Here is a 288,358-nt window from a genome sequence, read left to right on the forward strand (position 1 = left end):
ATTAACTGTAACTTTTTTAAATTGCCTTTACTCAAGCTTATATAGATGGAATTGCAAAATCCAGCTGTACCAGAATTATGGCTTGTACCAATACAGCAAAATGTTGTTGATGAAACAAAATCACAAACTTTCCTTAACATACGAAGGCCAAAGAAACTTTTTTTTGAAAGATGGTTAACCTGACTTTGAAATGAAAGTGAAGTATCCAATAGAAAGCCCAGTACCCTAGAAGAAAATTAAATATTCAGAGATCTCCAGACTTCAGGGTTACAGAAGAGGGTAGAAGTTCTAATTTTGGACTGAACCATAGTAGTTTTGTCTTTGTTGTACTGAGCTTCATCTGAATGGATGTATCCCAAGTTTGCAATCTAAAGTTGCATGAATTTATATTTAATGCAAGGCTATTCGGCTTTTGATCTACTTCTAACAAAATAAAGATATCATCTGTATATGCAAAAATTGTTTTAGAAGTGGTTAACTTAAATTTCCTTAAGGTGATCATATAGATGTTAAAAAGAAAAGAGGACTCTCCCCTCAAGCAGCCAGGCTACCTCCGAATCCGGCGCAGGACTGCGAGGAACGCGAGATTGCTGAGAACCTGAGCAGTTCGATGCTGTCCTGCGGTGGGGGTGACCACGCAGCCCAAAACGCCGAGTCAACATCGATTTTAGGAGCGGAGGGAACCGACTCCTCAGAAGTAACGCTGAACAATATTTGGAAAGTGCTTCAGAGGCTCGAAGCTGCAGCTACTAAATCAGCAGATGATACTTCCAAAGTTGTGAGTAAACTTGATGACTTGTCTAAATTAGTCCAAAATAACCAATTAGAAACAACGAGGAAATTTGATCAAGTGAATAAAGAAATATCCTCATTACAAGCTATCTCAGCTAATATGATTAAGGACAGAACTGTTATTCAGAATAAAATAGAGCAACTGGAAAACTTCAATAGAAGATTGAATTTAAGGGTATTAAATTTTCCTAAACTTTCTATTTCATCACCAATTGAAGTTTTCAAAAAATATCTTATGGAAAATCTTAAAATTCCTCAAGAACTGATTCCACCTATAAATAAGATATATTATCTTCCTAGAAGACCAGAAAACAATACTGACAAACAGTTGGATAAACCACAGGAATTGGACTTAAAAGATATTACTGGGATATTAGAAAACTCACAGGAAGAGATTCAGTACCGTGGTACTCTTTTAGTTTCACTGGTCTTTGAACAAGATTTAAACATGATTATGAAAACTTTTTTTCGTTTTTCCCAGAATTTATTTTTGGGAGAAAAAATATGGATTTTTCCTGATGTTACAAAATCTACTCAGGAACGTAGGAAATTATTTTTAAACATGAGAGAAGAAACATTAAAATTAGGAGCTACTTTCTTGTTAAGTTATCCTTGTAAGTGTTTGATTCGATATGCTGGTACTAAATATGTATATTTTATCCCGGAGCAGCTTCGTACCTTTCTGGATACAAAAAAGTTTACATAAGTGTGATGGCTGTAATTTTATTTTTTGACTGGTTTTGAATCATGTTAAGCCTTTTTCCTTTTAATTAATTACATTGGTTGAGAACTCCCTTTCTCTGTATATTACATCTTGTCCTGTTAGGAGGTTATTGTGGTCTAAGAAAGGATAAATTTATTCATAACATTGAAATTATTGTTTTATTTTTTGTTATCTTATTAAGAATTACTGGATTATGTTGTGTAACAATGGATAATTTTCTTGTATGTATTTTCTCTGATTTGCTGTAACAAGAGGATTCTTGTGTAAAATTTTGAAATTTATAAATAAATAATTAAAAAAAAAAAAGAAAAGAGGACAAGGGGGAGCCCTGTGGAACTCCACAAAGCAATTTCCATATTGCAGATGATTTACCCCCAACATTTACCTGATAGGAGCACAGTTATAAACCCTACAAACCAATCTAATACTTTATGGTTTATACCTATATCTGAGAGACATCATATTAAAGTGTCATGATGAACTATATCAAAAGCCATTGAAATATCAAATTGTAACAAAATTGCATAGTGATTTTGGGACAACAGACTTTGAATTGGATCAAAAGCTGTGTTAAAATGGGAGGAGAATGGAAAATTAAACCAAATAATTGTAAAGTTGTTTAGAAATGATAGATTCTTGGTTAATAAAGGAATATTCTGGTTAATAAAGGAATATTAGTTATTGGGCGATAATGGGATGGAACCATTGGATCTAAATCCGTACACTTCAGCAAAGGAGTTAGGACAATATGACCCATATTACTTGAGAAATTACCATTTTCAAGGAGACCGTTTATCAATAATGTTAACCCCAAAACAGCTTGGGAAGAAATATTACAAAAGATATAAGAAAGAAAAGGATCTAAGACACAACTATTTTGTCCATGTCTATTACATTTCTTAAGCTGATTATCATTTATATTATAGGTTAAAAAGTACACCAAGTTCTATCTACTGGTAAATCCTCTGGACTTTCTTCTCTATAGATCGAATCATCATGATTCACATTGGCAAAAGAGGACCTTATAATCCTGATTTTGTCATTAAAGAGCTTAGCCAGATCATCAACTGTTGATCTATGAATCTCATGTGTCAAATTGCTCATACCGGTAAGAAATTTCCATAATCTAAATAGTCTTATTCTGATATTTAGCTCTTCCTGTTTTGATTCCATAATAATTTATTTGAGTTTTGTTAAATTCCTGATTATATTCTTTAATTTTCTTCTCCAAATTTGTTTATCAGCCTCTAAGCTACTTTTTCTTCATTTACGTTCTAACTTTCTGCAGTCCCATTTAAGATCTCAATAATATAAAGAATACCAAGGGGCCTTGTGTGTGTAAGAGACTATTTTAGATGTAAGAGGTGCTAGGGACTTAAAATTTTTCCTGATTAGTCCCCCAATATATCTTCAATTTTACAATTTTAAAGAGAGTTGGGTAAGGTTGCCAATAGTTGTGACCTAAATACTTCTGTGTTAATCTATTTCCTTACAGATATTGTTTTCCTTTGTGTGATTTCCTGAATTTTTGACATGAAGATAGGTAGGGTAAAGCTGCCTAGAAAATGATCTGACCGAGGTAGTCTTTGCCAAACTATGCTAGAAATTGAATAACTTTGGTGATTTAAATCAGTATAACTGATGAGATCTAATACATGTCCATTTTCATGAGTAATTTCAGTAAAATTAAGAGTCAGACCTAATGAACTTATAAATGATTTAAAACTAACCACATCAGAATTGCTGTCCTACTCTAAATGCCAATTAATGTCTCCTATTATCAGCAATCTTGGATATTTAAGTGAGGCTTTTACTATAGTATCTGTAATCAGTTCAACTGATTTATGCCAAGGAACTAGAGGATAATAAAACAGTAAAATTCCCAAGGGACGGTGAACTAGTTTGTCATTTACTGTAATGATCAAATATTCAAAATGAGGATCATTAGCTTTCTCACATAATTGTACATCAAAGAATGATCTATAGATTTTAGCTAGACCTCCTCCCCTCCTTCCAACTCTGGATGAAAAATGACCATTGAAATACGGTGGACATAATTCCTTTTGGATGATTAAATCTTCCTGAGATAGCCAAGTTTCAGTAATAAAATCAAAATCTGGATCATTGGCTAAAAGATCTTAACTAGTCCGTTGCTTATTACAAACTGATCGAGTGTTACAATAAAATGAAGGTACAGGAGTGAGAGAATCAATAAAAGAGTCAAAAGCCTTATTATCAGGCGGAATTGATTTTAAAACATTCAAATAACAAACAATAATATCAAAGCATATAATATATGAGGGATCGCTGTCAAGTTCTCAGTCCAAACCAACAAAGTTGGGGCAGTCTCCATCGAGGACTATACACCTACGGGTCTTTTTACTAAGGTGTGGTAGCCAATTTAGCGCGGGCTAACTGATTTAGCGTGCACTAATCGATTTAGCATGTGCTAAACGCTAATGCGTCCATTATATCCTATGGACGCATTAGCATTTAAGAACATAAGCAATGCCTCCACTGGGTCAGACCTGAGGTCCATTGTGCCCAGCAGTCCTCTCACGCGGCAGCCCAACAGGTCCAGGACCTGTGCAGTAATCCTCTATCTATACCCCTCTATCCCTTTTTCCAGCAGGAAATTGTCCTATCCTTTCTTGAACCCCAGTACCGTAATCTGCCCTAATACGCCCTCTGGAAGCGCATTCCAGGTGTCCACCACACGTTGGGTAAAGAAAAACTTCCTAGCATTCGTTTTGAATCTGTCCCCTTTCAACTTTTCCGAATGCCCTCTTGTTCTCTTATTTTTCAAAAGATTGAAGAATCTGTCCCTCTCTACTCTCTCTATGCCCTTAATGATCTTGTAAGTCTCTATTATATCCCCTCTAAGTCTCCTCTTCTCCAGAGAAAAGAGTCCCAGTTTCTTCAATCTCTCAGCATATGAAAGGTTTTCCATACCTTTTATCAGATGTGTTGCTCTCCTCTGAACCCTCTTGAGTAATGCCATATCTTTCTTAAGGTACGGCGACCAATATTGGATGCAGTACTCCAGATGCGGACGCACCATCGCCCGATACAATGGCAGGATAACTTCTTTCGTTCTTGTAGTAATACCCTTCTTGATTATACCTAGCATTCTATTCGCTCTCTTAGCGACCGCTGCGCACTGTGCCGTCGGCTTCATTGTCATGTCCACCATTCCCCCAAGTCCCTTTCTTGGGTACTCAATTAGTGTGCACTAAATCAGTTAGCATGCACTAAAACGCTTAGCGTGCCTTTGTAAAAGAGGGGGTAAGTCCAGCAATTTTGGACTAATGTTGTTGGTTGGGCTGAGAACTTTTCAGTGGCCCCTCATAAAATTATTCATCATGCATCTGCTACTTCCTAATAACCAGTGTTCCTCATCTACTCATGCATAGCAGAAGAGCAGTCTAGTGGTTGGTGCGCTGAACTCTAATCCAAGAGAGTCAGATTCAAATCCCAATTTAACTCTTTTATTTTGAAATTGTGAGCCCTACAGGAACAGTGACATACTTAATCTACCTGAATGTGTACCACTTCTATTGCCTTTAGACTTGCAGGTGGCTTATATATTTGGGTATGATAGATACTTTTTTGTTTCTTGAGGGCTCACAATTACAATATATATGGTTCATAGTGCCGACAATCCAACGCTGACAATTTGGCGCAAGAAAGAAGCGCGCCATGGAAAAACTTAATTTTAAAGAGCTCCGAAGCAGGGTGTGAGTGGGGACCCCCACATACACTTTACTGCATAGTGTTCATGCTGCTGTTCGGGGGGGTTGGGGGGTTGGAACCCTGCATTATAGAGAAAATAGAACTTTTTCAAATTTTTTTGGGAAAAGTTCCATTTTCTCTATAATAATAATAATTTTTTTAAATAATTTATTTCTTATATACCGCCAAAGCCATAGCAGTTCGAGGCGGTTTACAATGAAGAAGGACTGGACAATCAGCGAAATGTTACATTGGTACAATCAGAGAAACTAGGTATCAGAGAAAATGGTACAATCAGAGAAAATTGGAGCAATCAGGGAAAATGGTACAATCAGCAAAAATGGTACAATCGGTGAAAGATGGAACAATCAGGGAAAATGGTACAATCAGCGAAAATGGTACAATCAGCGAAAGATGGAGCAATCAGAGAAAGGTACAATCAGAGTAAAAAAGTACAGTAAAGAAGGTCAAGACAATCTGCATAAGGTTAAATCTAAGAATGTAGGAATAACAAAGGGGTACAGACAGTGGATATTGGCATTTAGGTAAAAACAGAAAGGGTGCTATTTGGACATACTAGTATTGAACATCGCTTTTCTGCCTTTACAAAATTGGTACTTGGGCAATTTGGCCCAAATTCTATAAATGGTGCCTAAAAATTAGGCACCAAGCAATGCAGCACATAGTGGCTGTCAATCTTGAGTTAGGCGCCGTTTATACAACCACACCTTGCAGTGCCTAAATTGGACTTAGGCACTAGTAAGAGTCAAAACATTAGGCAACCCCTATTTATGCCAGAAAATCAGCGGATGTAGATGCAGTTTAATGGGGTGCAGGACATGGTGAGATAAAAGGGGCCATGGGTAGGGCATAGAGGTATTAGATTGTAAATCTGCACCCCCCCCCCCCCCCCACAATGGCAGCGGGAACACAGTGCAGTACACCCCACATCGGAGCTCTTTAAAACAAAGTTTTCCCGCAGCGAGCTTCTTTCTTGCACTGAATTGTCAGCGCTGGCTTATCGGCACGCTGGTGCCTGGCGCATGATTATCCCATCACCTATATATATATATAAAGAGCTGCAGTATGATTTGAATCTGGGTTCTTTGGTTTTCAGTCCACTGCACAAAGCTCTAGACTAATCCTCAGACTTACTTGTTGCTTTATTAAGAATGCCCATAATACCTGAAGTTGGTATAAATCCTGGCATCCCCTTTCAATTCCAATATCAGGGGAGAGCAGCCAGTGGAGGATTAAGGAGTTGTCATGCCTTAGGTCTTCTGGTGAACATCTACTCAATCAGTGCACCTTTTGTACCCTGGACATGTCTGAAACAGGTCTAAATAAGGATGTTCCTTTTTTTAGACATGGATATTTCTTCTCATTCAGTAATTGTTCTTGGACATCCAGATTTCAGGCCCTCCCTAATTCTGCCCAAAATACACCCACAAAATTCCCCTTTGCTATTTGGACATACTAGTATTGAACATCGCTTTTCTGCCTTTACAAAATTGGTACTTGGCCAATTTGGCCCAAATTCTATAAATGGTGCCTAAAAATTAGGCACCAAGCAATGCAGCACATAGTGGCTGTCAATCTTGAGTTAGGCGCCGTTTATACAACCACACCTTGCAGTGCCTAAATTGGACTTAGGCACTAGTAAGAGTCAAAACATTAGGCAACCCCTATTTATGCCAGAGTTTTCTTGCCCTAAATACCCGGGTCTAAGTCCACTTTTGGCTCCTTGATGCAAAACACACCCAAGATCTGCCCATGATCCTCCCCGAACCATGCCCATTTTCTGGTAGGTGTCTCAATCTAGACAACTACCTGGAAGGTGTAGGCACTTACCAAATTAGGCAACTACAGTCTAATTTAATTGATTTTTAAATTACTATTTAATAACAATTTTCAATTAATGGCACCAATTAAGCCTAATTGAAAAATTAAGTTAGGCACCCAGATAGGCTATGCACACTGATCTAGCCACCTAACCTTAGGCATCTTTTATAGATTCAGGGCCTTCAAGCAAATGGACATCCATTTCAGCATATCAAGACATCCATATGCTTGAAAATAAGTGTCACAGGAACTTATGTGTCTTTTAAAATAGGACTGAAGTAGACACTTCTATGACCTTCAGATAAGCGACCTGTTTTAATATTACCCCTGGAGTGTAATGTCAATTTAGTAAGCAATCTTCTGAACCAAACATAGAAATTAAATACTTATCCCTTTCTCAGGAATAATTTCAGTTATGAAACATTAAGAAAATTCTATTTTGATAATGTAATTATTTGTTTCCCTCTGTTATTTATTATTGAGTTAAAAATGAGCAATCAGAAAAACAATAAACTTCAACAAAATATAAAGGAAGAATAAAATGATATTTGAGAAAACATATCATTTTTTTCACAAAAATAATGAGTTGAATGAACAGTAATGCCATGCCTCCATGTCAATAATTCATCAAAAGATGCCAGCATTGGCATACTACATTTACTGTATAGTATACATATTCACTTATTTTTTTGATAACTCTTCCTTTACCTCAGTTGGCAAGGAGTTCTGTGTAAAGAGGCTCTTTTGCTATTGCTTGTGATTTGGAAGCATCCAGTGACCACTCAGTAAGATGTAAGCAACTTGGTGACAGCCTGAGTAAGGAGCTAGTTGAGTAGAAGGCGATACAGGGAACATAAGAATTGCTGCTGCTGGGTCAGACCAGTGGTCCATCGTGCCCAGCAATCCGCTCATGAGGCAGCCTTTAGGTCAAAGACCAGTGCCATGAGTTTAGCCTTACCTGTGTACGTTCTGGTTGAGTAGGAACTTGTCTAACTTTGTCTTGAATCCCTGGAGGGTGTTTTCCCCTATAACATCCTCTGGAAGAGCGTTCCAGTTTTCTACCACTCTCTGGGTAAAGAAGAACTTCCTTACGTTTGTACGGAATCTATCCCCTTTTAACTTTATAAAGTGCCCTCTCGTTCTCTCTACCTTGGATAGGGTGAACAACCTGTTTTTATCTACTAAGTCTATTCCCTTCATTATCTTGAATGTTTCGATCATGTCCCCTCTCAGTCTCCTCTTTTCAAGGGAGAAAAGGCCCAGTTTCTCCAATCTCTCACTGTATGGCAACTCCTCCAGTCCCTTAACCATTTTAATCGCTCTTCTCTGGACCCTCTCGAGTAGTTCTGTGTCCTTCTTCATGTACGGCAACCAGTGCTGGACGCAGTATTCCAGTTGGGGGAGTACTTCTAGCATTCTTTTCACCCTTTTCACTGCCACTGCACATTGCATAGACGGCTTCATTGACTTGTCGACCAGTACTCCCAAGTCTCTTTCCCAAGTGCTGCACCGGACATCCTGTATTCATGTATAAGATTTTTCTTACTGACATGTATAACCTTACACTTATCCACGTTAAACCTCATTTGCCATGTTGCGGCGTATTTCTCGAGCATGTTTATGTCATATTGCAGGTCTTCACAATGGAGACAGACTTAAAGTTCTCAATATGTATATTTTGGTGGAAATACAGGAGAGGAAATATATGATAGAGAAAATTAAATATCTATGTGGCATAAATAGGCATGATATCCATTCTCTTTCATTTGAAAGGAAACTCCAGAGTGAGAGGGCATAAGGTGAAGTTAAGAGGTACTAGGCTCAGGAGTAATCTAAGGAAATACTTTTTTACAGAAAGGATGGTAGATATGTGGAATAGCCTCCTGGTAGAGGTGGTGGAGACAAGGACTGTGTCTAAATTCAAGAAAGTATGGGACAGGCCTGTGAGATCTCTTAGGAAAAAGAGGAGATAGTGGATGTTTATAGGACCAGGAAGGGCTGATTTGTGTCATCGTAAATGAATGGCCCTTGACAGCTATAGATGAGTCTTACACAAGAAATGTTGATGAAATTGTTAAGAACAATCAGAGGATTACCCAAAGAGATTGAAAAGAGTTCAGAAGATCCAGAAGGAAATTTTTCAGCAACATGACAATGCAAAGCCTCACACAGTCTTTGCAAAGATATTTCTTACAGTCTTGCCCCATCCACTATAAAGCCCAGACTTAGCACTATGCAATTTCTACCTTTTACCATAATGGAAGGAATACCTTTGAGTGCATCCGTTCAACTCGATTGAAGAGGTAGAAGGTCTGTGAGCAAATGTTGAAGAAATAAGATGTGCATTTCTTTTGTGATGGCTTTCAAAAACATGACCATTATTGGCAGAAATGTGTGGTGAATGGTGGTGACTGTTGAAAAGTAAATACATGTAATAAAAAAGCAATGTTCAGGCATTATTTTTGTTTTCTTTATTTATTACAATATCTTAATTACAAAAAAAAAAAGTTATAGAGCTAGAGGCATTACTTTTCATTCAACCCTTGTACTTATCAAGAGAACCAAAGTAAGAGTAATAATGTTTGAAAATATATAGGAAAAAAGGCATAAAACTATATATCCATATCTATCAATCTATCTAAAACACAAAATCATGAGCTCTTCACTTTTTAATTGCAGGTTTTCCCACTGTCTCATTCCATGTTTATTTTATTAATTTCTTCCTGCAATCCATGCTCATGCATCCTCGTATTGTCCCTCAAGCTTTACCTGACAAGGTGATTTCAAATTCTTATTCCAACTACTACTAAACAGAAAAATGGAGTTTGCAGCCAATAAAACAGTAGGAGCTAATAAGCACAGCTTTCATGAAAGAGGAGCTATATCTCAAAGCACAAGTGTTTCATATATGAAGAAACCCCCAGCTGAATGGATTTAATAATGCTGGGATTTCCACACACATTCTGTGACTTTGATTATTCACCAAGCCTGCACATACCACTGCACAAATGAACATCTCAGTCTGGTGGTATTAACATTGCCATTTTCAATCAGATTCCCAGGCCATCTGCTAGATGCTGATCACTCACTGCTTTAACATTTAACAGTTATCCAACTGCAACTTAGCAGATTTGTGTACTTTTGGAAACAGCTGGTATAGCTACTTCAGAGCTTATGGATAAAGAAATCATTTTCTAATGCTTTATCACAGTCTATTATTTTAAATCAATGCATCTAAGCGAACATTATAGTCTTTCATCAGTTCAAATGTTTCCTATTATCTTTTGCCACATCCTGAAAACTGCTTGTTTTTCTTACTTCTCCTTTTGGGTTTCCAGCTCAATAGAAGTGGCTTATATTAAGCTATTGCAGTGGGAGCATTTGTTGACAACTACCCAGGGGCCTATTTTGCTCCATTTTTATATCTCCCCTTTTTAATCCAGCTATTGGAGTCAGGTGCCAGAGACTCTTCTCACTTCCTCTTACACGGTAGACTGACAGTAACATGCTGGACAATTGCGCCCGACAATTCTGCTCCATCAAATGCGTGCATGGACACGTGTGTGCATAAAGACAGCGGAATTGTCAGGGTGCAATTGTAAATGTATTGGGGGAGTTGCGGCAATCTTCTAATGAGTGTCGGCAAAGAATTACATACCTTCTGAATGAGAGTGTAGTGGGGGGGGTCTCCCCCACACCCTCAGATTGCAAATGGGAAAGTATAGGGCGGCAGAGAGAGTTGTAAGTGGGAGATGTAAGTGTAGTGGAGGGGTTCCCTCCCACACACACACACCCTGAACGAGAGCACACACCCTCAGACCGGAAACGGGAAGTAAAAGGGTGGTGCACACATGTCGGGGCAGATTGTTGGTCCTGCGTGCATTTGATGGGTCACCCTCAAACACATACACACACATGATTCTATGGAAACTGCCATTGCAATATGTCATGACAAATATAATATGAAAAAAAGAAGGGGTTCAAGTGCTCATAATTAATAAGAGGAAAAGCAGAACCAGCAGTGTCAAAAAAAACCAAATCTTCTCCTATTAAGCTGTGTTAGGGTTTTTATCATGGATCTCTGCGGTAAAAACTCTGGTGCTCAAAGGAATTCTATGAGTGTCAGAACATTTACTTCAGCGACCCGCAATAAAAAAAAAAAACCCAAAACTCTAATGCAGATTGATAAAGGGGGCCTAAATCATTACACTGAACCATTTCAAAACAATTTTTTTACATTAGTTTTTCAATTGCAAAACAACAAAAAAAAAAGAAAAAGGAAAAAAGCAGTTACGGTAAAGGCATCCAAAGTGTACTAAATTTTCGATGAAACCATTTCAAATAAAGATGTTTAATTGGACACCACTTGTCTGGACTGATGGTCTGAATGTAAAATCTTAAATATTCAAAACTAGAAGTGGCAGGGTTGCATTGTTAAGCATCCTCTCAATTTGAAATGGTTTCAAGGAAAATCTAGTGCACGTTGAATGACTTCACTCTTAGCTCTGAGGAGCATTCTCAGAAAACATCAGTCAGAATTGGCACATTTAGGGTAGAATTCTTGGAAGGGTGTTAAGCAGCTTAGCACACCCTAACCGTTAAAGAAGCCCATTATATTTTTATGGGCATCTTTAGTGGTTAGAATAAACTAACATTTTAGTGCACACTAACATGCTTAACACCCTTTCATGAATTCCCCCCTAAACTTATTATGTCAGAAAAAAATGTCCATCTTAAGAGTCATTTTTGAGTAGGAAAAACATCTGGATTTCCCTTTCAAAAATGGCTCTAAAATGGATGTATTTGCACAGATGTCTACAAAGAACTATTTTCCAAAGAGACAAATCCAAATTATAAACAACAAAAAATAAGCACTGGTGTCTGTCTGGAATAATTTTGAAAGAAATGGTCGCATAGACATACCTGCAGATCAGAGGGATGGGCTCTGATGGGAGCTTTGTTGGGAACTTTTTTTGTGATCTCCTTTGCCCCTAACACAGTCTTGCATTTGGGTGAAACAAGGTCCATGTTGGGCTTTGTTTTATGAGATCTTCATTGTTGAACAAAATCCTTTAATCGCCATTCTAAAGTGAGATTTGCTCATTTGGAGTGCTTGTGTGCTCATAGATATTTAGGAAAAACACCGAAGTAGTAAATTGAGATCCAGGGATACCAGGTTCATTAAAAATAATCAGTACAAGACGCTTGGAGATCTTTTCTTTCACAACTCTTCAGCTGTGGAATGCTCTTCCTACAGAGCTAAGAGAAGAAACTCGACCGTTTTAAAGGGAAACTGAAAAGTCACCTATTCAAAGATGCCTTCTCGATATAACCTCAAAGCTACTTACTGTTGTTATTCAAAAAGAAAGAACCTATCCTCTTTTTAATAACCCTCCCTAATTGTTCAATCCTTGAATGTTTTTCTTTTCCTCAATGATTGTAGTTCCTCCCCACCTACTCTTCATGTTCCGGTATGTCTGGTGAGTTTGAAATTATGTCTATGTATTTTTTAGCCTTGTACAATTTTATTTTTGTATTTCACCTAGAAATCATTGAATAGGCGATTATATCAAACTTTAATAAAACTTGAAATCCCACTTCAGCTTTTTGTATGTGAGGATTGTTTTTTATTTTCTTTTTTAATTGGGAGCCTTCCAGGGAGAGAAAAATAATTATTATACCTGAATGTACAGCACTTCAATAAGCCTTCAGGTTTCACATAACACGGTAAAGTTTGCAAGATCCAGCAAGTGATAGCAAAGATAGATCAAACTATGTTCAAATGCAGACTTTATAACCTTCTTAAGCTCTTGGGTCCTTATATACACATGCCTAACATGATGTGGTAACACTGCTTGGAATCACAGATCAAAGGTACTGTTTTTTTACCAGTTTGGCAAAGTTTAAAGATTTACCCCACTGGTAATTTACTACCCTGAAACAGCTCTTTTGGGCAAAACATGTCCATGTTGGGCATGTGTATTTAAGGACCCGAGAGCTTGAGTAGTAAATAAAGTCTGCCATTCTACATGATCTACTCTTTCTTTGCAAGTTTCATATACATTCACATACAGTAGGTATAGTATAGTACCTGGAGGACTCACAATTAAAAAAAAATCTTAAAAAGCTGGACTGGGATTTGAACGTAGGTCCATTGCCTCTCACCCTGATGTACTAACCATTATTTTATTTTCCATGAAATTTTATTGAGTTTTCAGAAAAATACAAGACAACAAAAAACTGTAACATAATATTAATGAGATTCACAGTACATCAGTACAGAAGTCAGTATAGAGCATCAAATTACAATATCTGTTTACATGCTTACATGCAAGGCAAAAGGAACAGAGAAAATTAATATAGCTTGAGACATCATCATTAAACAATACTGGGAAGTGATTGCAAATATGTCTGCAAAGGAGACCAATGTTTATTGAAAGAGATTGTCTTTCCAAATTTTTGGGCAAGGACCAACTCATATTTATAGTACTGTAAGACTGATTGCCACCAGTGATGTGAGGAAAGAGAGCTAGCTTCTAATTATAAAGAATGATCTTAAGTTCTATGGAGAGAAGAACATCAAGGAGTTTAGTATGATGTTCACTTAGGACTACTCCTGGAGCGTGAGATTTAAATATTATTATGGAGACAGAAATGATGGCTTGAATACCAAAATTTTTAATATAATCTCCCAAACTTCTTTCCAACATTGTAATACATATGTACAATCATATATCATATGAAGTAGTGAGCCACCAGCTTGTCCATATTTCCAACAATTGTTAGTAGAAAGGAGGCCTGTCAATGAGAGTTTTTTTTTTTTTGGGGGGGGGGGTCCACAGTGCTTTGTGGTAGAGGAAAAATATGGATTTGGACATGTTGGCTTGAGCTAATGGCCTCGCTGTTTTTTCCAGAATTGAGACCAATCTTGTGCCCTAAGGAAGAATCACAATTTTTTCCCCAATTATGTTGCAGGCTATAAATTTGAGGCCCTATGACCATTTTGAAGTAAGATCGTGCTTGATTTGAAATAGAAGGAAAATGAATGTGGAAAATTTGTAAAAGATTGTTATGGTTGAGACAGTGATGAAGTTACAACCATTTGTAATAGTCTTTAACATCTATTGAAATGTTTTCTTGTAATTTGGAGAAGGGGATCAAAGTTTTCTCAGGGGTTAAGACATTTTTTAAGCCTAAGAATGCCTTTGTCAATCCATTCCTTCCAAAGGAATGGGGTTCTATTATGTGGGAGTTGAAACAAAGGTAGGCATATATTGACGAATGAAAAGGAAAATCAAGAAGCTTGTCGAATTCTCCTAAGCATTGATAGATAGAGAGCAAGATTTTTAACATAAGAACTTGGTACTGATAGAAGCATGTTTAAGGGAATAGGTTGGGATAGTTTTTCCTCAAGCGAGTACCAAGAAGGAGTGTAATGAGAGTGGGCAAAGAACCAATGAAGTCCCTGTTGCGTAATGAAAGTTTTATGATAGATAATAAAGTCTGGAAAGACACCTCTCCTTGTTCTCTCTTTAGTCTTTAAATTTGTGAGGATCTGGAGATGTTATAGCCTGATAGCAGCAGTTGGTTGTGCCAAAATTGCCCCTGAGGAAGGTTACAAAACGGGGTACTCTGTAGGACAATCAGCTAAGTCATCCCTTTACTGAACTATGGATAGCTGCAACAATCTCTGAGATAAGTTTATTAATTTTCTCTGCACTTTTGTATTTTGCCATTATGGATGACTTTAACGTGGAATAAGTGATAGTGTATTTTCTCTGTATAAATACCTCTGCAATATATGTACAATCTTTTGCATTGTAAATCTGCATTGTTCTTTGCTGTATAAACACTTGTACTGAATATGTACAGTCCCCTGCTTTGTAAACTGCTCCCAACTGCATAGTACATTCCCTTGCATTGTATCTTCTCTATGTTTGTACAGTCTCTTACATTGTAAAACGCTCTGAACTGTTTGTGGTATTGCGGTATACAAAAATAAAGTTATTATTATTATTATTATTATTAATAAAATGTTTCAAAAGTTTCTTATTACACACAGCACCTTTAGAAATTTTATATAAAATTTTGGGTGAACATAGATGATGTTTCTGGGTAATACCCACAATGCACTCTAGGGTGCATGTTCTTTGTGGGATATACCCTGGTGTAAACCTAATATTTTTTTGTAAAATGTTTTTTTCCCCCCAGAGACTGATAATTCACCCTTAATCAACTTAATAATAGGAAGTAATTGAAATCCTCAGGGTTCTGTGTATAATTTTTGAAAACTAGGAGCAGGTCTATTTGCTAGTGTACTGTGCATATGTGCCTTCCTTTCCCCTTCCACAATCCTTCCTATGTCATCTCATTGTCGGAAGTCCCGGGAATAGCAGTTGCAGAGAAGAGATATGAACATCACACCTAGGACATCAGGGAAGACCTGGCCATTTGTAGAATTACTGCAGTGTGTGTGTGGGGGTGAGGGAGGACTTACGTTGATATCTAAGGCGCTGTCTTGGGTGCTGGATGAGGGTCGGATTGTCTGGGTTAACATTCCTGTACTTCCGCCTGAGTGATTCAAAGTCCCTGAAGACGTCAAAGTACCTGCAGGAAAAATGTTGTGGAGAATGGGATCAGGTGAAAGGCCTTTGATTCCACCAATCAAATGCATGCAGGGTTATGAGGGCACTGAGAACATTATACTATATTTCTCATGACTATTTTTATGAAGTAGGTACATAACAATATATTGGCAAGCAAATATTATATATAGGCAGACAATAGCAAGAGGCTGCTTACAAGTAGTGTTGGGGGATAGTTGGGGGAGTCCTTCATATTAAGAGGCCATTGGTGGTATACAGTCCTCTGACAGCTCTTGAGCATTAAGGAGCACAGGCTACCTGTGTGGGCTTACATAGTGATGGTTAGGCTGATGCTCACCTATGGAGAGTGTCACAGATATGGGTCTATACCCTCATGGTGACATTATGGGGTGGCCTGTAGTCATTGTGTCCAAACACATGACTCTCATGGTGCAAGCACAGCTCCACTAGAGCCTGTGTCTCCCCTAGGGAATAATTAGGCTCACGTCTTTCCACCATACGCCTACTTTCACTCCAACACTCTCTCACTGACTCTCACACACTCACTCTGGTGGTCACATACTCTCCCTATCATACCTTCTCTCACTGCACCTCTCTCACTCTCTCAATCTCTCAGTCTCTCCTGTCTGTCACCCTCACAGTCTCTCTCACTTTCTCTCACACTGGCACTCTCTGACTCTTTCTCCTGTCACACAATCTCAATTAGAACTCAATTTTTTTTATATATCCACGATCAACCACCTCCACCACAACTCCAAACTCTACTCCACTACCCCCACAAAGAAACATCATTCCACTTGCAGGGCTATATATGGAGATACGCTGAGAGATTGGAGAAACTGGGTCTCTTTTCCCTGGAGAAGAGGAGACTGAGAGGGGATATGATAGAGACTTATAAGATCATGAAGGGCATAGAGAGAGAGTAGAGAGGGACAGATTCTTCAAACTTTCGAATAATAAAAGAACAAGAGGGCATTCAGAAAAGTTGAAAGGGGACAGATTCAAAATGAATGCTAGGAAGTTCTTCTTTACCCAACGTGTGGTGGACACCTGGAATACGCTTCCAGAGAGCATAATAAGGCAGAGTACGGTACTGGGGTTCAAGAAAGAATTGGACAATTTCTTGCTGGAAAAGGGGTTAGAGGGGTATAGATAGAGGATTACTGCACAGGTTCTGGACCTGTTGGGCCGCCGTGTGAGCAGACTGCTGGGCATGATGGACCTCAGGTCTGACCCAGCAGAGGCATTGCTTATGTTCTTATGGGACTTTTGCTAGGACAGCCAAGTGTGTACATTTAGTGTGGCATATAATCGGCGGAACTTGGATGACTTTGCACGTCCTGAGAGGTCTTCTCTGGACGCTTCCATGTTGGATGTCCAGTACTCATATAATCAAACCACTTTAGAAATGCTTCCATTATCGGCTGCTTCTGGGGGATGTCCAGCTTTGCTGACGCACTTGTGCATATGGACTTTCTATCGATTATGTCCCTTGCACGTATATAATGAATTAGAACGTACTACAAATGACTCTAGAATTCCATCATAATTGTATCTGCTCCAACCTCCCAGCTCCTCTACCTGAGTAATAACCACACCCTACCAATTTTTATGGACCACTATTGCTATTAACGCCCTTACTTATTACCCTGAACAGGGCACCGTTACCTAGTACACTGCAAATTCTTTTCTAATTTACCAATTTAGAGACTCTTTTATTCTGCTAGCTTATGTGTCAGCTTTGTGTACTCAGCTGTAACCTGCTGTCTTATGCTGATCCCTAAGTTTCTTAATCTGTTAGGGATGTGCATTCATTTGAAAATGAAAGATAAAATGTGATGAATGATGTTTTAGTCTCCTATAAATGAACGGAATGGGCACAGGTCCTGAATAACCCAGAATCATTTGTTTCCATTGTTTTCAAATAATGCAATTTCAAAGACAAGAAAAAAAAGGACCCAAACAAATAGAAAGAACAATAAATAAACAATTTCCACAAAAAAATGAATAATTCCTAAATCAATTTGGAGGGGGGGGGGGTGGGGAAGATCCATACTCAAAAGCAATTGTACAATATGAATGTTCCAATTAAACAAGCTGAATAATATTTACAATACCCCCCCCCCCCACACACACACACACACAAAATTAAATAGGCTTTATTATTATTTATAAGGAAACAATCATAGGAAATTACTTACCTGGAAGAAACTAATCTAACTGGAATAGTTCTATAGACATATAGCTATGCACCCCAACACAGATTAAGGTTACTTCCACTGTGTAGCCTTAATAACAAGGAAAATAAGCTCCTCCTGCACACAAAAACCCAACTTCCTTAAATCTGAAATTATTTTTAACAAGAAAAATTTTATCAGACTCTGAGTAAAAAGACCATGATGAGGTTTACACTAGTAAATATCTGATCCTGTGAAAACTCTAAAAATACACAGAGATTTAGAGACTATCTTCAGAAGCAATATATCACACCCTCTTCTTCATTGTGGTATAGACCCAATAAAGGTTCTTCATCTGTGCTTCATCTTTGTCATTAGACATTCTTTGACACTGGTTTACCAACTACTCTGCTGAGAAAGTGTGTCAATTAATATATCTATTGTCAGCCCTTGATGTGAAATTAACAAATTGGACTTAGACATATGTTTTGAAAATGCCCCTCCACATGTGTAAATTGCTATTTATCTAAAAAATGACCTTGATAATAGTACTATAACATATAAGATGTTTGCTAGGTCAATTCAACAAGAAGAAATGATTGGAAATAGCATTAATAGTCCTTGCATGCCTGAAAAAAGTCAATTAAGTGTAGAGCAGAAGGGGTGATGTCATCTATATATTAGATATTAATAAGCTTTCCTTTTGAAGATGGAGTATTTTGCCAGCTCTGTACCAGAAGGTTATAAATGAAATTAATTTAGTTTAAAGAAATGTAATGGAACTCATGATTAGAAGTGTTTTTGGCAGCAAAGGAGTGGAACTGTAGATGTTCATGGTGAACCAAAGGACAGCTACATATGAACCTTGCCAGAATTCACTAGAATACTGACAATATCTATTGATGTTTTGTTTGGAATAAAGCTTTCTTTGTCCTCTTATTTCTAGGCCCTTTTTCCTTTTGCTTTAGAGGTGTAGTCCTCATACTTTTATATATTGTGTCATAAATACAGGTACACAGTATTTTATTGTTTAGCTATGTTTTTTAAAAATGTTCCTCTTTACTTCTATACTCCTGTTGTTTGCATTGCATCTATTCCTTACAACCCTTTGTGTGAGGTGTATTTTAAGATTATTACTCCTATTTAATTCAAAATATCATTTTTTCAGTATGTCCTGCAAGAACTGATGGCAGCCATTCAGGAAGCGGTGTGGACCCAGGCAGGAGAATGAAAAGCTCGCTCCTGTCCATGCAGATACATGCTAGACCACCAGGCTATAAGGGGAATTAAAAAATGTATGACGTGGGGTGTTTTTAAAAGATACGACGGGGGGGTGTTTTAAAAGGTATGACAGGGCGGGGGGTATTTTAAAAAGGTATGGGGGGTGTCAAAATTTGTACCTTCACTGCATAAGACGCACCAACATTTCCACCCACTTTTGGGTGGAAAAAAGTGTGTCATATGGAGCAAAAAATACGGTATGTTAAATAGTGCAGGAGATAACGGTGAGCCTTGTAGGGCTCAACAGTCGGCCTTCCATCTTTTGGATCTCTTGTCATCTTTCCAGACATTGTAAGTTCTGTTTTTCAGGAATTGTGTGAACCATTGGAGTACTGTACCCTGTACTCCAAGTTCATTTAATTTGAGTAGGAGACAATGATCTACTGCATCAAACACTGCAGAGATGCCAAACTATAGTAGTATGGATTTTTTACCTTTGCTGAGTTGATATCTTACCTTAGATGTTAGTTCTAGTAACAGGGATTCTGTGCTGTGACTGGGTCTGAAGCCATGTTGTGATCTGTGGAAATCATCTGTTTAGTCAATGAATTTTGCCAGTTGTGTGCTTACACAGAATTCGAGCAGTTTAGCAGGCTATGGAATCCCTACTACTGGCCTGAAGTTCTCTACTTTGTTCAGGTCTAGGTTTGCAGCTTTGGGTATTGGTGTCAATGTTATAGCTGCTATAGCTTGGGGGTAAAGTCCATTTTCTAAGCATCTGTTTACTAGATTTGTCAGCCAGTGCAGAAAGTTGGTAGGGACATGCACTAGCAGGCTAGCTAGACATATATCTAAATAATAGTGTTTTTTTGGATATTTTCTTCAGCCAAGTTAGGATCTCCTGAGGTGTGATTAGGTTGAATTCTGACTAATATCCCTTATTTCTCATTTTGTTCGGTTGGGTGTGGGTCTATGATATCTTCTAGGTTGTTTGTGAATGATGTTCTCATGTTCTGATTTTATCTTGAAGGTAGCATGCTAGGTTGTCCGCATCTAGTTGTTGTGATGATCTGTTTATTCTTTTGTGGAGATCAGTATGTTGTAGATTTTGAAGAGGCATTTGGAGGAATTTTTGGATTGGGTAATTAGGTTGTCTAAGTATGACTTTTTTTGCTTCCATTACTTCTAATTTGTATTGTTTTATTTTTTTCTTCCAGTCAATGTAGGGTTCTAGACTTTGTTCTTTTTTCCAAGTTCTTTCTGCTCTTCTTACCTTGTGGCTTTTAACTGTTCTATAAACCATGGATTGCTTTGTCGCTTTAGTTTTTTTTTTTAATTATTTCACTGGTGCAATTTTATCAAGAATGATATTTGCTAAATTATGTCAGTCTGTAATGTCACTGTCTATGCTTCCACTCGGCTCTAGTTTTTCATTTATTTCCTTCCAGGATTCTTCTATGGGTATTTTATCACATTTGTAATGTGTCCCATATCTTTTGTTGTTTTGGGTATATTAAGAAAGAAGGTTAAGAGTTGGTGATCTGACCATATAACCAACTCCCACATTATTTATTTATTTATATTCCGCATATCCTACAATTCTATGCAGATTACAAATTATTCAGGTACTCAAGCATTTTTCCCTATCTGTCCCGGTGGGCTCACACTCTATCTAATGTACCTGGGGCACTGGGGGATTTAGTGACTTGCCCAGGGTCACAAGAAGCAGTGTGGGATTTGAACCCACAACCCCAGGGTGCTGGGGCTGTAGCTCTAGCTACTGCACCACACACTCCCCACTCCCCATTATGTGGTCTATCAGCTTGTGGTCTGGTCTATTTCCCAAGTATGAGATGAAATCAAGACTGTGGCCACCTTTGTGTGTATGAGATGAAATCATGATTGTGGCCACCTTTGTATGTAGGGACTTGTGTGTATGGGTGGGTGGGGGTGGGTGGGAGTTCTAATTGTTCTATTAAGAACTGGAAGTTTTGAACTTTTGGATCATGCATTTCAAGATGTAGATTAAGGTCCCCTATGACTACCAGATTAGGGTAGTTAGTGGCACAGTGTGAGATCAGGTTGGCAACTTTATCTTCCACCGCATTCTTGCTACCTGGTGGTCTATAAATTAACCTTCCTGCTTTTTGGGTTACAGGCCATGTAATCCAGTCTTTGGAAGCTATCTTGTTTTTGTAGAGTGAAGAATGATTTGTATATAATGAGACCTCCGCCTCTTCTGTGAATGGATTATTTTGTATTCAGGTGGGCAAAGATCAGTTAGCACCAGGGAGCCATCGTCATGTATCTGCGTTTCTACTATACATATTATTCCTGCTTGGGTGTTTGTTAGGTTATTTTAATGTCTTGTTGCGTACTGAGCATGCATTTATATACATAAACTCTACCGGCAAATAGTCATCTCTAGGTATTGTGTCTGAAGTGTATGTTATTTGTTTTAGATTTCCATAATTTCTGGTTTTGTAGTAGAAGTATCTTATGGGGGTTTGTCTTCCTGTTTCTTACAATTATATTTGGAATCAATTGTTCGTAGTTGGTCTAATTTTGTCTCTTGGGTCAAATGGGGGCTACATGTGACTTTCTGTCTGTGTGCATTATTGATCAGTTAGTGATCTGCTATCTGCCTGAGTAGCATATGACATGGAGGGGCATAATCTAAAGGGACATCTTAAGTCCGTTTACGTCCATCTCGCAAGTTGTCCAAAGTAAAAAACAGCTTAAGACACATTTTTGAAAAATACGTCCAACTTTTTTTTCGTTTCGAAAATCGTCTAATTATACGTCCTGCTGATCTGATCATCCAAGCCGCTAAATCGTCCTTCTTTATACCACATTTTTGTCCAATTGGACTTGGGGTCTGCAAAGTGATGGACTGCAGTGCACACCCAGACATGGCACCTAAATAGTGGGGTACCTTACAGGGCTCTGCTGTGAACTTCACAAAAAGAGTGCCATGTCTTCTCCTCCCTACAGCTCCCTTATAGGTTATGGTGAGCCCCCAAACCACCTCCAGAATCCCCTAGACCCATTTATCTATCACCCCAATTGCCCTTTTGGCTGCAGGAGCCACTTATATGCCAGTAAAAAAGGATTTTGGGGGTGTATAGAGGAGTGCACATGTTTAAGTATCAATGTAGTGATTACAGGGGCTTATGGGCATGGGTCCTCTTCTCTATGGGTCCCTAACTCACCCCCAAGATGACTTAAGATGCCTCCATAGGCTTTCCTATGCCAGGCGGTCAGGTGATGATGGTCTGGAGGTGGAATTTTAAAGATGTGATCACTGGGGTAGTGTGTGGGGGGTCTGTTTTATGAGTTTGAAGTGCTTATCTAGTGAGTTTAAGTGGGGTTTTGTGATTTAGACTATGTTTTACATGGTCTAAGTCACAACGTCCAAGTTCCGTCGATCATGGGCTGTATAACTTTCGGTTTTACATGCTGTATGACTAATCTATGCCAGCCCACGTCCCACATAACTCCCGCCCTTGACACTCCTCCTGAAACGCCTCATTTAGCTTTGATTGTTCAGTGGCACTATGAAGGCCTAGGTCGTTTAGAAATATGTCCAAAACCCATTTTATAGTATCGGGACTTGGACATTTTTGAGAAATGTTCGTCCAAGTGCCGACTTAGGCCGGTTTTTGGACATATTTCTCTTTCGATTATGAGCCCCATAGAGTATTGGGATGTTCCTTGCATTAGTCCTGCATTAATCAAGAATACGCTTATCAGTGTCAGATTTGCTATCAATATCCAGTTCAACTTGGTACTTTACCATGGATTGTAGTTGTCTGATAATAATTACAGTATGTTATCAAAGGACCCTTTGGCGGGGCCCACTGGTGGTGCAGGCCTACCTGCTATCCAGCACTTTAAAGGGCCATGAGGGAAGGTCCAATTTTGAGGTGGGAGGGGCCTCAACAGCCGTCTGGTCAGCTGCAGCTCCAGTGGGGAGAGGAGGGATATAGAACTGGCTCCTTCCTCCTCTCCCTGCTGAGGCTTGAGATTGTTCAATGTCCTTGTAGTTTGTGTTATGTGGGCCAGACTGCTCAACCACTGAAGACTTGATTGATTGAAATCACCATTGCATTAGACAGGGTAAAATATTTGAACAATTGGTGTCTCACTGTGCAGACCAGCATCATACATTTGAATCTTTGTCTTGTTTAGTACTTGCTCAAGTCCAGCAGTCTCAGTGCCAGGATGATATCTATCAGTGTTTATGTCAGATTGAACAACAATGGATTTTTGCTTTAAAGTCTATCATTTCTAGATGGCCTTAATGTTGCCATTGAGTGGAAGGCTTATTTGTAACTTGTGAGTTTTTTTTAATGACTATGTTGTTTGTTTGGGGTTTTTGCTCATTCAGTTTTGGTGTTTTGTAATGATGTTATTGTTAAGCGCTGTTTTCTTTTAATTATGGCATGGTATTTGTAAGTTTAAATGTTATTTCTGATTACACTTGTTGTAAGTTGTAAAACTGAATAAAGAATTTATAATAATAATAATTATGGCGTGGTTTTGTTTCCCACAGCCATTGATGGAAGCCGTGTGCCCGTGAATTCGATCTCTGTCTCCCTTGAAAAAAGCTCTGTGAATTTTAATAGTGCCTTTTGCATGAACTGATGGAAATTTAATTATTGTACTTCTATTTTTGTCTCTTCACGGACTCAAGCAGCATGTTTTAAGATAAGTGATCTGCTAAATCTTTTTATTGCACTTTAATCGCACATTATTTGACACAGAGCATTTTTTTAATTTTTGTATGGGATTATACAGTTCAGGAGGGTTTTGAACTCAACATGATTTTGAACATTTTGTGGTGTGTGAATTTTTTTCTTGACCTATGATAGAAAGTGGGTCTGCAATATTAAGCAATCATCTAGTTGCAATACTAAGCAATATTAAGCAATCTATCATAGTTGCAGTACTTTGATTTTACTGTTGTGCTTTTCTTCACAAATTTATTGACTACGTTGTCATCCCTCCTTCGACAATTTCAGTAGGATTCCCTATATTTGGATTTTCAGTAATTTTAATTATCCATTATTATTGTAGTATTCAGTTTGATAGTCTCCCTAATTTCTGATAAAATTTCAGCTTACATATGTTAATCATGGCCAGGCAGATGTTAGTGCACTCCTATCACTATCCTTTTCCCTTTTACACACATAATTTTTCTTCATAGGGACTCCAAGGTGTGTTTTGGGTCCTATAGACTTTTTAGTCTATAGAAGAACACCAGATTCATCTGGTGTGATATAACATTAGCTGAGCTGATGTCACCGGCTGGTAATATTTATTGAATGATGGTGTGTGTAAAATGGTAGGGGGGATAGAGGGTGAGGGGAATATATGAGATGTTATCAAGGGTCTGTAGAATAAGGATTGACAATTTTATAAGAGGAGGTAAGAAAGGGTTAATAGACAGAACTTGTAAGAAAGAAAATGATTAGGGAGGTTTCTAAGGTGATGGGGTGGAGCAGTCACGTGATTGGTTGGATGTTGTGGCAGGCTGGAGTGAACTCTGTGTGGAAAGGGGAACAGTAGAGTAGTCTCTTCAGGAAAAGATTATCCCTACCTCCTTCCCATTTGTGCTGGTGTTATGTGTCAGTGTTGTGGGGTGGGGTGGGGTGGGGGTGTACATGTTATATGTCGACTTGGGTGGGTTTAGTGGAGCTTATGGGGTTGGGGGGAGGTGGTCACAGCTTTGGATGGGGCGGAAAATGGGGTTTGGCCCAGTTAGATCTGGGAGATGAGCAGTTAATAAATAAATAAATGTAACATTTGTATGCGAGGGGAAGCATGGCCTTGCGTCACCGTGGATTATGTTTGGAGGGAGGGGAGGGGAAGCATGGCCTTACGTAACTGTGGGCCATGTTTGGGAGAATGTTATAAATTTAAAGACTTAACGGGAGCTAGTTTCGACACCGGATAGCTCCCTGGGGGTGTGTGAAATATGCATTGGGGGTTTGTTGGTTTTTGGACACAGATTGTATTGTAAGTGAAGATAATATTCAGATAGATAATAAAGCTGCGGCCAAATATTTATTCCAATAAAACTGAGTTGTGTGAATATTGATTGATGGTGATTAGCTTTTAGTTGCAGGTGACGGGAATGCAAATGCTAATGTTATAGATTTAAGGCCTTCCTTCATGTGTAATACTATGGGCTCCTTTTACTAAGGTGTGCTAGTGGTTATCACACACGCTACACGCTAACACCTCCATAGAGCTTGTGTTAATATTTTTCGTGTAGCATGGGGTTAGCGCATGCTAATCTTTAGCACACACTAAAAACGCTAGCGCACCTTAGTAAAAGAAGTCCTATGCCTCCACCAACTTGATTCACCCTATCGCTATAATATAATTTGTACCTTAGTATTACTGTATCCCATTGGTTATCTTCCTTCCACCATTGTGTAATATTGTCTATGACATCACCTGTAAAATAGATTTTCTTTGTAGTAGCACCATCCTTATGGAATGCCCTTCCTATTCAACTCGGACAGCAGGATTCCTTATTTAAATTCAAATTGGAACTTAAAACTTTTTTATTCAAAGATGTTTATGATCATTAAGATTCTGAAGAACTATGATATGTGACACATTTTATTTTCCCCTCCTATTGTGTCTTCCCCTTCCCCTTTTCTTTTCTTTTTTTTAAATTATTTATTTATATAGTTTTATATTTTCATCAAGCATAACAATCTTGACAAAGGATCAGAATATGCACAAATAGGAAATAAATTTAATATATGCATACGCATAAATGTATAAGAAATATAAACAACTATTTAGTCCACAAATAATGGATTCAAGACATGGAAATAAAAATAATAATACATTCCACTGTAATAAGAAAAGAAAATTATCCTAAATAGAGTAACAGCACTGGTTATCCATGCTACAGCCGATGGTCAGGTCATAAATCAATGGACTAAACCGACCCTTCCTTTGGTCCTAAAAAATCTATTAATTGTTTAGGCTAAAAAAAAAAAAGAAAATTTTTATTTTGATAGGAAATAAAACATTTCGCTGGAAACTTTAACAAAAAAGTAGCTCCGAGAGCTAGGATTCTGGGCCGCAAGGCCAAGAATTCCTTCCTACGCCTCTGAGTGTTTTTGTGATAAATCTGGGAAAATCCTAACATTTGAGTCCAAAAATTTATAATTTAAATGGCGGAAATATAAACGTAAAACATATTCCCTATCACTTTCCAGAGCTAGAGTCAGCAAAAGAGTAGTTCTATCTGTAACCACCTCAAGAGAACTCTCCAAAAATAAAGACAAATCTACATTGTCCTTAGATGTTTCCTTAGGGGTCGACTCCCCTTGAGGTCTCTTTATATCCAGGTAATAAGCCTTAACAATTGGAGGTAAATTTTCCACAGGAATGGCTAGGACTTCACGAAAATATTTTCTCGCCATCTCCACTGGGGATATGACTGGACATTTGGGAAAATTCAAGAGTCTCAGATTATTTTTTCTAAGTGAATTTTCAAAATTCTCCAATTTGCATGAAATAAATGATTTTTCCTTTACAAATTCCAACTGGACAGTCTTTACTTCATCCAAATTTTCTTCCTGTTTCTCCAATTTTTCAGTTAATTTAGATAGGTGTAGACCTTGCTGTTCCACTTTGGAATAGATAGTTCCATAGTCATTTTTAATTGTTGAAAGACTCAGTTTTAGGTTGGCGTCCATTATAGATATGGCCTGCCACAGCGCCTCCATATCAATCTTTGCAGGTCTTTTCAATTCCCCAAAACCAATGTTGTTCCCACTAGAAGTTCCTCTCACCTCTACTTCACTGGTGGGGGTTAATTGAACTTCCAAGCCAGCACCTTCCTCCTGAGTTTCCAGTGTTGGCATCCCTCTTCTGTTGGAATCCAGACTCCTCTCACCGGGCTGCTGGGCTCATGCAGCTCCCTGCACCACCAAACTTCCGGGCTGGGGAGGAATTGACCTTTGCTCCGGACTCAGAATCGTCCGGAGTACTCCAGCGCCGAGGTCTCCCGACCGCTCAGGGCTCGCCTCCGAAGTAGCGTGTGTCTCCACACCTGAGTGGGCAAAGGCAGCCAAAATCATCTGCTGACTTATCATCTGCGGGGCTACAGATGCCGGAGGGTTAGGGCAAACTGTCCCCTTCCTTTTCCCCATTGCGGGTCAGTCTTTACTGTGGTAAGTAAGCAAAAAAAGTCAGCGACTCTCTGCCTCCCGATCAAGCGTCCGTCCTCGACGCCATCTTGAATCCCTTTCTTTACTATACATACATTGTATTTCCTCCCCTTCTTCCCATTTGTTTCATGTGCAGTGTTATATTTCTTATGTAATTATGTTTTGGATTGCCTATCATTCTAGGGTGCTGGTTACAGAATTTGGCTTTAGGGAGTCCCTGCTGCTCAGCTGATGGGAGAGGGGAAATTCCACTGCCGCTATCGGATGAGCAGCTGCAGTAAGGAACCCCTGAACCCCACTACAAGTCGGCTGGCAGGAGGGATGCGAATACCCTCTTATCAACACTCCCCCCACCCAGCATCCTCAGCAGGAGGGATGCCTACTCCCTCCTGCCTGCACTCCCCTGAAACCCACTCAGACCTCTCCCGAACCTTTTTCTGGAAGGCCAGCCAAAGGGATGGCAACCTCTTATTATCATTTCCTCTGTGTATCATGTCTTCTGTTGTGCCTTAGGTCTATGGTCAGGAGGACAATTTTTTTTTTAATTAATCTCTTTATTGAGCAAAAAGTGAATATCATATAAAAGAGCACTCATGAACAAGCAAAAAAGGCAAAAAAAGGGCAAACAACAGAGCCTCAGAAAAACAAACACAACAGACAAGAACGAGTGCAACACAATAAACCTAGTGCAATATACCAATTGCCCAACAGTATAGTTTTCAAGTTTTATACCCACCCCCTGACCCCAACCATCCTTCCCAACCCCCTCTCCCTCGAGTGGAAAGCATGCCAGAAAGAAACAGAGAGCCCCAGGAAAATGTAGAAAAAGAAGAAGAGGCAGAAGAAGAGATGAGGTGAGTGTGTAGATTATTCCGAAAAACAAAGGTAGTAGAAGAGAAAGAAAAGGGAAAAGAAAAGAGAAGGAAAAAGAGGGAAAAATAAAAGAAACAAAAAGGACTGAAGAAAACAGAAAGGAGAGAGAAGAAGTAAGATCCTACCGGGGGATCCAGGCCCAAGCTACGAGTTAAGAAGCAGACTCCTCGACCTGTAGGGCAAGGAGGTCCAATACACCTCCCAAATATCATGGAACCTATCCTAACCATGCCGTACTCTACCCAACACAGCTCTGCGCTCCAATAAAGCCAATTCAAAAAGAAACCACTTCCATTAACCCACAGATGGAGAGGCAGACAGCCGCCAGTACACCAAAATCACCCACTTAGCCAGTAATAAAGCTTTAAACACAAAAAGGCGATGGCCCCCGGAGAGACTCCCCAATTCAGTAGCAACAGAAAAAAGGACGAGCTGCGGGGAGCAAGCAGGTAAAGCAGACACAAGGGTACTGAGATATTTCCACACCTTAGTCCAAAAAAGTTGTATGGCAGAGCATGCCCAAAACATATGCCCCAACATAACGCCTGCATGGCCACACTTAGGGCAAGCATCCCATTCAGCAAAACCCGCCCGAAATGCCCGCAACGGAAAAATAAAGGCTCTGTGTAAGAACTTATATTCCTGTTCCCGGTGAACCATACTCCAAGACACCGATAGTAGGTGTACAAACCCATCAGAAATAACAACAGGCTCAAGATTTACCTGTAGATCCGCACTCTATGCCCATGCCAGGCAGTAGGACAGATTGTCCGGGCTGAGGTTCAAAAGAGTAGAGGTATAATACCCCAACCGAGGAGCCACAGGTTCCCACAGAGCCAAACACAAACCGAACCGCTCGGAAATATCGACCGTCAAGGTCACCGCATCCAACCCAGATACATAATGTTGTACCTGCTTGTACCCAAACATATCTACCAAGTCTAGATCATACAAAGCCATATGTTCCAATGGAGTAAGAAGACGGCCATGTTCATGTAAAATATCTCCCATTCGTCGGATACCCCACGCATACTAGGCCTGAAAAGGACACGTCTCGCTCCCCGGGGAGAAATCCCGGGTCCCCACAAGGGGCAGGAAAGGGGTTACATTAAAATTCACAGAGAGCTTCTTGCACAGTAGTTTCCAGCCCCACCGCATGTAAGCCCAGACCACATGATCTCTCAAACTAGCAGGTACACAAGCGGAAGGGGCATGAAGGACATACAACCCCATCAGCGGCGCTAAAAAATCCCGTTCAAGCGTGTAAGATAGTGCTACAGATGATTCAAGACACCAGTCGCGTAACACCCGCATCCCACAAGCTAGATTATAGATCCGAAGGTCCATCAAGCCAAACCCCGCTTTAGACACACCTGCAAGGACAAGCGAGGATGCTTATCCCCCACAAAAACACATGAAGTTTTTGTGGGGGATAAGCCAGATGGGCAAAGTCTGCATAAGGTGTAACCATCAGGGAACCAGCATCATATTATAGAGAAAAATATGTCCCACCAATGAAATGGGGAGGGCACCCCAGAGCCTCAACAGCTCCACAGATTTCTTAAATAGGGTCCCCACATTGGTCTCGTACAACTTACATAAGGTTGAAGGAACATAAACCCCTAAGTATTTAACTTGAACAGGAGCCTCTTTCAAAGGAAAAGTAGGCCAAACAGAAGAGACAGTGAGATATAGGGCCAAAGCCTCCGATTTGGAAACATTAAGCTTCAAGCCAGAGAGCGCTCCAAACTTAGAAAACTGATCCAATAAAGGTGACAGGGTGCTCGCTGGCCAAGTAAGCAGCATCATGATATCATCCGCAAAAGCCAAGCAACGGAGCGACGAACCCCGACATCTACCTCCGACAGGTCCGGATGTTGTCTAAGCTGAATCAATAAGGGTTCTAAAACAGAATATACAGGAGCGGCAATAAAGGGCAATCCTGTCTCGTCCCCTTCCCCAAAGGAAACACCGAAGAAGCATGCCCATTGACCAGGACCGCCACTGCAGGATTATGATACAACAACTGGACTGCTCGGAGAAAAAACCCCCGACATCCCAAACCGTTCCAAAAAAGGAAAGAGGAAAGCCCACTCAACCTGATCAAAAGCCTTCTCTGAATCAAAGCTAATGACCAGAGAAGGGATACGATGAGACTCACAATGTGCCATGGCCAATAACAACTTACGCACATTGTGACCGGCCTGCCGACCCTGTACAAAACCAACTTGATCCTCTTTCACCAGGGCAGGGATGAGGGGGGGGGCCAAGCGATCGGCCAGTAATTTAGCAAGAATTTTCAAATCAATATTAATTAAGGAAATAGGTCGATACGATTCTACCAGACCGGGATCTTTGCCTGGCTTGGGCAAAACAGTAATTAAGGCTTGATTAGCCACTGCCGGAAATTGGCCCCTCTCTATGGCCTGGTGAAAATAATGACACAGAGGGTCAGTAACATAGCCACAGAGTAACCGATAGAATTCACCACTGAACCCATCAGGGCCTGGCGATTTGCCAAGAGGGAGCCATTGAATTACCCTTTGAACCTCATCTCGAGTGATAGGAAGACTCAAAGAGGCAACATCATCAGTAGCCAAATGAGGTAACTCTAAAGAGGCCAGGAAACCTTCAATAAGACTTTTCCGATGTACCACTTCAGCTGTGTATAGGCGCTGATAATATTGCACAAAAAAAGTTTCCAAGTGCGCCTGTTGGGTAAATATCTTGCCCTCGGAAGTGCGCAGAGAAGAAATAGAAGAGGGACCCCTCCAGGATTTAGTTAAGCTCGCCAACAATCTACCAGGTCTATTACCGTACCGGTGAAATTTATATTTAGAATAAAAAAGAGAACAATGCGCTCGTTCATGCAAGAGGGTATTATAAGCTGTCTGGATGATATAGAAATCATGTTTATGCTGCAGGGTAGGAGAGCGAAGAAATAACCCATGACACAGTTTCACCTTCTTCTCCAGCTCCAAGACCTTGCGGGCTAAAATCTTGCGTTTCTGGGAGCTATATGCAATAATAGCACCCCTCAACATAGCCTTAGCCATGCTCCAAAAAAGCTCACCCTCCCCCACATGACCCTGGTTAAAAGAAACAAAATCCTGCCATTGCTGCACCAAAAATGGTGCAAATTCAGGATCATGATAAAGTTCCACAGAAAACCTCCAGCACCCTCCACCCCCCATATGCCCCACCCCCACAGTCAAATCTAACCAGATGGGCGCATGGTCAGAAATAGCCAAAGTACCAATGGTCGCCCCAGTAACATGCTGGAAAGAGGAGCTAGAGAGAAAAATATAGTCAATCCTCGAGGAAGTAAGGTGTACCCATGAAGTATGTGTATAGTCCCGGTCTTCGGGGTGCAAGGTACGCCATATGTCCACCAGGTCAAGGGCCTGCAAAAAAGCAGGTAAGCCATTGTCAAACCTAGGGGAGATGTGCGAGGACCCCTCAGTGCAGTCCATACCCGGAACCATAACAGAATTAAAATCCCCCATAAGAATCATATGATCCAAAGAGACAGCCTGTAATGGAAGTAGAATGCCCAAGAGCTTCTGCAAATAAGAACGCTGAGCCGAATTAGGGGCATATATAGAGACTAGAAGTACCCGCTTCTGGTATAACGTGCCCTGGACCACCACATATCTCCCTTCAGGGTCCGAAATAACATGGGTCATATGAAATGGGATAGACTTATGAATAAGTAGCGCCACCCCAGCCTTTGGTCTGGGAGAGGAGGCATGATAACATTGCCCAACCCAAGAACGCTTTAACTTGGCATGTTCAAGTGCAGAAAGTTTAGTCTCCTGCAAGCCCACAATGTCTGCCCTATGACGTGCCAAACATTAAAGGATTTTAGTTCGTTTAATCGGGGAGTATATCCCAGAGACATTCTAGGATACGCAATGTAGGCCTCTCTTAGGGACCAGGGATCCAGCAGAAAAAGATCACATACAGAGCGATCAAAAGCCTCTTCCAGGGCACCCAGCCCTCATCCTGACAGACACGCAACCCACACACACTCACACAAAAGACTAGCTTATCCATTCACAGCCACATAAGCCCCCCCAACCTCTCCAAACCCAGTTAGAGAATCTTCCATGGAGCTCATCCGATGTTCCACCTCAGCCACCCTAGAAGCGAACTCAGTGACTGAGTTAGATAAAGTGGTTAGCGACTCAGTCACTTCATTCAGCCTCGAGCCAAGTGCCAACACCACCGCCTCGGTAATCTTCACTACCAGCATGTCACTAACTGTATCTGGTTCCTCGGTCGGGCCTGCCATTTTCCCCTCAGCAGATGCCTGGGCCTTACCGCGGGACCCATCCCTTTTTCCCCCCTTCGTGGCCATATCCACTCCGTTCTTGTGGATAAACTTGTCCATACGAGGAGGCAACACCAGAAAATCCAGAAATGGGTCGAAAATTGTTTGCAGAATATAGCTCAAAAGGGTCAATTAGGAGGGAGAGTTACGGAGCTCGGGAAAAACACAGCCTCCCTGCTCACAGCATGGCCATGCCCCAGGACAATTTTAAAATATATGCATTAACAGTTATGCACTGATTACATTTATTTATTTCAAACTTACTGGGAGTGGCTAAAGACTCCGAATGGCCAGATCCCTGAGGCCTCTCCTATGGGATTATTTCCGGGGGTGGAGGGGTGGGAGGGTGGCAGGTATGCATAGGCATGGGCAGAATCTAGATGCAGAAAGGTAGGACTCAAATGTACTTAACTTATAAATGTGTGTTATGTGAAACTTAGGTGCACACACTTAAACTTGCACTTTTTCTGATATGCCAGCATTCTTCAAAGTAAAGTAGGCACTTGCATTCCTTAAGACCCCTCTCTGGTGCTCTCTAGGTACCTATTTAATAGGTGCCTAGTTATAGAAATGTCCATCCCCCCCATGTATCTATACCCTTTATCATCTGTTTACTCTTTAACTTTTTATTGATTTTTTTATGCAAGTGCTTTGATTTGGGATGCAATGGCGATATCCTGCACTATCTGAGGGGAAAGGGAAAGAGCATGGGATTTTGATATACTGCCTTTCTGTAATTATAATCAAAGAAGTTTATACAGTATGTTATATGTAGGTACTTATTTTGTACCTGGGACAATGGAGGATTATGTGATTTGGCCAGAGTCAGAAGGAGCTGCAGCAGGAATGAAATTCGGTTCCTCAAGTTATCAGGTTACTCCTTTATTGCTTGTAACATAATGCATCTGCTATACCCTTCTGTCCTGTGCAGTAAATGCAGGGCAGATGGTGGCCACAGCCTCTGTATTCACCACACTGCTCTTTCATTTACCATATGGTAATTTTGTCGTAACCATGTGCTAAGGGCAAAAATGAAATTCACTTTAATAAAAGATCCCCTAAGAGTTACTAAATATCCTCAGTTTTTGCGGACCGTCCCCGATTCTTCCTTGTTTAGCAATCATCTGTCCCTAATTTTAGTAATGGGGACAGAGATGACATAGTGTAACTTTATATTGCCCAGCCTGCCTCCTCTCATGTGATCCATCTCTCCCCCTCTTGCCACACCTACTGCTAGTGTCAGCCTCTCTCTTCAAGTCTCCCTTTGCACTCCTGGCTCCTTCTTTCTGGTATCAACTTTAGGAAGTGCAGTGTTGTGATACAGGAGCTCTCCTCAACTACATTGTGCATTTTTGCTAGGTCCCACCCCTATGACAACAGGGGGAAGAACCTGGCAGAAATGCACAGCATGGTTGAAGAAGGCCTCCATATCACAGCACTTCCCCTCCTAATGCTGACACCAGAGGAAAGAAACTGCAAACCACAAAGGGATATTTTGAGGGCCTAGCCGAGAGATTAAAGGAATGGAAGAAAATTATATGCATCTCTCTCCTCTTCCGGTCCTGCAAGTGCTGTAGTGGGGGTGGACCGTGGAGGTGGTTTATGGATAGGGGAAGGGGAAATGTGGAGATAGGGTAGAAGAGAGAGAGAGATGGATGTAGCTAGATTAGAAAGGGGGTAGAGATGGAGAGAATGTAAGAGGGAGAGAAAGAGGTAGAGACAGTTTACTGGAAAGACAGAGGAGAGAGGGGTAGATAACTAGAGTGGAAGAGAGGAGAGAGAGGTAGAAATGGCTGAACTGAAAGGGCAAAAGAGAGAGAGAGAGGTATTCCATGGTTTGTTTTGTTTTATTGGTTTTAATGATACCTGTCATGACAGCAACTTGCATATCATAGGCAATTTTATATTCTGGTGTATACCTATGTTTGCTATTGAAGCAATTTGTATGTTACTTGTATTTTTATATTTTGTATGTATGGGTGTATTTTGGTTAGAGTGATGGTTGTGTTGATGTGATCTGTATGTTAAATGTAATGTATTATTTTGTATGTAAAAATGTTACTCGCCCTGGATAAGGGCGGGAGATAAATAAACAAACATAAATACTTACAGAGAGGAGCTGCTCTATCCACTTAGCCTGCCCAAGTCTGGCTGCTTATTATGCTTAGGTAATGAAATGGTTAAGGTACAATAAAAAAGAAGAAAAAAAAGAAAACATGCTTCTAAGTACTACAATCATCAGTCAAAATGACAACATTCTTTAGTCTGTTTGTATTCCCTGGTATAGATCAATTAATCCATCCACTTCTTCCTATCTCACTATTTCAATCAACCAACAAATGAAGCAAATCAGGATTTCAATCCTTTGCTGATTAGCCAATTAACTTGACAATTAATTTATACCAGTACTTTGGAATATGACAGAGAAATACATCAGTAACTATGGAGTAAGAATCATGAAAGCTATGAGAAATTTCAGGATAGTAATTATTTCCTTGTTGCTTAGAATTTTTTTATTCTCCTCACACAAGATTCCAAAGTTAATATATTTGGCTGAGTTCTGTTGCAATCTATATTTAGAATTTCAAATTTTAGATATTAGGCAATTGATACTGTTTATTGGTTAAAACCAGAAACAACACTATAGTCTCTCAATTCATCCCCTATGTCAGGGGTGCCCACACTTTTTTAGCTTGCGAGCTATTTTTAAAATGACCAAGTCAAAATGATCTACCAACAATAACATTTTTAAAAAACACAAAGCGCACTGTACGCAGAGAAAATGTTAATTATCATTTATATTCGGGTTTCTTTTCAAAGAGGTCAAGGCAGATGACTTTAAAATATGCAATAACAACTATACAAAAATAGACAAATATACCCCTTCCCTTTTTACTAAACAGCGATAGCGGTTTTTAGCACAGGGAGCTGCGCTGAATGCCCCACGCTGCTCTCGATGCTCATAGGCTCCCTGCGCTAAAATCCACTATTGCATTTTAGTATAAGGGGGCCATAGTGCAAAATATAGACAGCAGATATAAATTCTCAAAACAGACACATTTTGATCACTAAATTGAAAATAAAATCATTTTTCCTACCTTTGTTGTCTGGTGATTTCATGAGTCTCTAGTTGCACTTTCTTCTTCTGACTGTGCATCCAATATTTCTTCCCTTCTTTCTGCCTTCTGCATGCTTCATCTCGTCCAGACCTCATTTCATTCCCCAACCAACATCTCTGTCCTTCCATGAGTCCAACTTTTTCTTCTTCTCTCCCTGCCTGCCCCTGCCACCTGACACACTCCATTCCCTCTCCCAACTTTTTCTTCCTCTAACCCTGCCCCCTCCCCTTTCTGTCTCCTTATTCTACCTCCTTGTCTTTCTGTCTCCCCTTTCTTTCTCCCCAAGCCACCGCCAGGGCTGTCGTCTGGAAATAGGCCCCCAAGCCACCGCCGACATCTCAGAACAGGCCCCCAAGCCACCTCCAACATTTCAGAATAGGTACCCAAGCCACCGCAGATGCCGCTGTTGCCGCCGAGTTCTTCCTGTTTCCCAATGCCACAACAGGCCAGCAGCCGTATCCCCCGACGTCAATTCTGATGTCAGAGAGGAAGTTCTGGGCCAGCCAAAAAGCGATTGGCTGGTCCAGAACTTCCTCTCCGATGTCAGAATTGATGTCGGGGGGGGGGGGAAGGGGGGAGAAGGCTGGTTAAGGTACAATAAAAAAGAAGAAAAAAAAGAAAGCATGCCCAGTCCTGTCCAAGCTACACTTCCCACACCCCTTTTTATGATTTATATGCACCACCGATGAATAGCATAGAAATCTGCCTAAAAAATGGGTTTTGAAAATAGTGAATTGGATGGGTTTGGACAGAAAATGCCCATTTGACCCTTTATGCCACATTTTGAATGTTTTTCTTTTTTGAAAATGAACCCCATAGTATATCTAGATTTCCAGAAATCTTTTGACAAAATTCCTCATGAGCAACTCTTGAGAAAATTAAAAAAAAACATGGGATAGGAGGCAATGTTCTGTTGTGGATGAGGAACTGGTTAATGTAGAAAAAAAACAGAAGGTAGCATCTCAGTGGAGGAAGGTGAGTAGTGGCATGCTGCGTGGACTGGTGCTTTTTAACATAGAAATATAAATAACTGATCTGGAAATCGGAACAAGTGAGGTGATTAACTTTGTAATTGACACAAAGCTATCTGAAGCTGTTAAAACCAATGCAGAGTGTAAAAAAATTGCAGGAAGACCTTAGGAAATTAGAAGCCTGGGCATCCAAATGGCAGATGAAATTTAATGTAGACAAATACAAAGTGATTTACCTTGGGAAGAATAATCTAAATCACATTTACTTAATGCTAGGATCCACCTTAGGAGTTGGGACTCAAGAAAAAGATCTAAATCTCATCCTAGATAATAAGAACATAGGAACATAGCCCAGTATCCCGTCTTCACGGAGGCCAATCCAAGTCACAAATACCTGGCAAAAACCTAAATAGAAGCAGCATTTCATGTTACCAATCCAGGGCAAGCAGTATACTGAAATCTTTTGCTCAGTGTGTAGTGGCATACAGGGTGCTAAGAATTAAGAAGAATATAATAAAGCTTATGTATCGCTCCATGGTGCAACCTTACCTTGCTTATTGCTTGCAGTTCTGCAGCCTTAACTCAAAAAAGGCATGGAGAAGTATTTTCGATATGAGGTCTAAATCCAAGTTTAGACATTTTGTTCAAAACATTCAAAAATCCAGAAAGAAAAATGACCATATTCAAACAGGAGACCATTTATCTTTACATTTCAAAAATGCCTATTTCCTAGATGCATTTGTCCTCAATGCATCTCTTTTTGAGCCATTTTTAAAATCATGATGTCTAAATAAAAAAAAACCACAAAAAAACAGCCATTGGGATGTAGAAGGGGCCAACATTCTTAGTAGACTGGCCACACAGACATTCCAGCAAAGCAATGGGGCACCCTAAAGGCCAATGCAGTGAATTTCACATACATGGTACACATCTTACCATAACCCCATTACATTGTATATGGAGCAGGGGGACATGCCTTCATGCCTCCAGTCATCATTCTTTTTGACATATATTCATTATTGAAACAGGTTTAGCCTCAAACATCCAAATTGTGTCCTGGACATTTTCTATAATGTTCCATTATTGCAGAAAAATCATCAAATCATAGAACTGCCCTAATCTCACCTAAAACATGCCCTCTTTAAATTTAGATACACTGGAGATAAATAGCATAGAAAACTGTCTAAAAATGTGCTTCAGAAATGGCAACATGAACGCTGTAGCAAAAAGAACATCCAAAGTAAATCTTTGGTGGCCAAAATGAATAAACTTTTAAATCATTGGCCAAATTTTTCCACTTCTGTAATTCTAATCAGACACCCTGTATGGCTGAGAACACCTGTCTTGCATAGGTTTCTTCACTCTAAGTTCCTTTGCACTTAACACTAACGATTCTTTTAAGAGAGAGAGAGGTCAGTCACCCCAGAGGAATATGAAGATGGATAACATTAATTTATCTGGTAAGCATTGGAAGTTAGCAGTAGTGGAGGCCTGAATGGATTGAGTGGATCTGATGCACACTTCCTCATGCCACAGAATGCTCTCCTGAACCTCCACCCCCCACTCCTCAAACCTTTGGTAGATGTTGGGAGCTGGAGGGAAGCAATGTCTTTCCAGTTCTGAGTCCCAGCACTTAGAAAATGACAGGCCTTTCCCTCCCTAGTGCACCATGTGATGCATGGGGAGGAGCCTAAGGCCCTGATTGGCTCATATGCCTATACCCTTCCCAAGGGGCACAACTGTGCCATTAAAAAAAAAGAAGTCCAAACAGCAGTGACAAGAGGCTGTTTCTCCTGTCACTGCTGTAAGGGCTCTACGCATATGTCAATGGCTCACTGAGCGAATGATCTGTCGGATTTGCATGCAAATGATTAGCTCCTCTGTGGAAATCATTTGATTGCAAACTTGGTAGTGCATCGATCACTCAGCCAGATATGGTCAGAGAATTGGCCAACAGCGATCCATTTGGTATTACTGACTGACTTTAATGCAGGGGTGCCCACACTTTTTGGGCTTGCGAGCTACTTTTTAAATGACCAAGTCAAAATGATCTACCAACAATAAAATAAAAAAAAAAACACAAAGCACACTGTATGCATAGAAAATGTTAATCATCATTCCTATTCCAGGGTTTTTCAAAGAGGTCAAAGCAGATGACTCTAAGCACTATCACCTCAGTAACAACCATACAAAAATACACAAATATACCCCTTCCCTTTTTACTAAACCATGATAGCAGTTTTTAGCGCAGGGAGCTGCGCTGAATGCCCAGGGCTGCTCTCGACACTCATAGGCTCCCTGCGCTAAAAACCTCTATTGCGGTTTAGTAAAAGGGGACCTTAGTGTAAAATATAGACAGCAGATATAAATTCAGACACATTTTGATCACTAAATTTAAAATAAAATCATTTTCCCTACCTTGTCTGGTGATTTCATGAGTCTCTGGTTGCACTTTCTTCTTCTGACTGTGCATACAATCTTTCTTCCCTTCTTTTAGCCTGTATGCTTCTTCTCCTCCAGACCTCATTCCTTCCCCCCAACTTTTCCTTCCTCTTCCCTGCCCTTCCCTTCCCTGCCCTGCTAAACTCAAATTCCCGATTACTATCAAAGATCATCCACTACAAGAGGTAATTAATATTAAAATATTAGGAGTTATCTTTGACCATAAACTTTCCTTTCATAACCATATCAGCTATGTTATAACATCATCTTTTTTTAGGCTTCGCCAAATTCGATCTGTTGCACAGTTCCTCAATAATAATTCCCTTAACATTCTCATCCACTCACTCATTATCTCAAAGATAGATTACTGTAACGCTTTGTTCAAAGGCATAGCCCAAAAGGAAATTAAACGCTTACAGATTATACAAAACACTGCCGTTAAGCTTATTTTCAAAGCAAAAAAATTTGATCACGTAACTCCACTTCTTAAGGAAGCTCATTGGCTTCCTGTTGCTCATAGAATCATCTATAAACTTAGCCTACTTACTTTCAAATCTTTATCTTTTAAAACTCCGGCCTTTATATATAATCTTCTAATCCCTTACATAACGAATAGGACTCTCAGATCAACTGATCAACATCTGTTAACAGTTCCATCTCTTAAAATTATAAATACACGACGTCAATACATTTTCTCTGTTACCGCACCACAAACCTGGAATTCATTACCTTACTATTTAAGACAAGAATCTAACCTAGAAAAATTTAAAAGTAATCTGAAATCTTTTTTATTTATTGATGCCTTTATAAGTCAACAATAATTTCACTATAAAATAACTTCAAGATTATGTTCTCCTCCCAGCCTTATGTACTTTCCCTAAATGTTTTACCCATCTTTTTATGAAAATGTAACCTCATTCCCTCCCTTACCATAACTGTTTCTAGTATTGTTAAATAAGTTTTGTCTGTTTTGTCCACATTCTTAATCTGTATTATTTTAATTTGTAATTTTACTTTGTACATCGCTTTGAATTAAGATAAAGCGATTAATCAAATCCAAATAAACTTGAAACTTGAACTTGAAACTTTCTTTCTCTCTGCCTCCCTTTCATTTTTTTCTGTTTCTCTTCTTTCCTTCTGTCTCCCTGCCTGCCCTTTTTCTTTCTTTCTCCCTGCCCTCCCCCAAGCCACTGCCACTGCCATTACCATCGGGGACCAGGACCCAAACGCCACCAATAACAGGCCCCAAGCTCTCCCTGCTTCGGCCAACCAGCATTCCTCTCCCCGACGTCAATTCTGCCGTCGGGAAGAGGAAGGCTGATCAGCCCAAGATCGTGATCAACCTATTGGGGGAAATGCTGCCGGGTCCTGCCTTCGCGGAAACAGAAAGTAGGCAGAACCCGGCAGGAACAAGAACAAATGCTTCACTAACCTGTCTCCCGCATTAGCCCGTAGCGAACGCTTGCTTCAGGGCTCTCAACATGTGCGTGCAGGCTTCCCTTCTGCCCCCCCCCCTCCCCGGACATAACTTCCGGTTTCGAAGAGAAGAGAAGCCTGCACGCACACGTTAGAGCCCGGAGCATAAGTTCGCTAGGGGCTGAAATTTCCAAGCCGGTTTTTTTTTTTGGGGGGGTTAATGTTCAGCAGCGGCAGATGACAGCTGGGCGGACCGCCCAGCTAAAAGGCCCTAGGGAGAACACTGGAGAGGAAGGCTGATCGGCCCGTAGATCAGGACGGCAACACGAGTGCGATCGACTCGAGTTGCCTTCCTGAGCTACTGGTCGATCGCGATCGACGCGTTGGGCACCCCTGCTTTAATGCATCTAGCCCATAGTGACTATTAATCGTGAGCTAGGTGCTGTTTATAGAATTGCACTTGACAAGTGCCTAAATTGGACTTAGGCACCCTCTATTTATGCTATAGTTTTCTTGACTTAAATACAGGTGCCTAAAATCAATTTAGACGCTTAGATGCAAAATAAGTCCAAGATCCTTCCCTAATTACACCTACTTTCTGGTAGGTACCTTGGACTAGGCATCTACCTGAAAGTCTTAGGTGTCTACCAAATTAGGCTACAATCTATTTGTTTTTAGATCACTATTTAATAGCAATTTTCAATTAAGGGCACCAATTAAGCCTAATTGAATAACTAAATTAGGCACCTAGATCAGCTATGGACACTGATCTAGGTGCCTAACATTAGGTATTTTTGTAGAATCACAGCATAAATGCTATGGCAACCTAACAAACCTAAAAAATAAAAATAAAAAACACCACATATCCCTAATAATCACAAGGCAGCACAATTAGCTTTCTCTGTTTACAACTTGGTTCATCAAATATGTTTAATTGAGCCATAATAAATTAATATGTGTATTCCACATGAAATCACATATGTATAAATATATATTTTATGATTTCTTTTGGGGTAGGTGGGAAAAGTTTGAGCTCCAATGAACTGCTTAAATTAGTTTAAGGAAGTAAGAACTATCATCTCAAGCAATTCAAGCTTATCTGAATTTGCCCCTGAATTTCATTTCTAGTAGTTGTTTGCAAAATATATGCCTCAGTAAACAGATCTTTTTTGTTAACAGTACAGATATTGTTTGTTTCAGAAATATGAAAATATTATAAAAATGTTGAAGAGCCTTGAAGGCCAAAGACTACATAAACAAAAAATAGATACCTACTTTTTGATGTGTTGAAGAAATAACATCACAATATCAGGTTAATATTATCACAACCTTAAATGCTTAAATAAAAATGCCAATTAAATTTCACACTCATATGTCTTGGAAGCAACAAATAAAATCATTGGATGTAATTCTGTTTTTTGATGTACAGTTCTATAGATAAAATTTAAGCTTTATTTAAATATCTTTAATTATCATGCCTTTCAAAACTTAGGGCCTCTACTATTAAACTGCGCTAGCAGTTTTCAAGTGCAGGGAGCCACTCTGAATGGCCTGTGCTGCTCCCGACGCTCATAGAGTTCTTATGAGCATCATGAGCAACGCGGGCCATTCAGCGCGGCCCTCTGCGCTAAAAACTGCTAGCGCAGTTTACTAGAAGAGGGGGCTAATGCAACATAATGCTTAAGGAATTTTGGTGCATTAAAATTTTACCCCTCCTTTTACAAAACCGTAGTGTGGTTTTTAGTACCAGCTGAGGCAGTAACAGATCCAACACTCATAGAATTCCTATGAGCGTCAGACCTGTTACCACCATGGCCTGTGCTAAAAACTGTGCTGTGATTTTATAAAAGGGGGGGGGGGTTAATCAAGAATATCACATTAGTTACACCCTCTTTTATCAAGCTAACTTTAATGGAGAAGCCATTTCAAATAATTAAAAAATAGTTTAAAATCAAATGTAGAGATGCCTACAAAGCCAGCGCCTAGATCGCCTTTATAGAGGCGCCTTAGAATGGCAAACATACAGTAGACGTTGGGCATATATGGCCTATTTTACAAAGCTGCACTAGCGGCTGCTGCGCGGCAATAGCTCCGAAGCCCTTTAAATCTCTATGGGCTTTGGGGCCATTAGTGCAGTGCAACCACTAGCGCGGCTTTGTAAAAGAGGCCGATAGTCCTTGAATACCTTGACCTACATGTCTGGTACCTGTGTTTGAGGTAGATGCGATTCTACAAATGGCATCACTGTGTGATTGACTCATGATCGGTGGCCATTTTTAGGCGGCCACAGATATTGGAACCGTTTATAGAATCCAGTCAAAAGTGCCATTTTGCTTGATTTTATATTTTTATGTCTCAGTCTTTTATATGGTGTTTTATATACAAAAACATTTCTTTAAGCTTTCTGTCAGGGAAGCAAAGAGATTAAAAGGAAACACTGAAAAGTTTAATAAAGAATTAAAACTTATGGCAAGAATGTCTAGTAGTTTTTGTAGATTGGCTCACAGTGATAACCCAAATTTATAAATCTCAGTTTATATTCAAGTCAACCTTCCCCCCCCTATTTTTTTTTTTGGGGGGGAGAAGGTTACCTTGATTTATATTTGAACCAGTTTATATCCTATATAATAAAACCCTAGAGCGTGCATGCGCTTTTGGAACTTCGTGATCCCTGCCGCTGTGATTTCTGATCCATGGCCGTGTTCCATTTTAGAACGCAGCGGCAGGAATCACTCTAGCCACTCCCCTCCTCCCTCCCTCACTCACCAACCGCTGGAGGAAGCGCAGGCAAGCTCTCTCCCTGCCCGCATCCTCGCCACCCCGATTGGTGCTGGTGGCAGCTGCCGGGAGGAGGGCTTCGTGGAGCACCACCACACGCCAACACCTTCACAGTCTCCTGAGCCGCGTCCTCGCCACCCCGATTGCTAGCGCTCAGTCTTCATGCTTTCGCGACGCAGGCGGGGATCGGAAAGGGTAAATAGGGAGCCGAGTCAGCGAGGGTTGGGCTGAGAGGGGAGAGAAGCAGTCTGCTTCGGGTTTTTCAAGGCCTGGCTTCTTCGGGTAGCAGCAGCGTTTACAATTCGTTGCTGTTGCCGGGTTCAGGCCTTCCTCTCTGGCGGGTCCTGCCTACTTTCTGTTTTCAGGAAGACGACCCGACAGAGAGGAAGACCTGAAGCCAGCAACAGCAATGAATTGTGAATGCTGCTGCTGCCCGATGAAGTTCAAGGAGGAAAGGGAGCAGAGAGTGAGAGAATGGCTTGGAGGGAAGAAGAGATGGCAGGGCATGGAGGGAAGGAGGAATGTATGCTAGACCAAGGGAAAAGGAAGGGGGAAAGGAAGGAGGAGATGTCATATGGAACAGAGAGAGAAAGGGCGGACACTGGATGGAAAGAGAAGAGAGGGCAGTGAATGGAAGGGGCAAGACAGAGGGTGAACAGTAGATAGAAGGGGTAGAGAGAGGGAGACAGACACTGAATGGAAGTGTGGGGGAGAGGAGGGACAGACGCTGAATGGAAGTCTGAGGGACAGGGGGAGCAGACGTTGGAAGGAAGTGGGGAGGAGAAAGAAAAAAGGGCACATGCAGGATTGAGGGAAGAGGATAGAGTTAGAAATAAAGATAGACAGAGAGGGGGCCAGGGAGAGCCAAACAGACAGAAAGAATGACAGACAGACAGCATCCAAGGAGAGAGAGACAAAAAAAAAACAAAAAACAGACAGATATGTACTCTAGCACTCGTTAATATAACGGGCTTAAACACTAGTTCAAATATATAAAGTAAGTGCCAAAAAAGTACTTAAACTGACCAGATAACCACTGGAGAGATGAAGACATGACCCCCCACACTCCCATCAGTGCTCACTGACTTCCTCGCACCCCCGCAAGATGTGAATGAAACAGTACATACCTGCCTGTATGCTAGCTTCACATGTTATGGCCAGTCCTAGAGCAGCAAGCAGGTTCCTAGAGGAGCCTAGTAGATGGTGAAGTAGACTATACCCAAGTCCAAATCCTACTTTAGTTATTACATTAATGGTGGATTATGTGAGACATCTAAAACCTACCAAATCTCACTGAATCTACATATGTATGACATCTGCAGGCATAATTGCTATTGGTGTAGTGTACAGTTGGGGCCAGTAGGTTTTGGAGGGCTCACCATATACTATAAGGGGCTATGGTGAGATGGGTATCTGGGCTTTTTTATATGAAGGTCACTGCAGTGCCCCCTAGGATGCCCACTCTTATACTGGGATATCTATATGGCTAATTTACTAATCCCCTCCCCCCTTTTACAAAACCTCAATAGCGGTTTTTAGCGCACACTGAATGTTTTGCGCTGCTCCGTACGCTCATAGAAACTCTATGAGTGTTGGGAGCAGTGCAGAGCATTCACCGGCCTGTGCTAAAAACTGCTTTTGTGGTTTTGTAAAAAAAAAAAAAAAAAAGGGGGGGGGGTAAAATAGCTGGCACCTCCTACTTCCCAATGGCTTGTTTTGTGCAGTTTTTCAGATGTGTGTTTTTATTAATGGTTCAAAAAGATAAAAGGACTGAGGACAAGCACATCTAAGAAATGGCCATTTTCAAAATAAAATGATAGACTTTTTCTGTGTCGAAGACAATCATGTTCGCTGCTGGATTTTTATATATATGTTTCGCAAAACTCAGATTTGGATGTCATATCAAAAATGCCCCTCCATGCCTCTTAGACAAATAATTGAGATTGCAGATCTGATCTTAATTGTTACTGCTGAAAATCTTAGTTCTCCAAACATACATTAATTCATTCTACCACACCAATCTTGCAAACACAATGCTATCAACACTTCCATTCTCTTTTATACTCATTAATTATTTTCTTTATTAGTTCCTGAGTACAAAATTGTAAAGATTTTTTTTTCAGTTGCAGCTTAATTAATATAATTGCTATGCCTTTTCTGTGGTATTTCAAGATTTTTTTTTGTTTATTACAATACATGCTAATGGAGCAGGGGTGTCCAACCTGCGGCCCCGTGAACTATTTTGTGCGGCCCCGGTCGAGGGCGATGCAGTGTTTTCCTTTGCTGCCCCCACGTGTTTACCGTCTTGCCGGCTCCCTTCTCTGTTTTGCTGCAGTGTTTGCGCATTTGTGCGGCCCAGGGAAGCCATAAGGTTAGACACCCCTGATCTGGAGAATGGTTATTCATCCAAACCATACATTTACTAGGTGGTGCTATTGTTCCTTGTGTCTTCAGTTTTTCCAGAGCAGGTCTAGTGAATTGCATGGGGAACCTCCGTTGTCTACAAATGTGTTGAGGCACTATTTACTATTAGGGTTCAAATAAAAACTTTTTAAAAAGTTTATTTAGGGCTCCTTTTACTAAGCTGCAGTAGCGTTTTTAGCGCGCACTGCAGATTAGTGTGCGCTAACCCCCACACTATGCGGAAAAACTAACTCCAGCTCAACGGAGGCGTTAGCGTCTAGCGCGCGGTGCATTGTAGCGTGTGCTAAGCGCGTACTAAAACCGCTAGCACAGCTTAGTAAAAAGAGCCCTAAGGAATGCTTCTACTGTTAACATTTTTCTATTGCTGTTCATTCTTCCTTCTTCTATGCAGGGATTTACATTTTCTGCCTGTGCGAGGCTGAGATGATTATTTTTATGGCACTGATGGCGACGATTCCTTTGGGAAGAAAATACTTAATGGAAAGTTACCTGCTGCCACACTGCTAGTTTTAATATGCTCAGACAGACTCACAGAATGGTCCTTTTTATTTTAATTTAGCTCAGTTGAGTCCTTAGTGTTTCTTTAATCCTGGTGCAGCTGCTACCACCACAGCTATTGCTCTTTTGTTCTTCTTTGTCACTGCTTAACTGCTATGTTTCTCCTCTTTTCTGTTGATTCACCCCTAAGGACAAAAGTAAAAGCAAAGAAAACAAAATTAAGTTTCTATATACAAGGATGACCTGGCACAAGCATTGGGCATACTGGCTTGAACTCCCTCACTGAAATGTTTTTATGCACTGGATGATGGCATATTCTACAGCTGAATGATTAGCTACTGAAAAACTTCCATTTTTCCCTGCTGTCATCAATCTAATGCCAAGAATCCACATCCCACTAGAATTTAAAGAGAGCACAATTTCCCTCTCAATTGAAATATAATATTGTGTTACTTAAGAGGACAGTGTAGTTGGCATACAGGTCAATTTTCTTTGGGTTTACAAACCTAACTTTGGGAGTTAGGAGTCTAATTGGTTCTTTCAAAAAATTACTAGGTTTGAATGCTTAAAATTTAAATATCTAGTTCCAGCTACATGTAGATTTATGATGAGCACTGTTTTTAAACCTTCTTCTAGGCACTCTCCCCTGCCCCACTTTTGCAAAGCTACGCTAGCCACTGCCCCAAAGTCCATAGAGATTTAAAGGGCTTTGGGGCTTTTGCCACGTGGCTTTGTAAAATGGGGGGTATTTAATTAATCCTTGTACGGGTAATCTTACAATACATGTTTTCATGTGTAAAGTGAATCTTCATAGTGGAAAACAGTTAGTATAAAATTGCTAGGATGTATGCAGATATACATGCTTTATTTTGGTTTTATTATTTTTAAAAATATATATCCCCTCTTCTACAAAACCACGCTAGCAATTTTTAGTGCAGGGAGCTGCGCTGAATGGCCCGTGCTGCTCCCGACGCTCTTAGAAACTCAATAAGCGTCGGGAGCAGAGTGCGCCATTCAGCGCGGCTCTCTGTGCTAAAAAACGCTAGTTCGGTTTCATAGAAGAGGGAGATAATTTATTGATTTCTTAATACATTACAATATCAGAAACAGGTAATTAGCATAAAAGAAAATATACAAACGAAAAATATCACTTTTCAATTCCAAACTAGCCCGCATTGTGGAGAGATGAGAAACAGAAAACAATATAGGAAAAAGCAATAAGGTACTAGGCCAGAAATTTCTATTAATCTCATTTTACCTAAGGAGTGATATGAACTGATTTTTTTCTCAGGATTATTTAGAAGAAACAATTCAAGCTGACTTGGCTCAAAAAAACATAAGAATTATTTTCCCATCTAATCAGGCATTTTGAAGGAAACTTTAAGAAAAAAGTTCCCCCCATTGCTAAGACTTTAGGTCTCTGCAATAGGATGGCTTTACAACACTGCTGTGTCTGCCTAGATACATCCAGGAAAATGGACATAGTTTTACCATAAAATAGTACTGATTTTTGAGGAAAGTACTGTATGCTTTCATAATACTTCCCTTTTTCTCCAAAGAGGATAATGTAACTAACAAAGTTGATATTTTGGATATAAGTTCTTGGGTATTTTCGTCAGATCTAAACTATCTGGAGAGGCAACAACATCAATATCTCCTTCAGATTTTAATTCTCTAATACCAACTGGAACATAGTAAACATTAGTAATACCCCTGTCTTCTATAGCAATCTGTAAAATGTATTTAAGGTAAATTTTAAAGAATTCTCTAGGTGACAGAAAATGTGTTATTGGAAAATTCAATAACCTCAAGTTAAGCGCTCTCACTGAATTTTCTAAAGCTTCAAGTTTAGAATGAATTAGTAACCTATCCTTAATTGCTGAAGTTTGTGCAGCCTGAGAGAGCTTTACCTGAGCATCGATTTTCTCGATTTGTTTCCCCACTAATTTTAATTTTAACTTATTTTCTTGCTCATTAATCTTTACTGATACAGTTTCAGAAAATTTAGCAAAATTCTGCATGCATTCTGCGTTGCAAATTAATATCCATCCTAACAACACCATGCATAATATCTTTCAATGTTACATCACTTCCCTCTAGTATTGAACTATCTATAGATTGATATTTAAGAGAAACGGGTTTTAATACAATACTCCCCCATGAATTTGTGGTTCAGCATTCGCGGTCTCAGTCATTCGCAGGGGGTTTTCTTCTTCCTCCTGCTGCTTTCGAGAAGGGCCAGGTCAGGTGAAGGACCCATGAGGAGAAGCAGCTTGTGTCCGTGTGGGAGGCAACTCGGAGGACACGGTTCCCAGCGTCTGGTGCTGGTGCTCATCTGCCCCCCCTCCCACATCACCCCTCGTGCCGTGGAATCTGGCCCACCTACTGCTGCAGTGGCACCTACTACTTCCAGCACGGCCACTGTGAGGGAGATTGGGGAGGGGAGAGAGAGAGAGGAGATCGGTGGCAGTTGCAGCAGTAGAGCGCGCATGCATAATGGAGTCTTCCAGCTGATGGTGACCAATGGCAGCAGCCAAAAACAGAGCGGGGAGGGCATTTTTGTACCACATCCATTTTTCATGGTTTTTCACTTTTCGTGGTCACTCTGAGAACCTAACCCCCATGAATTTCGGGGGAGTACTATACTTCAAATCCAGTAATATCTGAGTCCTGAGATATATCAGTTACATCTAGATCTTCCTGTGACTCAGGCCCTCTTCTATCAAACTGTGATAGCTGTTTTAGTGTGGGGAGCCATGCTGAATGGCCCGTGCTGCTCCTGATGCTCATTGAGTTCCTATGAGCATCGGGAGCAGCGTGGGCCATTCAGCGCGGCTCCCCACACTAAAAACTGCTATCGCAGTTTGATAGAAGAGGGCCTCAGACTCTACCACCAACCTGGAATGACCCATGTCAGTTAGTCCAAGTCTACCTCCTCTCGGTTGAGGGGTAGGGGTAGGAACCCCTATTGACCGGCTACAGATGACAATACTGGAATTAAATGTTTGTCAATTGAGAAGATAAAAACTGCTTCTTTTTTTTTTTACTCTTTTTTAATTTTTTCATTCAAAAACAATGCATTAAAATATACATTTACAAATAATTAATTTCAAAATTGCATTTACATCAGTCATAGAAATACTTCAAGAACTTTTTCCCCTCCCTCCCACCCCAATACAAGGACAAAAACCAAATGCATTATTTTAGCATTGAGCTGGCGTCATTTTTTCCACATAGCGCAGGGGTTAGCGCGCGCTAATCTGCAGCGTGCGCTAAAAATGAGCCCTATTTACATGGCTATCCCAGTCATGATGGAAAATAATCTACTTTTATACTTGTCTAAAGGAGGTTTAGGTGACAAAAATGTACCACAAATTACCACCTCATACGATGGTGATGGCTTCATTTCCCCACCTTACCTCCTGGTGCTGTAGTTTAATATTTTCTTTAAATCTTCCTCCCTCCCTCCCTCCCCCAGCAGGACCCTGCGGCACTACCTCTTCAGCTCTGGTCTCCCCCACACCTGCCTCCCCACTCCTGGGTTGCTGTTATTTTAAATGTTCCAGCAGCCTCAGTGCATTGTCCATGAGATGAGCCTTCTGACATCTGTCTTAATTCAGCAGCCGCCCACTGAGGCGGGGAATGATCAGAAAGTCTTCCGGCAGGAGGGATTGGGCATCCCTCCTGCTGGAGATATTGGTGGGGGGGGAGGTGTGTGGAGGCACTGGAAGGAGGGAATGGGCATCTTTCCTGCTGGCTGATTTGAGGTCAGGTATGGGGGTTCCTTGCTGCGACTGCTCTCAGCCGATGGCGGTGGGGGAATTTCCCCTTCCAAAATCAGCTGAGCAGCAGGGACTCCCTAAAGCCACAATTCTGTTAGTGGTACCCAAGAATCACGGTTTTGTGGAATCTCTGCCGCTCAGATGATGGGGAAGGGGGGAATTCTCCTGCTACGATCAGCTGCTGCGGTCTAGGCAAAGATAGGTGGCTAAAATGTAGGCCTTTGTTACCCGGGTCTACATTTCAGCCACCTATCTTAGTATGATTCATGGCTGGGTAGCTGCTTCAAATCGCTTAATGCCACTTCGGGCATTGGCCAAGCCTACTTTGGTATTAAGCAATCTAAAGCGGCTACCTAGCTGTGATTCCAGCAGCCATTTTAGCCCCCTTTTATTTAGGAGTCGGTAGGCGCTTCAACCATGCTGTTTCTACCATTGACAGGGCACCTACCGTCGCCTAGATTTAGGTGCTGGTTATAGAATCAGGGCCTTAGTGCTCTGGGCGTTGGTAAAAACCTCTATCACGGCTTAGTAAAAAGTGTGGCGGGGGAGGTTAATTGCTTGCACTAACAATATTTTCATGCAAATATGTATGAATCAATTTAACACTATCAACACCATTAATCATAAGTATATAATACGTACAAGGATGTATCTCAGTAATCCATGTAAACAGTACTCATCAGATTGTAGAAAAAAGAATAGAGCAAAAGACTGTAGTATACATTTTCTTAGTTTTCATATGCTGAGGCTTGTGAGCACAAAATAGAATTTATTTTCAAACAGTATAATAAACCTCAAACCAACTGTATTTTACACATTGCAATTTTTACCTGCTAGCTCTGGAACAAGTGCCTTATACTTCCCTGTTTTCGTGCATTAATTAGCTGACTGATGGAGTGGCTTCAGCTCTACAGCTCACTGAGCAGCCTAATATTAATATCTTGCAGCTTTGTCACTATGCAAATGCCACATACTGTATCTTCTCAGTATATTGGCAAACAGCATCTCAGTAATGAGAAATAGGACCACAGATTTGTATTTTAGCTAAGGAGAAGAGAAAAACAAAGACATTTGTTTTCAAATGTATTCGGCAAAGACTCACATATATAGAAACAACTCCCATTCTGGTAAATCATATTATCCTACATGAACAAGTTAAAAAAAAAAGAAGAAAAAACAATTCTAGCTCATTAGCTAGTTAGTAATATTATTAGATAAGACATTGTTTTCTGTAGTTGCTCAATCATAATGCTTATACACGTAGTTTTATGGAACCAGAGAAATAAGCATAATATGGAATGACTTTCTCAATATTCAGTACCAATGCACTGATGAATTCTGACGCTCAATTCTGCCAATTCAAGTGAAGGAAGTGCACCATAAAAAATAGAAGTCATGCAATATAGATGCATTATGCATGCGGGAAAATCAATATGGATGTAGAAATGGACCATAATTGTAGAAAATCAGACCTGCCAATGTAAAAAATTGACAATTCTATTCCACCAGGGCTACACAACACAAACATACACAAACTCAACTTCTGCAGCAGATATATGTGGAAGCTTCCCAAAAGAGGAAGGCTTCCACTTGTAAAAAGGCTTTGCATAATACAGGGGGGAAAATATGCAGGTGGTAGGAAAATGGATTTGCATGTATATCTGCATGTGTAAAGTCTACATTCAATAGCTGGTAATTTGCACATGAATGTCTCACCAGCTTGTGTACATGTGTAGAATGATTACAGCAGACTCTCAGTTAACCGGTACCCAAGGGGATTGATAGATGCCGGATAAATGTAGTTTCTGGTTGCTAGAGAGTTACTATTAAAAATAGGCCTAATACTATACCCCATACTATGCCATAGCATAAACTGTTCCAGACAAACTACTAGACATGTGGTAGGCAAAGTGTGGGCATACTCAGGTGTGGGGTGCCAAGTTTACACTTAAATTTCCACCACAAATTGATTTTATTTTAATTTCTATTTAAAGTATTACAGTATGTTTTAGATTTTTTTTCTGGTTGCTTGAGAATTCTAGTTAACAGAGAGTCTATTGTATATAAGTGGGATGATGGCTACCACTTACATGCAACTTCCTATACTGCCACCTGGAGGACCCAATCTGACCTGCTATAATGCATCTGGTAATGGCTAGAAGCTAGACAAGATATGTAGCAGGTATAGCTGCAATATTATAACCATGTGGCTGTCTCTCTGGGCTCCTTTTACTAAGCTGTGCTAACGGTTTTAGCGCGCACTTAGCATGCTAGACGTTGTGTGGGGTTAGCGCGCGCGGCAATGTAAAAGGAGCCCTATGTCGTACAGAAATTACAAAGGAAAGTATACGCCAACCTATTTATGGAAGTATGACCTCAGAAGGAGTAGAGTGTTTTTACTCACCAGCCCGTAATATGACACCTTTCTGTGGATTTTTTGTATTGTATTGACTCTATATAGCCCTATGGTAGCCATATTGCCTGTACAAAACTTAGATTGTGAGCACACTAGGGACAAAGTCCTGAATGTCACATGTAAACCACTTTGGCTGTACCACAGAAAGGCTGTATATCAACATTCTAATAATCATAAATATAAACATACAAGTACCATACAGCAAATAGTAAACAGCTTGGTTAAGATGCAATATATTTTCTTACAAAGAAATTGTATATGTATACAGTTACAGAGAGCAGACAAACACAGATTGTTATTAACCCTTAAGTTTATGCTTATTAAAACATGATATACTTCTTGATTTTGATAGAACAAAGCAGTTTACATTAAAAACTATATAATATTTCTAAAAAAAAAAAGAACTCCATAAGTTTGTGACAGAATCCAATAATCATTCATACCAAAGTAATTATAGATTGTAATCAGCAGTTCTGCTCGTGTATCTTTCCCTCACTATATAGTTCAATATCAAAAGCATATTTAATAAAGAAAATCTTGAACTTTTTGAGATTTGCTTCAGTATGAATGTTCCACAGGGACGGTGATAACTAAAAGAAAATTGTTCCACAGGGACAGTGATAACTAAAAGAAAGCCTTAGGGCTTCATTTGCAGAGCTGCAGGAGAGATTCCCGCCACAGCAAATGCGACAAAGCCTTTAGGAATTGAATGGGCTTTGTTGCATTTGCCTTGCAGGAATCACTACCGTGGCTTTATAAATGCAGCCCTTGGTCTGAGTCGATTTCTGATTGGCTCTTGTTTAATGAGGTATGACCATTCTATGATCCTGTAAGGATCTTATGACCTTTGAACCAATAGGAAGAAATATGTTTTCACTCAGAGAACAGTTACGCTCTGAAATGCGTTGCCAGAGGATGTGGTAAGATCGGTTAATGTAACTGGTTTTAAAAAAGGGTTGGACATGTTCCTGGAGTAAAAAGTCCTTAAACTGCTGTTGAGACAGACATGGGGGAAGCCCATTCATATGACTTCAAAGCTCATCATCAGCAGTTGTCATATAATATTGGTGGAAGGAAAGTCAAATCCGTTGATATCTAGAGACCTGAGCAGTGCGTTATGCAATGTGATATTCATAAGTACTGATCAAACTGACATAATTCTACCATTGAGAAACTGTAGCTTTGAAAATGGATTTCCAATGTAACAGGAAAATCTTGATGGCACTCGCCAAAAAGATGTCCAGTAAATGTAAATCATCTGAGTAGAGCTCATGAAAGAAATTCAGAGATCTGAACAGCACATGAACCTAAGTAATAGGTAAAGAAATATGTAACATATCCGAAATAACACACCAAACGCTTGACCAAAATGGCTGCACAGTTGCACAGTCAAACAGCAAATGCTGAAATGTGCCAATATGACTGCGGCAGCTCCAACATTTATCTGAAGTGGAATTATTCATTTTACAACTCTTGAGTGGAGTCCAAATCACTTTATGCACCAGAAAATAAAATGACTGTAAAACGGAGACTGACCCCAAACGTCTCGAAATCTGGCACCAAAATGTGCTCCTTTGAGAGTCCAAAAAGTTAAGGAAGAGTTCTGATTCCCAACTAACTTTCATAGACTGAGATGTATGAGACAGACGTGATTCTATATAGGACGCCCGTGTGCGATTTTCAAAAGCCACTTAGATGGCTGCCGAGTTCAGGCATCCTATACAGAATCATGCCCTTTGTGCTTGTTGTCTGGTTGTTGTTTTTCTGTGCTTAGAAATACAACCTGTTTGAACCCCCAGGAAACTATTAAGTTAGATATCTGCATTTGGAACCTGTTTAAAATAGTGTTTTCTTGTCAGCAGATAAAAATACCCTTATCAAAATAAAATTAACTTAACTATTGTAAAATGGTACCCATACTACTTGTGACAGATGCATTGTTATTAAGTGAAAAACAAATATTCTGTGTCATAAATTCATGGTTACTTTTAACGTGATTGTCATAAGAAATAGAATGTACAATGGCAAACTAAAAAACTGTATTTACAAACTTCTAAAGTGAAATAGTTCTTTAAAAAAAACTTAATACACAAAAACAAGATTAGTTCAGAATTCCCTGAGAATACTATTTGTATTCCATTCTGTACTTCCACTTCATTTTGGGATTTAGTATAGTATTTGCATTGATTTGTCCAAATGCTAAACCTTTTGGCACTGTTTATAATAGTCAATTTTAAATTCAACTTTACTTCTTCAGTGAAATAGATTACATTTTCTGTGAATGGTTTTCTGACATGTCTGTAATGATTAGGCTATCCTGAGTTTGCTTACTCATTTTGCTCTTCAGAGGTTCTGCCATTCCATGCAAAAGAGAATAGTAAAGAAAGCTGGAGAGTGTATGTTATATTAAACAAGAAGCAATAAGGAAGGCAGATTGTAGACAGAATATAGAAACTGGAATTGAGATTTCCAGGTCTGGATATTTCAAATTCCAATAGTGTTTTAAAAAAGGGTCTGCCATCATAGAGCATTTTCTAAAATACTGTTCCCATCGGAATGAGTGTGTGTGTGTATCAGATATATGCAGTGGGAGTAGCTATGTTGGCTTCTAAAATATCAATGGAAGCAATGTGGCAACATACACATCTAAGTTTTGGCACTTAAAGATAACTGTTATTTCAGAACATACATTTGTAAGTGAAAATAAATGAGTATGTCTGCAATTTTAGAAACTTTTAAACATCTAAGTGCCACCAATTAAATATGGGTCCTGCAAATACGCAGCACAAATGATTATTTAGTGGGAGGGGGAAGAAGAAAATAAAATGCTGGGGGATGAATAGGTAACCATGCCTAATCCCACCAGTAGAGCACTGCCCAAAATGGGCACCTTTACAAAATCTATATATCCCTGGGAAAAAGTGTAAATCTTGATGTTGATCTTGGAAAGCATAGAGGTGCACTCCTCTTCTGAAATGGGGCACACACATCTATTTCTTGTCCCACTGAACAACGCAACATTTAGGCCCTCTTTCACTAATAGCTAATTTTAAACCGTGTTTAGAAATTACAAGATTTAAAATTAGCTTTTATTACCTTTACTAGTTCTCAGAGAGTGATTTTTTGAATCAATTATGCAATGACTGGACGGTAAACTCTTACCCCAAGAGAGGGTTGTCACTCTCTCTTCAGAGTTTCACTTTTCTGAGCATATTCTTTATAAATCCTTTCCACTCTCTGTGCACTAGTTTTCAGTACAGTCAGTTCTTATTTTGGATATAATCTTAGATTATAAGCATAGAGACCAATGACAACATAAGAGTCAGACCACAGGCTGTCGTTTGCAATTGCATATCCCATACTGTCGCATGCCATTAACAAATTAAAATGAGCATAAAATATATAACAATTTGGTTTTCTGTTTGCTGATAAAAAATGCACGTTATTTTCAAAGAGAACACACTGTTTCCCGATTCACACATGCACAAATTAGTCACTGGGGTTCTCTGTTTTTTTTGTTATTACCTTATACTCTCTGAGCTCTCCTTTAACCCCATTGTCCTCTAGCAGTATAACTGACTCTTTAAAAGGTTTTTAATTTCATATACAGTATACTTTAAACATTTTTTATATTAGTACAGTACATGCCTTTACAGTAAGCTTTTTTTCCCAAAATCTTTCCTTTAAACTAGAATAATTGGGTCTGGGTGATCAAAGCCCCAAGGTAAGTATAAACCCTCAGGTAAGTGAATCATGAAATAGCTCTATACACTTGGGGAAAGGGGGCAATGTCTGGAAAGCAGTATATGCTAATGCTCAAAGTATGGGAAACAAGGTTCTGGATTGTTTTGTTTGTACCTCTGAGTGTTTCTTGCACTGAAATTTGCACAGAATAGTGGTGCTCACAAATTTTGCTCTTCACTGTAGAGGCTGTGATGGAAGAGGTTGATTTGGATTTAGTGACGATCATGGAGATGTGGTTCACCACATGACTAGGATATAGTTATACAGGGTTATAATTTGTTCTGGAAAGATATGATAGGAAGAAAAGGAGGGGGGCCTGGTATTATATGTTATAAATCATATTAAAACCACACAATTGCAGATCTACAGGGTAATGAAGATGCACTGTAGGTCAATATGGAGAGATGGGATGGAAAATATATTTACCTTAATATGATATACAGGTCTCCTTCACAGACAGAAGAAATGGAAGAGATTTAATAAAATACATTCAAAATATAGTTGTAAAAGGGAAAGTACTTCTAATAGGTGATTTTACTATGCCATAAATTATTTAGGATATTCCTATTACAGAGAGATCCCTGGGTTTTCTACAAGAAAGTAGGGAGTAGGGAAGTAGGGAGTAGGGAGTGGGGAAGTACAAGAAGAACTGTTCTAGCAGCTAGTAATGGAACCTACATAGGATGAGGCTATACTGGACTTAGTGCTTGCAAATGTGGAATGTTTTTCTGATGCTATAGTGGGTGATCATCTGGCATCCAGTGAGCACTGAATGATGTGGTTTAATATTAAGATAGGTGTCAAGAGGACTTAGTCAAAAGCAAAGGTTCTAGACTAAAAAAAACCCTAAATTTGTTCAGATGGAGGATTATATCAAAGCGTTATCTGGATGGAAACATCTGGAAAAAATAGGAAAGCAGTGGGCAAAACTGAAAGGGGCTATTTTAAGGGCAACAAGCCATTTTGTAAGGAAAATAAGTAAAAGTAAGAAGAAAAGAAGGATGATTTGGTTCTCAAAAGTAGTAGCTGAGAAGGTAAGGAAAAATAGGTTAGCTTTCATAAACTACTAAAGATTGTAAAAGAGGAAGACAAACCAAAATATCAGGAAAAGTTAAGAGAGGCTGGTCAAGTTGTCAGGAAAGCAAAGATGCAAATGGAAGAAAAAATAGCTGGCACAGTAAAATGGGGGGAATAAGACATTTTTTAGATATGTTAGTGATAGGAGGACAACAGGATAGAAAACAAATTAAATAAATAAATAAGTGCAAAAGTGTCATTGTGAGAGTCAAAGGTGGAGATGAGGAATATGTAGAAGCTAATAAAGATAAGGCTGAATTTCTGTTCAGTATTCACAGCTGAAGCACTGGGAGCAGACCACAGAAGACAAATGCAAATAGGGAAGGAGGTGTGGTAGAGCTTGAATGATTTTTAGAAGAAAGTGTTCATGAGGAGCTAGCTAAATTAAAGGTGGACAAAACAATAGTGCAAGATAGCATACATTAGAGGGTATTGAAGGAACTTAGGGAACTTCTGGTGTTTCCACCAGCTGAACTTTTAATGCTTCTCTAGAGTTAGGAGTGGTACTGGAGGACTGGAGAAGGATGGATATAGTCTTGCTTCACAAAAGTAGAAGGAAGAGGCAGTAAGTCTGACTTTTGTGGTAAGTAATTTAATGGAAACTGCAAATGGGGCCTAAGATTCCAGTTGGCCCAGGTGCCTAAGATCCCTCCTATGGGAGGGGCCTAAATTTCCTGGGTCAATAAGGGCTTAAGATCCCTCCATGGTGCATCCCACAATACACCGGGAAGGGTCAGGCCCACAATTCATGAGAAGGTGGGCCAGCCGACTGGAGGCAGGAAGGATATCTCTGGCCAGCCAATGATTTAAGGTAGGGGGTTCCGGGGGGCTGAGGGGTCAGGGGGTGGGGGGCTACCCATGGTGTTCAGGGGTGGGGGTTCCAGCAGGAGGAACTAGGCATCCCTCCTGCTGATAATGTAAGGGGGATAGGGGGTTCCGGCAGGAGAGACTGGCCATCTCTCCTGCCAATGATATTTAGTGGGAATAGGCAGATGCAGCCACATCTGCTTACAATGCTTACAATGCATTTTGCTGGCCTACATTGTATGCATCTACCGTGGGCCTAGGGAGGTGCATAGGGCCACCTAGGCCCTTCTAAGGCTACTTCTGGGCCAAGGCACATCCATGCCTAGCCTTAGACGAGCTTAGGCGGGCCTACGCGTCTCCCTAGGTTCCTGGAGGCACCTACAATGTAGGCAGCCTGCTTCAGGATGGTTGTTTTTTTTTTTTTAAATGTGCATCCTGATTGATTGGTTAGGCATCAGTTGGCCGCCTATAATCGGGACACCGTTTATTGTGATATGCAAGGTATGCCTGCTAGGGCTGTTCCTAATAGAAATCCCACTGTTAGAGCAGATGGTGCTCAAGCTGCTCTATGTAATCCACAAGATATCCTTTTGCCTACTATTACTCCTGTGTCCAGCAGAGGGAGTGCAAGTGCCAGAAGGCAGATTTCCCTTCCCCCAACTAGGAAGGGAAAGGGAGCCAGGATATCCGGCACACCTGAGCGTTTGGGGCGTGGTCCACAACTCCTAAACCGCAGGTCTGCCTGGCTGGATGGGGAGAGGCAAGCAGGCAGTGAAAGCAAGCAGTCGCAAAGCTCAGGGCTGAGAGCTCTGCAAAACTATGCTGTTCCTGAGCAGATGGAACTGGTAGAGGCTAGGGCAGAGGCACCTGAAAATCCTTGCGAAGAGTGCCAAGATATGGAACTGGATTTTGAACCGGAGTCTTTCACTGAGGTACCTGCCAGTACACAGCCCATGGAAGTCTGCTAGCCAAAGGCAAGTGACTAATACTTTAACTATGGATTACAAATGTACAAGTTTTTGTTTTAAAGCCTATTTTTGAGCAAGTCTGCCTGTGTTTGTTTGAAGGTGGTGGGGGGTTTGCTCACGTTAAATGTGGAGGGATAGAGGGCCATAGTTTGGCAATATTCCAGCATGTGGAGCACACCACCTTCCCCAGCACTACTGCGGCTGGAAGAATCAGTGCTGTTGCACTGGTTGAAACAGAAGTCTTTTTGGGTAAAGACTATGGACTTAGGCTGAGACTATATTTTGAATGTACAGAGAACCTTTCTTGTTTGGAAGTCGTGCTACAAAGAAAAAGAATCCTTTTTGCTGAGATTTAAGGTTTCTAGTTTTGGAGTTTTGAAACCTCTTTTCTTTTTGAGGAATATTACACTGCACTAGAACTGTTAAGTTTACTTAAACCTGATATTCAAGGACTTACCTATTGGTGGCTATTACCTGACAAAGTTTAGTTTCCTTGATTACTTTATGTTGAAGACTGGTGGCAAGTTGATATGTAAAGCAACCATTTTTGTTTTGGAAATTGCACAATTAAATCCAGCCCAGTTTTTTTGGTTTTCTTATTTACCGACTTTGCAGTGTGGTTTTTTTCTTTCTGTTTGGCGAATCCCTGACTTATTTAGCCCTGTGTTGCTAGCCGCAGCTCACAGGAGCCAAAACTTCTGTGTCCCAGCAGCTCGGGACCCATTGCCCTACCCCGCTGGTGACATTATAGAATTTTAGTTTTCCATCCTGTTGGTCTCAGTTCCTCTTTTCTGCTTTCCTGTCTTCTGCTAATTTTGTTTCCAGCAACAGCTGTCCATTTATTTCTCCTCTGTCCTGTCTTATTCCATTCCGCCACTGCATCTGTCTCTGGCAAATCAATCTTTCTCTTAACATTCTCTCCTCCATTTATTTCTTTTCTGCCGTACTTGCTTTTCAACTTTTATCTGCTCCTACCTCTCATTTTCCCATCTCACTTAATCCCCAACCTCCTATTCCCTTTTTATTTCAACTGCTCCCCATTACCGCATATCTACTCTCTACTCACTATCTTCCTCACTCTTCTCCTTGAGAACCCTTCCATATAGATACACCATTCCTAGCATCTTCTCTCCTTATCCCTCACTCCATCCTTGTAGCCAAGCATCTACCCCTTCTACCCCCTCCCCCAAGTCTGATATCTCTCCATCCCCCCTTCTGCACCGTCCATCTTTCCCTTCCTCCTTAAGTCCCCTCTTCGCTCCCCCAGTCCATCTTTCTCTCCTCCTTCTGCTCCTACCCTCCTGAGTCTACCTCTCCTCCTTCCTCTGCCCTCCCCCATTTCTCCCTGTCCTCCTTCCACATCCTATGCCCTTCTCTGAGTCCATTTCTCCCTGTCCACCTTTATCTCCCTCCACCCTCCATCTTTTTTTTCTTCTTGCTTCTACCCTCTTTCCTCCTGTGAGTTCATCTCTCACTTATTCACCCCCTTCCCCTCCTCCATATTCATATTTCCCTCATCTACTCTCCTCTGCATTCAACTTTTCCTCATCCACCCTCCACCCTCCTTTGAGCTCACCTCTCCATCTCCCTGCCATTTCTACCACCCTCTCCTTTCCTTCTATTACCTCATCCTGAAGTCTACATCTCTACCTCCCTTCTGCTACCCCTTTCCCTGAGTTCAACATCTCACCCTTCTGTCTCCTGTTGTCCAGCATCGTTCACTCACACTTTCACTCCCTACCTGACTTGACCTGACCACACAATGATCTGGCATAACCCCTTTCTTCCTCAGACTCCTTCAGCTTCAGATTTCCAAGTTTCTCTATCCCTTTTGCAGAACTTCAGCTGTCGCATTATTCCCTGGACATCTCCCATTCCCTCCTGGACCGTCCTTGGCCCTTCCTCTCCCCTCCCATCTACCCTAATTCACCTTGCAAAAATGGCAAATAATATAGACTGACCTGTCTCTAATGCTATCTTCTCTATGCTACTGTGGCCCGCCCTCTCTGATGTAACTTCCTATTTCCTCATGTCCAAAACTGGACACAGACCCCGGTGCCAAATTCTATTCTATAAATAGCTCACAACTCTGAGTGCCATTTATAGAGTAGTACGTAGTGCTAATTTTTTTGGCACACAAAGTTGAGTGCCATTTATAAAATGGAGTCCTAAGCGATTAGCATGAGGAAAGTGGCTAGCATAAAATCATTGTAACGTGTTTCATGATAATTTTGATCTTTCTGCCTGCTAACTGAGGTGTCAAAGGTATAAGGTGCAAAGAGGCAGGCATGATGGAAAAGGGTATATCCATGATTTGGTATTTGCATGCAAGAAATACCACACGCTAACTGCTGAATTTGTTGTTAAAGCAGAAGCATTTTAGGAAGCATTCTTTTACCAGTGCCTTCAACAGCCAGCACCTCTGGAAAGTATGCCAATCGTGTCAATCACATAATGGCGCCATTAAAAGAATTGCAGCAAATGTCAAAAATAAGCGCCGGAAATGTAGGCCAGGGTTTTATTGGCCTGCATTTCTGGCACCTACCTGTCCTGTGAATCGTAGCTACAGAGATGTGTTCTGATGCCTAAGGTCACTTCCAGCATTGGCCATGCTTATCACAGTCTTAGGCACCTCTGTAGGTGTGATTCCAATGCCGCCACATTTCCTCTTGTTCTTTCCTTTTAAGTAGGCTTTTAGGAGCACGGGGCTCTTAAATTAGGTGGCACCTAATTTTGGACATCCCGTCGAGAATCCAGCCCTCTCTGCCTCCTAAATAGGCATTAAGCACCTCCGAGCTAACTGGGCACTAATGGCCACCCATTAATTGCAATGCTAGCATGTGACTAAATAGCCAACATGCTGGGAATTCCACAATATACCAGTGTGCTAGTTTTACTGTTAGTACATGCTACTTTGGAGTCACGTTAACAGCAAATTTTAATGCAATTTAGTAAGTAGGTTCCTTAGGGGGCGCTGTTCCCTCTAACTGAGTGGGAATTCTCCAACTGCATTGCTGCCAGTGGGTGATGGAGCTTCAATATTATGTTTTCAGTTGCTAGGAATTGGCAGGTTCTCTGGAGTCCTCCAGAGTCTGCCTGCCTTCACTATTGAAAATGTGGTAGTGAAACAGCATCCCCCACTAGCAGGACTGTATGTGAAGAACTCCTGCTCAGCTTAGAGGGAACAGTGTAGGAAATTCATCAAGGTTTGATGAATCCTGTGCCAGGAAAATATCACTGATTGCCAACCACCTGATGCTCCTGGCCTACACTACTATTACTACTACTATTAATTATTTATATAGCGCTACCAGATGTACGCAGCGCTGTTCAGAGTTACAAAGACAGTTCCTGCTCGAAAGAGCTTACAATCTAAACAGACAAGACAGACAAACAGGCCTCGCCCCCCCTCCCCTAGTGGTTTCTTAACTGGTTATTGGAGGTCCAATGATGCCCATTGCACCAGATCCCAAGACCACCCATCAAATGATTCCTTTGGACAAGGTAGCCACTATGGAGGAGGGGAGACTTGGGGGGGACTTTACATTGGGGGTTAAGTCAGTGGGCTCCAGATTAGAGAATGAGGAATGAGGAAAAAATTTGTCCCCGTCACCGCCCCATTTCCGCGACCACCATCCCTGTCACTGCCCCATCCCTGCGACCACTGTCCCCGCCCTGTCCCTGCGACCACTGTTCCCGCCCAGTCCCCACGACTACTATCCCCGCAGCATTCATACAAGCCTCAGTACTGCAATTTTTAGCTTATTTCTTCCTTATAAATCAAAATTCTGGCTGCTGAACTAGAGAAACAGATGTTCAGTTGGCAGGGCTTTTTTTTTATACATTTTTACCAACACAACTAATATAATACTTTATCCTAAAGCAAAAAAAATAAATATAAATTTTTTTTCTTCCTTTGTTGTCTGGTTTCTGTTTTCCTCATCTTCTCATTCAGTTCCTTCCATCCACTGTCTGTCTTCTCTCTGCATCTTCTATTTGCTCTGTTACTGTACCTTACCCCCCCCCCCCCTTGGTCTGGCACCCATCTTCTTCCCTCCACTCCCCCCATAGTCAGGCATCTCTGTCTTCTTCCCTTCCAGCATCTTCTCCCTACTCTGTCGTCCTCATTTCCCTTCAGCGTCTTCTCCCCACTCTGTCTTCCCCATTTCCCTTCAGCGTATTCTCCCCACTCTCTCTTCCCCATTTCCCTTCAGCGTCTTCTCCCCACTCTGTCTTCCCCATTTCCCTTCAGCATCTTCTCTCCACTCTCTGTTCCCCATTTCCTTTCAGTGTCTGTTCCTTTCTACCACCACCACCCTTCCCTCTCACCAGCTCACCGCCCTTCAGCACCTCTCGTGCGGTCCGAGCATCTCCCTCCCTCCCCCTTACCTTCGTGGTGCGTTTTGTTTAGAGAGCAACTTGCTCAAGCCGCCGGAGTCTGCCTGCAGTTGCATGTGTTTGTGGGTGGAAGCTTCTCTTCTGACACAACTTCTGGTTGCGTCAGAGGAGAAGCTTTTGCCCACAGATGCGGGTATCTGGAATGGGCAGACTTGATGGGCTATAGCCCTTTTCTGGCATCATTTTCTATGTTTCTATGTTTCTATCGCGAACCTAAAATTCCTCATGCACAGCTTAATTAATTTCAATTAGCTCCAATAATTGCTTGTTAAGATCCTAATTTTTGGTACTTATTGGCTCATTATCCAATTAAATTGTGTGGGCAAATTAGGAGTGCATTCAAATTTGTACACACAATTTTAGCACTTTTTACAGAATTAGGCTCTATATGCACATTCGGTAACACTCAATATTTATTTATTTATTTAATTTGTTTTCTATTCCTTTTTCCCTAAAGAGCTCAGAACGGGTTACAGGTTAAATATACATAATATACAGTTAATAGGTTAAAATTTGCACTGGATTTATCCTAATTTGACACATACTAGAAATCTAATACCAATATACATAGTTTACAGGTTACAATTTGCCATATTTCTGGTGCAAGGTTCTTCAATTCAAGTTTTATCCTACTTGACACATACTAATGCAATTAGCACCTCCATTGAAAATTGATCTCAGTGTTTCCTGGCTCCTCCTTTTATGTATGTGTATGCTGTGGCAATTTTGTAAGTGACTAGTCAAGTCTATAAAATTATATTCTACTGTTGTACATACTCGGTCATATTTGTCAGACTGTGAGTGTAAGCAAGTTCCATTGTTTAAACCAGGGGTCTCAAAGTCCCTCCTTGAGGGCCGCAATCCAGTCGGGTTTTCAGGATTTCCCCAATGAATATGCATGAGATCTCTGTGCATGCACTGCTTTCAATGCATATTCATTGGGGAAATCCTGAAAACCCGACTGGATTGCGGCCCTCAAGGAGGGACTTTGAGATCACTGCATAGCTAGATAGCTTTTAAAAACTGCCCTTTAGATCATTTATCTAGGCTTATAAACAACCTAACGGACTTCAGTGGTATATAGTGATTGTTTCTTGTCATTTTAACTACTAGTATCCTACAGAATTGTTGAAGGTGATTTGAGATGTGATTTATGATGTACTGGCAGCTTAGAATAGTGAGATATGGATGTCAAAGGGGGTCCATAATTTTTCCTCACTTTTCTACATTTACCTGAGACCCCCATGACATTCCAATAACAATGAAATTTTTAGTGAATTATTAACTACTTTATGACCATAAAGCTATACACTAGTATTTATTACTTCTTATGGAAATAAAACACCCTTCCCGTTAAACACACTTTTGACAAATACTAATGAGTAAGTCATATATTACTTTAGAACTTCATGAAAATATATTAAGGATTATAAAGAGGTTAAAATGTCATGCTTCTTTTTCACAAAGAAATGTAGTTATTTTACACAAAGGATATAAAAATACTCACCATCATAAAATTATCTAGTAATCTACTTTTAAAAAAATATATATATAAGCAAATCCAGGCTAAGGCCCTGATTCTCTAAAGTGCATCCCGATTTTAGGCGTCCTACAGCTGTCTAATCAGCCAATTGGGATGCACGTTTTTTTTAAAAAAATGCTCCCCAGGCAAGCCTGAAGGCACCTCCGGGAGCCTAGGGAGACCCGCAAGATGCCTAAGCTCGTCTAAGGGCCTTAGGCGGGCCTTAGGCTGAACCTAGGCGGCCCTACGCGTCTCCCTAGTAGAGGAGAAGCTTAAAATGTAGGCCAGCAAAATGCGTCTACGGGCAGGAGGGATTGGGCACTCTCCTGCCAACTATCGATATTGTTGGGGGGGGGGATCGGTAGTGTCGGGGGGGCGGTCGGTAGTGTCGGGGGGGGGTGTCTTCGGGCAGAGGGTTTGGGCACCCTCCTGGTCAGGGGGCCGCGGCCCGCTATACTTATAGCGGCAGAGAGATCCCTTGCCGCGATAAGTGTAGCGGGCCGTTTCTAATCTAACCCGTTTCTCTAACCCGCGTCTGTAACATGGACGCCGATTACAGAATCGGGGTTTAGTTTAGGCCGATTCTGAATAGGACGCCTCTCCCGGGCGTCCTATTCAGAATCAGGGCCTAGGTGTCTTGCGGGCCTCGCCTTCAATATAGGCGGCCTGCCTGGGGAGCATTTTTTTTAAAAAACGTGCATCCCGATTGGCTGATTAGACAGCTGTAGGACGCCTACAGCTGCCTAAAATCGGGACGCACTTTTAGAGAATCAGGCCCTAAGTGCCTAAATCAAAACGTGATAACTTTAATCAATGTGCTAATGTTGTTAATGGAAAGTTAAATTAGCAATAACTTATTTGCAAGACAAGACATTAAAGAGAAATGACTTAGACAAGAATACCGATGTGAAATGAATCCATGCAATAGAAGATGTGGTAACCAAAGTGGGTGATGCTAAGGCAATGGTTTGTGCTACATTTCAGTGACACACAGAGCATCCCAAGTGAAAGTGTTTCTCTCGTAAACCCTCTGAAATATTCATAGATTCCTACACTAGAATAAATTTATTGTCTGTTGTAAGAGATATAAGAGGTTGAAAAACTGCCATTCTGACCTTGAAGAACTTTGTTGCCATATTAAGGGACGTTGATACATAGCAGAGCAGAGACAACCTCTGTGATTTGTTGGTTGCATTCTGCTAGGTAATGCATTGTCATGTGCATTGAAACTGAAAGACCTTGTCCCAAAAGAAATGTGCCAAAACCTCTCTTCCCATATTATGTCTATATTTTACCTCTGGTTAGAAAAACATAATTAAGGGGGAACAAAATATTACAACTATTTTATTTCTCATATAAAAAAAAATAAATGCTTAATTAAAACAAAATAAGTTCTGCTTTGCACACATCATTGATTTTCATCATTGTCTGTTTTTCTCGCTGGTGACATGACATCTAACCCAGAACAATTTGTAAACCACAGACTCTGACTTTAATGAATGACAGCGATGACTCTAGAATGACATGCCTGCAAAAATAAAGGACAAAAACTGAGATTTAATAAGAATGTGAAGCAACACTTTTGTCCCTTATCTCTATTAAAAAAAACCAAAACACCCTTCTATATATTCTATAATAAATATTAAAATGCTATTAAAATGTATCTAGACTACACAGAGCAGAATCATTATATGGCACTATAGAACAGCATTTTAGAAAGGACACATAGGCCTGATGAGAGGCCTCCCCCTTCCCCCACACCCACCTGCTGGTAGCTCCTGCCTTGTGTTATAATGGCCACCAAAATGTGTAGTAGTAATACTGTGATATTACTACTAGTAATCAGACTTCTATATATCCAGGAAAAGGAAGTTGCCGAAAAGGTTGGACCTTTTTTTCTCTCTCCTTGTTTCCAGTCCCTGCAATTTTACCTAAATTCCAGGATCTATGGGGAAAAAAAAGTTGTCCTTGGAGGATATTTGGGATTATTTGAGAGGAATTCAGGTGTTTCCTCAATTTTATATTTCTCCAGTGTTCAATATTTCATAATAATTCCCCCCCCTTTTTTTTTTTTTTACAAAACCATAGCACAGTTTTTTGTGCCAGTAACAACTCCAACGCTCATAGAATTCGTTATGAGCATCAGAGCTGTTACTGCTATAGCTGGCGCTAAAAACCATGCTACAATTTTGTAAAAAAAAAGGGGGGGATAAATTGTGCAGAAGTTGTCAGATCAGTATAAGTGAAAGAAAATAGTAGAGCAGCATTTGAATACTTTGGAGATGTAGAAAACTTTTGCACAGAAATCTGGAGTGGCTTTTCTAAAGGATTGCCTTTTCAGATAAAAATGTTAGATTAACTTTCCTAAGACCAGAATTTTGTCCCCTAAAATATTGTGGATGGTTTCCTCCCCCCCCCCCCCCCCAATTCTTTATTCGTTTTAAAAGCCAACACAAAGTGCAACAGATTAACCAACAATTGGTACAAAAAAACAGCACTCATTACAATCAAATAATAAGATAAGTACCCATCCCACCCACCCTTCCTGGATGTGCATAACACTCATTCGGAAATCAAAGGGTAATATTGATGATCAATTTGTACAAAATTTTGTTAATGGATCCCAAACTTCTTTGAATTTTTATTATAGTGTCCCAATTGTAACAAGTTCATACGTTCAAACTTATGAACTTGGCATAAGGTTTCCCATCAAAAATTATATTGTGGATGTTTTGACTAATGATATCATTTGAAACTGAAAGAAGACAAATAGTATAAGAAGGAGAAGTTAACTCTATAATTTCAGCTGATAGTCCAGACTTAATAGACATTTTAAAGTCATCCCGTGATAATATATCCAGTAGATTTCTTCTAGTAACTGTTTTGAAATCAGAGTATAAGGGTCCTATTATTAAGCTGTGTTAAGTGCTAATTTGTGTGCTTTATACAGAAAAAAAAATCACCTAATGCAGGAAGCGCTAAAGTGTTCTGTTAGTTTTGCTATTTGTGAATGCTAACCCCCAAATTCTATATATGGCACCTTATGCTGTGTGTGCAAATCAAGGCACGCAGCCAATTTGAAGGCACAGCATTTACAAGTAATTTACATTACGCTCCCCTTCAAAAATTATGATCTGTGGGACATTGTGATTTATATATACCAACAAGGAAGGAAATAAGATTACAAACAACTAGAGCGAGTGTTTTCTCATCTGTAGGCCCTGTAGAATGAAACAAGCTCCTGATTTATATAAGGCAGCGAGGAGATGTGAAGACTTTTAAAAGATTATTAAAATGGTATTTATTTTGCAAAATGAAGTACGGGTGTTGAAAAATCATTTTATGCTATAGTAGAATAATGGACATTGTGGTAGAAAGAAAATGTATGCCCAGAGGATACCATGCAAGAAGATTACAGGGAAGACTCACTGGATCATATGCAAGATAGAAATCCCAATGGATCAAAAGGAACGAAAGTGAGGGAGACAGAAGGAGGACGGAAATGCAAAACAGCAACAGGCCACAAACTTAAGTGTACGTATACAAACGCAAGGAGCCTAAGGAATAAAATGGGGTAATTGGAAGCTATAGTACAAAAGATAACCTAGACATCATCAACATCACAGAAACATAGTAGAGCGAGAACAACGTCTAGGACACTGTGCTACCGGGATACAAGCTATACTGCAGGGGCAGAGTAGGACAAAAATGTGGGGGTATTGCCCTATACATAAAAGAGGGAATTGAATCTACCAGAGAGAACACGCTGGAAATGAATAATAAGGTAGAGTCTACGGATCAAAATACAGGAAACAAATAGAACGGATACGAAGATTGGCAGCTACTACCGACCTCCAGGACAGTCTGAAGAGACTGATGGAGAAATGGCAGATGAGATTAAACACAAATGCAAGGGATGCAACGGAGTTATCATGGGCGACTTCAATTATTTGTGGATAGATTGGAACCTAGGCAACTCCAGCTGCAGTAGGGAGACCAAGTTCCTGGATGCTATAGGCCACTGTTCTTCAACCGCCGGTCCGCAGAAAATTTCTGCCGGTCCGCGCAATGCCGGCGAGATCAAGTCAGCAGTTAAATTTCCTGCCGACTGCGGTTCCTCCTGACTGCGGGTCCTGCTGACTGCTTTTCCTCCCAGCCTCAGGCAATCAAGACAGGCTGCCGACGTCGGGGCCTTCCCTCTCTGAGTCTCGCCTGTTAGGAAACAGGAAGTTGAAACAAAATAGGCGTGACTCAGAGAGTGAAGGTCCCGACATTGGCAGCCTGTCTTGATCACTGCCCCTGCCGAGTTGTTGAAGAGGACCGCGGAGAAGTTGTAAGTAGAATGGAGAGAACTGCAGATACAGATGCAGGTGGAGGGAGATGGTCAGCGTGTGCGAGCAAGGTCCTGGGGAGCCTTCACAGTGGCTATCTCCCTTGCCACCAGCTCTCCTACTTGCCAGGGCAGTGAATTACCGGCAACTTCCTGCAGGCAAGTACTGAGAGCTGCTGGAAGGGGAGGAAGCTACTGTAGGAGGCTGGGAAGCTGCTGGATAAAGGGAGAGCTGTTACTGGACTTGGAGGGAGTTAGAAGGAGAGATGCTGCTGGGAGGGGAGGAGGGAAAGGGATGGGAAGAGAGTTAATGTTGGATAGAGGGAGGAGGGAAGGGAGAAGGAAAAAAGGAAGGAGGGAAGGGAGAAAGAAAAAAGAAAGGAAACAGCTGGCAGGGAGATTACAGGAGGGGAAGGGAGTCAGGGTGGAATGGAGAGATCAGATGAGGGAAAGGGGAGAGAGAGGAATGAGAAAGTAGAGAGACATTGATGCTGGAAAGGGGGTCAGCAGAGAAATGAGAGAGGGATAAAGATGCTAGATCTGGTGTAGGAGAGATAAAAATGAAGAAGGCAGTGAAGCTGGAAAGAATGATGTAAAAAGGAGAGAGGAGGCACGGGCTGGATGGACAGGGGAGAGGGGCATAGAAAGAAGTCAGATACATATGGAAGGGGGAGAGGTCAGACAATGGATGGAACGCGCAGATGCTGGATTGAAGAGACAGGGCAGACACTGGAAGGAAAAGAGTGAAAAGAAGATGAAAGCAGAAAACAGAGACAACAAAAGGTAGAAAAAAATAATTTTATTTCTATTTTGTCATTAGAATATATCAGATTTTTGAAATATATATCCTGCTAGAGACATAACTGGGGACTGCAATATTCTGTTAACATAATATTTCTATGTAGCATTCTATAATAACTTGGCTTGTTCAGTTTTCTTGATAGTAGAGGGGATATATGTGAAGGGGAGGGGAGTCAGGGGTTTTGTTGGTCCGTGCTCTGTATATTTGTATTTATAAAATCACAATTGTTCAAAATATTTTCTTTTTATACTTTAATGAAATACGTTCAGTATAAAATCATAACTGCGGTTTGTGCAGATGGGATCAGATGGTTTGCGGGGACCGAGCTCGCGGAGATGGGGCGTAAATGGGGTTTTTAAAATGCAATTCTGAACTTAATTCTAAATGGACTACAAGGACTGGTACAAGGTAAAGAAGTAGAAGGGACGCTAGGAAACAGCGATCACAACATGATCCACTTCAACCTAGACACAGGAACAAAAAATCAATCCAGAATAAGTACCACGGCACTGAACTTCCAAAAAGGGAACTACGAAGGGATGAAAGTCATGGTGAGGAAGAAGATTAGGAAGAGGATAAGCAGTGTAAATATGCTAGAGCAACCATGGTCCCTTTTCAAGGACACAGTCACCGAGGCATAAAATCTATATATACCGCGTATCAACAAGGGTTCCAAGGGGAAGAAGAACAAGGAACCAGTGTGGCTCACTGTAGCAGGGAAGGAAGCGATCAGAGACAAGAAGACTTTGTTTAAGGAATAGAAAAGGACAAAAACGGACGAAAACTGGAAAAAGCACAAACAACATCAAAGCAAGTGCCATAAGGCTTTAAGAGGGGCCAAAATAGACTATGAGGAAAAAATAGCCAAGGAGGCAAAAAAATTTTAAGCCGTTCTTTCAATATATTAAGGGGAAACGACCCGTGAAGGAAGCAGTGGGGCTGTTAGATGACCATGGAATAAAGTGAGTACTAAAGGAGGACAAAGCCATCACTGACAAACTGAACACATTTTTTGCGTCTATATTTACCGAAGAGGATTTATCCAATATACCAGAAGTCTATACACTGGAAATGAAGAAGGGAAACTCACAGATGGCATCCACCTGAGGGTAATCAAGGAACTGAAAGTGGTTATAGCTGAACTGCTTCAAATAATAGGCAATTTGTTGATCAAATTGGGAAAGATTCCGGAAGACTGGAAAGTGGCGAATGTTACGCCGATCTTCAAGAAAGGTTTGAGGGGAGACCCTCTTTGAAGCCCTGTAGCGTGCTCCTGCTTATCACATCCTCCGGTAGCGCGTTCCATGTATCCACCACCCTCTGAGTGAAAAAAACTTCCTGGCGTTTGTTCTAAACCTTTCCCCTTTCAATTTCTCTGAGTGCCCCCTTGTACTTCCCCGTAATTTGAAAAATCTGTCCCTGTCTACCCTTTCTATGCCCTTCATGATCTTGAAGGTTTCTATCATGTCTTCTCTAAGTCTCCGCTTTTCCAGGGAGAAAAGCCCCAGCTTCTTCAGTCTGTCAGTATATGAGAGTTCTTCCATACCTTTTATTAGCTTAGTTGCTCTTCTCTGGACTCTCTCAATACTGCCATGTCCTTCTTGAGGTACGGCGACCAGTACTGGACACAGTACTCCAGGTGCGGGCGCACCATTGCACGATACAGTGGCAGGATGACTTCCTTCGTCCTGGTCGTGATACCCTTCTTAATGATGCCCAACATTCTGTTTGCCTTCCTTGAGGCTGTGGCGCACTGCAATGTTAATCATTGTTACCAAATCCTCTGACAATGCGTTACAGAACTTAACTATTCTCTGAAAGAAAAAATATTTTCTCCTATTGATTTTAAAGGTATTTCCCTTTAACTTCATCAAGTGTCTACCAGTCTTTGTAATTTTTAATGGAATAAAAAATTGATCCATTTGTACCCGTTAAATCAAATCTCCCTTCAGCCATCTCTTTTCCAAGTTGAAGAGCTCTAACCTCTTTAGTCTTTCCTCATATGAAAGAATTTCTATCTCCTGACGTTGGCCCCGATGTCTTCCCTCCACTGCGGTCCACCCTAGCGGAAACAGGAAGTTGTCAGAGAGGGCGGGCAGCAGAGGAGGGAAGACACCGGGCCAACGTCAGGATGGCACTGCATTGTTACGAGAAATTAAATTTATATGCGTGGTGGGGAGGATTAGATGTTAGAGAGGGGCCGCAGCCGAGAGTGCCGACCAGCGGGCAAGCTGGCCGGTATCAAAATGCTGCTTCTTTCCCTGCAGGATCACTGTTGGGCCCAGTTATATTACTGGTAATTTTGGGGGAGGCCATGGTCCCCTGTGGCCCCCCTGTTCCGACACTTATGTGTATGACTTTGTGTTTTTGCAGAATATCTGCATTGTTTCTAGATGTAGCATCTACTACTGTTGCCATGCACAAATTCTCTCTAAGTTTCAGATGGTAATTGAAATTGTTTCAGCAAGCTTTTGCCAAGGAGCTGCACTTCATCAAGGTAGGCTTTTACAGTGTTTTCTAAGTGACATCTTTTTTTTCAGCAGTGTATTTGCTAGAAGGATGGGCTATGGAAATGTGAATTTGAAAATTTTATAAAGCTGCAGATAAACCAGCCCTGCAGTTGGATTTTCACAAATGAGCAGAATAATCTTTTCTAATGGGCAGTTAGGCTCCAACCCTCCAGCTGTTTGGTATCCATGGCAACCTATTCATTTAGACAAGCTGAGGTATATGAGCATTTCAGCTGTCAGTATTGCATTAATTAGCATTTCTTTTCGTTGAGGCTATTCACGATCCTTCAATACATACACACCTCAAACAAAGTTAATATGGTGCGCTTTACTTCAATTTTTCAGTTACTTTATGCTTTACTTCAAAGCATGTACCTGTTCTCTTTCAGCTGCCTTCCGTTCATACTCAGCATGCCCTCAACTGTATGGGGATTACACAGGTCATACTTAACAATGGTTTCTCACCTGACTGTGAAAAGTGACCTTGAAAAGCACAAGTCTATAACCTAGGCACCCACATTTGCATGAACATTGTATGAATAAATGTTTAGAATAGAAATATTTAAGCCTGTAAATGTGGACATACTTGTGCAAGTGCTAGTAGGGCAGCACTGTTATGCAAATACCCACATAATTTACATGGACCATATTTGCAAGGGGACATAGGCAGGGGAGAATCATGGGGGGACTTGCTGTGCCAACAGGGGTAGGGGGAGGAGAACGGGGTAGGGAGGCAGGCTCAAAGGGAGGAGCCGAGGGGTAGGCCAATGGGGCTTGGGGGGAGGCAGGCTTGGGGGAAGCATGCTGGGTAGGCGATCTCCGGCTCAAGCCCCTTTCCGGCTAAGCATTGAGCGCAGGTGGCAGCATTCCAGCATTTCTCCTATCTAATAGCGGTAAAGAGCATACTTCACCTCTCAGGCAGGCCTTCAGTACTCCGGGCGGTCAGCGGAGCTCAGAGAGGCATGTGACAAGCTTCCAGTTCCGGCTCTCATTGGTGGTGTGGCAGCGTGCGGTCAGCGGAAAGCTTCGTGTGGGGTGGGCATGAGCTTTGTGTAACGCTATGCAGTATGCAGCCTGGGTATGGTATCAGCGTGCATCCGATATTTTCATCATACCCCGGTATGACCAAACGTGTTTTCTTTTGGCTACCTTCTATTACAAGTGGGTAAGGAAGAAAAATTACCGTTAAGAGGGGGGGGTGAAGGGAGAATTGGCTCCACGAGAAATGGGCCATGTGGCGGCTGGGCTCCATATTATGATCCGGGTTTACACAGGCAGGAACAGTTTTCTTCAGTCACAGGGTGGTGGTTTAAAAAGAAATAAAACAAAATAGAATGATGAAAGGGAAAATTAATGAAGCATGAATCTCTTGAAAGCAGTTGATAGAGTACAGATCGTAGGCCAGGGGTGTAGGCCTTTTTTGTCAGCACTCTGTTATGTGGCTGTGCATCATTTTCTCTACTTCCTCAATCCTATATATCATTCCCTATTAAATTAGGTTATGTTCAACATGCTAGGAGATTTTTTTTATGCCATATATTCTAGGGGTGCATAGTGAGAATTACAGAGTTAGTTGGGGTGGGGGGGGGATACTGGCTTGGCCCTGGAGGAAAGGTCCCTGGTTCCTGGTGGGGGTTTTGTGTCATGGTATTAACAGATTGTGTGTTTTGATTTTGTATTAGAAAATATACCTCCAAAGCGTAAGAAGATGTCCAGATAGGCCGCGGGCAGGCAAGCAGCAGGAGTCAGCCCAGCGACTACACAAGGTGTGGGTACTCAGAAGAGACCTTTGAAGACCAGGAAGGCACCCACTTTTGGGGGTGCTTCGGCGCAGCAGGCGAATACGGAGATGGATGAGCTGTTGGCAGTCCTAAGGAGGCAGCTAGAGCAGCACGGCGCGCAAGCAGTTTGACAGAGGCTGCTGGATGCGCAGGAAGGGAGAGGATCAGCCTCCAGCATGTCTGGAGGTGGTCCCGCAGGAGCTGGAGTTGGTGCAACAGGAGCGCCACCGGAGGAGAGAAGCAGTCTTGTTCCCTCAAATGAATATACAGCATCTACTGCCAGCCCCGTTTCTTCAAGAGACAGTATAGCAACCACTTTGGCTGATGTAATGGCATGTCAACCCCTTGCATGGGGGACTAACACACAGGCAGCAGGGCTACCCCAGTACATACAGACAGTGGGCTCCTTTGAGAGGAGTAGGCAAGGGACAACCACTATTAGGGCTGCAGAAGGGAATGAGCTTGTCCCCACTCCAAGAATAGGGATAAATAGGGAGGATATAACTTGTGGGGTACCCACATTAGCTGGGAATGTTCCTAGATATGGAAAAGAGAAAATATGGAAAAAAGATTATATTAATGTATTTTCCTTGCTGCAAAGGGAGCCCGATGAGGAGCAGTGTATTGAGAACGACAGAATTTTCTTTTTTTTTAAATTCTTTATTCAATTTTTAAACTACAGAAGTGCACAATAATTAATACATTTACATATAATATTAAAATTAAAGCACGTTAAACTTACAAAAATTTATAAAAAAGAAAATTACTTCCCCCCACCCTTCCACCTATTAATCAATAAATAAATACCTTCAATAACAATCAATACATACCCCCTAAACCAATTTCAAAATGTAGCCCCCTCCCCCTCCCTCCTACCCTGGATGTGTATGTTTAAAGAGACGTCTAAAGAGATCAATCCTTACAGTATTTAGTTAACGGTTCCCAATCATCCATGAATTTCTTGTAATTTCCCTACTGAATGGCCATAACCTGCTCCATTTTAAAAATATAACAAAGGGATTCCCACCAGAATGTGTAATTTAGTCTATCCCAATTTTTCCAATTCTTTAAAATAAGCTGCATGGCAACCCCTGTCATAAAGAGTTTGTTACTTCTCACAGATAGTTGACTCTTCGCTCTCATAAATGTTCCAAATAAAATGGTATCATATGATAGTGTCACTGGATTCTCCAATAAATTATTACTTGATCCCAAATAGGCAGAATTTTCATCCAGCTAGACAGGGCGCGAAGGCCAAAGATCTACAAAGTCTATCAATAACTGGATCTCGGCTTTCCATATATTCATGAGCGTAGTGGTGGAAAGAGAACCTGACATGAGCCCTTACTTGATCAGGTATTCAGATACCATAATCAGGGCACACAAGTGCTATGGCGGGTGGGACTGGTTAAACTACGACCTTAAATTTAGGAAAAGCATGGCGGAGAATAGGTAAATCACTTGGAAACACAGGGTGGTTGACCTATAGCTTGACAAGATGTTGGCGCACAGGCCTTTTAAACCAGATCAGTTTCAATCTCAGTTTCAGTGGCAGGGAGAAAGACAGGGGCCTTTGTTCACTCTGCAAGGGGGCTATCCATACAGTTATGGGTTTAGTGGCAGGCAGGCATGGTATTCAAGCATTAAAAAGACCTGTAGGCAGTTTAATAATGGCTTATGCACATGCAACAACTGCTGATTCCGGCATGCATGTAACCCCAGGGGGGGGGGGGGGGGCTCACGCAGCGTCCCAGTGCTGGGCAGGCAGAAATAGAAGGCCACAGCTACTGCAAATAGCCCGCCCCAATGAGGGAACTAGTTTCAACCCCAATCAAACTTGAAGCCTTGTGGTATTGGTTGTGGCTGTATCCCAGGAGGGACGATGCCATAGGGATTCAATGAGGATTTGGGGAAGGGTATAGGATTCCATACATGGGCTTATTAGAAGGGGAGTCAGATACTCAAGGAATTTGTTGTTCAGCCATCAACATGGGGCAGTGGTGAAGGAGAAGTTGCAGAAGGAAGAAGACAAGGGTAGGATCACTGGTCCCTTTGACCTTTTGCTAACTTGATCATTTATCCAATAGGGGTTGTCCCAAAGAAGGAACTGGGCAAGTTCAAGTTAATACATAATTTATCATACCCAGTAAGGGGGGGGGGGGCACTGAATGATTTCATCGACCCCCACTTATGTTCTGTACAGTACACCTCTAATGACCAGGCTTTATTTTTATTTTTCCTCTAACTCTACTTTTCACTTCTCTATTACCCTCCAGGTACTTTAGTTAGATTGTGAGCCTTCGGGACAGTAAGGGAATTTTTCAAGTACCTTTCTTATTTCTAATCTTAATGTATATTTTCTGTAAACCGCTTAGAACCTAACGGATGTAGCGGTATATAAGAAATAAATTACATTACATTACATTACATATACAAATCATTTATCAATTTGTTAGGCAGGCATGTTTGGCAAAGGCTGTTTTCAAATCAGCATTTCGACTTTTGCCAGTAAACCCTGATTCCTTTCTGCTCTTGGGTTTTAGTTAGGAGGTCCGCTTCTATTTTGATAAGTGTATCCACATGGGTTGCTCTATTTCATGCGCCTACTTCAAGCAGTTCAGTACATTCATTAACTGGGTGGTTAACCGGGTCAGCACTTCGGGTGAAGGATTGCATTATTTGGACAATTTTCTGTTCATCAGGAGGGATCACCATTCATTAAGTTTATGAGGGTGGCCGAGCAGTTTGGGATTCCCCTCGCCCATGACAAAGCAGTCGGACCTACAAAGTTGATTACATTTTTAGGCATAGAGATTTAATGTGGACTGACAGATGTCTAGGCTCCCCTGGGAAAAGGTTGACAAGCTTAAGGGGACAGTAAGAGAGATTTGCACCAAGAAAAAAACAACGCTGAAGCATTTCTAAGAGCTGACAAGGTTGCTGGCTTTTGCCTCCAGGGTTATCCCTATGGGTAGAGTATTCTTCCGCAGGATGGCAAGGGCTACAACGGGAGTGTTGACGCAGCATTATCACATTAGGGTGACCAAGGTGATTTGGGTGGACTTGCGGGTTTGGGCGTCCTTCCTGCAATCCTTTAATGGATTGGTGTTCTGGCAGGGTCCCTTGGAGTTGGCTGAAATTCTACAACTCTGCACAGATGCTGCGGCAAGTGAAGGCATGGGGATATATTTCCAGGGGGCATGGTGTGCGGTGCAATGACCCAGCATGTGAGGACAGGAAGGGGTGTTGAGAGACATTACATCCTGGAGTTGTTCCCCATCATGGTGGCCCTACATATTTATTTTGAGGGGGTGAAGTTGGTGAACAAATCCATCTTATTTAGGTCAGATAATGTGCCAGTTGTAGCAGCAATAAACAGAATGTTGGCCAATTCTCTCCCTACTATCAACCTCATTAGGGAGATTGTATTGCGTTGTCTGTTGTATAACATTATTGTTAGAGCAAAATATATCCCTGGGGCCCTGAACAACATCGCTGATTCCCTCTCTCATTTTAAGATGTCCATGTTTCGAGCACTCGTACCAGAGGTGGATCCAGAGCTCACGCCTATCCCAGAAGCAGTATAGCGACTTGGCCCATCGAGGTTTGGGACCTGATGCTGCGGTCATTGTCAGAGGCAACCAGAAAGAAGTACCTGCAGATGTTTAGGGACTTCGAAAGGATAGCGAGTCAATGGGGCCCTCAAGCTATCTTCCAGATATCACCCATGGTCCGCATCATAACGGACTGAAGATGGAATGGCATGAAGAGGAGCTGGGTGGTGATCACCCCATTTAACATCAGTTTCTTTGCTGAGGCGATGGCTGTGCCAAATCCAACCAGGGTATTTGTGAGGGGGTGGGAGTGATTACAGGGTTCACAGCCCGACAGCAGACTTCCTATCACAGGAGACCACGTGTCAAGATTTCTGGGTGTTTTGCATAACATTTGCCATGAAGTCCTGCTATTCAATGTGCCTTTGCATTGGCCTTCCATAGTGCCTTCAGGTAGAGGAGATAGTACCAAATTCTAAGGCCCCAGGCACAAAGGGAGACCCAGCCAGGTGTACACCTGGCGTAATTTTAGTCACCCATATCCCTCTATGACTCTCGTAAGGAGATGTGCATCTAGTTTGCTTTTAAATCCTAGAACGGTGGATTCCGCAATAACCTCCTCTGGGAGAGCATTCCAGGTATCCACCACTCGTTGCGTGAAGCAGAACTTCCTGATATTTGTCCTGGACTTGTCCCCCCTTAGCTTCAGTCCATGTCCTCTTGTCCGTGTCACATTGGACATTGTAAATAATTTTTTTTTCCTGCTCTATTTTGTTGATTCCTTTCAGTATTTTGAAAGTCTCGATCATATCCCCTCACAGTCTCCTTTTCTCAAGGGAGAACAATTCCAGTCTCTTAAGTCATTCCTCGTATTCCAAGTTCTCCATACCTTTTATTAGCTTCATTGCTCGTCTCTGCACCCTCTCCAGCAGTTTTATATCATTCTTTAGGTTGGGAGACCAATGTTGGACACAGTATTCCAAGTGTGGTCTGACCATTGCCCTATAAAGCGGCATTACAACTTTCTCCGATCTACTCGTGATTCCTTTCTTTATCATGCATAACATTCTATTTGCTTTCTTTGCCGCTGCCGCGCATTGTGCCTACAGTTTCAGGGTCCTATCTATCAGTACACCCAGGTCCTTTTCTTGTTTGCTCTTACCCAGAGTTGAACCCAACATTCTATACTCATGTTCCTTGTTCTTTCTGCCTAAATGCATTACTTTGCATTTTTCCACATTAAAATTAATTTGCCATTTCTCCGCCCATTTCTCTAACTGACACAAGTCACTCTGGAGTTCCTCGCTATCCTTCTGCGATCTGATTGCCCGGCATAGCTTTGTGTCGTTTGCAAACTTGATGATCTCACTGGATGTTCCTTCTTCTAGGTCATTGATGAAAATATTAAATAAGATGGGCCCAAGTACCAAGCCCTGGGGCATACCGCTAGTTACTTTCTCCCAGTCTGAGAACTTCCCATTTATGCTCACTCTCTGCTTTCTGTTCTCCAGCCATTTGCCCATTCCTCTTAGTATATCTCCCTCTATTCCATGGCTTTGTAGTTTCCTGAGAAGTCTTTCATGTGGAACCTTGTTGAACGCTTTCTGGAAGTCCAAGTATATTATGTCCACTGGTTCTCCACTATCAATTTGTTCACGGTCTCAAAAAATTGAAGTAAATTCGTCAAACATGATTTCCCTTTCCTGAAGCCATGTTGACTGGCTCTCATCAGGTCATGTGTATCCAAGTGCTGGACTATGCTATCTTTAATCAGTGCTTCAACCATCTTTCCAGGGACAGACGTAAGACTCACAGGTCTGTAGTTGCCCGGTTCTCCTCTTGATCCTTTTTTGAAAATTGGCGTGATGGTTGACAGTTTGGCAAGTTTTTGCAAAAGCTCTCCGATTTCAACCTTCAGTTCTTATAAGACTATCAGGTGAATTCCATCAGGTCCAGGGGATTTGTCGCTTTTAAGATTGTTGATCTGGTAGTATATCTGGTCCAAGTCCACTTCTACTGTGGTGAGGCTATCCTCTATTACTCCTTTGAACACTTTCACTGCTTCTGGTATTGTTGCGGTATCCTCCTTCGTAAAGACAGACGCAAAGAAGGAATTTAGTTTGTCTGCAATTTGTTTGTCTTCCTTGATGTACCCTTTTCTTCCCTGGGTGAGAACTTTAGTGTGCTCTCCGTTATGCTCAATGGATAAACGAGTGTCCACAAATCCAGATTTGTCTTTGATCTTCCGCCACACCTGCAAGGGGAAGACATCACATTACACGGGGGAGCTGGGGGCTACTAGAGGAGACAGTGATGGAACTAAAAGAACTCCTCACCTTTGAAAATAGAATCCGCGAACAGGAAAAGTTTCTAGTAGAGTTCAGTGCAAACGAAGAGGTCAAGGAGCTAGAAAGATTCATCGAGGAAGCTCACCAGCAACATGTGGAGATCCCAGGGCTGGATAACTGTACCTGAGCAACTCAGGAAGATGGCCTGGACGAGAAGAGAGAAGAAACCCGTACAAATTCAGAAGAGATTGAAGTTGAGAAAGGGGATGACCGCACACCAGGAGAAAGAAAGAGAAGACGTCCCCCCACAAAAGAGCCGAAAACAACTTCAAGCATATCGCAGGAGGAAGAAGATTGGCCCTACACCATGGATGTGGATTTACGACCCCCAAGGAACCTCCGAATAAAGAAGATGGGGATCATCGTAGGAGACTCCATTATACATCATGTGGACAGCCACATCGCAGGAGGGAGAGAGGATAGAATCGTCACCTGCCTGCCTGGAGCAAGAGTGAAGGATGTGGCCAACAGGATCTCCAGGATCATAGACAGCGCAAGGGGAGAGGACACTGCTGTGCTTATCCACGTGGGAACCAATGATGTGAGTGGACGGAAGTATAACATGGAAGAGATGAAGGGCCAGCTCCGCTCACTTGGAAGAAAACTGAAGATCAAGGAGGTGAAGGTGGTTTTCTCTGATACCCTCCCGGTACCAAGAGCGGACGGAAAGAGACAAGGTGAATTGCAAGCGATCAACGCCTGGATGAGATGATAGTGCAAAGAGGAAGGCTTTGACTTTGTGCGCAACTGGACGGCGTTCTGGGGAAAAAGCAAGTACTACAGAAAGGACGGACTACAGCTCAACAAGGAAGGAGCAAGAGTATTGGCAGGCAACATGAAGAGGGCCATCGAGAAGGCTTTAAACTAAAGGACAGGGGAAAGCCAACAGTCGATGGCCCGGGCGACAGGATGCTCCGAAGAAGGAGCTATGGACAACTACTCAGACACGGGAGGGGACGACCACAAAGCAAATAAGAGAGACAATGCAGGAGCAGAAAAGGATACCGTGAAAGAAACAGTAGAGACTGCTAAGCTTAGAAAGTCCAAGAAGGTAACACAAAGGGAACTCAAATGTATGTATATGAATGCTAGAAGTCTAATTTAAAAAGCATAAAGACATTTTCAATAGACAGGCTATCTGATGTGTGATTAGATGGGCCATTTAGCCTTCATCTGCCATCATGTCTCTATGTTTCATGTTTATGTGAAGTTTCTACGATAGTTTGTCATAATGAGTGATTTCTGTTCTCTTATGTAATGTATGTGTTGCATCTTGAAAGCCTCTTAGAGCCTGATTATATAAATTGCACCTAAATATGTGGCACCTAGCTGATGTTGGCACAGAACTTAATTTTTTTAAAAAATTTCCTATTCTGAGTGATAATCAAAAATGCCTTTAAAAGGCAATTAAAAGCAATTTAAAAATGATTAAATTTGCTGACATCGGCAAGATACCTACACTAAAAAACAAAAAAGCTAGATATGGGAGAGTCCCTGGATGTCGTGTATTTGGACTTCAGTAAGGCTTTTGATAGTGTCCCACATCGTAGGTTATTGAACAAGATGAGTTTGTTGGGACTAGGAAAAACAAGTAGCCCTACTTCTAAAACTTCAGACTGCAAAGAGCTCAATTTAAGGACAAAACTCTCCCCTCTCTTATGACAAGACCTTCATCAAAGAATTTATTAATGCCCATTAAAACCTCTCTTACATTAATCCTTTTCAGATTGCAGCCACATTAATAGTTTAAAAAAAAACTGCCTCTTACTAATTTTAGTCAGTTGCCAGTTGGGTTTAAATTCATTTGAAATTGTTTGTATTGCTTTTCTGGGAGATTTTGGCTAAAATGGCTGAGGTTTGTTGTTGACAGCGTTTGGTCTTTTTGGCTAAAGGAACTCAGAAGCTGTGCTGAGGGAACTGATTTAAATTAATTAATTTTAAAAGTCTGGCTATTGTGAATTTCTTTAGTGAAAATAGGTTTGGTAAAGGGCTTTAATCTCCTGTGAAAAAAATTACATAGTAACATAGTAAATTATGGTGGAAGGAGTGTTCAGGTCTTTATCTGCCATCATTTACTATGTTACTATGTAATTTTCTTCACAGGAGATTAAAGCACTTTAACAAACTCTTTTCACTACAGAAATTCACAATAGTGAAAAGTTGTAGCTCATTGTGCCATGTGTGCAGTGTGGTCTGTGCAATATCAGGCTTTTCTGCCTATGATGAATTTGCCCTGTTTACATGTTATGCAGAATAAAATAACTGAAATGGTACCTATGTTGTATGATGAAAAGATTGTTACATAAGAACATAAGAATTGCCATACTGGGACAAAACAAAGGTCCATTATGCCCAATATCTTATTTCCAACAGTGGCCAACCCAGGTCCCAAGTACCTAGCTAGATTCCAAGTAGTACAACATATTTTATGCTGCTTATCTTATGAACAAGCAGTGGATTTCCCCAAGCCATCTCAACAATGGTCTATGGACTTCTCTTTTAGAAAATTATCCAAATCTTTTTTAAACCCCGCTAAGCTAACTGATTTCACCACATTCTCCAGCAACAGATTTCAGAGTTTAATTACACATTGTGTGAATAAATATTCTCCAGTTTGTTTTAAATCTATTGCTTAGTAGCTTCATCACATGTCCCCTAACCTAGTATTTTTGGAAAGAGTGAACATCGATTCATATCTACCCTTTCCACTCCACTCATTATTTTATAGACCTCTATCATATCACCCTTAAACCGACTCATCTCCAAGCTGAAGAGCCCTAGCCGCTTTAGCCTTTCCTCATAAGGAAGTCATCCCATCCCTTTTATCATTTTTGTCACTCTTCTTTGTAACTTTTCTAATTCAACTATATCTTTTTGGAGATACGTTGACCAGAACTGCACACAGCATTCGAGGTGCAGATGTACCAAAGAGCGATACAAGGGCAGGATAGAAAACTATGCTCCTGTAATGGAAAGCTGGAAAGTAGGGCCCCATAAAAAGTAGCCTTAACTATGCCCAGTTGTTTACCTGGGTACCGCCAATGACCCAGATATTCAGTGATGTCTGTTAGGGCAGAAGTAATGCTGATCCACTACTGCCAATGAGTGCAGTTGTACTCAGTCTTGTGGCTGAAACCTTTCTCTGTGGTCTTTGATATTAATGGGCATGGAATAGGATGCTGAAGGAGAAACAAATAGGAGGAGGGGAGGGAGTAGAATAGCCATAAATAAAAAGCATAGGAAATTGGCCATTTTGCCACTGTGATAAAAATGGCTTTAGTGTGCAAGAAAAATCTACTCAAAGGGGTGCTGAAGCCACTTTTCCCACAGCTTAATAAAAAGACCCCTTAATTAATTATGTGTTCTAAAAGTTGTTTTAACAAAAAAATCCAATAACATACTAGATCGCAATGATGCTTCTTGGTTGTTTCCGTATGAAACAAAATTGCTCAATATAGACAGCAGCAGAGAACATATATAATCAAAGTATAACAGTTAAAATGAAAACACTGATTGATTTTTTTTTCCCTTCAACAGCAGCATAATCAAGTAGCAATTTGGACCTTAATTTATTTTGACAAACATATTTACAACACCCATTTTACTTTATTATTTTTCAAAATGAATTTCACTCAGAACGAAGTGTTGATGTGACAGTATGCTAAAATCCATCAGAGTACGAACACCACAACGTTTCTGATCCTTAACGCTGAACTAGGGTTTAAGAACTTGCCATACTGGTGGTCTGTTAGAAAGGAGAATAGTCAGTATGAATATGAAATCCATATGCTCTATCTTGTAATACTCATGCTTCTCTGATGGGATAGATGAAAATTCTGATGTATGGACGCCGGCTATAATAAACTTATTTCGGTTCTAACAACTATCACATTCATAGCCTCACTCTGTTGGCTCCTGGAAAGGATTTCTGAAATTAGGAGAGCAATATTCGGAACCACTTACTCAGGTAACATACTTTAGCTATGTTAATCATATGCCATACTTTTGCTAAATGCTTCCTCATCATCCCGTAAAGCATATACTGTTTGTTTATCTACACTGGGAAGAATTGTTCTAAAGGTGTGCTTAGGTAAAAGGACAAATGTGCTCATAGTTTGCATTTTTCTACTCGACATGCATACATTTCCAGCAAGATTTATCTAAAAAGAGAAGCATGTACAATTGAATGTGCATGCTTTGTACTCATGTGCATACTTTGTACTGTTGAAGTGAATGTACTGTATAAATTTGTCTATAAGTTGAGAAATTGGAGCAAAAAAGTACATGAAAAAAGTGGAGGTAATCTTATGTACAGATAACACCCACAGTGCTATTAAAAAAACCCAAAACAAACAAACCTGGAAATCCTTCCCCTCACCAGTGACATAAGAATTAGAGAATGACACGGTGACAAAATTCATCACCGTTCCCGTCCCCGCAGATAACCGCGGGAAATAATCCCATGCCATTTTCTAGTGTCTATTTCAACCTCGGTCCTTCTACACCAGCATTCTTCAAAGCAAAGCTTGCGGGTCAGTGGTTGTGCCCAATTATACTCTGATTCTTTTCTCTCTCCTTAAAGAATGACATGAAGATGGTCTCAGTGCCTCCACACTGCCCCCCCCCCCCACACACATTCCTTCAAAACTGTGTTCTACAAAGCACTAACACTACAGCAGTATACCTGAGTGAGCTCTGCTCCAGAGCACACTATCTGACCTATTCCACCCTTACAAAAGTTAAGTCAGAGAGGGGCGGGACGAGGACAAGGGTGAGGGCATGCTCAGAAGCAGAGCTCAGGTTGGTGCTTTGTGGAAGATAGTTTTGAATGTACACAGTGAAGAGGTGTGTGTGTGGGGAGGGGGGGGAGGGAGATGGAATGCCAGAGAGATTATTTTGTGTGTGTGTGTACTGAGATTGACTTATAGTCAAATAATAAAAGGCTAAGCGCGCATGCGCTTTTCAAAAATCGTGATTCCTGGTGGCGTGAGGTGTGCTTCTGTGCCAGTCCTCATGGCGCCTGCATGTGACTGTGCAGAAGACACCAACGACTCCTCCCTCCCGGTCCTCTTCAAAACGGCCTGCTGAGGTTCGCCAGCCGCTGTAGCAAACCTCGCAAGCTGCTCTCCACCTCCGTGCAGAAGAAGGAGTCGGGGTTGCCGCTGCCGCCACATTCACACTTCTTCCTGCAGCCCCGCCCACCGCCATGAAGCAGGAGAACCTGTCCTCGGCGCGTCACCGTCCGCCCTCACTCACCGCTGCCTCTCACTCTCTCTCTATGCCTGTGTCCTCGCGTGTCGCCTCCCGCCCTCACTTGCTGCTGCCGCTGCCGCCACCGCCGCCGCTGATCCTCTTCTTTAGAGCAGCCTGTGATCGGGACCGGCTTTAAAGAACCTCGCAGGCCGCTCTCCAACCTCAGTAGCACGCTCTGAGGCATGGGATCGCGTCAGAGGGAACATGCTACCGAGTTGGAGAGCGGCCTGCTAGGTTCGCTAAAGCTGTCCACCATGATCGCAGGCTGCTTTGAAGAGGAGCAGGCCAGAAGATGCCGGGATGGAGGGAGGGTAAGAATGGGGCCAATACAGGGGGGGGCAGGGGGAAAGGGAAAGGGGGCTGCTTTGGGGGGAGGGGTGTGCTTGGGACAGACAAGTGTGCTCGGAGGGGGGGAGGGTGAAGACAGAAGGGGCCATGGAGAGACAGGAAGAGGGAAAGGGGGATGCTTTGGGGGGAGGGGTGTGCTTGGGACATACAGCTGTGTTCGGGGGGCAGGGGGAAGACAGAAGGGGCCATGGAGAGACAGGGAGAGGGAAAGGGGGCTGCTTTGTGGGGGAGGTGTGCTGGGGACAGACAGCTTTGCTCTGGGGGGAAGACAGAAGGGGCCATGGAGAGACAGGGAGAGGGAAAGGGGGCTGCTTTGGGGGGAGGTGTGCTGGGGACAGACAGCTTTGCTCTGGGGGGGAAGACAGAAGGGGCCATGGAGAGACAGGAAGAGGGAAAGGGGGCTGCTTTGGGGGGAGGGGTGTGCTTCTGACATACAGCTGTGCTCGGGGAGGGCAGGGGGAAGACAGAAGGGGCCATGGAGAGACAGGGAGAGGGAAAGGGGGCTGCTTTGGGGGGGAGGGGTGTGCTGGGGGAGACAGAAGGGGCCATGGAGAGATAGGAAGAGGAAAAGGGGGCTGCTTTGGGGGGAGGTGTGCTGGGGACAGACAGCTTTGCTCTGGGGGGAAGACAGAAGGGGCCATGGAGAGACAGGGAGAGGGAAAGGGGGCTGCTTTGGGGGGAGGGGTGTGCTGGGGGAGACAGAAGGGGCCATGGAGAGATAGGGAGAGGGAAAGGGGGCTGCTTTGGGGGAAGGTGTGCTGGGGACAGACAGCTTTGCTCTGGGGGGGACGACAGAAGAGGACCATGGAGAGACAGTTAGGGAAAGTGAAAGGGGGCTGCTTTGGGGGGAGGTGTGTCCTGGGGGCAGACAGCTTTGCTCGGGGGTGGGGGGGCAGACAGAAGGATACAGACAAGGAGAGAGAGATAAAGAAACACAGACAGACAGACAGATCTATTCTAGCACCTGTTAATGTAACGGGCTTAAAGACTAGTAGTCAAATATTTACTATGAGTATTTACTATGAGTACTGTGCAAGTCCATGGGTAAAAAGCATATAAGCCCTTTTCCAAAGAGAAGAGTTTCAAAAATTGTTTGTTTGTTTGTTTTAAATGGCCATTTTAAAAGGAAGCATACAGATCTGATATTCTGATGGTAAATAAGAAGATGGATACGTGGTCAGGTTTAAAAACTGTGGCGCATGATTCTAAGATTACAGTAAAACCAGTAAAAAAAAAAGTGGATGTTTTGAGAAATACTTTTCTGTACCTATATATACATATTGCAGCTTACGATTAGCGCTGGTTTGTGCTCTGAGTTTGTCATGATTTGACTAGTTGTATTGTGTTTAGTATATTGTAATCTACCTGTGTTTTACTACTGATTTTACAACTTGTCTTTATCATGTCTGGTTACCATTTATGTACTTTTCTGATTTTTGTCTTGTTCTTTTTGATTAAAACCAATAAAATGTTTGAACTAAAAAAAAAAAAAGAAAAGAAATAGTTTTCCTTTCAAATTCAAGTGTGAAAAATGGTGCAGTGAAGCTTTTATTAGGTTAGTTGTGAAATTGAAACCTATATTGAAAAACCTTGTGATTTTAAGATGGTAGTACAGTGTCTCATGATGACAAGACTAAAGTATTGTAACACTTTTTATTTAGGAATATCTCCAGCCAAACTGAATGCATGGCAAGTTATTCAAAATGCAGCAGCATGTATGATTTGTGTAACTGGAAAATTTGCACGTTTCACCAGTAGAATAGGTTACCGGTAGAATATTAAATTCAATATGTAATGGTTTTGATGTTTCAAAGTTTATTTTGTAATACACTGAAGTACTTGAGAGCTGTGATGCAGCCTTATACCTCTAAGATATTGTTAAGGATAAAAGGAAGGTAATGATCCTAGATTTGAGGCAAAATATGTTTCTTTGTGATAGGTAATAGTGCATTTTCTGTTACAGGGCCCCAATCGAAGGCTCTCCCAGGACCGTTGCAGTTTTGAACCTTTCCCAATTTAAAATTATATTAACAACTCATATCTTTGTGCAGGCTTATGTGACTGACTAATTTAAAAAGCATAAAGACATTTTCAATAGACAGACTATCTGATGTGTGATTAGATGGGCCATTTAGCCTTCATCTGCCATCATGTCTCTATGTTTCATGTTTATGTGAAGTTTCTACGATAGTTTGTCATAATGAGTGATTTCTGTTCTCTTATGTAATGTATGTGTTGCATCTTGAAAGCCTCTTAGAGCCTGATTATATAAATTGCACCTAAATATGTGGCACCTAGCTGATGTTGGCACAGAACTTAATTTTTAAAAAAATTTTCCTATTCTGAGTGATAATCAAAAATGCCTTTAAAAGGCAATTAAAAGCAATTTAAAAATGATTAAATTTGCTGACATCGGCAAGATACCTACACTAAAAAACAAAAAAGCTAGATATGGGAGAGTCCCTGGATGTCGTGTATTTGGACTTCAGTAAGGCTTTTGATAGTGTCCCACATCGTAGGTTATTGAACAAGATGAGTTTGTTGGGACTAGGAAAAACATTGACTGCATGGGCACTGGCTCAGTGGCAGACTCCAGAGGGTGGTGGTAAATGGTACTCCCTCTGAAACAACAGAAGTGAACAGTGGAATGCCGCAGGGTCTTGGGTCCAATCCTATTTAATATCTTTGTACGGGACCTGCCTCAGGGACTTAGAGGTAAAATTGCATTATTTGCCAATGATGCTAATCTGTGCAACATAGTGGGCAAAAGCACCGTGCCCGACACTATGACGTAGGACCTACTCGTACTAGAACACTGGTCCACAACTTGACAACTGAGTTTTAATGCCAAAAAGTGTAAGGTTATGCACTGTGGCAGTGGAAACCCACGCAGAAATTACACCCTGAATGATGAGACCTTAACAAGAACTATTGCAGAATGGGACCTGGGAGTAATCATTAGTGAGGATATGAAGACTGCCAATCAAGTGGAGAAAGCATCATCCAAGGCTAGACAAGTTCTGGGTTGCATCCATAGAAGTTTTGTCAGCCAAAAGCCTGAAGTTGTAATGCCGTTGTATAGGTCCATGGTGAGACCTCATCTGGAATATTGTGTTCAATTTTGGAGGCCACATTATCAAAAGGATGTATTGAGAATGGAGTCGGTTCAGCGATGGTCTCAGGACTCAAGGATCTCCCATATGAAGAATGTCTAAGTAAGTTGCAGCTAAACTCTCTCGAGGAACGCAGAGAGAGGGGAGACATGATAGAGATGTTCAAATATGTTACTGGCCGTATTGAGGTAGAAGAAGACATCTTTTTTCCTCACAGGACCTATTGCAACAAGAGGGCATTCATTAAAAATCAAGGGTGGGAGATTTCATGTTGACACTAGGAAGTATTTCTTCACTGAAAGGGTGGTTGATCGTTGGAATGATCTTCCACTTCAGGTAATTGAGGCCAGCAATGTGCTCGATTTTAAGAAAAAATGGGATAAGCATGTGGGTTCACTTCGAGGAAGTGCTTAGGGGGGAGGATTCTTAGTGTGGGCAGACTTGTTGGGCCAATGGCCCTTTTCTGCCGTCATATTCTATGTTTCTATGTTAATAGTAGTTGGGGTTAGGGGTAGAGTTTGGCCATGAAAAGTGTTAGGTATTGGTAAATTAGGTCAAGAAAATCCTGGCCTAATATACCAGCACCTAACATTATAACACCTACCACTATCTAAATCGAGTTAGGTGCTGCTAGGCATGATTCTATAATAAATAAATTGAGTGGCTTTTGCCACGTTAACAATACTCTTATATACTGTATATATATATATATATATATATATATATATATATATATATATATATATATATATATATATATATATATATAGAACATAAGAACTACCATCTCCAGATCAGACCTTCGGTCCATCAAGTCCAGCGATCTGCACACGCGGAGGCTCAGCCAGGTATACACCTGGCATAATTTTAGTCACCCATATCCCTCTATGCCTCTCGTAAGGAGATGTGCATCTAGTTTGCTTTAAAATCCTAGAACGGTGGATTCCACAATAACCTCATCTGGGAGAGCATTCCAGGTGTCCACCACTTGTTGCGTGAAGCAGAACTTCCTGATATTTGTCCTGGACTTGTCCCCCCTTACATGACAACCAATGTGGGACCATTTAGATATATCAGCTGGAGATAATTCATTGTGATGTCATAAGAACTGGTGAAGGAAACTAACATTATAGACGTCATTTAAGCCATTACGTCTCTTTGTGTGAGGATTACTGCCAATTACTTTTGATAGTAACAAGGAGCTTGGGTTTTCATCTCCAACCCGGTAAAGAAGCCAAAAATTTTTCTTAAAAAGATTATTATTTCATTTATTTATTTTTTTGTATGAAATATTTAATATTACTCGTTTTATTCTGACAAAGCCAGCGTGAAACACGATTGGTGTTGAGGAAGAGATTTGGCTTGTTTCTGATAAGGGATTTTTAGAAACTTTTTTTGTTGGAGATGGGGAACATTTTGCACTGGATTATATTTCTGCCCTGGTTTGTGTACTGCCCCCTTGTTAAGTAAGTTAAGCAGGTATTTGCAGAATAATGTTTATGCTACAGGGTACATGTGCCTGCTTTTATGCCGGTCTAGCTTAACCTGTGGACTAGATGAGGCACTGACTTAACAGGGTGCCAGCAATAAAAGGCACCAAGCTGCTGAGCCCTATAGGTTAAGCTGGCCCAAGGCCTACCTGGTGTGTGGAACATGAACACATAGAAGTGTTGGCTTTGCTCTTTCCCTGCCTCAATCAGCTGTCAGCATGTTCCAGCAACATCATATTTGTAGTTTAATCACCAGAAGGTGTCTCCTCTCCCATGGTAAACTCTGCCTCACAGATTCAGAAGTTATTTTAGATCTTTCTGGAATACTGCATCTCTGGCAAATGCAGAAGCTATTTTGGAATTGCCCCCTCTTGGAAGATACACTGCATCTAATCTCAGCATGCCAATGTGCCACTGTGTTTTTTTTTTTGGCTGGCTGCTACATGATGTGACTTTACAAAATTAGTTGTTTTGAAGTCTAAAGCTTTCAATTTTGAATAAACCCTCTCCATAACGTCTTAATTTTAAACCATACCAAACAATGATCACTAGATACCAGCTGATCAGCCACAACAGTTGCATGCAGTCAGGATCTTCAACAGATCCAGTAAATTCCCAGTCCTGCCGCTGACTGTAAATTTACAGTATTTTCCTCTCTTGTCTCCTGTCCTGCAACATTTTTCTTTCTTCTTTCTGCAGCCCCTCCTTGCCTGTCCAGTGCTTCTCCTTTCTGACCCTACCCTTCCCATACACACACACACACACGCAAATGCAGCAACTCTTCATCATCCTCCTACAGCACCATCTATAAGTCCAGTCACTTCTTCAGCTCTCCCCACCATTCCTTTGAACTTTTCTCCTTTGTAGTTATGACGGCAGTGCTTTCAGGAAGTCAGGGCTGACACCAGATTATTCCATCCGCCACATTCTGCCCACATGTAAACAGAAAGTTGCAGCAGAAGGGCTGGATGTGACAGAAGGAAGGATCTCTAGCTGCCTGTAAAGAAGAAAAGTTTGAAGGACTGGTATAGGAAGCTGAGGAAAGAAGTAGGAGAGGGACTGGATGTGGAGACTACTGCAGAAGGAAGAGGGAGAGGATCCACATCCTAGGAGCTAGAAAAGGAGAGAAGCACCTGTATGACAGCCTTTCTGGATGTCCCACTGCAAGAGCGGAAGTGGGACTCAAATCCTGGGTGCCTCTGTTCAACATTTAAACTAGTGGCTTAATCACAAGGCAATTTTTGGGTGGGCCAATAGGTGGAAATTGTGGGCACAATGGCAGCAATCCCAGCTGTTGATGTCAGCATCCTGCACATATTCAGTTATCATGCATGACCTAAACATGTATAGAGTGCTGGTATCGACTGCTGGGAGAACTGCCACTGACTGCTGTGGTTTACTGACAGCCTGGGTGTTGGGTGGGCTGAGCATATATTCAGCTGAAGGGGCTTGGGAATAACTGCTGCTGTGTTGGCCTGTGCCAAAAAGTGAACAGGCCCAAGCCCTTCGAGGCCAACCTGGCTATGCCCCTGCATAAGCTAGAAGGGCTCTAAGTAATGGGACTGGGAAGTAATGGGACTGCCCTTCACAGTCCAGGAGTAAAGTCCCTAAACAGGAGAAGGGATTTGTCTGTTACATGGAATAACTACACAGAGGAAAGAGAAGGGGAAAGGGAGACGGAGAAGGAATGGAGACTGGGGTCACAGAAGACTCATTGAGTTAAAAGCATTTGAGAGGAGCAAAGAGACTGAGGAGGATGAAGAAACTGTTCCAGTGAGGAGAAACCCAGAGCAGAGATGCAAGAGAAGCCTGAGTGATAACCCACAACTAAGGAGAAAAAGAGGGACATTATCTGTCTGGAAGAATTTGTACAAAAGTGGCCAAACAGAAGTCTCTACAGAGCAGAGGGACAATCTAGTGGTTAGTGGACTGGATTTTAATCCATGTACCCAAATTCATATTCTACTCTAATTCTGTTGTTTTAAATGGTGAGTCCTCCAGAGACAGGGAAATACCTATTATACCTGAATGTGCAGCACTTCAACAACCCTCGGGGGGCAGAGGTAAGACCACGCTGGGCACTGTATTGGTGGGGGCACTAGCATCGCTACCCCCTCCCATACCATGCTCCCCCCTCCCTTCCCAGCCCCCGTACCACTTGAAATTTTTATCAGTGCAAACAGCTACTCTGGCCTGCTGCTGGTGCCAGCCTGGCTCCCTCTGAAATCACTTACAGGTCACGGGGCCAGGAAATGACATCAGAGGGAAAGCCAATGCCAGTGCGAGCAACAGACTGGAGAAGCTGCTCATGCTGGTAATGATTTAAAGAGGTACGGGGGTGGAAAGGGACGGCGTGAGTGTGGGGTGGGGTGCGCGGAAGGAGCAGGAGCTGGTATGGAGGGATTGGGGAGCAGAGAGGAGGGTGCAAGGTGTGGTGAGGAGGGGTTGGGGTGCAAAGGAGGGTGCAGGGAGAACCTGGAGTACTGTGTCCAGTACTGGTCGCCGTACCTCAAGAAAGACATGGCGGTACTTGAGAGAGTCCAGAGAAGAGCAACTAAGCTAATAAAAGGTATGGGGGACCTCTCATATACTGACAGACTGAAAAAGCTGGGGCTTTTCTCCCTGGAAAAGCGACGACTCAGGGGAGACATGATAGAAACCTTCAAGATCATGAAGGGCATAGAAAAAGTGGATAGGGACAGATTTTTCAAACTAAGGGGAACCACAGGTACAAGGGGGCACTCGGAGAAATTGAAAGGGGAAAGGTTTAGAATAAACGCCAGGAAGTTCTTTTTCACTCAGAGGGTGGTGGATACATGGAACGTGCTGCCGGAGGATGTGATAGGCAGAAGTACGCTACAGGGCTTCAAAGAAGGTCTGGACAGGTACCTGGAGGACAAAGGGATTGAGGGGTACAGATAGGAATAGAGGTAAGGTTATAGGGACAGGATTAGTGGTAAATTACAAATTAGTCTGAGACCACTGTTCAGGCAGTGGGCCTGATGGGCCGCCGCGGGAGCGGACCGCTGGGCAGGATGGACCTCTGGTCTGCCCCAGCGGAGGCAACTTCTTATGTTCTTAACCCCCACCCTGGGCGCCTCCTACCCTTGGCTTGCCACTACCTGCTGGTATCTTTAATATCTGGGTACAGGTATATCTCTGTTTCTGGAAGACTCTCAATTTACAGGTAATTAAAAAAAAAAAAAAGAGTTGAGATGAGATTTGAACCTGGATCCCCTATTTTACAATCCACTGTACTGAGCACTAGGCTACTCTTCAGACCTCTTGCTGCTGTATTCTAAATGCCCATAATACCTGGTGTTGTTAGGGAGCCTAATATCTCTTTCTGGTATCATTTTCAGGGATGAGGAAGGGAGGGAGAAGCTACTGGGAGACGAAGGAGAGGGCATGTCTTAATCCCTCCAGTGGTCAGCTACTCAATTAGGGTACCCTTTTTATACCCTGGACTTGAATGAAACAGGTCTAACTTAGGATGCCTTTGTTTTTTTTTTTTAACTTGGATGTTTCTTTCCATTCGATTATTGCTGTTGGATGTCCTAAATTTCTGCCCTTCCTAATCCCACCCTAAACATGCCCAGAACACCCCACCCCCTTGCTAGTTGGACAAAATGCAGTATAAGACGTCCAAATTTTGCCTTTTGAAAACCGTGACTTGAACAATGTTGGCATTTTGAGATGTCCATCTACATTGAAAATGAGTGCCAAAGTAGAATCAGAGCTTTGAGCAAGTTTGAAGCCTTTTGTTATCATTTAACTCATTGATTGTGAAATATAATGGCAATGCTATAACTGGGTAACTGCATTTACACACCCCTTATGTGGATGAGTGTACAAAATGCCAGCAGTTATACGCGTGAATGTACACATACCAAATGACACATGAGGGAGAGATGTAAACAACCAGGAAGTAGTCAACACAATGGCTCTTTATTAGGTCAGATAATCTGAATTCTGGATTCGATACGGGTAGTGTTTCGGTAACATGTGCCTTTCTCAAGAATCTATAACTATCAATGTAAATAAAACATTAATTTTTGTTTGATTTCCTTACACATCCAAGGTGGGAATGCACTACTATTTTAATTAAAACTAGGTTATTGGAAGATTATATGCATTTGTATTTTTTATTAATTAAGGGGGTAGGGAATGATTGCTTTTGAATATTTGTAAGTTCAAAGTGCTTTTTTTGATTTGTTATATGTTCAGTTACATGTGTATTTCACTGTCAATATTTGAAAATTAATAAAGATTTATAAAAAAAAAAAATAAATAAAATGTAAATAAAATCCAGTAGGGTAAAAACAAGGCATACAGACACACATTACTTTGTTGGATTTAAACACATTCTGAAATATAACACTTACATGTGTATCCTATATAATAAAACTCTAAGCGCCGCATACGCACTTAGAGTTTCGTGTTCCCTGCCGCTGTGGTGTGTGATCCGTGGCTGGATTCTATTTTAGAACGCAGCGGCAGGGAACACTCTGGAGCTTCCCCCCCCCCCCTCACTCACTGTGAAAGAAACAGCTGTCGCCACCGCCATTCCTTCTGCTCCCCTCTTTGGAGTGTCCAGTGCAGGCCAACGGGGTTCCTGGGCAGCTGAACGCAGTCTCCAAGCAGCCGCAGCCTCAGCAAACGCCGGTCTTCCTCACAGCTCGGGTCTAGAGCCTTTTCAGTGTCGTCGTCTTCGCCCCCTCTACCCCCCTCCCCGGCGCATCCGATCCCCTGTTGAGCCTCCCATCTGACCCTCCAACCGCTGTCTGGCCGCCCCCTTCCCTTCCCTTCTCAAGGTCCCGACAAACCTCTTGACTAGCAGCGGTCTCAGCACTCTAAACAGGCTGCTTCGGGGCCTTCTACTGCCCTGATTTGCTCTGCCGGTGACGCGGCAGAGGGAATCGCGGGCAGTAGAAGGCCGCGAAGCAGCCTGTTTAGAGTGCTGCGACCGCTGCTCGAGCCGGGAGGTTTCTGTTCACCTCGCGGTGGGAGAGTCGGATGGGAGAGTAAGTGAGGTCAGCTGCACTTCGGCGGTAGTGGCGGGGGGGGGGGAGATGGAAACATGATGCTTTCAAGGGTTCTACTGCACAGGGGAATGGGAGGGAGGGTTAGAAAAATGATAGGTTCTACTGTACAGGGGGGTTGGGAGGGAGGCAGGCAGGCTGGCTGGCTTTGGTGGTGGGGGTGCACTGAGAGCACTAAAGACATAGGAGGCACTAAGGACATAGGAAGGTGGCACTGGGGGCACTAAGGGTATAGGAAGGAGGCACTGAGGGCACTAAGGACATAGGAGGCACTGAGAGCACTAAGGACATAGGAAGGGGCACTAAGGACATAGGAAGGAGGCACTGAAGGCACTAAGGACATAGGTTGGGACACTAAGGACATAGGAAGGTGGCACTGGGGGCACTAAGGACATAGGAAGGGGCACTAAGGACATAGGAAAGAGGCACTGAGGACATAGGATGGGACACTATTTGCCGATGACGCCAAACTATGTAATATAGTAAGTGAATGCAGTTTACAGAATTATATGGCGCAGGACCTGCTTACATTGGAAAGTTGGTCCTCAACCTGGCAGCTAGGCTTCAATGCTAAGAAATGTAAAGTCATGCACCTCAGAAGCGGAAATCCATGCAGGACGTACTTCTTGAACGGAGAAACTTTAACTAGGACTTCAGCAGAACGAGATTTAGGAGTAATCATCAGTGCAAACATGAAAACTGCCAATCAAGTGGAGAAGGCTTCATCTAAGGCAAGGCAGATATTGGGTTGTATCAATAGAAGTTTCGTCAGCCGAAAGCCTGAAGTCATAATGTCGTTGTACAGGGCCATGGTGAGACCTCATTTGGAATACTGTGTGCAATTCTGGAGGCCACATTACAGTAAAGATGTGCGCAGAATTGAATCGGTTCAGCGGATGGCCACCAGGATGATCTCGGGGCTCAAGGGTCTCTCATACGAAGAGAGACTGAACAAATTGCAGCTCTACACTCTCGAGGAACGTAGGGAGAGGGGAGACACGATCGAAACATTTAAGTACCTCACGGGACGTGTCGAAGTGGAAGATGATATTTTCTTTCTCAAGGGATCCTCGCCCACAAGAGGGCACCCGCTCAAACTCAGGGGCGGAAAATTTCATGGCGACACCAGAAAGTATTTCTTCACAGAGAGAGTGGTTGATCATTGGAACAAGCTTCCAGTGCAGGTGATCGAGGCAGACAGCGTGCCAGACTTTAAGAATAAATGGGATACCCATGTGGGATCCCTATGAGGGTCAAGATAAGGAAATTGGGTCATTAGGGCATAGACAGGGGGTGGGTAAGCAGAGTGGGCAGACTTGATGGGCTGTAGCCCCTTTCTGCCGTCATCTTCTATGTTTCTATGTTTCTATGAAGGAGGCACTGGGGGCACTAAGGACATAGGAGGTGGCACTGGGGGCACTAAGGACATAGGAAGGAGGCACTGAGGTCACTAAGGACATAGGATGGGACACTAAGGACATAGGAAGGAGGCACTGAGAGCACTAAAGACAAGATGGGACACTAAGGACATAGGAAAGGGGTCACAGAGAATCAGGCAGGCATGGCACAACAGAGAAATACAGGCAGACAGGGGGCCAGGGAGACAGAGACAGAAAGAAAGACAGACAGGGGGCCGGGGAGAGACACAGACAGAAAGAATGACAGACAGCGTACACGGAAAAGAGAGAGAAAAAGAAAAAAAAAAGATAGACAGATATCTACTCTAGCACCCGTTAATGTAACGGGCTTAAACACTAGTCTTATATAATTCTGTGAGTTATGTGTATCCTTGCTGCATTTATGCAGTTATAGCAGGTTTATGGTTTGTGTATCTACATGTTTCTACAGTAGATACACCAATACTGAGTCATGGCAGTATTGTATCAAGGGATCTGGGCATATTGTGTGGTCTTTGTCAAAAGATGTATGAGGACAGACTTAAAGATCTCAATATGTATACTTTAGAGGAAAAGTAGGAGAGGGGAGATATGATTGAGATGTTTAAATACCTACATGGCAAAAATGCATATGAGTTGAGTCTCTTTCATTTGAAAGGAAGCTCCAGAAAGAGAGGACACAGGATGAAGTTAAGAGGTGATAGGCTCAGGAGTAATCTAAGGAAATACCTTTTTACAGAAAGGGTAGTAGATGTGTGGAACAGTCTCCCAGTGGAAGTGGTGGAGACAGAGACTGTCTGAATTGAAGAAGGCATGGGATAGGCACGTGAGATCTCTTAGAGAGAGGAGGTGATAATGGGTACTGCGGATGGGCAGACTAGATGGGCCTTTATCTGTCATCATGTTTCTATGGTACCTAAATAGAGGCATTGGATCCACAGGAAATATCAGTCTGTTATCAATGCCTCCAGCTGTGTGGTCAAGGCTCCTGAAGAAGGTATAGTCCGCTATACAGAAACGCTTGCAGCGTAAAATTGTTCTCTGCGGAATTGTACCTCTTTTTTCCATCAATAAAGATTTAATTTGGAAACATCCCGATTGACCCACTTGTTTCTGCTTTGATCTACTTCATTTGTGGGACTACTGTGTTGCTTTATATCCCTACTACCTAAAGAGAGTCACCCACTTATACAATTGCCTCCTATATGACTAATTTAATATCTACCTTTTGTATATTATCACTTGACTTGGGAGTGCAAATCAAACTGTTTGTTGTTGTTTTTTTTAATATAAACTATCAAAAGCCCCTTTAAAGTTTGGGTAGCTTTGGGAGAGCATTTGAGAGAATCCTGAATTACTCACCAGGGATCCTTTATCTATGGTCTGTGTGTATGGGAACAAGAGTGGTAGAACAGGTAGTGATTTTAACCACAGATACAAAATGACTGTTTTGTACCCACCTCAGGGGTCACCCTCAGCTCCACTTATTGTTGCTGTTGCACATGCTGCATATGTCTAATATTTATTCCATATAATAAAAAACACAGTGTGCCTAATGCAACTGTAGTAAAATATTTATTAAACCAATTAAAACTGCAAATAACACAACCCTGCATGGCCATGTAAGGTTGTATTATTTGCAATTTTAATTGGTTTAATAAATATTTTACATTTACATTAGGTACACTGTGTTTTTGGATTTTTTTCTTTTTTTGTCTGGTGCTATTTCTATACTGCTTGGCCTCTTTTTCTTTATTATAATACTTCTTTCATTGCTCTTTCACTGACTCTTCTTAATACTTGTAATATCTTTGTGATCGAGACAAACTAGGCAATAACAGGGAGATTTACTTTGTCCAGATGTAGCTAGGTCATTAGGCAGAGAGAAGCAGCCTCCTCAGGTAAGATATTTTTTGAGGAGTCAGTAGCAAGTGCCACAAATTTCTGCTGCGGCAGCTGTCTTCCAAGCAAGAAGCATGATGGCACTGCTACTTGTTCATCATAATTATTCTAAAGTTTGGGTAGGGATTTTTGAAAAAGATCCGTTGTTTTGTTTTTTGACTGCTAGGGGGTGCTGCAGGATTTACTGGATATATTTAGGATGATGGAGGATTTAATTTGCAGATAAAAAAGGAAGTAGAACTGTGGAGATGGGAGAGGTTGTAGGGCAGGAGCAACAGGAAAAGAGGGGCTTAATTAGTGTGTGGGGGGGGCCTGTTCTCTGCTGATCCAGGCTCACTCTATCCTTTCCTGCTCCCTGTAGGCTTTTTGAAAGGGAAGCAGTGGAGCAGAACATCCCTGATACTCTGTAGTCTGAAAAGAAGTGGTAGAACTATGTTCCAGGCCATTCTTCCAGAAATTAAGCCTTGGGATGGGTCTTTGAGCCCTACCTGGCCAAAGCCTGCCATGTTCTATCTTCTCTGAAACAGGATATAATAGGCTTTGAGAGTGCATATGAGCTCATACGCTCATTCTGACTTTATCTTTTAATAGTGCTGCAGGCACAGGGACATGTGGCAAGCTGATTGGAGGAGATGAAGGAGGGGTAGAGAGTGGAAGATGCAGAGCCATGAATGAGTGGGGTTAGGAAGATATGGGAGATGCAAGACAAGAGGTGGAAGGGGGAATGTTGGCTGTATTACAGTAAGGAAGAAAGAAGAGGGTGGAAAAGGCAAGTGAGTATTAGATGCTGTAGATAAGGACATGTTAGACATTAGATGGTGTTAAGATAAGATAATGGGAGAAGCTGGAAATAAGATGGAGGAAGGAAAGAGAAAGGGAAATACTGGACCAAAGGGGATGTAAAGTAAGAGAGAGAGATGCTGCACATGGTGGGAGTGAATAATGGAAGAGAGAGATCTTAGACACAGAGGGATGCTAACACAGGATTATAAAGGGCAGGCAAGGCAGGTACCAAATAGGAAGTGGAAGAAAAGAAAGACCATAGAGATGCTGGACATGGGGTGAAAGGAAACATAGAAACATAGAATATGACGGTAGAAAAAGGGCCTTCGGCCCAACAAGTCTGCCCACTCAATGAACCCTCCACCCTAGGTTCTTCTTTGAAATGAACCCACATGTTGATTCCATTTGTTCTTAAAGTCAGTCACGTTATTGGCCTCAACTACCTGAAGTGGAAGATCATTCCAACGGTCAACCACCCTTTAGGTGAAGAAGTACTTCCTAGTGTCACCATGAAATCTCCCTCCCCCCTGATTTTTAGCGGATGCCCTCTTGTCGCCATAGGTCCTATAAGGAAAAAAATATCTTCTTCTACCTCAATACGGCCAGTAACATATTTGAACATCTCTATTATGTCACCCCTCTCTCTGCGTTCCTCGAGAGAGTATAGCTACAACTTACCTAGACATTCTTCATATGGGATATTCTTGAGCCTGAGACCATCCTGGTGGCCAACCATTGAACCGATTCTATTCTCATCACATCCTTCTGATAATGTGGCCTCCAAAATTGTACACAGTATTCCACATATGGTCTCACCATGGACCTGTATAGCGGCATTACCACTTCAGGCTTTCGGCTGGACACCGGTGAATGAAAGGAAAACTGGATAAGATGCTAAGTCATGGGGTAGGAAGTTTTAGGGATCTATAGCATAGTTTATTTGTATTGAAATATACATTATCTGAACTAAAGAAATGGAGTTGGAAAATGAGGATTCTGAGACACAACAGCAAAAACTAACTGCAGTGGACAGAGATGAACACTGCTTCTTTGTTTGAGCTTTGACATTGAAGAGATGCAGACCTCCTGAGGTCCTGAGTTCAGTGATATAGGAGATAGGCACATAGCAAAGGAGAATGTGGTGCAGTGGCTAGAGCTACAGCCTCAGCACCCCAAGATTGTGGGTTCAAACTCCATACTGCTCCCTGTGACACTGGGCAAGTCACTTAATCTTCCACTGCCCCAGGTACATTAGATAGATTGTGAGCCCACCAGGACAGATAGGGAAAATGTTTGAAGTACCTGTATGTAAACTGCTTTGAGTGTGGTTGTATAACTACAAAATGGCAGTATAAGCATACAGTATAAGTCCCAATCCTTCTCCCTTGTACCAAGGGAGGGGCCAAATTTAGTTAAACAAAGCTGATGCCTGTCTGCTGGGTACAATCATGAAAATGATTGTCCACAAAAGAAAAATTCTGATTCAGTAAGTCATCACTTACAGTCAACATGGCTTTGTGAAAACCTGAGAGTCTAATCATATTCATGGTCGGTACTTCCAGGTACTTCTTATCTATAGACAAGATATCTATAGACCGTAAAATCTGTGTTGGTTGATAGGAATGCAACAATGAACTCTGCACCATTGGATACTTATCTGCTATCTCCAACTTAGTTGTTCTCTTTGCTTGCAACTGTCAGGAAATGTTCTCTTTCTCTCTTCTAATTATGAACATTTTCTCTGCTTTTGGCAGGTTGGAGCAGCTTCATAAACTGTTCCTTGTATTCCTTGCATGAATTCCTAAAGACTGGCATCCATTAGAAAGGAGGGTATGCTGTAAATGTGTCTTGAGTAATCTGCTAGAAATACTGACATCCTCCAGAGATGCTAACAACAATGGCTGAGCCAATGCTTATTTCACTTTAAGGGGAAGTGTTTAGCTAGAATTAATCTTTGCTAGTATTCAGTGAGAGGAGATCAAAGAAAAAAATAAAGATCTTTACTGTTTATACAGAAAAAAAAAAAATCTTATAATCAATTTAAAGGTTTGCTTGGAATTAAAATTTGTTTCATTTATTGCATATGCCAATGTTATAGGTTATATAATCCCAGAACAAAACTTACATAAAAATGATGAGATATCCTAAACTGTTTTGACTAGATATAAATTTTGGTGCTTTGATTAGTAATTAGGAGGAGGTTGAGCTAGTTCTTATGATACCCTCATACTGCTTACAGGAGGAAGGAAAAGAGGAGGAGATGCTAAACATGGGGTAGAAAGATGGAGAAGGGAAATTCTGGACACACAGACAGGAGGAGACAAAAAATAGAGATGCTAGACAAGGGGGCATAGACTACTCCTATACTGATCATTTCTATAACACTACTAAATGTAACCAGTGCTGTACACAAATACATAAGAGATAGTCCCTACTTGATGTAGCTTGCAATTTATTCAAGAAAGAAAAACAGGACAAATAAGGGTTTAGGTAGTAGTATTTATTATGGGTATGATTAAAACAACATGAGTACTGAAAAAGGTGAATAGAGAGTTAAAAGTTAAAAGCAACACAGATATGGGGGACACTGATGGGAATGAGGATGGAGATAGAAATAAAGGGGAGATGCTGGATATGGGAGGAAATGTTGAGTATGTGGTGGGGTGTGAACAATTAGGGTGTGGAAAATGGAAGAGAGGAGAACATATTGAATATAAGGGATGGAGAAGGGAAAAGGGAGAAGCTAGACATGAGACAAAGAGAAAGGAGTAAAGATTATGGACCATGTTGTTTGGGGAATGGAGAAAAAGGTGAGAAGCTGGACACTGGATGAGGAGACATAGGATGATGGGAGATGTTGATATGCCAGATAAAAAAGTGAAATATTGAAAGAGGGAGATAAAAAAAGGAGATTCTGGACCATGGGAAGGTGGGTGGAGAAGAGGGGATAGATGTTGGGTATAACGACAAAGAAAGGAAGAGAAGGGGAGATTTAAGTATGGAGGCGTGAAGAGAAGATAAAGGTAGATGTTGAAATTGAAAGGGATATGATGGACATGGAGTGGGAAGAAATGAGATGTTGGGCATAGAGAAAAGGGTGAAGCAAGGCAGAGCTGGACCATGGGGATTAAAGAAAGGAAAAAAGGAAAAGATGCTAAACTTAGAGGAAGTTGAAATGGGGAGATAGTGTGAGAGGCTGGGCAGGGGAAGTGGGAAGTGATAAGAAAGAGAGATGCTGGACACGGGTACAGAAGGAGATAAAGTTAAGATTTTATTTTATTATTTATTTTATTTATTTAGATTTTTATCCCGTTCTCCCAGTAGCTTAGAACGGTCTACAGATAAACATACACAATGGAGAGTAATTAGACAAATAAGATTTTCTATAGGTTAAATGTTTGTACATACAGGACTGCGAAGTAGTTAAATACAGGGAGTATTCAGTAAATTAAGAGTAGAGTTTAAGTATATGTAGTTTAGTTTAGTATCAGTCGTTTAGTTTGGTATGAGTAGTTTAGTTTAGTACAAGTTATTTGAGTTTCGGTATAATTTATCAGAGTACAGACTAAGAGAGGACTGTACTGAAATTTAGGGAGAAGTTGGACAGGGGAGGGAAGAGAGAGGGGGGTTTAAGGGGGGTGTGGACTGAGGGTGACTTTTAGTTGAAGAGGAGGGTCTTTACCATTTTACGGAATGTCAATAATGAGTTCTGTTGTCTGAGTTGAGGGGGAAGTTGGTTCCAGAGATGTGGAATGAAGTGGCTGTAGGATCGTTTGCGGGCAGTTTCTGAGAGGAGGGACCTTCCAGGGGGAATGCGTAGGCGTATTTCCGATTTTGAGCGGAGGGTGCGGGTGGGTGTGTAGATGGGAAGCTTGGATTGTATGTAGGAGGGGGTGGTGGTATAAATTCTTTTGTGGGCTATTGTTAGGGCCTTGAAAGCACAGCGCTGGCTAATTGGGAGCCAGTGTTCAGCGCGGAGTGCTGGGGAGACAGGATCATGGTAGTTGAGGTTGTGTAGGAGGCGGATAGCTGTATTTTGGACCCTTTGTAGGCGTTTGAGATTATTTTTGGTTAGGCCATTAAATAGGGAGTTACAGTAATCCATTCTGGAGAGGACATATGCGTAAAGGAGTTGGGCGAGGTCAGGTGTGGAGATGTAGGGTTTGATCCTTTTCAGTTGGCGGAGGTAATAGAAGGAGGTGGAGATTACTTGGGATATGTGGGCAGATAGGGATAGGTGTCCGTCTAAGGTTACTCCTAGGCTGCGCACCTGATCTGTTGCCGTTAGTAGAGTGGAGTCCCATGCTAGTGTGGGACGTGTGTATTTGGTGCTTTTTTTCCTGATCCATAAGAGTTCGGTTTTAGAGGCGTTAAGTTGAAGTTTGTTGTTTGACATCCAAGCTTTCATGTCAGATAGGCATTGTTGTAGGTTAGCAATTTGGGACGATCGGTTCACGCCTAGTGGGAGGAGCAGCTGGATGTCATCTGCATAAGAGTGGATTTTAATGCTATATTTCTGTGCTATATCAATGACAGGCCTGATGTAGAGGTTGAATAGGAGGGGGGATAGAAGGGCGCCTTGAGGAACACCATATTTGATAGGCTTGGGGTGAGATTTATGTGTCCCTAGTAGGACAGTTTGGGTCCTTTGATGGAGGAAGGAGGTGATCCATTGGAGGGCTGTGTCCTTGATTCCGAGGTCATAGAGTCTGGATGTGAGGAGGTGGTGGTCGACTGTGTCAAAGGCAGCGCTGAGGTCAAGTAGGACTAGTAGGGCATCACTGCCTTTGTCGAGTATTGCCCAGCTGTCATCAAAGATATCAAGGAGTACTGACTCTGTGCTGTGGCCTTTTCGGAAGCCGGACTGGGCAGGGGATAGAGCAGCTTGTTCTTCAATGAAAGGGTGTAGTTGGTGGAGCACAATTCATTCAAGGAGTTTGGAGACAAATGGGAGGTTGGAGACTGGGCGATAGTTGCCGGGTTCATTAGGATCAAGGGTGGGTTTTTTGAGAGTGGGCTTGATAATAGCTGACTTCCAGCTGAGGGGCACAGTCCCAGTGGTTAGAGATGTGTTAATGATGGGGAGGATGGATTCTGCCATGGCGTCTTCTGTGGACAGCAGGAGGCTGGATGGGCAGGGATCGAGGATGGTGTTGGAGGGTTTGAGTTCTCTCAGGGTTTCGAGGACCTCGGTATGAGTGGCCATGTGAAATTGGGAGAGAGCGACGGAGGATGGGGTATTTGGGATCGGTTGGGGCTGAATAGAAGTGGTTTTGGTGTTGGTGTCAAGATTATCTCGGATGGTTTGTACTTTGGACTGGAAGAAGTCCGAGAGAGTCTCACTATCAAGTTCTGTTTGGTTGTTGTGACTTTTTCTTTGGGCGCTGGTGAAGAGTTGGTTTGTGAGGGTGAACAGTTGTTTGGATCTAGAAGGGGCTAGTTGTAGGAGGCGAGAGTAGTAGGTCTTTTTCGCTTCTAGGATGGCCGCTTTGTAGGTGATGGATAAGTTATTCCAATGGGCTTTGGTTTCTGAGCTCGGGTGTTTGATCCAGATCCTTTCTGCTTTCCTCAGTGATCGTTTTATGGATCGGAGGTCACTGGTGTACCAGGGAGCAAGTGCTGGACAAGTCAAGGAAGAAGAGAAGGTAAAAGGAAAAGTCTATAGTCTATTATTGAGAAATGCATGGGGGAAGCCACTGCTTGCCCTGGATCGGTAGTATGGAATATTGCTACTCCTTGGGTTTTGGCCAGGAACTAGTGACCGGGATTGGCCACCATGAGAACGGACTACTAGCCTATTCTTACGTTCTTATGAGATGCATACATAGACATAGGGATGGGAATAGGGAGAAGTAGATGGAGATTGTGATCATGATGAAGAGGAAAATATGCCCTTGCCCCAGGAGTAGAGGGGTAGCCTAATGGTTAGTGTAGTGAGCTGAGATCTTGAGGAACTGAGTTCCATTTTCACTGCAGCTCCTTGTGACCTTGGCTGTCACTTAACCCTCCATTGCCACAGATACAAAATACATCTTAGATTGTGAGCCCATTAGGGACACATAAATAACCTTCATATAACATGTATAGTACTGCAGGTAAGGGTACTGCAGCCTCCTTTCACCTCCATATAGTCATGGTAGCCAAGTGACCTCATGCTGGGTACTCATATCCACTGATTAATATATCTAGAAATGGTTGTTTGCAAAAAAATTTTTAGATGTTTTGCAGTTTCAAAAATTGCCATTTTATTTCCTTATCTGATTCTTGGACGCCCTTCTGAAAATATCTAAACTTGGATTTAGATATCATAGAAAATAACCCTCCACATCTACTAAATTGCAGTAGACTAAATGCAAGAGGATATCTGGTTATATAATACATCCATGGAGTATTTTAGACAGAAAATATCTAGATAGTTATCTGGAGGCAATGCTGAATATCACTTGTCTCTAGATAAATCCCAGTTCTGCCTGCACTCCAACCAAAGACCATCCAGGACTATCTGGATAGCACTGGGGCAGTCTGTTGTAATTTTCAGTGGATAATGCCATTGAAAATTACCGACTAGCACTATTTATCTAGATAGCTATAACTCTGACCTGCTCCACAGATAAGTACCCCTCTACTCCTGGGGCAAGGGCATATTTTCTTCTTCACCATGATCAAAATCTCCCTCTACTTCTCCCTATTCCCATCCCCATGTCTATGTGTAGCATCTCATAAGAACTTAAGAATAGTCCAGTAGCCCATTCTCATGGTAATTTTGAATGGCATTATCCACTAAAAATTACAACAGACTGCTCCAGTGCTATCCAGATAGTCCTGGATGGTCTGTGGTTGGAATGCAGGCAGAACTGGGATTTATCTAGAGACAAGTGATATTCAGCATTGCTTCCGGATAACTATAACCAGATATCAGGCCCCAAATTTTTCTCAAATTGAATACATAATTATTATTTATTTTGCTGATTTTCAAACAACTGAAAATAATTTTAGAAAGTGAATATAGCAAGTAAAAAAGTTTGAACTCCATTCCAGTTGATTCATTACTGCTTATTTCTTATAAAGTTGTTAAGTAAAACTCGCTATGTTTAGTGGCTCATTAAACCTTCAGTCAGCCAAGTGAAGGCAAATTGAACAAATATTTTGACCCTTCTAACCTCTCAGCTAGTAGCTATATTATTCATGTATTTATTTATCACAATTTTTGACAGTCAGTCAAATTAAGCTCTGAGTGGTTTCCAAAACAAGCAGCATAACATAGGCACTCGCACCAAATACCTTATACACTCATACAGCCCAATAATCTAGACAAGCAACAATTGACAACTGGCTGGAGCTCTATTTAATCACCATCATGTCTTACAATTTAGTTAACCTCAAGCCGTATGCATATATAAATATCAAAATTCACACAATGCAACCACTTAAACAAATTAAGATATTCACACCAAGCACTTACCAAAGACAAAAGAAAAAGCCTCAGGTTCCAGCGAGCATACACTTTAAGCTCTACTGACCAATGCATCATCGGCATAAAAAACTTTTGTCTTAGTAGCAAGCATAGGGCAAGGGCAAAAGTTGAAAAAAAAACACATGAAACTTTTAAAACATAGCACTGGTCCATTTGGTTACAGCCAACGTTCTGTGGTAAATGCCCACTTCTTCAGGGCCACTGGACCTCCATGATTACTGGACAGATTGTTCTGTGGTTCAGCCATCTCTCATTGCTCTCCTATGCTGATGATGTAGTAGTCAGTAGATCTTAGTGTATGCTCACCTGGAACCTTAGAGGGGCATAATAAAAAAAACAACTAAGTCCCCTTTTGGCCTAAGGCACTAAATGCTGAAAGTAGCAGCAGGTAAAATCAAGTCAAGTTTCAAGTTTATTGTATATTTGATTAATTGCTTACTCAAATTTCTAAGCAATGAACATATCATTAAAATTACATACAATTAAGGGGCAGCAAAACAAGCAGAAACTAAACAAACGTAACATGTTAAAAACTTACAGTACAAACATGTAAAAACGAGAGGAAAGGATGGGTAGAGAAATACAAATTGCTGATAGAAAAGAAGACAATTATGGTAAAAAAAACAATAGCAGGGGGAATAAACAATGAACCTTAAAGAGGTTATGGAAATGAAAGGAAACTCCTAGTCAAGTTTTTTAAGTATCAAAAGCATCTTTAAAAAGAAAGCATTTCAGTTTGCTCTTAAATTTATCTAAATTGTTTTCTTCTCTTAAGTAAATGGGGAGGGAGTTCCATGTTTGAGGAGCTGTAACAGAAAAAATAAAATGCTGCCACATATTAATAATTTTAAATAAATGTTGATCAATATACCTCAGTAATCTGGTTGGGGTATAGGGAATCAATGATTTGTAAATGAAAGCCGGAGTTTTATAAAACAGAAACTTGGAACCTGGAACACACTCTCAGCGACAACTTGTGGTAGCAGGAGGATTTTGACATCCATGATGGGAGTACAGCTCAAACAAATGGTACTAGAGCCCACTAGGGCCGAGGCCATCCTAGACCTCGTACTTACAAATGGCGAGAGTGTCTCGGAGGTCTCAGTGGGAGAAACGCTAGCTACCAGTGACCATAACATGGTATGGTTCAACCTCAGGAAAGGTTTCTCTAAATCACAAACTAAAACGAGGGTACTCAATTTCCGGGGCACTGATTTCGCACGTATGGGAGATTTTGTCCAGCTGACGCTGCAGGATCAAGAAGCAACTGATAATGTGGAAGCCATGTGTTCAAACCTGAAATTGACCCTACACGAGGCAACTATCCGCTACATAAAATTGGTACATAAACAACAAAGAAACAAAAAACCCCAATGGTTCACTGAAGAGGTCTCGTACCTCGTCAAGGAGAAAAAAAGAGCATTTCTTTCATACAAACGGACGGGAACAGGTGAAGCTAACATTGAATATAGGGCCAGGTCTGCAGCATCAAAACAACAGTCAGGGAGGCCAAGCTTGCAGTGGAAGAAACTCTAGCAAAGAACATTAAGAAAGGGGACAAATCCTTCTTCAGGTACATTAGCGACAGGAAAAAAAACACAAACGGGATAATACGCATCAGAACACCGGACGGGAATTATGCGGAAACAGATTCCGATAAAGCCAAACTACTGAACGAATACTTCTGCTCGGTTTTTACCTGCGAGGCACCAGGGAAAGGGCCACATCTGGAAGCAATGTCAAGCACGGAAGACCCATTTCAGAATTTTGAGTTCACACCAGCTGATGTCTACAGCGAATTGTCAAGACTCCAGGTGAGCAAAGCCATGGGTCCAGACGAATTGCACCCAAGAGTGCTCAGAGAGCTGTGCGAGGTCCTGGCGGAACCATTAACCATGCTCTTCAATCTCTCCCTAAAGAAGGGGAGAGTCCCCCTGGATTGGAAAACAGCGAATGTTGTTCCTCTGCATAAAAAGGGTTGCAGGGCAGAGGCTGCGAATTACCGACCAGTGAGTCTCACATCGATAGTATGTAAAATCATGGAAACACTAATTAAACGTAAGTTGGACACGATCTTGGATGAGGGGAATCTTAGGGATCCTAGTCAACATGGATTCACTAAGGGTAGATCGTGTCAATCCAACCTCATCAGCTTCTTTGATTGGGTAACAGGAAAGTTGGACTCAGGAGAGTCTCTGGACATAGTATACTTGGATTTCAGCAAAGCTTTTGACAGCGTCCCACACCGCAGGCTACTACATAAGATGAAATCAATGGGGTTGGGTGAGACGATAACTACATGGGTCAATGATTGGCTGAGTGGTAGACTTCAGAGGGTGATGGTCAATGGTACCCTTTCTGAAACATCAGAAGTGACCAGTGGAGTGCCGCAGGGCTCGGTCCTGGGTCCTCTCCTTTTTAACATATTCATAAGGGACTTGACACGAGGGCTACAGGGTAAAGTAACGTTATTCGCCGACGATGCAAAACTGTGCAACATAGTAAGTGAAAGCTTTTTACAGGATAGTATGACACAGGACCTTCGTACGCTGGAAAACTGGTCCTCGACATGGCAGCTAGGCTTCAATGCTATGAAATGTAAGGTCATGCACCTCGGTAGCAGAAATCCGTACAGAACTTACACCCTAAATGGAGAAACATTAGCCACGACCTCAGCAGAACGAGATTTGGGAGTAATCATTAGTGCAGACATGAAGGCTGCCAAGCAGGTAGAGAAGGCCACATCCAAGGCAAGGCAAATGATGGGATGTATCAATAGAAGTTTCGTCAGTCGGAAACCAGAAGTCATAATGCCGCTGTACAGAACCATGGTGAGACCTCATCTGGAATACTGTGTGCAGTTCTGGAGGCCACATTACCGTAAAGATGTGATTAGAATCGAGTCGGTTCAGCGGATGGCCACTAGGATGATCTTGGGGTTCAAGGGTCTCTCATACGAAGAGAGACTGAGCAGACTGCGGCTCTACACTCTAGAGGAACGCAGGGAGAGAGGGGACATGATTGAGACATTTAAATACATCACAGGACGTGTCGAGGTGGAAGATGACATCCTCTTCCCCAAAGGACCCTCGACCACAAGAGGGCATCCGCTTAAGCTCAGAGGAGGGAAATTTAGTAGTGACACCAGGAAGTATTTTTTCACGGAAAGGGTGGTAGATCACTGGAATAAGCTTCCGGTGCAGGTGGTCGAGGCCACCGGCGTGCTTGACTTTAAAAGTAAATGGGACATGTACGTGGGATACCTACTTAGGACGAATCACTAGCATCTAGACTTATCGGGTGGGTCAGTAGAGTGGGCAGACTTGATGGGCTATAGCCCTTTTCTGCCGTCATCTTTCTATGTTTCTATGTTTCTAAACTTGAAGGTAAGCAGACTTAATTTATACTGTATACGATGCGCGACTGGGAGCCAGTGCGCTTTCTTAAGAAGGGGAGTGACGTGATCAAATTTCTTAGCTTTCATTATAAGTTTAATTGAGGCATTTTGAATGATCTGTAAACGTCTAATTTCATTTTGAGCTATTCCCTTGAGTAGGGCATTGTAATAATCGATTTTTGAAATAACCAAGGAGTGAATTAGAATGTTAAGAGATTTTAGACATAGAAATTTAGATACTGAATGGATTTGACGAAGTTTGTAAAAGGTGGATTTGACAATATTACTAATGTGATTATGATAGGTTAGTTTATCATCAAAGATAACCCCTAAAATCTTGATGTTACTTATCAACTGCAAAGTGGTACCTTTAAAAGAGATTGGAAAAATAAGTTTAGAACTGTCTTTCCATTCTTAATAAAAACATCCAAAATGAGGGTTTTTTTTTTAAAAATGGCCTACCTCTACGTTCAGCAGTTTAATCGCCCAGACCACCATTACGTCTAAACTTTGAACACATTATCAACCAAAAAATTGCCCAAGTCCCAAATGCCCAAAACAAAACCTTTTAGGTGAAGGAGGGGCCAGTCCGTCGCCTAAAAGCTGGATTCTGTAACCGGTGTCTGTCAAAACAACACCGGTTACAGAATCCCCTCCCCGCAACAATTCCCTGCCGTGATCGCGATCCCATCCCCTCACACCCCCCGAACTTCCGCGACTCATGGCAGGAGAGATGCCCAATCTCTCTTGCCATGATCGCGATCAACCCCCGAACCCCCAAAACAATACCTGCAGGAGGGAACCCAACCCCTCCTTCTGAGGCGCGAACCCCGTGACCTCCCCCACCTGACACAATATGGGCAGGAGGTGTCCCAGGCTTTCCTGCCCGCAGCGACCCCCCCACCCCTCCTGCCGATGATACACCCCCCATGACTGCCCCCAAACCCACGATTGCCCCCAAAACCCAGCAACACCCCGACACCCCCCTTACCCCCTCACCTCCCTTTCACTTACATTACATTGGACAGACAGACGGGTCCCAAGCCCGTCCACCCTGCATGCCTGCTATCCTCCGAATGGCGGTCTTTAGGGCCTGATTGGGCCAGGCGCCTAAGGTCCCACCCACAGGAGGGGCCTTAGGCACCTGAGCCAACCAGAATTGGCCCAGTTGTCTTAGGCCCATCCTGTGGGTGGGGCCTTAGGCACATGGGCCAATCAGGCCCTAAGGCCCACTATTTGGAGGATGGCAGGCTTGTTGGGTGGATGGGCTTGGGATCCATCCAGCCGGCCAACTTAATGTAAGTGCAGGGGAATAAGGGGGTGAGGGAGGTGTCAGGGGGTCGTGGGGTTCGGAGGTCAATCGGGGGTTCAGAGGGGGTGGTCGTGGGGGGTGCATCATGAGCAGGAGGGCCTGGGATCCCTCCTGCCCATATTTTAGGGGAGGTGGGGGGTTGCCATGGGCAGGAGGGCCTAGGATCCCTCATGCCCATGCCCCATGCCCCATGCCTCCTACGGGGCTTGCACCTCGACAGGAGGGGTTGGGCTCAGTATTGTGTCAGGTGGGAGGGGTTATGGGGCTCACGCCTTGGCAGGAGGGGTTGGGCTCCCTCATGCCAGTATTGTGTCGAGTGGGGGGGTCACGGGACTTGTGCCTCGGCACGAGGCGTTGAGCTCCCTCCTGCCGGTATTGTTTCACAGGTAGGGGATTGGGCATTTCTCCTGCCATGATCACGATCCCCCCCCGAACTGCTGCAAATCGTGGCAGGAGAGATTAGGCATCTCTCCTGCCATGATCACAATCCCTCCCGAACTGCTGCGAATCGCGGCAGGAGAAATTTGGCATCTCTCCTGCCATGATTGTAATCCCCCCGAACTGCCGCAAACTGCGGCAGGAGAGATTGGGCATCTCTCCTGCCGCGGGTCGCGGCAGTTCAGGGGGGATCGCAATTGTGGCAGGGGAGATGAGCCATCTCTCCTGCCATGATCTGTTGTGGTGGGGGGTGGGCAGGTTGCTGGGGCTGCTGAGCTGACGGCGATCACCTCAGCAGCCCCTTTTCAGAACTTATACCTGTTTTGATTTGGTCTAAGTCAAAACGTGTAAGTTCCGACTGGGCAACCGGTTAAACTTTTTGGTTATACTTGTTGTACGAATAAGTCTAGGTCAGCCCACCTCCCACCCACTTCCTGCCCTTTCCCTTCCTCTAAAAATGCCTCTTTTCACTCTAGGCGTTTAGAGGCAGGGGAAAGACCTAAGCTGGTTTTAGATACGTCTAAAACCAGCTTTAATTATCGGTACTTGGATGATCAGGCTTTTTGATCATTCAAGTACTGATTTAGGCCACTTTTCGGACAAGCTTTTTTTTGTGGTGAGTGGAGAATGGTTGCATTGTGTGAATTTATGTTTCTTCCTTCACATCTCGCTTTTGGAAATTTTGTTGTATGTATATATAAATATCAAAAACTCAAACTGAGAGGAATTCAGGTAGGATTACAAAATTGCAAAACACATCAACAACCCATTTAATGAGGTATTTATGTGTTTTGTAATTATATAAATATCAACTCATAACACCATGATGATGCCGCATATGAACCATCCATTAAGCCCATTTCAAGGCCCACCTCCTCCCCATTTACCCTCACTACTGCCATTATCATTCTACATTGACCCAACAACATAGCAGTGACAGCTTTGCTTGTCACTGCCCCCCCCAACACACCCACACACACCCACACACACACATACTAAAGCTGCAGGTGGGCAGGGTAAACACATGCTTCTTTTTTAATATCTTTATTAATTTTGAAGCCATAAATAAGTGCAACCTATTATACAATCCTATTACACTATACAAGCACTTAAATTCAATCAAAATTGTAATCTGTAACAAATAGATATATCACCCCCCATACTCATATTCAAAAATTGCACTCATATTAAAGAATTAAAAATATTTCCCAAACCCCCCTCCCACCCACCCACCCACCATGGACGTACATGATCAAAGGGCAAAATCAACAATCATTCTTTGCAAAATTTTGTCAATGGCTCCCAAATCTTCAGAAACTTCTTATAATGTCCCTGTTGTATATCTATAATACTTTCCATTTTAAAGACGTGACAGAGAGACTCTCGCCAAAAAGTATAGTTCAATCGATCCCAGTTTTTCAAATTTCTTAAAATAATCTTTATGGCAACCCCTGTCATAATAAAGAGAAGTTTGTTATTGTGAGATGATATTTGGCTTTTAGCTCTCATCAAAGTGCCAAATAGCACAGTGTCATATGTTTGTGACCCTGGATTTTCCATTACTTTGTTCACCTGATCCCAAATGGATCTCCAAAATTGAAGTATCAAGGGACAATAAAATAATAAATGATCTAATGTCCCAGGTTCAAAATGACAGCTATCTAATTTCTGTAATCTAACCGGAGTCCAAAATGCTCTATGTAACAAAATAACATACACATGCTTCTAATAAATCCTGAATCCTGCATGAAAATATGTCGAAACCAATGTCGTACAAATGTACCCTATCTGTTCTGTATAAGCCTGGACAATTCACAGTAATCACAGCAATCTGTCGATCAAATCAGAAAGGATTCTAGAAGACTGGAACTTCAAAAATGTTACACTGATCTTCAAGAAAGGTTCAAGGGGGGATCCGGGAAACTACAGACTAGTGAGTCTGACCTCGGTACCGGGAAAGATGGTAGAGGCACTGATAAAGGACCGCTTCATTGATCACCTTGACGGACACAATCTGATGAGGACCAGCCAGGAAGGCTTCAGCAAAGGAAGACCTTGCTTGACGAACTTACTGCACTTCTTCGAGGGAGTAAACAGGCAGATAGACAAGGGTGACCTGGTCGACATTGTATATCTGGATTTTCAGAAGGTGTTTGACAAGGTTCCACATGAATGACTACTTCAAAAAATTGCGTGGATTAAAAACTGGCTGGCAGATAGAAAACAGAGTGGGGTAAATGTACAATACTTGGACTGGAAAAGCATCATGAGTGGAGTGCTGCAGGGTTCGGTGCTTGGAGCTGTGCTCTTCAACATATTTATAAAAGACCTGGAAATTGGTACGACGAGTGAGGTGATTAAATTTGCAGACAATACAAGTTATTCAGAGTAGTGAAGATGCAGGAGCATTGCGAAGACCTGCAACGTGACATAAACACGCTCGAGAAATGGGCCGCGACATGGCAAATGAGTTTTAACGTGGATAAGTGTAAGGTGATGCATGTCGGTAACAAAAATTCTATACACGAATACAGGATGTCCAGTGCAGTACTTGTGAGACCCCCCCCAGGAAAGAGACTTGGGAGTACTGATTGAGAAGTCAATGAAGCCATCCGCGCAATGCGCAGTGGCGGCGAAAAAGGCGAACAGAATGCTAGGAATGATTAAGAAGGGGATCACAAACAGATCAGAGAAGGTTATCATGCCGCTATACCGGGCCATGGTACGCCCTCACCTTGAATACTGCGTCCAACACTGGTTGCTGTACATGAAGAAGGACACAGTACTACTCGAAAGGGTCCAGAGAAGAACAACTAAAATGGTTAAGGGGCTGGAGGAGTTGCCGTACAGTGAGAGATTAGAGAAACTGGGCCTCTTATCCCTTGAAAGGAGGAGACTGAGAGGGGACATGATCAAAACATTCAAGATAATGAAGGGAATAGACTTAGTAGATAAAGATAGGCTGTTCACCCTCTCCAAGGTAGAAAGAACGAGAGGGCACTCTCTAAAGTTAAAAGGGGATAGATTCCATACAAACATAAGGAAGTTCTTCTTCACCAAGAGAGTGGTAGAAAACTGAAACGCTCTTCCGGAGGCTGTTATAAGGGAAAAGACCCTCCAGGGATTCAAGACAAAGTTAGACAAGTTCCTGCTGAACCAGAATGTAAGCAGGTAAGGCTAGCCTCAGTTAAGGCACTGGTCTTTGACCTAAGGGCTGCCGCATGAGCAGACTGCTGGGCATGATGGACCACTGGTCTGACCTAGCAGCAGCAATTCTTATGTTCTTATGTTCTTAACCCCTTCCCCATGTACTTACAAACTGAAAAATAGTGAGTAGGACCCAGGCCCATAAGCCACTCTAACCACTATATTAACATTGAGTCTCTGTAGAGCAGTGGGGCACCTTAGGGGGCAATGCAATGAACTTCACATAAAAGGTCCCAGGTATGCTAGCCCAGCAGGTATGACGCATACCTGCTGGAACCTACTGGATCCAACTGTACACCACCCCAATGGCTCTTATGCCTGCAGGTGTCATCTATATGTGTGTACAGTAGGTTTTGGGTGGGTTTATGAAGGCTCACACTTTTCACCACAAATGTACTAGTTAGAGTGGGATATGAGCTTGGGTCCCCTTCTCTGCAGGCCACTGCACTGACTACCAGGCTACTCCAGGGATCTGTTTGCTGCTGTACCAGGACTAGCCGTAACATCTGAAGCTATCATATAGGTATGTACTGTTTCATTCACATCTTTGGGGGTGGGGGGTGGAAGGAGGTGAGTGACCACTAGGGGAGTGTGTGGAGATCATGTTTATGTCCTTCCAGTGGTCATCTGGTCAGTTTGGGCACCTTTTGGGTAATTTTCTGTTATTAAAACAGGTCTTGCCCCCAAGTGTCCAAATTGTGCCTTGGATGTATTCTTAAATGTTTGATTATGGTAGAAAAACATCTACGTCCGACCTCACCACATCTCTAGCAAAATTGGAAGAGTTTGACATTTTATTATTCTATAAAAATAAATAGCAAAATTGGAAGTTTGACAAAAGAAATGTGTATATTTTCCTTTATGCCACTTTTCATATGTTTTTCTCTTTTGAAAATGAGCCCCATAGAACATAAGCATCTGCTTTCCTTTATAGAATGCTAATGTAGCAGCAAAAATACTTGCCTATAATTTAGGCACAAGCACTTATACCAGACACAGATTTGCATTATATGCACTTAAGTGCAGGTGATAGGTGTATTATTTAGAGTATTCTAAAATTAAACTCTAGAAGTTGTTGTCACAGAATGTGGCATAGTGGATAGTGTCCTAAAAGAAAAGGCCATAAACCATTATTAAAATGGCTTGAGTAAATCATTGCTTATTTATAGGATAAGCACCTTAAAATCTGTTTTACTATTTTGGAATCTTGCCAGGTACTTGTGATCTGCATTGGTCACTGTTAGAAACAGGATACTGGGCTTGATGGGCCTTTGGTCTATCCCAGTATAGAAATTCTTATGCTCTTAGTTCTATTGTTTAGAAGTTATGGGCTGGATTCTGCAACCTTCCAAAACCTTCGTTGGTTTGGCTGACCAAAGACAATCTAGGCTGTCTCTTCCTAACCGAAACATGGCTCACCTCTGAGTCAGATCCAAGCATCACAGAATTCTGCCCCAAAGGATATAAACTTGAATTAGTATGTCGAGAAAACAGAAGAGGAGGAGGTCTAGCAATCATAACAAAAAACAATCTCAACATCGACGTACTAACCAAGCACTCCACCCCTTATCTAGATCTGCTAGCCTGCCAAATATCTGACAAATCACTCAATGGAAACCTGAACTGTCTTATTTGCTACATTACACCAGGTAAATGGAACACCTCAAAACAAGAACTTGAAGAATTCATCTTCCAGAACTCACTCTCCTCCACACATAACTTGATCCTCGGAGACTTAAATCTCCACTTAGAAGATCAATCATCCAAACAAACAACAGATATACTCTCATACCTCAACACTTTATCCTATCAAATTCTCAACCCAGAACCCACACACGAAAAAGGTCATCAACTCGATATAGCAGCTTATTCATCTCCAAATCAAAACGAACAAAACATCTACATCTCAAACGGGTCCTGGCACCCAACTCTATGGTCAGATCACTACAAATATTCATTCACCATCAATTGGGCTCAAAATAACAACAAGCCCATCCCAAAGAAATCACTCATCAAGATCAGACCGAAAATCGAACCTCACACATTCTGGAACACAGTCGACCCCGAAATCAACCCCAATAACCCCAAAGAATTCATAAACAGTTGGCGGACCCTCAGTGAATCTACACTAAATGAACTAGCTCCAATAAAAAACAAAAACAAAATAGACAGACCATCTAATAAATGGTTCGACGACGAACTTCTACAACTAAAAAGAAAATGCAGACAATTAGAAAGGACATGGAAAAAACAAAAACACAATCACATCAAAGATGAATGGAAAATCCTAATCAAACAATACAATACCAAACTGAAGGAAAAACGAAAAAACTACTACTCCAAACTCATCAGCACCGAAAAACCAGACACAAGACTACTTTTTAACATCGTAAGAAATCTCACTGATACCAAACCATTTCTCGCCACCCAAGGAAACCAAACTCCCACAGCCACCCAATTAGCAGATCATTTCAAACACAAAATCATCACAACCAGATCCACATTCAACAACTCAAGAACCAACATAGAAGAAATACGAATCAATCCCAAAACAGATGAAGCAATCCCAGCAGACAGGATATGGACAAACTTCCCAAAGATACAATGGTCAGACTTGGACAGGCTTTACAAAAAATACAGCAAATCCTCATGTGACTTAAACAACTGTCCCTCATACTTACTAGCAACAGCTTCCACCAAATTTAAAGCTAGCCTCACACTATGGCTTCAAACAACATTAAGTGAAGGTCATTTCCCACCGGAATTAGGAGAAATCATAATTACACCTATCCTAAAAGATCCCAAAGGTCCTATAGATAATCCTGCAAACTATAGACCAATCACTTCAATCCCACTATACATTAAAATAACAGAAGGCCTTGTCGCACAACACCTCTCCAACTACCTTGAAGACCATCACATACTACACCCATCACAATCCGGATTCAGATCCAACCATAGCACAGAAACTCTACTGGTATCACTATTAGACATTGTCCGACAACACCTCAGCAAAGGAAACAAGCTGCTTCTCATTCAACTCGATCTTTCTGCGGCATTCGACCTAGTTGACCATCACACGCTACTCCAGACATTAAACGCAATAGGAATCTCAGGTAATGTTTACAAATGGTTCCGAAGCTTCCTCAAAACACGAACATACAAAGTCAAATCAAAAGAGCACATATCCAACCCATGGTCAAACCCATGTGGAGTACCACAAGGATCACCATTATCACCCATATTATTTAACCTCTTCATAGCATCCCTAGGCATAACCCTAGACGCCCTAAACACAGTATCATTCAGCTACGCGGATGACATAACTATCCTCCTCCCCTTTAACATTCAAGACCCATTATCCACAAACCACCTGAAAATAATAATGGAAACGGTAGAAAAATGGATGTCAAGTCATAAACTAAAACTGAACTCGGAAAAAACTGAATTCCTACTACTAGAGAAGGAAAAAAAACCATCTCTCACAGAACTAGTACTAAATACAACCAAGTACCCAATGCAAAGTACACTCAAGATCCTGGGAATACAACTAGACAGAAACTGCACAATGCAGTCTCAAATCCACAAAATCATCCAAAGAGCTTTCTTCACAATACGTAACCTAAGAAAAATAAGAAAATTCTTCAACAAAGATCAATATAAGATAGTAGTACAATCCCTAGTACTAAGTATTGTAGATTACTGTAACAGCCTATACCTATCATGCCCAAACTACATGATAAAACAATTACAAACAGTTCAGAACACAGCCCTCAGAATCATCTACTCACTCGGCAAATATGACCACATCACCAAAGCATACCTAGACTCACACTGGCTACCAATAAAAGCAAGATCCCAGTTCAAATTCTATTGTCTACTATACAAAGTAATACATGGAACAGCCCCCAGCTACCTAAATAACAGACTACACCGTAACCTCTCACACAGACTAAGGAGAACTCAGAGCCTATTCACTCACCCCCCTCTCAAAGGAACACGACGAAAGAAACTATACGACAGCCTTTTAGCGACACAGGCAGCAAAGATCGATACTACCATCACCAATCTACTGACCAAATCTACAGACATTAAAGTATTCCGAAAAGAAATCAAAACTCATCTCTTCAAAAAACACTTCCCATCATCATAACCTCACAAAAGTATTAGAAAATGTTCTCACGACCACCTCCATCACCACCACCAGCAACACCCTGAATCCGAACAGTATTATCTCTATTCGTCTAAACAACCTATCACTATCTACTACCTGCTATCAATTTCTCCTGGAAAAGTCCAGACTAATAATTGTAACTGGACACTCTCTTGATTACATGTACTGCAATGCTACTGGAAATGTCCAGTCCTCTAACTTGTAATCCGCTTAGAACCGCAAGGCACAAGCGGAATAGAAATCACTAATGTAATGTAATGTAATGTAATGTAATGTAATGTTAATCATGTACCACCACCAGTTGCAGAATTGTGGCCATATGTAAAGCAGATGCTGGAAATGAAGGACAGGGCTTTACTGGCCTACATTTCTGGCTCCTACTTTACATGAGAATCACATCCAGAGTGGCTCCTACCAGCGCCTATAGTCATTCTTGTGCAAGCCACATCCACTTTGACCATAGGCGCTGGTAGGCACCTCTGTGGATTAGACATTGGCAGCCTGTTCTGTAAGCACCTATAGTGCCTATATTTTTTTTAAATTAGTTTTCAACTAGTTTTAAATGTTGCAGTAAATTTCTATGTTGTTTATTACTCATTAAACCAATTAAGTTAGGCAGTGGTAGGACACCTACCACTGCCAAAATTTTTGAGTTAGATATTTTAGATCAGTGCTTCTCAACTCAGTCCTGGAGTACCCCCATGCCAGTCAGATTTTCAGGGTATCTATAATGAATATGCATAAACTTGATTTGCATATACTGTCTCCATTATATGCAAATTATTTCATGCATATTCATTGTGGATATCCTGAAAACCTGACTGGCAATGGGGTACTCCAGGACCAAGCTGAGAAACACTGTTTTAGATGATACGTATAAAGACTGCATTTCAGAGAAAGTTCACCTGTTCGTCATCACTAATACCCAAATGTTACAATCTTGCCATATTGACCAAGAAATTATTTTCTTATCCATTAAAAATAGTGGATTATTCCATTTATGTGAAAACAAATTAGATATTAGGATTTTTAATGAAGAATCTAAATATTTAAGCATATCATGAGAGGTTTTAATAATAGGGTTGCTATGCCCTATTTTATGCAGAACCATTCCTATTAACTTAGATAAAGGAATTGATTGGATGTAGGTACTTTCTAAGTGAAGCCATCTTGAGAGAGAAAAAGGGTCTAATGAAGAAATCTATTCCATACTTTGTCTTAATATAAAAAGATTTATGATAGATTAGCAAATCAGAGAACTTGACACCTCCCTATGTTTTAGGAGCTTCCAGCTTAGCTAATGAAATTGTAGACATTTTATTATTCTATAAAAAGTTAGTAAGTAATCTCTCTACTAATTTGTAAAAATAAAGAGGCAATACAAGGGGGTGATGAAAAGTTCTCAGCCCAACCAACCAACTTCCTCAATTCTGAGCATTATTTTGCCACTGTAGCAGAAAAGAGTGTTATTTTACTTTGTTAAGTGCCAATTTGCAGAAATTAAATTCTATATTTTGACATTGTTTCAGATCATTGATTGAACCATATCCATGTCATTCTCTTCTTGGTTTGGCTGAGAATATTTTAAGCACCCCTCATCTTATAGGTAACATCCTCAATATACATGTAATAATCTTCATTGTTAAAGAATCTAATCTTTCCCACCAGGATAAATGGAGAGGTGACTAAATAAAGATTATTTTATTTTAGATATGATTTCATCCAAACATATCTTTATAGATGCTGATATGTCTCTAAAAAAAAAATTAAATTCCTAGATATTTAATTGAAACTGATATCCATTTCAATGTAAGATCAGGTATATAAAAATGTTTGCAATGATTCTTTAAAAAAATTAATTCTGTCTTATCCCAATTTATTTTATAACCAGAAAAGAGAGAGAATGCTGTGATTAGTTTTATAGTTCCTTCAGTGAAGAATGGGGGTCAGTTAAGTATAAAAGTACATTGTCAGCATAAGCTGATAATTTATATTCAATATTGCTTTTTGTAATACCATATACTGTATATCAGGGCTTTGCCTAATTGCAGCCAAAAGAGGCCCCAGAGCCAGATTAAATAATGGTGAATTGAGCATCCTTGACGGGTATCACAGTTTAGTATAAAGTGATTTGAAAGGTCTCCATTGGCTGCAATTCTAGCAGATGGTGAGGTGTATAGTACAGGTACACCACTAATTTTTCAGCACCCCTCTAGTTCCAGACCCTTGTAGGATTAACCATTTTGCCGAACCAACAGTGGCCACCTTTAGAACAAGTTCTAAACCAGGCACCTCTCCTTCCTCCACCTCCTCCCTCCCCATATCCTTTTAAATCTTCGCTGGTGGCAAGCAGCATCTGCAAACGGCTGCTCTTGCTGTCCTCAGCTGTCCCTCTAATGTCACTTTGTTCACGGCTCATGCAGATGAGGGCAGAACTTGCAGGGATGGGGCAGAACTGATTTTGCGGGTGCTGAAAAGTTCTCAGCCCAACCAACCAACTTCCTAAATTCTTAGTGTTATTTTGCCACTGTAGCTGAAAAGAGTGTTAGCTTATTCCATTAAATGCCAATTTGCAGAAACAAAATTCTATGCTTTGACAGTTTCAGATCATTGATTGAACCATATCCACGCCATTCTCTTCTTGGTTGGGCTGAGAACTTTTTAGCACCCCCTTGTAAGTATAAAATAGGCTTCTTAGCATTTAGCATGTGCTAATAATTATTGCACCTTAGTAAAAGTACTCCTAAGATTTTAAGCCGCCCAGTGACACCTTGAATTACAACTGAAAAAAAAAGTCATGAGCCAAATCCAAATAAATAAAGACAAAATTCCATATTCTAATCTAGTGGCACACATTTCTAGCCCTCAAAGGTCAGAAATGGATTGGGTTTTCAGGCTATCCCTAATGATAACACATCCGATATATGTGCATCCATGCCAAGGAATCTCCTTCATAGGTATCCTGAAAATCTGAGGAGTTTGTGGCCTCTGAGAACCATCAATAATCACTGCTCTAATTAGATCAATTAATAATGAGAACTTCATAGTTGCCCAGCAAGTAACATATGCTTTAAGCTCTTGTCAATTACCACAATATTCTTCTGAAGAAGTTAGGACATCCTGTTGTTCTACCCACTGCATTCTAGTTCTCAGATCATTTTTATACGAGTTCTTGTATACATCTAGTTCTCGTATATTTTTTTCTGCTTCTGGTTTTATAGCATTATTCACCTTCAGTCAATGGCTGATATAAAACTCACAGTGAAGACATATGTTTCATTGTTTGGCATGTTCCCACTGGGAATCTTAAAGATCCATCTCTAATTACTATTTCAATTAACTTAATTTGCAATAACCTGGATTAGTATGGTCAGTTAAAAAGCTCAAATTATCATTAGCATGAATGACTGATTTGCATTTTAATAGTCAGGGTTTTTTTTTCTTTTCAAAATCTTTCCATAGGATTTTCTTATAAACACATTTGTGTCAATATTGAAACCCCTTGGCCAGAGGGGTTTTTTTCAACACCAATAGCAGCATTTAAATACAGTACATTTATCCAGCATGCTGCCCATATAACAAAAAACACTATGTATATTTAGATAACAGTGATATTCAACCTTTATTCATCTACTGTGTGCAGTTAAATATTGCCAACTATCTTTAGAGTTAGATGAAATGATCATGCCCCATCTTGGCATCATACAGATAGTTCTGGAATGGTCCATAAGAATTTTCATGGCTGCTATATTTCTAGTGACATTGATTCCTATAAGACTGTGAAGGTCTGGCCACTTCTCACTCTGGTCACTCAAACTCCTCACTTCCTACCCAAAGGTATATGCTGAGCTCTTGTAATTGTTCCAGTCTGTCTGGCTACACTGGTCACCTCTTAGATCAATCTAGTCATTCCTGACTCTTTAGTTGCTCCAGCTGTACCAGTCACTCTAGCCTTTACCAGTAAGTACTAATCACTCTGAGTTCACTGGTTATTCCTGACTCTCTGGTCACTCAGATGAGGATACGGTTTACTAAGGTTAAGCCAAAACCAGTATTCCTTCCCTCAAAGGTCACCTTGGGAGTCCTTGTCTCCAAGAACTCCAAACTATGTTTTCTGGTTCTGGGAGCCCATTAACTCCCCCCCCCCCCGCCTCCACACATATATACAGTTTGTGCTTGGGGTGAGGTCCCATTTGACCCCTCAAACTTTCCCCTTATTGGCAAAATGGGTCCAATATGAACCACTGACTGTTCAGTCCTCTTTATTGTAAACCACCTAGAACTTTGTGGTACGGCGATATTTAAGAATAAAGTTTATTATTATTATTATTTATTACTCCTCTCCCTATCAGGAGTCCAGTTCAAGTCTTTACGAGTCTTTTCTCCATTAAAATATACCCTTTTCTCTGTAGTTCAACTGTTTAAATTAGAATGCAAATCAGTTCATCAAATCCAATTTAGATAAAAATAAAAAATAACATAACAATATGCTTGTATACGGCAGCTATCTTTCAGTTCTGTGCGGTTTACAGAATAAAGATACTGGACATTCACAGAAGAGAATGACACGGGGAAAAAAATCTGTCCCCGTCACTGCACCGTCCCTGGCCCACCATCCTCTGCACCGCCCCGTCACCGCCGTTCCCTTCACCGCCCCGTCACCGTCACCGCCATCCCTTTCACCGCCCCATCACCGCCACTGCCATCCCATTCACCGCCCCGTCACCGTCCCCGCAGCATCCATATAAGCCTCAGTACCGCGAAACACCATGAAGACAGAAGAGAGTTCTGCCACTACTACTACTGCACTGAGAATCTGTTTCAGTGCCTCTGCCCTGTAGTAAAAACCGAACATAAAATAAATCAATTAACTTGTCCTCCCTTTCAATGACGTGTCCTCCATGTTCACCTATAGCTCAAATCAGGTCAATTGTGCACACTTTGTGTGTTGGAACTTAATATAAAATTACCAAGATTATCTCATATACCAACCTGATAAGATAGAATTCTGCTAAAGAATTGTTTACACATCCCTTAATAGATGGGAAGTCAAATATCTGTGAATCCCGTGTATGGCATTTCCTATTAACAAATTCAAAGCAGTCAAGAAAATAACTAGGTAAAACACCAAGGGGCTCATAATCGAAAGAGAAAAACGTCCAAAAACCGGCCTAAGTCGGCACTTGGATGATCATAAATGCAAGACATCCAAGTGTCTATAATCAAACTGGGTTTTGGACATATTTCTAAATGACCTAGGCCTTCATAGTGCCACTGAATGACCATAGCTAAATGGGGTGTTTAAGGAGGAGTGTCGAGGGCGGGATTTGGGCAGGCTTAGACTTAGTTGTACAGCATGTATAACCGAAAGTTTTACAACTGAGCCTAGACGGAACTTGGACGTTGTGACTTAGACCATTTAAAACATGGTCTAAGTCATAAAAACCCACCTAAACTCACTAGATAAGCACTGATAACACATAATACAGACCCTCACACACTACCCCAGTGATCACCGACCCCCCCCCAACCCCATAAAAATCATAATCACACCTGTAAAATTCAGCCTCCAGAACATCATCACTTGGCAACCTGGCATAGGAAAGCCTAGTCGTCCTGCACAGAGGCAGCTTAAGTCGTCTTGGGGGTGGGTTAAAGACCCATAGAGAGGAAGCCCCATGCCCATAAGCCCCTGTAATCACTGCATTGATATGTGCACTCCCCTATACACCCCCTAAACCCTTTTGTACTGGCATATAAGTAGCTCCTGCAGCCATAAGGGCTATTAGGGTGGTAGATAAGTGGGTCTAGGAGATTCTGGAGGTGGTTTGTGGGGCTCACCGTGACCTATAAGGGAGCTGTAGTAAGATGATGACATGGCACCCTTTTTGTGAAGTTCACAGCAGTGCCCTGTAAGGTACCCCACTATTTAGGTGCCATGTCTAGGTGTTCAGTCCATCACTTTGCAGACCCCTCCCATGTCCAGGGGGGTGGCGGCAAGAGGATTTGTGTACTCCTCCTGCAGCAGACATTCAGGGATGGGGATGGCTTCAGTAATTCCAGCAGGAGAGACTGGGCATCCCTCCTGCTTGCCGTCTTCGCGGGGGCAAGGGGGGGTGTCCCTGCAGTGGCCATTAAACTGAACACAGCATGGAAATTCCCTTGCCACGATCAGTTCAGCTTTTGAGTCTATTTGAAATGTAGGCCAGAATATTGCTGGCCTACATTTCAGGTACCTATTGCAGCCCTAGGGAGACACCTAGGGCTGCCTAAGCTCACCTAAGGCCACTTTCAGACGAAACCACACCGACGTCTAGTATTGGACGAGTTTAAGCTTGCAAGAATGCCTCGGATTTTTTTTTTTTTTTTACATGCATCCCGATTGGATGCCTACCGCTGCCTACAATTGGGACACCATTTATAGAATTTGCCCGAGTGTTCATTTTGAAACACTGTCAGACTCGTCATAGTGAGTTAGAAATAAGAACAAAAAAACATAAGAATTGCCATACTGGAACATACCGAAGGTCCATCAAGCCCAATATCCTGTTTCCAACAGTGGCCAACCGAGGTTCCAAGTACCTAGCTAGATCCTAGGTAGAAAGAAAGATTTTATGCTGCTTATCTTAGGAACAAACAGTGGATTTCCCCAAACAATCTTAATAATGGCCTATGGACTTCTCTTTTAGGAAATTATCCAAACCTTTTCTAAACTCTACTAAACTAACTGATTTGACCACATTCTCCAGTAACAAATTCCAGAGTTTATTTATACATTGTATGAAGAAATATTTTCTCCGGTCTGTTTTAAATCTTCTATTTAGTAGCTTCATCGCATGCCCCCTAGTCCCAGTATTTTTGGACAGAGTAAACAAACAATTCACATCTACCCTTTTTACTCCACTCAATATTTTATAGACCTCTATCATATCAGTAGAAAATTAACAAGACTATTATTATCACGACCTAAGAGATGACAACATAATTTATGCATTCTTCCTAAACAAAATGTAAACATTCATGTCTCTCTGGGCAAGAAAAAAAGTTATATTAACTAGATCACAGTGCAGCAATTCTCAAAAAAAGAATAAAATCAATTGCAATCTTGGATTTAATCCACCACATTTATTATCAGTTTTGTGCTGTTGTTGTTTTTAAAGAAATGAACAACAATTAATTGTCATAATTAACACAATGGATACTTGTGTGTTGACATCAGTTAAATATAAACTGAACCTTACTTCCATAACTGAAGAAAATGAAACAAAGAAAAAAAAAAAAGTGCCACTGGCTTGTTCTTAAAAGTGACTATGCCTCAGGTTCTTTGCCACAAGATTTTCTATTTCTATTTCCAGTTAAAAATAATTGTACTGAAGCTAGCCAGTCTACATTTGTGAACATTCAATCATGTCGTGTTGAGCAGAGAAGTCTAAAGATGACTTGTGTTGATTAGTTATAAATTGGTTTGCAGGAATATGTGCTTATCAACCTATATCTTTACCAATGGTTCTCTACCCAGTCTTCAGGTCAAAACCTAGCCAGTCACAATTTCTGGATGCCCACAATGAATATGCATGAGAGATATTTGTATACAATGGAAATAATGCATGCAAATTTATCTTATGCATATTGACTGTAGGTATCCAGAAAATGTGATTGGCTAGGTGTGACCCGAAGACTGGGTAGAGAACATCTGATCTATAGTATGTACTATATATGTAGTTTTTCAATATTTCAGGGGCCATTTTGAAAATCTCCATATTGGAACAAAAACCACATATGACTTAGCCATGGGCTTTGCATGAATTTTTAAAGCAAAAATAAGCATGTATTTTCACTTTGAAACTTGCATGATACAAAGTGCTCATTTTTAATTACACATAGGTTTTTTTTTTTGTACAAATATTTTTTGTACCACCCTGTGTGACTAATCTGTATGCAAGTGTATTCAAAGATCAACAACTGTATAAACATATTGATGCAAATGCATTCTTATGTGGTACCAATTTTTAATGTTATTTTTTTTTTCATCTGGACTGTGATGGTTGTTGATCTGTTGTAATAGTTTATTGTTTAGTTTAATTATTTGGATTTGCACTTGAGGTTTACTATGAATTGGAGTTGTTTTTTTTGTTCAAACATTCTTTATTGAATTTTTAATATGAAACAGTATTATGTTAAACAGCACAACAGGGGAAACATAACTGCAATATCCAGAGATATAATAATAATACATAATAAATAAAATTAAACATCTCTACAATTTAAATAACATTTGAAAGCAGCCAAGTGTCTTGAATAGAAGTGAAGTGCAAGGTGGAATGCGCATTTTCCACTTCAAATTTATGAATTAAACAAACAAGATTCCAAGTAGACATATGAAGCTCATGATGTATTTTCCAATTTCTAAGGATCACTTTTAACACAAGTGCCATTAAAAAAAGATAAAATAAGTGAACTTAACCCTTAATAAGGGGAGTTACAAGTACTATGGGGGTAATAATTTAAAAAAAAAAAAAAAAAAAACACATCTAAAAAGTGTCCTAAATGGCTACTTGGACGATCAAAAAGCCTGATCGTCCAAGTACCCATAACCAAAGCTGGTTTTTAGACGTATATAAAACCAACTTAGCCCTTTCCCCTGCCTCTAAATGCACAGAGAGAAAAGAGGTGTGTTTAGAGGAGGGGAAAGGGTGGGCAGTGGACGGGAGGTGGGCCGACCTACACCTAGGCGTACAACAGGTATAACCAATACAGTTTAGTCGGCACTTAGACCTTTTTCAGTTAGACGAAATAAAACCAGGTCTAAGTGCCAAAAAATGGGCCGCTGAGTTGATGGCCGTTGCCGCCATCAGTTCAGCGGCCCAGCAACCTAACCATCGCGGCAGGAGAGATACCTCAACTCCCCTACCGCGATGCCATCACTCCTCCCTCTTGCCCCGATATGTCGGGGGTGCCGCGGTTGGCTGGGGTAAGAGGGCTTGCCCCGATGTTGTCAGGAGGGGGGGATCGCGGTTTAACATGGCAGGAGGGCTTGGGGACCCTCCTGCCTGGATCGTTGTGGGGGGGGGATTCTGTAACCGGTGTTGTTTTTGACAGACACCGGTTACAGAATGCAGCTTTTAGGGGAAGGACTGGCTCCTCCTTCGCCTAAAAGCCCTTCTGTTGGACGTTTGTGGCCTAGGCGTGTTTTTGTTTCATTATGGCTAAAAAGTGTAGACGTGCTGTGGGGGCACTTTTAGACGTAGTGGAGATTGGGCGTTTAGGCAGAGGAAGGCCATAATCAAAACATGGACGTTTGTTTTGGTTATGGACACTTTCCCTGCTTCTGGGTTGAACGTTTAGGGACTTAGGCCAAAAGGGGACTTAGACGCTTTTTTTGATTTTGCCCCTCCACGCTTCTCCAAATAACAACACCCATAACATTTTTGAGGTCTACCCGCACTGATTACATTTTGGTCTTAAGTTCATGCAGCAAGGCAAACAGGTCTCCCTGTAGGCTAGCCATATGCTCTGCTCCCAGCTCAGGGCTGGCCATCTCTGTCACTGGGCTCACTGCCATCTTGTCTCCTGCTCCTGTGTTATTTATTCATTTGCATGTGCTACCTTCACTAAATAATTTTTTTGCACATTTCTATTTTTTTATTTTATAAATCTTTGTTGATTTTCTAAGCAGATAAAAACAGTATACATTCACAAACAGTATACATTCACAGAATTCAAAAGAAAACAACACTTACATACTTGCAAATTACTAAAACAAATTACCCATCTCTCCCTCCCTGGATGTGTGTGCAAAGAAAACTTAATCTAATGAATTACTAATCATTAATTTGTTTAACAAAAGACATATCTTAATGGGACATATTAGGGGCAGAGCATAAGCATTCCTGCATAAACCAGTTAGCACATACAGTATATATTACCATACACTAATGCTGGATTTTACTAAATAGTGATAAAGGTTTCTACCACAGGGCAGTGAGGTAAAAGCTCCAATGCTCATAGAATTCCTATGAGCATTGGAGCATTTACCTCGCCGGCCTGCAGTAGAATCTTTCTACCGCCATTTAGTAAAAGGAGCTATAACTGATTAGTACATGGATATCATGGGAGTCCTTACTGCCTACAAAATAGGTTGCAGCAAGTGCTCCTGCAGTAATTTTTTTAAAAATGGCCCTGTACTATTAGCAACATTAGTGCATCATCATTAAAGAAATAAATACCAAATTGGGATTTTTACAGTTGCAATAAAAATGGCCATAGCACACAAGAAAAACCTGTGAAAGTGCACTCTAACGCCAAATTTTTACCATAGCTTAGTAACACGACCCTGAACTTAGAATCCTAAACATTTTGAATATTGGCATCATAGACTTTTTTGTCACAATGAAAAAGAGCAATTTTCTAATTGTCAATTGAAAAGTGTCCTCCTGAAAATTGTTTTGTTAGACAATAATCTCAGATTGCTAAGCTCCACATATATTTAGGATACCTTATAGTTAATGTTTGTGTTTGTATCTTAAGAATTAAAAAGAGGAGTACAGTCTTCTTATAATATGTACAAGAGAGACCTGGAAGGATGCTGTGGTGTGCAAGGACTGCATTTGTAACAGAACACCAAAAACTAATTCAGAATGAATTATTTTATCTTTTTATGTAAAATAGGTATTGCAGAGCATTCAGCACATTGGCCTGCGCTAAAAATTGCTATCACAGTTTTGTAAACAGGGGAGGGGGTTGATGACTCCCCCCCCCCCATTTTAACAAATTCGCGCTAGCAGTTGCCATGTGGCAATGACCCTGAAGCCCTTTAAATCCCTATCGGCTTTGGGGCAGTTATTGAAGCGGTCTGCGTTAAAAGAGTCCCATTGTATTCTAATTTTCCAATATTTGCTCAAAGCAGGAAATATGTAAACAATCTCCTTCATGGAAAGTTTCAATTTCTATATTGTAAATTTTTTAACTGTGTAAACCCTTAAGAGATTTTATGAATAAATGGTACATAAGATGAAGAAATAAATAAATAGATCACCTGAGGGAGAGCTACCTGATTTCTTTGAACAGAGCTGTTCTATTGTTTCCAGAAGAATTACATGCTATCAAACAATTAGTTTAAAAATTAGACAGTGATGACAGAATACTTCAACAGAATTTAATGGTGTCTTATGTAAACCCAGCAGCTAAAAAAAACTATTTTTCTGTTACATCAGTCAGAAATATATGCATTTTTCAGGTAAGATTGTCCATTTCCGCAATGAGTCAGATAATAATGCAGAAATTCAATTTGAACTGTGTGTGTGTGTGAGTCTTCTGTCCTATTAAATTCTTTTCAGCAGGTTGATTGCACTGAAATTGTTGAGTTACTCAAAGAGGTGAGACCTACCACTTGCCCTTTAGATCCATGTCCATCCTGGTTAATAACATCTTACAGGGAGGTTTATTAGAACAAATCTGGCAGTTCATTAATTTATCACTTACTGAAGGCAATATGCCTGGTCTATTAAAGAAAGTTATGGCTCGCTCTCTGCTTTAGAAAGCCACATTTAAGCCAAATAACCTGGACAGTTGAAGACTAGCATTCCTTTTATAGGAAATTCAATGGAATGTGCAGAAGTCATGCAATTCCACAAACCTTTTGTATACCAATTATTTAGACCTTCTACAATATGGTTTTAGGCCTGGATTTCGTACCAAAACAGCATTAGTTGCACTATTGAACACTTTGGGCCAGATGATGTAAGTGGCGCCTAAAAAAGATAGCTGACTAACTTTAGACGTCATTAATAGAATCAGAGCCTAAGCATCCCTGCTAATTGCAAACAGCGCTAATGCACAATAATGAATATTTTAGCATAGCAATTACAGAGGACAGGCTGGACAGATTCACAATTAGTGCTCTTATAAATACAGCCAGAGGGATGAAAGCAAAACACAAATACAATGTTGTATTTCCTCATATACAAGCCTGTTTAGCTCACATACAGGATAAAATAATGTCTCTTTACGTTACTGCAGACTAGAGATTTGCGTGGGGACAGAAATCCCGCCCTTCCCCATCCATCCCCACCAGTATCCCTGTGGCAATTGTTGAGGCTGGTGAAGTTGTGCTGCCATTTGAGTTGTAGTATTAATTGTTGAGGCTGCGGCATTTTGGATCCTCTCAATTTGTACATCAGCTGAGTAAAGTTCTTAGAGGTCTGGTAGCCTCAGGAGTGAGATGATTTGAGTGCAGATTCTTATATTTTGCAATAGCGTTGCTGTCCTTCAGGTTGGGTGTCTAGAAATAGGTGCTAACCAACTCCCCTGGATCCTCCAGATCTTGTGCGTTATGGTTTATTAAGAATTTACCTCCTCCCTTTTACAAAACTGCACAAGAGGTATTTAGCACTGGCCAAAAACCAAAAGGAATTGACCCCAAAATATCCACAAAGAAGAAAATCCAGAGAAAACCAAAAAAAAACCTCTGTGGAGTGATGATGTTTTTGTCGAAACGCGGACTGTGTTGGGTCCTGTATCCCTAGCAGACTGGGTCCTTTAAGGCTCTTATGTGGATGATTTATTTTTATGTGGATGGAATTATTTTATGTGGATGATTTCAGTGTACCTTTGGAACTTTGACACTTTCAAATAAAGTCCGTTTAGGAACATCGTCACTCCACAGAGTTTTTTTGGGTTTTAGCACTGGCCAGCATGCTGAATGTTCTGCGGTGCTCCAATGCTCATAGGAACTCTGTCAGAGTAGCGCAGAACATTCAGCGTGCCGGACGGTGCTAAAAACCTCTTATGTGTGTGTGTGTGTGGGGGGGGGGGGGTTAAAATATTGCCTTTCTTTGGGTAAAAACCATAGGGACTGCAATCACTGGAGTTACAACTTGGAGGATCCAGAGGATTTGACTTTTACCAGCCAGACTCACCTGGAAAGGCAGCCACACTCACACCGAGGGACTATGAGACCAGGCACCCAACGTGACATTTACTACTGCTGCTTCATCTTCTTTCTTATGCTTATATCAAGAAAACTCCAGTTCAATATAAATCTTCAAACCTTCATAAGGCAATACTTTGATACTCGATCCTCAGAGGGTTAATCTCCCGTTGGTTCCAGTGGACAGAGCCCACCGAACCCGATCTTCATAGGATCTCATTGGATCAAACTATAACTTTTTTTTCTTTTTCTTTTTTCTTTTTCTTTTATATCAATTATTTCAATTATAAATAGTGAATGCAAAATTTTTACTTAGCTTTTATAGTTTGTTTTAAAGGGGGAGCGCCTCCACCAACATGTCCATGTTTCACACGCTTTCCTCAGGGTCGAGGCTCCCTTATTATATTATTTTGTTCTGCAAGAATCGCTCCGTTCGATATGGTGTCATTCTAGTTTCAATGAGATCCTATGAAGATCGGGTTCGGTGGGCTCTGTCCACTGGAACCAACGGGAGATTAACCCTCTGAGGATCGAGTATCAAAGTATTGCCTTATGAAGGTTTGAAGATTTATATTGAACTGGAGTTTTCTTGATATAAGCATATGTACTGATTCCAGTTACAAGTATAGCCACCAGAGGATTCTTCATCTTCTTTCTTAACATTAGTCTTAGGAATAAACAGACCAGACATTCTTTATTACGCACTCTTTGTAGAATGCGATACCTTTCCTAAAAATGAACCCCCTTGGTTACAAAGCCGCGCTAGCGTGTTTAGTGCTGGCTGCCGCAGTAACAGCTCCAACACTCATAGACTTCCTATGAGCGTCCGAGCTGCTACCGCCGCAGCTGTCACTAAAAATGCTAGTGCGGCTTTGTAAAGGATGGTGGTAAATCAATGCAAAATAATCAAAACCCTACTCAGATCATTTGCTGTTTGTTATTTTCCTTCCTTATTCCTTGAAAGATGCCTCTGGGCTCATATTTTTTATGTTTTCTTGACCCCAGTTAACATGTATCTCCTGATTGCTGTCATCAAGTCGCATATTATAAATATTAATGTTTAGAATAAAAATGTGCTTCTTCGCATATAAACTGACTTCATCCCTCTCTCCTGCAGCAGAGAAATTTGAAGAGTGAAACTATGTCATGTAAAATGAAAATGCATTAAACTTTACTTGTTCTTCTTGAGGATTTATATAAAAAAATAATATCAAGTTTAGAATACTGCACACTGTTTTTGCTCACAAAGCACAATATAATTACTGCTTTTGAATGATAAAGTTATCATGCAATATGCAAAATTATTATTAGTCAAACCTGTAGAATCTTGAAATAAGGCCTCCAGGAATGCTATATACATGGGATAAGGGGTCAGTAATCCACTTCAAATGTGCGTGTCTGGCCTACAAGATCCTACATGGCATCCTTCCTACTGTTATCCCTCTATCCTGGAACTCCCCAACCCCTACTTCCTCAAGATCCTCCCAAATTTTTAAACTATCCTTCCCTTCCATAAAAGGTATTTCCCATGTAGGCAAACTTGGGTCATCCCTCCCCTTTAGAATCACTGAGATCTGGAATAACCTCCCCTCCCCTCTCCGAACCTCAAGCTCCCTCCAACTCTTCCGCAAACACCTAAAAACCTGGCTATTCTCAAAACTGTAACACTTCCCCCCTCTTAGGCCTCTCACCTCCCCCCTTTACACCTAACTCTTTAATCTCTCCACTGTAGTTCCTCTCTCATCTTTCTTCCTGTAAACCGTGCCGAGCTCCGCATTCGTGGAGATGGTGTGGTATATAAACCCAAGGTTTAGTTTAGTTTAGTCAGTGAAAAGTTCCCAGCCTAACCAAAAAGTTGGGACAGTCTCCACTGAGGACTATATACTTATTAGTCCAGTGATTTTCCACTTTTTTTCATTCCTTCAGAAAAATACAGAACAAAAAAAAAGTGGAAAATCGCTGGACTAATTGTATAGTCCTCAATGGAGACTACCCTAATGTTTTGGTTGGGCTGGGAACTTTTCAGTGGTCCCTTGTACACACGTAACATTCTCTGCCTAGTACTACAATCTCTGACAAAGTAAGATTCCATTCCCCCTATATTTAGACTGGTAGAGATCACTGGCAATCACTGGCTATTTCCCCGCAACCAGCATTAAATTTCTCCTCTATTTTTTGGCTGGCTGAGGCAGCTAGTTATACCAATATTCAGTAGCTAGCTAACTAAGGGCTCCTTTTACGAAGGCACGTTAGAGCCTTAATGCGCAGAAAAGCGCGCGCTAAAATGTCACGTGCGCTAGCTGCTACCACCTCCTCATGAGCAGGCAGTAGTTTTCCGGCTAGCGTGCGCTAATCCGGTACGTGCGCTAAAATCGCTCGCGCACCTTTGTAAAAGGAACCCTAAGTCTTAGCGACCAAAGATAGACAACCCTTTTGGGTGGTTTTATTTGGTCTCCAGATAGCTGCTAAATATTTCTTGGCCGGATATTGCTGGATAACTGGTTATATGTTATGTGTTATGTGGCTGTTCCCAGACAGCTAAAAAAAAGTGCTGAATATTTCCTGCTTTTGATTCCTCTTTCCTAAGCACCTGTCTCCCCCTCCCAACATGTAATTTTCCCTTTCTCTAGCATGTTTCCTTCTATGTTTATTTATTCATTCAGTTTTCTATACTGTTCTCCCAGGGGAGCTCAGTATGGTTTACATGAATTTATTTAGGTACTGAAGTATTTTTCCCTGTCTGACCTGGTGGTCTTACAATCTAATGTACCTGGGGCAATGGGTGAATTAAGTGACTTGCCCAGGGTCACAAGGAGCCATTTGGGTGCTGAGACTATTAATGCAGACTGCATTTAAATCAAAGTCTCCAGGCTGCTGTAGCATCAGCTGGAAAATCCTCTGGACCTTCTTGCTCTATGGTGCTTCCACAGTGTAAGTATATTCCTCACCTCAGTCTTAGGATGGTGCTGGGACCAGTAACCATATGAATGGGTCCCTGGGTTTCACCCAGCTGGAAACGGCTTATTTGTTCTTGCTCCTTCAGCCTCTCAGAGGCGCATTGGAGCTTCTAATTCCTTAAACAGCCAGGGTAGGGCAGAGGTCTCTGTGTCTTCTTGCTTCTGCCTGGCTTTTGAAAATGCCTGTAGCTTCTGTTATGCAAGCTGGCCTAGCACGGCACAGAAATTCAATGTTGGGCCATGTCCAGCTAATGCATAGCTGGGACGGGCTGGCTAGTACATAGCCAGTTAAGTGCAGTTTTCAGCACTTAACCTGCTTTGGGTTACCGCATAAATATAGGACTGTATAAAAGTCAGTCCTATTTATATAGCTAATCTGACTGATTAAGTGCTGATTATCGGCACTTAACTGGCCAAGTGCCAACTCCGCCCCTGGAACGTCCCCCAAATAGTCAGTTTGCCACTGTCCGGTTAAGTGCCACTGAAAATTAGTGGTTAGCCTTGAACAGGAAATTAGTGGTTAGCCTTGGCCAGGAACCATTTCCAGCTGGTTAAGTTACTTTGATATTCAACTCCATTGAGTCTAGCTGGCCAGCGCAGAAGGCATGAGAGCCCTCCTTCACACACAGGTCCAGGCCAGGAAGCTGAACCAAGGACCAGAATTTAAATCCTGTTTCGGGGTTTATAGCTTTGAAAAGTTTCCTCTAGTATTAGTTCCTCCTGTAGTCTGAATATATTGGTCATTACAAACATTTCTACTTCATATAGATGGAATGGGAATTGAAAGATGAGCAAAAACAGTTCACAGACATTTTGAAAAAAAAAAAAAACAAACTGGTGCCCCCATTTATGTGCACCAATGAGCACTAATTCTATACCAGCATTTATGCACCAAAATGAATTTTATAAAATACTACAAGAGGCCGCTGAAAGATTCTCAGCCCAACCAAAAAGAGAATGTTGTGGAGCCATGAAACTTACACGTTAGTCCACACTTTTCTTGACACTTTTCATTTCAATGATGCAAAATGAAACAAAAAGTGTCAAGGAAAGAGAGAAATAACTCCACATACTGTAATTCTTTTTGGTTGGGCTGAGAACTTTCCAGCAGCCCCTCATAGCTTAAGTTAGCATTGGTGCACCTAAATTTTGGCACAGCAATTTGTGCCATTTATGCCTCTCATGTCCACCTAAATTGTTCTGCGGCTAACTTTTAGCAGCTTTATAGAATTGCCCCCTTACTGTCCCAGGTTTCGGACTAAGAGGAGTGGAATATGACAACCAAGTGCTGCATGCTTGAAGAAAACCATTTATTGAGCAGTGGTTTCAAACCTGGGGTCGGTGACAACATCACAGGACATTGGCAGAAAGGGAGGCAATCAAAATACAACTGCCAAGAATAAGTTGATATTTCCTTGCTTCCCCGCCAAGGTGAGGGGGGGGGGGGGAGCATACCGGGTCCAGAACCTCCTGCCCTACTCTGCCGCTTTCCTGAACCAGCAGTGGTGGCAGTAAACTTTGAATTCAGTCATCGTGAGACCTTCCTGCACCACCCTGCAGCTGCCAGTCCCCCCCCTCCCCCCCCCAACATCACTTCCTTGTTCCGGAACAGAGCCAGCAGCCGCAGGGAGATGCAAGTCTGTAAGTTTACAGCTGCTGCTGCTGCTGGTTTGGAAAGCATACAGCAGTGATGGAGAGGTGAGAGGCCAAGATACTGAATGGCATTGGGGTGGAGGGAGAGAGAAGGGAGCAAGATACTAGTATGCAAGGGTGGTGGAAGGAGAGAAAGGAGGCAGATGCTGATGGGAGAAAGGGAGAGAGACAGAAGGGTGAAAGATTCTGGATGGAATTGGATTGGAGGGAGAGAAGGGGCAGATGCTGATGGAAGAGGGGTAGATGGAGAGAGAGAGAGAGAAGGGGCAGACATTGGATGTTAGTGGGGAGGGGAGAGGGAGAGCCTATGCTGAATGGAAGTGGGGATGGGAGAGAGAAAGAGGGAAGAAGATGCAGGATGGAAGTGGGGAGGATAGAAAGAGGGGAGCAGACAATGAATGGAGAGAAGGGAAAGACACTGGATGGAAGTGGTCAGAGAGAGAAGATGCTAGATAGAAGGGGTAGAGAAAGAGGGCACATGATGGAAGGAGGAGATAAATAAAAAGGGCACATGCTGGATGAAGGAAGAGGATAGAGTTATTGAAATAGTGGAGGGAAGGAGTGAAAGAGGTGTCAAGCTGTAGGTAGACACAGTGAAAAGAGAAATTAAGGACTAGATAGTAAGAATTTAATCTAGACAGATGCAGACAATAAATTGAGAAGGAAGACGAGAGAAGAATAGGGAAGGGAAGGGGGAGGAGAACAGAGAGTGAAATGCCAGATGATAGGGGTAGCTTATGGAAAGGGAAGAGAAGGAAAGGAGAAAGTGTAATGCCAGACCATGGGGGTATGGGAGAGGGAAGGAAAGGAGAGGAGAGAGATGCCAGACTATTGGGGAAGTGGAGGGGAGGGAAGGAAAAAATATGGATGCCAGACTAATGGGTGTGGAAGGAGAGATGGAAGGGGCATAGAAGGAGAGAAGATGCCAGACAGTGAATAGAAGGAAGACAGTGATGAGAAGGAAGACAGTGATGAGAAAATGAGGAAAAAAGAAACAAGAGAATACAAAGGTAGAAAAAATTTCTATTAATTTTTGTTTTGCTTTAGGATAAAGTGTTATTGTAGCTGTGTTGATAAATATTTATAAATAGAAAATGGAAATAAGATGATCCTTATATTGGACTAATTGTAATTCATTTTTGACTAATTCAGTGGCCAAATTCCCCTTCCTCAGCTCAAGACAGGATACCGTAACAGCACTATGCTTTACGGAATCTGAGAAAAGAGATTTTGGCCTCTGAAAGCTAATAGAAAAATAAAATGGTATTATCATATTTTTCATTTTTGCTTTATTTGCTCCCCCCTTTCTGGCACCCTTAGGCACCATTAGGCTTTTTTAAAAATTTCCATTTGCAGTGATATTAGCTCCAACACTCATAGGAATTCTATGAGCACCCGAGCTTTTACTGCCACGGCTGACAATAAAAAAGTTTAATGCTGCTTCATAAAAGGGTGCAAATGATGGGTGTGGCTCTACAAATGATAACTAGAAACTGGAAGCAATGTGATAGGTTAAATTTGCCATTTTGATGGGAAACGCTATGGGGGTAATAATAATAATAATAATAATAATAATAAAAACGTCTAAAAAGTGTCCTAAATGGCTACTTGGATGATCAAAAAGCCTGATCATCCAAGTACCCATAACCAAAGCTGGTTTTTAGATGTATCTAAAAACAGCTTAGGCCTTTCCCCTGCCTCTAGATGCACAGAAAGAAAAAAGGTATGTTTAGAAGAGGGGAAAGGGCGGGCAGTGGGCGGGAGGTGGGCCGACCTACACCTAGGCGTACAACAAGTATAACCAAAACATTTACAGGTTGCCTAGTCAGCACTTAGACCTTTTTGACTTAGACGTAGTCAAACCAGGTCTAAGTGCTGAAAAAGGGGCCGCTGAGCTGATGGCCGCTGGCGCCATCAGTTCAGCAGCCTGGCAACCTACCCACCGCAACCATCACGGCAGGAGAGATGCCTCATCTCCCCTACCGCGATGCCATCACTCCTCTACCCGAACTGCCCTCTCCTGCTGCGGGTCACGGCAGTTCCGGTAGAGGAGTGATGGCATCGCGGTAGGGGAGATGAGACATCTCTCCTGCCGCGATCCATCACCCCCCCTCGCAATTAATATTGGGCCAGGAGAGAGCCCAAGCTCTCCTGGCTCGCGGAGACCCCCGACTCGAGTGGGCCAGGAGAGAGCCCAGGCTCTCCTGGCCTGCGGTGACCCCCCCCCCCCTGAGTACGATCGGGCCAGGAGGAAGCCCAAACCCTCCTGGCCCCGGCGACAATGGATGTATTGATGTTCTACTGCTCACTGCAGTATGTAAGATGCTGCCTTTTCCTAGGTATACTCTTGTTGTGCAATATGTAGATTGTTACTAAAAATCACGTTTTTCATATAGATGAGGGGAGTGTCAAAAAAAATGATGGGCCCTGAGTGTCACATATGCTAGTTATGCTACGACCTATACCACAGGAAAAAAAAATCCCACCTGAATGGCTGAATATGTCATTACATCTGAGTTATCTCTAATACATTTTTGCAGACTGTACCTTTATGTACTTTTATAAAGATAGTAAACATATGGAGAAGGTGCACAAAATACCATGTTCAACAATTTGAAGAATGCAAGTGCTTATACTGTAGTTAAGAATACACAGAAAGATCAAATATTTTATTTTGTATTATCACGCATATAGTTTAAGGGTTAACCTGAATCTAAGACTTATGTGGGTATGACTTTTAGTCATCTGAAAGACAGAATCTCTGAACGTAAAATTGCAAGCAGAGCTTGAAACCATAAATATGCCACTGCCAAGCATATGTTAAAAGCTAAGCCTGGCATGCCACAGATTTACTGACTTGGAACATGTACTGAAAACAAAAGGAGAAGGTAATAAAAATCAAGATGTTAAGACAGAGTAATGTGTTCGGATTAATGAATTAGACACAGTAAGCCTGTTGATAACTCATGAGTGGTTAGAACATTGAAAAGTTATTTATTTATATTTTATAACAGGGGTGTTCACACTTTCTTGGCTTGCGAGCTACTTTTAAAATGACCAAGTCAATATAATCTACCAACAATAAAATTAAAAAAAAAAACACACAGCACACTGTACGCAGAGAAAATGTTAATTATCAAAGAGGTCAAAGCAGATGACTTTATTATTATTTTTTTTAAATTCTTTATTGATTTTCCAAACTTCAATAGTGCAATACACAAAAATCTATATATATAAAATCGGAGGTATGTATGTGTGTATGTGTGTGTGTATGTGTGTATGTGCCGCGATCACGCAAAAACGGCTTGACCGATTTGAACGAAATTTGGTATGCAGATCCCTCACTACCTGGGATGATATGTTCTGGGGGTCTCGCGGCCCACCTGCACATGTGGGCGGAGCTACAAACAGAAAATCAGATTTCACCCATTCATGTCAATGGAAAAAATGTAAAAAGCTGCCAACGCAAAAACGGCTTGCCCGATTTGAATGAAACTTGCTATGCTGATCCCTCACTACCTGGGGTGATATGTTCTGTGGGTCTCGCAGCCCACCTGCACACGTGGGCGGAGCTACAAAGAGAAAATCATATTTCACCCATTCAAGTCAATGGAAAAAATGTAAAAAGCTGTGGGACCGATTTGAACGCAAATTGGTATGCAGATCCCTCACTACCTGGGGTGATATGTTCTGGGGGTCTCACGGCCCACCTACACACATGGGCGGAGCTACAAACAGAAAATCAGATTTCACCCATTCAAGTCAATGGAAAAAATGTAAAAAGCTGTGGGACCGATTTGAACGAAACTTGGTATGCAGATCCCTCACTACCTGGGGTGATATGTTCTGGGGGTCTCGCGGCCCACCTGCACACTTGGGCGGAGCTACAAACAGAAAATCAGATTTCACCCATTCAAGTCAATGGAAAAAATGTAAAAAGCTGTGGGACCGATTTGAACGAAACTTGATATGTAGATCCCTCACTACCAGGGGTGATATGTTCTGGGGGTCTCGCGGCCCACCTGCACACGTGGGCGGAGCTACAAACAGAAAATCAGATTTCACCCATTCATGTCAATGAAAAAAATGTAAAGAGCTGCCATTCTCACAGTAATTCAAAAACTGCTTGACCGATTTGACCGAAACTTGGTATGCAGATCCCTCACTACCTGGGGTGATATGTTCTGGGGGTCTCGCGGCCCACCTGCACACGTGGGCGGAGCTACAAACAGAAAATCAGATTTCACCCATTCATGTCAATGGAAAAAATGTAAAAAGCTGCCATTCTCACAGTAATTCCAACTACCTGGGGTGATATGTCCTGGGGAACTCGCGGCCCACCTGCACACATGGGCGGAGCTACAAACAGAACATCAGATTTCACCCATTCATGTCAATGGAAAAAATGTAAACAGCTGCCATTCTCACAGTAAATCTAAAACGGCTTGACCGATTTGAACGAAACTTGGTATGCAGATCCCTCACTAACTGGGGTGATATGTTCTGGGGGTCTCTTCACCCAAGAATTTAAATGTTCTTGCTCCTGGAGGTGAAACTAAAAATGTTGTTTATAATCAAGTTTTGTGTTAGTTGTATTGTATTCATTTTGTCAAATATTTCACATTATAATTTGAATATTGTACTTTTTATAAAGCTGTAAAAAAATAATTTCATTCACCACTATAAAGTATCTTAATTTGAATCCATTTACAGTGTTATTGCTATAATTAAATACCCGTGCAATGCCGGGGCATCAGCTAGTATCATATATAATGAGTCAAAAAAGCACATTCCACTTACAAATATACATAACCAACCATTTCCTCCCACCACCCCACAAGTAAATATTCAAAGACCAAATTAGAACAGAAATAACACCCCCCCCCCTTCCTGGATGTGTTCAAAAATAAACAAAAATTGGCTCACAACCAAAGACCTACTATAATAACGTAATATAAGATGTCAACGGGCCGCAAACCAATTTAAATAAATTACTGTGCCCAAGCTAACGGCATACATTTTTTCACATCTATAGCTGGAGCACAGATTTGCCAACCAGAAAGGGGAATAGAGCGTCAGAGCATTTACCTCACTGTCCTGTAGTAAGAAGCTTTTCCATAGTTGAGAAAAACCCAGAGTACACTAACTAGATAAAACAGTCAAAACAATCCAATTTTTTTTTTTTTTCAAATCTAAAAACGTTCTCAACTACTCTGGCTGAAAATATCGGATTCATTACACCCTGAGGCAGCAGACTCATGAAACGCTGGCCACCGTCGGTGTACCGATCAACAGAAGATAAGTTGAAAGTCTTTTCTTCTATCACTTAGTGCAGGCAGCCCTGCTTAAGGTTTTTATATTTTGGGAGTGCAATGGAGGTTTTTTGCCAGTGAGGTTACCACCCAACCACCTTTAAACCACCATTGTGGAGGTGGGAGGGCTTAAGTCTGAGGCTTTTTCCTCCATTTTTTATGACACAACCTATCTGAACCGAAGCAGCTCTGTCCATGTTTTAAGATGACACCTTTTGGATTTTTCTTGTGAAAGTGTATTTTGAAAATATATATATGTCACTCCTAAATATTTTATTAAACATTTAACATAAGAACATAATAGCTGCCAAACTGGGACAAACCAAAGGTCCATTAAACCCAATATCCTGTATCCAACAGTGGCCAACCCAGGTCCCAAGTACCTAGATAGATCCCAAGTAGTAAAACTGATTTTATGCTGCTTATCTAAGAATAAGCAGTGAATTTCTCCAAACCATTTCAATAATGGCCTATGGACTTCTGTTTTAGGAAATTATCTAAACCCTTTTTAAATCCTGCTAAGCTAACTGATTTTACCACATTCTCTGGCAACAAATTCCAGAGTTTAATTATATATTGTGAGAATATTTTCTTTGAGTTGTTTTAAATCTACTACTTAGTAATACTTAGTAATTTAATCACAGGCCCTACCCTTTCCACTCCACTCTGCTAACTTAATTGCATTAATCGGCTTTAATTGGCATGGTAATTGAACACATTATATAAAACTGAATAAAAACACATAAAAAAAGAATAGGTGCTGGATTTGTGGCAACAGCATGGTACCCATTGCCACCTAAGGTCAAAGTTCGCATGTTTAGGGGGTGGAGATGACCTTGGGCACCACTAGACGCCACTATGCTTGATTCTCCCCAAATCACTAGGCACCAGAAATGTAGATCTTTAAAACCCTGGTCTACATTATCAGTGCCTTAATTGTTGCTTACATGCCGGTAGCCAGAATTCTTTTAATGCCACCTAAATGTGATTGACACACAGCTGGTGCCATTTTTCTATGTGCCAGCCAATTTAGGAGTCGTTTACAGAACCCAGGCCTCAGTGTTTGAGCAAAGTTGTAGGGATGTGCACAGAAAATGTATTTTGTTTCATTTTCTTCTGTTTTATTTGACCTTTTCCGTTACTTTCATTTTATTTTCCATCTTATTTCCTTTATTTCACTCTGTTGGTTTTTTTTTTTTGTTGTTGTTGTTGTTGTTTTATTTCCATTAATGTCAATGAGGAAGCAGCTATGAAACTTGCAGACAGGTATCAGCAGTAGAGGCATCGGCAACCCATGACCCCAAGAATGGGACAAAGTGATATTCAGAGTAGTAATAGTACAGCAGGATCAGATCTAATGAGCTCAGAAATCAGAGAAGATACTTGCTTGCAGTCTGCAGAAAATGATGAGACACAGTGTAACAACGCAGATAAAAAAAGAGGGCTGGAGAAAAAAGCAGTCTCTATTCCCCAGAGTCTACTATAGAATAGGAGCCAAAATGCAGAGTTTCCATTACCAAAACCTGATACCTTATTAGTAAGGACTAGAAATGGGAGATTAGTCTAGTCAGTCAATACAGTAAACTTATCTACAACATAGTTCACCTTAAAAAAAATTAACAAAGATACTCTCTGCAAATAATGACAATTATGTTCTACAAGTAACCATTTTATTTCATAAAGGTGGTTAATTAATTTCAATAAACAAACAATTAAATAAATGCATTACATACTGTACATTAAAAAAAGTTGATGCATAGATGCATTTTAAGATGGTGCGCCTGGTTAAAAAGTGCTATTATACGGGTCTTTCTTGCTCCTTTGCTTGGATGGCTATGGTTTATAACAGGGGTGCCCAAAAGATCAATTGCGATCGACCAGTAGATCGCGAAGGCAATGCAAGTTGATTGCGGAGCCCATCCCGAGCTCCATGATAGACTCGCGTTACCTTTGCATTCTACCTGCTTCCCGACAATGTAAAGAGGAAGCAGAAGAGCCGAACCAAGCAGCCTTCTCCACCCAACGTCAATTCTGACATCGGAGAGGAAGTTCCGGGCCAGCCAATCGCTGCCTGGCTGGGTTGGAACTTCCTCTCCAACATTAGAATTGACGTCGGGTGGGGAAGGCTGCTCGGCCCGGCACTCCTGCATCCTCTTTACTGCATCGGGAAGCAAGGAGAGCAGAACTCGATGGTGGTGGATTGGGGGCCTGTTCCCTGATGGCAGTGGCAGTTGCTTGGGGAAGGGCAGGGAGAAAGAAAGGGGGTAGGCAGGAAGAAAGGGGGTGCAGGGAGATAGAAAAGAAAGAAGGGGAGACAGAAATAAAGAAAGGGGGCATGGAGAGAGAAAGACAGACAGAAAGAAAGAAAGGAGGTATGGAGAGAGAAAACCAGACAGAAAGCAAAAAGGGGCAGTGAGAAAGAAAGAAAGGAGAGGGGGCAGGGAGAAAGGAAGAAAAAGTTGGGGGAGGGAATGAGGTCTGGAGGAGAGGAAGCATACAGTAGGCTGAAAGAAGGGAAGAAATATTGGATGCACAGTCAGAAAAAGAAAGTGCAATCAGAGACTCATGAAATCACCAGACAATAAAGGTAGGAAAAATGATTTTATTTTCAATTTAGTGATCAAAATGTGTCCATTTTGAGAATTTATATCTGCTGTCTATATTTTGCACTATGGCTCCCCTTTTACTAAACCGCAATAGCGATTTTTAGCGCAGGGAGCCTATGAACATCGAGAGCTGTGCAGGGCATTCAGCGCAGCTCCCTGTGCTAAAAACCGCTATCACAGTTTAGTAAAAGGGAGGGGTATATTTGTCTATTTTTGTATAGTTGTTACTGAGGTGACATTGCATAGAGTCATCTGCCTTGAGCTCTTTGGAAAAAAAACAGAATTTAAATGATAATTAACATTTTCTCTGCCTTTCAATATGCTTTGTATTTTTTAAAAATTTTATTGTTGGTAGATCATTTTGATTTGGTCATTTTAAAAGTAGCTCGCAAGCCTAAAAAGTGTGGGCACCCCTGGTTTATATAATGGGTAGAATATGCTGTTCTCTTGAATGAGTCTTTTGCAATTGCTGCTTGTGAATGTGATGTGACTTGGGCCCACCAGAAAGCATGAATTTGTTTATACTGAGCTTAAATTATTGAATGACTTATCTCAAGGTTTGCATGAGGAGATACTTTGCCTCTAGTGCAGGGGTCTCAAAGTCCCTCCTCGAGGGCCGGAATCCAGTCGGGTTTTCAGGATTTCCCCAATGAATATGCATGAGATCTATGTGCATGCACTGCTTTCAATGCATATTCATTGGGGAAATCCTGAAAACCCGACTGGATTGCGGCCCTCAAGGAGGGAGTTTGAGATCCCTGCTCTAGTGCATGTCTTTGGAGATTGAGGGGTATGATTGTTACTGGGCTATGTTGTAAAAGTTTTGTATAATATTGCATTGTAAACCACTTTGATGCAATGCACATTGTTAAAGGAAGAACATCAAGTGAGATAAATGAAATGAAAGTGAAAGAAAATAAAGCAATATGCAACAGTCACTTGAACAATCCAAATAAAATATAATATACAGATATGCAAATTAAAATACGTCTGCAGTATCCCTCCTTAAAACACTATATCTCCCTTGGAAATATAGAACAGCCACATGCATTTGTTTCTGTCTTGGCTGAACTTAAACTAATCAGATCAGATATCTCTAAGGATACTACTAGCCTTCAAACAAATGTTAAAAAGATTAAATACAGATTGTTCCAAAACAAAGCAAATACAGAAAACCAAGCAAGAACCACAGCCAAATTGATCTGGAAAACAAAATTCTGAGTAAAGACTACTAGTAACCTTAACAAAAGAAAGGACCACCAAGATTAGAGGTACTTAAAAGAATATTAAATATATCTGAAACCAAAGCAAAACAAGAACGTGTGGAGCCTGATTTTAGAAAAGGACATAGAGAGGAAGAATAAAAAGTCCAGGTCAGGACAAGTAACATTTATACTATATTTTTAATGGCTCTGCCAAACACAGAACTTCTTGTACAAATAAATCGAAGAACATGCAGGACTGCATGTCTAAGTCCTAGATGTGCATGAAATCTGCCAAATAAAATCACAGCATTCATCCTCCTCACCTCTTGATGTTTCCAGCATCATTCGTTCTCTAATGATCCCTCTAGCACTAAGCTACCACTCCCAACCCTTTTAACATTATGACAGGCACTTGACCTCTCAACATCAAGCTTCCTTCCTGACTCTGTCCTCTCCCCCCTCCCGTCCACACACATGAACATCAAGGCCCCCTCCTAAATCCCCCCAACATGAAATCCCACCCTTAATTCCCAACCCCAGCTCTGACCAAGGTCTCTGTTAGTAAGTAGGAGCAGGGTCATTTTGCCTTTATTTGTCAATCTTGACCCTTCATAAGGAAAGGGGATGGGATCTGATGTGCTGCCTTTCTGTGGTTAGTGGTTACAAACAAAGCAATTTACATATTATATACAGGAGAATGGAAGGTTAAATGTCTTGATCAGAGTCACAGGGAGCTACAGCTGGAACTGAACCCAAGTTCTCAGACCACTACACCAACCATTAGCCTATTACAACCATCAGATTACTGCTAGGGATTAGCATGACATTTTGAACCTGAAACCCACACAAGCATCTGAGACTATGATAGACCTTGGTAAGAGCCAGGGATAATATTGAGGGAGGGGGCTGGGGTCATGAAGTCTACTGGGTGGACCTCATGGAGGGGACAATCCCAGGACACATTACATTAGTTTATTTTATTCCACCAATACCTTGCGGTTCTAAAAAGATTACAAAAAGATGAGATTCTGGTCATATCCAGAAGATTACAGGAAAGCTATTGGTTGGAGCATTTAGGCCCTGATTCTGTATAGGACGCCCAGGAGAGGTGTCCTATACAGAACACTACACTAAACCCCGATTCTGTAACCGGCGTTCATGGTACAGACGCCGGTTAGAGAATCGGGTTAAATTAGACGCGGCCGCTATACTTATGGCAGCAAGGGATCTTCCTGCTGCAATATGTATAGTGGCCGCAGTTGCGGCCGCCTGTCCCATCGCCGACAGGAGGATGCCCAATCCTCCTGCCGGAACCCCCCTCCCCCCCAAACTGGTAATCGCTGGCAGGAGGATGCCCAATCCTCCTGCCGGAAAGCCCGACGACCCGATGAACCCCTCCAAAAAAAAACTAACCTCCCTCTCCCAACTAACCTTTACATGTTGGTCGGCTGGATGGGTCTTGCTGCTGTCCTGCCGATGGGCCCGCTTCGTGGAAATGAGACGGGCCTGCCCCTTCCCAGCCCATCCCTGCTAAATCTAAGGTCTGATTGGCCCAGGCTCTAGAAGCCTGAACCAATCAGGCCTTAGGCATAGCGGATCCGCCCATCCCCACTAATCCTAAGGCCTGATTGGCCCAGGTGCCTATCTCTTGCTGCCATAAGTATAGTGGTCGCGTCTACTTACAATGTAGACCAGCATTTTGCTGGCCTAAATTTTAAGCATCTCTTCCTCTACTAGGGAGATGCGTAGGGCCGCCTAGGTTCGCCTAAGGCCCGCCTAAGGCCCTTAGGCGAGCTTAGGCATCTTGCGGGCCTCCCTAGGCTCCCGGAGGCGCCTTCAATATAGGCGGCCTGCCTGGGGAGCATTTTTTTAAAAAACGTGCATCCCGATTGGCTGATTAGACAGCTGTAGGACGTCTACAGCTGCCTAAAATCGGGACGCACTTTGGAGAATCAGGGCCTTAGAGTCTGGTGATGAAGTGAGGTTATTGCTTATATCATGAGTTTGTCTTGATATATTTCTTGAATAGCCTGACTTTTTTTTCCTCCTGAAGGTTTTGTAGTTTGGTGCTGAGATCAGTAAATTGGAGATGTGGCTGTCTAGTTTCTTACTTCCCCATTACAGAATCAGGGCTCCTTCCAACTATTCCATAAGCACCTGAAAACTAGGCTTTTCACAAAAATGTAATGCTCTCCTCCGTATACTCAATCTCCAAATCCAAATCTCCAAATCTCCAAATCTCCAAATCCAAATCCAATCCTTCCTATATTAAGTTCTTGTAAACTGTGCCGAGCTCTATAATTATGAAGAGGATAAGGTATATAAACTTAAGGTTTAGTTTAGTTTATTTTCACTGCTTGCGTGGCAAGTAGTCCATTTTATGTTATGTTAGGTGTCAGGATGGAAGCCTAATGTCCGTTACTGCCTTACATTGTGAGTGTTGGGTAGCTGCATGGATGTTGGACTTATCCAATGAACGGAATTCCTGGGGAGGAATATAAGGAGAGACAATAGAGGAAAGATACTAAGGAACTGCAGAGTGGATAGCATTGCTGGTTTAAGAAAGGTTTGGACAATTTCCTGAAGGAAAAGTCCATAGTCTGTTATTGAGAAAGATATGGGGAAAGCCACTGCTTGCCCTGGATTTTGGCCAGATCCAAGTGACCTGGATTGGCCACCATGAGAACAGGCTACTGGGCTTGATGGACCATTGGTCTGACCCAGTAAGGCTATTCTTATGTTCTTATGAATGAATACACTTGTACAGTAGGTCAATAATGCAGCCTCAAACTCAAGCAGAGTCTCAAATTGAAGAGCAACATTAGCAAATCCTGTTGACATCATAATGACTTATTTGGCATATAGGCTGAAATATAGTATAGTGGAATCATATTATTTATGACTTTAAAAAAACCTCAAGTCAATATACAGAATTGAATCCAATATTCCATTGATAATCAGAGGCGATCATAGAGTAGATCCATCATTAAATCCCTAGAGCCCAACCATCAGCCAATATGTTAACTTAGTTGTAAAAGATTTAATCAATTCTTGGATATCCTTGTGTAAGCTCAAGTAGGGATACACTAATTAAGGATTCTGGCTCCATCGTGAGGCCTTCTAAGCAATAAAAGCCAGCTGAGGCAGGCTCAGTTATAACATAAAGTGATTTAGCAGAAGAAAACAAAAAGAATGCTGCTTTGTGCTTAGATGCTTTACAGCAGCATATTCTTCATTCAAATAAATTGTGAGTATAGGTTGGAAACCTCCTTCTTCCTGGTCATAGACTCCTTACTTCTTTCTTACCCTCATGCCCCACCCTCTAAGCCAGTTTCCCAGATGATCCTATTAAATTAGGATGTGCTGTTACCTATTAAGGAGGTTTAAGGATTTCTCCTATATACCCTGTTATAAACTAACTTCATGGTACTGAAGGGAATAGACTCGGTAGATAAGGTCAGGTTGTTCATCCTCTCCAAGGTAGGGAGAACGAGAAGGCGCTCTCTAAAATTGAAAGGGGATAGATTCCGTACGAACATAAGGAAGTTCTTCTTCACCCAGAGAGTGGTAGAAAATTGGAACGCTGTTCCGAAGTCTGTCATAGGGGAAAACACCCTCCAGGGATTCAAAACAAAGTTAGACAAGTTCCTGCTGAACCAGAATGTACGCAGGTAGGGCTAGTCTCAGTTAGGACACTGGTCTTTGATCAGAGGGCTGCCGCATGATCAGACTGCTGGGCACGATGGACCACTGGTCCAGCAGCAGCAATTCTTATGTTTTTATGTTCTTACCACCACAAACAATTCTGGAAGAAGAAAAATATTTGTCTCATTATCAATAAGTGAAAAGAATCTGGCATCAGTAAAACTGCACTCTGGGCCTTCACAGAAAGATTAGCATCTATCAAAATTCACAAAACTCATGCCAGTCATTTTATTCATTTGCATCAAGCCAAGATGTCGGCCAGTCATTATTACATTTCGAGTCCTGCACTTCATTAGAAGAGATTGGAAGGTTGTTTGAATTTCATAAGAATATAGATGATCCTGAATCCCTTTTGGTTTTGCTAAAATATTTTATAGATTCATAAACAGATTAAACAGGTAGGGTGGCAATTGCCAGCTAGAATAATTCAGCCAATCTCTCTAGTAATCTTCTCAGACCCTTTTAATAAAGTTGATGGCCAGATATACGCCTCTCATCCTACGCCTGGACAGCCAATAAGACCATGTCCATCATTCTCAGAAAAGTGGGCATAGAATGTGTCCCACACAACCTGAGTTTTTCCAAACTCTATATGCTCTTCTGAGCCCTCCCATCCTTTTCCATTATCTTTATCACTCTTTTTTCGGATGATCCCTAATTATTGTTATGGTTAATGAACATAGCAGATTGATTTCAAACTAACTCCTAATGTTCTAGATCATTATTTTTTAAACCTGTCCTGGGGACCCTCAGCCAGTCGGCTTTTCAAGATATCCCTAATGAATATGTATGAGGCAAATTTTCATGCATGCCACCTCTATTATATGCAAATCTACTTCATGCATATTCATAATGGATATCTTGAAAACAGGACCTTGGGGGTCCCACAGGATAGGTTTTAGAACCACTATCCTAGATCCCTCTACACTGATGACTTATTGGAAAAATTGCAAATTATGGTAAAAAGTTCACAAGATCTACTGTTAGAACAAGCAATTTGTCCAGAATAATGTTTTTATTACTGCCTTAGACTTTATGACCCCCTTTTATCAAGCCGCTCTGGTAAATTCTATGAATATTGGAGCTTTTACTGCAGCAACCGGCGATAAAAAATCTATTAGACCTGGAATTATCTAACTTTTGTAAACAAACTGGGGGTCGAAAAAATCCTATGCAATAAAAATAACCAAGTTTATCTCATAGATGCTGACCTTGTACACTTCAACCTCCAAGACCAAAGAGTGTTATCTTATTTTATTACGTGCCAATTTGCAGAAACAAAATTCTATGTTTTGACATTGTTTCAGATCATTGATTGAACCATATCTACATCATTCTCTTCTTGGTTGGGCTGAGAGCTTTTCAGCACCCCCTCATAACAGCAACAAAATATTCCTTATATGCTCTATTAATATTCTAATATTTTAGCAGTTTCACTGAAATTGGTGATTGCTCTATGGTATGTTGCATCTACAGAGGCATGTCTTTTGTGTTGGTTCCTAAATCTCTATTCCTTATGCAGATATGCCAATCTGACAGCCCTGTAATTGTTCCATTCCAGATTCCATAGAGATTTTTTTTTCATTCTAATGCTGATGAGAGTTAATTCTGTTTTGATGAGTTGAACTCTGAATTGGAAATTATTTTGTTATGTAATATGTATATATAGTAATGTTTTCACAGCTATATTTTAATATTAATAATATTACCATCCCTCTATAACTTTAAATAATATAGTGAAGTGCTCAGATCAAGTAACCCAAAATATAGTGTCGTCACTACTTTGAGGTTAACAAGGGGACCATCATTGCCTTCACCTGTCCCCTGCCCTCCCTTGATGCCACAAATTCATTCAGATAAACTTGTTGTACTTATCTGAGTAGGGAGGTAGTCGTTTTTGTTAATCCTCAATGGTGACTATGTGCTAATAAATTTCATGTGCTCCGTTAAAATCTTAGAACTGTTCATTCTTTCGTCATATGTGAAATATTTTTGATCACTAGAACTGAACTTTTTCCATTTTGTGTCATCTGCTGCAAGCTGCTGAGTAATCTGATCAGCAAAACAATCCCCCTGTTTTACTAAGGTGCATTATGCATTTTAGCCTGCGTTTAGCGTACGCTAAATGTACGTATGCGCTAACCGCTAACGCATCCATAGACTAACATGCACGTGTTAGCATTTAGCGCATGGTTAGCACGCGCTAATATTTAGCATGCGCTAAAACGCTTAGTGCACTTTAGTAAAAGTAACCCAATGTTTCCATTAATTGTTTCATTCCAGATGACTTTTGAAAAAATAATTTTAAAAACACAGCATTTGTATGAGACTTTTTAGAACAATCATTAGCATGCAGTCATTAAAAATATTAGCACATGAGCATATGAGGAGGTAAGCATTTCTCCTCTCCCCAAATTCATGCATTTTTCTAGGTGGATGCCATTTTCCTCCTTTGCGTTGCCAAAGAATCCTTCACTGACACCGTACAGCACACAACAAAGCTTCTTTCTAAAGCAAGCCTCCTTTCATCTCTTCCCTTAACAACCACAAGATCTGACTTAAAAAAATGTAACTTCAAGAACTTGATTTGATTCTTATTGTAAGCCACATAGATTCCTTGTAAAGAATTGCAAGATATAAGACACTGTATGGTATGGTATGGTAGTCGATGATCTGAGCAAGTGGTCACAAAGAAATTTCCTTAAACTAAACAAACAGCAGACAAAGGTGCTCTGGTTCAGAGACAATACAGAAAAGGTACTAAGTGTTGTCCTAGACTCCTATTCTTACATTTGGAAAACAGATTGACTTGCTTGTCAAACAATTTTTCATCTGACTGAGACAAGAGCGATAAGACCAGTGCCAGACCAGTTTCAGACCAGTAGTGCAGGCTCAGGATTGCTACAACTCTCTACACTGTAATATCCCAAAGAAAAGTCTTAAGAGATTACAACTGCTCCAAAACCCAGAGCTAGACTGATTTTCTACCTGACTCAGTTTGAGAGGGCTAGTCCACTACTGGCGGAGTTACACTGGTTGCCAGTGAAGAGCAGAATGTTGCCTGTGAAGAGCAGAATCCAATTTAAAATTGCATGTATGGTCCATAAGGCCATATATGGGGAAAACTATACTGGACTAACATCTGCCAGTCAGGTTACACATTCCTTCTACAACTCAAGAACGTTCCAACACTACAAATTGCCTCTTCCATCTCCACATCAAATCTGGAGAATATCAATCTTAGAATCTAACTTCGAATTTCAAGGACCCAAGACTCCCAACCTACCTGTGACTGAACCCTTCCTACCTGCAATTCAGTAAATCACTAAAACTTATCTATTCTCACTGTAAGATAAGCATAGTACATAATACTAGTAATATATGTGTATACGTATATGCAGGATGATTAATTATGGTATAAATGTATCTTTATTGAAAATCATCTCAGAAAACGCTAAAGGGCTCGTAAAAAAAAAAAAAAAGAACAAAAAGCAGCCTAAGTCTATACTTGGATGATCAAAAAGACAGATCATCCAAATGTCAGTAATCAAAACTGGTTTTAGACATATCTATAACCCGCTTAGGCCTTTTCACTGACTCTGTACGCCCAGAGTAAAAAAGGATGTTTTTGGAGGAGTGGATAGGGCAGGAGGTGGGCGGGTGGTGGGCTGATCTGGCAGCCATAATAAAAAAAGTTTGACAGGCTGCCAGACAGAACTTATACATTTTGACTTAGACCAAGTCAAAACAGGTATAAGTTCTGAATCGGACCGCTGAGCTGATTACCACTGCCGTGATCAGCTCAATGACCCAGGCAACCCATCCCCTGCACTGGTAACGATCACGGCAGGAGAGATGCCCAATCTTTCCTGCCATGATCCCCAGCGATACTCACCCCCCCCCTTGAATTTTTCCCGGCAGGAGAGATGCCCAATCTCTCCTGCTTGAGAAAAAAAATACCCATCTCCGAACACCACACGATCACCAGTAGGAGAGAGCCCAATCCCTCCTGATGGACACAACCCCCCACCCCTGAACACCCACGTGATCATCAGCAGGAGGGTGCCCAATTCCTCCTTTCCAGATACAACCCCTCCCGAACCCCCTTGCCCCTGAGTCCCTGCTGGACCATGCACCCACTCCCCGGATCCCCTTCTACCCCACCTCACCAGACCCCCAACCCCCTGGATGTCCAATCTCTCCTGCTGTGATCCCCTGAACCCTCCCTAAATGTTCCCCGGCAGGAGAGATGCCCCTCTTTTCCATACCATGTCCCCACTCCACCTCTTTTCCCTTCCCCCTGACTCCCCCCTCCACTGATTACACACCCATTCCCTTCATCCATACCTCTTTAACTTCCCCAGCATAAGCAGCATCTCCAACTTGCTGCCCACGCTGATGTTGGCTCTCCCTCTGATGTCACTTCCTTGTCACTGAACCCGGAAGTGATGTCAGCATGAGAGCCGAGGCTGGCATGAACAGCAGGTTGGAGCTGCTGCTTGTGCCAGCAAAGAGCTGAGGTAAGTTGGGAGGAAGTGAAGGCATGTGCTCGGTGTGGGAGGAGTGGGAAGGAGCGAAGGGCAGAGAGGAGGAGAGATGCCAGAGCCCCCACCAAAATAGCACCCAAGGTGGTTCATCCACCCACCCCCCTTATTTTATCACAGCTTAGGCATCACTAGTCATCTGAGAGGTAAGCACTGGCATATTAGGCCAGGTTTTATTTGGCATAATTTACCTGTATCTAATTCAAATACCTAGTGATGCCTAAGTCAACCATTTGTATTCTACACCACTAACCACACCTACTTTTCAGATAGGCATTAGGTATCTGAAAGCACTTCAACTTAGGCTCTCTAAGCATCTTAAGAGTTCAGCGCTTAACTCTTAATTGTCAATTTATTATTTTTGATTGACTGAAAACTGGTGCAGTCAATTACCACACCAATTAGGTCAATTAAAAAAAAAACCAAAACCTTGCATGCAGATTCCGAAGTTAAGTGTCGCTAGGGGTCCTTGATTAGGGCACCTTGTGGCGCCTAATGTAGGTGCCCTATGCAGAATCTGGATCTAACTGCTTGCTTTACCGATTAGTGGTCTGAATATGGCAGCTATCTGGTTAAGTTCTGGTTCCTCCCTGACTCTGCCCATGCATCACCTGGACCCTAAGAAACAGATCCTGTAATTGGGTACTTAAAAAAGATAGGCACCTAAAGTTAAGCACCTATTCCATGTCACACAGACTCCCAATACAGAATTGTGCCTAACTAAAACTTAGGCACCTACAATGTAGGTCAGAGTTTTAAAAGCCTATATTATAGGTGCCTAAGTACTTTAGAGAATCATGCCTAATGGTGCCTAAGTCATTCTCCGCCCCTAAATATGCCTACTTTGCAATTAGGTACCGTTGGGCACCTATCACCCAATTAATTTTTATTTTTTTCAATTATGAGCTTATTAAAGCTCATAATTGAAGCCAATATACTAATTAAGTTAGGTGCCTAACATAGGCGCCTATTTGGCATCTATCTTTAGGTGCCGGAGCAATCTCTGGTGATAACTGGACAGTGCTGCTAAAAATATGCTGCTGCCACTTAAGTGATCATAAGCAATTTAACTAGGCAGGAACCCTACTTTGAACGTCAGGCTACTCTTAATAACTAGATTATTTTTGACTGTCATATTTAATATTTTGCAGTCTTTATAGTACAGGCATCAAATAAGTACAATTTGGGACATTCCACGCAGGTGCTCTGTTGTAAAATTACCCCCACATACTGTGTATAGTATGGGCATCTAGAAAATCAGGCCTGCTAAGTGAGCCGTGAGGGACAGATTGGAAATCATTGCTTTTAAAGGTCAGCTTCTCGCACAGTTCAGAGATTACATTTGCTGCAGAAATAACAGAAATATGATTCTTTAAAATACTGCTGGTATGCATGAATGAAGATTATCAGACAGGAAGGGCATTTATTGGATTTTGTAAATAAACTGAGATCTGAAGTGTAGACCCATGATTATTTCTTTATTCCATACATCATACAGATAGATAACATAATATACCAAGCAAGCAGAATGTGCACTGTGCTATATTACCAGCAGATTGAGTGCAATTGTAAGATCAATGTACACATGCTCATGTTTAAAGTTTGCCCCCAGGGATATTCTATCATTGATATGAAAAATATTTCAAGTTGAACATCAACCGGGCAAATTTAAGTCTTTTAGATGTTTTGGAATTTTCACAGATTTTGTAGGTGTGAAATTCATCAAAAAACTGTTAAGAACTATGGATATGCTGTCATATAAAACCTATAACAGGTTTGTGCTTTATTTCAGTTCTTACTTGAAAAGACAACTCCACTTCCTAGAAAATTATTGATTTGTTTGTTCTAATGCACACTAAGGGAGGAATTCATCAAATGGTATTATGGCCTTAAAACCGTAATGGTCTCGGTATTTAGTTTTATTAATTTTTATTTATCCAATATTTGATATACTACCATAGAGTATATAAAAATAGCACCATGGTGGTTGTTTACAACGTCCAATAACTGCACATATATCTTGACAATTAGCCAAAGCAACACAAAGACATACTGGAATGCAGGGGTTGCTATGTTAACAGAGCTCTGTCTTGGATCCTAGATAGAATTTTGGAGGGTAATTTTATAATGGGGTATCTAGTGTAGCAGGGCAGGAAAGCGTCTGTTTTTGTCTATATGTCTTTACAGAATTTGTGCTAGTATATTTACAGAGAGACCACCTAGATTTTAGACGCCAATATTAGAGCTGCTCCAAGTAGGCATAGTCAGGGAATTCTAAGAATTTGGGCTCATGCCTAATTCATATGTGCAATTTGCATAGCAAGACTATTAGCACCAATAATTTGACACTAACAGTCAATTATTGGCATTAATTAGCATCAATTTGGATTTACGCATGCTTTTTACTAAACACTGTTCTATAAAGATGCACACACAAATCCTTAAGCACGCAAGTGAAAAGGGAGCATGGCCACGGGAGGGGAATGGACGGGTGGAGTAGCCTAATGATTTAGTGCATTGGACTGAGATCCTGGTGAACTGGGTTCAGTTCCCATTACAGCTTCTTGTGACCGTGGGCAAGTCACTTAACCCTCCATTGCTCCAGGTACAAAAACATAAATTGTAAGCCCACTAGGGACAGAGAAAGTACCTGCTTATTATATATAAAGCACTGCGTAAGTCTAATAGTGCTATAGAAATTATTAGTATTAGTACTAGTAGTGGATCATGAGTGTTCACTACAGATGTGCACACCTGTCATTTCTTTCTCTACAATATCATTAAAATATAACCCTTCTTTTCTGAGCACACTGCTAAGACTCTCATCCATACCCTCATCACATATTGCCTAGACTACTGCAACCTGCTTCTCATTGATCTTCTGCTAAATCATCTCTCTCCCCTTCAATCTGTTCAGAACTCTGTTGCATGCCTCATATTCTACCAATAGAGAGAAAATATTTTTCCAGTGTAATAGTACTAATATACTCCACATTCATAAGGAGAAATGAGATACGCGATCCTCAGAGGGTCCGATTGCCCATAGATTCAAATGGGTGAAAACCCATAGAATCCGATCTTCATGGGATCCAAATGTATCTTATTTAATATATTTTTTCTTTTTTCTTTTTCTTTTATCCAATAATAAATCATGAATGAATAATCTTTACTTAGCTTATATTTAGCTTTAAACAGGGAGCGCCTCCACCAACATGTCCATGTTTCACGCTTTCCTCAGGGTCGAGGCTCCCGAATAGTGCCTAAAAAACATTTGAATATCAAACATTACTCCCAAATTATCATTAATATGTATTTATATTTGTTTATTTAGTTGGAAACTCTTAAATATATTATATTGTCCAATCAAGACTGTTTGAAACCGCGAACAACTTACTCATGCACGCAGTAGAAATCGCTCCATCCAAGAAAATTTCATGCTGAATTGGGAGCGTCTGATGCCACTTCCGGCGTCTGATGTCACTGTCCCTGTTTAAAGCTAAATATAAGCTAAGTAAAGATTATTCATTCATGATTTATTATTGGATAAAAGAAAAAGAAAAAAGAAAAAATATATTAAATAAGATACATTTGGATCCCATGAAGATCGGATTCTATGGGTTTTCACCCATTTGAATCTATGGGCAATCGGACCCTCTGAGGATCGCGTATCTCATTTCTCCTTATGAATGTGGAGTATATTAGTACTATTACACTGGAAAAATATTTTCTCTCTTCTGGTATATTTAACATATCAATTCCAGTTCTTGTATAGCCAATTATTTAAGGACTCATATTCTACCAATGTCACTATACCCACATTACCCCTCTCCTCAAGTCACTTCATTGTCTTCCTATCTATTTACACATATAGTTCAAACTCCTCTTACCGACCCACATGTGTATTTGCTCCGCAGCTCCTCAATACCTCTCCTTTCTCATCTCTCCCCACATTTCCTCCCCCAGGGCACTCCACTCTTCAGGTATGTCTTTCTTATCTGTACCCTTCTCCTCTATGGCCAACTCCAGACTCCATCCCTTCTACTTTGCTGCACCATATGCCTGGAAAAAACTGCCTGACTTTGTATGTCAAGTTCTGTCTCTAGCAAGATTCAAATCCAGACTCAATGCCCACTCCTTTGATGCTGTTTTCAATTCCAAACTCTAACCCACCCGTTAAGCACCAATATCTCTCTTATCATTTGCTATGTAATTTTCCTACCTGCTAAGTACCAATATCTGTCTATTTGTTCCCTCTGTAATTCCTCCACTTGAGCACTGTACTGTATGCTGTATACAGTAGATGCACTTCTTTGTTCAGTTTGTCTTGATTATATTGTAAGCTCTTTAGAGCAGGGACTGTCTCCTCTTTATTTTGATGTGATCCCGGATGGCCTTAATAAAGAGATTGAGTGGCTGGTATTGCATTAAGTAAATATGTATGTATATTTATACATATATATATATTTATATATTTTGTTAGCTTGATGTGTTTTTGAATGATTTCTTTGAATGATCTGTAGACGTGATTTTCGTCATCACGTATTTTCTTACTTAATGCGCCGCTCTCTCTCTGGTGTCATCACGTTTGGGCGGCGGCCTTGTTCGTGGCTCCTGGTTATGCTGGCTTCTATCTCCCGCCTGGTATGAGTGCTTGTATTTATGCTTAGATTGCTTGCTTTATAAAAGATTTTATGTGTATTGTAGTCGATATGTTCTTGTGTTTTATTGTTCTTTCTAGTGTTATTCTTCCTCTTGACAAAGATTAACATCGAAACATGGCTCATGTTGAGGAGGGCGCTGAAAGCTTTGTGGATTGCTTCACTGGATTTTTGCACTTGCACCTATACCTACACATTATTTACTGTGGTGACTTTGGATTATTTTGCACTTGAACGGATGAATTTAAGCTAAGGATTCCGGTTTGTTCCTTAGATCTGGGTGAACCATACTTTTGGAAGATGAACTGGCTGTGCTTGAGTTGTACTTTGGCTCCATCCAAGATAAGTCATCTTTGTTGAAATGACTGGTGTGAACATGTTAATAGTATGAATTTCTAGACTCCTTTGCTTTTTTAGGGTTTGAGAATGTGGATGTATATGTGGATTATTTATGATTATTGAAGATTATATTGTGATTATTAAAGCATTATATATTATTGAATGTATGAATTATTGTAGTTTTGAAGGTGGATTCTTTTGTTGGGAATTATATTGCATGACTTTGCAGACTAAGTCACACTGGATATAGTAGAGGGTGTGTGTTATAGTTTAAAGGGCAAAGAAGTCAAAGTAATACTGTATAACTGGAAAAGACTTTTTAGAATACAAATAAGCAAAATATATATCTAGCTTATAAAGTAAGTAAAGTGTTCACATGCACTCATAATTGTGAAATTTGACCAATAGCATTAGCTCCTATAGCCAAACCCACCGCCCCATCACTGTGTATGACTTATTTTGAAAAAGAGCTTGAAATGAACATATTGTTCAAATGCTCAACTAATTTTCAATGGCAAAAGAGAGAAAGAAGTTCCCACTTAGCTTTCAACTGTGTCAGCACTTGAACTTTGGACATTTCTGACAACTGTGTGAACCATTTTTATTTTTGCCTGATTTATGAATTTCAAGCTTGTGGCTGATGGTGCTTAGACCACTTACCAAATAAAGCCTAGAATTTAGAGTTTAACAATACCTGGACTGTGTTTCCCATTCTTGGTAAATGTATCTCAGTGTGGCCTGGGCAGACTAGGCGGGGGCCTAGGTCTGTTTTTACCTGAAAGGCCTTCCTCTCTCCTGAGGAAGCCATGCCGACAGGTCAGAGTAAAACACTACTAAGCCGCCTGCAGGTCTAGGAAGGGGTTAGCTGGGTGACAGTGTGTTTTAAAAGAATTTGCATTTAGGAGCACTTCTATAAACAGTGCCTTAAGTTAGAAACTGGTAGACACCCTACTGGCACCTACCATGGCCTGGAACACTAAGGCCCTGATTCTGCAAAGTGGTCCTGATTGTAGGCAGCTGTAGGCATCCTACAACTGTCTAATCAGCCAATCGGGAGGCACGTTTTCTAAAAAAATGCTCCCAAGGCAGGTTGCCTATATTGAAGGCAGCTCCGGGAGCCTAGGGAGGCCCACAAGCCTGCCTCAGCTCGCCTAAGTCTAGGCGGTAGCCTTAGGCGAACCTAGGCAGCCCTACACATCTCCCTAATAGAGTGGGAGATGCTTACAATGTAGGCCAGCAAAATGCTGGCCTATATAGTAAGTAGACACGGCTGCTATACTTAATCACAGAAAGGATTTCCCTGCCGCGATTAGTATAGTGGCCACAGCTATGGCCGCCAGTCTCCCCTCTCCCCCGAAGATCATGGTAGGAGGGTGCCCAACCCCTCCTACCCACAGAACCCACAATTGTTGGCAGGAAGGTGCTCAATCCTTTCTGCCAGTAGACCCCTCCACCCCCACCCCCGACAATCACAGCAGGAGGGTGCCCAACCCCTCCTGCCCACAGAACCCATGATCGCCAGCATGAAGGTGTTCAACCCTTCCTGCCGGTAGGCCCCGTCCCTGAAGATCGCTGGCAGGAGGGTCCCAAAACCCCTCCCCGGCACCCCCAATGAAACCCCCCACCCCCACCATCCGGCCAGCAGGCCCGCCTCCATCCAAATGAGGCAGGCCTGCCCCTCCCCTGCCCAACCCACAGGATCCTAGGGCCAGATTGGCCCAAGTGCCTAAGGCCCTTCCCGCCATAGGACCTGGGACTAAATGCTCCAACACTGCTCTTACGCTCATAGAAATTCTTTGAGTGTCGGAGCATTTAGCACTCCAGGCCACAATAGAAACCTCTACTGTGGCTTAGAAGAGGGTCTTAATTGGCAAAGCCATTAAAAACTATTTAAAAATCATTAAATAAATGCAGACACCTATAGGCACCTACAAAAATGGCACCTTAGAATACCTAAGATAGAAGTAGGTGTAGTTAATGTTGGAAATGAACTTAGGCATTCTTAGGCAACTCAGTAGATCTGATTCATGTCAAACATAAGTGCTGGAAATTTTGAGGTAGCCACAGTTCTACTAAGGGTGTCTTTGCATGACTGACACACGATTGGTGGCTGTTTTCTAGGCAACCACCGATATTGGCACCATTTCTAGAATTTGGCCAATGTGTACAGAGTTACATATATCTAGAAGTGCTACATAAATGATTAGTAGTAATAGTAGCAGCACACATTAAATGCTTAAAACCCATTCCAAACCTATAGGCTTTTAGCATTTAAGGCCAGATTCTGTAACCGGCACCTATGTCGGTGACCACCTTAAAAGTGGCTGCCAATTATGTGTCAATCACTCGACAACACCAGTTACAGAATCACGCCAAAATTCAGCCAAGATAGATGGCTGAATTGTAGGCCTGGAAAATCCTGGCCTATATTTCAACCACCAATCTAAGCCGCCCCAGGATCCTAAAGTCAGGCCACAGCAGTGATAAGCTGAACATGGCAAGGGAAGTTATCTCATCTGCTTTGATCTCTATGAAAAAAGCAGAATATAAATGATACTTATTTAAAATTTTCTCTGCATACAGTGGGCTTTTTGTAGTTAAATTATGATATTACCATTATTTACATATTGTTAATAAGATTATATTGTGTGTATATGAAGAATGAATTGAAGAATTAGTACTATTGTATGTGGCAAGGTCTGGGGTAGAGCTTGGATGGGTCTGGGGCTGAGCTTGAATGGGGTCTAGGGTGGAGTTTGTGACCAGTCAGGCTCCATGCCTGCCTTGGTCCCTGTTAAATCTGGTAGAAAGTGTGGCAAGAAGTCTAAAAAGGGCATTTCCAAGGCCAACTCACAGTACCTTGAATGGGGGGACAGGGAAACTTTACCCAGTCACTACACTTCACACAGCAGTGCTAGAAACATAAGTTTTAAACCTATTCCTGGTAATATGGAGCAATGTAATTTCCCTAGTGTCCACCAGGGGAGCCAGAGAGAGACCCAGGTGAGATCCAGCTCAGCCAGGGAAGGGCGTGGCTCCCCCCCCCCCCCACATGAAAAGCCAGTAGATTTCTCTAGGCTGTTGGAGAGGTTAGGGAGAATGCACAGGGCTCTCCCCAAGGAAGAAGTTTCAGGCTCAAGTGAGGGTAATGCCTTAGACCTGATGGAAGTGGAGGAATCTATGTCCACTCCAGAGTTTGCAGCACCAGTCTAGGAGGAGCCGATGGAGCTTCAGGGAGAGCTGGCTTCAGAGGAATTGTTTGCAACACCTGAATTAATGGACTTAATTTTGGCTGCCAAGCAGCACTAAAGGTAATGCTTTGTGTTTTGAATTTCTGTTTTTGGGACACTTTTGAATAGGACTGTTTTTCTCCTGCTTATTTTGCTGATGTTTTTCTATCTTTCGTTTTCTGCCTGAACTCTGCTATTTGTAGTTTTTGAAAGCCCCAAGTGTTTGTTTTGGACTTAGTTTTGGCACTGGTTTGTGCCTGCACAAAGAACTGAAAAGAAACTGGGTGATTTTGACTTTTGTATTTTTTTCAGCCCAAGCTTGTAGGAAGCTGGGATTTATCTTGTGAGGGAGAAGTTTGCCAATAACTGGGCTGGAATTTTGGAAAGCTGATATTTGTGCTTTACTAAGGCAAACTTGAGACAAATCTCCCGGCCTCAGCACTGTTTGCAGCAGCTGAAGGCTTTTGAGGTTTTTGTTTTGATTGATTTAAACTTGGGTCTGATACAGCTTAAGAGCTGTACTTACATGTTCCTTGCCTTGGGCAGGTTAGGGAAGAGAACTGTGAAATCCAGCAAAGAAACTGTCTATGTTAAAAGTGAAGTTTTGATTTTTGAAAGTGAAAATCCTGAAAGGGATTTTCCTTATTGTTTGATTTTGAAGAACTGGAATTTATTGCAATGCTTTGGCACATTCTGACCATTAAACCATATTAATAACTTGCTTATCACCAGAATTTTGTATTTTGATTTTTACCTTATTTCAGTCCCTGCAGGGCTGACTCCTTTCTGAATCATACACCTAGATCAGTTTTTGCTGTGGCCACTAGGGGCGCTGTTGTTCCCTGCTTAGAAACCCTGGTGGTAGCTACAAGTTTTTTGGGCCCTAAAACAAAAAATTGTTCGGCTGTCTATGGATCAAATTATAGCAACTATATAAGCATTGTCAGAATTAGATAATGGTCTAGATGTACCTATCAGTGAAGTTTAAATTAGCCACCAGATAATGAAAGTATATAGAAAACTATGCACTTGTTCCTCAGTTTGCCACACTGTGATAACATATGGTAGCTGTCCTCATGGGAACTTTATAACGTGTGTAGTTTTCATTATTTTTATTTTCTTTTTTTACTTTTTCATCTTATTCAGTAACTTATAGTTTATAAATTATAAAGTGCTTGTGCCTAGTATATTAGCATTTATAGCAAAAGTAGTGATGATAATAACCACTTAGCTTTTATCTGACTCTGGGTCTGGCTCAATCCCCACCGACGCGTTTCACGATTTCATCAGGGTCAGGGAAGGAGAACACTGTGAAAAACAGCATCAAATACATTTAGAATTAAAAAGACCCAGCAGAGAGAGAAATTTAAATAAATGCTACAAAGCTTACCAGAGCAGTGTCTTATCCTAGCAGAACGCTAGATCCATAATTAATGAGCCGGAAGTAAAACAACCCCGGTTTAAAGGGGCTAATAAAGCAAAAAAACCCCGGTCACATGACCCAATCCTAACCTATGAAGTCATCGGAAGACGATCCTAAAAACTAAACCCAGCCTACTCTTAGATCAAAATCATATGCTCGCTGTTAACCAATCACTAGACTGATTCAAGCCATGAGGATACATAGTATTGAGGTAGTACATCCACCGAAGTTCTTTGATGTTTAAATTATGCTCATGATTGCCACCCTCCCACCCGACATATACTGTGTCAATAATACGCCACTTGAGATCCGAGATTTTATGTTTCATTAAGGTCCAATGGCGAACTAAAGGGGCTGTTTCAACTCCCGTGTTAACGCGTGATTTGTGTTCATTGAGCCTAATATTCATGGGTCTACTAGTACGCCCAACATAGATTTTTGGGCACGGACAAATGATCATGTAAATAACATGATCCGTTTTACAATTAGTCCTTGATTTGGCAGTATATATCTGACCAGTTTGTGGGTGACCTAGGCATGTACAGTACAAGTCAGATACCTATATGAAATAATTCTAAATTGAAGATTGGTAGAACTATGGTTAGTTGGTCTCTGTGTAGAATCTGTCCCTTTGTTTATATCTTGATTAATGACCCAACATGATGTGTTTTGTTTGTTTTTAGAGGAAAGAAGAACTAGGAAGGGCAATTCACGTGACCCTCATAGGAACCCCCCCCCCTGCAAAGAGGATCTTTGCTTTTGCACTAATCAAGGAGTAAGACCGAGCACCCCAACAAAAAAGGGAGCTATTTAGGTGCCAGCAGTGTTCAGATGTCAGATTAACCTCAGTAATGATTCATCTGCTATCTAGGAGCCTATCTGTTTACACACCAGCATCAAACCTATGGGATCTATTCACTGAAGTACATTGAGTATAGTTAGCATAAGATTTACTGCATGCTAACCATTACCACAGGCCCATAGTAATGACTACTACATACTTCAGCAGCCAATGCGGTAAAACTTTGATGCTAACTGCATAGCATGGTGTGCATTGCTAAATACTATAGATGGGTTGTAGGTAGAAAATTGGCATGGACTGCACAGTACTTTATTGCTGCATTATAGTCACAGTTACTGTTAGCATGTCTGTACTTATCTCCTTAACAGGAGACATTGAGTCCCTTATTCTATAAACAGTGCCTAAAACATAGGTGCGAAAAACGTAGTGATTATAGCAAGTCAATCCTAAGTTAGGAGTTGTTTATAGAATTGCACCTAGTGTCACCTAAACTAGACTTAGGCGCTGGTAAGAACTCTACCCTTAAGCGCTCCTCATTTCTGCCAGGATTTTATTGACCTAAATATTGGCGCCTAAGCCCAGTTTGGGTGCCTACACACCAGACATGCACAAACTCCACCCACAATCTGCCCCAAAGCCCTGGCTTTGGGTAGACCTGCCCGTTCAGCTGATCAGGGATTCCCTTGCCTCGATCAGCTCAGCGGCTGCGTCTATTTGAAAATGTAGGCCAACATTTTGCTGGCCTACATTTCAGGCATCTGCCACAGCCCTAGGGAGACACCTAGGGCCACTTAAGCTCGCCCAAGGCCACTTCTAGGCGAAACCATGCCCATGCCCAGCCTTGGGCAAGATTAATTGTCCCTAGGCATCTCCCTGCACTCGCAACAAATGTCTACAATGTAGGCAGCCTGCCTTATGTTTTTTAAAAAATGCGCATCCCGATTGGCTGCGAGATGGTGGTTGGACACCAACTGTCACCTACAATCGGGATACTTGTTTAGAGAATCTGCCCATTAATCTAGTGATTTTCCAATTTTTTTATTCTATCAGAAAAATATGAAACAAAAAAAGTGGAAAATCACTGGAATAAGTGGAGACTGCCCCAACTTTGTTGGTTAGGATGAGAACTTTTCAGTGGCCCCTCATATTTTTTTTTTTTCTGAGAAACTGAAAAAGTATAGATAGAGTTTAAAAGTTCTCTATCTATTTATATGTATTTTAAACTCTACTCATACTTTTTTATCTGATTTTCTTTCCACATAGCTTTTTATTTTTATGCACAAATACAGGCAATTTCATAAAAGGTTAAAAAAAACAACTCTGGTATAATAGTGTAATTTACTCCTTGGCTATTAAATGGGAACACTAGGTTTTTAATTCCAGTATTTGGTTTCCAGCATCTAATATAATTAATTTCTCTTATTTTGTTGTTATAGAATCAAATGGGAACTAATGATGTGGAACACAAAGTTGTCAAGACAGCGATGATCTCCATCTACATACTGGGAGGTTTCCACTTCTGACAAAATGGCAGATGACTTGAATGGTTACTGACAATGCTGGGGTCCTTTGCCTGATGGCTGTGTTCTGCTTCAGTAATCCATTAGACTTCCTAGGGTCCTGCAGTTAAAAAAATGAAAAGAAAAGAAAACTAGTTTAAATATCTTCTCTGCTTTTTCTGTATAAATGGCTATAAGTGAATTGATTTTTTTACTTCAAAAGTTACAAAGACTAGGGGGCATTCAATGAAGTTACAGGGAAATACTTTTAAAACCAAGAGAAGGAAATATTTTTTTCACTCAGAATAGTTCAGCTCTGGAAAGCATTGCCAGAATATGTGGTAAGAGCGGTAAATGTATCTAGTTTTAAAAAACATTTGAACAAGTTCCTGGAGGAAAAGTCCATAGTCTGCTATTGAGACAAACATGAGGGAAGCCACTGCTTTCCCTATGATCAGTAGCATGGAATGTTTCTAATATCTGGATTTTTGCCAGGTACTTGTGATCTGTCTTGGCCTCTGTGAAGATAGGATACTGGGCTAGATGGACCAATGGTTTGACCCAGGACCAGATTCACTAAAGGAAGCAATTCAATTGCTGTTTGCCGATTACTGGCTGATTTTGAAATAGTGATTGATTCATTATCTTTTTTGCATGCAAATGATTTGCAACAGTCAAGTGGTTTATTTCAGGCCAGCGAGGTAAATGCTCTGACGCTCAAAGCTATTAAATAAGCGTCGAAGCATTTACCTTGTTAGTCCGAGGTAAAATGTTCTACCGCTGCTTGATAAAAGGAGCCCTAAATTTGGTGTAGACCCCCTCCTTATTCTATAACTATGCATATAAATCTAAAAAGCACCCCTGATCCCATTTCCTTGACCCCTTTTTGACCTATGTGTAAAATATAGGTGGGATCCCATGCTTAAATTAAAGCATGTAAATGTTATTTTAAACTAATTAGCACCAATAATTATTACTTGAAGATCCCAATTATTGGCACTAATTGGCTTGTTATTCAATTAAATTGCATGCACAAATTGAATTTGGGGCATAGTTTCAGCCTAGTAAATATTGTTTGTAGTTTGTTTGTGAATCATATCATCTACAGCAGGGGTGTCAAAGTCCCTCCTTGAAGGCCCCAATCCAGTCGGTTATCAGGATTTCCCCCATGAATATGCATGAGATCTATGCGCAGGCACTGCTTTCAATGCATATTCATTAGGGAAATCCTGAAAACCCGATTGGATTGCAGCCCTCAAGGAGGGACTTTGAGATCCCTGATCTACAGTATATTGCAAAAATAATATATTGCCCCCCTTATATCAAAATCACAAAATTACTATAGAATACCACTTATATAAAACAATACACATCAGTATTGTTAAACCCTAACACTATAGGGCTTGCTAAACGGCCTCAGAGATGGAGCCTACGCACAGCCATACAATCACAAGTTGGGATGATCCGCGTAGATGTAATACTCCTGCTCCAATCATTGGCCAATAAATACTTGTTTTAACTTTTTTTTGTGCTATTTTTTTAAAGCTAAGCTAATATAAACCCTTCACCAATCATTACTGAAGATATAGTGCATTTTCAAAAAAATCTTCAGCAAATACTGTGCATATTGTCCAAATTTGAAAAGCTAGACCATACAACTTATCTTTATTGTTGAATAGTCTTCGCTGTGGGAGTCTTTTTTTAAAAAACCACATTATATCAAACCACATTAGGTTTTTTTTATCGCAAGTCACTGTGGTAAAAGCTCCAACACTCATAAGAATTCTGCAATAAAAAACCCTTATGCGGCTTAATAAAAGGGTGAGATTGTATATAAGCAAAAGATTTTTGTAGCATTGTCATGCTTATGAGAAAATGGAAATGAAAAGTGGACAAAAGGAGTTGCCCAGAATTTAAAAACTATAACTACCTGGGTTTGGAAATCCATACCTTTTGCTTCAGGCAGCATTGCTGATCAAGGCTATAATATACAGTACTGTACAGTACATGTATATGTATATATGGCAACTAGCAGAAATAAACAAGTGGGGATGAAACTGTGCACATCAACCAGAGATAAAATAAATTAATAAATATTTCTAAAATGACCAATAAAACAGTCTTAATCATATATTAAATCTGTGTTGTTGACCCGACAGCCCATGTTTCAGCATTGAAGCCTGCCTCAGGGGTGCTAGAGACATCCAGTGGATGACAGTCTTATAACTTCAACAATTGCTTTTCACAGTAGTTTGGGCACAAAACTAAAAAGTAAGTCCCTCTATATAAAAGTGTTCATAGATATATAATGACCCCTTTTACTAAGCAGTGTTAGTGAGTCCCGCACAGCAACTACACTGAAGCTCATAGGGATTTGAAGGGCTTTGGTGCAGTTATCACTCCAGCCTACACTAATCACCTTAGCAAAAATGTAAAGCAACAGCAACAACAAAATATATTTATATTTTGAAGGTAAACTATATCAATTATATTCTTCTTATATAATGATATTCTTCTTAATATATTAAATTAAGAAAGTAAAAAGAAAATATTTAAAAGAAATGAAAAAAACTATACAAAAAATTAAGGGACCCTTTTACTAAGCTGTGGCAAACACTAACACGTGCTCAGCAGACATTAAATTCCACTATAGTGGGACATGCTCAGGTGTCCCATGGTAGTGTTGGAATTGGCACATGCATGGGGGCAGACTTGGAGGCAGAGAGTAGGCATGCATTGCACTAATCAATTAGTGTAGCTAAATTACTACACGCTAAATAATTAATGCATGGTTAGTAGATAGGTGATGGTGAGGGCTAACACAGTAAGGGCCACATGCTAATTGGGAAATTAGTGCATAGCCATTAATAGGAAATATGGGAAATGTGGCCATTTTACTTCCACACTTAAAGTGGCCTCGGCACATGAGAAGCCCACGCTTTAGAGCAGGGGTGTCCAACCTGCGGCCCCGTGAATTATTTTGTGTGGCCCCAGTTGAGGGCGATGCAGTATTTTCCTCTGCTGCCCTCGGGTGTTTACCGTCTTGCCGGATCCCTCCTCTGTCTTGCTGCAACGTTTGCGCGTTTGTGCAGCCCCAGAAAATTTTTTTCAGACAATGCGGCCCAGGGAAGCCAAAAGGTTGGACACCCCTGCTTTAGAGCAACTTAGTTAAAGGGCCCCTCAAATAATTGTCTATGTTAGTCCACCAAATAAAGAGGAAGTTGTTCCCTTAATAATGCAGCCAAATCCTCCTCAATAACCAGCATGGCTCCTCTTTCAGGGTCTTGCAGTTCACCACACATCACATTCAAAAGCAAGCCTTTCATCACAGGAATGTAATCCAACCACTGGGGCTCAGAGAAATACATTGAGTTCTCACATGAGTTCTCACAGCTCCTGCAATATCAGACCCCACTGACATCAACACTGGTACTTAGTGCAGCAGTACTGGTATTCTACTTTGTTGAAGCAGGAAAGTTATTATGGTAGACAGGAGAACATTCCAGACCTTCCCTTTCCTTTTGACTATGTTGCTTGTGAGGCAGAATACATCAGAAAGCTGAATAACTTGTGATGTATGTCGGGAACAAAAATCTCATGCATGAATACAGGATGTCCAGGGCGGTACTAGAAGAGACCTCCCAGGAAAGGGACTTGGGAGTTCTGATTGACAAGTCCATGAAGCCATCTGCACGATGCACTACGGCAGCGAAAAGGGCGAACAGAATGCTAGGAATGATCAAGAAGGGGATCACAAACAGATCAGAGATGGTTATCATGCCACTGTACTGGGCCATGGTGCGCCCTCTCCTGGAGTACTCCATCCAGCACTAATCGCCGTACATGAAGAAGGACACGGTACTACTCGAAAGGGTTCAGAGAAGAGCAATATAATAGTTAAGGGGATGGAGGAGTTGCCATACAGTGAGATATTGGAGAAGCTGGGCCTCTTCTCCTTTGAAAAAAGGAGACTGTGAGGGGACATGATCGAAACATTCAAAATAATGAAAGGAATAGACTTAGTAGAGAAAGATACCTCCAAGGTAGGGAGAACAAGAGGACACTCTCTAAAGTTGAAAGGGGATAGATTCCGTACAAATGTAAAGAAATTCTTCTTCACCTAGAGAGTAGTAGAAAACTGGAATGCTCTTCTGGAGTCTGTTATAGGGGAAAACACCCTCCAGGGTTTCAAGACAAAGTTGGACAAGTTCATGCTAAATTGATGAGACTGGACTCATTTGATGCAATGGTCTTGACCTAGAGGCTGCCACATGAGCGGACTGCTGGGCAGGATGGACCATTGGTCTGACCCAGCAGTGGCAATTCTTATGTTCTACATTTTCACTTCCTAAACCATCATATCGGTTCCCTACTATGCTCTCTTTTAATTTAAACAGATCTTATGACACAAAGGCCCCCTTTTATCAGGCCACATTAGGGTTTTGGTTTTTTTTATCACCAGCTGCTACAGTAAAAGTTCTGACACTCATAGAATTCCTATAAGCATCGGAGCTTTTACCAAAGCGGCTGGTGATTAAAAAACAAAACAAAACAAACCCCCTAATGCAGCTAGATAAAAGGGGGCCAAAGGATCTCTAGTTAGAAAATGAATGGTACAAACTGAAGAACTAAGGCTGGAACTGGGCAACTTGCATGGTCTGTGTTCTGTATATGGCAATTCAGTTTAGGATGAGCTGAGGGGGGGCTTCAACAGAAACTCTAGTAATTTGGAACATGAGGACAGTGCTGAGCAGACTTTTATGGTCCGTATCCTGCAAATGATGAGATGGTTCAAATAGGCTGGAGTGAGCTTTGACGACAACTCCAGTATTTGGAACCTAAGTAGTGAATCGAGTGGACTTCTATGGTCTATGGCTCAGAAATGTCAAAGAAAAAAAGACAATTTAATTTAATCACGAATTTATATTGCATATACTATGGGTAGATTGGATGGACTGTCATTTACTATGTTACTGCCGCTGGGTTTTACTAAACCGCAGAAGAGCTTCTTACCATGTGCAGGCCGGCGAAGTAAATGCTCCGACGCACATAGCAATTGAATGAGCATCAGAGCATTTACGTCCCTAGCCCACGGTAAGAAGCTCTTCCACAGTTTAGTTAAAGGAGTCTTATGTTACTGTAAATAATTGACAAAATGAAAAATCATCTATTTATTTATTTATTTTTTGTATTTATGTTGGTTGATTATTAATTATGTATGGTGTTAATATTGGTTTTAATGTATTCTGCTTTGACTTTTTTTAGCAGATTATCAAATTGAAATTAAACTAATAATATTTTTCACAATTAAAAAAAAACTTAGTACTTTTTTATATGGTTTTGATCTTAATCTTATTTGAAATATGTCTTTTTCTTTATCATTTTGTTCTTTTCTCATTTTTTCTTTTATCTTTTACCAAAATTTGCTAGAATCTGGGCTTAATGCATTTTAAAGTGGGAATTTACCACATGTTAGGCCCAGATGGAACATTGGGGGCATTTTAAAAATATATGTTATTGTAGGTCATGTGCTAATGTTGTTATTAGTGTATGTTACCTACCTAGAGTTAATGTAGGAGCACGTATCACCTTTTATTTATAAGGCGCTAAGGCCTGGATTCTGTAAACAGCACCTAAATCGTCCTGTGCCTAGAAAAATGGTGCCATCTTAGGGTTAACAGACATCCAGATTTACCAGGTATGTCCTGTTTTTAGAGGACATGTCCGGGCATCTTGACAGCTTTTCAAAACCCAGCATAGGTTGAAGTTAAGAGGTGATAGGCTTAGGAGTAATCTAAAGAAATACTTTTTTACAGAATGGGTGGTTGATGCATAGAATAGACTCCCAGTAGAGGTGATAGAGACAAAAACTGTGTCCTAATTCAAGAAAATGTGGGATAGGCACATGGGATCTTTTAGGGAGAGAGGGAAATAGTGAATGCCTTTATCTGCCATTGTGTGTCTATTTTTTTATGAACAATTAATTTTAGACAAGCCAGTGGAAAAAAAAAGTTTGCAATGCAGAACTGGATTAGAGATTGTCTAAGAGGCTGAATGGAAACAAAAGCACAAAAAATAAAGCATTTTGGGTCAGCCATACTTTGAGCTTCAAAATGCATTAGCTGCCCCACTTCATTACCTCATTCATAAGCATAAACATAAACATTATGCTTCATTCACATTTAATTCATGATTTGATAGTTGACCTCAAATGGATGTATTAGAGCCAATTTTCAGTGGTGAGGCAAATGCATGAAAATACATGGATAATTTATTCAATCAGGCTTTGGAAGTGGTTATAAAATAAAAATGGGTTTGATATTGGAGTCTCATGAAACTTTCTATCATTTTATCATGAGGATCATTCTTTCCTGGTGTTCTATGAAATCCTATCATCCATGACATGATTAATTATTCATGAAAACAATAATCATAGTTGTAATTTTACAAACTTTTCAAAATTATTTATGAAAAACTCAGACCCTGAACCCGTGAATAATAGTGTAATCACACCACCTGAGGTTCAATAGGGGACCATCATAGTTTTTCACTGTCCCCATATACCATCCATATTATATGACAAAATAAATACACCAGGTACTTATCTGAAACGGATGGAGAATCGCAGACGTGTGTGATGTGCCAAGTGCAATAAAATAGCAACAATTAAGTTGATTGAAGAAAAATTGACTCTAATGACCCTGTCCCCCCGACTCGAGTTTCAAATCTTCTTCAGGGAAGGACACTAGTGAACCAAAACACAAATGTAACTAGTAAAGAAAATCCTATTTAAAAAATAAATAAACAAATCCACTATCAATGGGCTCAGGAAATATAAATATATATCCCTTACATGATTAACAATTTAACACTCAATCAAAAAACTATGTATAAATACCTCTTAGTGGCGCACAATTTCAGAGAGGTAACCTTGTCGGATGGGCTGACCGGTAAAAGTGAATGCAAATACTACTCCGGAAAACTCCATATATATCAATCCCGTCGGAAATGACGTAAAGGGGACGGAACAACCGGAACCCCAACCAGGAAATAATGGACTACCCACGCTAAAAATTTACTTGAGCAACCATTCTATTTCATGATTTAAACCATGGGGAATCAAAGTTTGCCATTCAAAGATGAAACGCTGTTCTCTCCGGATCAGAGCCCCAGAGAGATCTCCCTCTGGGTCTCTGATCTGGATGAGAACAGTGTATTTAAGTTCATTAGTGGACTAATGAACTTAAATACTTCATTAGTATCACAGAAGAATATAGTTTTTCTCTCCAATTTTTGGTGAGTTGTATGATTAATTATTTTACATTTCAACATTTAATATACCAGATATGTATCATTTTTTCTGGGGGGGGATGGGAAACTTATTTTTGCCTGTGGATGTATTAGAGCCAATTTTCAGTGGTGAGGCAAATGCATGAAAATACATGGATAATTTATTGAATCAGGCTTTGGAAGTGGTTATAAAATAAAAATGGGTTTGATATCGGAGTCTCATAAAACTTTCTATCATTTTATCATGAGGATCATTCTTTCCTGGTGTTCTATGAAATCCTATCATCCATGACATGATTAATTATTCTACATTTCAACATTTAATATACCAGATATGTATCATTTTTTCTGGGGGGGGATGGGAAACTTATTTTTGCCTATTGTTTGTGATATGTGCTCAGTGACTAAAGGGTGACTAAGATAATATGTATGTAAGCAATGTGTAAAACACATAGTTTTATGCGGTATATAAATTGTTAAATAAATAAATAATACCTAGAAGATAGGTCTAATAATAGAACCTTATGATATTCCAAAGGAAAGAAAATGAATGTCTGAAAAAGAGCGTGCAACAAACCAAAGTACAGAAATCAGTCCCCAAGTTGAAGACAATCCAAAAGTGAAAGTAGGGATGGATAAATGCCACCTGTTGGAATCATGAGGTTTTGCCTTTTCTTCTGTTAAAGGAATTAAAGCTTTAGGCAATATGTGCTGATCTTTTACTTTCACTTTTGCAAAAATTTGGAATGAACTTCCCTCAGAAGTTAGACGTCTCCCTTTCCTATTAACCTTTCGGAAAGCCTTGAAAACTTATCTGTTTCAGAAATTCCTGACTGATTTTTTTATTTTAAATTTGTGATTATAAATGATGAAGCTTGTAACTTAATACTCTTTCCATGTCCTACAATTATTTTTGTAAACCGAGTCATGTCCTATTGTAAGGAGGAATCAGTGTATAAAACAATTGGATTGGATTGGATTGGTTTTGCAGCAATGTACTCATACATATACAAAAGGAAAACAGGCTCTACATGGCCAGTGTTTTGACACTAAAAAGGGCCTTCTTCGAGTCTAGTACAACAATGCTGTAACTCAAAGGTACATACACTTCCTATGCAATATGGAAACTTGATCATCTCTCTTGAAAAAACACTCCTGCATGAATTGATTTGTGCGGGAACATTATTTGATAGAGATGATCCTGTTTCCATATTGCATAGGAAGTGTGAAGGCACTTTTTAGTTTCAAAACACTAGCCATGTAGAGCCCATTTTCCTGTTATATATGTACATGAGTAAACATTGCCTTGAAACCTTGTGATCCCATGTGGAGGCATCTACTGTATCTGTCCTTGCTTTCACTATCGAAAGAGAGTTTGACCAGTAAATCTGATAAGACTTATCCTGAAGGAAGACATGATCCATGACATGATCCTGCAGTTCCTAGACTTTCAATTGTTTAAGAAAAATACAATGATTTACAAGATCAAATGCCTCACTCAGATCTAATGAGAGAAGTAAAACTTCATTCTCTCTGTCATGGTTGATGTGAACAAAATCAGTAGCATATGCTAAGTTCAAATAAGTTGCCTGAATCCAGACTGGCATTCATTTTATCAAGAAAAACTGACAATTGCTGAGCCACAATCCTCTCAATGACTTTAGAAAGAAATGAATGTTAAGAAAGAATATAATAATAAGATGGATCAGCATCATCCACTTGGGGGCCTTTTGAGGATGGGGGAAAAAAAGTTGCATAGCTATTTTCCATTTGGGAGAGAAGAACCCAATTAAAAGGCTGGTAACAACCATTGGATGTAGATAAGAAAGGAAGGGGTTAATAATTTGTTTCAAAAAGTAAAAGTGACTACCTACCACCCCTGCCCCCTGCTCCTTCTCTGTCTCCCAGTCCTTCCATGCCCCCCACACCACACTTTAACCCTCCCTTCCCAACTCCAGACCTCTTTAGATCTTTGCCAGTGCGCACAGCTTCTCTTGCCTGCTGATTGCGCTGGCATTGTTTTCCCTCTGATGTCACTTCCTGGCCCCACGGCCAAGAAGAGATCTCAGAGAAAACCAGGCCAGCACGAGCAGCAGGCCAGAGTAGTTGCTCATGCTAGTGAAGATTTAAAGTGGTATGGTGTGGGAAAGGGAGGCACAAGCCTGGCGGGAGGGGGACCTTGAGAGGTGCTGGTGCCCCCACCAAGATGGTGCCTGGGGCGGTCCACCCTCCTCTCCCCCCCCTCTACTATGCCACTAGGGAACTCCAAAGCTTGCCTGTAGGCGGTACCTTCTTGAGGCAGGCAATTGCATATACAGGTAGTCCCCAGGTTAAGAACGATTTACATTTCTAAAGCTATTCTTAAATCAGATTTGTATGTAACTCAGAATTTGTAGATTTTAAGATTCTTGGTGCTTAACTCTACTTCCAGGTGACAAAGGGGCCAACTGTCCCTACCAGTGTTCCCTCTAAGGTACAGCATGCACAACCACACTCTGTTCTTAATGTGGCCATGCATCATTCCTGAACCTGCCACAGGAGAAGTGTAGGAGTCTATGCCACTGGAAATACTGCTCAGTGAAATCAAATGAAGCCACAACTGCGTTCTTAAGTACAAGTCATACTTAAGTCAGGTATCTGTAACCCGGGGACTGCCTGTATTTAAAAGATGGGCATAAACATTTGCAGATCATGGGCAAGAAGCACAATTACATGCATAAAATATCTAATACAATAATGTATCCATGTGTTTCAGTAATTTAGTTATGATCACTTTCACCAGTTCTATAATTGGTTCATTTCATACATTAATTTTTTAAATGCAGGTTAAAACTTAAAAAAAACCCAGTTACATAAGTTGTATATTACTTGTTCTTTGCTATTAGTGGACCAATTTGCAATTTATTGATCTAGTTACACTATTCATTAATCAAAATACCAACAGGACGCTAGATTAGGTAGCATGTTGCACATGGAGCAATTATTTCTCTAGAAATGTAAGACTTTCATTATAATGAAAAGAGGTTATCCTGACTCAGCATGAAGTTAATTAGTTACAAATAGTATAACGCTTGGTTAATTAAATGAAAAAGGGTCAAACCTAGTAAATGGGGACTGTGAGTTAACTCATGCAAACAATTCCATTACTTTCTCATGTGTTCACAGGATGATATGTCTTCCTTCATTTTCAGTCATGAAACACATTAAACCTTACATGAAAAATAAGAAAAGCAGATTTAGCTTTAAAAGCTCTCATTCAGTCAATACCCCTATGTTTTTTCAATATGCAGTTATTGATGTCTATTTGTTAAAAATGTGGCAGGTTATTCTACAATAAAGTAGCTAGGATAAGAGGGTAAGAGGGGCCCCAATTTCCAGACTGTTCTCCAAAGAAAAGTAGATATTTACTTTTATTTATTTAAAAAATTTCTATTCCGCTTATAACCTAAGAGGGTTACAATGTCCACATACATAAATGAATAAAAACAACAACAAATACATAAAATTTAAAATTCTACAAATCCAACAGAAAAAAACACCGTAGACATTAAGGTACTTCAAACTCCCATTTCAAATTCAATCCTAATATGAAAAAGAATATTGACATCTCCTCATTTATAAAATGCTCTTACAAATAGATGGGTCTTTAAATATATATTTTTTAAGGATTTAAAGTCAGCATATTCCACAGCCTTGGACCTACTACAGAAATTGGTAGAAAAACACATTTACAGTGTACTCCCTGAAGATCACCAGCAAAAGGGTAGCCAATCCCTCCTGCCAGAATACCACCCACCCCCCTGAAGATCGCCGGCAGGTGGGTGCCCAATCTCTCCTGCTAGAACCCCCCTGAAGATCACCGGAAGGAGGGTGCCCAATCTCACCTGGCAGAACACTCCCCCTGAAGATTGCAGAAACCCTCCCTCCCCTCCCCGGACCCCCCCCCCCCAATAAAACCCCTCATCCCCAGACCCCCACCAATAAAACCCTGCCAAACTCTCTTTTCTGAACCCCCCCTCCGCTAACCTTTAATGATGGACAGATGGAATGACGTGGGCCTGCCCCTTCCCAGTGCATTGTGGGATGCACCAGGGAGGGTTCTAAGGCTTGATTGTCGCAGGTGCATAAACCCCCTCCTAAGAACCACACAAGAAAAGTCCTTTAGAGAATTAAACTAAGTCTTTCTCTACCCCTAAATATGCTTACATTGGTGCTAGGCTCCTATTTCTGTAGACTCGCACCTAAGAAGATAGGCGCCTATCTCCCAATTAAATTTTAGTTTTATCAATTATGAGTTTGTTAAAGCTCATTATTGAAGCCAATTTACTTTTATAGAATTTCACCCCAAGTGCTATTCTATCAGGTAGCACCTAAGGGCCAAATTCTGTAAACCAAAGCAAAAAATGAGTACTGTGGAGACAATGATCTTACAGCTGTCTAACCAGCCAATCAGGATGCATGTAGTTTTAAAAACTGCTCCCAAGGCAGGCCACCTATATTGAAGATGCCTCCGGGAGCCTAAGGAGGCCTGCAAGCCAGCCTAAGCTCGCCTAGCCTTAGGCAAACCTACGTGGCTGTATTCGACTCCCTAGGCCCACCCCCCAAAATTATCACGGCAGGAGGGATCCCAACCCCTCCTGCCCGAAGACCCAACCCAACCCCCCCTCCCAAAGATCACGGCAGGAGGGAGCCCAACACCTCCTTCCTGAAGACCCAACCCCCACCCCTGAAGATCGCAAGTAGGAGGGTACCCAATCCCTCCTCCCAGACCCTCCCAATGAAACCCCCAATGCTCCCTCCTCGGAACCCCCTAGGCTCACCTTGAAAGTTGGCTGGCCAGCCAGGTCTTCCCACTGTGCATCCGGCAGGCTCGCCTCCTTCAAAATGAGGCGCGCCTGCCCTTCTCTGGTCCATCTAAGAGGAGCCAAAAACTTGATTGGCCCAGGTGCCTAAAGCCCCTCCAATGAGATGGAGGCGGGCCGGAAAGCCGGACAGGGGGAAGATCCATCCGCCAACTTTCAAGGTGAGCCCGGGGGGGGGGGGGGTTCTGGGGAGGGGGAATTGGGGGGTTTCGTTGGGAGGGTCCAGGAGGAGGGGTATCATTGGGAGGTCCAGCAGGAGGGACTGGCCACCCTCCGCCGGTATTCTTCGGGAAGGGGTGGTGGGTTTTATTGTGGGTCCATCAGGAAGAATCAGGCACCTTCCTGCTGGCGATCTTTGGGGAAGGGTGGGGGGTTTGTTGGGGGGGGTCTGGCAGGAGAGATTGGGCACCCTCCTTCCAACGATCTTCGGAAGGGGTGGGAGGTTTTGTTGAGGGGGTCTGGCAGGAAGGATTGCATACCCTCCTGATGGCGATCTTCTGGGTGGGGGGTCGGGTCCTTGGGCATGAGAGGTCAGGCTCCCTCCTGCCGCGATCGTCCAGGGGTGGGGGGACTGGTATTCATGGCCACTATACTTATACTTATTGCGGCAGGGAGATTTCTTGCCAGGATAAGTATAACAGCCACGTCTACAATAACCCAGTTCTGTAACATGGATGTTGGTTATAGAATCGGGTTTGTTTTGGATGGGTGTCCTATGCAGAATCCGGACCTAAAGTATTGTGGCATGGACCTGACATAGTATATGTTTTGGTCAAAAAGACCTTCTTCTAGATTCCAATATGATACTGCCACAGGCTTGGATATGCAAAAGAGCATTCAGAATACTGTTTATGTGAGAGCGGAGTGTGACCAATGCAAGAGAAAGCTGCAGTGACCTGCATCATTTCCAATAAACTTTTGCATAAAGATCTCCTGTTTTTCTCTGGAACATTTGGTGAACTTTGCAAACTTGTCTCAAATTCTGTAAACAACACCGAAAGCTAGGTGCTGGTAGATCACGTATACTGGTGCCTAATTTAATTGCATTAATTGTCTTTAATTGATGTGGTAATTGAATGCACCAATTAAAAACACATTTTCAAAAAGTAGGTACCACTAGGCACCTACCAGGGTAGATACCAGAATCGTATCTACAGCACCTAGAGACTTTAGGTGTAACTAGGCGCCACTTGGCACTGTTCTCTCCAAAACTAAGGTGCCAGAAATGTAGGCCTTTAAAACCATGGCATACATTACTGGTGCCTAAGTTTTTCTTAAGTGCCAATAACTGTGATTCTGTTAATGATTCTTAGGTGTGATTGACACATAGCTAGCACTGTTTTTCTAGGCGCTGGCCAAGTTAGGCGTCGTTTGCAGAATCTGGGCCTAAGTGCCTAACTGCAAGGGGACTGTACATGTGGACAGAGAATAAGCAGGCCATGGGACTGTCTCCCAGTTAAGTGCATAGTTTATGGAATACTATAAATCACATGTTCCGATATATTTTTTCACTCAGCAAATAGTTAAGCTTGCCAGAGGTTGTGGTAATAGTGGATAACGTAGCTGGTTTTAAGAAGGGTTTGGACAATTTCATAGAGAAAGTATTTTATTGAGAGAGACTTGGGGGATGCCACTGCTTGCCCTGGATCAGTAGCATGAAATGTTGCTACTCCTTGGGTTTTGATCAGGTACTAGGGACCTAAGAATGGGCTATTGGGCTTGATTGACCATTGGTCTGACCCAGTAAGGCTATTCTTATGTTCATGTTATCATTTAAATTCAAAAAAATTGGTAAGATTTTCCTTGCTAAACCAAAACTAGGATGGTGGTTGCACCACAAGCTCAATCATTAGATGAACTCAGTGATTAAATAAAGAGGTTTCAGTACGGGCTCAATTATCCCCACGAGTAACCAAAAGCCCCAGGCAGGTATTCATTAGTGATTAGCACTTAGACCAAAGGTCTAAATAAATCCTGCCCAGTACATCATAGTACCCTTATATTTTTAAATAACCTTAATAAATAAATATAAAGTGCAAACGTGCATCCAGTGTGGGGACAAGGAAAATATAGAAATATTAAGATATATTCTGATATTGTTATACATAAGAAATTGAAATTATTAAATGATATTTATGTTACCTATAAGGATATTGGTGTAATGTATGTAATACCTTCTGTTCTTTCATTTGTATGACACTGTTTTTGATTAAAAATCAATAAAGAATAAAATTAAAATTCAAAAACAAAAAATTTCCAAAAACTAAATGAAAACAACATCCCCAAATCCAAAAATAGCTGAGTTCAAAAATTCAAAAACTCCAAAGTTCATATAAAAATCAACAATTCATATCAAAGTTCATATCCAAGTACCGTTTGTGTCTCCAATTTAAATAAATAAATAAGGTCAGTAGAAAAAAATCATGAAACAATCAATCAAACTACCCAACTGGATTAACTAAATTTTCAGTTCATATATTCTAATTCATGTCGATGCTATGTCTCCATTCATTTAAATAAATAAGGAATAGATAGAAAAAGAACACGAATCAAACTACTTAGCTAAAGTAGCTGGAGTCTCCATTTCATGTGTGCAAATTCATATTAGCACTGTATCTCCACTCGATAGGCCCTGTTTCGAAATCTTCTTCAGAGGGAGAGATGAAAAAACAATAAATTCTCTAGTCCAGGAGCAAATAACACAACTTAATAGTCCAATAAACCCCACTCCATTCACAGTGGCACAATCATGCTATGAACACAACAGCGTGCTGGGAGGATTTTTTAAAACAACGTTATTGTGCGTTGCCTTGGGTGAAACCTCTTTATTTAATCACTGAGTTCATCTAATGATTGAGCTTGTGGTGCAACCACCATCCTAGTTTTGGTTTAGCAAGGAAAATCTTACCAATGTTTTTGAATTTGAGTTATCACATTATTGGTAATTTTTTGTTTTTTTGAAGCCTATTCGGTAAACATGTTATCATTTGGCACATCTGAGTGTGAACTCATGGATGCCATTAACAAGATATAAAGAAATACACCTACACATGGGTATTTCAATGTCAGACTTATGCTAGTAAACCCATTGCTTTGCATCACCTAGAACAGGAATTATTAATCCAGTCCTTGGGACATACTCAGCCAGTCAGGTTTTCAGGATGCCCAACATGAATATGCATGAGAGTGAACTGCATAGAATGGTGGCAACACATGAAATTTATCTCATGCATATTCATTGTGGATCTCTTGAAAATCAGACTGAGTTGGTGTGTCTTGAGGAGTAGTGGCTCGTGGCCAGTAGGGGGTGATGTTTATGGGACGGTAATGGATGATGGTGCAGTATTTCTTGTGGAGTTTTTCTACAAAAGTGCCTATTTTTCGTATGATTCTGGGTAATTCTAGTTAGATACAAGCATATGTGTTAGTTAAGGCCACGCCCAATAGAAGCGTACGAAAGACGGGTGAATAAAAATCTGAATACAAATGAAGCTAAAGCCAGAAAAACACACTACAGATTAATATAAGGGAAAGTATAATAATATCTGTTTATGTACTTTGCTATTAGGCTAGATCATGGAGGAAATCATAAAGGATACATGGACTTCATTTTGGTTCTTCGTTTTGCTATATCTGCTATGTTTTTGGAATCCATTTTGGTTCTCTGTCTTTTCTATATCTTCTCAGTCTTTGGAATCCATTTTGTTTTCCAAGTCTTTGCTCTCAGTATCGTGGTGTTAATGCCACATGTGCTTTAGACTGATTAGAAAGATAACGTGTCCCAAACTAAGATATAACAGGAATTAAATATAGTTATGAATGAAAATTATGAATGAAGGCTTGGCCAAGCAAGTATGAATCAAGCAAATATGACTGGAATGTGTGTATGGCTGTGTATTGAACAAAAGAATTGGTAGAAGAACATAATATATATATATTTGCAACCTAAAGAAATTTAAAGGGCACATCTGGACATAATTAACAGTCTCTAGCATAGAGAGGGGAAACCAGCCCCTCCTCCTCCAGACTAAGGCTTCTGTGTAAGGCTATGTAATTTGAACCTGTCAATTTAGGGAGAGTCCTCTTTTCCTCTAAGGCTGACTAATTTTCAGCATGGTTCATAGGGCTGAGAACATTTCAGCATCTTTTTAACAAATAATTTCTCTTAATATACTTTTGTGAAAATTATGATTTATATTCAGAAACGACTATAAGCAAACAAATGTACTTTTCTGAAACTTTTGTCTTTGTCTAATTGGAAACACCTCTTTTGTTAATTATTATTTGTTGAGAGACTGATGATGTCACAATAAGCCAAAAGTATATAATAGAGGGTCATGAGATCCTGAGGTGAGCTCGTTATCAGAAGGCCAGCATTTGGCAACTATAACGATCTCCCATTAGCGCAACTGTTAATGCAAGCAATTATGCTTTATTCTTTTGAATTTCATAATGGAAAAATAGAAACAATAACTCAATAAATCTTAATTATAATTTTAAAACCTTGCGCTGGTGTCATTTTGCATGTTTTATTATTTTTCAAACCTTGAGCTTTCAAGAGGCGTCATGTCCCTTGCTCAGTCTCAAGGACTGGATTGAGAACCCCTGCCCTAGACTGATACACCACTTTATAGAATTGCACTTTATGTCTGGGTCTTAACCAATCAATTTTTTTTTTAATGGTTGATATGGAAATGTACCATGTGATCATAATCATTTTTTATTGATTTTTTTATTGATTTTTAAATTCAATACACAAGTATCCACTTGTTACAGAAACATGGAGATAATAATAAGGAAAAAATATAAAGAAAACATAATTGTTTACAAATCAAGAAAATATATTAATCTTCATACGTTAGACCACAATAATCAAAGGGGGAGTGAGAAAATAAGGCATGGAGAATCACAAAAGAAAATTAACATATATATCAAAAGGCCTTAGCATTTCTTCAATAGTAAACTTCTTGTATCCAGCCTACTATACTGATCTTCTTAAGTTCTATGAAAGCTTTCAATTGTTCAGGAATAAATATAGAAACATGATGGGTGATAAAGGCCAAAAGGCCCATCTAGTCTGCCCATCTACAGTAACCATTATCTCTTTCTCTCTCCGAGAGATCCCACGTGCCTATCCCAGGCCCTTTTGAATTCAGACACAGTTTCTGACTCCACTTCCACCACCTCTTCTGGGAGACTGTTCCATGTATCTACCACACTTTATATTAAAAAAAGTATTAGACATTTACAAGGATGAAGCAATCTAAATGTAGCTCCAATGCATATATGTTAATTTTCTTTTGTGGTTCTTCTTGCCTTATATTCTCACCCCCCCTCCCCCTTTGATTATTGTGGTTTAATGTATGGAGATTAATATTTTTTCGTGATCATAACCTTTTAATTTGCAGGCTGTGATTCAAGCATTTCTCTACTACTGCAATGTTATGTATGAGGGGCCACTGAAAAGCTCTCAGCCCAACCAACAAAGTTGGGGCAATCTTCATCGAGGGCTATGTACTTAGTCCAGTGACTTTTTTTTTCTACTTTTTTCATTCTGTCAGAAAAATACAGAACAAAAAAGTAGAAAATCACTGGACAATGTACAGCCCTCGATGGAGACTGCCCGAACATTGTTGGTTAGACTGAGAACTTTTCAGCGGCCCTCATATAGTTTCCTGGAAATTATGCCATTATATTCTACCTACTTTGCTTCTCTACATATAAGTAATGCTACTTTTCTATAGATTAGATGTTAATGCATTATTGTTTAGTTAATTTAAAACATATTCAGTAAAATTCCATATTCTATTGTCAGGCATTATAAAGAATAGATTTTAATTAGCAATAGATCAGCTGGAAAATGTGGATGGTTATTGCTGTTCTTAAGTGAATAATGGTATACGTCTGTTGTTTGTTACTTTTAATGTCTATATATGAAAATTAATTTGCTGTAACTGTAAAACAGAATATTACATATTTGTTGCCTTTTTCTCATTTTAAGTCTGATTTGTTTATGTCAACATGCTTTCTATAATAAATCTACGGATTTAGGAAGTCATTTTAGAAACCTCGTGTAGCATTTACAAATGTAGATTGTACATAGAATACATGGAAATAGCAGTCTCAAAATGCCACTATTTACTACTGTAGATGGGCCAGGATATCCAAATTCAGTGTGTCTTGGTCATTAGGGTGTATCAATTTTAGAGGTGGATTTTCATTTTTTCAAACTATGCATACTACTAGTGACCGAATTATGCAGTTTTGCATGCTGATTCAAAAGCTATCTTCAGAAAGGGGCATATTCTATATACGGTGCCTTACGATAGGTGCCTAAATTTTGTTGGCTTTTATCAAACATAGAAAAGGAGGCAAATAACTCAACCTAATTAGAAGTGTTGAGTGACTAAAGGCAATATTGCAACAATAGTACAATAATCACTCTGTATACTTTAACAGCAAACTATGTTGACAAATTGTCCTTTACTGTTATTAAAACTTCTGCTCAGAGACATGAAGGCGGGTAAACCACCTCACAACCCAATAATAGCAGTGTCCAATACAGAGTCAAAATGGTGGTATTGGTCATTATTGGATTTATAAACGCCAAACTGGCTATAGCTTTTTTATCATCTTATCTGAAGATAACTAAAAGAGGTGAAACTTAGCTTCAGAAATTCACTGGTTCCGACGTGGCATGTTTCGGTACTGCTTCAAGGAACCGATGTAACTCTACTACACCCCTCAAAATTTGGGTAATGAAGTCTCATTTAACATCATAAAATCGCTACTGACCGCAAAGTTTTACTCCCTCTTGAAAATCCAACGGCTTTTATCAAACAGCAATAGAGCTTTTTACTTTGTCAGTGAGGTAAATGCACTGACACTCATAGGAATTGAATGAGCATTGGAGCATTGGAGCAGTATAAAGATCTACTGTGGTTTGATACAAGGTGCCCTTAATTAGCAAAGCCATTAAAAAATGATTAAAATTTTGATTTTAAAAATGTAGGCACCTAGGGGCAGATTCTGTATAGGATGTCTACATTTAGGCGTCATTTAGACTTCCAGCTAAATGAGATTCTACAAAAATTATACGCCCTTTATAGAATTGCACTCAGCGGTGCTCAGTGTCAGGTAGACATCCACATTTTTAGACATCCTTTAGAGAATTGCATTTTAAGTAGATGTTAGGCATCTATTCAATGTCCACAATGTTTTATTATGATGTTATTAGAATACTGTTTTTCATTAAAATTGTAAGCAGTGAAATACTGCCACCACTATAGTTTATTTTTTTAATTTGATTTTTTAAATCTTTTTTTTTTTAAATTTCTCTTCTGTTACAGGGAGTGAGTGGGATTTAAACAAGCAACATCAGGGTGGAAGTCTGTAGGTCTAACCAGTGTGCCACAGAGTAATCTATTGAACTGCATAGCAATTGTAAAACTAGGTCTTATAAACATTGTAAAGCAGGTCTACTTTTGAGCATGGTTTGGGCGATCGATAGGCATGAGTTAGGTAGACAGGACTTAGGCGGGCTTTGGATGTCTCCAATGCGTTTGCTAAAAGGTTTATGGGGTTTTTATTTTTACTTTATTAAGCTAAAAATACATTTAATAATGCACCACATAAACAGGGCACATGAATACAGATATATTGCATGCAAAATCTTCTATTTTTGTGGGCAAACAGTAATGGTATTTGCTAATTATAGGAAGAGATCAATTAAACAAGCACAGCTCATAACAAAAATATCTTTATATTGCTTACTTAAAAAATTTCTTTTTCTGAAAGAGTGCTGCAATGTGAAGTCTTGAAAGAGCTACATTAAGCATGCAAGGCTCATGAAATATATATATATATATATATATATATATATATATATATATATATACTAGTGTTTAAGCCCGTTATATTAACGTGTGCTAGTAAAGCCTCCTTCCCTCACCTGTCCCATATTTTCAGCCCCAGCTCCAGCTCCAAACCCATTTTTACCCCCCAGCCCCCTTTTCTCACCAGCAGCATTTCCCTCCCCACCCCACTTCCCTGTGCAGTAGCAGCAGCAGCATACCCTCCCCTCCATTTCCCTGTGCAGCAGCAGCAGCAGCAGCAGCATTTTCCTACCCACCCCACTTCCCTGTGCAGAAGCACCTATTCCGTGCTCCTCCTGTCCCTCTTCCTTGCACCCCTGGTCCATCAGCACCTCATCCCTGCTCCCCCTGTCGCTCTTCCATGCTCCCCAGTCCAGCAGCACCCCTTATCTGCTCCCCCAGGTTCTGCTCTCCCTGTCCCTCTTCCCTGCTCCCCTGGTCCAGCAGCACCTCTTCCCTGTTCTCACTGTCCCTCTTGCCTGCTCCCCCAGTCCAGCAGCACTTCTTCCCTCCTCCCTGTCTCTCTTCCCTGCTCCCCCGGTCCATCAGCACCTCTTTCCTCCTCCCCTGGTCCAGCAGCACTTCTTCCCTGCTCCCCCTATCCCTCTTCCTTGCTCCCCAGGTCCAGCAGCACCTCTTCCCTCCTCCCCTGGTCCAGCAGCACCTCTTCCCTGCTCCCCCTGTCCCTCTTCCCTGCTCCCCTGGTCCAGCAGCACCCCTTACCTGCTCCCCCTGTCCCTCTTCCTTGCTCACCTGGTCCAGCAGCACCTCTTCCCTTCTTTCCCGGTCCAGCAGCATCTCTTCCCTGTCCCCCTGTCCCTCTTCCCTGCTCCCCCGGTCCAGCAGCACCCCTTACCTGCTCCCCCAGGTACTTCTCCCTCTGTCCCTCATCCTTGCTCCCCCAGTCCAGTAGCACCTCTTCTCTGCTCCCCCTATCCAGCAGCACCCCATACCTGCTCCCCCGGTCCAGCAAGGTTGTTTGCAACTTGGTGAGGATCGCAGCCGGCTTTTGCAAACCTCGCAGGCCGCTCTGCATCTCGATAGCACATTCCCTCTGACGCGATCGCGTACGTCAGAGGAAACGTGCTACCGAGGTGCTGTGTGGCCTGGGAAGTTTGCTACAGCCAGCCGTGAACCTCACCAGGTTCCTTTGAAGGCATCGGCAGCAGTTGGTGAGTGAGGGCGGGAAGGGGGGGTAATCTCCAGAGTGTTCCCTGCCACAGTGTTCTATAATAGAATTCGGTCAGGGAACAGAAAACATGGCGGCAGGGATCGCGAAACCCTAAGTGCACATGCGCACTTCGGGTTTTATTATTATTGATATAGCATAGATAACTTCATTTCCAAAAGGTTAAGAACAGAAAAAAGAGATACAGACCTCACCATGGCTTCTAGTTCTGAGCAAATGGACATCTCCAGCTGCACAATAGTGACCTCATTGTGAGATCATCAAGGTGCACCTGGAAGGTAGAATACCACTAATAAAATGTACTGGGGAGCTGACCATAATTGGGATTTGAACCTGTGACTTTTAGAAGATGAGAATAGGGCTTTTACCCATTGAACCACAGCAGCTTGCATTCAGGTGTCTCTTCCTGACATGTGATATAATACCTAAGGTATGATCTCCTGAGCCATAAAGGCTATTGGGGTTGTAGACAGGTAGGTATAGTGGGTCTATAAGGGAGTTCTGATGAGATGCTTATCTGGCACTCTTTTTGTGAAGTTGACAGCAGTGCCCTATAAGGTGACCCACTGCTCTGTTGTCATGTCTGGCTGACCAGTCCATTACAAGATTGGCCCCTCCAATGTCCAAATGGTCTTATTCTGGGCGTTTGGGACTTGAACAAAATTTTGGTTGAAAATGTGGTATAAAGATAGACGTCCTGGTGGTCTGGATGAACAATGGCCTCGATGTCCAGCTAGATGATAAAAAAAAAGAAAAACCTAGATGTTTTTTTCAACAATGGGTATTTTCCCACTGCTGACTTTGGGCGTCTACACCATACGCCCAAATCGGACGTAGACGGATGTTTTGATTCTGCTCTAAGGCAGTAGATCTAAAAAAAAAAAAAAATTCAACTTCTGCTTTTCCCATGTTTTAATAACAGACCCCCTCCTTTATAAAGTCGCATTAGTGTTTTTAGCGTCAGCTGCTGTGGTAAGAACTCCGACGCTCATAGAAATCCTATGAGCGTCAGAGTTCTTACCACCACGGCCAGCACTAAAAACACTAGTACGGCTTTGTAAAGGAGGACAAGTATTTGTTGCTTCTCTTTGTGCCTCAGTTGATCCTATTTTCTTTATAAGGAACTCTAAACAGTACAAACTCCTTTTTTTCTTTTCAGAATACATAACATTGTTACTCTTATTTCAGCCATTCTTTACATACATTCCGTGCCCCCATATCAAATAATACACCACACCATTCAATTGGTAATAAGTTGGCCGCAGCTTTATTTAACATCTTCTTTAATAATAAATTTCATTCAAAACATTTTATGAATACCAACAAGTTTTCAAAATTTTGGCGGATCGGCCTCCCAAAGCTATTTAATGTCAAAACTAGCTCAAATATCCACCTCAAACTTTCTCTTATGACCTCCAGTCACTCACAGTGTGACCAAGCCACCTGAACTCATGGTGGTGACACCCACAAGGACATAGTTCAAGCTCCCATATCATATATCTTAAATATCAATCCACCTCTGATAAAATGCTCTCCTATAGGCCAGCCCCCACCCAGCTGTGACCACCCTCCCCCAAATCCACACCCCATGAAATCAGCTCCCCACCCACTGTGTCCAATCAAAATCCCCATCCCAATCCCAACTGGGGGTGGGAGGGAGGGCTTTGACCTTGCCCAATGTTATCAGCCACCCAGATTAAGCTGTGTGGCCACTTCAAACTCTAAAGGAAAATATTAAAGTTTGTCAGATGTTTAATTTTCAATGGTAAACTTTCAGACTTTGTTTAGCTACTCATGGACATGAGAAAAATAATAAGAGACTCAATTTTATTGTAAATTATGAACATTTTATGCTTTATTGAAATGTTTGAAAGGTGATAATGTTTTTTTTTTAAAAAAAGTTATAGTCAAAATTAATGTTATAATCAAAATTCATTCTCAGTTAGAAATTCACATGACTGTTTCTGGCTCTTTAATGAAAGAAAATCCTTTCTTATATTATGAGAATGAACTTTAGCTTGGAAAGATTCATAGAAAATTATATCTTTGATTGGTTTGCTAGAGAAAGCAAAGTATGGTTAGTCCGTCTGTTTAGATGAAATGTTATTTTTTTTGTTTAGAAAACATATTGGTAATATTTCAAAAAGACAAAAGATTTTTAAACACAAACTATCCAGATAACTTCCTTTGTAAAATGTTAATAACATTGTTCTACTCCTGGCAGAATTCTGTGTAACTGCATCACAGAATTTGCACAGAATCCCCCATCTGCAGAGAGTTCTGCATATGCTATGCAGAATTCAACACAGACCTTCCAAGTCTCCAATGGCCCAGGTCATATCCCATACTCCTGTTGAACAGAGGCCTTCTGCTTTCCTTCTTGCTCCTCATTCGACAAACCGCCTCCCTATCATGGATTTGGCAATTCTCACTCTCTCTGATCGATACCCCTACCATGTGGATCCAACATCTCCCCTACCTATGGACCCTCCCAAAGCAGCAGCGCTGGCTTTGATGGCAGAGACAGTACTGTGAATAGGCTACTTGCGGCTGGCCTCACCAAGACCTTTCCTTTATGCATCATCTGTCTGTAATGTCACTTCCTGAAAAGGATGATGTGACAGAGGAAAAGCCCTAGCAGGGCTGGTCACAAGCAACTTGTTCACAGCACTGCCTCCTGTTAGTCCGCTGCTGCTGCTACTTTGGGAGAGCCAGTGGGTAAGGGACATGCTAGATACACATGTGGGGGGATCAGTTGGAGACAGTAAGAAAGATTAAACCCATAGGGAGGAGGAGTTGTGAGATAAAAAAGGCCAGGTCTGCAGGGGTATGCTTGTGAGAGATTCCAGACCCATGGGTGAGGAGGGGAGGGGACATGGATGTTAGATCTGCAAGTGGGGGGAGGGGGAGGGGGAAGAGGATAGAGAGAGTGCAACTGAGAGAGGTGCTGGAGGGTGGGTTGGGTGGGGTGTGGTGAGGGGGGCATAGATATTAGGCCCACAAGTGGGGGGGATGGTCGAGAGAAGAAGAGAGAATGAGCAAGATCAGAAAGCATGTGGAAAAGGAGGAAGAGATTCCTAGCCAGTGGCAAGAGGGAGATAGAGACGCCAAAACATGGAGGCCAGGAAGGGTATTTAGGGTGCAAATGGGAGAGGGGTGGGATTTAGAGGGAGACAGAACTGCAGTTGGAGTGAGAGAGGGAACTGATGAGGTTGGAGCCTGAGAAAGGAAAAGATAGGATGGAATTTCAGGCCTTAGGACACTACAAATAAACCATGCAGAATTTTAAAATATTGTAAACAGAATTTTCAAAAAATTTATGAAATCATTGGCACATTTTCGCCCCTACGTGTGATTGGGTTGTTAGTGTTGTATGATTGGTTGGTTTGTGCATGACGTCACCCACAGATCCGTTTTAGGCGGCGTGCTCTCACGCCCGGGCACCCCGCCCTCCAGCCGACCTCTTCGTTTGTGTTCCGTCGGGGGTTAGGTTCCTGAAGAAGGGCTCCTCCCGAAACCAGCGCGGTCGAACCTCTTCTCCTGGCGTGGTTTTTTCGTTTATTAGTCTGTGAGATAGTTTCAGATAAGTATCGTGTTTGTTTGATATATTTTTTGTATGGTAATTTTTGATTTTGTTGGGTGATTCGGGGGGTCTGGCTGGCAGGGTTTGTTTGGGGGTCGCTCAGGTTGTTTGTGTTGAGTTTGATTTACTCACTTTGATTGTTTGATTTGTTTGATTTAGTGGACCTTTGTCCCTTTGTCCCTTTAATTTCAGCACACTCAATGATGGTGTGTGGGTGGAGGCTTACCGCCTTGACCCAGAAGTGAAGTGTCGGAGCTGTGCTCCTATCACTGAGGGTTCACACTGAGAGCACCCTATATTACATTTATCCTATTTCGGTCTGTAAGTTGCTAGCCAATTTTGGCGTCCTGAGCGTACCCCACACAAACCTTGATGTGACTAGGTTGCCTTTTTGTGTGCAAAAACCATGACATTATAGAAAAGCCCTTGAAAACACAGAATCTTTTCTAAAATACATATAGTGCCACCAAAGAAGCATTCATATTTGATGTCAAAAACAACCAGAACAGCTCTTTTATAATAATAATAATTATTATTATTATTATTATTAAAAAGGATCATTATCTCTACAAAGTTTTCATGTGTAAATAGCATTAAATGCAATTAATAAGTAATGATTTTGTTACTTATATATGTGACGACAATCCAAATGGCAAAAATGTTGAACATCTGCATATTGATGGGGTACAGATTAAGGAGCTGTCGTCAGAAAGCCAGTTCCATTGAAGGTTGAGAGGAAAGCACAAATACCCTCTCCTTAAAACTCCAGGTCCAACATAAGAACATAAGAATTGTCAGGCTGGGACAGACCAACGGTCCACCAAGCCCAGTATCCTGTTTCCAAAAGTGGCCAACCCAGGTCCCAAGAACCTAGCTAGATCCCAAGTAGTGAAACAGATTCTATGCTGCTTAACTCGCTGATTGTCCAGCTCTCTTCGGTGTGAACCGCCTAAAAGTCTCACGACTATGGCGGTATAGAAGAATAAAGTTATTATTATTATTATTATTATCCTATGAATAAGCAATGGATTTCCCCAAGCCATCTCAATAATGGCTTAAGGACTTTTAGGAAATTATCCAAATCTTTTTTAAACCCCACTAAACTAACTGATTTCACCACATTCTCTGGCAATGAATTCCAGAGTTTAATTACACATTGTGTGAATAAATATTTTCTCCGGTTAGTTTGAAATCTACTACTTAGTAGCTTCATCGCATGTCCCCTAGTCCTAGTTTTTAAGTGATTCATAACTGCCCTTTCTACTCTACTCATTATTTTATTGACCACTATCATATCACCTCTGAGCTGTCTCTTCTCCAGGCTGAAGAGCCCTAGCTTCTTTAGTTTTTCCTTATAAGGAAGTTGTTCCATCCCTTTTATCATTTTTGTTACCCTTCTCTGTACCAGTTGGGTTCATGTGCCTAAGGCCCCGCCCACAGGAGGGGTTTGAGCCACCTGGGCCAATCAGGCCCTAAGGCCAGCCATTCCGGAGATGGCTGAACTGTCGGACCCATCCATCCAACCAACAATTTCTAAGGTATGGGGAGGGGGGGTGGGGGGTCTTGTAGTCGGTGGGGGAGTCGCGGGTTGACAGGAGGGGCGATCGGGGGTCGCGTCGAGGGCAGGAGGGCCTGGGATCCCTCCTGCCCATATTTTAGTAGGAGGTGTGGGTTAGGGGGTGTCTCCGGGCCAGGAGGGCTTAGGCTCCCTCCTGGCCGGATCGTGGGGGGGGGAGGAGGGTTGGAGATCGCCAGGCAAGGAGGGCTTGGGCTCCCTCCTGGCCCCATCGGACTCGGTGGGGAGGAGATCGCAGGGCAAGCGGGCTTGGGCTTCCTCTTGCCCCAAACGTAGTCAGGGGTTTGGGGTACTGCCGGGGCATGAGGGCTTGGGCTCCCTCTTGCCCCGAACGTAGTTGGGGTTTCGGGGTGCCACCGGGCCAGGAGGGCTTGGGCTCTTTCCTGCCTGGATCATTGTAGGGGTATTCTGTAACCGGTGTTGTTTTTGACAGATACCAGTTATAGAATCCAGCTTTTAGGTGAAGGACTGGCTCCTCCTTCGCCTAAAAGCCCTTGTTTTGGGCATTTGGGACTTAGGCTTTTTGTAGGTTGATTATATGGTGTAAGTTTAGACGTAGTGGTGGTCTGGGCGTTTAAACAGCTGAACGTAGAGGCAGGCCATTATAAAAAAAAAACTCCTTTTGGACGTTTTTTTTAATAATGGACATTTTCCTTGCTTCTACTTTCAACGTTTAAGACCTTAAGCCAAAAGAGGACTTAGACTTTTTAAAAAAAAATTATGCCCCTACACGGCTATTATAGATGAAAAAAAGGTAATTCATTCTCAAACTGGTAATATATTAAAACAGTTTTTGAAATTTTATACAAGCTTGTATTCTTCTGAGCATTATTTAACTAAAGAGAAAGAGGGGTTAGAATTTTTAAAATTGATTGAGGGATCTAAAATTCCCGAGCATTTGAAGGGAAATCTAGAAGCACCTATTTCATAAAAAGAAATACAATTACATTACATTAGGGACTTCTATTCTGCCCATACAGAAAGAAAGGGGGCATGGAGAGAGAAAGAAGGGGGCAGGGTGAAAAAAAGAAATGGGGCACGGAGAGAAAGATTTTAGTTTTAGTATTATGTTTTTCTATATGAAACCTGTGTTAATTATTTCCCTTTGTGTTTCCCCTCAATGTTTCTTCTTTACTTTATGAATTGTAGTTCATCCCTTCTTTCCCATGTTTATCAATGTTAATAATCATGAGTTCTTACCCATTATTTAATAATTGTATGTACTGTATTGTTTGTTTTAGTTTTTTTATATTTAATAATTGTTAAATTCAAAGTGTACATCGCTTAGAATATTTGATTAAGCGATTTATCAAGTCATCTAATAAACTTGAAACTTGAAAACTTGAAAAGACAGACATACAGAAAGAAAAGGGGCATGGAGAGAGAAAGAAAATAGGGGACAGGATGAAACAAAGAAAAAGTTGGGGGAGGGAATGAGGTCTGGAGGAGAGGAAGCATACAGGAGGCTGAAAGAAGGGAAGAAATATTGGATGTACAGTCAGAAGAATAAAGTGCAACCAGAGACTAATGAAATTACCAAACAAAGATAGGAAAAATGATTTTATTTTCAATTTAGTGATCAAAATGTGTCCGTTTTGAGAATTTATATATGCTGTCTATATTTTGCACTATGGGCCCCTTTTATTAAACTGCAATAGCAGTTTTTAGCGCAGGGAGCCTATGAGCGTCGAGAGCAGCGTGGGGCATTCAGCGCAGCTCCCTGCGCTAAAAAACGCTATCGCGGTTTAGTAAAAAGGGAGGGAGTATATTTGTCTATTTTTGTATAGTTGTTACTGAGGTGACATTGCATAAAGTCATCTACCTTGACCTCTTTGAAAACCTGTAGAATACAAATGATAATTAACATTTTCTCTGCGTACAGTGTGCTTTGTGTTTTTAAAATTTTATTGTTGGTAGATCATTTTGACTTGTTCATGAAGGTAAGGGGGGGAGGGAGGGGAGCTGCTGAAAGACATCTAGTAATCCTTGCAGGCTTGACTGTGCAGGGAATTATTTTTGTAAAATCATGTTTTGTTATGTGACTAGCATTATTTAGACTTTAATTTCTACGAATGAATAGAATGAAAATGATATAAAATTACTTGCTTGTTTTTATGTGCGTGTGCTGAAGGAAAGTGGAGAGAGAGTGGGCTAAGGACGCTGAAGGGAAATGGGGAACAGAGAGTGGGGAAAAGATGCTGATTTATAAATTGACAATTGTACAAAATATTGTTTCTTTTTATACTTTAATATAATAAGTTCAATATAAAACAATTCAAGGCTTGTGTGGATAGAATCAGGTGGTTTGTGGGGATGAGGACCGAGCTTATGGGGATTAGTCCAATAAAATGGTATTTTCTTATTTCTCATTATTTGTTTTATTTTTATTTGTTAATTTGTAAAGTGGTGATTGTTATGTATCAGTTTTTTCAAATTTACATCTACTGTCTATATTTTGCACAGTATTAGAGGGCATGTATTACTGTTTTTGTGGTGTTGCATTGTATACAGAGTCTGGTTTCTTGGCAGTTCAGTTTAACTTTTGTCTACATATTATTATTTTTAGTTTGTGATTATTCCATATTGGGCAAGGGTGTATCTGTCTGTGTGTATGAAAGGGACATGGCTTTCTGATAGCATCAACTGTACAGGATCAATTAACTGTGCAGGATCTGGTTTGTTTAGTTTTACAATGTATGTGTTGGTGTTCTAGTGCTCACTGCAGTGTTTAAGATGCTGCCTTTTCCTAGGTACACTCTTGTGCGATATGTGGATTATTACTAAAAATCATATTTTTCATATAGATGGGGGGGGGTGTCAAAAAATGATGGGCCCCGGGTGTCACATATGCTAGGTACGTGAAAACAACTCTTTCAATTGGAGACTGGTATAATCGAAAGATGTTACAGTTGTAAAATTCTGCAGAAATGATGAGAAGCCAGTAAAGCTCAAAGTTTGCTCCAAAAGAAGGAAAAAGCCTCAGAACGGGCCCTCCCACCGCCACAAAGGTGGATATAAAGGTGGTTGAGCGGTAACCTCACAGGCAAAACCTTCATTTAAAAGTGAGCATTATAAACATTTGAGCAAAAACTATGCTTCACATACACAAAATTTTTGATAGAGGAAAAAATCCCACTTATCTTGGGGCTGATCGGCACACCAACGGAGGCCAGCGTTTCACCGACAGGCTACATCAGGGTGTGACCCGACCGATCAGTCTACAAAACAAAGAAGAACAAGGGAACTTAGCAGTTTCTCACTGAGTTTAAACTTCTTTCTATAACAATTAAAAACATACCTTAATGAGAGCAAAAAGCAACGCTTCAAAAAAGTCCAGAAAATGGCTCCCATGGGGCGGCTCCGGAGTTTTGAGTTTTAAATCTTCCCAGTGGGAAACGTCAGCACCGGAAGTGTGTCAGAGAGTGACAACTGCAGCAATCATTTGGCATTTTAAAATCTCAACAATATAGGTGGTTGCAGTTGAAGCAGGCTATTCAGAGTTCCCTGAATGGAAAAATTAAAAAACTTATTTTAGCTTGCAAATCCTTTGCTACCAAACAGATCTAGTAGGACATCAGGCTGCCCAGTGGTACAAACTTATTTCTGGATTTTTAAATAAGAAGCCAAAAACTAGTCTTAGAGACATTTGGAATATCGAGATAAAGCAGTATATTTCTGTGTCTCGGTGGCCACAAATTTGGACTTGGAGATTGAAGTGTACAGCATCAGCATCTATGAGGCAAACATGGTTATTTTTATTGCAAAGGATTTTTTTGGACCCCAGTTTGTTTAAATAAAATAGATAGCTCTAAGTCTAATAGATGCTGGCATTGTCATATTAATATAGGGACTTTGGGTCATCTGTTATATTTTTGTCCTTTGATATTTATATTTTGGAAGTCAATATGGGGACAAATAAATCTTGTTCTTGAATCAAATGTTCCACTAACATATGAAGCTATAATATGTGGAACGATACTACATATTAAACCCACTTTAGACAAAAATAAGAGCTGTCTTTTTATGAATGACAGATATAGCTATCCAATTGATCACAAGTAACTGGAAAAACCATGACAGACTAAATTATACTTTTTGGTGGGTGAATGTATGTACTACGTACAGATATGAAAGAATCAACGCAGAATGTATGGGACTTAGTAGTGCATTTAATAAAATATGGAGCCCATTGACTAAATTTGTGAAATTATAATAATGTTTATTTATCTTTTCTTTTCTTCTGCTCATTTACCTATACACATCCAGGGTGGGGGGTTGGAGGAAGGGATACAATTTTGATGGTTACACATGGGTAATTTATTTTTATCATTACATACTATGTCATATGTTATGTTTTAATAAAAGTAAGAAAAAGGGGAGAATTTAATAATATATAAATTACCTATACAGTTAATTCTGCAATGGATGTAGTAATTATTGTTTTTTTATTAGTATTGCACTGTTTTAGTTTAAAAATCAATAAAAATTTACAAAAAAAAAAAAAAAGTAAGATTATAATTCCTGAATATAGCCAGTCTTTTCTTAATTTGGAAATTACATTGAACTCCTATTGTGATATATTACTGATTCATAAATATAAATGTAATGTAATATAACAAAATGTAATACAAGGGTTCCTTTTACTAAGGTGCGCTAGCATTTTTAGCGCAAGCACAAGATTAGCGCACACTAGCCGAAAAATGACCACCTGCTTAAAAGGAGGCGGTAGCGGCTAGTGCGCGTGGCATTTTAGCGTATGCTATTCTGTGCGTTAAGGCCCTAACGCACCTTTGTAAAAGGAGCCCCAAGTGTCTTCTCAGCCGTCCACTTCTGATTCCAGTTTTTATCCAGTTGTTATCCATCATATTTTTTTGTATTTACACACTCTAGGACCCATGAAGAAGGAGAGTTTCTTCGAAACACGGACCGTGTCGGGTCCGGGTTCACCAATCCTTTTGGATACAAACTGTTTTATGATTATATATTTTTAATATATATATTTTATGGCTTTCCATTAAAGACTTGGGGCTCCTTTTATCAAGCTGCGCTAGCGGTTTAACGCGCATAATAGCGTGCGTTAAACTGCCGGCCGCGCTAGCCACTACCACCTCCTCTAGAGCAGGCGGTAGTTTTTGGCCAGCACGGGGGTTGGCGTGTGATAAAACATCACATGCGTTAACCCCGCTAGCGAGGCTTGTTAAAAGGAGCCCTTGGTATCTTGTACATCATCACTGCAGTTTTTTCCTTTGTCTCCCTACTCTCTGTGTACATGTGTTTGTGTGATAATATTCTAAGTATTTACCTGCACAAGGGACTCATAGATTCTTGTGCCTTGATTCTAAAATCACCCTTGAAATCTATATTTTGAACGATTTCCCAAACTTCATCCAGAACACATCTGCTTTAAATTTATGTGTGCTGCAGCATATAAGGGATTCCTGTTCTAAAATCATTACTGTCACCTAGAGAAATAAAAACCCTACATAACATAATAGAAAATTTCTAGACTGCATAGCCATTAGTTCAATGTGGTTAACAAAAGATTATGCTATGGGAAAATACAATATTAATGAGATGCAAAGGAATTTAGCTAGTCAGGAATTTGGAGAAAAGAAAAATCTTCAAAAATTTTCTAGAGTGTTTATAGGATATAGATCTTATCAATAATGGATGAAAATCTTTGTCATAAAAAGCAGCCTGATAAGAAAGACAATGCCCATGATGTCTCTTACTTTTACAACCCTACTATTCTAGAAATTTATCAAGACAAACTAACACCGCATGGATCATTTCTATCTTCTCCAGATCCTATAACTTCCTAATTAAATTATCTATCTTGTAGTGACCCTGAAAAATGTCCAGATCTCCCCCGAAGTAATCCGCTCTAATTTGTAACTCTCCTTGAAATGTCCAGATAATCTCTTATGTAATCCGCCTTGAACCGCAAGGTAATGGTGGAATAAAAGCCACTTATATAATGTAACATACCGGAACCTAAGCAATTCTTCAATGGAAATCAAGCAGAAAAATTAACATCCATGGAAATGAGCCTTGATGATGTACACAGGCAGATAGAAAAACGTAAAACTAACAAAATCCCCGGGTCCAGACGGAATCCATCCAAGGGTTTTGAAGGAATTAAAGGAGGAGATAGCGGAACTACTGCAGCAAATTTGCAACCTATCCCTGAAAACAGGCGTGATCCCTGAGGATTGGAAGATAGCCAACGTCACGCCCATCTTTAAAAAGGGATCAAGAGGTGACCCAGGAAACTACAGACCGGTAAGTCTGACCTCAGTTCCGGGGAAAATGGCGGAAGCACTGATAAAAGAAAATATCAAACATTTGGAAAGAAGCGAACTTCGGATAACAAGCCAACATGGTTTCTGCAGGGGGAGATTGTGCCTAACTAACTTATTGCACTTCTTCGAAGGAATTAACAAACGGATGGACAGAGGAGACCCCATAGACATCATATATCTTGATTTCCAAAAAGCCTTTGACAAGGTGCCTCACGAGCGTCTACTCCAGGAACTGAAGAACCATGGTGTGGACGGAGACGTACATAGATGGATCAGAAACTGGTTGGCGGGTAGGAAACAGAGGGTAGGGGTGAAGGGCCACTACTCGGACTGGAGGAGGGTCACAAGTGGTGTTCCGCAGGGCTCGGTGCTCGGGCCACTGCTATTTAATATATTCATAAATGATCTAGAAACAGGGACGAAGTGTGAGATAATAAAATTTGCGGACGATACAAAACTATTTAGTGGAGCTGGGACTAAAGAGGAATGCGAAGAATTACAAAGGGACTTGAACAAATTAGGGGAATTGGCGGCGAGATGGCAGATGAAGTTCAACGTTGAAAAATGTAAAGTATTGCATATGGGAAGCAGAAACCCGATGTACAAGAATACGATGGGAGGGATGTTATTGAATGAGAGTACCCAAGAAAGGGACTTGGGGGTAATGGTGAACATGACAATGAAGCCGACGGCACAGTGCGCAGCAGCCGCTAAGAAAGCAAATGGAATGCTAGATATAATCAAGAAGGGTATTACAACCAGGACGAAAGAAGTTATCCTGCCGTTGTATTGGGCGATGGTGCACCCGCATCTGGAATACTGCGTCCAATATTGGTCGCCGTACCTTAAGAAGGATATGGCGTTACTCGAGAGGGCTCAGAGGAGAGCGACACGTCTGATAAAAGGGATGGAAAACCTCTCATATGCTGAGAGATTGGAGAAACTGGGTTTCTTTTCCCTGGAGAAGAGGAGACTTAGAGGGGATATGATAGAGACTTACAAGATCATGAAGGGCATAGAGAGAGTAGACAAGGACAGATTCTTCAAACTTTCGAAAAATAAAAGAACAAGAGGGCATTCGGAAAAGTTGAAAGGGGACAGATTCAAAACGAATGCTAGGAAGTTCTTCTTTACCCAACGAGTGGTGGACACCTGGAATGCGCTTCCAGAGGGCATAATAGGGCAGAGTACAGTACTGGGGTTTAAGAAAGGATTGCACAATTTCCTGCTAGAAAAGGGGATAGAAGGGTATAAATAGAGGATTACTGCACAGGTCCTGGACCTGTTGGGCCGCCGTGTGAGCGGACTGCTGGACATGATGGACCTCAGGTCTGACCCAGCAGAGGCATTGCTTATGTTCTTATGTCTCTGTAAACTAGCTCTGTGACAGTGCTTCAGAACTACCTTTCCTTTTCATTCATTAGTCAGGGCACTGGTATACTATTCACATGCTTTTAAGAAGCTGCTTCATCATCAGTTACTTATAACTATCATACCGCCTCCATGCATAACTCAGTATAAATTGCGGCCACAAACTTAAACATTCCTGAAATCATCTGTTCTTTTCCTCCTTGCTGCAAACCACAGCTTATGGGCTTTAAACGGCATACATACAATTAACTCACACAGCAGGCTTACAGCTGTTTTGTCTGCCTTTACCTAGCAAAGACATTAGGCTTTATATTATTTTAATCAGGAGGCTATTTTTCCCTGTGCTTTTGGTCAGCAATAATCCTAGCCCACGTATAACTCTCCGGCAACTCTTTAAACTAGTTTGTATTTCCAGGGGCATTGCAATTACCTTTCTCAGCTTGCCTGTCTATTCCCAGGTACTTTTAAACAACAAGTGCTTGTTTTTGTTTGGCTTCTAATCAGAACCATTCACAGAATATTTTTCTGACAATGCCCCAAAACCTGTCAGTCCCTTAATAGTTTATGAATATATTAACAGCATTGAAGTTCCCATCTCATTTTAGGGTCTAAAAATTAAGCCAGACTTTCTGACTTCTGTACTTCCCAGTAGAGAATGACAAGGGAAGAGATTTATCCCTGTCCCCGCAGGAACTCAATTTTCTCATCCCGTCACCGCAGATTGTGTTGCTGTCCCTGCAGTGACGTACCTAGGGTATGTGGCGCCCATCATTTTTTGACACCCCCCATGTAAAAAAATATTTTTTGTAATAACCATGAAAAATAAATGGTCATAATAGAAACAGGCACTGAAAATTTTCTTTTATTGAACCTCATATATGTAACCATTATTCCAAACATAAAATAAATTATGTCTGAATTGTCATGACATCAGAAGTACATATGGAGTAGTTGCAGGTGATGCTTGGGACAGTTCTGATTGTGTTAGTTCGGTTTTATGTGTTTTTTTGAATAGAAGGGTTTTTATTTCTTTTTTGAAGGTTTTGTAGTTTGTGGTCGAGGTCAATAGGTTGTAGAGTTGGGGGTCGAGTGTTAGGAAGTTGTCGAACAGAGTTTTTTTCTTTTGACGTTTTTGGTTGGAGGGTGTGTGAATGGTGCGTGAGTTCTCCTATGTCTGGTTGAGATGGATTTAATTATTTAGCTGAAGAAATTAGTAAACCCCCCCCCCATTCCACACACATTAATTCTCTTCCATTTTTGTTCCCATTCTAAAAAAAAACACTGATATGTTCCCAGAAAAAAAATATATTAAAATAAGAAGTGAAAACAGGCCTCTACAGATGAGAACATAACATAAGAATAGCCTAACTGGGTCAGACCAATGGTCCATCATGCCCAGTAGCCCATTCTCATGGTAACTAATCCAGGTCACTAGTACCTGGTCAAAACCCAAAGAGTAGCAACATTCCATGCTACTGATCCAGGGCAAGCAGACACTTCCCCCATGTCTTAATAACAGACTATGGACTTTTCCTCCAGGAATTTGTCCAAACCTTTCTTAAAATCAGCATCGCTATCTGCTTTTACCATAACTTCTGGCCACTTCATTTTTAAGCTTAGCTTTCCTTCCAAACAGAGACCTTGCTAGATGTCAAATACAGAAAGAACAAGGTATCTTCACAAAAACTTAGCTGTGCAGGAAATGTGAATCTCCTCATACACCCACCATATAGTGCAAAAATGTGCAAAGGTCTGTTTTTATTCTTTTGATCACTACATAGCCTAATGCCACACAAGCAGCGCTGTTACAAACATATTCTGAAGATCAATGCTAAGGTTAACAAAGTTTCCTTCCTTGGACCACAAGGAGATACTGACAAACCACTGGAAGAGATCCCAAAACAACTACCCATGCACAACACCCAAAGACCCACTCAGTGTGTGAACCAGTTGAGTGGAGTGGACTAACTGGGGGGTGGAAATGGGCCCGGAGTTTGCTCAGCAGAATTTCCCAGATCACCTCTTCCTCTCAACACATTGACACGCTGCCACCACCACCACCATTAGGAACACCTCACCGGGTAGGCCAGCAATGCTTATAAACTTTATAAAACACATTATTATATTTTCTTATAAAGCACATATTTTAACTGAACTCTCTGACATCCTCAGCCTTGCCATTCACAAAAATAGAAGGAAGAAAAGTTCCCGTTTCCTGCTGTCTCATGTCTCCGGCCTATACAATATTTTTCTTCTGCAGACCCTTCAAAAGTCTGACCAAATCCTCGTTTCACTTGCATTATAAAGTACTGAGGATGCCATCTATCCCCAATCCCAGGTCCTAAAGTCTAAGACAGTAGCGCAAACTAGTGCTGCCCGATTCAAGAAAATTTTTTTTTTTTTATTCGATTCAGCCTATTGAATTGGTTTTTCGATTCAACTTTTCTGCCCAATTGGGTGGTTTTTTGTTTGTTTTTTTCAAACATCCTGGTGGGTTTATTTTATAGCTTTTTCACCCCCCTTTGGCTTCTCCTAACCACACTGGCGCTGTGGTGTAAATAAAATAAAGAAACAAAAAGGACTTTTCCTCTCTCTGTTAAATCCTAGCTCTGGCAGGATACACATTTCAAATCTGACATATTGTAATCACAAAACAGAAAATAAAATTAGTTTTTCTACCTTTTGTTGTCTGGTTATTTTTCAAATCTTGTTGATCCAAAGCTCTGGTTGTCTTCTGATAACTTGCTTGCCAGGGTCTCCCCTTCTTCCTTCTTTCTGCATGCTAACCATCCATCTGCCATCTCTGTCCTCCCTGTTTCCCTTCCCTCCCCAGAAGGTCTGGCATCTTTCCTTTTTTCGTCTCCCTCCACAGATCCATCTTTTCTTAACTACCCTTTCATCCAGCATCTCTCCCTCCTTCACCACCACCCCAGGGTCCACCATCTCTCCCTTTCTTTTCCCAACTACCCTCCTATCCAGTATCTCTATCCCCCCTCCACACCATCCCTTGTGTCCAACTTCTCTCCCTTTCTGTTCCTTCCCTCTCTAAAAACCATGGTCCATCATCTCTCTCCCTCTTCTCTATTTTCAGACCCATTATTTCTTCCCACCCAAAGTCCTGCATATGCGCGACTCTTTGAACCCCCCATTCCCTCCGTGTATTTCTACATCAGGGTCCCCCTCCCTGAAGGCCTGTCCCCACCTTAAATGGCTGCATCCCACCCCTGAAGGCCTGCACCCCCCTGAAGGCCTGCCTGTCCCTCCCTTGAAAGCCTGACTGCCTGTCCCCCCCTTTGAAGGCCTGTCCCTCCCTTGAAAGCCTGCCTGCCTATCGTCCCCCCTTTAAGGCCTGTCCCCCCTTTGAAGGTCTGTCCCCCACTTGAAGACCTGCCTGCCTGTCACCCCCCTCCCCCTTGAAGGCCTGCCTCCCTGCCTTCCCGCCCCACCCTGAAGGCCTGATGCCCCGACCCACCCCGAAGGACCGCTCGCCCCCCCTAGCCTCCTCGGACCATCTATGAAGCAGCCCGCAGCGGGATCGTGATGCCAGCGATCCCTGTGCTGCTTCATCCGCCGCGGTCCCGCCCCTCCTCTGATGTCAGAGGAGGGGTGGGACTGTGGCAGAGGAAGCAGTGCCGAAGCAGCGCAGGGATCGCTGGCATTGCGATCCCGCTGCAGGCTGCTTCGTAGATGGTGCGGGGAGGCCAGGGGGGACTGAACGCCAAGGCCAGGAGCACCCCCTCAGGGCTTGCACCCGGGGCGGACCTCCCCCCCGGGCCCCCCTTGGTACGCTACTATGTCCCTGTCCCTGCCCCATTCCTGTAAGCTCTGCCTTAATTGCACACATGATTTTAAAGTGTTTGAGGCTTGTGCAGATGAGGACAGAGCTTGCAGGAATGGGGCAGAGATAGGAAAAGACCGGGACAGGAAGGGAAAATGAGTCCCTGTGGGGTCAGGGAAAAATTTGTCCCCGTATCATTCTCTACTTCCTAGTTCCCACTTCTGAAGTCATTTTGTGACTTTGCAGAACTGATTCTTGGGTGTTTTCCTTCCTCTTTATTGCAAATGGTATGGTCTCTTCCATTTATCAGCAGACTGTTTAATAAACCACAGATACTTAACTACCTTCCCCTATGTTCTGAGCCTTTAATGATTCCTTACTACATCTCTCAGAATACTTTTCCACAACATGAGCTAACTTCATATAATTTCTGGCATTCTAACTCCCAGTATTCCCATGAGTTTATTTTCGTTCCGAGCTTTTTTTATGCTGTCTGGACCTCCATCTAATAGCCAACTGAAGTAAAATCAGTGAGTTACTGCTCATGATGCATATTACATGAGTAGTGATATGCATGTGTAAATGTGGATGCAGATTTTGAAATGCAATCTAAACATATTATTCTCCTATACAAACTAAACATAACTTCTGGTTTATCTAGATTTTCCTGACCTAATGAACATGAGTTGTTGATACCCACATGTACTTTCAGCTGAGTGTGATCAAAAACTGTATTTTTAAGTTTCAACTGAAACTGAACCTGTGGCCAAAATTTGCTGCTTAGCTTTAGCCAAAACTGAAACTAGTACTGCCCTCAAATCATAGAAATCTCTGTTCCCTCCGTCTTCTCCCCACAAACAATAACAGTCTTTGTTCCCTCCTTCCCCCAAACAAAGGTAGCTTCTACTTCCTCTACCCACAATGCTTCCATCTATGCTCTGCATTCCACCTCCCACTACCACCCCCTTTAAACTGGAGCAGGCCTGATCCCTTCCATTTTCTTGTGCTGCCTGAACAGGAGCACCCTCTCACCCTGGATTCACCTTAGCCACCTTAAAGTCACCTTAGCCACCTCAAAGTCCCTGGTAGTCCAGTGCCTAGTAAGGACAAGAACAATCCACAGTCACTCCTGCCTATTCCATTTCAAAATGGTTGTCATGAATCTCAGCAGCAGTCTGCCACTATAAACTGTGGCAGCCATTTTGAGATTGGAACAGACATGGGTAGGAACCATGGAGGATTGCAACTGTCTATTCCAGCTCCAATCTCAAAATTATTGCCACAATCTCCAGTGGCAGTCTCAAGATACTGGCTCTGGTGTTCATGGCAGCCTTTTTGATGGCAGATATGACATGGATAAGAGCGACTCTGGATTGCTCCTGCCCCAACTGGCCACTGGGAACTAGATTCAGTAAATTACACCTAAATATGGGTGCCAAAAAGAATGAACACTGAGTTTTATTCTATCAATGGCAATCTGAGTTGGATGTCATTCATAGAATAGAGTGTAATGCTGGGATCTGTGTGTTACTGGTATAAATCCTCATGGATCCCTTGCATTCTATAATACTGCATACTTCTTTAGTGAACACCCTTAACCCACCCATGCCCCTTCCATAGACATGTTACTTTTTCAGTTGCACTCTAAAATATTTACATGTGCATAGAAGAGTGCTTAGCAAGATGCATGTGAAAATCCTCTATAAAGCCAATTAGCTGCAATAATTGGCCCTTAGCATCCAATTATTGCTAGTTGTGGGCTCATTACTTAAATTGTGTGTACAAATATAGAAACCAGGGTTAGACTACAAGGGACATTAAAATAGGCCCAGTGGGGCCTTCATGTAGTTTCAGATTTGGGGGTGCTCTTCACTGATAAAGAAGGGGCTCAAGGAAGGGGTCAGGTATGCCACCTGCAGCCATAAGGACTATTGGGGCAGTAGACAGGTGGGTATTGCAGGTTTTTGGGGGTTCACCACAACCTGCAAGGGAATTGTGGTGAGATGTTTATGTAGTACCCTTTTTGTGAAGTTCACACCAGTGCCCTGTAAGGTGCCCCACTACTCTGTTGCCATGTCTGGGTAGCTAGTCCATCACTTTGCTGAACCCTCCCATGTCTAAAAGGTCTTTTTCTAAGTGTTTGGGACTTGGACAATTTTTTGAATGAGAATGCGATATAAAGATAGATGACTTGGCGGTCTGAACAATCAAATGGCTGAACATATAAGCAGACAATTCTAAAAATATATATTTTGGACGTGTTTTTTTGAGAATGAACTTTGGACGCTGTTGACTTTGGGCAACAAAATGGACTTAGATGTATTTTATTTTATTATGCCCCTCTAAGCATAGCAATTTAAACTCAGTCATAATTAATTGTTATATATCTAGTAAATAGTTGAAGAAAATTATGTATTAGGTATCAAAGGGGCAAAAATTAGTTTTCTCTTAGAGCTTAGAGAAGTATAGCACAAGATGTGCAAATACCCAAGATATATGTCCAATATATATCCAATAAGCTATAAAAATCACTATTTTTAGCCAATCAGGACCTTCGGCCCTCCCACTGCATCCAAATATGCAGGTCTCACAAGTACGCACTGTACACGCATGTCATGTTGTTTCTACTCTCTCTTGGACACCTCAAGGTCTCACAAGTATGCACTGTACACACGCGTCACAAGTAAGCACTGTACTGTACATGCGTATCACATTGTTTCTGCTCTCTCAGACGCTGACTGTTATATAGTACAGTACAGTACTTTGAACTTGGTAGATTTGTCCAGAACAGAGATCTCAAAGTCCCTCCTTGAGGACCAGAATCCAGTCGGGTTTTCAGGATTTCCCCAATGAATATGCATTGAAAGCAGTGCATGCACATAGATCTCATGCATGTTCATTGGGGAAATCCTGAAAACCGACTGGATTGCGACCCTCAAGGAGGGACTTTGAGACCCCTGGTCCAGAACATTTTTGGTGTTCTGATATTTTATGTTGAGTTTTATTAGTAAAACATAGCTCAAAAATAACGCAGATGCTCTATGATATTGCATTCAAGCTACGAGTGATTACGTATGCTAAAGAACATGGAAACAGGGCAGTAGAGAGGAATTTTGGATCATCACCAACTGAAAAGATGATAAGAATTTGTAGAAGACAGAAAGAGGACCTTCAAAAAGCTGTGGGGCTCATAATAATTAAAAAAAATGTCTAAAAAGTGGCCTAAATGGCTACTTGGACGATCAAAAAGCCTGATCGTCCAAGTACCCAGGCTTTTTGATTGTCCAAGTACCCTTTCCTCTGCCTCTAAACGCACAGAGAGAAAAGAGGCATTTTTAGAGGCGGGAAAAGGGCGGGGCGTGGGCGGGAGGTGGGCCAACAACACGTATAACCAAATGTTTTGACAGGTTGCCTAGTCGGCACTTAGACCAAGTCAAAACAGGTATAAGTGCCTAAAAAGGGGCTGCTGAGCTGATGGCGGCTGGCGCGATCAGCTCAGCGGCACTGCAACCTGCCCACCCCCCCCCCCACCGCAACCATCGGGGCAGGAGAGATGACTCATCTCCCCTACTGCGATAGCGATACTACCAAGTGCCGCCAAATGACCCAGCTCTCCTGCAGCGATCCACCCCTCCCCCTGATACGATCGGGCCAGGAGAGAGCCCAAGCCCTTCTGGCCCCGCTGACAATGATCGGGCAAGAGGGAGCCCAAGCCCTCTTGCCCTGCGATCCCCAACCCCCCCCCTGACAACATCGGGGCAAGAGGGAGCCCAAGCCTTCTTGCCCCGCAATCCCCAACCCCCCCCCCATGATCCGGCCAGGAGGAAGCCCAAGCCCTCCTGGCCCGGGGACACCCTCTAACCCCCACTCCCCACTAAAATACGGGCAGGAGGGATCCCAGGTCCTCCTGCCCTCGATGCAACCACCCCCACGATCACCTCCTCGAACTCCCGATTGGACCCCCCCCCCACCGACCTGTGACCCCCCTGCCGACCGCACGACCCCTCCCACCCCCAATCCCACCCCCCATACTTTGAAATCGTTGGCCGGACGGATGGATGCCAAGCCCGCCCATCTGGTAGGCCAGCCATCCCAAAAATGGGGCCGGATTGGCCCAGGTGGCTCAAACCCCGCCCCCAGGAGGGGCCTGAGGCACCTTGGACAACCAGATTTTACAGGATCAACGTCATGGTGTTCTAGATTCATGAAAAAAAATGACCTACGTATGCGGACTAAAACAAAAGTAGCACAAAAGATGCCAACAGAATATGAAGACAAGATTATCAAGTTTCATAAATTTGTCATTAATGAAAGAAAAAGAGAAAATTTTGAACTTTCACAAATAAGAAACATGGATGAGGTCTCACTGACGTTTGATGTACCCTTAAACAAAACAGTAGATTCCAAAAGTGCAAAAAGTGTTATTGTTAAAACTTGTGGACATGAGAAAACGCATTACACAGTCATGTTGTTTTGCTGTGCCGATTGAACAAAATTGCCGCCTCTTTTGATTTTCAAAAGGAAAACCTTGCCCAAGGATAAACTGCCTAAAGGTGTGTTTGTACACATTCATCCTAAGGGCTGGATGGATGAAGGGGGGATGAAGTTGTGGATAGAAAATGTGTGGTCTAGGCATCCTGGTGGACTGTTACAGAAACCTGCCTTGCTAGGGAATTAGTTTCGGAGTCACAGAACAGAATCTGTGAAAAATAACATCAAATAACTGAAAACTCAAATAGCTGTAATTCCAGGTGGCCTAATGAGCCAGCAACAACCTTTAGACGTCTGTATTAATAAAGTATTTAAAGCAGGGGTGCTCACACTTTTTTGGCTTGCGATCTACTTTTAAAATTACCAAGTCAAAATAATCTACCAACAATAAAATTTTTTTAAAAAACACAAAGCACACTGTACGCAGAGAAAATGTTAATTATCATTTATATTCCAGGGTTTTTTTCAAAGAGGTCAAGGAAAATGACTTTATGCAATGTCATTCAGTAACAACCATACAAAAATAGTCAAATATACCCCCTCCCAATTTACTAAACCGCGATAGCAGTTTTTAGTGCAGGGAACTAAGCTGAATGTCCCGCATTGCTCTCGACACTCATAGGCTCCCTGCACTAAAAAATGTTATTGCGGTTTAGTAAAAGGGAGCCATAGTGCAAAATATAGACAGCAGATATAAATTCTCAAAATGGACACATTTTGATCACTTTCTTCTTTTGACTGTGCATCCAATATTTCTTCCCTTCTTTCAACCTCCTGTATGCTTCCTCTCCTCCAGACCTCATTCTCTCCCCCAACTTTTTCTTTCTTTCTCCCTGCCCCCTTCTTTCTCTCTCTCTCTCATGCCCCCTTTCTTTCAGATTCCCTGTTCCCCCTTTCTTTCTGTTTCCCTTCTTTCTTTGTCTCCTTGTCCCCCCCTTCTTTCAATATCCATGCCTGCCCCCTTTCTTACTTTCTCTCTGCCCTCCCCAAAGCCACTAGGTTTGCTGCCACCATCGCCTTCGGGGAACAGGCCCCCAAGCCACCGCTGCTCTAAGCTCTCCCTGTAGAAGCATCGCGCTGACCAGCATTCCGCTCCCTGACATCAATTCTGACATCGGAGAGGAGTTCTGGGCCAGCCAGGCAGCGATTGGCTGGCCATGAACTTCCTCTCCGACGTCAGAATTGACATCGGGGAGCGGAATGCTGGTCAGTCCGATGCTTCTGCAGGGAGGGTGGTGGGGGATGTCGGGGAGAGGAAGATGTCCCGGTAGATCGGGACGGCAACACGAGTCTATCATGGAGCCTGGGATGGGCTCCGCGATCGACTCACATTGCCTTCCCGATCGACTTATTGGGCACCCCTGATTTAAAGGATTCATGATGGAGAAATGGAACAGTTGGATGCAGTCTATGGTTTTTGAAGTGACACCATCAGGAAGAATGATGAGGCCAAGCATTTCACAGATTTGTGAATGGGTCATAACTTCATGAAGTGCTGTGAAATATGAGACAGTTGTAAAATAATTTAAGAAATGTGGAATTAGTAACTACCTTGATGGCACAGATGATGATTTCTTATATGAAGACTCAGTTTCTGAAGAAGAGGCTTCAAGTGATTCTTCATTTAACTCTGGAGATGAATTTATGGGTTTTGAGGATGAAGATTAAAAGGTACCAAACTATAGTGTTCCCTAGTTACATTTTTTGTAGACATAAATAACTATAAAATTAGTACAGTAAGAATAACATTGGCTGTAAGGAAACATGATGGTGGCGGCGTGAATGCAGTCAGTGCTGAAGCTCCATCTTACCTTACAATTTTCTACTGAAAAAGTATCTATTCCGAGAGAATTTTGAATATGCCTTATACCAAAAGTAAGGACATTCTCCGGGCAGACCTCTCTATGCCCGGGCAATTGTCGATAGACCAGTTCTTGATGACTTCACCGGTCATTACAGGAGGGGGAAATATGCCTGCTATTGCTCCATCGGAAGGAGCTGCCGGAGCCTTGGGCTTTGAAATATCTTTGTCTTCACCCTGCAGCTCGATCACCACTGAATCTGGCACAGGACAGCTTGGAACATGAGCTAGCCGAGGTTTTGATGAACCCAGCGTTATCACGATAAGAGGGGTCAACACGCTGACCAGGACGTCGAGTCAAAATTTCATGGAGGAACGGAGGGAATTGGTTCCTCAGCAGTGACATTGGATAATATATGGAAGGCACTCCAGAGACTGGAAACTGCAGCAATAAAATCTGCCGAATATATCTCCAAAGTTGTGAGTAAACTGTAAGATTTATCTACCTCAGTACAAAAAATTCAATTAGAAACCAATACAAAATTTGAACAATGAAATAAGGGAATTTCTTCTTTACAAACTCTCTTTGTTACCATTGTTAAGGATAAAGTTTTTCTTCAACGCAAAATTGAGCAACTGGAAAATTTCAATAGAAGATTGAATTTACGAGTACCGTATTTTCGCGGATATAACGCGAACCCATGTAAAACGCGCACACGAGTATAGCGCGCAGAAATCATGATGACATGTACAAAAACTTTTGTATACCGCGCTCACAGGTATACCGCGCATGATGCCCGACGCTCCTTTCGCCCGCCCTGACTTTCCGTGCGCTGTCCCGACTCTCCGTTCACCCCCCCTGACTTCCGTGCACTGCCCTGACTTTCCATGCGCTGTCCCGACTCTCCGTTCACCCCCCCTGACTTTCCGTGCACTGTCCTCCCTTGAAGTCCTGTCCCCCCTTGAAGGTCTGTCCCCATCCTGAAAGCCTGATGCCCCCCCCCCGACATCCGATACATCCTCCCCCCCGGCAGGACCACTCGCACCCTCACCCCGAAGGACCGCCGACTCCCCAACAATATCGGGCCAGGAGGGAGCCCAAACCCTCCTGGCCACGGCGACCCCCTAACCCCACCCCGCACTACATTACGGGCAGGAGGGATCCCAGGCCCTCCTACCCTCGACGCAAACCCCCTCCCCCCAACGACCGCCCCCCCAAGAACCTCCGCCCGTCCCCCAGCCGACCCGCGACCCCCCTGGCCGACCCCCACGACACCCCCACCCGCCTTCCCCGTACCTTTGTGTAGTTGGGCCAGAAGGGAGCCCAAACCCTCCTGGCCATGGCGACCCCCTAACCCCACCCCGCACTACATTACGGGCAGGAGGGATCCCAGGCCCTCCTGCCCTCGACGCAAACCCCCCTCCCACCCAACGACCGCCCCCCCCAAGAACCTCCGACCGCCCCCCAGCCGACCCGCGACCCCCCTGGCCGACCCCCACGACCCCCCAACCCCCCTTCCCCGTACCTTTGGTAGTTGGCCGGACAGACGGGAGCCAAACCCGCCTGTCCGGCAGGCAGCCAACGAAGGAATGAGGCCGGATTGGCCCATCCGTCCTAAAGCTCCGCCTACTGGTGGGGCCTAAGGCGCGTGGGCCAATCAGAATAGGCCCTGGAGCCTTAGGTCCCACCTGGGGGCGTGGCCTGAGTCACATGGTCGGGTTGGGCCCATGTGCCTCAGGCCGCGGGGTCGGCCAGGGGGGTCGCGGGTCGGCTGGGGGGGCGGTCGGAGGTTCTTGGGGGGGGCGGTCGTTGGGGGGGGAGGGGGGTTTGCGTCGAGGGCAGGAGGGTCTGGGATCCCTCCTGCCCGTAATGTAGTGCGGGGTGGGGTTAGGGGGTCGCTGTGGCCAGGAGGGTTTGGGCTCCCTTCTGGCCCGATATTGTCGGGAAGTCGGCGGTCCTTCGGGGTGGGGGTGCGAGTGGTCCTGCCGGGGGGGGGATCTATCGGACGTCGGGGAGTCGGCCGGGCAAGAGGGCTTGGGCTCCCTCTTGCTCCGATCGTGGATGCGGGTGCGGGTGGGAGCGCGTGCGAGCGGTCGTTCGGGGTGGGGGTGCGAGCGGTCCTGCTGGGGGGGTGAATCGGGCGTCGGGCGGGGTGGGAACTATGTTTAAAAACTTTTGTATACCGCGCTCAGGCATATAACGCGCGAGGGGTATGCGCGGTAGGTAAAAACGCGTATAACGCGCGCGTTATATCCGCGAAAATACGGTACTTAATTTTCCTAAATTAGCTTTAACTACACCTATTGAAGCTTTCAAAAGATACTTAATGGAAACTTTAACAATTTCCTCTTAACTGATTCCACCAATAAATAGGTTATACTATTTGCCAAGAAAGTTAGACAATCCTGAAATTCCTGTAGATAAACAACTTGATAAACTTCAGGAATAAGATTTAAATGCTATAACTGGATTACTTGAAACTTCAAGCACTAAAAACTGGTACTATAATAATAATACAATCCCCAAAGATCTGAACCTACAACGGTAAAGACAAATGCACCACCAGCTAAATCCTTCAATAAGGATAAAATATATATAAAGAAATTTAAAAAATCAAAAGATCAATCAAGAGGCACTATTCAGTACGAGCCTGTATGAACCCTTATGTTGACCAATGGCTCCGGACAGGTATTTATTGAGTGGCAAGCACTTTAGATTGGAATCTAAATAAATCCTGCCCTGTACATCATCATGCCGTTTGTAAAATATAATAAACAAACTGGTGAAACAATCAAGTGCATGAACGTTACCAAAGAGGTGCCAGAAGGGGAAAGTATAAAATGTAAGGTGATAAAAGAAAAAACCCTTCCGGAAGAACACTCACGAAAAATTCAAACCAAAACCAAAAGTAAAATGAGAACCGGGGTTGAAAATCAACCAAAGAATCCCCCCGGAATACCCAAAATCCACACAAAAATCCAGTGTGAAAATCCAAAAATGGATGTGAAAAAAATGAAAAAGAAGGGGAAAAAGGAGACTGCACAATAAAACTAAGTAACCCCCAAAAAAACAAAATTGGGAAAGTGTCCACAATTGAATATACAAAGTCCGTGAGAAAACAAACAACTAGAACTTTAAAAGTCACTGACACACCAGCAGGAGCGACCCTAAAGTTCAATCAAAGGTCTGATGCATAACTCTCACAAAAAGGGCAGAATGAACTACCCCGCACGAATAAGAGAGTAAATAAAGTACTTAGCTCAGACAGCTGGGGTAGTCAGTCAATCAACTGCAGTAACTGGTCCACACTAGATCTCCACTTTACGTGCTGTATCTTCGACTGCAGTCACTAGTCCACTCTTATCTCCGCTCTCTCCGCTCGACAGGTCCTGTTTCAATGGAAGTCCAAGATTCAGGACATCCACGGGCCGCGGTACAATCACGCTGCTTTAGCAAACACATTGGAAGGAAGGGCCTTTTTTAAAACCACCAAGAGGCCCCGCCCACCGCAACGCACTAGCGTAATGATGCTGGGGAAACAAACAAGCAAATCAGGTACAAGGGTTTAAGTGAAACACTTATCAACATTTTCATTCAATACATAAGGGGAAAACGCTTGGAGATTGAAAATCCAAAAGTTTTCCCTTACCAATAACTGAGAAATTATGTCCCCTCTAAAAGTCTTCGGAATTTGCTCAAGAATACATCATTTCAGGTGAGCAAACGAATGATGATGTTTAAGGTTGTGAGTCACCTTGAGAGCAGTGTGTTTAGCTGTATTCAAACAGCTCTGATGTTCAATAAGTCTAACTCTTATGGCTCTACTAGTGCACCCAACATAAATCAACCCACAAGGACTCACATAGACTACATAGGCAGAATCACAAGAAGTAACAGCCTTAAGGGGATAAACCCGTTGGGTCCTAGGATGAGTCCATGAGTTCCCTTGCTGGGAAGTGGCACATACAGAGCAACATCCACATGGTTTATGACAACCATCCATGCGCTGGGGAAAAGATTGAGTGGAAAAATCAGAAAAAACCAAAATGTTCTGACAACCCCGGTTCTCATTTTACTTTTGGTTTTGGTTTGAATTTTTCGTGAGTGTTCTTCCGGAAGGGTTTTTTCTTTTATCACCTTACATTTTATACTTTCCCCTTCTGGCACCTCTTTGGTAACGTTCATGCACTTGATTGTTTCACCAGTTTGTTTATTATATTTTACTAACGGCATGATGATGTACAGGGCAGGATTTATTTAGATTCCAATCTAAAGTGCTTGTCACTCAATAAATACTTGTCCGGAGCCATTGGTCAACATAAGGGTTCATACAGGCTCGTACTGAATAGTGCCTCTTGATTGATCTTTTGATTTTTTTAATTTTTTTATATATTTTATCCTTATTGAAGGATTTAGCTGGTGGTGCATTTGTCTTTACCGTTATAGGTTCAGATCTTTGGGGATTGTATTATTATTATAGTACCAGTTTTTAGTGCTTGGATTTATATTTTGTGTATTGGTACGTATTTTGGTTTTTGTTGGCCGAGTTACTTGAAACTTCCCAGGAAGAGATTCAATATCATGGTACCATGATTGTCTCATTAGTTTTTGAACAGGACTTAAATATGATTATGAAAACTTTCTTTTGTTTCTCACAAAGTTTATATTGGGAGAAAAAAAAATCTGGATTTTTCCTGATATTACCAAATCTATCCAGGAATGAAGGAAGTCATTCTTGAGTATGAGAGAGGAAACAATAAAATTAGGAGCTACTTTTCTATTAAGTTATCCTTGTAAGTGTCAGGTTAGACATGATGGAATTAAATATGTGTATTTTGTATCGGAACAGCTTTATAGTTTTCTGTATACAAAAAAGTTAATTCAAACATGAAGCGGACTGCAAGAGAATTTAGTCCAGAATAAATCACATTAAGCCTTTTTCATATGGTAAATTAATAAGTATTGTTTGAGACCTCCGTGTCTCTTTACTGTCTTGTTTCTCAAAGGGTAATTATATATTGCATAATTTTTCTTTTTGGTGGTAATGCATCGTTATTTGTTTTATTTGTCTTATGTATATTATGCAACATATGTTTGTTTCCTTTATTATGTATTCCTCTGATTTTCTGTAACAATAGGATTCTTGACTTTGTATTTGGACATGCATAAATTAAAAAAAAAAATCAGTACAGTAAATCATTATGGAAATTCATGAAAAACATGTAGAAAATTATTTTTTTTTTCTTAAAAATATGTATAAAAAGGGGGTGCATCTTATGCGCCGCTGCGTCCTATACGCCGGCAAATGCGGTACTTTGTCTGTCCTGACAGTTCGTGTCACTGTTTCTGGATCAGATAGGTAGCATGGAATGTTGCTACTCTTTGAGTTTTTGCCAGGTACTAGTGACCTGGATTGGCCACCGTGAGAACGGGCTATTGGGTTTGACAGACCATTGATCTGACCCAGTAAGGCTATTCTTATGTTCTTATAGCATCTTTAGTCACTTCTGGCTGCTTGCAGCAACACTCCCTGTGACATAATACAGTGTGTGTCCTTTCTGTCTTCAGAGCACCACTGGCATTAAGGACTGAAGCAATGAATTGCAGGAGATTGGAGTAAATTTATACACTATGGAATTCTCAACTGTTGCTTCACATTTCTATTGCTAGGCCAGTCCTACATGACCTTGATGCTAGTTTTAAAATAGAGGGTGTCAGCAGAGAAAAAAGTGTCATTATTAGTTATTTACTTAGGCTAACCTGCAGGCATACCCTTCCTGCATGCTCACTTCACTCTGAATAGTAAGACTAGCACTGCCTTCTAATAGAAACATAGAAACATAGAGTATGACGGCAGAAAAGGGCCATCGACCCAACAAGTCTGCCCACTCAAAGAGCCCTCCCCCCTAAGCACTTCCTTGAAGTGAACCCACATGTTTACCTCATTTTTTCTTAAAATCAAGCACGTTGCTGGCCTCAACTACCTGAAGTGGAAGATCATTCCAACGATCAACCACCCTTTCGGTGAAGAAATACTTCCTAATGTCACCATGAAATTTACCACCCTTGATTTTTAACGGATGCCCTCTTGTTGCCGTAGGTCCTGTAAGGAAAAGGATGTCTTCTTCCACCTCAATACGGCCAGTAACATATTTGAACATCTCTATCATGTCTCCCCTCTCTCTGCGTTCCTCGAGAGAGTATATCTGCAACTTACCTAGATGTTCTTCATATGGGAGATCTTTGAGTCCTGAGACCATCCTAGTGGCCATTCACTGAACCGACTCTATTCTAAGCACATCCTTTTGATAATGTGGCCTCCAAAATTGAACACAATATTCCAGATGAGGTCTCACCATGGACCTGTACAGCGGCATTACCACTTTAGGCTATCAGCTGATAGGATGCATCCCAGCAGTTGTCTGGCCTTTGCTGAAGCTTTCTCCACCTGATTGGCAGCCTTCATATCTTCCCTGATGATTACTCCCAGGTCCCGTTCTGCAACTCTTCCACCATTTAAATGTATAAAGTCAAAAAGACTTATTTACCAATATTTTTATATATTATTTCACCCTGTTGTTTGCATATGCTCTAGCCAATCAAACATGAAAGGAGGAAAAAGCTTCAGACCGCGCTGCACAAGCCAGCCGTAGTAACGGCTATGAGGCAAGGCTAAGCGATACCTCATGGGCATAAAAAACCTCCTTTATTTTGCTTGAAAAGTGCTCTGTTCAATGCAAATGGTTGAGAAAATTTTTAAAAGGTCCAGATAACAAAAAAGTTACTTATCTTCATCCAGGATCGACGCACCAATGAAGGCCAGCATTTCACAATTTTCTTGCTGCCTCAGGGTGTAAACTGCTAATCAGTTTTCTCACTAGGGAGTGCTCAAAGCATCTCTCCCTGCACCGTAACCTTGAGATGCCTATCTGTGAGTTGGACAGTGCAGCTACCTTCCTTGCTCCCATTATAACTCCATTTCTGTCCCACCCATAGCAAGCATTCAACTTTTTCAGAAGATCTTGAAGAATCAACAATTGTTTCTGCTCTGTAGATTTAGTCAAGTCTGGCAAAATCAAAATGGTTCTGTCATTATGAACATTGGGGGAGAGTGTGGCGCAGTGGTTAAAGCTACAGCCTCAGCACCCTGAGGTTGTGGGTTCAATCCCACGCTGCTCCTTGTGACACTGGGCAAGTCACTTAATCCCCCCATTGCCCCAGGTACATTAGATAGATTGTGAGCCCACCGGGACAGATAGGGAAAAATGCTTGAGTACCTGAATAAATGCATGTAAACTGTTCTGAGCTCCCCTGGGAGAACGGTATAGAAAATTGAATAAATAAATAAATAAAAATTATGTCAAAATGGTGTTTTGGTTCTAGATATTCTGAGAACCTTCAGACTGTTTGCAATCTAATGCAAACAAGAACTACAGTATAAGCATTGTCTACTCTATTCCAAAAGTGTGATCATAAATCAAATGTAGAAGTTTTAGTTGTAATTATTCCAGAAATTCCTTCAGTTTTAAACCCATTAAAACCCACTGATCCTTCTTGCACTCTCACGATATGCATATTATTCATTCTGCACCATATTTAAATCCAAGGCTCATCCAAAAAGAGAAAGCAGAAGTGGAGAAATTAGTAGAAGAATTTAAAGATGTATTGCCTCTTTTTTGTTCTTACATATGAAATAACACTCCTTGTGAAAACTACATGTAGCCTAAGAAAGAGGAAATTGAGAAATAAGTAAGAGAAATGATCAGGGCAGGATTAAAGTGTAAGCCAAGTAGGCATGTGCCTCAGGCCTGAAAAGTTAAGGGGGGCCCCAGGACGCTGCCTTCTCCAGTTACACCAGTATACCTGCCTCTGGGTCTGACTCAAGGCGTCCAAGTATTGCCTCCTCCTTCCTTCTTCATTATTCAGTGCAGGCGGACTTGCAGTCTTCAAAAGGTCCTGACCTGGAAGCCTTTCCTCTGATGATGGGATTTTGCGTTAGAGGGAAGGCTTCCTGGTTAGCTGTGGGCAGCGTGTAGGAACCACTTCCCATGGCTTTTTGAAGACTGAATTCAGCTGCACTCAATAGGGAGGAGAAGGTGCTAATTGGACTTCTGGAGCTGGGCCAAGAGGTACACACTCAAAGGAGGGGGAATATGGGATTGGGCAGAGGTAGGGAGGGAGCAGGGCCATGGAGGGGCGGGTCCAGGGTACCCAGTGTACTTGGGTGCCTAGGGCCCACTGAAGAATTAATCCTGCCCTGGACATGATGGCGGGATAATTGAAGAATCTAAAAGCCCCTGTGACAACCTAGTAGTGTTGGTGCCAAAGCTCGAGGGCACATGGCACTTTTGAACTGATTTTCTGCAAGTCAATGTTATATCCCACACTGATGACATGGACAAGTCACTTAGGGAAAGATTCTCTAATATTTGTAGTAAAATCTGATGGGCCGCTATTGTAGCTGCTATTGTAATGATTTCAAAAAGATGAGTCATTCTTAAACAAACATGCATGCAAATGAAGTTCATGGAGAGTTGCGGAGGGTCACTAATTTGTATGTGCTGATTGATGGTGATAGTGATTGGCCCATGCACAGAATAGGCCCATAGGAGAGTCTTAAGCAACCTGCCTGCACCAATCAGAGCCGTAGGCCCCTCCCCAACACATCCCAGGATGTACTGGGGAGTGGAAGGCTCACCATTTTGAAGAGGTGGACCTGCTGGTCAGAGGGAGTAGGCATCCCTCCATCTGGCCTTCATGAACAAGATGGGGGGCAGGGGGTGTTGGACAGCAGTGATGGAAGGGAGTGGACATTCTTTCTGCTGCCGGGGAGGGTGGTGGTATGCGTGTGGGTTGGGTGGGTTGCTTTACGGCAGTGGTGGGAGAAAGTGAGCATCTCTCCCACTGCCAGGGGTGTGTTTGTCAGAGAGGGGGGGGTTGCTTGACAGTAGTGTCAGGAAAGAGTGGTCATCTCTCCTGCCAGGGGTGTTGGGGGAAATTTTTTCTGGTAAGTCTGAGCTGTCAAGCTTTACTTTCCTGTCAATGACTGAGCCAATCAAAACTCAGTCACTGACCAGCAAGGTTAGGGAATCACCTGGTGAAAAGAGAGAATCACGCAGAGTGCTTGTTTAAATACTAATGACCTCATTGTAATACATTTGTATGGCAGAGTCAGAACCCAAACTTTTCTCAATAATATCCTCTGACATGGAAAAGATCACCGCAGCTTGGTGCATTACACTCTCCCACTTCAATTTTCAATGTTGGAAGATCATCTTATAATTCCCAACAAGCCCTGTTTCACAATCTTGCTGCATCAGGGGAATTCCAACCCAACCCTGCCCATGTGCTTAAGGCCCCGCCCACAGGAGGAGCCTAAGGCTCCTGGGCCTATTCTGTTTGGCCTAGGCGCCTCAGGCCACACCTATGGACTGGGTTTGAGCTGCCTGGGCCAATCCTGCCCCATTCCTGCGCTGGCTGGCCTGCCGGACGGGCAGGCTTTGCACCCGTCCATCCGACCAACAATGTCCAGGTACGGGAGGTGGGGAGTTGTGGGGTCAGCGGGGGTGTTGCAGGTCAGTGGGGGGGCAATCGGGGGTTCAGGGGCAGTCATGGGGGGAGTTGAGTTGAGAACAGGAGGGACTGGGATCCCTCCTGCCCCTATTTTAGTGGGGGGTGGTGGTAGGGGGTCTGACTGGGCAGGAGGGGTTGGGCTCCCTCCTGCCCGATCTTGTAGGGGTGGGGGGTCGAGTGGCCAGGAGGGCCGGATCTGACTTGGCTTAGGGGGGTTTTGGGGATTGCGGGGCAGGAGGGCTTGGGCTCCTTTCTGCCCCGATAGTGTCGGGGAGGTCGGGGGTGCCGCGGGGCAAGAGGGCTTGAGCTCCCTCTTGCCCCGATGTCATTGGGGGGGGATGTATCGCGGCAGGAGAGATTGGCTATCTCCCCTGCCGCGATGTGATCACTCCTCTACATAAACTGCCACAACCCGCGGCAGGAGAGATTGGGCATTTCTCCTGCCGTGGGTCGCGGCAGTTCGGGTAGAGGGGTGATCGCATCATGGTAGGGGAGATGAGGCATCTCTCCTGCCATAATGGTTGCGGTGGGGGGGTGGGAAGGTTGCCATCAGATCAGTGGCCCCTTTTTCGGAACTTATACCTGTTTTGACTTGGTCTAAGTCAAAACGTATAAGTGCCGACTAGGCAACCTGTCAAATGTTTTGGTTTTACATGTTGTACGCCTAGGTGTAGGTCGGCCCACCTCCTGCCCACCGCCCGCACTTTCCCCTCCTCTAAAAACGCCTCTTTTCTCTCTGTGCGTTTAGAGGCAGGGGAACGGCCTAAGCTGGTTTTAGATACGTCTAAAACCAGCTTTGGTTATGGGTACTTGGACGATCAGGCTTTTTGATCGTCCAAGTAGCCATTTAGGCCACTTTTTAGACTTTTTTTTTTTATTATGAACCCCTATGTAAGACTATGTATACAACATTTTCTGTGAACATGCAAGGACTTTGGGGTTTCTTAAATTAGTCAATCTTTTAATAAATTATAATATTAAGTGACTGGTATATTTAAAAAAATAGTTGCAAGTTTTGAAGTTAGAGATGCCCAAATTTAACCCTCTCCCCTTTTATCAAGCTGCTCTGAGCAGCGTGAGTTAAATGCCGAGCCACCCATTCTAATCCTATGGGCAGCTCAGCAGTATGATATGATAAAAGTGAGGCCTAATGTTGAGAAGTGCAATTCTTAACATAAATAATATATATGCAAACTTGCACAATATACGTTGCATGCTTTCTTTTTTCCCACTTATTTGTAGTTTAGAGAGAGAGAGCTATATCCTGTACAGCTGAAGGTTGAAAATAGCAAATTCTGCAAATCAATATTGTCAAAGTAGAAGAAGAGGACCCTCTTCTCCAAGATATTGAGAAATCAGCTAGCCCTGCCAATGAGCAACTATGCTTTTTTCTTATGGCCTCACTCTTGGCACTGATTTCAACCCCTACTGATTTCTGAAAATAAAGCCCTGCAATCAGCCTCTGCACATATCCAACAGACTGCCAAAACCTGTCATTTCTCTCTCTACTGTATCACTAAAATCAGATCCTTTCTTTCTTAGTGCACTGACAAGACCCGCATTTATACCCTCATCACCTCTTGCCTAGACTACTGCAACCTGTTTCTTACTGTCCTTCCACTACACCATTTCTCTCCACTTCAATCTGTTCAGAATTCATGCCTCATATTCTGTCTGTGTCACTATGCCCACATTACTCCTCTCAAGTCACTTCATTGGCTCCCTAACCATTTCCTCTTACTGACCTACAGGTTTATTCGTTCCAATGCTCCTCAGTATCTCTCTTCTCTCATCATTCCCAATACCCCCTTCCCCCACTGGGCACACCACTCAACGGATACTTATCTCTTATCTGTATCCTCTACAGTGAACTCCAGACTCTGCCCCTTCTACCTTCCTGCACCGTATGCCTGGAGCAAACTGCTTGACTCAATACATCAGGCTCCGTCGCTGGCAGTATTCAAATCCAGATTTAAAGCCCACTTCTTTGAAGCTGCTTTCAATTTCAAACTCCAACCCACCTTCTAAGTACCAATATCTGTCTAATCATTCCCTCTGTAATTCCCCCACTGAGCACAGTGCATTGATGCACTTTCTTGTCCAGTTTATCTGTCTTGACTAGATTGTAAGCTCTTTTGAGCAGGGACCGTCTCTTCTGTGTTTTGATATACAGCGCTGCATAGGTCTAGTAGCACTATAGAAATGATTAGTTGTAGTAGTATTTGGAACGTTCACAGATTTTCCTTTGCAAGAGGTAATCAACAATTTAAATTATCTCTTTCTTCCAAGAAAGGGATAAAAGGAGTCAAGATTTTCACTCAGTCTTTGATTTTTAAGCTTTCTCAACTTTGGAATGATTTCCCACTCCTTTTAAGGAGTTCCGGTTCACCTCAACTTTTCCATAAATCTTTAAAAATCATTTTATTTGCTAAACACTTTGAAAATTAATCTCCCGAAACTTAGTCTCATTTCTCATGGTTTTTATTTGTTAAGTTAACTATTGTAAACCGAGTCAAGCTTTCTTGGTATATAAAGCCAAGCCTTAGATTAGATTAGATTAGATTGAAAAAAAAAGTACATGCACAAGCTACTGAGAAGGTAGCCATTTTCTGAGCACTTAACAAAAATTTCTAGAAGAAATTTACAAGTAAAATTGTATTGAAATATTAATTTATAGTGTGTAGTTTTGCTCCAGGATTGAATGACTTTGATATTTTATAAAGTCACAGACACGCTTTATGTTGCCTTTATCATATAAATCCTTTTATATGGGAAAGATATTCTCAGTGAGGGGTCACTTAACTAATCAAATGAAAGTCTAGCACAACTCAAACTATTATACCAGAGATCAATAATCTTCTCTTCAACCCCTAATTATATCACTTTATATCTCTTTAAAAGTGATATATAAAATGTTATAATGAAGGGCTGAAGAGAAGACTATTGATCTCTGGTATAATAGTTTGAGTTATGCTGGGATTTGATTTGATTTGATTAGCCTTTATCAAACAGGCACATTTTTGAGAAATTTTTTTAGGTGCCCTGTTATAAAATTATCCCTCATCTGTGTAAATATGAAGTTCTCAGACTCTGACTTAAAAATATCTCTTTGTTTTGAGGTTTTAAATGATGCCATTTTCCTGTTTGCAAAGAAAACATTCCAGGTAATAGATGTACAGAATTACAGATATTGATATGTGCTTTTCCGGATGCCAGGAAAGATGTTTTTACTCTATTTTGAGTTGATTAACTAGTATATAATCTTTGCCAGTCAAATACATGAAAACTTGGTGGTGTGTTTTAATCATCTATATTCAGAGCAAGGAATTAATTTTACTTTCATTTTTTTAAACATCTCCTGATTAAAACTTAAGCAGCAAACATCTCAGGCATTTAACTTCAATGTTGTGTCCTCCTCCATCAGAGCAAAATTGGGCATTTTCCTATACACAATAGAGGAAAAAAGCAATTACTATCAATCAGTGGCTAAGCAACAGATTGGAGCATTTAGAAAGACTCATTCATACACAGATTTGCAGCAGTGTTCAGCTCCTCTGATTAGATTCCATAGATTTTAAATTGTAGCTAATTAGGCTGTCATAGGTTCATTAATGGCTCTACTGATTCAGCACTCCCTCACCTGCATGCATATTAAAGCTCATTAGCTCCCTTGTCTAAAATACCACCTGCATTAATTGCTGTGATGCACTAGGGCTCTTCAGAAGACTTTTCTGACAACTAGTCTACCTGCCTCTAATACCCTTTGCTCCCCCCCAGAGTTATTCGAGGCCACAAGTACACAGAGTTCACGGTGTTTCATGAGTGGTGATGCTGCAGCTGTTATAAAGGCAGTCAAGTTTGTTTTCTGCTTAACAGCAGGAAATAGGTAATTAGCAAAGGCTGTACTGTACTGTTAGACATGTTTACTTATTCTCAAGCACTTCTGCATGTTACCTCATGGGCATATGTCAACCAGGAAGATATTTTGCCATGTTTAGGCTGGATGTTCCAAAACTATGCAAACTAAGCACAATGCAGCTATAAAAAGAGGAAATGATATCATCATGCATACAGAGACCCTCATCTAACCATATGCAAAATGCTCATAACTTTCCAGGCTTTTGGAAATATCAGTAGTCATGCTGATATATGAAAAAGCTCTGGCCATGTTTATGTGAAAACCTGCTGTACCAAGTAACTTACTCAAATGCACAGTAAAAACTGAACAGAAAAGCATGACTTTCAGTGTCAAAGTTTGCTTTGGGAATGTTTATAATTGTGTTAACAAATAGCATTGAAGCAGGGAAACCTTTAGGATTTCCAGTAAAGATTCCTACTTGTACCTCCAGCTCTGTCATATCTTGGTTAGGGATGCATTTGAGATTTAGATAAAAGGGTTCATTTAAGTCTTCTCCTTTACCATATCGTTCTGTCCATTACCTCCTTATTTTATTTTGAGATTTGTATCCCCTCCCATTTCCCTTTTGTCCATGTCTTATCAACTGAATTATTGTCTCCTTACGTCCTGTCCCCTGTTTTTAACTATTTTTTTATTTTTATTTTTTTTAATTGTGTACAATGTAAACCGCTTTGGTATTTAAAGCGGTATATCAAGCTATAATAACCTTGAAACTTGAAATTTGAATTGGGATTTAAAAGATTTAAAGAATAACAGAAAGGGGGTGAAGGTCAAGGTCAACTACTTTCCAAGTTTAGGGTAGCACACAGGACCTCAATCTCAACTGCACTGATATAGAATGGTATGAAGATGACATATAAGCGATATATGATACCCAGTGCATTCAGAAATTTGTAGTGGGGAGAGACGGTGCATGCTGGTGAGGGTGTGGAGAAGAGAGGCCTTGGTTACATATGTGATGGGAATAGCCAAGGATGGAAAACAAAAGAAGGAGTGGGGATGGGACGCAGTCACCCAACTTAAAGGACAATCAATTTATTGGTAACATATAAATAGCTAACATATACAAAAAAATAAAATGCAAGCTTAACAGAGAGACTTTTGATCCTTTTAGACTCTCTGTTAAGCTTGCATCTTTTTTTTTTTGTATATGTGTTAGCTATTTACGGTATATGTTACCAATAAATTGATTGTCCTTTAAGTTGGGTTACTCCATCCCTTCCCCTACTCCTTCTTTTGCTTTGCGTTTTTATACATGGGGCTGGAAGTGACATCAGAAGGAGATCCGGCATTGGAGATACTGCTCATGCAGGTGAAATTAAAGAGGTACAGGGGGAAAGCAAAAAACACACGTATGGTTGGGGTGGTAGGGAAAGAGCAGGGGGAGGAGGGCATGATGGGCACCTCCCACTCTCGCTACACCACTGGTGCTTAAAAGTTCTCAGCCCCACCAAGAAAAGAATGACGTGGATAAGGTACAATCAAGAATTTCATTTCTGCAAATTGATAACACTCTTTTCAGCTACAGAGACAAAATAATGCCCAAAATTTAGGAAGTTGGTTGGTTGGGCTGAGAACTTTTCAACATCCCCTCGTAAGGTTGTCCTTCTTTTGAGACATGGACACTTGGGCATCCAGATTTCAGGCTCTTCCTAATGCCATCCAAAACACACGCAGAGCATGCCCACTTGCCATTTGGATGTACTGCAGTGTTGGACAACCTTGTTCTGCCTTTACAAAATTGGGATTTGAATGTTTCCTTTTGAAACATATACAGTGGAACCTTGGTTTATGAGCATAATTCGTTCCAGAAGCATGCTCGTAAACCAAATTACTCGTATATCAAAGTGAGTTTCCTATAGGAAGTAAGGGAAACTTGCTTGATTGGTTCCACACACCCTTCCCCCCGGCCACCGGCACTGCTCCACCCCACCTCACCACATCCCCCAAAGACCCTTCCACCCCTGAGGCCACTGGTGTGCTTCCACATTCCCCCCCCATAAACTGGTATCGCCCCCCTGCCCGCAAATACCCCCCCCACACACAAACCAGCATTGCCCTCCCCTTGTGCGTACTGGCATCCCCCGCCAGCCCAAAGTGAAGGCTTACCCCCAATCTGGCACCCACAGGAGGTGCCGGTGCCCGAAGATCCTGCCTCTTGTTAGACTGGGCCTTGAGCATCTGCACATGCTTAAGGCCTTTTGGCTCTCGTTCTCTTTGAGAATCTTGAAGAGAGGTGGAAGCTAGAAGGCCTTGAGCATGCTCAGATGCTCAAGGCCCAGTCCAGCAAGAGGCAGGATCTTCGGGCACCAGCGCCCGCACCTCCTGTGGGTTGGTGCTCTGTGCCGGTGCCAGATTGGGGGTAAGCCTTCAGTTTGGGCGGGCAGGGGATGCTGGTTCACGCAGGGGGGGCATTCGTGAGGGGGGCGATGCCGGTTTACAGGCGGGGAGACTCGCAAATTGAGTCAATGCTCGGTTTGCGAGTCACGATTTGCGAAAATGTTTTGCTCATCTTGCAAAATACTCGCAAACCGCGTTACTCGCATACCGAGGTTTGACTTTATATATGTTTCAAAAATGAACACCATAGTTTACTGTATGAATTTACAGTACACACATTTTACTATATATCCTTGTCTTAAAATAACCTTTGACTTAATCCATTACCAATGTTTGTAATCAATGCTAATGCAAGGAAATAAAATGTATTATGGATACTGGATTCTATATACTATTGTAGTTCAATATTAGTAAATATACTATATTACTTAATGTTCTTTATTATAACATTGTTGTCCACAAATATGAAAAATTGCTCTGTTAGCCAGTGAAAATGCTTTTCTGTTGTTACTGCAGAGCTTTTTATTAGATTTACTGAAATAGTACAACCTTTCAAATATTAAAGAAAGCTTACCTAGAAAACAGGCCTTTGAAGTCTAAAACATATGTGGTCTACTTTCTGCTTGGTCTAACAGAAGAGCCATATTTATCATATTCATGTCATTACAGATTTTATTTTTGTTCTGAGAACAGGGTGTAGGGAAGTCTGGAAATGATCAATTTGGAATACATTTGAAAGTTGACTTTGATCTCCTTAAAGCTATAATTCTCTGCTCTGGAAAAATATGAAAGAAGAGAAACAGAGTTCTTAATTTGCATTATATACTTTAGAAAACATGGAAGGGAAACATAATGCTAAATAATTATAAAGGCAAAGTCATGTTCCATTCTTTCAAGAGCCTACACAAGATGTATCTAATTTTACAGTCATTGAAAGAGCCAACGAGCAACATTTGTTATGTACCAACAGGTTAACCACATAAACTATTTAATTCAGAGACATGAAAGAAAAGGTATAGATAATATTAGAATAAGGCATTTGAAATTATACTGTTGACTGTGACACTTCTGCAACCTACTGTGCATGGCAAAAGAGATTTTAACCTCCAGGTCCACGTGCTCAGACTGATCCTTAAGCCACTTATTTTTCTTTAAAAAATTCTGAGTCACTTTGCAAGACAAATTGTGTTCCTATATTTTGAAATATAATCAAAACTTTAAACTATTGAACTTGAGATGGGGCCAGTAGAGCTCCAGAAGCAGAGCCTAATTTATCAAAAGTGTGGCGATATTAAGCTGCTTTCTGGATAAATTTATTCATATATGTGAATCTTAAAAATAACAGTCCTGGCTTAATGAGATGAATTTTATGAAGCATTTTTCATATATAAACCATGGTCTTATATGCAGGAAAAGTCTATTAAAAATGTTTGACTGAGCATACAGTATACGGTATGTATGAGTACATATTTATTTATTATAAAAATGTATAGTCCACTTAAACCTAAGCGGTTCACAAAGTACATATGCAGTTTTCAAAAGACAATAAAAGACAAGATAATTTACATACATCTAGAAAATTCTCATTTAAAGAATCAATTATTCCAGAAAAAGCGTCTACAAATAAGTTGTCTTCAAAGCCACCTTAAATTTCTAAATATCAGAAAGTAACCTAAGTGGTTCTGTCAAGTTGTTCCATAAAAGCACTTACAAGATCACATATACCCGCCTCTTTTATTAAAACATAGCATAGGTTTTAACGCCAGCAGTGGCGGTAACTGCTCCGACCCGCACTTTGCAATAGTAAAAGAGGGGGATAGTTTGTATTTATGGGGTAATTTATAAAATATTTTATTCATAGAAAGCCTGTTTTAAACATAGAACAGGTATTCTTTTGTAAATAAAATTGTGCATCCATATATTTGTGCAAAACATATGCGACCTGGAAAGTATCTACCAACTTTTATGTGCTCTTCACATAAGCATTCTTGAGGGTATAATGTGGAAAGAGCACACGAGCAGTTGTGATATGCATGTATATTTATAAAATATATTAGTATACATATGTAGAGCACACTTGCAAATGCAAACCTTCTTTGGAGCACGTGTAAATTTTTTACCTTGATATTTGTGAATTATTGAGGTTATTGGATTCTTGGAACAGGTATCTTTTATAAAATGCTTTCTATGGGGCTAATATTTTTAACTTGCTGCCCCTATTTGGGCACCCTGAGGGTAAACGGTAGGAGTTTATTTAATAACAGCATCCCAGCCTTTAGGTTCAGTTATTGAATACCAGCATAACCTAGTTTCAATGGGGCCCGATATTCAGTCAGTAACAGACAGCTCTTTGATCGCCCGTCACTGGCATTCAACCTGGGTATTCAATGCCAGGCCGTTTCAGGTGACCAGCATAGAATATCCAGTTTCACGTTTGACTGTGGCAACATAACCAGTTAACCTGATATTCAGGGCTAACCGGTTACTTCCCCTCCCCCTCCTTTTACAAAACTGTAGCGTATATTTTAGCGCCGTCCACGGTGGTAACAGCTCCAACACTCATAGGAATTTTGTGAGCATTGAAGCTGTTACCACTGCGGCTGGCACTAAAACCCGCGCTAAGGTTTTGTAAAAGGGGGGAGCATAAGTGATTAACAGTTAAAGATAGGCCTGCTATTTATGTTGCCTATTTTAACAGTTCTCCAGCTATCACATTAACTATATATTCAGAGTATATACATCAAACCTATTCAAACCATACCACTCTGAATCAATAGCTTCACATAACATAGATTTTTTTTCATATGCAGACTTAATACACCAATTTCTTCATTGGCCATCTAGAATTATAATGCTTATTAAATTTAGTTTTACTTTTATTTTAACTTCAGCTTATAAATAAATACTCATCTGCCTTATGATCACATAATGGCTAGGTGATTTTTCTCCGACACAGAGTCTATGTTTCGCAGTAGCTTTATCAAGAATGCCCATATAAATAAGAACAGTTCATTACAGTGCATATCTTAACAATAGTGTACAATATTCATTACAAATTAAAGCTACAATTACCCTAATGAGCCTTTACCATCATTACCACACATCATTACCATGGCGTTTCTTACCCTTTTTAAACCTTTAGTCATATGTTTAGCCAATCACAGAATCCACCTATCCACCCAGCCTGCATAACCTCCTTCTAATCCTATTATTTTATCACCCCTTTACTAAGCCATACTAGAGGTTTGTACCGTAGCCTTGAGGGCTAAATGCTCTGATCTTCATAGAATTCCTATGAGCGTCAGAGCAGCGTCGGAGCATTTACCCCCTCTTCTACAAAGCTGTGCTAGCGGTGAGCAGAGTTTTGGTTCTACCCTGCCCATAGGTGCACTGAAATGATGATAATTGTACAAATGTTCCAGATAAAATCTTGTTTTATTAAAATTCAACAGACAGTCCTGTTTCAAGGCATTCATTTGTATAATGGAGGAACATTACAAGTCAGACAGTGTAAATGCAACTTCCCTGACATAACACCCTCAAAATTCTGTTCTGCTAGGTTCACTTAAATATACCTAATACATGATGACATTTTATTGCCTGCATCTAATTGGTCATGAATACTTGATACCATATAAGGCGCTTGTATGCATATTGGGGGAGTGTCCATCCCCCTCACACACAGATTCTTAAAAGTTACATTTTAATACTAGCTTATCTAATAAAGAAAAGTACAGAAGAAACCAGGAAAAAGTATTACAATATACTTACAGAGGAAAAATTATCCATTCACACAGCTTTAAATCATTTCTCTTTAAGAGTTACTACTGCTCCCATATTACTGAGTCATTTAAGAGCATGCACTAAAAATCCCGTGTCTCAGTGAAAGAAAAGGGGAGTGGCCAATTCACTCCCACAGACCCTACTTTTTCCTATATGACTCCTCCAGTACAATTGTTAGAGGTAATTATATTTCAATCTGAACCCTTAAATATGAAAGTCCCTACGTTATTAGTTTACTAAAATTTAATTCATCATTTTGTATATCCAATTAGCATTTCTAACTACCCTGCAAAAAAGGAGAGGGAAACCCCCTCCCCTGGAATGTAATCTCTAGTTAGAAGAAAAGTCCATCTCTATAGCAACCAGGTCAAAAGCCAACCTTTATATCTCCTGCAGGTCTCTGGAGACTGGACACACATTGAAACAATGGGACTTCATAAAACTAAGCTTCAGCCTGTGTGTATCTTCTCTGGTCTTCAACAGAGCTTATATATTAATTCTAGTGACATGAGAGAAGGCCTGAATTAATACAAGATTTATGTTCATTTACCCCCCTCTTCTACGAAACCGCGCTAGCGTTTTTGTAGCGCAGAGAACCACACTAAATGGCTCATGCTGCTCCCGACACTCATAGGAACTCAATGAGTGTCAGAGCAGTGATGATCATTCAATGCTCCAGCTGGCACTAAAAACCTCTTGTGCAGTTTTTTAAAATGGGGAGGGTATTAGCTTGTTGAAATTTCTGCAACAAATGTTTTCTTAGTCCCAGTGTACATTTGATAAATAAAAACCAAAAGGGGTATTTTATATTTTTTAAAAAAAGAAAAATCAGACATACCGGAATGAAAGGGAGAGAGGTAGAACTACAACAAATTACCGTATAGGACAATAAAAAAGTAAAGGTTAACACATTAGGAAGGGGGATCCCATCTGTAAGAAAGACTGAAGGAGAGGACGTCGTATCTGGGGTAGTCCTTAGATCAGCTGGTTATATATCAAAAGCATCCTTAAATAAAAAAGGATTTTAGTTTTGATTTGAAGCGCTCTAATAATAATAATACAGGTAGTCGTCGACTTATGACCGCAAATGGTTCAGACTGCTAGGTCATAAGTGGATCAGGACGTAAGTCGGCCTATGTTAAATTAAGGCAAGAATATTAGACTGAGTAATGATATTTTAATCATCTTAAAGCAATCTGTTAACAACATTTTCTGTCTTTCTAAGTCAAACAATAGAATTGTAGAAAAACAGACAAAAATAAGAAATACAGTACAGTAAGTACATTTAAATCATGGCACCACTGGTGCTTGGCTGCAGATTTTCGATATCTCCTTCATCAGGCGAAGCTGCGGACCCGGTGATGGGTGGTGTTGCTCTTTTCATAAACATAGTGATCGGTGATCACTGGGGTAGTGTGTGGGGGTCTGCATTATGTGTTTGCAATGCTTATTTGGTGACTTTAGGTGGGTTTTTGTGACTTAGACCATGTTTTAAATGATCTAAGTCACAATGTCCAAGTTTCGTCGATCCTGGGCTGTATAACTTTTGGTTATACATACTGTACGACTAAGTCTAAGCTGGCCCACATGCCACCCAACTCCCACCCTCGACACTCCTCCTGAACTGCCCCATTTAGCGATGGTCGTTCAGCGGCTCTATAGAGGCCTAGGTTGTTTAGAAATACTTCCAAAACCCGTTTTTATTATCGGCACTTGGACGTCTTTCGTTTATGATCGTCCAAGTGCCGACTTAGGCTGGGTTTTGGACGTTTTTCTCTTTCGATTATGAGCCCCATAGCGCTTAACACACTTCTTCCATACACCATTCATACAATTTTCCGTCACTGAGTCCCAAGCAGTAGCAAGATTTTTTATACACTTAAGAATATTATACTATTTCCAATAGTCATGTAGTGATAGTTCAGGGTCAGCATCTATAGCAGCTATGGCTTGGGCGAAAGTGGTTCTGAGATAGTTTGCCTTCAAAGTAACAATCGCCCTTTGGTCCATTGGTTAAATAAGTGGTATAGTGTTAGGGGGCAAAAATAACACTTTCACATTGGGATAGAGATCAGCTAGGTGAAGTGGATGTCCAGGCATATTATCAAGAAACAGTAAAATTTTGAAGGGGATTCCTTTCTCCAAACAGTACTCACGCACTTGAGGAATAAAACAATTACTGTACCAATCTTCAAATAAAGCCTGGTTCATCTAGGCATTACGGCTTGATCTAAAGAAAGATATGGCGATACTCGAGAGGGTCCAGAGAAGAGCAACAAAAATGATAAAGGGCATGGTAAACCTCTTGTATGCTGAGAGGCTGGAGAAGCTGGGGCTCTTTCCTTGGAAAAGCGGAGACTTAGAGGGGATATGATAGAAACTTATAAGATCATGAAGGGTATAGTGAAGGTAGAGAGAGACAGATTCTTCAGACTGGCGGGGGCAACAAAAACTAGAGGGCACTCCAAAAAATTGAAGGGAGATAGGTTCAGAACAAATGCTAGGAAGTTCTTCTTCACCCAGAGAGTGGTGGACACCTGGAATGCGCTTCCAGAGGAGGTGGTTGAGCAGAGTACGGTTTTGGGTTTCAAAAAAGGATTGGACGAGTTCCTGAAGGGTAAGGGGATCCAGGGGTACAATTAGAGGGTTACTATACAAGACAAAATGCTCTTGAGTAATAGATCACTACAGGTCATTGACCTGGGGGGCCGCCACGGGAGCGGACTGCTGGGCATGATGGACCTATGGTCTGACTCGGCAGAGGCAATGCTTATGTGCTTATATAATAAACTGGCAAAGTGTGCTTGTTCACATTCTTAAATGCACGTGGATTTTCAGAATGGTAAATTAATAAGGGCTTCAGCTTGAACCCATTGATATTCCCTCCAAGCAGTAGAGTGAGTCTATCCTTGTGTGCTTTAAATCCTGGCATGCTTTTGGCTTCTTTTTGGATGCAAGTACGTCCTGTCATCCACTTCCAATTTAACCCTGTTTCATCCACATTAAAAATTTGCTCTGCCAGGTAACCCTCCACCTTGATTATTTCTTCTAAACTATCAACAAACTTTTTAGCTCCTTCCTCATTCGCACTCGCTGCTTCTCCAGTCACCCGAACATTATACAACTGGAATCTATTTTTAAACCTCTTAAACCAACCAGTACTTGACACAAATTCTTGACTATAGTCTTCTCCAGCGCATTCCTTTAAAGTCCAAAACAGACTTCTAGCTTTTGACTGTACTGTACTGTAAAGAGACTTTTGAATCTGGTCTTCCATCTAAATGTTTAACAATTTCTCCATTACATGGATGGGCCCATTGCGTTGCTTCTTAATCACTGTTGACCGCAAAGGTGCAGAAACTTTCACAGCTTCACAAATTCTATTTTTGTCCTTTATAATAGTTGACACAGTAGAGTGTGATAACTTTATATCATATGTAATCGCATTCACTTTCTTTCCTCCTTCATACTGTTTTATTATCATCATTTTGGTGTCCAGATCTATGGCCTTTCTTTCCTCTTTGGAAGGCTAAGTAGACAGAGACAATTTCCTCTTCATTGTCATTTTTGTCTATGAGCGTTGGAGCTAATACCGCCGAGGCAGGTGATAAAAAAGCCCTAACGTAGCTTCTTAAAAGGGATGAGTGGGAATAATCTTTCAATGTAGTACAGACCCTTCTTTTTTATTTCTAAATAATTTTTATTGAGGGTGGCAAGGAGAATGCATACACAAAGACCAATACAAACCACCTCCCCATAAGGGAGGAGAAACCAAGCCACACAAATAGGCAAGAGAAACAGAAACAGAAACAGACTTGGTTTTTTATGTTGTATAGAATTTTCTGGACCCCTGTTCGTTTACAAAAGTTAGATAGTTTTAAGTCAAATAGATGCTGGCACTGTCATCTCGATATAGGGACACTGGATCATTTATTGTTCTATTGTCTCTTGATACTTAAATTTTGGAGATCTATATGGGGTCAAATTACTATGATCCTGGAAGTTCCATTATCATTGACGTATGATGTTGTTTGTTTGGAACATTATTAATGCCCAAAAGTCCAATCAATGCAAATCAGAATAGGCTGCTTCTCGTCATGACAGGAATTGCTATGCAGCTGATCATGAAAAACTGGAAAAATTAGGATAATATATATTATAGTTTTTGGTGTGAAACTTTATGCCAAATTTATAAATTTGAACATATGAATTCATTAAAATTGGGGCACTATAATAAATTCAAAGCAATTTGGGATCCATTAACAAAATTTTATATGAAATGAACATATGTATTTCCCTATTGATTTCTGTTATGCACATCCAGGAAGGGTGTTATATATTTATTATATCATTTGATTGTATTGAGTGCTAATTATTGTAATATTTGTTTGTTAATCTGTTGCACTTATTGTTGACTTTTGAAAATGAATAGATTTAAGAAAAAAAAAAGAAAGAGCGCATGTGTATTACACCCCCTCCGCACACCAATTTTTTTAACATACATGTGCAATCAAACATGACAGCCCTGCACAAACAAACCCCACACTGTCCAAGGGCATAGCCAACTGTCACCTCACAAATACAGCCACGCAACCCCCCCAACCAACCAGCTCACCCACACTCACTCACATCCCACCATCCCACCCACTCAAATTACAGCCACTAAGTGTCGCGTATGAGGGAATTGGCCAGTTTTGAGATATGAACCTACCGAGTATCAATACACCCTAGTAAGAGAACTTGCGTAGCTCTGTGGTCCTATTTCTTAGCATGCCAGCCTTTGGAGTGAAGGGGAGGGTTTGGAGGCCCACTTCTAGCTGTTGCTGCAATTTCACGACCCTTCATATCCTTAGAAATTGACCAACAGGCAAATTAAATTTAAGGGTGGAAACTAGCAAAATGAAGCAAATTATTTCTTTCCATTGGTTTTTTATATATTGTTAAGATATGCACTCTAACAAGCTGTTTTTATTTATAAGGGAATTCCTTGCTAAAGCTACGGCAGGTACATGGACTCTTATGTCAAAAAAAGATCCCCTAGCCATTATGTAATCATAAGGCAGATGAGTATTTATTTATAATTTGAAGATAAAATAAAAGTAAAACTAAATTTAATAACTGCAATAAGTCTAGTGAAGAGCTGTTGACCAATGAAAAATTTGGTGTCTGCATATGGGGAAAAAAAAAAAATCTATGTTATGCAGCAGCATTGCTAAGGTCTGAAGATACTGATTCAGTGTGGTCTACTTTAACCGTTCATCATGGTCAGTCTGTTGCTGCATATCCATGCCTAATCATCTGTGTTGTGTGATATAGCTGTTTAGCGGCTAGCAGCTAACCACAAATATTCAGCAGGAGATATCTGGTTATCTCCCACTGAATATCCTTGGTTAGGAGCTAAAATGCTATTTATTTCTGGCCATATAGTTTTGAATGTCAGCCAGAACTGGTGTAAGAGACATTTTGTAAGTTATGCCCATAAGTGAGAGCCCTGACTCTGTTCTGCCCATGCTCCTCCCTTGTTCACTCCCCCCTACCCACCCCCCACCCCCATACACAAATAGATGCTTTGAAAGACAGCAACTTATTTAGAGAGTAGCACTTAGGCAGAATATTGGCATGTATGAACTTATCTGTGCACATATACCTGTATTAGGTATGTGCATTCATTTGAAACAACATGGGGAAAAAACAAAATGGCCTGGATGCACTAAAGATAGTATCGATGTTGGCTGATTCTCTGGCTGATTCTGAACTATCAATCAATGCACTACCAAGTTTGCATGCAAATGATTTGCACGGAGATGCAAATCATTTGCATACAAACTCGACAGGTCAATTGCTCAAGGGAAGCAACTGCCTGTCACTGCTGTTAGGGCACTGCAACACCCCTCCCATGGCAGTGAAAATGGCAGGAGGATTGCCTACTCCCTCCTGCCAATTGACTCCCCCCACCCCCACAGCAGATATGCTGCAGGAGGGATGCCAACTCCCTTCTGCCACCTAAGGCCCACTCCCATACCAGGTGTCCACCAAAATATCCTGTACCCTCCCCCTTCTCCCCTGAAAAAAAAGCAGGAGGGATGCCCACTCCTTCCTGCCACTGGAAGTCCCCCGCCATCCTCCCCAATACCTTCTCAGAGATGTTAGAGCAGGACAGAAGCTCAGTCCATCCTGCTCATAGGCGAATGGCAGGGCTTTCCCTCTCTGGTGCGTCATGTGATTCATGGGGAGGGGCATAATGCCCCACCCCTGTTTTATTATTTTTGCATAGCCAAGTGATGTTAGTGCATCAATTGCTTGGCTACTTTGCATGGGGTTTTAGCTAATTTGCATGGCCAGATTGAAAAACTTTTATTTATATATCACTTACAGTAAGTGGTTTACATTCAGGTTCTCAAGTATTTTTCCCTATCTGATCTGCTGGGTTCACACTCTATCTAATGTATCTGGGGTAAAGGGGGATTAAGTGACTTGCCCAGAATCACAAGGAGCAGTGCAGGATTTGAACCCACATCCTCAGAGTGCTGAGGCTGTAGCTCTAACCACTGCACCACACACTCCCACAGCAATTGAGGGGAAAACCGCAGTGAGACATTTTGTGAATCGGGTCGGTAATAGCGATTGTCGCTAAAGCTGTGAAAAAAGGGTTTAGTGATGATCACTGACTTTAGTGCATCTAGCTTGTCAGATTTCTCTCCAAGGTAATATGGAATTTTTACTTTTATTATTTTTGGCTTTTTTTTACAAAGCCGTGTTAGGGTTTTTTTTATCACTGACCATGGCGGTATTAGCTCCAACGCTCATAGAATTCCTATGAGTGTAGGAGCTAATACCGCCACGGCCAGTGATAAAAAAGCCTAATGCAGCTTCATAAAAGTGAGAGTTTAAGTATTTATATACCTCCTATCAAGGTCATCTAAGTGTTTTACAATCACGTATTCAAGCATTTCCCTAACTGTCCTGGTGGGCTCACAATCTATCTAATGTACCTGGGGCAAGGGAGAATTGAGTGACTTGCCCAGGGTCTTAAGAAGATTGGTTAAAACCCACATTTCCTAGCAAGGAAAAAAAAAAGCCATTAAAACAGTTTATTTCAGCAGGCCTTTCCATAGGTTGAACATTCTGGCACCTATGAGCACCCTTAATCTCCTTACTCATCTTCCCTTCTTGGGATCTATATGCTATAGTTGCTCTTTATCTTTTGATACTGTAATTTCATTTATTTTACCCTTTCTGTTTCTGCTCATTGGATTTTATTGTGAGCCACAGAGAAGTGGAATGGGCTTCATTTGCACTAAATCAAGTTAAAACAAAACAAAAAAACCTCAAAGCTCCTCTGAACAAAAGGGACAGCAACAAACATTATGGATATAGCTAGTTCAATAAAAATCAGCCTGTTGTTCGCAATAATGAATGGCACAGGCTTTATGAAGTCAAACACAGAGTTCCAAATGTTGAGCTCAGCGTTGGTGTTTTCAAGTTGTCTTTCTCCAGCGGAGTTTCATTGAAATCATTGTAGCTTTACGTATTTGTCCACATTTGATTCAAATGGTTGTTTTCAGTCATGGACCCCCAATGAAGGCAAATCTATATGCCAAAACATGGATCATGTAGGGTCCATCGTTCCAGTTCATCTACTGAAGTCCATCACACCGTTACACTGTTAGTGGATTTGCTGCATTTGGAGTTATAGTCAACCATCACCAGTTACATTGGCACCAATTTGGGACTAGCTATTGATTGCGTCGGCACAACATTTGGAACTCTGTTTGACTTCTTAGAGCCTGTGCCATTCATTATTGAGAACAACTGGCTGATTTTATTGAACTAGTTGTATCCATAACTGTGAATATGGATTTTAATTTTTATCTGTATGCATATAAACCTGGGACTTACTGATTTAGATACTCTACTTTTCTGGTTTCTTTGGATGCTAGGAATTGTTTGTTGTTTTCCCAGTAAATTAAGTTAATCATAAATGAATAAAGTAATAAAGTTTCAAGTTTTGTTTTCAGCTATCAGATACAATCCAGCCTTGAATCTATGACTCTTGGGTTGGGAAGCAGTTGCCTTCCAGGAGAACCTATCCTGCCTCTTAGAAGTCTGGTGCCCATTCATAGCTGTTTAAAGATGAGTAGGGATTTATTTTTGACTAGTCTTATAGCCCGTTACATTAACGGGTGCTAGAATATGTGTGTGTGTGTCTTTCTTTCTTTCTTTCTCTCTCTCTCCTTAGCTTGTTTCTGTATTTCTGTCTTTCTTTCTTTCTGTCTTTCTTTTTCCTCGGCTATCCACCACCACCCCTTGCCTGCTCCCCACGCAGCCATAGGGAAAAAGTGATTTAATTCCCAAAAAGTCACCAAAAGATATCCACCTAAATTTCTGCACACTCCCCCATCTTCTAAAACAAAATGGGATCACAATCCATTCATCTTGAGTCAGTTTCAAAATTAGAATGCTGCCTGCACTAAACTGTGAGCAAAAAAAAAAAAAATTAATGAATCAGGTAATGTGACATGAGCAGCAAAATATGTTTTTTGCTGAGTGAGTTATTCACTATTAATGGCAAAATTCACTGAAGATCTTTGCACAACAACAAAAATAAATTCCAAAAGACAATGGTGGAAAAAGTGTTCAATAGTAACTGATTTGGTAATAAATTCAAAGATAGTTTCTTATCAAAATTTCTGTAGCCCTGATAACCAGAAGCTTACTTTTCATCCAAGCTATGCTTTTGGCCTTCGTACAGTTTCAAAACTGACACTGACACCCTCCCTTCCCGCGGTCCCGACTACGAACCTGGTGATTCCAGCAGCGTGTGCAGCAGTCTTCACACACTGCTTTGGGCCCTTCTACTGCCCTGATTTACTCTGGCATGTCCCTAATGACATCATCAAAGACGCGGCAGAGCAAATCAGGGCAGTAGAAGGGCCCGAAGCAGCGTGTGAAGACTGCTGCATCTGCTGCTGGAATCACCAGGTTCGTAGTCGGGATCGCGGGAAGGGAAGGGGGATGGGCGGCAAAGGACTCCGCAGCCGCTGACAGCCGCCGTGGCCTTCAAGCACCGACAGCCACCGCTGCGGCCTGCAGCCGCCGACATCCGCCGCCGCGGCCTACATCACCTCGGGGGGGATTCTTGTGCATGCGCACTCCTACCTGCGGTGCCCTACAGCGCACAGAAAACGGGCACATGCAGGTGGGAGTGCGCATGCGCGCTTAGGGCTTTATTATATTAGATAACTCCACTAATGGGAATACACATTTCTAGAAGTAGTAGATAATAAGCTATTAAAAAGTTTGGCTTAAAAAAGTGAGTTAATATTAACTAGCACTGTAGTTTTTACAGTTATACTTATTTTGAACATATTTAATACAATTTATTCCATTACATTCCATAAAAAATTAACTTTGAGTCTAACCTCATTTTGTCCAGCTGTTTTCTGTACACTGTTCAGGTGGTTCCTTCTCTCCATGATTGCAAATGCTTATCTCCATACTGATCCACTTACTCATCTACCACCAAAAACATATTTTTTCTCTCCACGGTTCACAGAAATGATACCGTTTGTGTTGCATAGCCGCTGTTGACACAATTTGAGCACAGTATATGATTTAAATGGACAATTTCCTTTCCTTTACTCTGTTGCATCCTTGTAGGTTTTCCTTTTTTCATTGTCTTCTCATCTGGTTACACCAACAGCTAATGTAGCCCAGCAGGGCAAGATTATAACTTTAACAGAGCAACAGCGAGAGTGCAGTGCTGCAGAAAATTATGTGAATTTTATCTACTCCTTCTCACCACCCCTCTCTCACCTTAATAAAATAGATTATCCACCACGGGGATCAAAAATAATTGGACTAGACCTCCCACAATGAAAATACAGTTTCTCCCTATCACATTTCCCTAAAAAAAGTATTTTTTTCCCCAAACCTCCCTTTTGTCTTATATCTTCCAAACTTTGTCTCTTTTTGTAACATTTCAACATGATGCATGTTTCAGCATCTCATATTACATAAAGGTCAATTGTGTGATATGCTATTTATTGCATGACAAATTATGTGCACTCTGTGCTATCCTTTTATAGTATAAGTTAAATAATACAAAAGAAGCACATTATGATTTATACAGCTGTAACACGTACAATCTCACACCTAAATCTGAATATCTGCTGTGTATATTCAATAATTTCAAGCTACATGTCTTCAAACCTACCTAACAGAAAGCAGTGAAATGTTCATTCATGATACAAACCTTCTGAGAAGCCTTTATAGCAGGGGTGCCCAACACGTCTATCGCGATCGACCGGTCGATCGGGAAGGCAACGCCAGTCGATCTCGTGTTGCCGTTCTAATCGGCCGGCCGATCAGCCTTCCTCTCCCCAAGGTTCCCCACCGGATTCTCCCCAAGGTTCCCCACGCACACTCATTCTTGCTGCGCCCTTCCTGCCCGACTGCCAGAACCCGTCTTCCGACTGGGGGATGAAGTCACTTCCTTCGGGAGAAGGCGGGAGGGAGGTCTAGGGAAGTCACGACCCTTGAGAGCTGAGCGCCGGCTGCCCCTGGCGGAATTGACAAGCCAGACTGGAGAAAGGCGGTCGGGAGCAGGAGGTGCTCTGCCCAAAAATGCTGGAGCTGCTGCTGTTGCTCTGACGTCTTGAGCCTGAAAATGGGAAGTTGAGTGTCGTGCTAAAAAGAGACTGGAACGGCTCTCATGGAAGACTGGCTTTTTTTATTTTCTTTTCCTCGGCCCTGGGGATCCAGAGATTTGGGCCTGCAGAAGCCTAACGCTGACCAGCATTCCTCTCCAAGACATCAATTCTTACATCGGAGAGGAATTTCTGGGCCAACCAATCGCTGCCTGGCTGGCCCGGAACTTCCTCTCCGACATCAGAATTGAAGGGGAGCAGAATGCTGGTCAGTGCAAGGCTTCTGCATGCAGAGCTTGGGGGGCGGTGGCTTGGAGGCCTGTTCCCCGGTGGCGATGGCAAACCTAGTGGCTTGGGGGAGGGCAGGGAGAAAGAAACAAAGGGGGCAAGCAGGGAGACAGAAAGAAAGTGGGCATGGAGAGAGAAAAAGAACAGGAGGCAGGGAGAAAGAAAGAAAAAGTTGGGGGAGAGAATGAGGTATGGAAGAGAGAAAGCATATAGGAGGCTGAAAGAAGGAGTGGGCTGAAATCAGAAGATGTCAGAAGAAGTGCAGCCAGTGTGAAGTGAGAAGAAGTCAGAAGAAGAAAGTGCAACCAGAGACTCATGAAATCATCAAACAAAAGTAGGAAAAATGATTTTATTTTCAATTTAGTGATCAAAATGTGTCTGTTTTGAGAATTTATATCTGCTGTCTATATTTTGCACTATGGCTCCCTTTTACTAAACCACAATAGCGGTTTTTAGCGCAGGGAGCCTATGAGCGTCGAGAGAAGCGTGGGGCATTCAGCGCAACTCCCTGCGCTAAAAACTGCTATGTGGTTTAGTAAAAAGGGAGGGGTTATATTTGTCTATTTTTGTATGGTTGTTATTGAGATGACATTGCATAGAGTCATCTGCCTTGACCTCTTTGAAAAAAACCCGGAATATGAATGATAATTAACATTTTCTCTGCCTTTCAGTGTGCTTTGTGGGGTTTTAAAAATTTTTTTATTGTTGGTAGATCATTTTGACTTGGTCATTTTAAAAGTAGCTCGCAAGCCCAAAAAGTGTGGGCACCCCTGCTTTATAGTATCTAAACTAAAGGCTCACTTTCCTTTTCCGCCTGCAATGGATCCTGGATTACAGCTTTTGTAGATTTTTCCTTTCCATGAAATGTTTTATAAAAAAAAATAAATAACTATTATTATTATTGTATGGTATATAGTGAATACCAGGATTTAAAAATACAAGTAGGGGGAAATGCTAGTGAGAAAGCCACAGAATTCTGCTGCTCTCCCTTCTAACCTTGAAATTGTTTAAGGCAGTGGTTCCCAACCTGTCCTGGACGACCACCAGACAGGCATGCAAATCTGCCCCATGCATATTCATTAAGGCTATCCTGAAAACTTGTCTGGCTGGTGGTCCTCCAGGACAGCATTGGGAACCACTGGTTTAGGGGACATATTACTAAACTGTGTTAGGTGCTAAAGTGCACCAAATGCAGCCTAAAATGGCATGCTACAGGACACGCTCAGATGGTCTGCAATAACTGAGAAATTAGCATGCACTAATATGGCCATTAAAAATATTTGTATTTTGGGGAGGGAATGGCATGTGAGAAGGCAGCGAATGGACATCTACATTACCAGTTATGTCATCTGATTGGTTATATTGATCTTTTTTTTCATAATTTATATTCTGCATATCCTACAATTCTATGCAGATTACAAATTATTCAGGTACTCAAACATTTTTCCCTAACTGTCCTGGTGGGCTCCCACTCTATCTAATGTACCTTGGGCAATGGGGATTAAGTGACTTGCCCAGGGTCAAAAGGAGCAGTGTGGGATTTAAACCCACAACCTCGGGGTGCCAAGGCTATAGCTCTAACCACTGCACCACACACTCCTTATTTCTTACATACCTCCATAGAGGTGGCTCTGCTGACATCATGGCTATTTCATATATAGTGCATCCTGCTCCTGGCCAAATCCAAAGTCCATCCTCATCCTCCTTGATCTATCTGCAGCATTTGACACTGTAGATCACCGCCTACTCTTCGATATGTTATCTTCACTTGGGTTCCAGGGCTCTGTTATCTCATGGTTTTCTTCCTATCTTTCCCATCACATTTTTAGCGTAAGCTCTGGAGAATCCTCTTCAGCCACCATTCATCTATTAGTCAGTGTACCTCAAGGCTCGGTACTGAGATCTCTTCTTTTTTCCATCTACACTTCTTCCCTTGGTGCTTTAATCTCTTCCAATGGCTTTCAGTATCACCTCTACTGTATACTGACAACTCGCAAATCTTCTACACTTGAAATTTTATGGGAATCCAGGCCTGAGTCTCAGCCTGCCTGTCTGATATTGCTATCTGGATTTCTTGCCGCCTTCTAAAATTAAACATGGCCAAGACTGTAACCGGGTCTGTGGCCTGAACAAGACTCCACAGCACATACAGTGATTACACACCAATGACACCTGCGTGTGACCCAGTCTGGAGTCACCCTGCAGACATGGAATGACACCAAGAACCAAAAGCAAAAATAAACCACAATTCCTCAGAATGAGAAGTAAAAATAAATTCAGGTTTTATTCTCCTCAGAGTAATAAGGGCAGGCTTATTAGAAGTTCTACCAAAACAGGTAAGTAAAATATTGTCAGTCCAAGTTCACACAGCAGAGTACTAAACAGTCCAAACATAAATTACAAAAAAAATACTTTTTTTTTTTCTTTTTTTTTCTTCCACCCCACTGGGTTTTGTGCTTCCCTTAGCATTCAATTTAGCCTGCTCCTAAGCAGGGCATTTAGTTCATTACAAACAACAAAACACAACAGGGTTTAAGGCACTGGATACCCTATTGTTAGTGCTTCAAAAGGAAGCCTCTGGCAGCCATGAAATTGCACTGCCAGGAAAAGGAGAGTGCCTCAGGTTTGCTTTATTTTTCAGCATATAATAGCTTCAAATTTCCCTCCCAGATTATAGCAAACCTCTCCCTCTGTTCAGGCACTATCAGCTTCAACCAAAATGCAAAACAGTAAAAAAAAAAAAAATCCTCCAAGGTTCAGCTTCATTCAAACAGTCTCTCAAACAAAGAAAGCTGAACAAAATGCACTCACTGTTTCTTCAATGGTTAGCAGGTACAGCTGGTGGACAAACCAACTTCCATGGCTTCCTCAGCCAAGCTCATTTCTTCTGGCAGGTTGTTAGTCTCCATTGGAAGTTCCAGCTCAGCTACAGATTCTGCCAGGATATCTCCAGCCTCTTGCACCTCCATGGGTGTAACTGGTTCGCTCTTGCCTGGCCCAAGGAGACTCTCAGGGAGGAAAGGTCCCAACCTTCTCCCTAACCTGCTTCCTTGCTTGTACACAGCTGCTGGTTTTATACTGATTGGGCTACGCCCTAGCCTGGCTGATTCAGCAGTCCTCAAGGCAGCTCTAGAGCTCCTCCTGTGGTGCCCTGGATATTGCTGGTCTAGGGAACTATTGGGAAACTCAGGCTCCCTCTGGTGGTCAGCCTGAGAATCAGCCAGATCCTCACTAGGACAGCTTTTACCTACTCTCTTCCGGGTTTTGCTGGGAGTCTTAGTAGGCACCCTATCTGGAACCAAGGCAGGCACGAAGTCTGTCTGGTTACAAGACTAAACTCCTTATCTTTCCTCCTAAACCTACCTCTCCCCTTCCTCCATTCTCTATTTCAGTGTATAATGCTCTCATACTCCGTTTCATTGGCTTGCAAACTCTGAGTCATTACATTACATTACATTACATTAGGGATTTCTATTCCGCCTTTACCTTGCAGTTCAAGGCGGATTACAAAATAATTATCCAAGATGTATTATCTTGAACCCATCTCTTTGCATATCCAACAGACCACCAAAACCTGTCATTTCTTTCTCTATAATGTTCTTGTACATCAGGTCGGCAAAGCCAATCGTCGCTTAGACCGGTTAAAACCGGTTTAGCGACGATCGTTGACTTTAATGCATCTGGGCCCAGGCCATTAGTACCTGGCAAAAAAAACCAAATAGTAGAAAGATTTATATGAGCCCTTACCACCTAGAAAATGGGTGTTGGTAAGTGCTCATCTGCTAATGGGGAAATTAGCAAATGGCCATTGATGGGAATAATGGAAAATGGGGCTATTTTACCACCACATTCAAAGTGGCCTCCGCATATAGGAAAGACCCACGCTGGGTACAGCACTGGCCACTTTTTAGCGAAGTTTATTAAAAGGTCCCCTTACATTGTAATTATTGCTCTTTGGGACTTGGGCTGCCTTCTGCATTCTGAATTTCAGCTCCTAAAAGTTTAACCCCCACCCCCCTTTTACAAAAGTATAACGTGTTTTTTAGTGCCAGCCGTGATGATAACAGCTCCGATGCTCATAGAATTCCTATTTGTGTAGAAGCTGTTACCGCATCAACTGGCACTAAAAACTGCGCTACGCTTTTGTAAAAGAGGGAAGGGGGGTTAATACACAATAATTTAAAAAATAACAAGCATGAAACAAGCCGAAAAACAGACCTAAATGTAAGAAAAAAAAATGCCAAACTGTAAATGAACCAAAACGTTTTGCCCTGTGCAACCCTTATTCTCTGGTATAATCTATAAAGCGTTACCCCTTGTACACACTCCTCATACAAGATAGGTTTGGTTGCCTTTGTCTTTTATATGCTACCCATTTGGATGTATAAGCATTTAAGACTACTTATTTAGGGGCACTTCAACAAAAAAAAATAAAAGCATTAAATATTGGGCTTACCGAGCTGTTACATGGGATTTTAATGCACTGCAGTCCCAAAACTAAGGCTGCATCAAGAAGGGGCATTCACACATTTTTTTAATTGGAGGTCATATGTTATCTTTCAGATTAATGCATGGTATCTGCGTCTGACATGGAAGCACTTATTTAAGAGGTGATAAGTGGTCCTGTGCTGTGACGTAGCAAGCACCGCCCTCGACTCTGCCCCTTGCTCCTTCCCCAATCCCGCATGCCGTGCACCCCCTCTTCCCTTCCACCGTACCTATAGTTGAAGTTGTTGATTGCAGTGGCCCACAATGTGCTCCTCGTGACCCCATCGGCTCTCCCTCTAATGTCACTTCCTATGCGCGGCACCCGGAAGTGACGTCAGCGGGACAACTGACTGGGTCATGAAAAGCACGCTGATGACTGCTGCAAACAACTTCTTCAACTAGAGGTATGGGGAAAGGGAAGGAGCCACGCATGTGGAGGGGAGGAATGGGAAGAGGCAAGGCGGAGAAGAGGAAGAGTGTGGTGCCCTCACTAACATGGCGCCCAGGGTGGACCAACCCCCCTTGCCCCCCCTTACTATCTCACTGGTCCTTTGTTAACTCTACATTAGTATCAGAGGCACTCAAAATTAGAAAGATTTTTAAATAAGAACTATATAACTAGCTTATGTAGACAGATCAAAAATATCACAACGTTTTTTTTTGTAGGACATCAGAAATAACACTTGTTGGACCAGAATAGCTGTAGTGCTATACCACAGTGTCTTATCAATAGTTCAGTGTATTAAAATTTTTTTGAATTTCCATTAGATAATAGTGAAAGTGCTTAACATGCTTAAAATATCATCATTGCTTCAATAAATATTATTAAATACTTTGGGGCTCATAATAATAATAAAAAAACACGTTAAAAAAGTGCCCTAAATCAGTACTTGGACTATCAAAAAAACAGATCGTCTAAGTACCGATAATCAAAGCTGGTTTAAGACGTATCTAAAACCAGTTTAGGCCTTTACCCTGCCTCTAAATGCCTAGAGTGAAAAGAGGCTTTTTTAGAAGAGGAAAAGGGTGGGAGGTGAACGGGAGGTAGGCTGACCTAGACTTAGTCGTACAGCAAGTATAACCAAAAACAGGCTGCCTAGTCGGCACTTATACTTATTGACTTAGACCGGCCCACCACCCACCGCAACAATCGCGGTAGGAGAGATGGCTCATAACCCTGCTGCAATAGCAATCCCCCCCCGAACTACCGTGACTCGCGGCAGGAGAGATGCCCAATCTCTCCTGCCGCAGTTCACAGTGATTCAGGGGGTGAGGGGGGAGTTCCAATTGTGGAATTTCTGGGGGATTGCAATTGAAGCAGGAGAGATGCCCATTCTGTCCTGCCATGATCGTGATCCACCCTCCACCCCCGAATCCCGAAACAATACTGGCAGGAGGGAGCCCAACCCCTCCTGCCAAGGCGACCCATGACTCCCCTCTCAAATATGGGCAGGAGGGATCCCAGGCCCTCCTGCCCATGCCGCACCCCCTGTGACCACCCCACGAACCCCCAAACCCCCCCTCAAACTCCTGAACCCCCCTAACCCCATGACCCCCAACACTCCCTGACACCCCCCACCCCGACACCCCCCATGAACTTACATGAAGTTGGCTGTCTAGCCGGGTTCCAAGCCCATCCGCCCGGCAGGCCAGCCATCCTCCGAATGCATCCTGAATTTAAAAAGCACTCTGGCCCCAAAAGGCAACCAATGCAATTTGGTATAAAAAGGGCTAACATGATCATACTTTTTAAGATTAAAAATCAGGCGAACTGTAGCATTTTGCACCAACCGAAGTCTTAAACTAAACTAAACTAAACCTTAAGTTTGTATATCGCATCATCTCCACAGAAGTGGAGCTCGGCACGGTTTACAGGAATTGATATAGAAAGGAACTCCAAAGAAAAATAGAAGAACTTGGTACAGAGAAGTTTAGAGAGACTTAGTATCTCGAAGAGGGAGAGGTCATTACATTTTAGAGAAAAGCCATGTTTTTAAATGTTTTCGGAAGAGTTGGAGGGAGGTCAGAATCCGAAGTGGGATAGTAAAGCTGTTCCAGAGTTCGGTGATCCTGAAGAAGAGGGATGTCCCTAATTTTCCTGCATGGGATATGCCCTTTAAAGAGTGGAAGGATAGTTTGAATTTTTGAGTAAATCTGATAGTGTTGGGATTCGAGGAGTTCCAAGATAGTGGAAAAAGGGGAGGAAGGATGCTGTGTAGAGACTTGAAGGTTAGGCAGGCACATTTGTAGTGAACTCTAAGGATTACTGGGAGCCAGTGAAGCTTAGACAGAAGCGGGGAGACGTGGTCGAATTTGCTTTTTGCGAAGATTAGTTTAGCCGTGGTGTTCTGAATCCGCTGGAGTCTATGAAGGCTTTTCTTTGTTAGGCTTAGGTAGATGGAGTTACAGTAATCCAGTCTGGAAAGAATGATGGATTGAACGAGGACAGAAAAGTGTTGTTGATGGAAGCAGGATCTCACTTTCCTTAACATGTGAAGATTGAAAAAGCATTTTTTTACTAGGGAGTTAAGGTGGTCGTTAAAGGACAGTATAGAATCAATGATGATGCCTAGAACTTTGCTTGAGTGTTCAAGCTGAAAAGTGGTGCCAGAGGAAAGTGGGATGAGGGTGGGTAGCTGATCTAATTTTGGGCCGAGCCATAGTAGTTTTGTTTTGGTCTTGTTTAGTTTCATTTGTACGGTGAGGGCCCAGGATTGGAGGTTTGATATATATGAAGAGATGTTCTCAGAAGGATTGGTGAGGTTAGAGTTGGTCTCAAGGAGGACAAGGATGTCATTGGCGTAAGTTTAAAGTGTTTCCAAGGGGGAGAGTTGGAGGAGTTTCAGGGAGGACATATAAACATTGAAAAGAATCGGAGATAGAGGTGAATCCTGGGGAATGCCACAAATCGGTTTCCAAGGGAGGGATGAGGAGCCATTCATGTTAACGAAGTAGGAGCGGGAACGTAAGAATTTTGAGAACCAATCTAGTACTGTTGAGTTTATGCCAATTTCAGAAAGTTGGAGAATTAGTATATCATGATGGACAATATCGAAAGCCGCAGAAAGATTGAATTGAAGAACAGCGAACTTATTGCAAGAGTGAAGTTATTGTACCTTTGAGATTAATGAGGCCAGTAGGGATTCGGTGCTAAAGTTGGGTCTGAAGCCGTGTTGGAAGGGTAGGAGAATGGAGAATCTCTCAAGATAGGATGAGAGCTAGGTGGATATGATGGACTCCAGCATCTTGGTCAGGAGAGGAATATTTGCTATTGGGCAATAGCTGGCTGGTGTGGAGGGGTCTAGATCCGCTTTTTTCAGAAGTGGGGATAAGGCAATATGTCCCATTTCTGCATAAAATAGACCTGAAAGTAGGGCATAATTTATAAGTTTGGTGAGAGATGAGATGGCTTGTGTGGGAATTTTCTCGTATAAGTAGGAGGGGAAAGGGTCCAAGGTACAGTTGCAGGTTTTCAACTTGAGGCAGAGTTTAGCAACCTGGGAATCGGATACAAGCTCGAAGGCGGTCCAGGATCTGTCGACTGGAATATGGTTGGCGACGGTTAGAGTCGTGTTGGAGTCGGTAGACACCAGAGAGTTGTAAGAGGGTGCTGGTGGGAACAAGCATCGTAAGGTAGTGACTTTCTCATTGAAGAATTTTGCTAGATCGTCGGCAGATGGAGAGGAGGGGAGTGTGGTGGATTCATGTTTAGAGGATATGGAGCGGATGATGTTAAACAGTGTATTACTTTGGTTGTTGGATCTGGAGATTTTTTTACTGTAGTAGTTCTTCCTTGCATTTTTTAGTTCGGTATTGTAGGACTTAATATTAACCCTCCAGGACTGTCTGTCAGTGGGGGATTTAGATTTTTTCCATTTGCGTTCCAGTATTCAACATTTCTGTTTCAGTTCTCTGTGATATGGGAGGTACCAAGGGGCCTTGCGGGAGTAGGAGACAGTTTTAGTGGATAGTGGTGCGAGAGAGTGGTAGGTGGTCTCAGAGAGGGTGATCCGGTTGTGCCAGTTGAATTCAGGGTTTGGAGGGCTAGGAATGGTGGATATTAGGTTTAGGAATTTGGTCCAGAATAGTTTGCTAGCAATTTTTTTTCGTAAGGTAATAGAGTTTGAGGAACGAGGAGGGGGCCCGAAGTGAGACATGAAAATGGGGAGGCAAAAAGCCCCTAGGAAGTGGTCGGACCAGGGGACAAGTCTTAATATAATCTTTTTAGGTAACCCCAAATAAATTATATTACAATAGTCTAAAGTTGATAATACAATAGATTGAACCAGTAACCGAAAAGATTTGCTGTCAAAAAACTTTTTAATGGTTCTTAATTTCCATAAAAGCGCATAACTTTTTTAATTAATAAATCTGTATGTTTCCTAAAAGTTAATGTGCGATCTAAAGTAACCCCCAGAATTTTCAAATTAGATGCTATCTCAAAATTTTGGCCCTTCAGTTGGATACTTTTTTCTTGAATTTTCTTATTAGGGCTTGCCAAAAAAAACCTTGTTTTTTTAGGATTAAGCTTCAACCTAACCTATAGCATCCATAATTCTACCTTTTCTAAGATTATAGAAATTCGAGTAAGCAATTCATTTGAGATGTTCTTACAAAGTAGCAATATAGAGATGTCATCTGCATAATTGTAAAACATTACTTCTAGACTTAGGAATAAATGCGCCAGGGACACTAAATAGACATTAAACAACGTTGGGGATAAAGGAGAGCCCTGCGATACTCCACATGAATTCCTCCAAGAGGGCGAATATTTCTCATCAGAAAACACTTTATTCTTTGTTCTAAGAACCCTCTGAACCAATTTTGTACCTTACCACTGATCCCGATTGTTTCCAAGCAGTTTAACAGTAGATCATGATCCACTAAATCGAAAGCACTGCTTAGATCCAATTGCAGGATCAGGGCAATTGTACCAGTACTGAACAGAATGGTGATTTGATTTAATAGTGATGTTATTACTGATTCTGTACTGTGTCCAGAACGAAACTCGGATTGATTTTCATGTAGGATATTATATTTCTCTAAATAATTCACTAATTCGCCATTCACCAGTCCCTCCATTAGTTTTTCAAATAATAGGATACTTGAAACTGGCCTATAGTTTTTTTTGCTAGCAAGTGACTCCTTCAGTTTTTTTTTACTATAGTAGATGATGGCAGATAAAGACCCGAATGGTTCATCCAGTCTGCCCATCTTGATTCAATTTAAATTTTTTAAATTTTTCCTTCTTAGCTATTTCTGGGTAAGAATCCAAAGCTCTACCCGGTACTGTGTTTGGGTTCCAACTACCATAATCTCTGTCAAAACTGACTCCAGCTCATCTACACCCTCCCAGCCATTGAAGCCCTCCCCAGCCCATCCTCTACCAAACGGCCATATACAGACAGACACAGACCGTGCAAGTGTGCCCAGTATTTTCTGATTCTAGATCCTCTGTGTTCATCCCACACTTCTTTGTACTCCGTCACCATTTTCCTCTCCACTGCCTCTCTCGGGAGCACATTCCAGGCATCCACCACCCTCTCCGTAAAGTAGAATTTCCTAACATTGCTCTTGAATCTACCACCCCTCAACCTCAAATTATGTCCTCTGGTTTTACCATTTTCCTTTCTCTGGAAAAGATTATGTTCTATGTTAATACCCTTCAAGTATTTGAACGTCTGAATTATATCTCCCTTGTCCCTCCTTTCCTCTAGGGTATACATATTCAGGGCTTCCAGTCTCTCCTCATACGTCTTCTGGCGCAAGCCTCCTATCATTTTCGTCGCCCTCCTCTGGACCGCCTCAAGTCTTCTTACGTCTTTCGCCAGATACGGTCTCCAAAACTGAACACAATACTCCAAGTAGGACCTCACCAACGACCTGCACAGGGGCATCAACACCTTTTTCCTTGTACACCTCTCTTTTATATAACATAAGAACATAAGAATAGCTTTACTGGGTCAGACCAATGGTCCATCAAACCCAGTAGCCCATTCTCATGGTGACTAATCCAGATCACTAGCATCTGACCAAAACCCAAAGATTAGAAATATTCTATGCACCTTGATCAGTCATCTCCAGTGTGTGGCCAAAGGGCCACATGCGGCCCCAAAGTCCTCCATTGTGGTCCTCAAAAAGTTGACTAAAATGTTCTTCAAATCCTGTAAATGCATTCATTTCAATCTTGCCCACTACAAACAATCTCTTAAGTGTGTCAGTTGTCTCATTTATGGAATATGCTGCTGTTCACAATCCAAAATTACCCTCCCCCCTTTTACTAATCTACAGTAGAGCTTTCTACTGCAGCTCAGAGCCCTAAATGCTCTGACACTCAGAGAATTCCTATGAGCATCGGAGCAGCATTGGAGCATTTAGTGCTTCAGGCCACAGTAGAAACCTCTACTTTGGCGTAGAAAAAGAGGGCCTAAGTGAGTTGCTAAAATATATCCTTGAAGTGTTGTGGAATCAATATTAGTATTAATTTTAAATGTTTAATATCCAGTCTGGATATGTAGATCAAGGCAATTTACAAAATTAGTAGTACCGGTATGTGTAAGCTTGAAATCTTTCGGTGTCCCTCAGAACTTTCTCGTATTCATACTGTGGCCTTTATAGGAAAAGGTTGGAGACAACTGACCTAGGCTAATAGAACAGAAAGACACCTAGATTCCACTGTATAAGAGCACCTAAATTTGTGCACCCAAAATTGATCATGGATCCCAGATTAGCACTCAAAATAATTAGGGCCCCTTTAAACAAACTGTTGTAAAATATGGCCTCAGTGTGATTTAGACCACAGGTGTCAAAGTCAGTCCTCGAGAGCTGCAATCCAGTCGGGTTTTCAGCATTTTCCCAATGAATATGCATGAGATCTATTAGCATACAATGAAAGCAGTGCATGCAAATAGATCTCATACATATTCATTGGGGAAATCCTAAAAAACCCGACTGGATTGCGGCCCTCGAGAACCGACTTTGACACCCCTGCTTTAGACGTATCTTTCCCACATTGTAACCCATACTGTGGTCTGATTGGGACTCAACAGCACCCCTCAGTGGTTACAAGATATACTAGCACTTGCGTGTGACCCGGACTGGAGTCACCCTGCAGGCTTGGACTGACACCATAAGAAAAAAACCAAAAAAACCCACAACATTCCAAAAAGGTAGTAAATCAAAATACCTCAGGTTTATAACTTCCAACATAAAAATCAGGAAAATTATGAATCCAAACAAACAGGTAAGTAAACCATAAACCTTCAAGCAGTCCAAACTCAAAAGTGAGTGATTAAACAGTTCCAAGAATAAAGCTCAACTGCTTTCCTTACTATTTCCCCTTCAGGTTGTCCTTCCCTGAGGTTAGGCTCACCTCAGAGCTCAATGCAACCTGCTCCTAAACAGGTTGTACAGTTTAGTCCAAACATAGAGTTCAAGTCACTGAATTCCCTGTACACAGTGCTCCTCTAGTGAAGCCTCTGGCAGCCTTACATTAAACTGCCAGGCAAAGGAGAGTGTCACAGGTTTGCTTTCATTTACATTACATTACATTTGTGATTTCTATTCCGCCTGTGCCTTGCGGTTCTAAGCGGATTACAATTAAAAGAGATCAGGACATTACCGAGAGAATTACATTACAACGATTTATGTAAATTACATGTTGTGGTATAGAAATACAAGTATAAGATATCTGGATTTATCGATAGAATAACTTGACAGGGTTCAAGTAGGTACAAGGTTCAGTGGGGAAAACAATATAGGCAACTGAAGAAAGATACCTAACTTTGAAGGAATCAGTTGAGTGGATACCTAAGTGAGATGCTTATTTAGGAGAAGGTTAAGTGGATACCTAAGGGAGATGCTTATTTAGGAGTTTGGATATTTTTGGTAAATGAGATTCAAGGGGATGACTAGTGTGTTATTTGCTGGGGAGAGTGCATGTGCGATTGGGGAGGGGAATATTAAGTAAGGACATGTTTTTTGAAAAGAAATGTTTTGATTTCTTTCCGAAACACTTTGATGTCTGTTGTTTTGATCATCAGTTTGGTGATGGTGGGGTCAATTTTCGCTGCCTGAGTTGCTAGAAGGCTGTCGTAAAGTTTCTTACGTCGGGTACCATTATGAGGGGGAAAGGTGAAAAGATTCTGAGTTCTTCTTGATCTGGGTAGTCGGTAGCGGTAAAAACGGTTGTTCAGGTAATTGGGGGCCATACCATGGGTTACTTTGAAAAGTAAGCAGTAGAGTTTGAATTGAGTTCTTGCTTTTATCGGAAGCCAGTGAGAGTCTACATAGGCGGGTGTGACGTGGTCGAATTTGCTGAGCGAGTAGATGAGTCCGATAGCTGTGTTCTGAACGGTCTGTAGTTGTTTTATCATAGTATTTGGGCAAGGTAGGTAGAGGCTGTTGCAGTAATCTAAGGAGCTGAGTATGAGGGATTGTACAATGATCTTGAAGTGTTCTTTGGAAAATAATTTTCTTATTTTTCTTTTTTGCATGGTGAAGAATGCTTTTTTATGGTTTTGTGTATTTGTGTTTGCCCAGGTAACAGCAAACCTCTCCCAATAACTGACACCTTCAGCTTCATAAAAGCAAAAGAAAAAAGAAAAGCAAAAATCCCAAAAGGTCCAATTTCAGCACACAGTCACTTTCAATCAAAGGAAGCTGAAAACACACTTACTGTTTCTGCCAATTAGGACTTGCAGCTGATGGAAAGACCAACCTCCATGGCTTCCTCACAAGGACTTACTTCCTCAGGCAGGTTGTCAAGTTCCATTGGAAGATCAGCATCAGAGAGAACTTCCTCCAGCATTTCTCCAGCCTCCTGTACCTCCATAGGTGAGGTTGTATCATCCCTGCTTGGCCCGAGGAGACTCTCAGAGAGGAAAGGTCTGAACCTTCTCCCTAGCATGCCTGTCTGCTTGCTCTCAGCTGTTGGTTTTTGTACTCCAGGGGCACGCCCTATTCTACCTGAGTCAGAAGACCTGCCTGGGGCTCTTGGGCTCCTCCTGTGGTGACCTAGATACGGCTCTTCCAGGAGATCCTTGGAGATTTCAGGCTCCCCCTGGTGGTTAACCTGAAAATCATCCCTAGAACCATCCTTGTCCATTCCCTTCCGGGTTTTCTTTTGTGTCTTAGCAGGAACTTTAGCTGGAACCAGGTCAGGCACGATGCCTGTCTAATTACAACATGCTGAGGCCATTTTTAATCTAGTAATAAATTGCCTGAAAATCCTATTTTCTGTATTAATGGTCACACAGTCATTTTCACATTAGCGTATGAGTGCCTACCACCACCTATGCTTTAGGCAGTAAGGAACAACCAACACTCCCAAAAACGTTCTATGTATGCATATAAAACAATCAGTGCTTATAGGGATCTTCAGACCTCCGCTTGAATTTCTTAACTCGCAGAGGTTCTAATCCTCATTAGTTCCCAAAACATTTTCTAGATTATTTTGATTATTTTTCATTATTTTTGCTTTAAGATAGTTTATTAATGACTACTTGGGGCTCCTTTTACAAAGGTGCGTTAGGGTCTTAACACGTGGAATAGCGCACACTAAAATGCCGCATGCCCTAGCCGCTACCACCTCCTCTTGATCAGGCAGTAGTTTTTTGGGAAACGTGTGCTATAGCGCGCGCTAATCCGGTTCGTGCGCTAAAAATGCTAACGCACCTTTGTAAAGGGAGCCCTTAGCTTTTCTTAGTTCATTCATTTCCCTTGCTTGCTTACGCGTTTCGTTATACTTTATCAAGGTCGGGGATACCGCAATAGAACGGAAAAGCTCATATTAAAACATGGCAAAATAGAAGTCAAAAAAACAATATATAATAACAGAGTTCTTACCAAAACAAATTCAGTCCTAAAAACTAGAAAATAACAGCTGCCATAGCTCCAAATTGGCTGCAGCGTTTTTTGCTCACATATCTCAAATTAAAGAAAAATAATCTAGAAAATGTTTTGGGGACTAATGAGGATTAGGACTTCTGCGAGTTAAGATACTTGAGCGGAGGTCTGAAGATCCCTATAAGCACTGATTGCTTTATATGAATGCATAGAACTTTTTTGGGGAGTGTTAGTTGTTTGATATTGATGATTTTATAAGAAAAACAATAAGATCTTTGATTAGGCAGTAACAGGCTGATTCTGTAAGTGGCTCCTGCCATGGCAGGTGCCTAGAAAACTACTATTAATTATTTCTATAGTGCTAACGGGCACCTGAGGCCCTTTACTACGCCTAGCAACACTGTAGGCATGGCTAATGCCAAAAGTGGTGTTAGGCATCATAAAACACCTCTGTAGGCCTTTAAAATCCTGGCCTACATTTCCGACACCTACCTATCCCGAAGCCTCAATTTCCATACTTTTTTTTTTTTTTTTCAACATTTTATTGCCATTTTTCAAAAAGTATACAACAAATTATATGGAAAAAAAAGACGGAATAATCCAGGAACTGTCTCAGATCACCGAACGAGAGCCTGACAAGACCATCCTTGAGACACCCAAAGCTTCCAGACCTTCAGACTTGAATCCAACCGTCGGAATTCAGGAAGTCACTGGAGACGCTGATTCCTGGCAGCTAGTGACTTCCTCCACAGGAAAACGCAGAAAACCTAATTCTGTTTCTCTCTCTCACATACAGGGCAGCTCTACATTGACACCACATATCCCCCTTAAGAACAGATACCAGCTGCTACAGGAAGGTCCTGACAACGAGGTACAAGAAGTGGTTGAGCAGACGGTTCCGGTTCCAGAGTCCACAGGTCGGCCCACCCCTAGGAAGCGCAGAGTTGTGGTCTTCGGGGATTCACTGCTAAGGGGCACCGAGGGACCAATTTGTAGACCAGATCTGCAATCAAGAGAGGTCTGCTGTTGAACAAGATGAACTTTGGGTTCCTGCACCACGGAGAGGCACTGCAAGGACTGCTGGGACCAGACGGGTTACACCTGACCAAGAGGGGGAAGAACGTCCTTGGACACCGTCTAGCCCGCCTACTACACAGGGCTTTAAACTAGGTAAGTTGGGGGAGGGTACGGGCTACCAATACTCTTTAGAGTCTGAACTAAGTAAACACTACATTTCTGGGATACATTACAATTCTGGGTCTAGGGGGAGTACACATAGCAATTTTGGGTCTAGAGGGAGTACACACTAATTCTGGGACCAGCGAGAGTGCACACGCTGCAAATTGCACTAAAGGAGCTCAAATAGCCCAAACGGGAATACCCCCACAGGGTACACACATTACCGAGTCTGAGATAGGAGCACACTGTAGTCATGGGGAGTCCGGGATAGGTACACGCTGTAACTCTGGGTCTAGGGAGTGTAAGAGACACGCGAAAAATACTAATGGTGTCCTAGTTGATAAAGAGGGATTGTCCCCATTGAGATATAACAAACACACAACATGGAGGGCTATGTACGTCAACGCCCACAGTCTGGGAAACAAGATCCTAGACTTGGAAACAGAAATGAGGAATGCCGACCTGGATGTGGTGGCGATATCTGAGATCTGGCTCACAGACTCCCACGAGTGGGACATGGTCATACCAGGTTACAACTTGCTTCGCCGGGACAGGGAGGGCAAAATGGGAGGTGGGGTAGCATTATATACTAAAGATGACATTAAGGTCACCAGAATCACAGATATACAGTACACTGGGGAATCCCTTTGGGTAAATTTGGCCAGAGGGAAGGACAAATGCCTGTATCTTGGCGTAGTATACAGACCCCCCAAGACATCAAGAAGACCTAGATATGGAATTAATCAGAGATATAGAGAATATCACCTTGCGGGGGGACACAGTATTGGTAGATGACTTCAACATGCCCGATGTGGATTGGGTCACACTTTCCTCTGCTTCCGGCAGCAGCAGGAAGCTATTAAACTCTTTGCATGGAGCAGGACTCAGGCAACTGGTATTTGAGCCAACAAGGGATCAGGCAATTTTGGACCTGGTACTTACCAATGGAGAAAGTATCACAGAGGTCTCGGTGGGTGAAACTTTGGCCTCCAGTGACCACAATATAATATGGTTCAATCTCAGGAAAGGTTTCACGAAATCTACCACACTGACCAAGGTTCTCAAGTTCAAGGACACAAACTTCCAAGACATGGGAGACTTCGTTCACCAGGCGCTATAAATCCAAGCAGACACCAACAGCGTGGAGGAAATGTGGTCAACTTTGAAAACCACCATACAGGAAGCAACCAACCGCTATGTTAAATCAGTAAGCAAACGGAGTAGGAACAACAAGCCACAGTGGTTCTCTACGGAGATCTCGGACCTCATCAAAGAGAAGAAAAAAGCATTCATCTCTTACAAACAATCAGGGACACAGGACTCCAGAGAAGATTATCTGACCAAGTCAAGAGCCGTCAAAGCAGCAGTTAGGGAGGCCAAATTCCGCATGGAGGAGTCTCTAGCAAAGAACATCCAGAAGGGAGATAAATCTTTCTTCAGGTATATCAGTGACAGAAAAAAGAACTCGGGCGGGATAGTACGACTCAGAAAACCAGACGGAGACTATGTAGAAACGGACTCGGAAAAAGCCCAACTGTTAAATGAATACTTCTGTTCAGTCTTCACCCGCGAGGCGCCGGGAATTGGCCCTCAACCACAGACAAGGATTAAATCAGTAGACCCGTTTAGTAATTTCAAATTTACACCCAGCAGCGTCTACTGCGAGCTGTCAAAAATCAAGGTCAACAAGGCAATGGGGCCTGACAACCTACACCCTAGGGTACTCAGGGAGTTGGGTGATGTCTTGGCGGAACCGCTATCCGCGCTCTTCAATCTCTCCCTTAGTACAGGTAACGTCCCGATGGACTGGAAGACGGCTAACGTCATTCCACTACACAAGAAAGGCTCCAGGATAGAGATGGCAAACTACAGACCAGTGAGTCTCACTTCAATAGTGAGCAAACTAATGGAAACCCTAATCAAATGCCAATTGGATAGGATCATGGACGAGGAGAATCTACAGGATCCCCGCCAACATGGATTCACTAAGGGGAGATCCTGCCAATCCAATCTGATCAGCTTCTTTGTCTGGGTGACGAGGATGCTGGATGTTGGTGAGTCCCTGGACATCGTCTACCTGGATTTCAGCAAAGCATTTGATAGTGTGCCACACCGCAGGTTGCTGAGCAAGATGAGTTCTTTAGGTTTGGGCGACACATTAACCAAATGGGTTGGGAACTGGCTTGGGGGTAGGCTTCAGAGGGTGGTGGTGAATGGCACCCCCTCCGAAATGTCGGAGGTGATAAGTGGAGTGCCACAAGGCTCCGTCCTGGGCCCGATCTTGTTCAACATCTATATAAGAGACTTGACAGAAGGGCTCCAAGGTAGAATAACATTATTCGTCGATGATGCCAAACTGAGCAATGTGGTGAGCAAAAGCACAACAGACAAAAAAGCAATGGCAGATGACATGGTGCATGACTTACTTCTGCTGGAGCACTGGTCTAGGTCCTGGCAACTCAGCTTCAATGCCAAAAAATGCAAAGTCATGCACCTGGGAAGCCAAAATCCATGTAAGATTTACACCCTAAATGGCGAGATTCTGACAAGAACTGAAGCAGAAAGAGACTTAGGGGTGATTGTCAGGGAAGACATGAAGTCTGCAAATCAAGTGGAGCAAGCTTCATCCAAAGCAAGGCAAATCATAGGTTGCATACGCAGGAGTTTCATCAGCCGTAAACCTGAAGTCATTATGCCACTGTATAGATCCATGGTGAGACCGCACCTGGAATACTGTGTGCAATTCTGGAGGCCACATTACCGCAAGGATGTGCTGAGACTAGAATCGGTCCAGAGAATGGCCACCAGGATGATCTCAGGACTCAAAGAGCTCCCGTACGAGGAGCGGTTAGGGAAATTGCAGCTCTACTCACTCGAGGAACGTCGAGAGAGGGGAGATATGATCGAGACATTCAAGTATCTCACGGGCCGCATCGAGGTGGAAGAAGACATCTTCTTCTTGAAGTGTCCCGCGGCAACAAGGGGGCATTCGTGGAAAATCAGGGGCGGGAAACTGCACAGTGACACTAGGAAGTTCTTCTTCACTGAAAGGGTGGTTGATCGCTGGAATAGTCTTCCACTTCAGGTTATTGAGGCCAGCAGTGTGCCAGATTTTAAGGCCAGATGGGATAGACATGTGGGATCTATCCGCAAAGATAGATAGGGAGGGTCACTGGGGTGGGCAGACTTGATGGGCCGTGGCCCTTATCTGCCGTCTATTTCTATGTTTCTATGTTTCTATTAAGCTGCAAACTCACAAGTCAGAGATATAAAGGAGTCATATGAGATTAATATCCAAGTCCTTACAGAATGCGTCAAGAGGAGCCCCCAGTAAAAGTGGCAATGTTATTTTGTTTGAATGCTATTATTTCTTCATATTTTCTGATGGTACACAGATGATTCCACCATTCGCGAAAGTTAAGTTTAGAATTACCCTTCCAGTTACATATAATGTGATGAATGGCTAAAGAAATCATGATATCAAAATGTTTTGTGAATGATGGTGGAATTGAGATATCTGGGTTTGAAGAGCGCAATATAATGGATTTATAGGATAAAGGTAAATTGCTATCCATATGAGTGACATATGAGTTTACCGCACCAGTTAGCACACTACACCATAATATGATTATGAGACCGATGAAGATGTGTAGTATGCTAACTGGTATGATAAACTCATGCCAAGGGTGCACCACTGAGGTCTAAAAAAAGTGTAAAACACAACTCTTAAAAAACATCTAGTGAACTTTGCTTTTGACTATACATTAGCTTTTGGTTATATGCAGTACAGATTTTTTAAAATGTATTCAGTAGCACTGCCAGATTGCTGATTTGGTGGGGGTGGGGTGGTTTGGTATTAGGTTTCCTATTATATCATTGTGCTTATCTCAGTTTTTTGTACGAGTTTTGCTTGTTTTGTTTTTATTTAAAATTTTATAAATAAATTTAAAAAATACAAATTAAAATATTCTTGTCAGTGGGGGATGGGAAGAGGCAGGGAGGGACTAGGCAAAGCAGGGGTAGGGATGAACTGGTCTACACAAGATTCCCCCCAGATGTTAAGACCAGCCATGATCATGACTCTGTCCATGTTATGCCCAAACTTCTCCCCTGTCCACACCTACTCTACTACTACAAGCCTACTTGCAGTGCACATAATTTAGACATGACCTAATTTTACAAGAGGCTTTTTCCACACATAAATCCATGTTTTGCATGTGGAAAAAGATGTATAAAATTACTTCCTTAATGCTCAGTATTAGCATATACATGTCATTAATTACGCAGGAACCACTGACCTTTGTGAGCATGGTCAGTACATAATGCTGGTCTATTTATTCTGTTCCTTAAAGTTGATTTCATTTTTTTAAGGCATGAAAATGCTGATTATAAGATTTAAGCAGCACCAAAACAATAGATTTTTAGAATCATTTCTTTCTTTCTTTTTTTTTGAAAAAGGAAGCTTCCATTGCTTTCATATTCTTCTAGGGTCCACTTTTGAAATACTCACTGCCTTAGATTAATTACCCTGATCTAATTCATTTAGTGGAGGACAGCTGTAGTACGTGGTTTGCCCACTGATGTATTATGTTAAATGATGCCCATCTGTCATTGCAGCATATCAGCATGGATTCCGTGTCATCCACTTCATTGATTCTGCTGAGATATGAAGTACAGCTACAATGCTTACTACTCTTGTTAATTTAATAATTACACCTTTAATGACCTGACTGCTGTCATTCGCTGAACAATGATACATGATGGCTAGTGAAGAGCCAGATAGACAGCATTAGGTTTTTGATAAGGGAAACCATTTTATGGCTAATTAGAGCACATCTGTGCAAGCATACAGCCATAGGTCTTGCAGGTCTCAAAGTGCGCTGTCATGGAGAAATACAGAAAAAATAAAAATAATCTGTTTTTTAACAGCAAGTCTGACAAATCTGATCATTACTCAATTCATTAAAACTGATGTTATATTCTGATTTGCATTTTTTTCTTTTTTTGAAAACCTCATGGTAGTGCTTTCCATATTCACTGCAAGATGGACATTTATTTTCAAGAAGAGATGTTGTTGCAGATTAGCATACCACATACAAATACAAACATTTATTTGGAGACACGGTCATGAGAGTGCACACGCCAAGCAGGAGCTCACTTTCCTGCGTTTACAGAGGGTAATTTTCAAAGGGATTTAGTTTCATCTTCAGATTCCCTTCAGAGCAACTAGAAGTCCATGCAGGCTTTCACAACATGCACTCTTTTAATCAAAGTAGAACAAAGTTGTCCCTAGGCCTGTGGGTCGGTTGGAGGGAAAAAAAATGTGCTTAGAATTGAATTTTCTATTTCGTATCTGTTATTTTTAGCACTGTTCTGCCACTAGTAGACATAACAGGTGCACAATTCATGAGCAGATTGCAGCTATGTCCATTGTAGGCAAGTCTCAAAAGATTACTTGAAATTTAGCTGAAGGTATGCAGGGAGAAAAGGGCAAGAACATGTTGCAGAAATGTGGGCTATACTCTAGCCATGGGGCAGTGTGGGGCGATGTAGCCAGTGCCGAACAGACTTCTACAGTCTCTGTCCCATATGCAGCAATAAGGATCAAAAGCAATTATAAGTATTTTATACCACATTCAAAGGTTCATAGACAACGGCGCGAAAGACAAAAGCGTGCGCCGACAATTGAGCGCAGCTAGGAGGTGTGCGCCGCACAAAATTACAGTTTTTAGGGGTTCCGACGGGGGTTTTTGTTGGGGAACCCCCCCAGTTTACTTAATAGACTCCACATTTTACTGTAAACTGAACTTTTTCCCTAAAAACGGGGAAAAAGTTAAGTTTTCAGTAAAATGTGGGGGGTTACAACCCCCCACACCCCCCACAACGCCCCCACAACGTGGCGCGATGTCTATTAAGTAAAGTGGGGGGTTCCCCCCCACGTCCCCCCAACACCCCCCCTTCGGAGCCCTAAAAACAGTAATTTAGAGCTGCGCGCGCCTCCGTGCTGCGCTCAATTGTCTGGGCGCGCCTTTGTCCCGGCGCGCTTTTGACCTGACACCCATTCAAATCACCTGAGTACTGGTCTTATGTTTCTCGGGGGGAGGAGTGTTGGGAACGGGACATCTTATACTGAAACTTGGCAAGTAAAAGGAGTAATTACTGGTCTGTTGTCTTGAGAATGAATGTGACTGTTGGGCAGACTATTTATTATGTTACTATGTTAATATTCTGCCTAGGGATGTGAATAGAAAAAACCATTTGTTTTCTGTCCATTTTTGGACTTCTCCTCTGATTTTCTGACATACTTCTTGATTTGCTCCACACATTTGTTTTAATAAAAATATTTTAATGTGCATTGGCACTTTTTAACTTGTGCTATCTGACTTAACACTTAGGCCCAAATTCTGTAACCAGCGCCTAAAGTTAGGCACCTATTTCGGAGGCGCCCAACTAGACAGACGCCTATCTAAACTGGAGATCAAGCTCAATTAAGCTTTTTAATCAGCACTGATTAAATATAGGCGCCTATCAAGAAAGCGCAATTCTGTAAGAAGGTGCCACTAAAAATTTAGAAGGCCTTCAAAAAAAAAATAGATGCTATGCAGGTTAGGCATGGACATGGCTACGTGTTAGGTGCCTTCTTACAGAATCCCTGCTCTTAAGTTTGCTTAAGCGCTCGCATGGGTGCCTAACTTTTATTTTGTGCCTAGAGCTGTCCTATTTATTGGGCGCCTCCAAAATAGGTGCCCAAATAGGTGCCGCTCAACACAATTCACTAAACAGCACCCAATTTTACTTGAATCGCACTGAACAGTGCCTAATTAGGCGCCTAATTTTTGGGCGCTTCTTATAGAATTTGCCCTTTAATAAGCTAATTTGAGGCTAATAGGAGGCAAATAGGTTAAATTGATTTACACCCACACACACACACCTTTACAAAACCACAATAGAGGTTTTTAGCACCGGCCAGTGCGCTCAATGCTCCACTCTGCCCCCAATACTCATAGAGTTCCTATGAGTGTTTAGATTTTTTTAGCACAACCGGTTGGGCGATGTAATTGTTGATGTCCTGCCTAAATAGTAACACCATCTTTGGGAATAGCTTTCAATTGTTGAATATTGAACAATTTCTAGATATGCATTTGGAGTTCTTTGTCCCAGTTCCATCTACAAGTAATAAAGGTGATTAGTATATAGCCACAAGCTCACTTCAGTGATTTAAGATGTACTTAATAGTTTTCTTTCACATTGATAGGATGAGACAGCTAAAAGTAATAGTGGCACATTTTGAGTAGCAAATTGAGCACTTTTCCTGAAGAAGCCAGCACTGAGTGAAATGGGCTGGGCCTCCGTTGGGAGAAAAAATAAGTGCCTAGTTCTTCAATATAGAGGTTTGAAGCGGGCTACATGGTTTAAAATTCCTATGCATTAATGTACACCTGATGTTCATCTTCCTTTAACTATGATTATGGAAGGAAATCATCACAATAGTTAAAAAATTATAAATCTAAAAAATTACAAAAAAAAGATTATTGAAAATTTGATTAAAAATATATTTATTGAAGTTAAAAAAAAAAAAACGTGATATTATCTCAACACCTACAAAACCAAAACAGAACTGCAGGACAATGTACAGGGTGCAGGAATTTATTATACAAAAAATCTTAAAAACACAACATTAAGCACAACATTAATTAACATATCTAAAAAAAACGGTCCTAATTTATAAATGGACCGGACCCAACACGGTCCGTGTTTCGAAGAAACACTCCTTCCATAGGGGTCCCTACTGATAGCAGACTGGATAGAACAAACACAAGAAAGAACAGTCTTAGGATCTCCTGTCTAAATTGCTGCACTGTGAACCACAAAGTGTGGAGTAAAAAAGGCCCACTGTCCCTGTTTATGAGGGAAACATGAGTTAGAATGCAAAGGAATTCACTCTTCAGCTGATCTATGTAGTTTTAAAAATGCCGAAGTCTAAAAACTTTATGGCACTCTGAACACTCACTAGTCACTAGTATCTGGTCTTCAGAAGTTTCCAGTTCACCTGTCTTATTCATGGGCTGAAAATACCCAGCAACCTCATTCTACCTCATAGATACACAAAGCACTTTGGAGTGGTTGGTCTTAATGTGACAGAGTTTCACACAATACTGGATTTATTACTCAGAAATGGGAGAAAGTTGCTGATGTGCATAGGTCAATGACTTGAAGAGAAAAATGCTAACAATAAAAATGTTACTACAATTTATTGCCTGGTAATGCAGTTATTTAGATACTCATTGGTACATGTGTTCCTATCTACTTAAAACTCTATCACACAGATTTCTTTTCTCATTTGCATTCTATCAATGCAAAAATGTGTCTCCTTTGTAAATTGCATTTAAATATCTGCAGTTACCATTGCTTTGGTATGGGTTTCTGCCTCATTAATTCATGAAGGCATTTTAACATTTCCAAAAGCAGTTGGAGCTTATCAACAGATGAAAGATTGAAGGACATACATAATTAGAAAACTCCTTTATACAAACAGCCAATCAGAATTCAATTCAGAAGGCTTTAACTTACTATTGCTGCCTGCCAGCACACTGAAAATAGATATAGAGCAGGCAAAGAAGTAAACTGAGTAATATGTATATAAAAATAAAACAATATTATCTAAATTAATATTTTAATAGTCTCAAATAGCAAATGGAAATGCAGAGCATGTGATCTTTTCAATAGAAGAGTATCATGACAGAGTCTGGCAACATAAAGGTTTATTATTTAAGCTACTTGTTGGTTTCTGATAACACTTACAGAAGATACAGTACTGTTACAGAAACTGCCACTGTCAATTAATAGCAACCTCTTCCACATGCTTTTCAAAGTAAAGAAGAACACCAGATTCATCTGGTGTGATATAACATTAGCTGAGCTGATGTCACCGGCTGGTAATATTTATTAAATGATGTGTGGGTAAAATGGGAAGGGGAGGGGGGCAGAGGGTGAGGGGAATATATGAGGTGTTGTCAAGGGACTGTAGAATAAGGATTGACAAGTTTATAAGAGGAGGTAAGAAAGGGTTAATAGAGCTTGTAAGAAAGAAAAAAGATTAGGGAGGTTTCTAAGGTGATAGGGTGGAGCAGTCACGTGATTGGTTGGATTTTGTGGCAGTCTGGAGTGAATTCTGTGAGGAAAGGGGAACAGTAGAGTAGTCTCTTCAGGAAAAGATTATCCCTCCCTCCCTCCCATTTGTGCTGGTGTTATGTTTTGTGTCAGTGTTGTGGGGTGAGGTGGGGGGTGTACATGTTATATATCGACTTGGGTGGGTTTGGTGGAGCTTATGGGGTTGGGGGGAGGTGGTCGCAGCTTTGGGTGGAGCGGAAAATGGGGTTTGGCCCAGTTGTATCTGGGAGATGAGCAGTTAATAAATAAATAAATGTAACACTCGTAGGCGATACCACTGCGAGGGGAAGCATGGCCTTGCGTCACCGTGGATCATGTTTGGGGGGAGGGGAAGCATGGCCTTGCGTTACCGTGGGTCATGTTTGGGGGGAGGGGAGGGGAAGCATGGCCTTGCGTTACCGTGGGTCATGTTTGGGGGAATGTTATAAATTTAAAGACTTAACAGGAGCTAGTTTCAACACCGAATAGTTCCCTGGGGGTGTGTGAAATATGCATTGGGGGTTTGTTGGTTTTTGGACACAGATTGTATTGTAAGTGGAGATGATATTCAGACACATAATAAAGCTGCGGCCAAATATTTCTTCCAATAAAACTGAGTTGTGTGATTATTGATTGATGGTGATTAGCTTTTAGTTGCAGGTGACGGGAATGCAAATGCTAATGTTATGGAAATTAGAAGTGAGTAAAGCTAAAATGCTCAGGTATAAACAAAAACAGTATGTACTATGAAGGCAATTCTATAAGTGGGTGCCCTGATGCCATACAGTAAGGGTCTAGTCTATAACAGCGAATCTGGCTGCCTAGATTCGCACTCTTATGTGTACCAGACATAGATCCGGTATAGCTGCAGTCATGTAAAAGCAGCAAGGGTGTGAGCAACTGATAGTATTCTGTAAGACATGAAAGTAAATGGCTGCCTTGCTTATGCCCTCCCATGTTTATCTACTGGAACTTTGCATGCCACAGGGAAACAGGCAGCTGCAAATCTCCACATTATTGTTCACAAAGGGGATCCATCCTCAGAAATTAGAGATCCATCTCTAATTTACCTTTCATATCTAAGATTGTGGATAAATTTGTAGTAACCCAGATTTGTGGCTATTTTGAACAGACCAGTACACTCCATCCTTTCCATACTGTCTTTCAACCCGATCATTCATACGAGAAGATTTTATATCTTACAAATTATGTCAAATGAATTGTAGATGGAGGGGAAGATGTTCTTCTCTCCTTTGACCTATCGGCTGCCTTTCTCTTAGTCATATAAAACTTCTTCAGCATCTTGGGGTCCTATATTTTTGTGACAGCACATTGGCATCGTTTCATTCCATCTTAAATATTTGGTATTACATTTTAAAAGAAATACATAATATACAAAACCAAGTGAATAGCAATACAATACAATAGAATACAATACAAAACATTAGTCCTGAAACAAATTAACATTCATGAAAATGTGTTAATTATGATATCTAAACAAAGGTGCTCAATTTTTGTTAAAACTTCATACATTGACACACTTAACTGCAAGTATTTTTTTCATATTTGACGTATAAAAACACCAAATTCCACCAATTATTGCCATCCAACTTAGAAGAATCTTGCCAATGAATAAGAATTAGTTTAATAGCTATCATCACCAAATTTTTGAAAAGTTGGGCTTTATAAGTGTCTAGCTCATTTATACCCACAGTCCCAAAAATGATTAATCTATAAGATAAAGGTAATGAAAATGAATGCAACTCAGAGATGGATGACCAGACTTTATCTCAATAGTCAGCCACATAAGGCCATGTAAAAGCATATGTTCCATGGTGCCGACTGCCAAATTACAAGACCAACAAACATTTCTCTGTTTGCTATCAATTTTAGACAGTTTTAATGGTGTCCACAAAGCTTTGTGCATAATAAAAAAGATAGACTGCATTATGCCAGCTGAATGTAAAGAAGATGTAGTCAACAACCATATCTTTTCCCAGAGAGTTTCACCTGGTTGAAAACCTAGTTCAAACTCCTAAGTACTTTGCAAATCTTGAGGCTGCTTACAAATGGTTATGTTAAAATGTTGGTACCACTTAGAGGATGCTCCTGTACTATTAAGCAAAGAAGAGCATAAAGGAATACAGTCTGGTTCACTAAATATTAACTTGCATTTCAAATGGGCTGACTCAATGCAATGTAGAAGTTGTATCCACCTATATTGTTGGGGTTTAGGTAAACAATATTTATTAACCAGATCACAAAATGGAAACCATTCATCTTTGTCTCTTAGATTTTGAATATGCCAAATCCCAGCCACTTTCCAGATCTTCCAATCAGTTGTCCTGTTTGACATATAATTAGGATTGTTCCAAATAGCATCATTCCAATGTATTTGAAACCTTTTTTCCAATTCTTGAAATGCAGTCCTAGTAGACACAAAAATGCAATTCAAATATTGTTCATTAAAATTAGTAAAAGGAATTGTGCATAACAGAACCCCAACAGATATAGAATTTTCAAACTTCAGCCAAAATGGTGACAAATGTATCCATTTGGAACTTTGTCTAATTACAAATGCCAAATGGTATTCATAAAAACTAGGAAATTTAACCCCTCCCCAACATTGATCACACTTTAACTTTTGAATACTAATTTTAGGAGGTTTATTATTTGATAAAAAATGTACATAACTTTGTTTTAATTTTATGATAAAAAGATCTATACAACAGTACTGGCGACATACTAAGGCCTTGGGATTTGAACCCATGACCTCTGGAAGTGGAGCATAGGGCTTTTACTTGAGCCACAGCTGCTTCCTTTTAGTTGTTGGGGTTCTTACTATGAGAGCTTGGTGATCCTAGCCATGTGAAGGTGAAAATACCTGAGAAGTTCATAGCTTAGCAGATCCCTAAGCTATCATATCAAAATTATTAGACCAAAATATGTGTCTAGTTAGAAAAATCTTGTACCAGAAACATGTACTGAAATTATGGCTAATAACCTGTAACCTATTCTGGGCTCTTTGGGGACAACAGGATATAAATCAAAATAAATAAATGTGAGGAAGAGCAACATTAGTGTAAGCTGCTGTGGCTCAATGGTTAACAGCCCTGTTCATAGGTTCAAATCCCAGCACATATTTTAATTGTGGCATTCTAACTTACAAGGGGCACCTTGATGATCTCACAATGCCAATTATCACTCATTAAGACCCTTAAATGGCTCATTAACCACTTAGTTGAGATGCCTAAGTCCCGCTCAGACAGGACTTAGGCCCCCTTTATATAATCAGGGCCTAAGTGTATAATTGATGACAGGTAATATCATCGTCTTCCCCATCATCTTAGAGGAAACTAACATGAGGTTAATTTTGTTATGATGTTATTTAAATAAGTAATATTATAATAAAGTTTAGAGGAAACCAACATGAGGTTAATTTTGTTATGATGTTATTTAAATAAGTAATATTATAATAAAGTGTTTCCTCAACCATTGGACCAAAATATATACCCAAATACTTAAGTTTACAAAGTGACCATTGAAACCCCAGTCTTTTATAAAATTACCCAACTCTGGACAATTCAAAAGCATTATTTCTGCTTTAGAGCTATTTAGTTTATATCCCAATACATAAGAAAGTACCTCAACCATGTACATTATATGCTGGATCGAATCAGGAGTGACATATAAGCAGTATATCATCTGCATAAGCAGAAAGCTTTATCGCCTACATTCTACAGGGCACTCCTCTAATATTTGGGTTACAGCGAAATGCTATCAACAATGGTTCCAAAACCAAATTAAATAATAAGGGTGAAAGCAGACAGCCCTATCTAGTACCTCTGAAGGAATAAAATGGGGTGGAAAATGTATTATTTATATAAATCCTTGTAGAGGGTACAGTGTACAAGACTTGCAGTACAGTGTACAAGATTGATGCAGTACTGTAAAACATTTCCTTATAACTGTTGAAATCTGAGAATTCAATGATACTTGGTAATCAATCACTACTCCAAAATATCTAAAAGAATCCACAATGGAACATTTATGGCTAAACAGACTTGGATCTAAGGAAGGACCCATGTTATGGCCTGAAATCCAGCAAGCTATTGTTTTGCTGGGATTAAGAAATAATCAGTACCTTGGCTGAATTTAGGTGTGATTCTATAACCGGTGCTGTCCAGTGATTGACACATGATCGGCAGCCACGTTAGATAGATTGTGAGCCCACTGGGACAGATAGGGAAAATGCTTGATTACCTGATTGTAAAACCGCTTAGATAACCTTGATAGGCGGTACATAAAATCCTAATAATAATAATAAACTTAAGGTGGCCACAGACATAGGCACCGGTTACAGAATCTGGCCCTCATTGTTCAACTTTGGGTGCTAAATTCAACACTCAGCTTTGGATATGAAGGCTTATACTAGTTGAAATCTAGTGTAAATCGTGCAATGCAAGTTGGGTATAGATTCCACTATTCTGCATTCATCTTTTGTAAATGCCCCTGACCCGCCTCTGGCCAAGCCCTTTTGGAGTTGACACAACACAATTTAGATGCCATTGCTATAAAATAGTGAGTAGCCAGGTTGGTGCTGAAATCATAATTTGTGCTGGCTAAGTGCTTGTTAAGCTCCACTAATTAAATCATTGGAGCCCATTCGCATTATTTTGCATGCCAATCTGATATCCATGGTCAATTTTGGGCAACTTTTATAGAATCTGGAGGTTAGCGCCTTAACCTCAAAACCTAAAATATGCTAAATGAAAAGGTTGTGTGATAATTCTTAGGAGTGCCCAGCATGTCCTCTGCAATTACCACACTCAAACCACACAATGCATGTAAACCTGATTGCAATTAATTCAGATGCACTTTGAATCTCCTGTTGAATATTACTATGTAAGACACTTAGGGGAAAATTCTATAAGAGGTGCCTAAAGATAGACACCTAAGTTAATTAGTAAATTGGCTTCAATTAAGAGCTTTAGCAAGCTCATAGTTGTAAACATAAAAATTAATTGGGTGATAGGCGCCTGGCATCTTAGGCACAATTCTACAAAAGGTAGGTGCCTAACTCCAAAGCAGGCGTGTTTAGGGGTGGAGAAGGAATTGGGCATCGCTAGGCACCATTTTCTAAAGGACTTAGGCACCTATAATGTAGGCCTTTAAAATCCTGGCTTACATTGCAGGCACCAAAGCTTTAAGTAATAGGTGTCCATGTGTGATTGACAAGACATAGGTGCCTATATTATAGGTGCCAATCTTTTTAGACAACATTTATAGAATTTTCCCCTTAGGGCCCTCTTTACAAAACTGTGGTAGTGATGCTGCCCTAGCAAATGTGCCAAACCCCTTTAAATCCCTATGGGCTTTGGTGCATTTACCGTGCTGGCCCACGCTATTGAGCTTGATAAAAAAAAGGTCCTGACTGCCATGCCACCCCAATAACAGCATTTAGATGGTGTCCTCACAGTGCAGCCCTCTGCATCCCAGCATGGTCTTCTGTTTCAAATGTCTTCCCTATATTGACTCATTCTAAAGCCACAACATTGCAGGACTGATGGTAGAAATGTAAGACTGTTTGGCTGCAGCAGACTACACGGGATATGTTCCATTATCAAAAATTTGACAATTTAATCAAACCTGTAAATAATTGTCTACTTTTATTTGTACTACCTTAACATTTGCCAAATTAAAGTGAAACAACTAATATATTTGAAGATATTTCTATGTATGTATGAATGTTAATCATTAATTCCAGCTTGCTTTGTAAACATAGATACATGCATTTAAACTGTATAAAAGAGATTCACAAGACAAAAATAATAATAAATGATAATAATATAACAGTTTATATACCACAGGACCGTGAAATTCTATGCGGTTTACAATAATTAGAAGATGTTACAGTTTGAATGGATTTAGCAATGTTCTGCCGGTTAACATTGATAGAAAGATCGAGAAGAATATCTTCAGACAGAAAAAGAGCTACACTAGTGAAAGTTGTATAATACAATTTTTTTGAGTGGTATAGGCATAGGTTAAAATTCCAAAGCAATGTACACCCAGTTTTGACACTAAGGGCTCCTTTTACTAAGCTGCGCTAGCGTTTTTAGCACGTGCTAACCCCATGCTACACAAAAAATACTAATGCCAGCTCTATGGAGGCATTAGCGTGTAGCACGTCCGCTAAAACCGCTAGTACAGCTTAGTAAAAGGAGCCCTATGCTGTAAATAAAACAGTTTGCTACTCAAAACAAAAGAAAAGAAATGTAAGATTGTCAGGGAAAGTTTTCTGTATAAACTCAGTCGATAAAAGTATGTAATCAGTGGTGTTGCATAAGCTTGTATTTCAGATACAGTGTCTTTTGGGCTTTGCTTAGAATGTTTTACGTTGAAAATAAAAATATTATGAAGCATTAAGTACTATATTTTCCATTATAAGTTTTCTTTTCACTGTAATGAAATCTGAATAAGAAGATTAGAAAGTGATTTAAAAATTAATCCTTAAATCTCTTCAAGAGATTTTAGTCTTCAATTAGTGCCCAAAGAATGATTTATTTTGAACTAAGCATATCAAGATTAGTTTTATTGTCATAGATTTCAACCAGGTTGAAAAATAAAAACAGAAATAAAAAAGATTGATTCTGTTTTAATAGCTCTTTGAATGAGCAAAGGTAACACTCTGATAAGGTTGAATCAGTATTCTAACAATAAATATAGGCCCTCTTTACTAAGCCACGGTAGAGGTTTCTACCACAGTCTGGGGCACTCAATGCTCTAATGCTCATAGAACTTCTATGATCGTCAGAGTAGCGTTGGAGCATTTAGTGCTCTGAGCCATGGTAGAAACTTCTACTGCAGCTTGGTTAAAGGGGGAGATACATTGGAACTTAATGATGAGTTATTTTTGATCATTTTGTGTTTTTGTGTTTGATTTTTCTGATTCTAATTTTTGATAAGGCACTTAGGCCCTCTTTTACAAAGGTGATTATTGCGGTGGGTCGTGGTAATCGCTCCGATGCCCATAGGGCATCAATGGGCATCAGAGTGTTTGCCATGCGGCAGCTACCACCAAGCAAATTGTAAAAGGGGAGGGGGTTAGAATTTTTTGTTATAGTGTATTTAGAATTTTGTAAATCATTCTAGTCATAGTTTATTCTTGCTGGGTCATACCAAAGATCCATCTAGCCCAGTATCTTGCTTCTAACAGTAGCCAAGCCAGGTCAAAAGTACCTGACAGAATCCAAAAAGTTGCAAGATTCCATGGTACAAACTCAGGCATTCTGCAGTAATTTTTACATGCTGAAAAATAAAATGTACTTTTGGGCATTGGAGATGGGTCTAAGGGCGGGGAAAGAGCATGCTTACTCCTTGGGGTCAGTAACGTAGGATGTTGAGGTCCTATGACATAGTCAGAGGTTTGATGAGGGGACCTTTATCAAAAGTAAGCCTCAAATAAAACAAACAGCTAGAGGCTATATAGAAATGGGCATAACTTGAACATGATAATGGTATGTGCTAAGTGCTGGATTTTGTTCATGATGCCTACATTTTTAGGCACCTACAAGGTAGATGCCTAGACATTCAATCACTTGAAATAGCATGCGGAGCTGTTTTAAAAAAACTTTGACCTCTAACCTTATTGAGATAAGTACTGTGTTTATCTTTTGATTTTCCCAGTATTTTTGTGACTTTGATTACTTGCAAAGGCAAAGAGTGTGGACACTGGAGTACTCTATCTGATAGAACAGCAGTAGTTTAAGTGTTACCTTTTGGTGCAGTGGTTAAAGCTACAGCCTCAGCACCCTGAGGTTGGGGATTCAAACCCATGTTGCTCCTTGTGACCATGGGCAAGTCACTTAATCCCCCCTTTGCTCCAGATGCATTAAATAGATTGTGAGCCCACTGGGACAAACAGAATGGTATAGAAAAGTGAATAAATACAAATTTTGAAGTTTTGTTTTCATACACATATCTTCACTTTTATTAATTTGGAGCATGGGAGGGGTCCTGGTATGTTTCACAGGTAATTACCCTTGTAGGTTTACTGGAGTGGCAACTCAGATGGAGGGGTTGTATGGCTTTTTTTCCCCCCGTTTATGAGTTGTGAAGACTGAGGACCTCCCCTTCACCATTAATAATTTATATCTCAGGGTTGTACATTTTTGTTGTTGCTGTTCTATTCAGAGGAAGGGAAAGATATTTGTGCTAGTATTTTTGCATCTTTTCCTATTGTTTTTTTTTTTATATATAAGATTATTCATTTATTTCAACAAATAAAAACAATAAGCAATTACAAATCAATTCCAGGAAACAATAATATCATACACAAACTTATATTTCTAATCCACATTATTAGGACTACTGTTATTAACCCAGTGGAGGAGCACCTACAAATAATACAAAGAAAAATATATACCTTATCTGCAGGCAGGATGTAAATTCAACTTTTTTTAGATCTCCTCTCTTCAAACCTCCGTATTAGTCTGGGGTAAATTATCCAATTTAGGTTTATCTTGCAAAAATATCTCCAACTGAGATGGGTTAACAAAAATGTATTTATTGTTCTCATATGCGACCAAGGAAATTTAAGAAAAATTTAAGAAAAAATTTAAGAAAAAATAAAGCTCCCACAGCTAGGACACGGGCCTTTAGCTGTAGGAACTGTTTTCGTCTATATTGTGTTTGCTGTTATGCGGGCAAAATATAAATGTTTTTATTATTATTATTATTGATAGACCTTCAATCATACATTAAGGTGTCACTGACAGAATGACACTTACATTGATGATGCCTACAGTGTAGATGTCTATAACGAAGGCCAGGGTTTACTTCATCTACAATGTAGGCCTGATTCTGTTAGTGATGCCTAACAGCACCTAACTTATAAAAACACCCCCAATCCACTCCTTGTTAAAGCTTATTATTGATGTCATTAACTTATTATTGATGTCATTAACAAAAAGATGTGCGCAGAATTGAATCAGTTCAGCGGACGGCCACCAGGATGATCTCGGGGCTCAAGGGTCTCTCGTACGAAGAGAGACTGAACAAATTGCAGCTCTACACTCTCAAGGAACGTAAGGAGAGGGGAGACATGATCGAAACATTTAAGTACCTCACGGGACGTGTCGAAGTGGAAGATGATATTTTCTTTCTCAAGGGACCCTCGGCCACAAGAGGGCACCCGCTCAAACTCAGGGGCGGAAAATTTCATGGCGACACCAGAAAGTATTTCTTCACAGAGAGAGTGGTTGATCATTGGAACAAGCTTCCAGTGCAGGTGATCGAGGCAGACAGCGTGCCAGACTTTAAGAATAAATGGGATACCCATGTGGGATCCCTACGAGGGCCAAGATAAGGAAATTGGGTCATTAGGGCATAGACAGGGGGTTGGTAAGCAGAGTTGGCAGACTTGATGGGCTGTAGCCCTTTTCTGCCGTCATCTTCTATGTTATGTTTCTATGTTTCTAACTCTAATTTTGAAATTGATTTCTATGAGTATTATTGTAGGCACCACTTATAGAATTTCTCCCTAATTGCACTGTGGTGAACCCTTACAGAGTTGACCTTCAAATCAGACTCAGAGAGATAAAGAAGGTGTGCAAACAGTATTTTTAATTATTTTTAGTATTTATATATCACTTATAACCTATGTGGTGTACATTCAGGTACTCAACATTTTTCCCTATCTGTCCTAGCTCAGGCTTGTTGGAGAGTGAATATCAGCAAGGATAGGAAGAAAACATCTCCTTCAATGTTTCAGGTCCAAGGACATACACAAGCATAAAGAGATAAGGAAGGCTGAGACAGTTTAGATTAAACAGGCATGAAAAATAAAATAGGACAGAACCAACCCAGGGTCTACAGGCTCATGCTTTATCTAATGTACCTGGCACAATGGGGAATTAAGTGACTTGCTCAGGGTCACAAGGAACAGCATGGGATTTGAACCCACAACCTCAGGGTAGTAAGGCTGTAGCTCTAACTACTGTGCCTCACACTCCCCCGGACAAGAGAAAGAGAAAGCTACTTGAAGGACCTGGAACAGGACCACAGAAGGCAAACACAAATAGGATAGAGATGTGATAGATCCTGAAAGATGAAGAGCTAGCACAAGGTGTACAACTGATGGGGCTGAATGGTGCACATCTAAGGGTACTAATGAAACTTCTGATGGCATTACTGGATGACCTTTTCAACGCTTCTCTACAATAAGGAATTGAATGGAAGACTGGAGAAGGATGTACGTGGTCCCTCCCAACAAAAGTAGAAGTAAGGAAGAGGTAGGGAACTACAGACCGGTAAATATGACTTCTGTGGTAAGTAGATTAATGGAAGCATTTTTAAAAATAGATAATAGTGAAATTTCTGGAATGCAATGGTTGACAGGATACGAGGCAATTTGGTTTCACTAGAGGCAGTTGACCAGAAAGTTGGATAGAGGGAGAGATTTAGATGTGGTGGGATAAGGGTGATATGATACAGACATTTAAATACTTGAAAGGTATTAATATAGAACCAACCCCCTCTTTTACAAAGCCGCGCAACAACAGTCCTGAAGCCCTTTAAATCTTTATGGGCTTCGAGGCCGTTACCGCAGCGGCCCGCGCTAAACGGCTTCATAAAAGAGGCCCTAAATCTTTTCCAGAGAAGGAAAAATGGTAAAACTAGAGGGCATTAATTGAGATTGTGAGGTAGTAGACTTAGGCACGCTAGCGGTTTAACACGCGTAATAGCGCACGCTAAACCGCTGGACGCGCTAGCAGCTACCGCCTCCTCTTGAGCAAGCGGTAGATTTTGGCCAGCACGGGGATTAGCGTGTGATGAAAAGTCACACGCGTTAACCCCACTTTGTAAAAGGAGCCCTTAGGAGTGATGTTAAGAAATAAAAAAGTACCTCTGTGAATTGCTGTATTAGATTTGCAGCTAATGAATAATAAAATCACATGTTAAGCCATGATAACTACAAAGCTAAGCAAACTTTAGTAATGGGGTTCTTAAATCTAGGATTCTAGCAATTATCTACATAGACTGGTTTGAGATAATGTTCCAAATACAGAGGGCTCCTTTTACAAAGCTGCGCTAACGGGGGTTCACGCGCGCGACTTTTCATCACGCGCTAACCCCCGTGCTGGCCAACAACTACCGCCTGCTCAAGAGGAGGCGGGTAGCGGCTAGCGCGTCCGGTGGTTTGCGTGCACTATTACGCCCGTTAAACCTCTAGCGCGCCTTTTGTAAAAGGAGCCCAGGTAGTTGAAGTGATTCCAAAGTGAAAACATAATAACAGGAACAATGTTGAAACTACAGTATAATCTCATTCAAAACAAGGTGACCTGAAGTTAAAAAAAAAAAAAAACCAACAACCTAAAAAAGGAGTAATATGGTAAGCATCTAAAAATCTTTTAACTACAAAAAAAAATGTGGTTCGAGCATAACTGAAAATTTATAAGTCATGGAGAATGGCACTAATCCGATATGTAACACTGCATCAGAAAGCAGTTGAGATTGAAACAGTTTGATTAGCAAGCACTGGAAGAATGTATTATTGCCCGTTTCAGGCTATTGCATGCTTCATTCAGCTACCTAAAAAGCAGAATGGCTCTTATTAATGTACAACCATAGAATACCTTATTTCTGTTAGAGGAAAGAAAAAAAAAAAAAACAGCAACTTCCATGCTACATTTATATTTCCTTTATTTACCATTACCATTGTTAAATTATCCTTTTGGAGCTCTTTCTTGTCCAAGAAAGGCCATAAACAGAGGACTGGATTTCTTTCTTTTTTTTTATTTTTTACATAGTTTTCTGGCAGGTTCAGCATTCTACATGAAAGCAAAAAAAAAAAAAAAATCACAGAAGTCAAAAGATCTTTATGTCTTACCTAACCTAACAAAATATGTTCCAAAAGTCAAATAAATACAATATTCCATCTAAAAACTAGGACAAAATACTTAGGGCTCCTTTTACTAAGCCACGTTAACGTTTTTAGCGCACACAGCATTTTAGCGTGCACTACACGACTAGAACTAATGTCAGCTCAATGCTGGCATTAAGGTCTAGCGTGGGCGGCAATTTAGCACGTGCTATTCTGTGCATTAGAACCCTAACGCGGCTTAGTAAAAGGAGCCCTTAATGTCTTGTAGAGCAGATATATGCTGTATAAACAAAAATGACTACCCCCCACTCATTTACAAAACTGCACAAGAGTTTTTTAGTACCAGCTGGTGTGCTGAATGCTCTGGGCTGCTTCGAAGCTCATAGAGTTCCTATGAGTGTCGGAGCAGCCCAGAGCATTCAGCGCACCAGCTGGCACTAAAAATCTCTTGTGTGGTTTTGTAAAAGTGGGGTATATTAGACAAAAAATATAGAAGGAAAAACCACATGCTCAAAACAACAAACTGATCCTTTTACTTTCAGAGCAATTGCCATTGGGAGTGCATGTTCATTGTGGAGCCACAATTTTGAAAAGCTGTTGCCAAGCGCATGTGGAGTACAGAAACATATGATTTCCCAGATTCAGCTTTTCAAAAATGGAAAGGCATTTGACCCTTACCGAGACTTAAACAGCGCTTATGCTGCTTTTTTAAAAAATAGTGTGGTAAAATATTAGCTATCCAAAAGGGAAGGTATAAAAAAATTTATGGAGGTCTGGGAGCCATTAACAAATTATTGTAAGGAATGATTATAATTAATTAATTAATAATTTATTTCTCTCCTTTTGTCTATTGAAGAATAAGGGGGGAGGGATGAATTTATATTTTATAAAATTATATGATTATATTGGAAGAAGGGTGGGAGGGAGAAGTTATAGTACGATTTCATTGAATGTATGATTAATAAGTAATATTACAGTGTATATGATTGTATAATGAATTACTTGTTGAAAGTTTAAAAATGAATAAAGAAATATATTAAAAAAATAGTGTAGTAATATTTAAGTTGCAGTGTGTTATTAACTAATGAGATGTAAAATATGCAAATGATATACCACAAGCCATATTAGGGATGTACTGGGAAGGGGAAGGCCAGTCATTTTGAAGAGGTGAGCCTGATGACAGGAAGGCCATATGGGAACATCAGGTCACACAATGCCATGGCTCAATGCTCCTGACCTGTGGTGCTGCGTTCCCCTCTCTACAAACTCAATCCCCTGTTATATGCCCCTCCCATAGGTCTGCTCATCCCCTCCTAGTAGCTACCTGAATCATCATTGGTGGTACAGGGTAGATCCAGAGAGCTGGGTGGGGGGAGATGTCTCTAGGGGTTGTTTGGAGTCTAGGGAGTCCATGGAGGGGTCCTATGGGTAGTCTGAGGTCTTGGGCTCTTTGGCCAGGAGCATTTCTTTATATGGAAATAGGACCTCTTGTAGTAATAGCATAAGACTACTGCTAGAGGTGCCATTTTATGATGGTACTGAAGTGACCAAGAACAATCGGTCATCGCTCCTGGTTGAAGAATCCTGGAGCGCAGACCATCCCAAGAGAATCTCTCCCCAGAATTCCTGGACCCCAGACCATCCCCAGAAACACCCCCCCCCCCCAATCTCTAGAACCACCTTGGACAACCAAGAATGATTCAGGTAGCCACTGCAGAGGTGAAATGTCTAGAAAGAAGCAGACTGGAGCAACTTGCGAGGCCTGCCACAAAAGTGTGGGTGGGGGGGGGCTCACGGGTCAGGGCAGATAAAAGAGGAGCCAATAGGAGGGAGGAAGGGGTGGGGCAAGACAAGCGGTGGACCTTTTAAAATTAGGTCATCTCCCGGTGCAGCCATCTTTTCATCAGTGCGCTAGGAGGAAGAGAACAGGACCACCCAGTCTTTGTTTCGGTGATTGCTGTTCAGGCATGCCAGGTAAAGCACTGGTGCAGTGTTGGGGGTGGTGCGGCAGTCCCTTCCTCCCGGCGGCTGTGGTCTATCCGTGGTCACCATTCATTTGCTTGGGCTGCTAGGGGGGCCATGTTGGGGTGTCAGGTGTTGTTGTGCATCGCAGCAAGATATTAGGCGCATAGCCTGCTGTGCTTGTGTTGCATTCTGAGCATCCATCAGTGGCAGGTAGTGGGTGCATCATAAGAACATTGTGGAGAGGATGGAGCAGGGCATACTGCCAGACGGGCACACTTTGAGTGCGATGGACAGGGCATCCATCCATCTGCCATCTCTGTCCTCCCCTTCTGTTTCCCTTCCCTCCCCCGGAGGTATGGCATCTTTCTTTTTTTCATCTCCATCCACAGATCCATCTTTTCTTAACTACCCTTTCATCCAGCATCTCTCTCTCCTTCCCCACCACCCCAGGGTCCACCATCTTTCCGTTTCTTTTCCCAACTACCATCCTATCCAGTATCTCTATCCTCCCCCTCCACACCATCCCTTGTGTCCAACTTCTCTCCCTTTCTGTTCCTTCCCTCCCTAAATCCCATTGTCCATCATCTCTCTTCCTCTCCTCTATTTTCAGACCCATTATTCCTTCCCCCCAAAGTCCGGCATATGCACATCTCTTTGTACCCCCCTTCCCTCCCTCCCTCCCTTCCTCCATGTACTTCTACACCAGGGCCCCCCCCTCTGGTCTGTCCCCCCTTGAAGGCTTGCACCTCCCCCTGAAGGCCTGTACACCCCTCGAAGGCCTACATCCCCCCGAAGACCTGCCTGCCTGCCTGTTCCCCCTGAAGGCCTGTCCCCCCCTTTGAAGACCTGCATCCCTCTGAAGGCCTGCCTGCCTGTTCCCCATGAAGGCCTGTCCCCCACTTTGAAGGCCTGCACCCCCCCAGAAGGCCTGCCTGCCTGTCCCCCCCTTTGAAGGCCTGCATCCCCCCAAAGGCCTGCCTGCCTGTCCCTCCCCCCTTAAAGGCATGCCTGTCTATCTCCTCTGAAGGCCTGTACCCCCCTCCCCCGGAAGGCTGCACCCCCCCCCGAAGGACTACACCCCCCCTCCGGAAGGCCTGCTGTTCCCCCTGGCATCCCGAATCAATCTTCCTAACTTCAGCAGCCTGCAATAAGATCGCTGGCGCTAGCAATCTTTGCAAGCTGCTGTACGGCTTCAGAGCGTCTTCTCTCTGCTGCGGTCCCGCCCCTTCTCTGACGTCAGAAAAGGGGTGGGACCATGGCAGAGAGAAGACACTCCGAAGCCCTATAGCAGCTTGCAAAGGTCGCTAGCGCCAGCGATCTTATTGCAGACTGCTGAAGTTAGGAAGATTGATTCGGGAGGCCAGTGAGGAAGACGGACAGCACAGCAGCGGAGGCCAGCGGGTAAGCCACTTCCTGACTGACCCTCCACACTCGCCCTCTAAAGCAGGAGCGGCAGGCCAGCAAAAGGCAGCGCTGCCGCTCCTGCTTTAGAGGACGAGTGGGGAGGGTCAGTCAATGAATTGGGAGGCCGATTTTTTGGCGGGGTAAATCGATTCGAATCGATTCACCCAAAATCGATTCGAATTGTGAATCGGGCAGCACTAGCGCAGACCATCTACAGTCTAGGAAGATGGTCTGCACATGGTAAGAGGTAGGAAAGCAGCAATCGGGCTGCTGTGAGAGAGAGGAGCTTTAGGGAGACAGAGAGGCAGAGAGAAGCGCTGCGAGCGCTGATCCACGAGGGAGAGACTTCGGGGTAGAGGCGAGAGTAGCTCCGCCCACCCCCACCACGTCAGCGACTCCCGACCGGGCTCCTCCATTAAAGGAGGCAAGCCAACGGGCACAGCGCTGGTAAGAGGCAGGAAAGCAGCGATCGGGCTGCTGTGAGAGAGAGGAGCTTGAGGGAGACAGAGAGGCAGAGAGAAGCGCTGCGAGCGCTGATCCACGAGGGAGAGATTTCGGGGTAGCGACGAGAGTAGCTCCGCCCACCCCCACTGCGTCAGCGACTCGCGACCGGGCTCCTTCATTAAAGGAGGCAAGCCAACGGGCGCAGCACTGGTAAGAGGCAGGAAAGCAGCGATCGGGCTGCTGTGAGAGAGAGGAGCTTGAGGGAGACAGAGAGGCAGAGAGAAGCGCTGCGAGCGCTGATCCATGAGGGAGAGACTTCGTGGTAGCGGCGAGAGTAGCTCCGCCCACCCCCACTGCGTCAGCGACTCGCGACCGGGCTCCTCCATTAAAGGAGGCAAGCCAACGGCGCGCAGCCGTTTGGCGCGCGGCGAAGGCGAGCGGCAAAGGCGCTCGCCTTAGCGAGAGCGCCTTTGCGAAGGGCCTTGAGAAGGGCCTTATACAAGGCCTAATCTAAACTCTTCATCCTCATACTCAACCAAACTTCCTTTTTTTTTTTCTTCTCACACCCATACACTTTCCTTACACTCTCAATCAGATAGTTAATCTTCCCTTGAACCTCTCAGACTCTCTAAGACTCTCAAATTCTCTAATATCTTTATCTTCACCTTTCTCCTTACATACTCTCTAACATCTCAACCTTTCTCTTTACAGAAATACATCTCTCAAACTTGGAAATGGCAGGGAGGACACGGAGTACCAAAGCTACTATCAAGATCAACACTCCAGCATCCGGAGGGACCCAGGGGATGGCCAAGGTCTGTACACAGAAGGAAGAGGGCGACACGGATCAGAGGGTGCAGACCGAGACCATGCCCCCCCTCCCAAGGTACACTACAGTCTCTACGCAGACAGAGGAGCTGGGACAAGGAAACTCAGACGAGGATATCTTGCAGGATCTGCTGAGCCTCAGGGAGGAGGTAAAGCGCCTAAGGAGCATCAGGGATGTCGAGGCCTTCATCGACGATGCCATCCTAGAACTGTCACAGATCACAGAGAGAACCCACGACAGGTCCATCCTCGACACGCCTAAACCTACAGCCCTAAATACAACGATTGGAGTACAGGAGATGGTTAGAGATGCCGGCCCCTGGCAACTGGTAACCTCCTCTACGGGCAAGCGAAGAAAACCCACCTCATTCTCACTTTCTTCTTCTTCTTTTTCTCTCCAAAAGGGTAGTTCTACATCAATACCACAACTCACTCTCAGAAATAGATTTCAGATTTTACAAGAAGGAACCACTGAGGAAATAGCAGAAGGGGCTCAGGAGGATACCCAGCTCACAACTTCGAATCCAGGGCTCGCAGACCAGCCCCCCCGGAAGGAACGAAGAGTGGTAGTCATTGGAGACTCCATGCTAAGGGGCACCGAGGGACCAATTTGTAGGCCTAATTTGCAGTCAAGAGAGGTCTGCTGTCTCCCTGGAGCCAGGATCCAGGATATCACCACTAGCCTAGACAAACTTCTAAAACCTAATGATCATTTTCCCATGTTTCTCATCCATGTAGGCACAAACGACACTGCTAAGAGTACCACAGAGAACATTCCCAGAGACTTTGGAGCACTGGGAAAGAAGTTGAAGCAGATAGGAGCACAGGTGGTCATCTCATCAATTCTTCCAGTAAGAAACAAAGGCAGAGCTAGAGAAGAGCGTATTCATCGGACTAACGAATGGCTCCGCGAATGGTGCACAGAAATGAACTTTGGATTCCTAGACCACGGCGAGACGCTCCAAGGACTACAAGGACCAGACGGACTACACCTAACCAGGAGAGGCAGGAATGTATTTGGACATCGACTGGCCCGCCTACTCCATAGGGCTTTAAACTAGGTAAGTTGGGGGAGGGTACATACTTATATCCCAGAGCAGTAAGGAACTACCCTGAGGAGGCAAGTCGCACCCACACTTCTGAGTCTAAGGTAGGTACCAATGATATCCACGATAATTCAGGGAGAATTATCAATGATAATTTAGGAGACACACTAACTCATAAGGGAATCTCTTCACAGATATGGAGGTCTATGTATGTTAATGCACACAGCTTGGGCAATAAAATTCTAGAATTGGAGACTGAAATAACAAACGCCGATCTAGACATGATAGCAATATCCAAAACCTGGTTTACGGACTCGCATGGGTGGGATATGGTTATACCAGGCTACAACCTACTTCGTTGCGACAGAGAGGGTAAATTGGGAGGAGGTGTAGCACTGTACACTAAGGAAAGCATCAAAACTACCAGAATCACAGATGTTAGATATACCGGGGAATCCCTCTGGGTGAACCTGGCCAGAGGGAATGAAAAATGCCTATACCTTGGTGTGATATACAGACCTCCCAGGCAACAGGAAGACAAAGACATAGAATTAATCGAGGACATGGAGAACATCACACTGTGCGGCGACACAGTAATGCTAGGAGACTTCAACATGCCCGATGCAGATTGGAACACACTCTCCGCGACTACATGAAGCAGCAAAAGAATTTTAACCTCCATAAAGGGTGCACGTCTTAAGCAAATGATATTAGAGCCCACCAGGGACCAGGCGATACTAGACCTAGTACTCACCAACGGAGACAGCGTCTCGGAAGTCTCAGTAGGTGATACACTGGCCTCCAGCGACCATAATATGGTCTGGCTCAACCTCAAGAAAGGTTTCTCTAAGTCAAACACAGCAACGAGGGTTCTCAACTTTAGAGGCACAGACTTCAACCGCATGGGAGATTTTGTACATCAGGAGCTACTTAAACAAGCAATATCTGACAATGTAGAGGATATGTGGTCATCTCTGAAGTCCATCCTACATGAAGCAACAAACCGATACATAAGAACAGTAAGTAAACGCAGGAGAAACAAAAGACCCCAATGGTTCAGTAAAGAAATTTCAGATCTAGTTAAAAAGAAAAAGGAAGCATTTATCACCTACAAACATTTAGGAAAACAGGAGGTGAAAGAGGACTATCTAGATAGATCTAAAACTGTCAAAAAAGTAGTCAGAGAGGCCAAACTCCGAATGGAGGAAGATCTAGCACAGAGCATTAAGAAAGGGGATAAATCTTTCTTTAGTTATATTAGTGACAGGAAAAGAAACAAAAATGGGATAGAACGCCTGAAGCAATCAGACGGTAACTTTGCAGAATCAGATTCTGCCAAGGCAGAACTCCTAAACAAATACTTCTGCTCAGTCTTCACCCATGAAGCGCCGGGAGCTGGTCCACAGCTTCAGACTGGAGATAACAAGAAAGACCCGTTTCAAGATTTCGAATTTACGCCCAGTAGCGTCTACAACGAACTATCAAGACTCCAAGTAAACAAAGCCATGGGACCGGACAACCTACACCCCAGGGTGCTCAGGGAGTTAAGTGAAGTCCTGGCAGAACCATTATCTGTGCTTTTCAATCTTTCCCTACGCACAGGAAGAGTCCCCTTGGACTGGAAAACCGCCAACGTAATCCCACTCCACAAAAAGGGCTGCAGGACAGAGACAGCAAACTACAGACCAGTGAGTCTCACGTCTATAGTGTGTAAGCTCATGGAAACACTGATCAAACGGAATCTTGACACAATCCTAGATGAAGAAAACCTGCGTGATCCCCACCAACACGGGTTCACCCAGGGTAGATCCTGCCAATCTAATCTAATTTGCTTTTTTGACTGGGTTACTAGACAACTGGATGCCGGAGAGTCACTGGACGTGGTATATTTGGACTTCAGTAAAGCATTTGATAGCATCCTACACTGAAGATTATTGAACAAGCTGAAATCGATAGGATTAGGAGACACTCTAAACACATGGGTTGGGGATTGGCTGAGTGGTAGACTTCAGAGGGTGGTGATAAACGGTACCCCATCTGAAGCGTCGGATGTGATCAGTGGAGTGCCGCAGGGCTCAGTCCTGGGCCCGATTCTATTCAACTTATTCATAAGAGATATGACGCAAGGACTTAAAGGAAGGGTATCACTGTTTGCCGACGACGCCAAACTTTGCAACATAGTAGGCAAAAGCTTGTTACCTGATAATATGACACAGGACCTACTGCTACTGGAACGATGGTCAACTACTTGGCAGCTAGGCTTCAATGCTAAAAAATGCAAGATAATGCACCTGGGTAAGAGAAACCCGCGCAGAACTTATGTACTAAATGGTGAGACCTTGGTTAGGACCACGGCAGAACGCGATCTAGGGGTGATCATTAGTGATGACATGAAGGCTGCCAATCAAGTGGAGAAGGCTTCCTCCAGGGCAAGACAAATGATGGGTTGTATCCGTAGAGGTTTTATCAGCAGGAGACCTGAAGTCATGATGCCGTTATACAGATCTATGGTGAGGCCTCACTTGGAGTACTGTGTTCAGTTCTGGAGACCACACTACCGTAAGGACATGCTGAGGATCGAGTCGGTTCAGCGAATGGCCACCAGGATGGTCTTGGGGCTCAAAGATCTCACGTATGAAGAAAGACTAAAAAAATTGTGGCTGTACTCACTTGAGGAAAGAAGAGAGAGGGGAGACATGATTGAAACATATAAGTACATCACAGGTCGTATCGAGTCGGAAGATGATATCTTCTGTCTCATGGGACCCTCGACCACCAGAGGGCACCCGCTGAAGATCAGGGGAGGGAAGTTTCATGGCGACTCCAGAAAGTACTTCTTCACCGAAAGAGTGGTGGATCACTGGAACAGACTCCCACCGCAGGTGATTGAGGCCAGCAGCATGACGGATTTTAAGAGAAAATGGGATACTCACGTGGGATCTTTAAGGGAGTGAATTCAGGGGGGCGGATACTTGGTATGGGCAGACTTGGTGGGCTATAGCCCTTTTCTGCCGCCATTTTCTATGTTTCTATGTTTCTATGCTCAAGGATTGCTTTCCAGCAATCCATGCGGTTGGTGGGAGGGGGGGAGTGCCAATGATCACCCCCATTTGCATGCAGGCCTTTAGTGAATTTGTCGACCTGCATGCAATCAGGCATGGATCAGACACGGCAAGGAGGTTAGTGAATCTAGCCCTAAGTTCCTAATGATGATCTGGCAGGCTTGTGGTAAGAGTGGATAGTGTAGCTGGTTTTAAGAAAGGTTTGGAGATTTTCTGGAGGAAAAGTCCATAGTCTGTTATTGAGACAGACATGGGGGGAGCCACTACTTGCCCTGGATCGGTAGCTTGGAATGTTGCTGCTCTTTTGGTTTTACCACCGTGAGTACTGGCTACTGAGCTAGATGGACCATTGGTCTGACCAGTAAGGCTGTTCTTATGTTCTATTCCCAGCAGGCTAGAGTGTTTGATTTATTTAGGATGCAGCTCAGCTAGACTATTACTGAACCTGACTGCATGACTTATTGGGGCAATTGGTTTGGTTTGTGCTGGGAACTGCATGCACCGAAGTCTATTCTTTACTTGATCATTTCATCATTTAATTATTGCTACACAGAGGGGTTACACATGCCACTGAGTTAATTCATGTTAGTGGATTTTATCTAATTAGTTCTTAAAGATGCAATTAAGTGAGTACTTTCAGTGCAACAAGGATTTTCTTAGTGTAGTTCATGGGTATGTATAGATATACACTAGGTGTGTGGGAGAGTGTAGTGTCCATAGGTATGCATAAAAATATAGTGCTTATACATAGAGAGATATGTGTATATGTGGGCAGGTGATAGGGGTAGCGGTTCCCTGAATGTTGGACAAGTCACGGAATGCTATCATTGCCAAGGCCCAGGTACTTTGCTATAGCTTGGGGTTCGAGGCGTTCTCCACACAACTCCATGTGGCACTCTATTTGACATTCGCTCAGTCTCCCTTTTTCGAGTGGGGCTCTCGGGAGGCTTGCCCTGGTCTTGTCAGGATGTAAGGCACTGGTTATTGTCACACGTGGTGTGTTCAGTACTGTGGCCCTGCACTTGGATGGGAGAGCAACACTTGTAGCATACCCTGTATTTCTAAGTTCTTGCCTCTCTCTTAGGGGTTTTTGTTCTCCAGTGTGCAGACAACATGTTTTCATTAAGTATCGGACTCTGTCATTATGGATTCCCTGTTTTCCTTCACATTAGGCAGACGGTCAGTTGGTGGGGCTGCTGTGGGTGACATCTGTCTTGTGTATAGCTGCAGATTGCTGGGAGTGCAGTACCTATTAATTGGCTTCCTTTTCAGGATCAGGATCATTTCCCATGTTTCATCAGTTTCCCATGCTATAAAGCATGGGAGTTGAAAGAACCTCCCATGTCATCTTTCTATGCATACCTCCAGTTGTACATTTGGATGCCCTACAGCGGCTTTGCTGTAAGCCTTATATGCCACAAGGTGTATCCAGGTAGCTGAGGCCCGGGATACTTACATCAGCTTGGAATGCTCTCAGTCCTGGGAGAAGATCACCCAGATACAATGCTTATCATTATCTCTGAGTGGATTCTCTCATCAAGGCTCATCGAATGGCTTATGGGTGACCACATCGTTTCTCGCCCCAACCCCTCCCCCCCACCAACAACACACACACACTCTCCTTGCTCACCTTGGGATTCATCTTGCAAAATGTAATCCTTGGTCTCATTACCTCCACTGACTCGAGTCCTAACCAATCTGTCAGTTCGCCATTGCTTTGGTGTAGGCTTCATTACCACTATGGCATCATTCAACACCTTTTGTGTGCCATGTTTGTTGCCAGATCTTCCCTCTCCAAGGGGTCTAGCATACCCGCATGAAGTATCTGGGATATCCTAGTCACGGTGCTCAAATGGGCATGGCAGCTCATTCTTAGGGGCCGGGTCAGACTCAAGCAGGGGTCCCTGTGTGTGTGCTTGCCTATGGATCACTGTCAGGGGTTTGTCTCCATGGTGTGGCTCAGGCAAGCCGTGCATGGCTGAAGGACTCCCTGTTCTGAGGCCTGAGAAA

This window comes from Geotrypetes seraphini, chromosome 2 (assembly GCF_902459505.1).
Source record: "Geotrypetes seraphini chromosome 2, aGeoSer1.1, whole genome shotgun sequence".
Classification (NCBI taxonomy): Eukaryota; Metazoa; Chordata; class Amphibia; order Gymnophiona; family Dermophiidae; genus Geotrypetes; species Geotrypetes seraphini.